The following is a 284,375-nucleotide window of genomic DNA, read 5'->3' on the forward strand; positions in this document are numbered from 1 at the left end:
ACCAGAGTGGGGAATTGTCTCAAATACAGCGATTCTGACTTCATAAGCAGAATGAAGTTCCTTCTCAAGGTACAGGACTAAAGCCCCTGGAGACACTGTAGAATAAAAATAAATTAAATGGGGTGAACTATCTTTCCCATCGTGGCACAAATATGAACTCCAGCCTCTTTTGCTATCCCAGTGACGGTGTGCTGGAACCTCTGGGACCGAGGCTGCTGGGGAATTGCTGCCGTTATCCTTGGTGACTGCTCATTGAGAGCATCATGGGGGTTGCTGAACATTTTTTCCATGAGAAATATTATACTTTTCTGATAATGAGTTTCACAATTTAAAAAATTCACACCTGTCATAAGAAGTCCTTCGATGTGTCCCAGGAAAGCAAAATAGGTATCAATTCTCTGCTAAAAAATATTTGAAAGATGGGACAGTATAGACTACAAACCCAGGTGTTCTTCTACCTGCAGCATAGGACAAACAGAAATAGATGCAAGAGGCAGGGGGAACGCTGCATTGCACATGCTTGCCATTTTCAATGATTATCAATAATTGGAAAAAAGAGAAAAACCCTCGGGTGGCTCACGGATGGGGACAGCAGTTGCACATTGCCAGAGGCAGGCAGCCTGTAGCTTTCTGGCAATACAGGAGTTCAGACAGGGCAGAAGATGGTCGGTCAAATTTTCCTAATCATCTCTCACTGCAAATTTTTTAGTGCAACACAATTACATGGGTCCTTCACCCAGCTTTGGGTGGTAGAAGAATACAGACAGAAGATAAGAAAATTTGGAAGTAATTAATCACACGATTTTAAAGAAAAACCAAACAGCCAGCTGGCACTTAGTGACACTTTTCTCACCTCTCCTTAGGAGAGGGTTTCATCAGAGATTGCTTACTCGCATGGAGGGAAAGCACCGGTAGCAAGTCTTGTCTCAGACAGCTACGACTGTTTACAGAGAGGTTTTGCCTTAGCGTCAGGCAAATCTGTTTAGACTATTGGTGGAAATCCAGCTTGAGGATGTGATAAGGTCAGTAATATTAGCCAAATCCTATTAAACTAATAAAGGATTCAGATTGCTTCCTCAAAAAGAGCCATTCAAAGGGTGGGCTTAAGTCTAGAAAATTAAGAATGATAAATCCAAATTAAATCCTTTTAATCTCTCTCCATTTATCAGCATTTTTTTCCTTGAAGGAGAGACAGGCTAAACATGATGGTGGTGTTGGTACAATGCTAGCATTGTCTCCTCTTTAACATGACACAAGCAATTCAAAATCCCATTACAATCATTACAAGAAAAATTGCGACTCATTCCTTTGCAAGGGATTGGTGAACACAGTTTTACTGAAGAAGCTGTATCCGAGGGCACCTCATGGCAGAAGCAAGGCTCACCCGAGAGCTGGTTTCTCACGCCAGCCAGCTGCTGCGGGTTGCTGCCTTGTAACGTGGTGAGCTGCGCCGGCTGTTCAGGAGCCGGAGGATCTGAACAAAGCACGGGCCTGCCCGTTCGCTTCGAAGGGATGCTGTCTGCTGGGCCAAGACTTAACGACAGGTCAGTTTACGTTAAAAATAGAGAATGGCTTGATAGCCCCTGATGGTGATTTGGAAATATTGGTGTAAAAATTATAGTAAAATAGTTTTTATGTTGGATTGGACATAAATAACTCCCAAAAAACTTCATCTGGCACGCTCAGCCTAGCGTACATGTGTTACTTCATATGGCTTTGGTACAAGTTTTGCATGTCACTCAGTTACATCTGTGCAAGCCGTTAAAAATAGAGAAATTATAGGAGGGATTTGTATGTGTGTGCGCACACATTGGGAGAAGCACCAAGAATTAATCAATTTTTAATGTTTTCTTTTTTAGTACTGTTGGGTAGCAAAGTAATTTACATTTGACATCCACAATTTGCTGGTAAGAGAGCAACTAACATTTAACGCATTACTATTTTTAAGATGCTAATATTAGCTTCCAGAAGCTGGCTGATTTTCTGACACGTAATTATACTGACAGCAAAGACCATCGTAACCTCACAGCAACTTACCTGAGGGCTCAGAGCTGCCTTGGGTCCTCAGCAGGCAGCCCGACAAGGTAGCATCTCACCAGGGGACTTTGTCGTATGTCTCCCGTTCCGGTGGTAGGGGCCGTTCTCCTCAGGCAGTCTGCAGGCAGGAGGCTGCCATCTTTAGGCCTCCAAGAAGAGAATTTCAAAGGGAGGAGGGAGTGTGAAAGAAGAGGTTGCCTAGTAGAAAGCAGTGCCTATCCAAAAGGATAAGAAAGGAGGAAAGAAACAGTTGGTTGAGCTTTATCTCCGTAATGTTATCCACAGGCACGCAACAGGCAGGACTTGGTCTGGCAGATGACCTAACGGCTTTGATTTTCCTTGCTCATGCAGCGTAGGTTCCTCAGCAACTCCCGAGGCAGCTGGCACTGCAGAAAAAATTATCCCCAAGTTGCCAGGTGTGTCTTTTGTAACACAATAGCTGCTCAGTAAGAACCGGAATGAAACGGCCAATCTATTTCTTGTGAAATAAGGGTTACTTGACCAGAGCTTGAAATTGTGATCCTTTTTGGAAGTAAAAGGCACATAGGGAAAATAAATAGCTTCAGAGAAATAAACAATCAATCATCTCCAATCAAAACCATTAATCTTAATGTATTAGCCCCTCAGGCTCACTTGCTCATGCTCTCTTTTTCATGTTACATATGAGCAGCAAGGGGGGATGCTCCATAGAAGAGAGAGAAAAGAAGATGCTCTCACAGCTCTGGGGATTTGACATAGGAACCATTGCCTATAACCAAAGCAACCGATTCAGAAGTGAACAATTTCTCCTGAAGCACAGAAGTAGCAGCAGCTGATGTCACGAACAAAAGTAGGCAGGTGAATAGAAATAGAGCAACAGGAAAACGGCAGTCCAGAATTTCAGAAGCGACAGTAGTTCATAAGCAATGAGCTATAAAAAACAAAACTGACCGAGAAAGGGAGTCATCAGCTTGCATGAAAATGCAAATCCCTACCACCTGTGTGTAGATTTCTGGCAGCATGAATGCTACTTGATGGGCATGCACACAAATTGCAAATGCTTCTTCTGTGAAGGAAGAAATGCAAGCTCTGTTTACATTCATCCAAAAATGCATTGAAAAGAAAAAACAATTAAGATATTGGAAGTGTTCAAAACAGGTTACCTAAGTCAGAGATATTAATCCAGCAAGAGAATTCCCGAGTGCTGACTCACATGTACCTGAAACACAACTCCCACCTATCTCAGAGCAAACAGTTGCCATAGATATCCGTGGACATGCGAGAAGACAGGGCTGCGCACAAAGAAAGAGCCACGTTTCCCTCCTAGGGCTTCGCAGGGCAGCCTTTCTGCCTAAAAGATGCTGCTTGATGAAGCCTTCGTAGATCAGATGCCGTTTAAAGCTACCCTACCCTTGCTGGCTTGATTCTTTGCAGGAGGCTCTGCTTGGAGGTTTAAAGGCAATGAAAAGCCCTGCATGCTAATCTTGGGCAAGCAGAGCTCACATACCACGCTGTGTCACTGCGCCTGTGGCCAAAACTGGACTGCTTCTAGGCCAGACATTAGTCCAGATAATATACCTGTGCTCTGCTGCACGCGGCCTGCTCACGTGGAACGGGCTCTTCTCCGTGTCTGTGGCTGTCAAGCCCCACCCTTGATGTCAATAAGCTGCACTATACTCATACCAGCAGGGCTAACGACACCCGTGGGTGGAGTTGACTCAGCTACCCGAGATTAAATTGCTTCTCTCCTTTGCACGCTTCGTGGTGAGAGATCACTAATGCACTGAGTTGCACTAGTGCTGTGCTCTAAGCTATAAGGGTAGCATCATTTACCAGAAATATCTGGTTTAGACCAGCTAATACTATCTGATAATACATAGAAGTGGTGATGATCAGGGTTATATCAATAGCTGAAACTTTAAGGTAGAAAATTAGTTTGTGTTTTCCAGCTACATTTGTTTCTCCCATGTACACACCTGCTTTCCTAATTAATTGTCCTACCTGGACATCCTTTCTTCCTAAATACTACAGGGCATTCACATTCCCAGGAATGCCCTGAAGGATCAGACCATGGCTCTCCTGTGAATGTGCATTTTAAAGTTTGCAGAACTCGGGCTAAAGCCCGAGTTTATGATCTCCTTTTAGAGATAACAGAAACAAGTAATTCTGAGAAAATCTGTATTGCCAGGAAGAAAAAGAAATAAATACAGCACCTTTCAAAAGAAAAAAATTACTCATAGCCCTGGAAAATAATGGTTCAATTTTTCAAAATTAACATAAAAAAGTACAACTCTGGAGAGAATCAACCTAAATAAATACTAGAACACCCTACACAGCAGATACCGATACTGAAAGGACAGTAATAGAGCTCTGGGGAAACTGAGCACACCATTTTCATGCCAAGGAAATTAGCCCTTCTACCATTAGGCTTTACATAGGTTTTGATGTTATACCATGTGTTAATTATTTCCAAATCACAAGTGCAAACACTCACCCTGATTGGAAAATTAGCAGATTTCAAACTCAGGTAATTTCCCCCTAATGAGGAACTTGTTGAACTGAATTTAACAATTAGTTCACACCCTTTGCTGGCTGGGTATGGCAAGGCTACAAGGAGACACAGAAACTCACCTTTTTCAGTAATTTGCAATAAAGGATGAATATAAATTCAAAAGTCATTTTCATGCTATTTCTGACTCCTCCTTTGGTTCTTAAGGCAGTGATTCTCAAAGGATGACACAGGAGGAGATGCTGCCCATACCAAATACTTCTCCCTTGTTTTATAACCTTCCCCCTCTGGGTCAGTTCATTTGGCTGCCTTTTGCTACGTACCAAGCCTCTGCAAACAGGCTTTCACAGCTTAAAAGAGTAAAACTTATGATTTATTGGTCAATACACCCAATGCAGAGGTAGAGCTAACAAGCTAATGTGCTCACCACCCCTGATAAGGCACCCAAGGAGTCACTGCTGGCTGGGCAGCCTTCAGTCAAGAGGGGAAGGGTTGGCTTCTGCTGCTGCTTGCAGAGGCCTGATCATTGACATTGCTAAACTGCCATCCTTGAGCTACTTGGTTTTGTTTCTGTAGGATTTTTTATGTTTTTCGTGTTGGTTTTTCTCTTCAAGAACCCTTGAGCTGCTAATTATCCCTGTGTCAACACTCTCCCCTCCGCCAGCAATCTTACCTTTCTTCTCATGGCTCTGCTCTGCAGAATGTCTTGCGGCGCTTTCTCACAGCTTAGCAGTTCTCCAAGATGTCCGACCCAATTTCAGCCTGTATCAGAATCATGCCTTCGATCCCAGAACGCATCTGTGATCCGATGCCTGAATCTCTCCAGGGGAAACTGACACTTTTCAGCTGCTAAATTGCATTAAAGGAAACAAAAGTAATTTTATCCTGCCATGCGTTTTCTGCATATGCTGAGACCCTGTCTACATAACAGATGCTGGGCAGTCAGGTCTTAAAGAAGGTGGCCTATTTGTAGTCGTGAAGGGAAGAGGCATCCACAAATGAAAGGGAAATTGCCTTTGGACAGTTCTTCTCTCTCCTTAGAGCTGACCAAAAGTGTCCAAAATATTGCCAAAATTTAAGTCTGATTTCTCCCACAAAAATGTAAAAATTATTCAATAAAGTCTTCTTCCTGTTTTTCAGTGCACTTTCTGCAGTAGGGTTTTCTTTTCCTTGTCTGAAGAACAATAAAGAATATTCTGAGACTTCAGGCTGCCTTAGGTATGTCACGAAGCACCTGGGCCTTCAAGTGCTACGCTGGCACACCAACTGCTTGATTATTTGGCAGTAAGTAGCATCAGTATAGGTGTAACAAGCTTTTTTGAAGGTAAAGAAAGAGTAATAAGAATTGAGAACTGGCAAAAAAAGAATATTCTGCAAAAATAAAGTTCTGAGCTCTTCAAATGTGCTACTTTGATTGTCTTTATGTAGAGACATTTTAATAGGAACCTGAATTTTGAGAAATAAAGAATGAAGGGTTGTGGAAAGAGACAGTGCATCTACTAATAAGGCTGCGCAACAATCTGTGGGGAGTTATACTAAAGTGTGACTTAGCAGAGAAAAATAGCCTAAGATATTCTGCCTACTTTCTCTTGCAAGTCAACAATCAAAGGTTTGTTCTTCACACCAATTCCACAACCGACAAAGAGACGCTCTGACCTGTAGCTCTTACTCGAATGAGGTTATGAATGCTGAGAGCAACTAATTTTATTTTTCTGGTGGATGCATTATCTAACCATGATCTAACTCACCTAACCATTATTTAACTCAGACATTCTCAGCTTAATTTGTGATATCTTGCCACATTTAAGAGGCAGCGTTTTGGGCAGCAGGGAGGTGAGACTGGGTAACTTCTGCAGCCTGATCCTAGCTGATTGATACAAAATTCCCCCGTGTGGCTTCGGGCAAGTTCTCTAGATTTCTCTGCCTCCCCTTTGCTAAAACAAAGATGATCTTGCTCACTGAGTCCAGACAACTGTTAGAATTACCTAGTTAACACTTTTAAAGGCATCTAAAGCAGTAAAAAATTCAGTGTGTTACCTAGACCTCTTCCCTGACAAATTGCGTCTTAAAACTAGCAATCCATTTTACCTGGGAGCTAGGGAGGTGCAAGCGGATTCATGAACCGTCCTGAAGGAACACGTGAATGGCTGTCAGTAAAAGCAGGAGCATTCAAACTGTCAGCAGCATCAGACCCTGTTTAAAAGGGCAAGGAAGCCAAGTTGGCAACAGACCTGTTCTAGCATTTTCATTAGCCGTGTAGCAAATGGCTGCTATCTTCCTCTCTGTTACCCGTGAGTCTTCTCCTGGGCTTCTCTACCGCTTACACTAAGTCTAGCTATTCCCTAACTTGTTCAGTTTACCAGTGTTTGTATCCTTATTGTGTTACCTAACTTCCTCCCCTACGCCAGCTCTGGGAACCATGGGATCACAATTCAGCTCTTGTTCCACCTTTTCTTTGTTTGTTTGTTTTCCTAGGCCTTTCTTTGGAAACAGAGGCTGCAGAGAAAGGAGGCTCTGTCGCCAGGCTGCCCTGGGTCTGCAGGCACAAGCCTACACCCTTGTGCCTCCTCCCTGAGAAGCACTCCACATTTTTTTTCTCTTGAGCAGGGAGAATGAGGCAGGGGCAAGCGTGAGGGTGCGGGAAGGGGCAGGGCAATTGGAGGGAGGAGGTAGGGATAGAAAGCTCTATAATCAGCAGAGCACCCTTTTAACACCTGAAACAAATTCTTTGGGTATTAAGTCATGAGGCCTTTGCTGCTGACACAGGTGAAACACAAAGGCATGCCCTTGCATACACGCTTCGCTGCCCCCCGTAGCTAGCCCTACCTAGGAAATGCCAGCTTGCCACTGCGAGGAGGTCTGCTGGGGAACCTCTTCAACGTGCCCATGCAGCAGCCAACAGGAGCCCGCGCCACCGTCTTCGGGAACGGGAGGAATTCCCTTAGTGATGTTTTAAAAAGAATAGCTTGAATGACAGATGGAAAAGAAGAGCACTGAGCAGCTTTTGTTTACCAACCCGCTCCTGCAACACGACAGGGTGCTAGCGTTCATTCTCCCCCCTCGTGCGTCTGCTGTTCGTGTTGCGTGCCCCCGTGGGACGCTCCAGGAGGCTTCGTGGCCACTGTTCGCCTTCACACCCGCACCTGCAGCGCATGGCCACCCAAAACACCTAACTCATCTTTTCCCCTCTGTTCTCACTAATTGCTTCCAAATGCCTAAGCTCTCTTAACCTTTCCTCACACATCTCTGTGATGCTTATCTTTCTATATCATGGTGTTGGTGCCTTTTATCATCACAAAAGACACCAATAAAATTACCTTTACCCTTCCTCACAGGACAATCCCAAGAAAACAGAGCATAAAGGTTATGCGCTCACCTTAACGCTCATTACTTTACAGCAGCCGTATAAAATGAGGTGTGAAATTTATCTTCTAGCTTTCATTAAAAGTTTCAAATGCTTTAATCACAAACACATAATTGAAAGCGAATTTTTTTCACTGACCTGAAAGGGATCCTTATCAGAACTGAGACTGGAGGAATGTCCAGCTTTCTGGTTTGTTTTTCCATACTCAGACTTGCTTAAGGTCCAACCTAGAGGTTGTGGTTTGCAATGTTTGAATTTCAAGAGCACCTGAATGAATGCACTGCAATGCAGGCCACCTGCTGCCCCTGGCTGCTAGCTCCCAGACGCCTACCTAGGCGCCACACCTAGATTAGGCAGGCTGCAGCTATCGGTCTGAGCCAGAGGTGCGGAAGAAATTCTTAATTTCAAAAGCTCTAAAACAAAAAAAAGAAATAAAGAAAAAATAAATTTGTAACAATAAGACCCATACATTCTACGGCATTCACAAAAGCTGTAACTCAGGAAAGCTCTTAGGCACATATTTAAGATAAAGTATGTCCAATATTGCTCTGGAAAGGGTTCTGTGTGACTTCTGGAATGAGACCTGCATGACTGTGCATAGTAAAAAGACACATCTTCACTGCCAAATCTGATGTCTGCTTGACAATCACCACGGTACATTTTATTGCTGAAAAATGTCAGATGAAGATCACAACAAATATTAAAATATCTACCCAAAAGCATAACGGCTAGTGATACTTGTGGCTAAATCAGGCCTGCACTGATGTTTACAAGATATATTTAACCGGAGACATGACTGACAGATACCAGACCAACAGTGACGGGTGAAGACTCTTGCTGTGCCCCAGCAGCTGCCTTCGCTGGACCTACAGAGACCACCACTGCTCCACGCACCCCATCTCTTTTCGCATGCGCTGTCCGTGCTGCGGCGCCTGGCTCTGCTCGTCTGTGCCACAGATCCCACCCACCAAGGCACACCCCTCGCAGAACTGCGACAGAAAACATTTTCCAGTAATGCTCATTTGTCTCATTTGCTCTAGTAATTAAAGTGTTTTCCACAGCAATTCGCAAAGATTCCTTACCAACTCAAAATTTTGTATTTTCCAGTTTTGAAGCTGCTTGAACTCACAGCCAGCCATTCCCAATGCCATTACAAAATTAAGTACTGCTCTGCAAGTCTACAAATGTACCTGTGGCCTAGACTACACTGATACAAAGCAACATTAGGAATATGCTAATAGTCATAATGTTAAAATACATTAAGATTTCCCGTGTTAAGAATATGTTAGCTGATCCCAGTTAATTCTACTGACACACTCTAATGCAGAGTGAAAATTTTCACCTAAATTATTTTTCAAGGGAAAAGTGCAGATTCTCTCAGTTAATGAGTTCGAGCATCTGTATTAATTTCCCAGACTGCCTGCTTAGAAAAAGAAGAAATATAAAAATCATTTCAAATACTTCAAAACAAAAATAATTTTTCTACTATAATGCAATCCTTCAACTGTTAAAGAAAATATTATTTCTGACCTCAATCAGAAAGAAGAAAACATTTTGTTTAATTTAACGCCCTTTGCTACTTCCGGATGGTTCACTAGCTGTTGTCAGAATATTTCATTTTCCACCAACTCCCAAACTGAAAGTATTTTTTTAATTCCTTGTAAACTAAAAATAAAGACCCCCTATCTGCCTAGCTTTGTTCTGATGATAAGCTATATTTGATACAATATAGGTAAAAGATGTTATTAACATATTTTCCAACACGAAACATTTTCCCAGCCTACATACGGAATAAGCATTCTTGCTGCATGGATTGGGTATTTACTTCTAGGGATCAGACTAGATGAGGATAGACAAGTGCTAGTGTACGGCGCTGCACCTCCCGCCCCAACAAACAAAATATTCAAATGCTTACTAAGCACAGTATCATTTTATAAATTATAGTGAGCTAAACCAAAGCAATTAGGTTCATCCAAGAACATCAGGATCATTTGCAAAAAGTAAAAACTGGTTTATGCAAAACAGAGCAATGGGTGTTAATTGAAAAGATCCTGTAACGCTTGACATCCTCCTGAACGCCGGGGCAGGCCAGATTTGGGGGGAAGAAGCTGGGGGGGTAAGGGTTTTTTGAGAGAGATTCCTTTCAATAGCTCTTATCCCCACAGACACCTTTATCACAAGGATCCTAAGTATCATTATTCCCATTTTCCAAGCAGAGAACCAAAGCACCATGTACCATCACAGAGCAGTGGCAATAGACATCTCAGACTCTTAACTCCTACTTTCATTTTCCAGGCCAGTGACAGACAATCTGCCATCCCTAGGAAGAACATCTGCCAGTGACATATTTACAAACAGCAACTGTGTATTTACCAAGTTAGGACGTGAATTGCCAAGGAATGTAAAAAGTCTTGCCCTAAAGAGATCATCATTTATGTAGGTGGAGAGCCCAGACAGGTTTGGGGATTTCAGAACAAACATATGCAAAAGTATTTACTGATCAGAATTAGCTACGGTGAGCTCATGGCATAGAGTGAGAGCTGACAAATTTTAATGGAGGAAGGATGGGAAAATGCTGCGTTAGACATATGACAGTAATCCAGGGTGAAATAAGATTTTTAAAAGTCAAGAGAGATGAACAAGAATGACTCTGGATTAAGTCTAAATCATAGCCATTCTAATAGCTAAAAAATAAAAATAAAATAAAATCACATTGTGAGATAGTTTGGCTACCATCAAGTGCTAAATAACAACATAAAATTACATGGTATGAAATCTTACTAAATTACATGGTATGAAAACCCCACGTATATATCACACCATGTATATATCACTGGAGAATAAACGGGGTTATCTTTCCACTAGTGGTCCTTTCAGTACTACAGCTCACAGGCGTTTATGTCAGAAGTTGTTCCAACATGGACAGTGGCTATTTGTGGTGCAAGAATATACAAGCTCCTGAAGCTGAGCTTCCAGCTCCTGCAGAATAGGAGCAGTGGTGCTTCTAAACCCTTGGCAATCCATCTTCACTAACTGCACCGTTCTGGATAATCTTAGGAGTCTGCTTGTTGTCCCCAGCTTCTTCAGCAGTACACTCCAGAGGCTCTAGGTCATCGTATCTTCTCCGATAGACCACCCTTGAGATTAGGGTTATCAGAAACATTTCCATGATGAGGAGCTGATGGATCATATCTGCCAAAAAAAGGAAGGCAGAGAAAGGCCCCAAAAAGAGGGAAATGACTGTCAGACACAAAGTGAATACCTGGCTTATTAATTTTCATCTGTGCAGAAGGAACAAACTCCACCATCCTGTCCCCATAACGGAGTGTCTCTCACACTCAGCAATAAAATCAGTTACAGAATTACAGTATTGCCCATCAATAAGCACACAATAAGTTATGCATTCAAAATGCAAGAGATTTAAGAGTAATTATGCATGTTGATTTCCTGTCCTCTCATCTCGGATTCCAACTCTTCTCATTATCAAGTTCTTCTCTGCGACTATGACAGCTATAAAGCTTTTGTTACTGTTTTTTAAGTAAAAGCTGAGATTCTCCAAAAGCTACATGATCCCAGGAAATTAGTATTTTGGGAAAACACCAGATACTGCAGTTAGCAATGCTGAACAGGCACCTTTATAAGTAAATGAAGAACATCCTTCCCAAAAGAACTTACAGGCTCCTCTTGCTGAAGAGGAGAGTGGTGGAGCACAGGGAATAACTCTTTGCATGGCCAAGATGTTGATAATAGCTGCCTGCAGGTGGTTCAGAATGAGGATAAACTGCACCAGAAAGAAAAAACAGATGCCTTAGCTACCAGGAAAAGGTTTATAGTTCACACAACAATTCTGCTTTCATAACAGACCCTCTTTTGCCTCCTTCCTCCTTTCTTGCCCTCCCTCTTCTCCTGTCTACCAGCAGGCTACCTGCCATTCTGCAGAATTCATCTTTAGGTCAGGGTGATACAGCTCTGAATGTGACTGCTAAATTAAACCTCTATTTGAAAAGCTTTTCTTCTTAGCCTTTCATTTGGGAGGTGCAATATACGGACTCCCAGCTGGGATTTTAAACAATACTGAGCTCTGAATAATAGGTAACAATGTTTTAAAAACTTCCTGTTAAGCGAACTGATACGCTTACGGTCTCCCTTAGTGGAGGAAGGACTCAAAGACCGTTTTTTCTGTTGTCTCCTCTTTTTGCCACAGCAGGGAGATGTGGTGCTCCCCGAGTATTATGAGACTGGCTTCTTTGCCAGAAGGGATGAAGGACTCTTCGCAGCTTGGCTTCAGCAACAATCACTTACGCATCAAATTACCTGCTATTCGCTGAGCTAGGCCTTCGCTGCCTTGGAGGTACCAAAGTGTCTCTCTGGCTGCTGGCGTAACTGCGTGAGTATAAACCCTCGCATTAATGGAGTTTGCCATGCTAAACCTGGATTCACCCTAATGCAGCTTTGCAGGTGTGACTATCCTGTTTATTGCATTTGTAAGTGCTTAATAATTTACTTAACAGAAACCTTAGTGCACCAGCCTTTCTCTATGTCCTGTTCAAGACAGATGCATATCCAAGGATTCTGCTGTACTTTCTTCATGGTGATGTGGAAGAGGGTGGCCCTGTCCCTAGGCTTTTTCAATCTAACCTATCTAGTTCTATTCCTTACTATTTAGTGATTCCCAGCCAGTATTTTCATTATTATCTAACTCTGAAGTGCAGAATGGCCAAGAAAAACATTGTCAAAACAGAACATTCTGACATGTTGAAACAGCAACAGCCACCCACACAATGCTCCACATCCTCTCCTAGTTTTTAAAAATACACACCAGTATTTTAACATTGTGTTTCGGGATACTGCATCTACAAAGCTTCCTTCAAGCCCCGCAGAAGGTGCTGTTTTGATCTCAGTTGCCTAAAGATGAATGGATTTTACGCGGCTTTCACATCTCCAGCACTCCTGAGTGACTAGAGGTAAATTGGCTCAAGCTGAAACTGAACAGCAGCCAAGGAGAGTGCTTCAAAGGGATGCAGCTTTAATCAGGTAAAAATATGCCTTCGCATAGTGCAATTAATGGGAAAAAAAATAATACAGCTTTTCAACAAACGACCAAGAACCAGAGAGACAGTGTTATATCAGCAGTTAAGAGAAATTCTTATCAGAAATATTAAGCTTCTCACCTGATAAAGAGCAAACTTTGGGATGATCTTCTTACCGATGAGGAGAGTCCTAACTTGTTGAAACATGATTCCAACCGGCCACAGAGCAATAATGGTGAGGACACCAATGAAGCAGCTAATCCATATTGCAGCTCCTTTGGGAGATAACTGAGAAGCAAATCAAACAAGCGTACCTATAAAACTTTACAGTGCGTTTTACTATTTCCAGGAAGAAGCTGTGGACTGGATGATGCAGACGTTAAAATGCTTGTTTCTATCTCCATAAAAGCTGATGGCAGCAGCAGTTGCTGGGGTTTGCATGGGGAAACTGCACGGTACCAACTGGAGTGTTAGCACAGTGCTCTCGCCCAGCAGGCACGGACAGGTAAATCTGTTCAGCCTGGGAAGGTAACAAGTGACACAACCCCTCAATCTGACCCCAGCAACACCCGGGAACGCTCAGCAGCTAGCTCATGAGAGCATATTCAGCATGACACCTCAGAGGGGTCATTTATTTGATACCATGAAACAACAAAAAAATGTATTACTTGTAATCTGAGTTATCCAAGAGGTGCAAAATTATTAGCAGATACAGACTTCTCCATCATCTTGCAGCTTATGTGGTACAAAGCAGAAGTACAGTACTATCTTTTCTACTTTGCACAGATATAAAAATCACCATCATTTGCAGAAAAACATAGAATTAGGCTTCCTGTTTACATGCCAGTACATACACTTGTTTCTTAAAGCTGTACCTTACAAAACACAGGGCAGGTACATCCCACAGAGCAACTTGCAGTCCTGCTATTCTAACCATACAAGCTAGGAAACATACTGGAGCATAATCTGATGCCCAGCCTACCCTGACGCCCAGTTTCTTTCCAAGAGAAGCCAGGAAATGGAGAGTCTGGGGGAAGGCAGAAATTACATGCTTCAGGGTCTCAAAAGAATCCAGTAAGGAGTCACTTAGAAGTGCTCCCAGATTTCACTGTTTAGTTGTAGGCTAAGATACTAACATCACCCCTAAAACCTACGGATTTTGTGGACCATCTCTGATTAAAATATTTACTTACATTGTAAAGGGTGTAATTGCCATTGGTCCAAAGCACTATTGATAAAAACATGAGCACGGGTCGAAGGAAAGCAAACTGAAAGGTGCCCAGCTTCAGCCAAAAGAGGGTTCGCCTGGCCAAAAAAAAAAAATCACATAGGCCAAAATCTTATTAGCAACCTTAGTAACAATTTTTGGATACTGTCAGCTGCAAAACTTTTCCACTCCTGTAGCATGTGGCTAAAATCTGGGGAGGAACAGCTTCAAGATTAGAAAATTTTTCCAATAAATCTTTCCAGTGTTTATTTAGTAAAGTCTCTACAAAACCAGTACTTTTCCTGTTCTGCAGCAATTACATACTAACCAAAGCTGGGCAAAACATGATGTCTTTCTCTGCCGCGAAGCTAACCAGAGAGCCAATAGCAGCATAACCGGTTTCTGAACAATAATGCCACTTGCTCTTGCCTTGCTGCCTTACTATTTCAGTTTTCCGATGAAATCGGGCAATTTAGCCTTCCTCCTCAGATGCTTCCTAGTCCTGTGGCAGATCAAGAAAGGGAATCATACAGACCTAGGTGAAAGGACTGGTAGTTTTTCAATGCATCATGAATACTACCATGTAAGCAGCTGGTTTTGCTCCTCTGTAGTCTAGCAGGAGAAAGGAACTATCTTTTACTTGGCCAACTGCACAAGGCCAGCAGGACAGCTCAGGATTTCCTTACTTCTGTCAGTATAAACAGTGTCCAGAACACAGCCCATACACAGTAACCTGGCCTGACAGCATTAAAAAAGGCACCAGGAAAGGGGCAGATGCACTTGCCAACGGAGGACGTGGAAGCTGACTGACCTGAGCTCTCCTTCAGTCTTCACAGGACAAGCTGTGGCTGCTATGGCTGGCTCATGTTTTAGTCTATCACAGTGTATTTCCCATACTGTTCATGTTGTCTTCGCTGTAGCTCCTTGGGCCCTCGAGGCTGCCGTCGGAGATGCCTCAGCAGACAACAGGCTGCCATTTAGTACGTTACAGGATATAGTCATGAACCAGGAATTACACAAATTGCTGTATTAATATAGCTAATAACCACAGGGTTATGAACAGCAGAAACACATGTGGAAGGGCCTACAAGTGTCCAGCCATTTAGCGCGTGTGCCTTTTCAAGGATTTATTATTCCCAAAGGACTTCAAAGAATAATATGACAAACAGTGCAGTCACTGCTACACCAGGAGTTGTCTTCCTTGTTGACGCAGGTCTATCTTCCTTAACCATCAGACCTCTTCTGCCACATCTCTCCCCACTGTATGGCTTGTTACTTTGCCTCATCAGTCTCCTATACCTTGTCAGCTTTCCCAGGACTGCTTGATAGTATATGGCTTTTTAAAAGAATGAATCCCTCCCTTGGAGTAGCTCCCTGTTTCCCCAGAAGATACCTACAGGAGGAATAAGAGACTGACCTTTCTCTAGTACAGCTTGCCCATATTTTTAAAAAATTGTGCGGTAATGGGAAAAGGCTAGAAGTCAGAAGCAGAGACAGCAGAGGGGTTTCCCAGTGCTAGACACGGAGAAGGAGCCCTAAGCCCTCTGCAGAGCAAAAAGCCTTTTTTAAAAACAGACAGCTGTCCTTCCTCCCAGCAGTAGTAGGCACTATCCAGCTCCTGAAAGGAGTTAATATTCGCTAATGTCATCCTGGGTAAGCTGTCGCTGGACTGATCAATAGGAGGACAGAGCAGAGGATCCTCTCCCAAGCTCTCAGCTACCACAACCTAGACAGAGGGTGACAGACATGGGAAGAAAAACAAATATACTAGTGACACGCTAGATCTATAGCACAGCTCTGTCCCATGGCATTTCTTCAGCTCTGACTGCTGAAATGAGCCTGAACCAATGCCCATGAAAATTAGTAGGTGTCATTTAGAGCCATATCAGCAGTTGCTGATTTTATGTCATTGTATTACATCCATTTTTGGAGGTATATTTTTCAGTCGGTTTACTACCTATTCTTCTTGGTGCCCCCTCCATGTAAATAATTACTGTTATTCCATTAAAATAAAATGACAGAAAAAAAAAAGAGTTTAAATTCTAATACTGAATGAGTCAGTTTAAGGAAAAATTAGTACAACAAAAATTAAACATCACAAACCGCTATGCTGCGTTCTGTTTGCCGCTGTCATTTACCCAGACTATAAAGTCCTTAAGGTCCCTCTGACAATAATGACCAGGCCCTCATAGAAAAGTCTCTGTCTTGCACATTCAGTCCTTCAGCTTTTGCTTTTAATGACAGAAACGTTCTCATACTCTGTGCCAGTAAGAAAGCCCTGGGAAATACGTGAGGCTTCCAGGCTGTGGAGCAGCGTGTAAATGACAGGGTGACGCTGGCCAGAGGAGGAGCCCTGCCAGGCAGTGCTCTAAGGAGCTAGGTTTTCTGTTACAGTATATTGGCTCCTGTAGGTGCAGCTCTCCATCCTCACCCTACTTCTCAAAGGTGCTTTAATACTAAGTTTAGTAGAAGAAAATATTGGCTTTTGCCTCACCAGACAATGCCATTTCGTTGAGATCAAAGCTTTCCAGGAATTGCATCTATTTTTTGTTCTAAAAATTATTTGAATCTGAAGTAGTTTTAAAGTCAAAATCAGAATGAAACATTTCAATTTCGTTGAAGTAAGAGAAATTTTCTTTCAAGACAGCCTCAATTTGACAATTCTGCTTGTGAAAAATACCCAATTTGGAGACATTCGTTCCCTTCTGGAATGAAAAGAAACCGAAATCTCAATTCTTAGGTTTTCTAGAGTAGAAATCCCTCCTCCCTCACACCATTGCTTACTGTAGAAATAGTTTCTTGAAAGAGAATGGGATTAGTTGGGGAGATACGACAGTGCTCAACATTACTACAAGTGGGAACACTGCACTGGGTTAAACTGAGAGAGCTCATGCTCTCGACTCTTACGCGAAATTCTGCATTATAAAACCAAAATAAATTAGTGGTGGTGTACAGCCCCAAAGTGACGGCACTGTTTAAAAGAGACGGCTTGAGACTGACTTTCGGGAAGCAGGGAGGCCCTTTGCTGTAAGCCTGGCCTTGCCAAGTTGGCTGAATTCCAGCAGCCGTTTTCCAGCTGGGATATCTTAAAGGGCAACTCACCTAGTGATGGGCACACGAGGGAGGCAAAGGCAGCAGCAGCAGCAGGGACCGGTGCTGATCTTGAAGCGATCATTTTCAAACCGCCTGAGGAGCAGCTTTTGACCTCCGCATTCTTTAATCATCATCATCAGGAACTTGTGGATAACTATGGCAAAAAATCTAGGAGAGGAAGAAAATGCCAGCTTGAACTTGCCTGTGCGTCTCCGGCATGCCAGTGCTGCCTTCTGTCCAGGGTTTTTACAGCTTGCACTGCGCAATCAACAGAAATTCTAGCACTAGCTGTGAAAAACCTTCAGCTTTCCATCACCTTGGAGGACCAGAACTGCCCTAACATCACCGAAAGAGGAATAAGCTGAGCCACAGAATAGCTGTGGAATTTCACAAAGCTGCACTGGTGGCTGGTGGCAGAGTCAGTATTAAAGCACAGGTTTTTCTGGCCCAAGTCGTTATGGACATACTTTTCTATCTGTTACCTAGTCCTGACTGGTCCAAACTTGTCCTGAGTCCTATTCGTGCTTTAAAAAAAAAACACCGACAACCAACAACAACAAACGTGGCTAGGTTCATATATATATAGCTATCACTGTATGTGCTGCCCCAGTCAGGGTGCGGTTCCTCTGCAACCAAAGCTGATCCAAGCACTGGCTGCTGCAACCCCACCTCTCCCCCTCCTGCACCAGCTGCGCATTCTCAACCCATCCCAGGAACTACAGATTGTACAACCGCCCTTTCCTCCCTTTCCCAAATGGATTTAGGGAACTGATTCACTGAAATCCAACCCCACCAAATAAAAGAGGTCCTCTTCAGCTGCACTGCCTCCTTGAAGGAGTTTGTGGTGCAGCTGGAGACTGTGAGTGGTAGTGGATGCAAGGGAAGGGACAGGAACCTGCAGCTTGGGCAAGGGAGGAGGGGGGATTCAGATAGGCTTAAAGCACCATAGGACTGGATCCTTGGAAGTTTCTGGTAATCTGCACTACCTGCGCAAATTGCTGCATGCTCACCGTGTTCCCTGCTACTGTGTTTTCCCTCCTTTTTCACTCTACTCTCTTAGTAAATGCAATGCGGCAAGGGGTGAGGCTGTTCCTGAGAGTCTGTGATACTGTCCTGCAGTGGGTTCCAGAATCATCCCAAAATCCATTGTGGAGTGCCCAAGGCCACGGCGTCCCCCCACCTGGCTCTGCCTACCAGGGCTGCGCCATCACCTCCAGAAAGCAAGGACCACATTTCTCCATTCTTCTCTGTGCACGTCAGAGCTGTCATGCTCGTACAGAAAGCGCTTTTATCAGGACAACTGTGGAACATTTTTACATTGATATACTCATCGGAGGTTCGCTTGCCACCATTAATAATAGACCTCCATGGCTCATCATTAGTAAAAGCGCAGAGAAGTCACAGGTCAGAGTCTCATTCCACATGACATGCAGAGAGAGGAAAGAAAGAGTACTGCTTCAAAGCTACTGTCAATCCGAGGGATCAATTACATGCAAGTCACAGATCTTTCATACTGAGGTTCCCACACTAGGGGACTGTAGCACTGGGAACTGCTTCAGCGTTTTCCACCTCCCAGAAAAGAGATGCCAAGACATTTCAACTCAAACCAAAAATTACTAAATTGTTAAATTTACAAAATGACTGTGTTTACCAAGAGCAGCAGATGTTTAAAGGGAAGAAATTCAGGGTTTGGGGCAACGTCTAGAAAAAAGGAGAATACTCACACTGCTGCTGTGAAATCTGTAAACATTGTTGAGCGAGGAATCCACATGCCAACGCATGCAGTAGTAGCGATCACCTACAGAGAAAGGGAGGAGGGTTGTAGAAGGGCAGAGATAAAGCAGGTTCATGGGGATTTTCAGGGAAACCCTATTTTCAACATTCAATTTTATCTCTTTTCCATGATAACTTACCGGAGCTGCAGCATTAATCCAAATTATGATCGATCTTTTGGAGGAGGGGATTTTCCTGTAGATGTAGACCGCTTCCTCTATAAACACCAGATTGCCAATTAGCGTCATCAGGGTCAAGACTGCAAAGAGAAATCTCCCTGTTAGGTCAAGGCCTGCAGAGAGAGAAAAGAAAACAGACAGTTCTGATTTATTTCATAAGCATTCCAAACATTTAATGTAAAGATACCATCTCTGAGGGGCTTCTTAGTGAGACTTGCACTCATCCTTAGCTACACAGATAGACCACTGACTCCACAGGATGATTCAAATACTTAAGTTCATGACTAAATCTTTCCAGGATCCACAGACAGCATATGGGAAGAATATGGCTCCGTGTTCTCAAAGCATTATGCAAAAGTCCCCTTCAGAAAGGTGGAGTTCCAGGACAAATGTCCTTCCATGAATGTAAATACGTAACAGAATTTAAATAAATACATAATATAAATAAATACCGTAAATACATATTCTGGGAACTCTTCCAGGCAGACTACAAGCAAAAATGTATTTACTCAGTATTAGTTCTTTGCTTCCATTGTATGTTCATAGGCATCTTTGTGCATAACTTCCTTAGGCATGCAAACTTTTTAGAGGCTTGGTGGAAGTTTGTGGGGCACACGAACAACGTAAGGATAAGCCCCTGATATATCTAGCCTGAGATAAAACTTGATGCCTTCACCAAATTCTTTTTTACTTCTCCCTTGAAGCTGGCTATGGATATCAACATTTACCGACAGCTGATGGGTTTTATGTCTCCGTTGACACTGGGTATGGATATCAACTTTTACCCACGGCTGATGGTTGGGGTGTATTTTCTGCCAAGAAAGGTGCTTCCGGAGACAGAAGAAAGCACTGCAGAGGAGTTATGCTTAATTTGGGGGAAGTTCATGCTCATCACCGGTACTCACTCCCGCTGTGGCTGCAGCCTACCTAAAGGCACACCGAGCAGTGCCTGCAAAGGGGAGCCTCTGCCCCAGCTTCCTTACCCTACCCTGCTTCAAAAAACCCCACCGCTTCCAGACTTGGCCGCAGGCGGAGCGGTCCCACACCTCAGTGGCCACCTCCCCACCTCAGATCTCACCACGGGGGAGCCCGAGACCAGGCGCGGGGCTCGGCAGGTACCGGCAGGCCCCGCCGCTCCCCGCCGGCCACCCTGTTCTCTCACCCCCCACCCGCAGCTCTGGGCTGGGGGGGGCCGCGCTGTCCTCTCTCCCTTCCCCGAAGCCAGAGGCAGCTGGGCCCCTGCCAGGCGGAGGTCCGGCCGGGACGGGCGGCTGCCTGCCCCCGCCCCGGGGATTTCCTCGCCGGGGAAGAACGGCGGCGGGACGGCGGGGGCAGGGGCAGAGGCAGGGGCAGGGGCAGCCACCGCCATCTGCCGCGGGCGCTTGCGGAGGGCGGCGCGCGGCCGGGCAGGGGGCCGTTAACGGCCGGCCGGCGGGCAGCCCCCTCTCCCTCGCGCCCCCCGCCGGCCCCGGCCCGGGCGGGCGGCGGCACTTACTCTGGAGGAGCTCCTGCGAGTAGGGCGGCTCGCTGGCGCCGCAGGACGGGTGGAGGGTCCCGTTCGCCTCGCCCTCCATGGCGGCGCGGCCGCCGGCCCCCGCCGCGGTGGCCCGGCAGCGACGGGGGGACGGGCGGCAGCGGGGCGGCGGGGTCCGGTGCCCGCTCGCTGGCCCCTGGCGAGCGCGGGAGGCGCGATGCCCAGCCCGGCTGCTCGGGGCCGCCGCGGGGCGGTTAGCGATTAACCCAGGGCCGGGCGGGCGGCGCGCAGGGCCCGGCCTCCGCGCTGCTTCCTGGCGCCCAGCGGCCTCGGGCACCGGTGGGCGGACAGTGCCGAGCCCGCGGGGCAATTCGCTCCCCGGGCCGTCTGCGAGGAGCCGTGTCCCGGCTGTTGGCGGCGTCTCTGCTCGGCCTCCGTGGAGGGGCGCTTGCGGGAGCCAGCGAGCCCCCCGCGTCCCTTCTTTCGGCGGCCCGGGGTGTCGGGGCAGCTGGAGCCGGGTCTCGCACGGGAGCGCTGGCTGCCAGCCGAGGAGGGATGGGGAGTCGGCCGAAGAGCAGGGCGGGTTGCCCAGTGCCACATCCGCCTTCACCCCAGCCCTGGGCGCTCGCTGCAGGGGCCTGTGGAGGCAGCAAGTTGCTTGGTCAACGTAGCAGACGGTCAAAGGACTTTCCATGGAGCCCTTCACCAAAGACTTCCCGGTAATCTTGGCTGCAATGAGGTGAAAAGCAGCACCGTCTTCTGCGCTGGCTGAGAGCACGTCAAGGGTAGGAATACATCAAGGGACTCTCCACTTCCCCACATGTTTCACCTGCTGGAAGGATCCTTTCTGGAAGGATCTTTTCTGGAGCCTGTGCTGTGCAACACATCCAGGTTGTTTCCAGGAGAATTGAATGAGTAATGAAATGATGGAGTTTGGTGACCCACCAAGTTGCTGTGGATAGTCAGTCTGAAAGCCGGCTGCAAGAAGCAGCAGCGGGATCGTTACAGCACCAGGTGACAAAACAGCAGGTGACACTCTGTATCAATAAACACCAAATAGTGCTTGGGGAAAGAGGACAATGCTGACTACTGACACTAGGATTAGCTATTGCCACTCAGGAAAAAGATCTCAGGGCCACAATGGATAGTCCTCAGAAAGGCAGCTGAGGAATCAGCATGGAAGACAATGCAAAGGAATGTCAAGAATTAGTGGGTAAAGAATAGAAGACACAAAACAGCTGAAATGCGTATGGAGGCCTCCCTTCATCAAGGTGGTACTCCAGGAACTTGAACAAATTGAGGGGAAGTGGGGAATTTAGGGACTGCAGGACACTCGTAGGCACCACGGGCCCTTGTGGTAAAACCTGCCATCCTGCAGTTTTCACAGGATTCCCGGAGGTTTTACGAGAAGGACAGGCTGGACACTGAAATGCTGCTAGCAAAACAGGGATGCAGAGGAGAACTGAGCTGCTCAGCAGCTGAAGACCGGCAGGTGTTAGGAAAAGGCAGGTCCCTTCCAGTGTGGCGGGATTTGGGAGCGAGACAGGTGAGGCTACTGACAGCCTGTTCTGCTGCTGTCAGGAAGGCTTGGTTGTAGACCAGCGCCATTTATTTTGAGTTCCCCTTGTCATTGCTCTCATTGTTTTCACTGCATTGTAAGGTGAAGAGGAGAGCTTTACAGTTACACCGGGAGGGATGCGACAGTAACGGACTGTTAGAATGTGGTATCTGCCCAGCCTTCACAGGCTGCCCGGGGCATCCTCCATCTAGCACATCTGCTGCTGCCCAGCTGCAGAAAGATGCAGGCAAAAATCTTGAAACATCGTTCCAGCTTATATTCTATTTGGAAGTCTGTTTGCTCATCCTGAAGAAACAGTTGCTAGTAGAGGGGGAAATAGCCTTAATACACCATGCTTTTTCTACCCAGTTGGCTTGATTTTTATCAAACTGTTTGAAGGTGATTGCACATTCCAAAATGTGACCGAAAGCTCAAGTTAGGATTTGCTGAGATGGAAAGATGGCCCAAAGCCTTTGAAGGTCTTTCCTGAGCAGAGACAACAGGATTCCCATCTGCTACTGTTATAGTTGCCAGCTCCTTGCGTTCCCTGAAAGCTAAAAATAAGAATCGCTTTCCTATGAATCCTTTCTTTGAATGAGGCAGGTTTGTCAGTGCTTTTGTTAAAGAAATTCACACATTAAGTGTAGGTGTGACAAAACTCATGGCTATTTTACCATATGTGAAAGAAACCCAGAGTCTGCTTTGATTTAAGAATTCCCTGAAGAATCCACAGGGTAACAATTTTGGATTTGACAGCCATATTTTAGTCATTCAGCAATACCAGTTTGGAACAAATAGACTGGACATGGCATTAGAGGACTTCCTGTCTCACGAGCCTTCTAGAAAAGTAACAGGTTGAAGTTTAGAGGTTAAGGATTAATTCTCAGCTGCTGTTGTAGAGAGCCATCCTACTCTCTTCTGCTGGAGTTTCTTATGCAGAATAGAGTCTGAAAACAAAACCACGTATCTACTGTGATTTCTTCTTGTTAGAAACACCATTTGCCATCTTCGGGTCAAACGTTAGATCCACTTCCTTAAAAGCTGCCATACATCTGGTGGGAGCGTGCATCATCTCTTCCTCACATTCTGGGCTATTTCTTGGCAACAACATTTGCCTGACAGTCCTTAAACTGAATAAACCAGACTGAAGAACATGCTGTGACCCCTCAGATACCGTAGCTGGAGGTCTGCTGCTCTGCGCACACTTTCTTAGCCCAGGCTCTTCAGCAGTGCCCCCTCCGCACTGGCCTCTCAGCCAAATGCGGGGTGTCTACACCAACCGCAAACCCTTCAAATCATCAGCAGCATAAGTACATTTTCCTCCCAGCTCCACTATTTCAGTTTTTGGCTTAACCTTTTAGTTTAATACATGATATTTGCCACAAAAAACATGTTCAGTAGTAGAAAAGTATTTATAAATGGATCACCTGTCCGTTTAGATGCATCAAGAGATTTTCACAGTTCCTCAGAATAAAAACCACCTGTGAATGCAGTTCCCTGACTCTGTTTACTGGGGGCTTTCAGGTACTTCCCACAGCATTGTCCTGGAGAAGCTGGCTGCTCACGGCTTGGATGGGTGCACTCTGCGCTGGGTTAAAAACTGGCTGGATGGCCGAGCCCAGAGGGTGGTGGTGAATGGAGTCAAATCCAGTTGGCGGCCGGTCACGAGTGGTGTTCCCCAGGGCTCAGTGTTGGGGCCGGTCCTGTTCAACATCTTCATTGATGATCTGGATGAGGGGATCGAGTGCACCCTCAGTAAGTTTGCAGATGGCACCAAGTTGGGTGGAAGTGTCGATCTGCTGGAGGGTAGGAAGGCCCTGCAGAGGGACCTGGACAGGCTGGATCGATGGGCTGGGGCCAACTGCGTGAGATTCAACAAGGCCAAGTGCTGGGTCCTGCACTTGGGTCAGAACCACCCCATGCAACGCTACAGGCTGGGGGAGGAGTGGCTGGAGAGCTGCCTGGCGGAAAAGGACCTGGGGGTGTTGGCTGACAGCCGCCTGAACATGAGCCAGCAGTGTGCTCAGGTGGCCAAGAGGGCCAATGGCATCCTGGCTTGTATCAGGAATAGTGTGACCAGCAGGACCAGGGAGGTGATGGTGCCCCTGTACTCAGCACTGGTGAGGCCGCACCTCGAGTACTGTGTTCAGTTTTGGGCCCCTCACTACAAGAAGGACATCAAGGTGCTGGAGTGTGTCCAGAGAAGGGCAACGAAGCTGGTGAAGGGTCTAGAGCACAAGTCTTATGAGGAGCGGCTGAGGGAGCTGCAGTTGTTTAGCCTGGAGAAGAGGAGGCTGAGGGGAGACCTTATTGCTCTCTACAACTACCTGAAAGGAGGTTGTAGCGAGGTGGGGGTCGGTCTCTTCTCCCTAGTAACAAGCGACAGGATGAGAGGAAACAGCCTCAAGCTGCACCAGGGGAAGTTTAGTTTGGATATTAGGAAAAAATTCTTCACCAAAAGGGTAGTCAGGCACTGGAACAGGCTGCTCAGGGAAGTGGTTGAGTCTCCATTCCTGGAGGTATTTAAAAGACAGGTAGATGTGGTGCTCGAGGACATGGTTTAGTGGTGGACTTGGCAGTGCTAGGTTAACGGTTGGATTCGATGATCTTAAGGGTCTTTTCCAACCTTAACGATTCTGTGATTCTACTTTGTGGTTCAGCCCCCTTCCAGACACTGTACTGCTCAGATTTGTTTCTTCTCAAGGAACATGCCCCTTTGCATCTACCGGCATGCTCTTCTTTTAAAGAGCACCACAGATGTTTCTCTTTCTTCCATTTTTATGATGACTTTCATTGTCACCTGCCTCACTGCAGGAATAACTGCATCTTCTCAGCTCCGTTGAACAAGATGCCGGTTGTGATCCTTGTCCCCCCAGCACGCAGTCCGGAGGAGCTGATGCCACCTGTGGTTTCTCCCTGAAGGAGGCATGCTGGCATTCAGAAGGTGACACAGCCCCTCTATCCCATATTGATGGGCCAGGCCTGCAGAGAGAAATCCTGACGGCAGCCCTGGCTCAGAAGCTGGACAGCAGGAGATCGTGCAGGCTATCACAGGACAAGCATTAAGCTCCATCACATAGGTTATATGGGATAGGCTATGTTATTTTGGTTGTGGGGAAATCTAGCAGATGTCATCATCATCAGTGCAGATGGAAAATACAGTCAAAGACCTTTCCTGGGGGGCAAAATTATCTTCAGCTGAGTTCAAGCTACCAAGAAAAGTTTGTATTAGAAAAATAAATCAACCATTTTCAGTGCCATAGGACTGTACATCCGATTTCTCACAAGTTTGGATACCCAACCACCTAAGAAAAGTCAGCTAAAATTGTCCAGCTTCCAAAGGCACGTACAGGTTTAATAATGAAATTAAATCCTGTTTCTCAGCTATAGCATATTATACAGTTGAACTTAGATGCAGCTTGGCCTTTTCCCCTAGAAAGCCGTTGACTTTTCACCTACTGCCAGTAATAAACTGCCCATTTCAGAAAAGGTGGCTCATTAATGTAAGAGAAGGAACACCTGTGTCACTGTTAAAGAAATTAATAATGGGATTGGCTTGTTATTTGGATCCTGGCAGCAACTGAAAAAATAAAGAAATACAGTGACTGCAATGAAGTAAATTAAGATAACAAAACTAAATTGTAATTTTCAGGCCTGTTCAGATGGACAAATTTCTACACGAAAAAGAATATCAGCTATGCCAGAAACTTTACATCTGCGCTTTTAAGAGGAAAGCTCAGACAAAGGCTCTTATCAGTAGAGAAGCAATAAAAAAGAAAAGAGAGAGGCTTTCATTAAATCTGAAGCTAACAAGTTTGATTTTATCTCACTTCCAAAGTAGCAAATCAGTTTCTGGCAGTCAATATAGGGGAGAAATACAAAAAGGCAAAATCAAACTATTGTTTTTGTAATATATTGTTACACTTCCATCCAGGTACGAGTAATTATTTGCCTTCTCTTACCTTTTTAAAGTAACTTCCGAGCGATTGGATGTGGCAGTAGAACAACAGAAAGGAAATTCACAGTACTTCATAGTAGAACAAAGAGCTGAAAGAACGTTATAAAATTAGGACCCCAAATTGGTGGTAAGGGGGGGTGGCCAACAATCAGCATCCTGAGGGAGAATAGAGGCAGGCAGTGCATTTTCTCTGCCATTGCTGTGATAAAGAACATATATTTGATTGCAGAGCTTTTCAGCAATGGGAGAAGTTTTTCCCCAAAGGAGTGTTGATGAGCAGTAAGACAAATATGTCTTAAGGACCAAGTAAGTGCCACTTTGTGAGCATCTCATATGTGTCCAAGGGCACTGATGGGCAAAGACAAACCTCACAGATCTTCAGCATCAAAAAGAATAGATTAGGATTAAGAAGTTCTTTCCCTAGGGTGAATTTCTGTAGATTTTTCCTTCCCAGTCTTGACTTATAATCCTCAACTTCTAGAGGAGGGCTGTCAAGAATTTTGAGAAGTATTTGTGTCAAAAATGCCAGTTCATCTGAACTGAAGCTTCTGATAAGAGAGGTGATTTTTAAAAGATTTATTGACAGGAAATTATTTTTTAACTTTGGTTTATGTGGAAACATTTCAGTTTGACATTTCCTATATGAACTGTTCTGCATCTGCTGTTCAAAGCAAATTTTGAAATCTGAAACATTTTGAAACTCATAAAAATAAAAAATAAAAGTGATGGAAATCAAAAAGCAATGTTTCAAAATGAGGAAATTGCACACAAACTGCTTTATTTTTTGTTTATAGAAGTTTCTGCTTTTCAACTTAATTCAGGAGCGCAGACCTTAACAAAAGCTAAGGACCTCGTTATGGAATAGGACATGCAGAGTCAAGACGACTATGATCGAGACCATGTTTTACAGCTGTTTCCTGAAGGGGAAAGCGGGGGTCTCTTTAGAAGTTACTGGTGTTATTCTGACTGGGAGGCGGCATCTCGGGCACACTGCAGTTAATGACTAAGCCTGTTTTTTCCACAACAGTCGGGTGCTGGGCAAGACAGGTCATGCATTTCTTCCCCCAGCTCGTAACATGACAGAAATGGTTTTTTGCTCTTTTGTATTGCTATTACCGGGAAGGGGGAAAAAAAAAAACAAAACCAAAACCAGAACATGCACACACAACAATAAAACTGTAATATAATAATAAAATAAAAAACCAAAACAGAACACCTTCCCAAACTAGAGGTGTGTTGTTTCCTGTAGCTAGCAGACCACGCGCTAGCACGCAAGGTGAAAAAAGCATACATGTACGAACGCAAAATGTTTTTAAACCATGGGTTTTAGTCACCATAGCAGTGAGACTGCCTGCGCCAGAGGCCTGGGCACAGGCCTGAACTGTCTACCTAAAAAATCAATGCTACAACCTGAAACTGTATGTTTTACCTTTATATAAACATAGGTTATGAAATTCTGAAACTTGGTTTGCAAGTAATGTTACAAGTAAAAGCTGGGGAGCTTAGGTTGTGTGCTTATATTATCTGTTTCTTCTTCCTGCAAAATGAACCTTACTTCTGGCTGGACATGCACTCCTAAGGTTTTTTTCTGTAAGAAATTAATAGAAATTAGACTAAGAAAGTTACAGTCAGAAAAAAACATATGTTGTTTTCAGTTCGATGTTACTTGAAAACTACCTCAATTCTACAGCTGTCCCTATGTGCGTGGGAAATTCATGGTTCTAAAAACATATTGAAAAGCCGTAGGCAATGTCTGGAGTCTACACTGAGCTGCGAAGGTGAAAGAAGAGCACAACCATCCTTCAAATGGCATTCAATTACGAATTTTTGTCCTGCGATTCATACAGAAACTGAGCCAACAGGAGCAGTGGAGAGATTTTGGTAGAGAAGCAAGACCGTCTGGAGCACGGTCTGGCTGGAAAGGAAAAGCAAAAGCCTTCAAATAAGCATTAGGCACGCGTTTGTAATAGCTGAAAGATACACTGTCTGCAGATGAAAACTGGAAGTTAGGCTTCAGACAAATACCAAAACTGGACAGGAGTAACTGAGTGATCTGAGATGTTATGAAATAATACACAGGTCACAGTAAACCAGAAAAAAGCCCTCTGAAACAGTTAACAAGAGTGAGAGACTGTGTGGCTGTCTCTAGCACAGCTCCCTTCCTCTGTGCAAATGGTGGCTGCACCTCTGATCCCTGTGCGTGGGACAAAAACTGCTAAGCCAGGGGCAGCTCTTCTCTTGAGGCTGGGGGGTCCCCTCCAGGACTTACAGACCCTCCTAAAATGTTTGTGGTTCTGCGGAGCAGAAAAAATGCCCAAACCCTTAGCTTGCAAAAGACCCTGCAGCTTTCTGCTGTGCACCCCTAGATGTTTTTACAGCGTTTGACAACTCGTTGCAACCCGTGAGGGGTTTCACCTTCGGGAGTCGTGTGCTTGGTGTGCCCACACCATCGCCGACAGGGGGTTTCACTGACTGTCCCCCGGCTCACGGAGACTGGCAGGGGCAGCGCAGGCTGCCAGGGGGAAGGGGACGTTGGAGAAAGCTACAAGGCTCTTCCCAAGGGGGTGGCCATTTTTTGTGTTTTCCAGTGACAGCTAAATATTCACATTGTGTTAGTATTGCCTTGATAATGAGTAACCTGTACTGTTCTTGGGGTTTATGATATTGTTCTCTTAAAAGTGCGATGTTTTGTTTCCACTCTATCTGCATTTGAACAGAAATATGGGTCTTGTGAACACAATGAAGGAGATTCACAGCAACTGTGGTGTTGCTTTGGTTTTGGCAAGGATTTCTTTCATCCTGTTGTAAAAGTCAAGCAACCGGTTTGAGCCTCAGCTTTTCTGTCTGTGCAATGGCAAAACTGCACTTGCCCGCAGAGCAGAGCAGTGGACGGGTGCCCCTGGTGATGGCTGCAAAAGGACAAGAAACTTTGAAGTGTTCCTTGATCACCATACAGGTAAAGTGAATTCTTCTGATACTATTCATATTTGGAAATGTATCATCTTTCAATGATTCTTTAAAAAGTAGCCACCGAATTCAAATGTTAAGCTTTGCTGGGCAGAACTGTTATGATTTATTCCAAAGTACAGGGTTAAAGGCCTCAGTTCCAGAGAGAGAGACACTGCATAATTGTATTAGCTGGTATTTGTATTAGCAAAAGACGGGTTCAGATCAGCTTACTCCTTGCGCATAGTGAACCACAAAGGACTGTAAGTATTCACATCCCGTCAGCAGCTGTCACATCATCTTAGCAACTGTCAGGGGGTACAGCCAGAAATCTGCGACTGTCGAAAGAGCAAAATGGAGTCTGAAGTCATACAAAAAGTCATCACCAAATAATGGAAAGAATAGTTTCATACCAGCCTTAAGAAGTAAACAAACAGCATCACTGTAGTGAGCATATATTTAGAAGTTTCATTTTCTGTGCACTTCTGCCCTCTCAAACCAAAATGGTTCCAAAAATGGAACCTGATAGCCATGATTTCGTTGCTGATGCTTTAAACAAATGTGCTACAGAAATGCCACCTTCTCCTAATGCAGCTCTGCCTAAGCAACACTGGCAGTGTTAACTCTCGTGATCCATTAACATGGAAGATTACGCATTATGCAAATTTGCAAAGACCTGCCAGAAATGAAAAGCAATTTGAAGTGGAATAGGTGTAACGAGTATTGTCATCTATTATCTACATATCTGGATTTTACCTGAATGCAGTTTTCTTCCACTCCTCGCGCACATTCATCCTACTTTGTTCAAAGTGTTAATTTGTCATCCTCTTCCATCTGGAGTAAATACACACATAGGACGTAGGCACACACCACAGTCACCCTGAGTGGAGACACGGGCTCCCAAGCGATTGCGAATCAGGGCTCCGGTTTGCCGAGCCAGAGGACGGCAGAGCAGGACTTTCAGGACATCGTATCTAGCTTAACTCTGGAGGGGTTTCCTTGGCAAAGGCTCCATACCTGTTTCATTAGGTGAAACTCAGCGCCTGTCTTTCCGTACGGAAGCAAAAGTAGTATCTGCCAGTAGACAGCTCGGGAGTTCCCATTACACCTTTCAAACTAAGACAGAAATTCCTGCTCCAAATGTCAGAGTTTTGGTACTCCTGCATTTCCAGAAGGTCCACATCTGACCTGGTGGGAGGCTGGGGGAAAAAAAGATACATTGGCGCGACTCGGCTTTGGGTAGAGTACACCTTGCACGCTCCCCTTCTGCAGCTTTGGGGAGGGCAGGCTGATCCGCCCCAGGCACAGCCTGGCAGCCCCTGCTGGTCCAGCTCCCGGTGCTACCTGTGGCAGACATGGCAGCCAGGCGGCATCAGCTGGCCACAGGCAGGCTGTGGTCTCACCTGAGAGGAGGGCGTCACCCCCACGCAATGCACCACCTGGTGCTTGTCATTAAATGAACAGTTATTCTGGCGCTTTCACAGCAAGCTGAAGAGGGATAGGGAGGCTGGGGCTGAAGAGCAGAGAGAGAGATGTGTGCAGTGTTCCTGGGGAGGGCTGGGACCTTGGGAGTGCAGGACTTGCTTTGGGCTCTCACCCAGCAGCCAGGAGCTGTGATTTACTAGAAGACCAGCCATGTCTCTCCAAAGTTTCCCCACTTTCAGGCTACTCTCAAGTTAGCAAGCTGATTTCCGTGGCATTTCTGCATAACCGAGGATAGCTGCAGCAGTATATCCCAGATGTCCACCTTGTTTTACTATCAGCAAAGCCTTTTTTAATGCCTGTCCCAGGCCACTGTTGTCCCAGACAAACCTGTCAATATAAATGCATGCACTTTATCCAGGTGAATTTCACCAGCATCTGTTTCAGGAAGGAAGGAGATGCTTTGGAGCAACTAGGAACTCTACTGCTGGCCACTTTCTTTTTATTTCTTGAACCATTTTCAAAACAGCTGTTACATGTCCCTCTTACATTTCATCTCATCTCAGGACACGCGATAGATATGTTTCTGAGGGTGTCATGAGGGTACCATTATAAAGAGATTATTAAAAAAAAACAACATAGAAAGAGAAAGAAAAGCAGATGTTTTGCATGCCAGTTAGGCAAATTTGTAGGAAGAGATAATTCATTTTATTAGCCCAGCTTGAGTAAGCTGGGAAAAAACAGGAAAGCTTTCAGATGTGAGGAACCATCAGAGACCAAAGTGTGTCAGTGACATTTCAATAGATGTATTTGCTTCCCCAAGAAAACTTTTGGCTCAAATACAGTAACCTTAGGCAGCTTTTTAACTGCAACGAGACTCAAAGGCAGAAGCAATTTTAACATACTATGAGCTAGCCCCTACAGAGACCTTTTCTGTACATCTTTCTTTTGGTTTGATGAATTCACTACATATGTTCAGATACTGCTTACGTTCCTAATAGCCTCCTTCTCTCTTCCCCTCATCTTTTTGTTATTTTATTAGAATATCTTTTTGTTTTACAGGATAAATTGTTCGTGTTAATGTGTAAGTTGCAGGGTGTGCGGTCTGTCTGAGACCCAAGCAAGCTTTCCTACTCTTGCTTGGCAGTTCCCATGGCAGCATCTGTTAGCTCTCCCTTAGTCTAACATCTTTCTGATTTACCTCCACTTGCCTCTTCTATTATCTCCTCTTGCCACCAATTTCGTCTTTCCTAGCATTTGACAAGTTGACTAGCACCTTCGTATAGCAGCTATCACAGCTCCCCCAGCATCTTTCAGCCCTTGCTGACAGCTGAATAACATGGTATCTGTCCTGTTTCAGAGCTGTCATTCCCACATAATAATTTTCAGAGAATAATTTCTCTGATGCCATTTGTTTCTTTTTCCTCTGTCCCCCAATTCTACACAGTCAGTTTACAGTTTCTCCAGTATTTACTCCCCAGCAATTCATTCTGACTTTGTAAGTGGAAGCAAGAAGCTGAATAAGTTCCACCCGAATGCCGAGCTGTGTATTTGGGGGCTGGGGGGTGGGGGGGTGTTCAAGTCTCACGATAGAAAATTATTATCTTGTCTGACTGACAGGTAATACTTAGGGTCTGATTTCTGCAATGCAAACATTTGCATGGCCTGAAAGTAATTTATATAAACGTTTGATAACAATTGCTTGGAATTTACTATGGCTGAAAACATTCACGTCAGTAAAACTAAGTCAGTGAAATGCTTGCAGAAAGCCACATTGTCACCTCTCTAGAAAGAACGGAAACTTCATAATGCTTGGTATTTTTCTTGAAGCCCCATTTTCTTCAAGAATCTCAGCTTTTGCTCAAAATAAAAGTCCATTTTAAAAGATATTTTTATCAGAAAAAAATATTGAAAATGCAATCTATATCCTAAAGATTAAAAAAAAAAAAACAAAACCAAACCACTACCAACAGAATACACTAAAAGGTATATATCTCTTTAAATCTCATCATTCTGTGAACCAGGCTTCTAACAGCTTACTCCAATAAGCTAGAACACTGAAAAAAATGTATTAAAACCAAAGTCATGCTTTTCATGATTCTTGGGCTATTTTTGCAACGCTTGATGAACCTGTTCCCTTTTTAAAAGTCTGGCATAATGCCTCTGGTGTTTAAAAATAGATAGCCATAAAGCACAGCATTGTTGTATACTCAGTATGGTTCCCAAATGCATTCATGTGCTTCTGGGTCTTGCAGTTCTGGAAGAAGGGGTGTTTCCTTGCCTTTACTTGCTTTCTGCCTGCAGTTCCCACTGCCTGTAGTGACCTTTGTGGAAGCCGTTTCTATCCCACTGGAAACTTATTGACCTGTATAAAACTGTGTGGAGCTGAAAGTGTCCCTGAGAAGCCACGATGCAGCAAAGTCAGTAACCGTTTCAGATTAAAGATATGCCTGTGCCCAAGCAGCTCACTGCCTTCGTGCGCCAGTGGACAGCATCTCTCTCAGCTGCGTTCCAGTACCAGTTCTTCATCTAACCCTGTCATCACCCACGTGCGGGGCACCCAGGAAACAGCAAGGGATCTTGTCTTAGCAAAACACCGTGCTGTCATGCTGGATTACGGAGAATTGCAGACCCGTCTTTCAGTTTGCGCCCGTTGCCTCTCGTCCGGTCGCTGGGCACCACTGAGAACGGTCTGGCTCCATCATCTGTACTCCTCTATAAATATCATCAAGTATTTATACATATATACACCCCACCACCACCACCACCATATATAAATACTACCACGTATTTTTATACATGGAGAAGATCCCACTGAGTCTTCTCCAGGCTGAACAGTCCTCTCTCTCTCAGCCTCTCCTTGTATACATGCTATAATGTATACCCACTAACCTTTTTACGTGCTCAGCTGCATCCCTGGAATATTCTGCTTTCTAGATGCTTGTTTATAGAACGTGGATACTTCTCTGGTTTATGAATGTACCTGTGTATGTTTTGTATGCTCAAATAATTTTAAAATGCCATTATCTTCTTACTTCTGCATCTCCAGCAGATACATACTGGTCAACAAGAAGTAAACTACACTTGCAGGGTCTTCTCATATACCTGAAAAAGTAATGAAACATGACTCACATATTATATTTCGTGTATTTGATACAACCTCAGTGGCAAAGCTCTAAAGCAAAAGTGAATGCCCTCGCCTCCCCATTCTCTGCAAGGATTTCAGAGGGAAATGGAAGCCTAAAAAAGGAGGGAAACCCTATTGATATATCATGGAAAAGAGGCGAGATTGAAAGAAAACACCAGTGAGCAGGTCTGAGACGTGTGAGTGTGGCTGATGCTGCTTCCTTAGGTCTGAGAAGTGCTTCTGCTGAGAGTCATCCCTTAAAGTCCAGGAGCTGGGGCCGGCTGGCCTGCTGAAATGTCTGACAATAAATGATGGGGAGAAGAGCCCCATCGCTGGGCACAGCAGTACAGCCGGCCCTGAGGAAGGAGGAGCTGAGGAAGCCCAGGGTGCCCCTGCCACCTGCGGCGAAACGCCTGTTTGAGCTGCTTCTTGTGATCTGAAAAACGAGAGCAGAGGCGAGGGCTTTCCTGACTGTTGGGGCGAGCGGAAGCAAAGCGTGGCTGATGGCAGAAGGGCCAAGAGAAGGTCCCTTCGCACAGCTGGGGTGCCAGCCTTAGCCACCACACCTAATGGTCCCAAACACCCAGAGCAACCCGCTCTGGAGGGCACAGCGCCAGTTGCCCCACCAGAGGACAGAAGAGGGTAAAAAAGCTATAGACAAACTTAGATGACTTATGTTGTCCTTTACGCTGACCTTGCAAATGTTTTCTTTTTTATCCTCGGCTAAAAAAAATGTGAAGGTAATTGATTTATGTCCGAGAATGAGTTGGGAAAATGAACTCCCAGAGCATGAGGGTGGTTAGGTGTCATTTTCTCATGAAGGATGAGAAGCAGAGGAAGGGAGCTGAATGACCCCATTTAAATATGGCCCTTCGTCCTCCCAGCCAAGCCCTGGCAGAAGGACTAGGCGGGAAAAAGAGGCACCTTTAGATTGCCTGTCTGCAGCTATTGACTTGGTTTAACTTTGGCAGGTTCCTTGGGCATTACGGGACACAACCACTCCCTGCAGTCAGGGTTGTTCTGACAAAATCGTCGTAAAACCATTAACTGTACAATCCTGTCTAGCTACTTCTTTGGGAGTGTTATTTCGCTGCACTAAGAGCGCATGAACAAATATTTCCTATCATCGACTGCATAACCTGCGTAAAGTCCCAAAATGAAAGGCTCTCCATAAAGGGCGGAGAGGCTCCAAACCAGAGCGAGCTCTTTGCCAGTGACACGTGCACCTCTGCCTGCCCCAGTGGGATTGAACCTGGCTGAAGGGGAAGCTCCTCCCGATGAACCTGGCTGAGCCAGGATGGAGCTACGCACGTCCTTAAGCCCACGGCCAGGCTGTAGGGCTCTGCCGTGACCCCACCGCTGAAGGAGAAGTTATGCCAGGAGGCCAAGGCCATGCCACGGGTACATTTCTGCCATAGCAGAGGCAGCACAGGGACACCTCCGTGCCCAGGCCTTGCAACATGGCGGCCACCACGTGCATGCAGGCAAGGTTGGACTGCCTCCCATGAAGAGCATCCATTGTGGTGATCATCACCCTCATCATGGTGATTATCACCTCTCATGGTGAGCCATCATCATCACGGTGATCATCATCCACTGGCAGGAGGAATGGGGTGGGGAGGGATGGAGCCGGGGAATTTGGCACCCCACCATTCCTGGCTAGTTCACACACGTGTATCCATACACACACACACGAACTGCCAGGAAGCCCGTTCTCCTCCTCTCCTTCCCCTCCTAGCCTCTGGCACCCGGCTCCAAGGGCCCAGCACCGGGGGCCTCACTTACTTTTCACTGATGGAGAGGCCCTGGGGGCTCTTCTGGGGAGCAGAACTGCGGAGAGAGGAGGCACTCGCTCCACCTAACCATGGCGAAGCCCAAGAAATAGCTACACAAAACTTGTCACTAGAAGATCTCCTTGGAAACCCAGGTCCGGTTTTCTCGTTTACTACCATGCCTGTGAAAATGGGAGCACCTTTCAACCTGCCTGGGGCTTGGATGAAGCCGTGCTCCTCAGAAAAGAGGTAATGCCTGCTGCTGTTGAGGTGCTATCAAAGGTAGCGCCCTGCTTTACCATACGGTGTTATCACACTCTGCCTCCCAGTTTCAGCCCCATGTGGATATTTGCAAAATGAAGAGGGGTAGCTTATTTTTTGCAGATTTCTCTCATTTTCCCTCACCTGCTTTGACTAGTATTTCAGCATTTCCCCTTCCCGTAGCCATGCTGCATATACTATTGGTCCTTGAAGCGTGCTTCTGTCTAATCACATTTCCCAGATTTCTTTCTTTTCTAATCCAAAATTAGACCTGGGCAGTAAATGGTTTCTTCTGTCTCATCAAAATCTTTTGATATTAAAAAAAAAAAAAAGTTTTTTTTAAGCTTTGGAAAATAGAGGTCTTTCTTTGAAAGTAAGGCTGAAGACAGAAAAACTAGCTAGAAGACAAACGTTGGGGAGAGGCAGTGTGCAGGCTTTGCACAAAGCGAGAGCTCCACTGAAACTGGAGAACAGGGTTGTTCTCATGAGAAGTTTTCATTTTAACAAATATGCCACTTTTATGATGACAAAATTAAGTGAAAAGTCCTAGCCACAGGTACCCCCGATTCCCTTCTTCTACAACTATGCAGTACCTTTCTTTCATTTCTCCTCAGAATACCAGTATATTTCTCTGCTTGTTCTCCCTTTCTTAAAAAGAAATGAAGCAGAATAGTATTCATAATTCTGTAAGGAAAATGACTTTCGATCCTATTCCCTCGCATATTATTTTTGTAAAGGTTAGCCATAAATCAATCTCTCTTGCTGCATTTCTTGTTTGCAGTGAAGTGGTAAAATGTGGAGTGCTCTGTAGCTAGAAATGTAATTGTGTAGACATAAAAATCGTATCCATAACCATCCTACAGGTACTTATCTCAAGATGTGTCTCTGTGTCCTTCAGAGCAATAGCTGTAGCAACTGAGAATGGGACAGGAGGAGCTTAAATGTTATGACTCATTTATTTCCAGCAGATATAATACACTTCAGAGGAACCGTAGTGGTCATAACATAAGGGACACTCTCATGTACTGGAGAAGCTTTAAAGCCATTAAAATAAAATAGGAACCATTAAAGCTGTTCAGGTATTTTTCAACTTCTTTAAGGCACAAGACACCGAAGATTGCAGTTGTGTTATTCTGTCTGATGTCTAGTAACTCTTTTAAAAAGCTAAAAAGGCCGTGCTGTCAGGCTGCCTCTTCCATAGCAATAAGGGAAATCAACCCAAGTTGAGCAAACATGTTTTTGTGATGCTGTGATTTATAATATTCACGCTAGGTAGTTCAGTTCGGATGTTAAACGCTTTTTACACGTGAAATAGCAGCACGTTCTTCCCTCTTGCAGCAAAAGGATTTTTATTTGATACCAAAAGATAAACAGCATAACGCGCGGGATAGAGTTGAAGATCAGGAGCCCAGAGGTGTTTGCTAAAGCAGGACCAGCCTGTGCCCAGCGCAGAAGCAAAGGGCCAGACCTAAAGGGAAGGCAATGTTGAGCCGGAGCAGGTGGGGAAGAAGGAGCTGGCTGGCCAGCCCGGCACAGGCACTGCAGCTGCTGCACAGGGCGTGCAAAAAAGTGCCTTTTCTTTGCAGCCACTTGAGGAACTGGATGCAATTTTTCCAGGTGAGCTGCAACACAAGATGGAGTCTCTTTTTCTGCAAAGCAATGTGCTTTATAAAGGCCTTAAGATGTGCAGATAAGAGGAATGTGAGACATGCAAAGTGCACCATACATAGCACGTTTCTGAAAAGTGACCGGTATGGCTAGAGACAGAGAATCAGATGGATGCCCAGTAAAGTGATTTGCTCTTACAAACTGTCTGGAGGAAAGCAAGACTGTAAATCAGAGTCCTTTAGGAACATCATGAATATCTTTTCACGAGTATCTGCTGAGAAATGATGGCTTTTGCTTATGTGGTACTGCCCGTGTTTATCAAGAAGAGAAGAGGTTTTCTAAGGCTGCTGGACTCCCTGGCACATCACACCTTTAAGTGTCTTACAGGGACAATGAAAACTGTCACACAGCATGGAAAAAATCCCTGCATCAGGTGTTATTCTTCACTAGAAAGCTATACTGTAGTTTAAATTAGCAAGGTGCTTCTGAACCCTTATTTAAAACGTGTTTGCTCTGACATCCTGAGAAAAGAGTTTCTTTATTTAATTGCACTGTCAGTGCCGATGCTTTCAGCTAAAACCATTTGGAGTTAGACCTTTTAATAGAAAGTGACAATTTAAATTGCCACGATAGCAGCATAAATGGTGCTTAAAGTCATTACTAACCTGATGCTGCAGTTGGCTCCAGACCAGTTTATTAAAGCAAAAGAAAGGTGGAGGGAGTAGGGGAAGAGGAAATTAAGTGGCGAACCATTAATTCCTTTGGTACTCGCTGTAGCGACATTAGCTGTGATGAAAGCATCTGCCTGTACGATGGAGACAGCGTATAATCCCGTCCTCGCTTTGCATTAACTAGCAAAGGTTAACTCGGCGGCGCTGGTTTGGGCTTGCTTTCCCACGGGATGGTGCCCCGGTCTCCTCGCTCGCTGCCACGGCCCACGGGGCGAGCATCTGTGTTTCGTCCCGCTCTCGGGGGCTCGGCCGGGCACCGGTTGCGTGGAGCCGGCGCAAGGGGCCTGGGGTGAGGTCCACCTGCCCGCATTGCTGGTGCGGAGCCCTGCGTTTCCCTTCTTCCCGGGAATAAGGCGGCTCACGCCTGCGGGGGCCGTCGCTCCTGGTGGCACCTCTGCGGGGAGGCCCCACGCCCGGGGGCCTGGCGCCCTGGCGAGCGGGGGACCCCAGCTACCAGGTGAAAACGGGTTTAACAGCGACGCTTGCAGCGCTGTCTCCGTCCCCCGGGGGAGCCAGAGGGCTCCCGGAGCGGGGCGAGGGCGGCCGCGGAGCACCCGTGGGAGAGGACGAGAGGACGAGGGCTCGGGGGCTCGGAGGAGCTCCCGGCCGGCGGCAGGAGGCCTGCGGCCGCCGGCCTTATCCGCCATCGCCACCTAGCGACCAGGCCCCGGCCCCCCGGAAGGGCCGGCTGCTGGCCCGGGGGGCTGCCGCCCGTCGGTCAGCGAGAGGGGCAGAAGTTAGGGCACGCTTTGCGTGCAGGGGGGGGTCCATCTCCACCGCGGCCATTCCCGCTTCTCTCCCCTTCTTGCTGTAACGGCCCCAAACCCAACGGCTCCCGGCAGCGGGGGGGAGGCACCACAGGCATCGGCCGGGAAGGCTGCAGCGTCTCCCCCCCGTTTGGGGACACCCCTCACCACCTCTCCCCTAGGCTCTCGAGGTGTTGGGGCGGGTTTCAGGGTCGGTTTGGGGCTCAAGCCCGGTCCCGGCAGCCGGGAGCATCGCGCGCTGCTGGAGCCTCCTCTGCGGCGACGGAGGAAAAGCCGCGCGCTCCCGAACCGCGCCGTCGTTCGGTCGGTCAGCGGGGCTTGACTTCATCTTGGCCAGGCCGCCTGAAAACCAGAAGAAAACCCTGTGATTTCTGTCCCTTCAACAGGGCAGCCCCAAGAGGGAACAGGACTCCTACAGGTCCCTACAGCTGGTCCCGCTAACGGGATCACCGATTTAAGGCTCGCAAGCCTCTTAGTGCTAACGAGCTAAGCACCGGCAGGTCTGATGAGGCTTTGGATACAAGAATTTACTTAATCCTGTGATGGAGAAGAAAAACCCACCTGCGGGGAAGCAACGTGCCTGGCCGGGGGGTGCCGGCACAGGGCGCACCGTGTGGCTCAGGGGTCGAAATGGTGTCCCCAGCACCGCAGGGGTGGTCTTGCAGCCCAGGAGCGGCCCTGGGCATCCAAACCATACAAAACCCACCAAGATGACCAAAGGACGGACACGGTGCCCTCAGCATTGACCCTCTACAGGTCCTCTTCTACTGATCCAGCCTGCTGGTTAATGTAGGGAGAGCCTTCGGGACTAGTTGTATGTTACCTGCCATTTGCATTACAGCTCGTTGTATGTTCTTCCAAAGAATATAAATAAATAAATAAATAAATAGAAAGAGGGAAAAAATGCTATTTTTAGGCACTTCAAGCTTAACTCTAAAAGAGGCTCCTCTGTAATCTGGTATTGCTTTCAAGTTTCAGAGTCAAGCTCAAGTTAGTTTACTTTTCTTTTAAATAAGACTTGTGACACACTGAACAGACATCACCTGCCAAATATTTTTACCTCTCAAGCACTGATGTATTTCACGGGTGGGTGTATGTTCTGGGGGACATCTCTTACCTTCTCCCACTTGTATTTATTTGAACAGAGATGGTACATCAAGTCCTTCCCCTCCCTGAGAAGCCAGGGATGGTCCTTCAAGTACAAGGGGTTTCTCTTTGCTGGGAACAGGTCTTCTACAGTTCTGGAAATGTGACCCAGCCGGTGCCTAACTGCTGGTGCCCCCTTCCCAGCCCCCTTGTCTCCCTGCAGCAGGAAGGAAATATCTTTTTAGCCAGTCCTTTCAGTAACTGAACCCCTGTAAGTGGCCAAGCGAGTACCTGGGTTGCATTTGGTTGTCTCCATCTCAATTCCAAAGCTCTCAACTACGAAAAGGGTCACCTAGTAACAAAAGAAGTTGCTGCTCAGCTACTCTTGCCAGCCCAGCGGCCGTCCCGGCCTCCAGCCGAAGCCAGAGGAAGAGAGAGGGTTCGCTCCTTCCCCGCGCGCAGCCATCAGGAGGCCCCACGACCTAGCGCAAGCGATCTGGACTCCTGGGAAGGTGGCCAAACAGGGATCCTGCTTGCCAGCCATGCCAGAGCGGGCGCTTCACGCCCACATTACGGGGCAGGTTTTGGTCTGCGCTTGCAGGTAAGAGCTACCTGGCCTCAGCAGTACGGCTCCATCCTCCCTCCTGACACAGGCAGGAGTCGATCCTGCCCTCCTTTGGTGGTTCTCTTCAGGCTTGCGTGGAAATCCCGGCACTGGGCACTTGGAGCGCAGGCTGTTTGCCTTTCTGCAGCAGCCAGCTTCTCCTGATGCTTCCCGGGCTCTGTGCCTGCATGTGTGAAGCATCTGAATTTGTGGTGACAGCCCCGAGCCCCAGAACTGCTCTAAAAAGAGAGGGGCTGGGGCTCCCCTTGCTCTGCAGCTACCATGAGGTGGTATCGCCACCCCAGCTCGCTGGTATCTTTTTGCAAGGTGTATGCTGTACTATAGAAAGGTCTGTTGTATGGCAAGATAGGGTTGTGGTGGTTTTTTCCTGCATCCATGTTAGGTTTATTGTGATACTGGTCAACCATCCAGCTTTGCGTACTGCTACAAAGGAGCTCAGTGGGTCTGGTCGAGTGTCAGCATTGCTCCGACTGGCCCCAGAGAATTCACGCTGCTCCTTGGCAGAGGCTTCCTAGCAAAACCGCTGCGTTGAAAGCCTAACAAGTAAGGAACCTGAAGTACTCTTTTAGTAGGTCTGTGATAGATGATAGGCAAAATATAGATAGGCAAAACTATAATTACATTTAAAAATACAGAAAATATATAAAGTATATATTAAGTTTTTCAGTTTCAAGCACTTCGTTATTCCTAGTGCTCTCTGCTTCTGCCAGTCATTTGACCTGCCGTAACATCCCAGCTCCTGTACCTGTGAGCACTTGTTAGTTATGATTCATCCTTTCAAATCCTGGCATTCCTCGTTTTCCTGGGCTGTCAGACAAGCATGTCCCAGTCTTCTTAAAGCTAACTTTACAGTATCAGCCTTAACAAAACCCTTGATTCACACCGGTGCAAGAGAAAAATCAGGTCCGTGTTATCTCCTTTTTTGAATGTCACAGAAGTGTCTTTTCATCCGTATTTATTTCAAAGGACTCATCTTGTCCATTGGATGCAAGTAGGAAACATCCCTGGAGGCTGTCACCCCCCTCCATGGGCCCCAAGTGCGGTGGGAGGTGCTCTGGGCACCGCTCCACGGGGTGCGGGTCCCCCCGGCGCCTGCGTAGCTCCTGGCAACCCCAAGACGATCACAGGTGGCTTTTGGTGCCTAGATGTCAGCAACTGAACTGAGACCGAGAAGTCTAAATAGGACGAGGCAGGACTTTCGGACCCAGGCCACTCTACCCGTAGGTTGGCCTCCGAGCTTCTAGCCAACCTGCTAGACTTTGGTTTAAAAACCTCAAAATGAGCACTTTGTGTGGCCTTGTGTTTCCTAAGGCGTGAACGTCTCTGTGGTCCCTGTTGGAAACGCCCTCGTCAGGGCCGGTGCTCTCTGGTGACCCGTTTTGGGCTTTCGTTATGGAGTGTAAGTTTTTCAATCAAAAACCTGATTTCAAGCACTTGGCTCCTCAAAATAGACTCCAGGATGCTCAGTCGGGCTCCTCAGCCCCTGGCCAGCACGGGGGCATGGGCGTCTCGGGGCGGTGGGATGGACAGGCATCCCCCAGCCGAGAGGGAAGCAGAGACAAGCAGCGCCGTGGGAGTCACCTGCCCCAAAGCTCCTGACACCCCACCCTTGGCTCCTCGGTGGAGCTGGCCGGGGTGCGCTTTCACGGCGGGGACAGCTCAGCACACCAGCTCTGCGCCACCGAGGCGCTGAATGAGCTTGTGCAAAGCTAGGGCATATATATATATATATGCCCTGTGCCTGTAACATAGGATGCATTCGTTGTGTTTACTTCTTTTTCTGTTCCCTTCAGGTTCTTTACTTGGTCCTAACGGCAGCAATTCTTTATCCCGATATTTTGCCTGGGCTCATGCCAAGATGACTCGCTAAGTTTTGTCTTCAATAGAACGGTAACATTTTTCCAGATTTGTGGAGTTTCTGTGGGATTCTGGTAAATACTACAAAAGTCTGTATGCTACACTGCCTCTGAACCACCTGTGCTTGCAGTTTTTAAAATGCTCATCGCCTATAGAAATAAATAGCATTCTTGATTGCCACAGGTCTGGAAAAAACCATCCCCAGCCTCATTTGATGCTTCTGCTACTTTTAGAAGAGAAAAAAATATCAAAACGCTTGCCTTTTCTGCATCAGTATTTCGAGGAAACCAAACCGACCAACGCTCCCTTCAAACTTCCCCACCCGGTGAAAGGTTTTTGGCGTGCCTGCCTTCTGTGTGTACCGACAACTACTTCTTTACTCCTGGCCACTCTGCTGACCTGCTTAAGGTTCCAGTCAGCCACTCCTTGATCAGTTTTCTACCTGTCATAGTTGTTAACATATTAATTGCATTTCCTATTAATGATGTGTTATTTAATTTTAATTACTGCCTTTAATAAGCCAGCGAACCACAGTGGGCTGTTAGCTAGCTGCTTCTTTTCCTAATTAGTGACCCAGCCTTTTGACTCGCAAAGGCGGCTGTCAAGGCACTCTTAGGTTGGCATCCAGGCTCTGGGTGCGTTTGCTGCTCCGTCCCAGCGAGGAGGACGTCACCCGCGCGGGCTGCAGGCACCTGGGCAAGCCGGGCAGCCTTCCGCGGAGCCGGGCAGCGAAGCAGTGAGGCTTTCACAGCTAAGGAAATCCAGGAGGAAGGGGGGTAGATCCAAGGGGAGGGTGGGGTTTGCCAGCCTGCATGAGCTAGAACTGGTAACTGCTCCTGGCTCTTCCTTGCAGCAGCCAGAAACGGGTGTTATTTATTCTCCAGTGCCCTGAATGCTTCTGGTACTCAACGTCCAGTTTCATGATGAGCAGCTGAGGAGCATCAGGTAGATGGGGAAAACAAGAAAACAAATCAAATCAAAAGCAGATTGCTGGCAACTTGGCGTGACAGCTTCTTACTATGAAGAGTTGCCCAATGCCAGTCTGGCTGCAGGACGAACCAAGACGAGGAGCGAATGAGTCAGCGTTTCCTAAAGGCATCCAGTGAGAGTTAACTAATTGGGCTGAACATCCCGACGGTATCTGGGCCAGCAGACAGCCGCCTCCACGCGTCACCTCCTCCCTTCTCGGGCAGGTACGGAGGGCAGGGATGCCCAACAGCACTCCCGTCCTTGGGTTAGTGGGGGCACGGGGCCGACGTCGGGTCACCCGCACCGCTGAAGCCGGTGGCCTGTGCCGGAGGAACTATCACCAACACAGTTCCCACGCGCGCAGTCTAATCTGGCCGGGCTGAAGCATTCACAAGAGCAGCGGGAAAAACGGCCGTAAGCCCTCTCCATCCCGGTGAGGACGGGCAGAGACGGGGCCCGGCCGGCTCCCTGCCCTCCCTGCACCCCGCTCACCGATCCCGGCGGGAGGGGAGGGGAGCCGGGCTCCCGCCGGCCCCCAGGGCGACGGCGGCACCCGCGGGGGCTCACGCGCCAGAAGGAGAGGCACCGGGAAGCGCATTTTGTTAATGTCGTTTCAGTGGCGGCGGTACACCTCATCGGACTCGAGGTGCGGTGGGGGATTTTGGGGACAGCGTAGTAGCACTTCGTAGGTAACCACCTTGCAGAAAAACATGAAGGCGTTGTAAGAAGTTTAACAGACATGAATCCTTTAATATAAAACCAGGCATTAAAACGGGTTCCGAAGACCTGCCATCCCTGCCTTTCGCTTCTGCAGGCTTTCTCGTAAAGGTACGTTTCAGCCAAATGGGGGATTGAGTCTCACCCGCACCCCAGTACTACACAAGAGGAGCTGAAAAACGGGGAGCAGAAAAAGAAGCTGAAGTGCATTAGCGTTTGAGATGACCGTGTCCCTCAGAACAGCGCTTGGTCTCAGTACTGGCATCAAATAGACTGAACGTTCATTAACAGGAAAATATTTTGAATTTTATTTTTTCACGTTATTATCAAGTACACAATTACAATAATGTCACACATCCCTATATGATTCTATGTATTTTGTTTTTTTCTTTTGTCTTTTTTACAAAGTGTACAGAGGGAAGGACGTATACAATATTTAACAGGGTATTTTCTACAGAACAATAATTTATATTATGTCCTTGTAAAAATCTGTACCTTTTTTAAACATTAAACTGAAACATCCATTTTATAGCATTTGCTAAGCAAATTATTTAAGAATTAAAACTAACCTGTAACTAATGTCAGTACATTAACAATAACTATATTTTCATTTTCTCTTTATACAGACAAATACATTTTACAAAATCCACTTGACCAAACCCTTAATTATTAAAAAAAAAAAAAGTTTCAACATTGTGCTTTAAAAAAAAAAAAGTGTGTATGATTCCAGGCTACGTAAGAGAAAGAAAATGTGTAAAATTGTGTTCTTTGTCTTTCAGCTTATTTAAAAAAATAAAGTTCAAAATGGCTAAAATCCTCGGCAATGCTATGGGAATTTATGCAGATTTTGTACACTTTTCAGGTTTCCAGTTAGAAAACGCTTGAATGTAAGCGGGGGGGGTGGGGGGGTGGGGGTGGTGGAAGCCGCAGGAGGGATCTCTGCAAGACGCGAATGGAAAACCTCTACCGGGTGTTACTGCATCCGATTTGGCAATCGGTAGGCAACGGGCAGCCAGCTACGGCCACGGAGGAAATCCACCGACTTCACCCGGGATTTCAACGAAGGCACAGCGCAGCACATCTAGGTATTACACGCTCAAGGCTCACGGCCCGTTAGTAGCAATATTATACAAGAGCACGTTGGACAAGTCTGGGGGCAGCATCAAGCAGGCATCAAAAGAAAAAAAACCCCATTATCCGACAAAGGCAATGACATGGCATTCGACTCTCCTGCACTGCAAATTAAACACGAGTATTTCGGCTTACAGTGAAACAGAAGGGCTGAGAAGTAGGAGCAGGGCTCGGTAACAGAACAAAATACAAAAGGCTCAGAAGATGCACATCTGAAAGGAAACCTTTGTCCCTTTATCACCCCGAACCTGAAATCACCACTGAAATTCCTGTTCGATTTCAGTAGGAAATTTGCCTGCCCAGAAACAAGAGTCAACGCCGGGCCAGGCTCTGAACCTTTTCCGTTAGCGAATTGTTGGTTACAAATCTATCCTAAGCTGGCAGGCGGCTCGGTCCCAATTCCGCAATCCATCGTCAGCCAGTGGCTTCGGCAGGAATTTGAGCAAGGGGAGCGGGGCCGGGTCGTAAAATCGGGCATGTAACTAAACAGTTTGGGTTTTTTGCTCCACAGTTGTTGTTAAGGTACGCGACTTCGCGCTTGGTACATTTATGCTGCAATTAGCAAATGATATGGCGCTATTTTATAATAGTCTTCAGGTGGCAAAATTGCATGTAATAATTGTAATGTTCTCCCAGCTGTTTATAAACAGATTAAAAGAACTGGGTTAATTCTGGATACTGTACTAATTAATAAACAGCAGCTTAACACAGCTGCTAATGGCTTAGGAAAAACATTCAATTTCGAAACAGTTCTGTTACTATCATGTGTTACTTTTCTTATTAAGGGTATCTACATGAAAACATCGCTACTCCTTAGGAACGCATCTGCTCCACTCCATCCCCCTCTGAAGCTCTCACTGGAAATATCTCGTTTCCAAAATCGAGGCACCTCTTGGTCTTAAATTTTATTCTAAAACAACTCACAATAACAATGTGACTTGAACCACAAACTGTTCTTTCAAAGAAATACTAATATACATAAAAGCATGACGTTTGAGGTACGTTTACCGGCACGTACAGACAGCTGTGATCTATTAACTCTGCAAATGGAACAACGGTATTTTATGTTTCCAACATTAAGACAGCAGTAAATTGAAAAAAAACCCAACACATTTTGTAACAGGCAAAACCTTTCAAAGACAAAGAAGCACAGAACAATAAACATAATATTTGAGCATACTTTCAAATTCGCCAGAGAAAGATAACAAACGCCCCAAAACCACTTTTTAAAAATTTTTCTCTCTGAAACCTGAATTAAAACGCAGAATAGTTTTCCCGCAATAAAGTCAGATGTGTAACTCCTCAAATGGAAAATAGTTAACCTGCCACAAAGTCTGTATAGTCAAAACACGACGATCAGGTGGGCCCTAGTGACTTCATCTTCAGCATCACAATTCCCCATTTTATACACACCTCTGACAATTTTATCAAGAGAAATGTCATATTTTTAGAATTCACGACAAAACTGCATTAACATGGACACTGTGAGTATCAACGAGGTCAGTGAGATAAATATACTTAAATAAACCATTACGGTTGTTGAAAAATTCAGTAAGAGACAGGGTTTACTTTATTAAATGCAACTTTATTGTTGCCATCTTTTCTTCATTTATTAAACAAACTGAATAGAATTCAGAACACGCTATTGAACAAAAGGTATAAAAGTCAACTAGAAGCAATAATCCTATTTTTATACAGCAACAAATCAAATGCACAGTATGTTTTTTTTGTTGTTTTTTTGTGTGTGATCGCAGGTGATTGGCTTTAAAATAAGCTAACTGCCCGAAAGGCAAAATTCCTTTATAATTCCAGCCGTAAGTCTGTGAAAGAGACTTTAAGGCAGCCCAACATCTTTATGATGCCGCATAATGTGCTGGTTCTTCTCTGAAGGCCTTCGGAAACCTTTCTTGCAATACTCACAACGGTGAGGGTAGTCTTTTGTATGAATGGAAATAACATGCCGTTTGAAGCCTGAGGCGTCTGTAGTGCTATACTCACAGTACTCACATTGATAAACTTTCCTGCCACTGTGTGTTTTCATGTGTTTTTTCAGCTCGTTTTGTTGCCTAAAGCCCTTTCTACATCTCTTGCACCTGAATGGAAGATCCTTTGTGTGAACTGAGAGTATGTGGCGACTCAGAATGAACGGATCTGCAATCTTAAAGTCACAATGTCTGCACTGGTGCAATTTTTTACCCTTGTGAGCCGCCACATGTTTTTTCAGTTCCGAAGGCCTGTGAAAGCCTTTATCACACATGTCACACTTATGAGGATAGTCTTTTGTGTGGACTGAAATTATGTGTCGTTTCAGATCACTCGAGTTTGAGCTCTTATGGTCACAATGCAAACACTGATGTGTTTTACTTTCTTGATGCATAAGCGTATGCTGCTGTAGCTCTTTGGTATCTGAAAAAGTCTGGAAACAAATATCGCACTTCAGTGAAGTTTCCTTACTGTGTTTAGTCTTTACATGAGTTTTCAAGTTAGAAGAGTCGGCAGATCGGTATTCACAATACTGGCACTGGTACGGTTTTTCACCAGTGTGGATTCGCATGTGCTTCTTGAGCTCCGACGGATGGCGAAATCCTTTGCCACACTCCACGCAAATGTGAGGAAAGTTCTTGCTGTGGACAGCTAAAAGGTGATGACTCAGTAATCCTTGTTCTGCTGTCTCATAATCGCAGAATTTGCACTTGTGCATTTTGTTAACTCCTTTGTCCCTGTGCACCATCTTGTGAGTAAATAAATTTCCTGCATGAGTGAAGCTCTTCCCACACTCATCGCACTCAATAAGCTTTTCTGTTTTGTTGGTCAGCTTATGACTCTCCAAGTGGTTATGTAAACTTATTTTTTTATTCGTAGTGTAATCACAGTCTGTGCATCTGTATTTCTTCTTCGTAAGAAGGTGCTCCGGGTGGTTTTTCATGTGCCTTTTCAAGAAACCTCTGGATTTAAATTTCTTTCCACAAATCATGCAGGGGTAGACTGTCAACGGATGACCATCAGGGCCAATGATTATTGCTGAAAAACAACAAAAAACCCTTCCTCAATATTATACGACAACATTACACTTCAATAAATGTCGTATTTCAACCTTAACAATAAGCTGAATTGTTAAGTAAGATCAGAGTCAGACACACACACACACACTATACTACATAATAAACAAGCTTGTTACTGGGTTAGGTAAAAGAAATCAAGGGCATTACTACTTTCATTCATTATTATTATCAGAAGAAAGGAAATACTGTTTTTTTGGTGGAGACAACCAAAGCATCACCCAGCTGTTCTTCACCTCAAATAACTCTACTTCGAAGAATTCTGACCGAGTTCACACATTAAATACACGCAGAAACCAACACTGGTGCAAAGAACAGCAGCCAACTTGTTAAACTCAATATTACATAGTAAGCATAGCACATGATCTTCTTTGACTTTCCACGAATCTGTAGATAAAGTTTAATCTGGCAGTTTAATCACCTACCGCTGACTACAATTCACATGTCCCCAAACTAACACCTCCTTCTTGTGCCATCTGTCACAGTTACAATCTGAAGAGGTATCAAGGAGGAATCAATGAGAACACATTTCACATACAGACACCTCAAAGCTTTGGAACTTATCTGCACTCATCCATCAGCCTGATTTGTTTACCCTGAATTTGTCTAGGCATGCTAAAAAGCTCTCTTTTCAAAAAAATGTTTTGGAAGGAGAACTGACTGGGTAGCTGGAAATAGAAAAAGCAAACTTTAAGATTAAACTTTGCCTGGTTTACTAATTCAGTGCTAGACAAAACAGAACTCCTACAGTTAGATCACAATTTGGAAATAAAGTTTTAGTATTGTTTAAGGCAAGGCTATAGCAGTCATGTGCTTTTTCAACTTTATCGGACCGAATAAATCATTCGGACCATAACACAGGAACAGCAGAAACCAAATAATGCCAAAACAGCGCATCTGTTCTTACAGATGCAAGTAAGAACATTGGCGTGAACATCAAGGCAATTTATTTCACAATTAAAACAGAAAGGGCGTAGAAGTTACACTACCTACTGTAACATATAATGTTCAGATTTTCCAGTTACTTATTGAGCTGATACAATGAAACGTATTGTTCTATATATTTTCAATAAAGACAAAGAGGGGTTTTAAAAAGTACTATTACAAAGCACTGTTAACATCACCTTTAAAAAAGTTACATTAAACATTAAAATTGGTGTGGCAAGTTAAGTGTACAGGTTTTTAACCTTTTGCTATGAGACTGACTTTTTCTATGTCAAAGATGGTTACCTTTAAAACACCCCCCCACAATCCAAACCAGCTATGTATTTAAAAACTTTAAAATAAAATATGCACTCATTTATGATGTAGAGGTGCTGTCAACAAAATAACTCCCAAAATAATCACTGTTTTTTACAAGACATTGCACACCCTACCAGCAAAGTACATCTGTTTAGGGATAGGTGCCTGGAGGAATGAGAGGACGGCCAGCCGCCAGACACTCACCTGTTTGATACTGCCTAGACTCAGGTCTCCTTTTTTTCTTTGGTTTTTGCTTAGCCAGTCTCCCAAGTCCAGCTGACTCATCGATGTGCAAAAGAGCACTTGCAGTGCCATTCCGACTTTCAATGCCATCATTATTATTACCTAACAAGATAAGTTAAAAAGTTACCTACCGTCATCACTCCACAGATTATTCGCGCAACAAACTCTACAATCATCATGAAAGAAATGATAAACTACTATCTGGACATTTACTCAAACCATAGTCATGTACAGGATGAGCTGCAAAACTTCTCTGTATGTAACTTACGAACTACGTTTGGTATTATGAACCTGGAAGCATTGGCTTTGTTAAACTAATTTTACAGGAGTACACAATTTACAGGAATTAATGCTTTTCCTTTTCTCAGAGAGTTCTCCTTTAAATGCAGTATGTTTTGCATTTCTTTGGTTGCTAATTATGCCCAAAATGTTTAACATCCGTAAACAATAGCATGTCGCGATATTTACTGTGCCCCGTTTTCTTCTCAGTCCTGAAATACAGGAGCTCCAATGTGTGAGCTCCCGTTCGCTTCCGCACATCTGAATTCACCTGACTGAAGTTTCTCACACACCAAGTTTCAGAACTGGAACTGCGGTCAAAGATTCGTTCTGAACAGCCCACAAACATGCACACAAAGTACAGTACTTACTATTTGCACACCTGATGCTTTAACACTTACAAATTCTTTCTACTGGGAATGAAGAGCATGCTCAGTATTGTGTAACAGAAAGAAGGAAACAATCTGCCTCATAGAGCTTTGTGTTTATTACACAAATGGTATCACTGATTGTAAAACAAACATGAAAATTACAAGTAAGTATATCTATTTATTCGGCAAGGTATTTACTGGTAATCAGTTCAACATTGGTGATTTAAGGGTGTAAGAAAATTTTAATAATAGATTTTGTGGTTAAGTATTTACTTGAATCAATAGAAGGCAACAGTTCCTAGTGAAAGCAAAGCACACAAGACATGAAAATTGAAGTGCAAGAAAGTGCAAGATGCTCAATAGCTGTTTCCTTTGTAGAGTGCCAAGAATGAATATTCACGATTAAGAAAAGAAGACTCAGAGCCAGGAACAGGCATGTGCAGAGCCTGAAGGTTCTGATCTATATGCTAGCTCAAAGGTTGAACAGCAAATGTGGCAAGCGACAAACGTTGAGAACAAAAACCCATTTCACATTTTACAGGTACAAAGTTTGCAACAGGTGCATGATGAGTCCTTCTAGAGTATAACACAAAACAGGCCCCAAACATTTTCTAATACTAGAATAAAATTGCAAAAATTTTCTGGAATGTAAAGCACAGTCGGACTGGGCTTTGCTACAATACAGCAACAAAACAAATTTAACATTTTAAGGCGCCGTTGTTATCAGCTCTTAAACCCTCTTTAAGTGGAGAAGAGGTCTGAGAAGTGCAGATGACAAGCCTCTGCCATTTTCATGCCTTCATTCTTCATTATTTCTTCCCCCTTCCCTGCCACCTCTCACCTGGCATGGTAGGTGGCTTACTGCTGACAGTGCAATGACTCTACTCTTTCCCACATTCTTAAATTCTCCTTTCAATTCCATCTCTCTGTTCTTAATACACGCTGCTCAATTTTCTCCTCCTCCAAAATCACTGAACATTCAGTCTACAACTGTTGTTTCGAGGTCAATTTTATTTCTAATTCCCACTCATCCTGGCTTCAGGCCTTTCCTCTTCGCTGAAACTGTGCTCACCAGTATATGGCCAAAGATAAGGCTCTGGGTGCACTACCGTCCATCTCCTAAGCAACTTTTAACACACGCTACTCCCTGAAATCTTGCCCTCCCTTGACTTATGTCCGTGATTCCAGCCCCCATCGCATTCTCAGCGCTTCCCTGCCATTTGTTTTCTGGCACCATCACCACAATCCATATCATGCAGACATGTAACCTAAGTTTTGTCCTCTATTCCACTATTTCTTCTGCTTCGTTTACTCAAAGTACGTTTAAAAGGAGAACAGGGCACTACTGAAACACTTCTAAGACGAGATTTTGGTCTACCAGCTTACATAAGTTTTGGAAATCAGTCTGTGCACCAGTTGGTGCTCAGATACTCACGTTCAAGAAACATGGTTCTGCATGCTGGCAATATTCTCAAGGTTCTGCTATAATTTTAAGATGTCTCCCTCCAGCTTCTTTTTTGTTAATCAATTAATTATTTCCATTAGTGAAATCACATATTTATATGTTCCTTCTAGAAAGCATTTAAATCAAGCTAGAGGTCAGTGTTGCTTTTCACTGTTACACTGAATCTTACATATTCCCGTCTGCTCCCCCCCCCCCCCCCCCCCCAATAAATATATTCAGTTCTATTCCAAAGCCAGCTCTTACTGCGTTCTAAAACTGTGAAGGACAGATGTATTTGACATGCAATTTTTCAGCTGAAAGCTCATGTCCCTCCCCTTCTACGTCATGAAAATATGAAGGAAAATGACTGTTAAAATAGGAAAAAGAAGCAGCCTGCCTTCCAGCTTCTCTCTTCTTCTCTTTTTAATTTTAAGGCTCATTATGCTAAGAAACCGTTCTTAAACTAAAACTTTAAAAACAAACACAAAAGCACAAATACTCCACTACCCTCCAAAAACCAACCCCCAACATTTTGCTAAAGACAGTGTCACCAGGAAGAATTCTTTGAGTATTACCTACCATAAGCTGCTGCCCAAGCTATGGGCATGAAAGTTTTAATTTCAGTGTCATCAATTTGCTGTTCATGGGCCACCGCTGCATCCTCCTCTCCTACAATCACTTCCATATAAACCTCATCAGCTATTTCCGCAACATCTAAGAGAAAAAGAAGTCAAGAAAAAATTAATAGGAACACTGCACTGTTGAAAGCAAAAATCCCTGTTCCCAAATGAAAGCCACCTACTTACTTAAGTCTTCATCTTCATGCTGAGAATCATTTACAGTCATGTAAACCATTTTCTCCCTTGGAATACGAATACTGCTATTTTGATCAAGTAATCCAACTGCGTGGTCATTCTCTGGCTCGCTCTCCACAATGTCTACTGTGCCCCCTAAGTAGGAAGACCAGAGCAAAATATTTTAAATACGCTTTTTTCAAATTCTATGCCAAACCACAGAAAACTGAAAGTTTGTCACTCTTTTAACATTAGACCCACAGCTCTTTACAGATGACTTGAGAGAAACCACAGCGCAAAATTTCAAATGTCACGTTGGAGTATTCTAAAATGAGCTTATTTTACCTAAATCATCTTCTCCAGGATCTGCTTTGAATATATAGACCTTGATGACTTCTGGACAAATGCCATCCACTTTACAAGAGCCACTTTCTGACTCTGCTTCCATGGTAATTTCAGCAGAACCTTCATGTTCTATCTTACCAGCATCATCCACTACAAAAACAAGTTATTACAATTATCCAGTCATATACAGACAGACATATATGAAAGACTTTATTACTTTATTACTCAAATTTGGAAGCAGTTTAAAATTACGTTGTGATAAAGAACCTACCCATAATTTTTTTTTTTCATATCCTTGAAAACAACAACAATAAACACAGAAATAAATCCAAGTTGTATCCTCCAGTTAAGGGGGAAGTCCAAGAGTGCTGCAGTGATACGACTAGAAGCATGAACACCACACCAGGCAATGCCAATAGTGAAACAGTGATCTGCCGCAAGATGAAGGTAGGAACAAACTGCACATTAGTACTTACTCTGTGGCATAATTTCACTTATTCTCAGTTTTAATTGCTTTCTCCTTCACAACTAATAAGCTATTAACTCTTTTTTTTCAAAAGCATTATCTGTTGCTCAACTCTGTCTCTAATGCAAGCCAGTCAGACCTGGTTTTTTGCAAAGCAGCGTTATTGATGTTTCTTCAGCTGACTAGAGAGTAAACCTAAATGAAAACCGCAGGAAGAAAATGCTCCACTTTTCTCATCCACTCAACAGCTGAGGGATCGAGCAGTGTCAAAGCACTGCCCTGATGCTACAGCACTGGTGAACCTACTCAACTAATTGTTCACGGTGTCCTTACTGAAAGGGACCCGCACTGGATTTTATGCTGTAGCCCTATATACTCTCCTTACTATCATCAAAAATTTTCCTGTCCTCCTTTCAGAAGTGCACCGACACCACGCTTCAGTTTGAATTGCCATAACTTGCCTAGGCCTCCCACATAAACATGGCTAACAGCCAGCTTTATGAGGAACACATTTCTGATTTTTAAGACATATGCTACATAGGCACCCGCACGCGCACACCATCTTACTTTACCAAGCGTGGGTTTTCAAGAAATACATACTAATAGGCATTCACAAAAATCAAATCCAGCATCTCAAGACCTTCAGAGAATTTACCAATTTCAGAAGCCTCAGAAGTTTCTCGAGTGTTGAGATTATTTAAAAATTCTTAACGCCATGGTATACTTTTGTAATCTGTAACTTTACTGTTCATAAAGTCACTTTTGGAGGCTGACGCGGCTCCCTCAGAGCCATGATAACTTCAATTCATGACAACAAGACATGAAATTTATACTAAAGAAGTGTAAGAACTGTCCCATAAATGCTGTAGAATTTTTAACTACCATGCCTAGCACATACAAAATACTTAATAAAGTATGCTTATTTTACTGGCACTCATTAAACTACCTTCATAACTAAATCACAGCTTTACTACTCAGTAACTGCAATTCTTCCATTTACTTTAAGATCTACTTAAAAAAAAAGAAGCTCAAAACATTATTACTATTATTTTCCTGCCATGAAGTCAATAAATTAGCCTTTAAATTAGATAAACTAGCATGTGTTCTGTCTCATGTATCAAACACAACTGTATTTAACTAAAATTTCTCAATCAGGCATCGTTATTCACAAAGAAACATTAAATTATGAAGCTCTAAAATAAATTAGTCCATCTCTCCCCTCACCAAAAGAGCAGCAGAAAAAAACATTATGTATTCTTATGGCAAGTTCATGATCAATGGCCACCGTACAGAATGTTTCAAGCTGTATGATGTTTTGAAAATTATTTTGTACCACGGGACAACGTAATATCTTGCAGCTGAAACCCCAAAGCATTTCAAAAGTAAAAACCTTAAGATATTCTTCTGAATCATGCTAACAATGTAGCTCCACAATACATATATTCAGTTACTGAGCAGACTTTCATAAATTCTTTGGCATACGCATGAAACGCCAAACGTCACTGGAACTCTGACAAAAAGAAAACTTGCTTTCGTTCCTGCACTAGATTTATGCAGTTGTTCTCCTTTAGCTTGGCTGTTCCCAGTGTCACGCACGTGTACTTGGAAGGCTTTCAAATTAGCGTAGACTGATTTTACACTGCTGAAGCCAAAGAGGAAGTCTTGCCACCAAGCTCAACTGATGCTGGAACATACTCAAGGAAGGAAAATTATGGCTGAAGCAATCAAACAGAAAACAAACCTACGTGCACCATGTGAAATAGGCTGGTTTCTTTTAACCAAAACAGAGGTTTTTATTTCCATACATATATGGAAGTATCCATTGATAACATTCACACAACAGAAGAATTCTAGATCCTAAAAATATGCTCCATTTACTCTTTGAAATAAGTTCTCCAAGGTTCAAAGTTATCTTTTAAACAACATGATTTAAAAAAAATCGTTATATACTTTAGAGTTTGTTTATCCCTGATTTCTCAGTGTTTTCAAAATGTAACAACTGGTTTAAATATTTTTAACAGCACCGTTAAACTGTAAGGAAATTGACTTGTAGGAATACTAGGCCAACTTTCCTCATCCAAAAGGAAAAAACTTCACTCTTGACAGGTGGTAATACTTGAAAAACTAAAGACCCTGAAGGGCTTCAAAAGTAATAGTATTTGCAGTATAGTAGCAAACAGGTAACAGAAAGAAAAGTAGGGTGGAAAGAAAAAGGTAGAAAAAAAGATAAAAATCAGAAGAAGAGACAAACAAGGCGAAAGAGAGTGGGTATCTATCACACAAAGCACCATTTCCGTGGTATTTTGTCCTATGGCTACATAAGCATTTATCTATACTGATTCATTGATGCTCTGGCAGCATTTATAAAATTTGATTTCTGTTCAACACTTTCCCTATGTTTCTGCATTCTCCGCATATCTCAGTCTCACAATCAAGAGAAAATGATATTCATAAATACTTGACTGATCAGTGTTTGAAGTTGGAACTCTGATGATGTTTGAATTTTTCATTCAAATTCACAGCCCATCAAGCAATCCCACAAATACCAGGCATGACTGATCTTCTCTCACATTGGTCCTCCTTGAAATTACAAAAAAAACACCACCCCGAAAGTACTTAAAAGTATTAGCTAAGCTTGTAACAGAGCACTTCCTTTCAAGTAGAGATGCTGGGCAGTTACTAAACTAACTACAAGTCACATGCTAGAAAAAAGTTCAGACTACCATTATTCCAATGCTGTCGTACCCTGTCTCTCCATTTAATTAGATATTAACTGAAGGCTAAAAACTTTAAATGTACGATTTTTTTTTTCCCCCCTCTATTAGCTGGTAGCTTTACTTCAGTATACAACTAGATTCAGACTAATTCTCCAAGTTAAAAGAAAAAAAAAAGATATATTAATTATTAGACACAACATTATTTTATGTAAAGTAAATTGCAAGAATGCATTCTATGGTTAGTTTGCTGACGTTCTTCACAGACTTCACTGATTAGAGGAGCCTGCTGTTTGCATACTATGAGCTGCAAGAAACAACTAAAAAACATATGCGCTTCTCCAATGTTACAATAATTGCTTCTGTATAAAGATAATGCTTGAATTTTTATTAAAAGCACAAACAGATGAGAAAGGTGCCACACAACATGAAAGACTGGCATATTTAAAGCCTGTCTGGTTATCATTTACATTACAAGGAAATCAACAAACAGTGACCAACAGATAAAAAAGGAATAGAGAAAAAGGCAAAAAAATAAAAGATGCAGGCAACATTGACAAGATTGTTTGTTTAATATGTATTCTATCATGATGACAGCATTTGTCTCCCAGAAAATATTAAATCTAATTTACAAAATCATGTAATGTCATAAACTGTAATGTCCAGCCAATAACTATCTCCTGTATCTTTATCCTCCTGTTAAAATATGCCCAATGGCAGTTTTGGGACAGAAACAAGCTCAGTGCATTGATAATAAAAACAATATTTAAAACCCAGCTGAGGCCAGTTTCCCCACAGAGGAGCACAAATGCTAGCCCCGAATCCTGCATACTACATTTGCTTAAATGGTACATCTTTTGTTTAACCATGACACATACACTTTGCCCAATAAGCTGGTTTTAGTTTTTTATATCCAATATTTAATGGATCAGCAGATACAAACTTAGTAGCCTTGCAGTCTTTTACTCCTAACTAGAAAAATGCAAATATCTGTAACTGTCTTTATTTTTTTAATTGTTTCCATAAGCTTTTACATTTATTCTTTCCTACCATTTCTCCTCTATATGGGATTAATGAGGAAAATAAAAGGATTGTAAAAGATAAAATTCACTTAAGCACTAGAAACCTTCCATCTCCTTCAAGTACACACTGCTCATTGCTAAATAACACGACGAAATAATTCTTACAAACATTCTAAGAAAAAGTCGGTCTCTACACCAGTTTAACAGATCTTAAAATCTGTCTATGGAGCCATTAGACGAGAATCATCTATTTTGTCAGCCTTTACGTTCCCAAATGATTCTCTTTGCTGCTAAAAAAATGCATCTCATGGGATACTTGCCCGCTTACAAAATAAACAACCCCATTTTACCATTCTTAATGAAAAAGGCCACTGCTAACTATTCTGTTTTCTCTAAAACAGATTAAAAGCATGCTGTATTCCCCAGACAGATTTTCTTCAGTTATCTGTGATAGAAACATTGCCCTTGTACTTCACTTGATAGCAGAGAATTCCTAGTCCACTGAAGAAGTTACTTTTACTGTCCAGTTATTTCTTAAATGGAAAAGCAGGTTTCCTAACGTGTGAGAAAACAGAAATCTGTTCTATTTTTATTTTAATGCCATTGCCATTACACATAAGCAACAGTATACCCTATGCATCTCGAGCTCCCCTCAGGGAAGCAATCTAGCAGAGGAGAACTTCCTAAGCTCCAAACTGATATCTAACCCTTGTCCTGCTCTCCCCAGCACGCAAATCAGACTAAGCTCTGAGGCATCACCCAGCCCAAAGGAACCCTCGTCTCCCTCACCTCTCACGGTGACCTCCTGAGCAGCCTCGGCTGCAACAACTGTTGGTGCCATTCCAGTGGTCAGGCAGAAGCATGGCAGCAAGTTCTACCTCACAGAAAGAAAAACTTGAGTTCTTGCATCTTTAAGAACCTCCAAGGAAAAAGAGGGAGGTACTTGTTTATGCTAAAAAAGCAAATAAAAGCGTTTTGTTTTCTTGACTAGAAGTCTACCGGATGGCCCTCATGAAGGCATGAACTTTACGGCTTTGTTGATCAGATCCATTGCTTTCAACTTAAACATCCAACAAGGGTGAGAAAAGATAGGTTTCACCTAGACCTACAAAAAGATTCAATCATTACTCTCTCTCTTTGAGCACCCTGGGTTCTGACTCCTGGAACGAAAAGTGGTAATTCAGATACAACAAACAAAAGACATGTCTAACTCAGAGCAAAGTAAGGATATGGATGGACATAACACAGCCCCTGTTATTTCCCAACATCATGCAACTTCCTAAGACTGCAGTTTAAACTTTGTGAGGCTACCCTTCCCTCTCTCCAGACTCCCCTTGTCAAACCTCCTTTGTGCCTCACCATTTTTACTGCAATTAAATACGAGTATATCAGAGTACAACTTTTTGTTTTATAGAATGAGTTCATGCCAGAGGATGTGTCTTACTTGCCAAACTGAATAAAATCAGACAAAAATCTTAATTTCCATCTTTTGCCCAGGTGTAAGGCACTACTTTCCTTGGTTAGTAAACGCTGGGGGGAGGGGTCAGGGGGAGTGTTGTTTTGACGAACACTAGCTAATCTCACCATTACTGTTTCACTTGGAGAGAAATGATTTTCCAAGCCTTAAAATTTGCTACCAAATAATTAGTACCAGTGTGAGTCAGAACGCAATTTATCCTTTCCTGACCAAACTCATGAACCGGCTTGTTATGCGAAAGAAAAACTGATTTATCCAACCTCCTTGAATCCTTTTCAAGGTACTAACTAGTAGCAGTTTGCATTCTTTGTTGAATGAATATCTGATTCTGCTCTGCCGTAAGTGCCCCAAATCTACCATGGACCAAAAATGAAGCCTGAGGGCAAAGACAAAGTATCTAAGAAAAAAGGTGAGTACATCAAAAGGTAAGTGATAATATAAGCTGTGCCAAGAAACATTATCTTGGAAATGAAAAAAACAAAGGCATATCAATGCAGAAGCTAAACTAAATGTAAATGGGAACAAAAACACTAAAATACTGAGTTTATTGAAGCAAAGTCACAGAGTTAAACCCGCAGGGACTATACTCTTTGAAAAGACAAACCAGTCGGAAACAAAGAAAGAAGGTAGAAACACATTTTAAAAAGTACACTTAGATGAGTGATTTCAAAACAGGTATTTTCAAGGCAAAGCTAAGAAAATTACCTTATTTTAAGAAAATCTATGTAGACTCAGTTCATTGGGAACAAAAATGGAACACAAAGAGACTCACAAGATAGGAAGAAGACAGCAAGAAGATTTTGCCAATAACTTCCACTGAAGAATATAGACTGAGAAACCCACAACAGAAAGAACACAGTGTCATCCCCTGCTCTGCAAGTGACTAGATAAAAGAAGACAGGCAAAAGCATCCTGAAGAATGCATTCTAGCTCCCAGATCTGGGAGGCGGCTACTGTAATGGCAGGCAAAATTATATTCCAACATCTGCCCCAGCAGTTCAGGGAGGCTTGCCAAAATCAAGCATGAATTTACAGGTTAGGATGAAAAATCAAAAACGAGGCTTCATGTTACTATCTTTTAAAAACCACCTAATATTAAGTTCAACTGAAGAACTGAAAGTCTATAGATCAATAAACATATATACTGCCAATGCCAAAGAGAAAAAAAAAAAAGAAATTAATTCAAATAATGTTTTCTATACAACAAAAAGACTATTTGGCAAGATAGTCTTTACTTGATGGAAAAGCACTAACCAGAAGAACTTGTTATGCAGGCTTTAAACACAGTAGGTGGTAATAGGGAACTTCCCTTTAAAATGAACTGTAGAACATACTTAACATTTGAAACACAAATAGAGAGGATGCCTGTTTTGTAGCATAACGATTGTTTTAAATGCTGGCTTATTTAAGGTTCTGAACCTAAACAAAGTACATTGCGAGACTATCAAGAGGCATTTAATATTAATGAAACTGCAGAAATACATGACTGAAAATGGAGACTATCCCAGCACAAATGAACAATTAAATTCCTGTGTTTTCTGCCCATTACCACCTGTTGATGACTGGTACATCTAAGAAGACTTCTAGCTGCGTCGGTATTTTAGGGATCATGCAATATCGCATCTACCAAGACATTCTGTCCTCCTTCAGCCACTGGCAACAGTTGAATGGGACACGTTATCTACCCACCCCTCTCACTTGAATTTACACAGACACAGTTTGCAACGTATTCCTATGACAGCAGCCTCAGAGGCCTCACTCTGCTGCCTGTGCTGCAGGATGACAACCTGGAGGGGAAGGGTGAGCAGAGAGACAGGAGCAATAGCATCTTAAAGAGCTACAGTCAGTGATAAGAAACATGTAAGGATCACCAGCAGTCTTTACACAGTCAGGCCTCAATTATCCATAGGTGGATTACCCACTTTATTGCCTAACTATGCTGCAGGTGTAGAAGCATTTAAGCTGCTTTCATCTGATCTAACTCAGGTCCAGAATCAGAAAGTTTTATCTGTACCATAATGTACAGAGTGCATTCACTAGTTTGGATAAATACCATTTCAGAGAGCAGCATCCCTGATCTATTTCACCTCACTATGATCTTGCAGCTTAATTTTACAATATTTTGTGTTATCCATATTTTGCATTATCCCATTTCATTGTTTTCCCAGATAATAGAGAATTAACTGTACCTCATATAAACTCAAAACATGGCTGCACAAGGTTACTCAAGGAACTCAAGAGATGATAAATTAAGAAATGCAGTGATCCTAGGTAAGGAGAAGCAACATTAAAATCCATAAGTACAGAATATAAAATTAAAACAAGTTATTATACATTTCAAAAAAGTGTCCAAAGGAAAAAAAAAGGGGGGAAAACAAAAGAAAAAAAAAGAAAAAAGGTAACTGAAGCAGAGCATGAAGTGTGCCTCATCAATGGAGCCACTTAATGCTAGACAAAATTGAAGTGCCTGAAATGGCAATTAAACAAACCAGCCTAACAAAGCTTTTCTATTTCTACGACAAACAAATGTTCAGCAGTTACACTCTGATGTTCCTAGGTGCTGTACTGAGTAAGCATTATAATAAGTAACATACTTAGAGTAAGCTCTAGTTTGCACAAATGAATATCCTCAGTAGAAAAAGGATTGATGATATGCTGTTTTTCTCCATCTTCTACTTTAAGTCTTTTGAAATATGATTCAAAGGGATTGTGCCACTGTTCCTAAGGGAGATTAAGATATTCATGGTTGCTTCTCAGCTATGAGCAGCAATAGCTACTCTTTTTGTTAGCAGCATACCTCTGTCCTTTGCTTAATCAAGAGAAGAAAACACATCCTAACAGCAAAAAAAAACCATACTGTTGCCTGTATCTAACTATAAATGGGGTGGAAGGGGTGGAGGCTTAGCAAAAAACAAGACGATGATAACAAATTGTCATTTGGACTTCCAAAAACCAGGTTTTTTTACTTTCCCTTTTCCACAAAATAATTTTTGTTCTTAATGTCTTGGCAGTAATCTGCATATACATGCGTTTTCAAAAAATGTTGCATTTATTTTCTTCCAGTTCTTACTAAGGATATGGCATTTAGTTTACTGGAATTCTTACTCTTTTGTTCATATGCATAAAATGCTACAGAAATAATTTATAATCAGACATGCATTTGCCAGTATTTCTCTCCATTAGCTTCACCAGAATTTTTAGCTTGTACATGTTCCTAAAAGTACCCCCATTTGAGCACATTTGTGAGATCTGCATTTCATTAAATAATGCAGAAAATCTGTGTTTGTTACTGTTGTAAACCCTCCCTCAGATATTTCAAGCACCACCCAGGCCCATATCATAAGAATTTCAATGGCTTTACCCAGACACTTACAGGAAATCATAAGGTAATCTTCACAGTTGCCCTTCTCATCTTGATGTTCCACAGGGATTCCATTGGCATCGATCACTGCCTCTGATGCACAGTCTGCCACCAAGACTTCTTCAGAAACAACATCTGTTCCCAGAGTATCAGTGACAATATCGGCTTCTTCAACATTATCATGAACTACATGTTCTACATGTCCAACTTCAGGTACATGCATTGACTCACTTGTCAGTACATGTTCTGGTATAGACATTGCTTCTGCTGTTATGTCAGAAGCTAAAACATCATCTGGGACAGTGCAATGAGCCAAAGAAACCTCTTCAGCTACGTCTGTGTCCAGCACTTGTTCAGGAATAATGACAGTTTCAGATACGTCTGGCTCCTCCATGATATCTGGGCACTGAACATCCTCGATAACAACATCCTCAATGACATCTTGGATTACGACAGAATCTGGATCATCAGGAACAAAATTATGCACGGTTATATCTGAGTCGACTACATCTGAAACAAATACTGTTTCCTGTACTTCCACAACAATCTGATCTCCATCCATATGTCCTGCATCAGCTCCTGAAAAACATAATTAAAATACCAGTTAAATTGTAAAACTTACTCAGATGAAGTGGTTAATAATTGAAATTACTTCTATTTTATTTCAACTTTCACACTATCCTGCAATTTAGTAAAGCAGGCATAATAGCCTATAAGCAATTAAGATAGGCAGATATATGGGGAGCTGATAAAGCAAGTCCTCAGTAGGTGCTAACATAACTAAGGTGAACAACATTTTCTCTCCTGGAAAAGGTTACCAATTTTTAGACTCTCCCGCAATATCCAAACAACTATTACTTGACAGAACAGTAGCTCATTCATATTGCTCTGAGTAATAAAAACAACCGAAAACCAAAAGCAACTACTATATACAAAAGCACTGATGCAGTATAGCACTTTTAAGCAAAGACAAAATAAATGACAGTCAATAGCATCTAATGTGAACACTCTTATCTACATATTATCTCCTGACAGACCTGTTGGATCAAAAAATGCATTTGGCTCATGTGGCTGCAATTCAAGCCCATCTTCATCCATGGCCTTTAACTCTCATCAGTCACAGTGTCTGTAGAAGGTAAAGAAGAAAGGTTATTTAACTCGTATTATGTTAGGAAGGTTGCCTCTGTCTGCGCACTGAGAAACAGAAATTTTGGGCGCATGGAAATTAACAGATAACACCTCTTGACTTTAAGACGGACCAGATTTCACTCAGGGTACCTCTGTTTGGGATTCTGGAAATACTACTCTAGAGCACCAAACACCCAGGGTCTGAATAAGAGGAGTGTGAGCTCCAACACTCCAGGTCCATTTCTCAAAACCCCACAGCTCCACAAACGCAGAAGCAGCTGATAAAGGGATATGAAAATATGATTTCCTTATAATCTTACAAAGAAAAAAAAAATTAAGGCAAAGCCTACACAAGTTCATATTCAAGTCTTTTTTGGACGGTGGAGAATACAGTGTTGTCAAATCAATAAAGCTCGATAAAATAAGTTAAAGGTAGACAGCTAATAATCTGAAATGCCCAACGCTTTTGATGTCCCCTGTATTCATACTTAGGCAGTCAGGAGGAAGCTCCTCTTATGTCACTTCAGGAATTGAAATCATCAATGTAAACTGCTTCCAGAACATAACACCATATGTTTTCAAACCCCAAATGTGTGAATATTTTAAAAACTCCTGCCCCAAGACAAAGTACGTATTTGCTTTTGTATTAAAAAAACATCACCAGTTCTCAAAAATTACCAAATTTCTTTGAACAGAACGTCAACATTTCTTCAATGCGTAATAACAACTTAAGATTTCAATCTTCTTCACAGAAGAACTAAACAAGACCACAAAGTTAAAATACTTACTAAAATCTGGAACTGCAATCTAGATTTTGCTGCTTACATATGTGCATTACAATTAGGAACAGGCAAACCTAGTTGGGTAAAATGTGATCTAACGTAAATTTGTACTACTCCCTTGCACTTAGTCCAACTAGATTCCTAAGTGCAGAACCAGCAAGAGGCCACAGAATGTTGCTACACGTTTCTGCTCGTGTTTCTGTACAAGTGGAAGATGCGATTCTCCTTCCTCCAAACATTTTTCACAGTGACAGGCAGAGATCTCCCCATTCCTGTGATACGTCCACAAAAGACCTAGAGAAAACACTAAGATTCTGCCCAAGGTTTCCACAAGAATAGTAACCTTTCTGAATTACGTCAACTAACATTTACATTAATTAAGCCCCCATGGGGGAAACTGCAATACGAAAGAAAAAAATTAACAACTACTCCAAAACACAACTGCACAGCTATAATCTGTAGCAAGTATTTTCTAGACTTCATTTTTCTAGCTCAACTTTTCTCAACTCTTCGCCGCTAACCACCTAATTTGTACATGAGAAAATGTATTTTTACAAGTTGAGGGAGAAATATAGCCAGAAATTGAACTGAAGGAAAAGCAGTGGCAGTCTGGTAATTTTCCAAGGGGTCCCATATCTGTGTGATGTTCAGTCGGAAGGCCCCTATATTTTAAAGACAGCTGTGCTAACAAATCATCGTGGTGTCCAGCTGGACATAAATCACCTCACACTTATTCTGACTGTCAAGCATTTCTGTCAGAAGCACCCACTATTAACATGAACAGCTCGTCACACAGATGCTTTTTTCAGAATCAAGAGCAGAAGAGAAGCGTTTCTCAGCCTCAGATACAAGACACAGCTTGACTGATGGCAATCAACTTCTGCCATACCACAGAAACAAGAACAGAATAACAAGGTTTCGTACAGTCATTTAAGCAAGAATTATTCATACCCAAATTGGTTTACTTCCATCTATTCAGTATACACCTAGCCAGTCTATTACAAATGTCGTTCCTATTCATCTTGTCATCTTTTCTGTGCTGTCTTCAGTGTTTGGTTTCTTCTTTTCTGTTGCTTCTCCGCCAGCTTCTTGGGTGCCTGTACCTATGTTATGCTCATTACCTCCTCACCCGCTCATTTCATCTCTCCAAATTGCAACTACAGCATACTCCCATCACTCACACAAAGCCACGCTACTCATCAAATTTCTAGCAAAGATTGTATCAGCGACTCAGAGATTTTTTTTTTTTTGAGGAGGCAGGGGGAATTAAGGGTTGGTGGAAATAAATTGCCTCTCTCCTCCGGCAACACGTGCGTAAGAAGCTAGCAGTTGCTGTCCAGCTCTCTGGGAAAAGTCAAGACGCTGCTTCTGCCTGTGCTTTTGAGGATTGTATTATCATATATATTAGCCTCTGATTAGCTGGGACCCAACCAGCTTGAAGTGCCAGTTCACCATTAACTACTGGAAGAACTGGCATTCGTCTTCTCCACTTCCTGCTTTCACACCCACCTGACCACCACTCCACCACAAACTCCTACTTCTTATGATTCATGCATGTACTTTCTCTATCCTATCCCCAAATTCCTCACTGTCCCTATGAGTGAGGCTCTCCTTCATCGTCCTTCTGTCTGTCCTCTCCAACCACAAGACCCAGAGGCTGCCAGCACTACTTTCCGGCTTCCAGAACGAGCCCGTTGACGCCACCTCTTCACTGCTGCTCTCACCGCTGCCCAGATGCCAGGCGAGCGATGCTAAAACCAATGAGTTCTGCGGTGTTCACGGCGGTGCAGTTTCACAGAGACACTGCCAGCAGCAGGGACAGCCCAGCAGACCTTCAGCTGCATACTCTACGTAACAGCGTGGCCTCTTCTGTATTGGCGAGGTCTTTTCACCTACAGGGGCGTAATATGCTGCAAAACAAAGGCTCAGGTTCTACACAAACTGAAGAAGTTTCCCTGGCACGTGGGTTTTCAAGACCGAGTCTTAAAAAGGCCACAGATTTATGCTTTGGTCCTTGTTTCAAAGAAGAAGAAAAAAACCCCTACCCTTTCACTGATGAGTTTCTTCCTAAATAAGGTTTCCCATAATGCGCTTTTGCACCCAGACCCAGCCAACAAATTCAGGTACAGAAGTTCTTACCCCTGTGCAGGGCCATAAAGATTTTAAAAGTGCTCCACCAGGGCACAGACCCCATCTCCGCAGAAATCTGATGCACAAAGAGGACCAGAAGAGGATGCAGGCATTTAGAACAGAATTTAACTAAACTATCTGAAGTGATAAAGGTGCCTAAATCAAAATTTGCCGTCCAAAAAGGCATCAAGGTATTTGTCCATGGATGGGGAAAAAAAAATCCCCTCAAATTTCCTGAAATCGTTTCAGGGTTTGAGCATTCTAACCAGTAGATGAGAAAATACTGTATTTCTTCCTGCTTGTTCTTCTTCTGAGCAGTGGGCCAGCACAGGGGCCCAAGATTCAGCCACACGAAGGATGGTATGCCACACGGTTCGCTACCAACCAGCAGCTCCGTGATGAAGGCACTGTTCTGCGACACGAGAAATACCAGAGCTTCTTGTTGTCAGCACCACACTGAATACCTTCAAATTCCTTGGCAAGCACCCTAAGCTCTGTGGTACTATAAGGCTAAGAAGCAATTCCAGCAGTTCATTTTTCTGCAAGACTTCAAGAAAGGCAGAAAGTCCTCTCAGTTCTTTCAAAATATTCCATCTGACACTTACCTCAGGAGCAGGTTCTGGCACTGAAGCAGACAGAATCAATTTTCAGTTCCGGTTTGGGAACCTAAACTCTCAAAGAGAAGCAGGTGCCCAGCCATGTCCCTACACTTAGTCCTTCTCAACACCCAAATCTACATGGTTCTTTGTTCATATCTCAGTAATTCGGGAACCGCTCTTCTAGCACTACAACAGAAAAAGCCCAGGCACTTAAACCTAGGACTTATACCTCTGAAAAGAACTAAACATCTACATCTTTTACTTGGCTTGGGTCTATGTCAGCTTCACATGGAATGAGAATTAATACAACCCTGAAATACACCTAATTCCATTTGTGAAGTTAGTTTTTACAAATTGATTTTTACCTATTAATTGAGAGACTTGGCTGGTTTTGGTTTTATGAAAGTCAAGGCAGTATTTTCAAGTGGAAGGACAGATCAAAATTATATATTAATGGAAGAAATGGTATTAAGCTATTAGCAATAAAATAACGCCCCAAAATAAAAATGGGTATTTCCCGCAAATCTGATCTCGAGTACAATCCGTCAAGAGAAGCAATGCAGACAGTGCCCTTACAAATCCTTGACTCAATAGGCCTAGCAAGGTAACCAAGATGAAATAAAAAGAAATAGACGAGCTGTCACATTTTAAAGAGAGAATAACTTTAGAGTTCCTTAGAAGAAAGAGTTTTAATATGCCACAGAAACTGTCAGTTTCTCTGCTCTCACCAAAAAAAAAGGGAAAATGGGAAAAAAGGAAAAAGAAAAAAAGGGGAAACCTCAGAAAAGCCATCCTTATGAAAAAGAAATTCATAAGATAGTCCTTTGCCTACTCCTAAGGAAAGGACAGTACATCTGTTTATTTGGGGTCGGGGCATAAACCAAATACCCATGCAGCAAAACTCTGACCCTTCCCAGAAAAAAAAATCAAGGCATAAACCGCAAAATTCCCCACATCCAAGTCCCGGCCCCAACCTACGCCAAGATGACTTAGTGTACAACCATAACCAAGTTCCCATCGTGCCTTGCAACATCACATTAAAAACTGCAGCACGCCTTGCATGTCCCAATTGGGTTAGAGCCCCGAGCTACCCGAAGCTTCGCTGTGGTTATGAGACGACTGTGGGTTCAGTCCACGCTATTGCTGCAGCGTCACAACTCTCCCTACGTGACCCACTTATGGAGAATGCGATGTACACACAAGCTCTCAATCACACACGCGTGAAAGGTAAAAAAATTATACTCCTATAGCATCTGATTGTTATCTTGGAAATAAGCCCCACGATTCTTAGGTGAATAAATGGAAGAATAAAAACAATGTTACAAATGTGACAGTGATCATTTAGCTGTTTATTTCTTGATGCATCTCCCTCAGTTTTGGCAGGAGAGTCAGTACTGCTGTGTTCATTGTGATTTCGTAAAAAATCTCAAGTCCTTTCCTCTTTGTTGTAGTTCAGTGGTGCGAGTATTTGCAGAGACTGGTTAAAGAAATGGGTTTTCTCCAGATTTCATAGGAACGTTGTGCGTCAGACGACACCTAAGCTAATTCTTAACGAAACCTAAACCAGGGAAACAGCCAGTCCCGGGCGCCCCTCTGCAACTACTTCCCACTCAGCTGGGGGCCCCTGCGAGAGAGGGGACAGCCAGAGGGGAGAAGCAGCCAGCACCAAGGGGGGGCCCCGAGGAGACTGGGGGGCCCCGCGCCTCCGCACCCGGCTCCTCGCGGGGCGGCTGGGCGAAGGAGGCTGCGGGCGAACCTCCCACCGCTGCCCAAATTCCCGGCCGGCCGGGAGGAGAGGAGACCGCGGGGCTGGGGCGCCGCGGCAGGAGGGAGCACGGCTGGCAGCCCTGGCGCGGCCGCACAGGAAGCCGCCACGGGCCGGAAAGCGCCGAGCTCCCCTGCGACTCGCTGGCTGGCAGGCGCCGAGGCGGGGAGAAGGGAGAGGCGGGGGAGAGAGGGGGAGAAGCGGGGGTGGGGAGGCTACAGGCTCGCCCTCTCCGGAGCCTGCGGCCCGGCGCTGCGACGAGCGGGGCCAGGGGCTCCCCCCTCCGGCCCGGCCCGGCCTGCGCGGAGGCACGGGCTATGGCGAGCGATTAATTCAAGATGGCGCCCGGCGCCCTCCGCCTCCCCCCCCCCGCGCGCCGCCATTTTGTCTCCTCCTCCAGACACTCTCCGAACCCCCCTCGGCCGGGCCCGGGGCCTGGCACCGACCTCGCCCGCCTCCCCCCGGGCCTGCAACCACCCCCCTCCGCTTCCGCTCCCCTCACGCCGTCACCCCCGCTGCCCAGGGCCGCGCCGGGCGTGCGGAACCCGCCGTCCCGGGCCCTGCGGCCCGCTCTTTTGCCGGAGCCCTGGCGCGGCCTAGCTGCGGCCTCCTCGGGGCCTGCGCTGCGGCCTGGTGCGGGCAGGGGAAGGCCCGGGCCGGGCCGGGCGGCGGGGCCCAGCCCCGGGGCTGCTTACCGTGCGGGTGGCGGGCGGCGGCGCTCGCCTCGGCGCGGCCTCTCTCAGCGCGACTGGGCCGAGCGCGGCGGCGGCGGCGGCGGCTGCGGCGGGGCGGGCGGGCGGGAGGGGAGGGAGGGGCCGAGCTCGGAGCTGAGTGGAAGCGGCCAAGCTCCCCGGGCCGGGCCCGCCGTCAGCACGTCACGTCACTGCCCGAGAGAGACCCAGGAAAAGGCGGAAGGGAGCGCGCCGCCGCCGCTGCCCGCCGCCTCGGGCCAGCCGCCCGCCGGGGCCGGGGCCGCCGGGCGGGCCGGGGGCCGCTGCCGGGCGAGGCGAGCCGCCGCGGGTAGGGGTGGTGGCGGCGCGGGGGGGGGGGGTGGAGGCGCGGCGGCGCTCGGCTCCCTGCGGCTCCTCCTGCAGCCGCCTCCGCCGCGGCTCGGCCGCGAAGCGCCGCTCGGGGTTCGGCGTGCGCCCCCGAAGCGGAGCGGCTGCCCCGGGGACCCCCCTCCCTTCCCGGCCCCTCCATGCTGGCGCCGCCCGGGCGAGCCTCCCCCGCCCTCCGCCTCCCGCGGCCGCCATCCTGCGGCGCCGGCCGCCAGGCCTGCGGCCCGGCTCGGCCCCGCCGCGGGGGTGCGGGGCGGCGGGGCTCCGCGCTCCCGCCGCCGTGTTTAACTCGCGTCTGCGCGCCGGGGGGCGGGGGTTTTGGGGCGCGGAAAGTCCGCGCTGGGGCGGACGTGGGCCTCGGGCCGGGGATTGCGTCGCCTCCAGCCGCCCCGGCGCGGGGCGCGGCTGCCCCTGGGAATTACCGCGCATAACAACAACAACAACCACCGGCAGCGGCGATGGGGCGGCGGGGCTTGGTGCCTGGGTTTCCCCGCGGAAGGCGGCCCCTCCACGCGTGGCGGAGGGCGCTCCCCGCGGTCGCGGACACTTGTGTAAGGGGGGGCTGCCCCCCCCACCCCCCCGGGCCCGGGGGATCGCCTTTCGTGGGCGGTAGAAAATTTGAAATTATGTGCCGTCGAAACCAAAGTCTTGGCTAGCAGTGTTGTCTCATCCTTGTCCCGAAAGTTAATCAAAATTTATTTTTTTTTTTTAAGAAAAGAATTGCTGTTGATCCATGAAAGATGCATCCTAAAGTTTTCGAGGCATCAGAAATTACATGTCATGAGTAACCTCATGGAGATGAAGAGGTACATTCAGTTTGGTTGGAGTTCTTGCGGGGTCAGGGCTCAAGGAGGCTACTTCGTACGCTGTTTTTACCATTTACGTAAACTGGAAGGAAATTGGCAGTTGCACTTATCAAATGATGCAAATGTGACTTATCTGGCCATGAACAGCATACGTGCACTGTTGATGTTGCGAAGGAGCTTTTGGGTTCTGCTTTGACTCAGCTTTAATTTTATGCACTAGTCTTTTCTATCTTAACACACAGGCTTAAAAAATAACTTGGGCAATGCTCGTAGTTTATTTCAGTATAGCGTATGGTAAACATGTACCCTGCACTGTACAAATTTTAACCATGATACCGAGAAAAGAAGAGATACCATAATACTCCAAAATTTAATTCCTTTTATTTAATTCCATGAAGTTTGTGGTTAAACTTCTATAGAATCAGCCCAGGCCTGTATTGCAGGAGAGGGTCCTAAAATATTTACCTTAAAAAGAATTGCTGAGCTTGACAATACGTGTGATATTAATGTAAAATAGTCTTAAGTAAATATTCTTGTCAGGACGGAAGAGGCCAAAGGAACAAGAGCAGAGAAAGATGATGGTAGATTCATAATCAATAGCAAGGTAGATCTAATATAGAGTGAAAAACGGTCAAACTATTTGTTGGTTTTATTTATGCATTGATAAGATCCTTGGTTGGAACATGTCTGTAATATTTTGTATTATACAATGCTTTCATAGGAGCTAGGCCATTAAAATGGTTAAGGGACTGGAGCATCTGACCTACGAGGAGAGGCCGAGAGAGCTGGGACAGCTCAGCCTGGAGACGAGAAGGCTCAGGGGGGATGTTATCCATGTGCGTAGATACCTGATGATGGAAGTAAAGGTGGCAGAGACACATTCTTCTCAGTGGTGTTGAGTGAAAGGACAAGAGGTGATGGCACAAACACGGGCAGTTCAATTGAAACGTAAGAAAAAAAAATTACTGTGAATTTGCTCAAACAGTGGAACAGGTTTCCCAGAGAGATTGTGAAGTCTTCATCTTTGGAGATACTCAAAACCCAAGTGGACGCAGCCTTGAGCAGCCTGCTGTAGCTGACCCTGCTCTGAGCAGGAGGATTGGACTAGATGATCTGCAGAGGTGCCTTCCGACTTGAATGATTCCATGATTTTTAAGCCAGTTTTTCCAACAAACGTAAAGTGCATAGAAAATTACAATGAGCAGCAGGATATCCTATCAGGTCTTTGGTTCCAAGGACGTTTTAATCAATCTGTCATTCACATAGGGAATGGAAGTCCAGAATACAGGGCACATTACCCTCAAACATTCAGCATATCCAAATGTTAAGTCATTGTAGGGGAAGACCTCAGAAAAGCTGTGATGCCATTGAAAGGCAAATGGCTAGATATTTTGTGAAGACCTAAATCTTAGCTTCTTGTCTGGTTGGCCATTCACCCTGTCTGTGTATAACCGTTTCACCTTTATCCTCTTGTTCTTTACTACTCGGGAGTCAGATACCAGCAGCTTTTGAGTCATTAAGAGAGGCATTTTGTCCTGATGCAGCCATCACCTAAATATTGTCCCCAGCCACCATGGTTTCTAGTAGGCCACAAACACCCTGGTATGATCAGGAACGGGGTAACTCCCATCAGTGGAGCTGCCAGAAAGGAAGCCATATTTACAACATACTCACAGCCCTTTCTGCTCTCACAGCTAACCGAGGAGTCCAAGGGCAGAATGCACTTGAAAACTGCAGATACAATAGGTATGGTTGCACCACTTTGTAACAACATAGGTTAACTTATTTGCAAAAATGTTCTTGTAACTTGCACTTTTGGAGTGGAATAGACAAATGGTAAAAATACATTGTAAGCAATAGGATTTCTGACCTTAATTAGTGATGAGGTTGGGTCAGATTTGATACACCAGAGACAGAATATAGCTTGTATATAAAAGTTTATAGCTCAATTGTTCACAGTCCTGTGAACAGAGTCCTTACCTGCTGACTCTAATTTTACCTGTGAGCCAGTGTTTGTATTTTTCCCTAGAGCTTGTGTTAGTGTCACTCAGCAGTAGGTACCCTGCTGTATCTAGCTTTGCACTCACAAAAGCAAATGAAGCTGGTGGCTTTTGCTGAATGTCCTATTAAATTTATATTCGTACTTAGCAGTCATGGAGTTAATTCTGAAGACATGTGCTGGTAATTTCTTACTTGGACACTTAATTGTCACATTGGCTATTATGATGTTACGGTCAGGTTCCATCTAGGTAATCTTAAAAAGAGTGAGTATGTCCTTCAAGTCATGAAGAATTGGTACGGCTGTAAGTCGGTATGGCTGATAATATTTGCATCCATCTCACTGATAATTTACATGTGAATAAATTGTAAAAATTAGTAAAGAGCCACTTTCAGTCACAGTTCCTTCTTGTTTATCTTGTGTCTTATTTAGATCCCTTTCCAGGTATCCGCAACATGCTTAGCAAACGGCAGCATGCGGAGGAACACCACCAGATGTCTTATGCCCTCGCTCCTCTATTGCTAACAGCCCTGGGTTATAAGACGCTAAGTTGAGGCTTTGTCAGCTTTGTGTTGGCTGGTTTGAAGGCCTTTAGGTAAAGATGTGTTTGCTTCTTGATCTACAATGGAATTGAGTTATTCTATCATCCAGTTACATTATCATATTTCCTTTAACAGTAGCAATTTTTCAACCTTGACAAACCCATCAACTGGTGATGAATGGTCATTTTGATGAGTGGTCATTTTGAGTTGAGTCAAGGTTACGTCACTGTACAGTAAACATACTGAGCCTGCTGAAGTGATCTGTTCATGTTTTTCCTATGCAGCCACAGTGATGGAGCGAAATTAGAGGCTGGATAGGAAAGAAAGTGGGGAGGTTGTTCTAATTTCTCCCAGAATTGTCTACTGTTAATATATTTTCGTGGAAATTCTATGAATAATTTTTCTGTCTTCCAGCCTCTATTTGAAACTTGTCTATAGAAAGGAAATACTGTCGTCTTATCCAAGGATCTAAAGTCTTCCACAACTTTTTCTATTTTAGTTGTTAATAATATTGCGCGTGCACCAATATTTACCTGCAATCATTTGATTAAAAAGGAATGACTAAGGAGGATTAACAAGATTGCTCGTAACAGTGGTAAAAAGATTTACTTCATAACTGTATAAGCTGCTAACTTACTGCAAGGAAGAGTTGGAAAAGGTGTATTTTCATTTTAGCTGGCTGTGGTCCACCTTTGAAACTAGCTACACAAGAAACAGTTTGGTGTAGTTAAATACAAAAACTCGCACATGTGATTCTGAGGCAGTGCTTGTAATACTACTATCCACTAAACCATTTGTGATATCCAGAAAAAATGAATTACCTTTATTAGTAACATCTCAGCTATTCATCCAGGCAACTCATGATAACGTATCAAAGACTACATGCATTTTAAAAAAATGTGGATTTCAAAAGAACCTGAACACCCGAGTATTTAGTATTCTTGTTTTCATACTGCTTGTATTACCACTAAAACTGCCCGACAAGGATTGTAGAGGATGAAGAGCTTTGTAGTATGCTAGCAACAACAGGCTTTAGCAAATGTATATTTCTGTCAGTAGATGAAAAAGGCATGGTGGAATAAGCGTTTCTGTTTTCCGTGTGACAAAACCAGCAAAATGTGTTTGTAGTTCATGCAGATTGAATAAAGCAGTTTTCAGTTTACAAACAACTCTGCAAGGTTTAAATTCTGAACTTTTGCTGGGATAGGTTTGCCAGCAAGGTCAGTTCCTTTATTAGAATGACTTTACTCGGGAAGAAAGGAGTGTGGCACAAAGCATGTCAACCAAAGTGGTGTTCTGTGGTATAAGCTACAGCTGTACTAGGAGCGTCTTTCATGCGTAGTGTATTTTGGGACAGTTACACTGAAAAGGAATCCTTGTAAAAATATGTCCCAAAGTGAAGGAAGTATGAGGGATAAGCAGTCATTCTGTTGGTACTATTTAATCTGCAGGTCCAGATAACCCTGGAGTCTTAAAAGCAAACGTAACAAAGGAAAGGCTGTTAGACCAAAATTCTGCTCGAGCTCATAAGCTGTTTCTGGACAATAATCAGTAGAAAATGCCTGGTGAGAAGTACAAGTGTAGGGAAAACATGGAGTGGTACATGCCTCAAAATACACTCCTGCCTGCCTTTGTCGGCAGAGGAGGTGGCTGCTCCATTTACAGTAATAAATGTGAATCTCAAAAGGCTTGAGCTGTTTCAGAAAGAGTGATATCAGGGCCAGTTCCCGTTTGTCTGAGCAGGATGAGTCAGGTACTAATAAGCCAGCCCATCATGTTAAAGTCAGTCCTCAGCAAAATAATGGAAAACATGGGATTTCTATGATCATGAATAAAAGTGCAGGAATGTCACTAATACCAGGAAGTGTGGCTTAAGGAAAAAAGATGTTGGCAGCACACTGAGCTTCATTACTTGAGTAGGTGAGAAACTTCAGCACAAAATTAATTGTGTAGATGGAGCAGAGTTTGGTAATGTGCTTCATACTACACACTAGTGAGTCTCAGTTTCAATATAATATGTTAAATGGCTTAAAAGCTGATGGACTGACAGATCCGAAGAAATAAGTAACATTACAACAATAACCACACAGCTGGATTGTTCAGGGAAGTGGTTGGTTATGGTCCAACACTTCCATCTGTGGTGCAGAAGTCATCACAGTATTGCCACTGATCTTATTTGTGGCTGTGACAGTGATGGTGGAGTGTGTGAGTATGGATGGTGAGGAAAAGACAGTAATGCAGAACAATCACGCAGACGGGATTACTTGTAATGGAACCGCTTAAATATTTAAGTTATGCCTTAATGTGTCCAAATGCAAAATTATGTATCTAGGATTAATGAATGCAAGTCATGTAGAATACCTAGAATATGTTAGTGAATCCTGGAAAGCAGGGACTTTAGAAAAGATTAGAGAGACCCCATCACAAGACACCTCTGAGAGTCTGGTATACATGTGGGGAAAAAAGGGCTAGTGCTGTTTGGGGATGATAACAGTGGAATAGATAGTAGAAATAAGGTGAGTTTGTATCTATCTGCTTTGTCCCCTTTTTTAAATAGACTGAAAACTAGAGAGGCCACAAAGAATCATAAAAGAATTCGGAGGCTTAAAAAGTTTCTAGCTGTTTAATAACAATAGGGACCTAAAAAGGGAGATATGTGAATTGCATAGTGCTCTCCTGGTAATGGGAAGTCACTTTAGTCTAGAGAAAGACATAACTGAAATTGATAGCCAAAGTTTCAACAAGATGGATTCAATTAAAAAACTTAGACTTGACTTTCTAAATGGTAAAAGGTGATCAATCATGAGCAAAACACAAGAGACAGGATGGGTTCTCCTCCCCTTGATGCCTTCAGCTCAAGATTGGGTGGCTTTCTGGCATTTTTGCCCAAGTTAATGTCCTTTGGTTCACAAAGGAGTGAGTGAAATTCAGTGGCGTACACCACAGAGAGATTGATATTAGGCCATCTGTGATAGTTCTCCCCTGCCCTTTCCGAAGTGGAAGGAAGTACAGGTATCCAGAAGAATATAATTTCTTGAGGTCATATTTTTTAGTATTCTGATGTTTTCTGTTAAGAATAGTTTCACATCATTCCTTTTGCTCTGTCAAGACATGCCTGGGTCTAGTTGCTTGGTAGTAGACAGTAAAATCTTCTTGTCCCTTTTCGTAGTTTCCATAGGGCTGCTCAAAATTTCTAAAGAATTGTCCAGACGTCAATTTGTGTTTGTAAGTTAAACTAATGTAATTACCTAATACAAGCCTGTGGAGACACTTAATTCTGTAGGGTCCCCATGCTCTGGTGCTTGCACTCGGCCAGCAGTGCCTGTTTCCCCCCTGCTCCGGTCTCGGCTATTACAGGATCGACATTTCTAAATATTGCCAAGCCTTTTACTGGCAGACTGAGACCCTATTGCTATTCTTCTTTGCTGACTGCTTTAGGAAAGGGTCTTTCTGTGGCCACCACAAGATAACGTTGCCACCGCCAGCCCTTCCTTATCTCCTGGCAATTACTTGGTCCTTCACCAGAAACGTCCTGGGCTAGGCGGTCTGAAGAGTCTCCATGCAGGACCTGGAAACATCCACTGAAGAATGGGCCGCAACCCACAGAAGGAAATGCGTTAGAGATTATTTGATCCCAGCCACTGTGCCCAAAATGGGTCTGAAGATGAGGTTCTTTAACTCCTTTCACTTGGGGCAAAAATCCTGACAAGAAAACAGTTGCTGGAACCTCCCAAAGCAGCGCTGGTTGTTGCTGTCTGCTGTGACAGCAATATGGCTATGCACGAAATCTCAATGGACGAAGCAGTCCCTTGAAACTGCCTACAGAAAAGTGAGGACAGCTCAAGTCATCTGGAATTGTCGGGATGTTTTATCCACAGTATGAAATGTTGAATCGCATTATGGCCAAGGAACCAACATCATCAAATTCGGAGAAATCACAGCATAGGACAGATGCAGTGAGACAAAAAGGACACAAGATAACTCCAAGGTGTGAAGTGATGTTATGAGGAGTCAGGGCTTAGCATCCTGCTGCACAGGAGAATGAGAGGTGTATATGCTTAATCTTTCTTGCAAGTAGGGGATCACAAGCCTATAAAACTGTCCGGATCTCACTATGCCTGTGTGATCCACAGGCACCGAAGGGCAAGTGCTTTATAACCTTGCATTCCTCTCCCAAGGCACGGTTCAAACAGTTGGCTTTGTTTGGCACTAAATTGGTCACAGGCTGCTCTCAAGCAGAGGCTTCCCTGTTCTCCAGGTGGCTCTGTTAGTTATCTGCCTCACTAAAGAGAAGATAAAATCGGCACAGAACTCCAGGAGAGTCACCTGCCGTATCTTCTAGCTTCAGCAACCAGCAGTCCTGGGTTTGCTGCATGACCTGCTCCTGCCAGGCAGCATCCTCACCACGCAGCTGGAGCACCAGCTGAATGCTGCGGCTTGGTGTGCTGCCCGCCGCCCTACCCTGGAGGCTGTGAAAGGGCTTTGACCCATCCGGCCACACTTTTGCAGTCGCCTCTGGTCTTCAGGCTGCTCCCTGGAGAGACCTGAGGAGAGAACTGGCTTGGTGTTGGTGGGAAGCTTCCCATAGCTTCTGGGAAACAAGGCTTGGAAGGCACAGCCTGGGCTGGAAAGGTGCCCAGGCTGTCACAGCGCCTGGGTTTCGGGTAGCATCTGGCCTGATGTTCATCAGAACAAACAGCTGGGCCACTGAGATGGGCACGTTGCAGCCCATAGCAACACGTGCAGCACGAAGCCACCCACTCGCTTCAACCTGTGGAGCTTAGGGACAAAAGTGCCAAAAGCACTCGGGGATACTGAGCCACCCCACAGGATAGCTCCATAATCACGTCTAAGACCAGAAATACGCTCCTGTTTTATTCAGCCACGTGACTGAATTTGCCTACGTCTACCAGTCTCCAAATCTAGGACAAATTCAGACAACCAAAGTTGTGATGCTCACTGAACTGCCCATGCGTGCTGGCAGCCAAAATGCTTGGGAGCCAAAGGCTTGAGTGTAAAGGAAGATGTATGAAGCTGTAAGAGAAATATTTTCTTTTGATGAGGAAACTAGTTGAAATGAGTTGAGTAACGAAAAAAGATTGACCTGAACGATCGTGTATCAGTACACAAAATTCTTTTGAAGAAATTTTCATTAAAAGTGCTTATAAAATAAACCAAAAGTCTTTCAAAGAAGATTTTCATGGCATCATAAAAATAATTTTTCCAAGTCCCAATGTAGACATTGCTGGGATCTGTGTAATGCTGAAAAATAAGATATTGGAGGAAAATCTATGAAAGAAGCATGGCAACGTGTTCATTTCAAGGAAGTTCCTCGTGGTAAGGCTGGGATATTGAGCAGCAAAGCAGTGGGAAATACACAGGCTGAACAATGAAATGTGATCTGAGAGTATCCTATTTGTCAGTGTTGCTTGTGATCTGAAAAATGGACTTGGATTTGGACAGAGCTTCTAATGGTTCCTGCTTATAAAAAGAGTAATTAAAAATGTGTTCAAAATTACCAGGCTGCCGACTGACATGTTTTTTATTCAAATATTATTGTGCATCCTAGAGAACTGTATCCAATGTAAAGAACATCCTGGTGGAAGCACCGGCTGTGTTTGGACCCAGAAGAGGAATGCAAAAGGCTCATGTTCGGTCTGCCTGTACTGTGCTGTACAAGAATCATAGGATCACAGAATGGTTTGGGTTGGAAGGGACCTTTAAAGGCCATCTAGTCCAACCCCCCTGCAGTGAGCAGGGACATCTACAACCAGATCAGGTTGCTCAGAGCCCCGTCCAACCTGACCTCGAATGTTTCCAGGGATGGGGCATCTACCACCTCTCTGGGCAACCTCTTCCAGTGTTTCACTGTCCTCATTGTAAAATATTTCTTCCTTATATCTAGTCTACATCTATCCTCTTTTAGTTTAAAATCATTACCCCTTGTCCTATCACAACAGGCCCTACTAAAAAGTCTGTCCCCGTCTTTCTTATAAGCCCCCTTTAAGTATTGAAAGGCTGCAATAAGGTCTCCCCACAGCCTTCTCTTCTCCAGGCTGAACACCCCCATCTCTTTCAGCTTTTCCTCTTAAGAGAGGTGCTCCATCCCTCTGATCATTTCTGTGGCCCTCCTCTGGATCTGCTCCAACAAATCCATGTCCTTCCTGTGCTGAGGACCCCAGAGCTGGACGCAGTACTCCAGGTGGGGTCTCACCAGAGCAGAGCAGAGGGGCAGAATCACCTCCCTCGACCTGCTGGCCACGCTGCTTTTGATGCGGCCCAGGACACAGTTGGCTTTTTGGGCTGCAAGCGCACATCACTGGGTCATGCCCAGCTTTTCATCCACCAGTACCCCCAAGTCCTTCCCCACAGGGCTGCTCTCAGTCCCTTCATCCCCCAACCTGTACTGATACCAGGGGTTTCCCCAACCCGGGTGCAGGACCTGGCACTTGGGTAGTTGTAGAGAAGGGTTCCAATATTTACAGTCTTTCCTATGGTGGTGTTACACAAAGCAATAGGTTTGAATTGACCTAATAGGTTTAAGTTGGTGAAGATATTATAAGGCCAATATGAAATCTCTACAGTTATGTATCTATCTCACATAACCTCCCTATTTAAAAATATTAGGAATGTGCAGCATAGTGTCACTTATTTTGAAGCTGTCTGACATTGTGTATTATACAGGTTTTTAGTTGCTCATAAAACTTTGCCAGCTTTCACAAGTCTGAAATTTTCCGTAAGGGGTGTTGGCCTCAAACTGAATTTTTTGGGAAGATTCCAGACACAGTTTTTTCAGCTGCCTGAGATAAAAACGCATATTTTTTTCCCTTGTTAAAAAAAAGAAAAAGAAAAAAAATTCTTTTTTTAATTGAAAAGTTATGGAAAGAAAAAAATTCTGAAAAAAGATCTTACATTTAAACAACAGAGTGGTCCTTGTGTTAAGCAGGGGTCCCTGGCATCCTCTGGAGAACTGACAAGTTATTTGGCTGCATTAAAAATCTTTTAAACATCTTTGTTTACAAATATTCAGTAGACCTCATTACTTAGTTGTTAAAGGTAGAGTTTCACAGGCAATTTTATTTCTAGCACTTCCTTATTAAGTGCTGTGCAAGCTTAAAGGAATTTTTAATTGGGTAAGGAGGTTAATTATTTATTCTACAATTTCAAATAACATCCTCTTGGTTTAAACTCTCATTGTTTTAGGGGGGAAAGGTTAAAAAAAAAATCCAAGATTTACCCTATAATTCTGGAAGCTCACATTTCATTCGCCTTATTTGTCCGTGAATCAAAGATACCGCCTCCAGAGTTGTTGGTGAGCATATGTAATAAAGGTGAAAGGACTAGTAAATATTCAACCCAATACATTGCTGGAAGTCAGCACTGATAGGTCTTGAAAAAGAAAGGCTAGAGAAGATTCAAAGAGTTAAAAGGTATTTCTATTTTTTCTTCTTGGCTAAATAAGTTGTAAATGGCCCCGAGGGATATCTGCTTCAGTGACTACATAAGCACTGTATTTTGAAATAGGATTGTGCCAGCCCCTCCCTGTTTCTCTAATAAATAGTTTAACAAGACAGCAGGGCATTACAAAACCAACCATTACATTGAGGGACAAACCCTCTTTTCAGTGAGACTTTAATAGGAACAAAATTTGCTGCTAGCGTAGCAGTAAAAACAACACTGATTTTTAGGGTTGTATTTGTCAGTTAAAAGCTGTGTTATTTGCTCTCTTTCCAGCAAAACTCTTCCGCAGGTACATTAACCGTGCTCTGCGTGAGCCACAAGGCTACTTTGAAACCCTCAGGTCAAAGATCCTACGTAAAACTGAAAATTGAGTTCCTCTGGCACAGATACAAGCAATCTCTTTTCTAATCTGTACATAAAAATACATGGTTTTACTCGAAACTGTCACATAGGATTGGACCAACAGGACCCAAATTTAAGAATGGGGCAAAAGTAAGAAACAAAGCACAAATTAAATCTAAACCCCTAAAAGTAAAAGGTTCTCTGAAGAAGCCCCTCATCTCTCCCTCTCCTCACCTGACCCGAGATGTGGACTCTGCGGTCTACTTAAATTGAGGGGAGTTTGTGATCTGCTTAATACATGCAGCAGCTTTTCAGCAGTCTGTAAGCTGCCAGGTTGCACCGGTAAGTACCAAGAGTCCACTTTCCTGTGACGCTACATGTTGAAACAGACACCTTCCCATAAAGCCCAAAATCCTTTTGAAGACAAATGTAAAGTTTTAACTGCAAAAATAAATTCCCAGCATGAGCACACAAACTGGTAGAATAGCAACAGCGTGAAGTAGCAAGTAACGTAAAGGAAGAATTAGGCCTTCAGGAAAATAGAAGTCATTTAAGATCACAGTTTCCAAAACACTTAAAGCACAAGCTTACCTTTAAGTGCATAATGGTCCCACTAGTATTAACAGGACAATTTGTGTGCCTAAAGCGTACGCGTAGATGGTTTGCGGGGCGCACCGCCATTCGTTGGCTCAGCGTGTTTACCACACGCGCTATCAGACCACTAGGCAAGAGGCAAGAAGCCAAAACCGTATGGAGAATACGTGAATGCTTGCGATTGCTGTGGAAGGACTAGTTATGCTCTCATACTGTTTTTTGGTGAAGAGTATAGCTCCATGTTAGGTTTATAAAGGATTAAGTTGTGTACAATTACTGCCGAAGGAATAAAAGGGGACAATTTGAAGAAAGAAACATACTTGTTGCTCAACTTTGTTATCAACAGCATTTTGGCTGTAGCCAGGAAAAAGTACAAAAGAAAAAATATGCTACTTCTGTATGCCCAGCGCTAGTCACCGAGGCAAAAAACCTTCTTGAATGAAAACCTGCAAAAGCTGAGACTGTTAATTCTGTATGTGTAGTAGTTAGGACTACATTGCAAATGAAATATTTTGAGATTTGTAATAGATTACACAGTCACATAGATGATTAAGCAAAACCAGGAAGAAAAATTAATCAGAGAACCTTAAGGTGCATTTGCAGAAGAAAATGCTTTTCAGGTCTTCATCGTAAACTAAATCCACTGAAATAACTGAACATAGAGTTGTGTAATGTTTGGCAAGGGAAGAGGCTTTCTAAATAACATAATGAATCCTGTCTACTATGTTAGGTTCCTTTACAAATGTCCACAAAGAGGCAATGAAGGAGAGCTGGTGCCCCGATTCATTTGAATCCTTAGGATTGTGGAACATGAGACTTAATTCGTGAATCTTAATTTTTTTTTTTGCAAGCGTACTGAAATATTAGAAAAAGTATACTAGGCTTTAGAAAGCAACTGCTTGAACTGAAAAGTTGGTGTTTATAAATGCATACCCTGCAATTTCTTAATGAAGCCTTCCTCAACACAAGTAAATATCATATATATAAACATTATTTCAACTAAAATATCTTGACAATTTTTGTCCATGCTTGAGTATGGTGTTCTAGTTCCTTGTATTTTATAAAAGACATTGAAGAATGTGTATTTATTTAAATGTTTCAGGTAATTCCCTCGACAAGATGCCTGTTCCTTGGCACCAAAATTCTCTTGCCTATTCCTTCTTCCTTGCACACTGCCCACGTTAGGAGACTTGTTTGCGTTTTAATCCTTTCAAGATAAGGAAGGAGGAGAACTTATTTACGTACTTGTATCACTTACATACAGTTTTTGACTGTAACAGCTGAAATATTATTCAGTGCATACCAAAAACTCTCTAAAAATGTTTATTCTACCTGGGTGTAGTCTGGAAAGACACAGAACAAGCACTTTTTACTATGCCGGTAAGAAGGACTGGAGACGTATAGGAAATTAGATGTGCACGTATAGATGCAGCTTTACAGAAACAGGAGCAGCAACACGAAGCCAGAGCGCATTTATAATTTTAGCATCATGGTAAGTGAACGTCAGCTATTAAGCCAGCTGTGCCAAAATAATTATGGCAATGGAAGAACTGATGAAGGACAAGTAGCGTACACAGAGTCTGGGGATTGCAGTAAAAAGGCAGCTGAATATGTCACGCGTGCAGAAGCGCCATCGTATGGTCAGGAGGTGACGGGGTCTGGAAACCAGCAGTTTGTGCAATAATTATTACTATTATTAAGGGATGGCAGCTGTTTGAAACTTTGTAAATGTTTAGCCCTGGCTTTGCAGCAAGAAGCGACCCAGAAGGGCAGGGGCGTGCGTAGCCAGGCATTATGCTGGCAGCAGCACTGATGGGGAACCAGCACGCCATCGGGACGGGGGCAGGAGTTTAAATCGTTCATGTAGGCAATCCTGAGGCCATCGCCAAGATGACTCAGCATGGAAAAACAGTAGAAACTCCTTTTCCAGTAGGGAGCTAGAAGGAACTTTTGAAAGGGGTACCGAACTAATGCAACAAAAACATTTGAAAATGCTTTTGGATTTTGTATATACTAGAACAAAATCAGCAAAGATATTAACTGAAAATTCATGCTTCGTCCCTTCAGAACAAAATCTGAGGTTTGGCTGGAAATGACGTTTCCTAAATACATACTGAAGTCTCAGAAATAATTACTGACACAGCGCCTTAACTTTCTACTACTGCACAACATACCTACTTATTTGTATTAAAGAAGCATGATGTATTACATCGTGCTGCCTTCTTAAATAATCTTGAAGTAACGCAGTCCGGCACAGCGATGTCTTCAGTCAGCATTGTATCCTTTAACAATGCTCTAGTTCAAGTTGAGCCCATACAAAATACTGTACAATAGGTCAAACCTCCTTCCCTCTTACGCTGTTCAAAACCACTCGGTGCCTCAACAGGAAAACGGGGTGAGCCAGGAGCTGATGTAACGACTGTTAAACTAGCAGGCCCGCTAAGCGCCCTCATGTGTCCCGTCCTGTCCCCCCCCCCCCATTTTATTTTGGCTAGTTTAAGAGAGTTCCCCGTAAGACACTGGGGAACCATCCCCTCACCCAAATGGCAACCTGCTGCACCATTAGGTATATTCGGCTCCTACAACAACAAACTTTATACATCAGTATATAACCACAGGGCTCTGGTGGTTACATAGGGCTTAAACTTCTACTTTTAGGCACTGGTCTTGCATGTTACAGCCAAGGTGGCTAAAGCAGCAACGTCTTTTTGCCTTTATAGGTATGATTATAAATCAACTTCTCCTAAAACCTCTTCTGTTTAGGGTATACAATGCAACAAAGCAAAGCATCATCCTACGTTTTTGTTGAATCTAAGTCTACCCATCCTGTTAAGACTTGACATCTTTCTCAGTGTTTTATAGCTCTTTCTTCAAAGAATGAACCTCAATAAGCATCATGCACTACACAAGCTCTTCGCTTTATCTCTTTTCTGCATCACAGAATTACTCTAGTTTCTGTACAGCCATTCACCGATCTTTTTCTAGTGAGGTAGTGTTACTTATATGCGATAGTATAAGAAACGTAAGTATATGGTTCTCTAATGCCTTAGAGAAAATTTAATATGAAATTAAGCTAATGACTCTTTCTCCCCACATTTTCGTGAAACCAGGGCTCTGACAGCCAACCTAAGGTGCTCACAGTAGCACCACCACAGCTCTGGGAAGTGCTCTCTTCGTGTAACGCTCCTTCTTATACAACCAACCAAAATGCAGATACTCCGCAGATACTCTCAGGTGTGCCTCCTTCCTTCAGTCAGCTCACCAGAATAATTCCTAAAAATAATTAAGCAGTGGAAACCAACAGAATTTGGGGGAAGGAAAACCAGAGATGTTTGGGGTTTATTTTGTCCATCATTCACTTGCATTTGTACTGCTTGGAATTACAATATTACAGTTGTTATATCCTGGCTCAAACTGTGTTATCGGTGTGACTTAATAGATCTATAGAACTGATATGTACACGCAGACTGGGATGCAGTATTAGTTCAATGGAGATAGAGTGCAAAGTCATACATATAGAGTCTTAAGTTACGTTAGCTATCTGAGGACACATAAAGGTTATTGTCTACCTGGGGAAAGCAAAATAGAATTTCCCATATTCCCTGTTACTTGAAACCTTATGACAAACTTCATTTTAAATCCAAACTGCCAACAGAAAAGACTGTCTTTCATCTGCTTCTCTCCTTGCATTTCTAAAAAAAAAAAAAAAAAAAAAAAGTTTTTCAAGTCCATTCCCTTGTCTGATTCATGACACATCTGTACAAGCACCGGGGCTGATACAACAGAAGTGGAACAAGCATCCAGGAGCAGGACAGGTCCAAGCTTCAACAGCAACCCAGACTTCTGCTCCTTTAAAGCAGCTATATGACCACAGTTGTCATTAATCTGATGTTTCCCTATTTTAGCAGGTTCATGTTTCTACAGAAGTTACTCAGGTGATTGACCTGCATTTTAAAGATTCCAGTAAATGCGTTTTTCCTACATTTTTCTTTATGGCAAACGTAAGGTAGTGAGTGATTCTCTTGCCTGTAACACAGCAAGATCTGAGTGGAGGAGAACTTGGAACATGGCCCTGGGAAGACACTTCTACATCTTTTGTCACGAACTAGATGCTAGTCTGTAAGAGAGCGAGACCTTCTGTACAAATGGGGACGGGCAGTAAAGGGATCCCTTTTACCTTTCATTTTCACGGACAGAACAACTGGGAGAGAGGGAAGGGAAAAAAAGAGAGGAATGAAGTGGAGCAGCTCTCCTGTGGGTGTTTATTCCACTTTGGAGTAAGTTGAGTTTCCATCTGGAGTTAATTAGAGTCACAGCTCTGAACACCGGTCCTCCAAATCCCTGTAGCGTCCCGATGGTTGTTGCAAGTCCGATGCCATGAAGAGTGTACACAGAGGATTAAAATCCACCTGCGGTGCCCTGAGCGACGAGGACTTCAGCATTCTGCACCGATGCGGGAGAGGGGGGGCGCGTCCTTGCTGCGAAGGAGAGATGTGACCCTTGCTGCCTGGAATACGGTGTTTCTGCTCTCTTAAAAAATGTTTTGCTCCATTAATAAAGTTTTCACACTCACCTGGATGGGAAGCAGAAACATTAAAAAAACAAAAACAAAAACAAAAAACCCAAAACAACAAACCCGGAGGACTATCTTCAGGGGAAAAGCTGCTTGTGGACAGTCTCTAGCCACGAAGGCTCGGATGTACAGCACAGTGCTGGAGAGCTCAGGGGCTGCCTGCAGACCTTGGAGAGCAGCCACTTCCCTCCCATAGTTTCTATTCAGTTTTAAACTTGACTTCAGTTCCATCAGAAACAACAGGAAACCACCATCCACTTTTATTAATAACAACTTCATTTCCATGCATAAAATCAAGTGAAGCAGCAGTCATCGCTTTGGCATTTACAAAAAGCTAAAGTGAAGAACTACTTGAAGTTTTGTCCGCCTTTGCTTGCTTAAAATCTAATTTCTTACACTTAAACCAGGTAACCATTTTAATGGAGTGGTTTGCAGGGCAGTACAGTATCTGTGATACAGATAAGAAACAGAGCTCTCCATTATGTTTAAGCAGCTTGTTTAATGCGAGCTAACCAGCAAAAGTGTTACCAAGCCTTGGTATAACAGCCAGCCAGTGTCTCTTACCAGTTTTAATACAGAACGAATCACAGGTTGATAAAAACAAAACAGGCAGTAGTTCAGTTAACTTACACTGGTCTGGTGGGTTTCTTAGATACCAGAAGTCTTTTGCAAAAGATTTATTGAGGTGATATGCTTTCCTCCCCATAGTGAGGAGGTCCCGCTATTCTAGCGCCCTCCTGAAACCAATTACCAAGTTCTGACAGACGACTGGAAGAGATTCGGTTACCGAAGCGTAGGTACTGGTGCCACCTCAGCTGCCCTACTGTACCCAGCTACCGCTCCAGAATGCGGCAAGTGCGATAGCTGCCAAGTCCACACTCGTGCTCTGGCTGGCCAACCCATTTGAAATGCAACTGCACCCCTATGTTAGCCAAATCCGACCTATGAAGGGTGGAAAAAAGAAAAAAATTTTTTAAAAAAATCACTTCATCTTTGAAGCAAATCCTTGGTAAAGTGAGTAAGCTCGCAAGTCATCTGTTACTATTTTCATCCTGGCCAAGAAAATCTAAGTAATTTTCAACTTCCTTAGTTTTACATGGTGTCTCTTTCTCTCCTGTCAGTCATCTAAACCTCAGCATCACAATTCAGTGAGCACAGAGCGGGGGGGATACAGACACATCAGCACATAATATATTTACACTTACACTGTTCATACTTGGCTCTCCGATGCTGCAGTCATGTGCCTCGCGTTCATCGACATCTCAAATGTTCCCATTATTCTTTACTGGCGCCAGCAGAGTCAAAGCTTTCCAGTTAGAGGAAATGTAACATTTTGGTGGCAAAAAAAGAACTTTGCGCCTTACACCTTTCCCCCACTGCTACAATGTGACAGGATATATGGCACACTGTTTATGTCACATGTAAATCGTAGCAGACACCTCAGACTGACTATACACGCTCCTCACCTCCCTTCATCGCTTGGGAGGGATCAGGAACAGGCTTTGGGCCAGACACGCTATCCCGCAACCATCCCCCTCTTAAGCAACTCTTTCCTGCACAACACAGCAGACGTGCACGGGTAACAAACCTAAGTCTACCATCACAAAGAAGTGGAGAACAGTCCAGAATATAGGAAACTGCCTTGGGAGAGGGCTGCGGCTGCTAAAAAAAAACCTAGCCCAGCCTGGAAGAGCCATTGTGAAAGCAGGCTGATGCAAGAATGGGCCAGAAGCAAAAATCACTACCCTGGCACTTCATTGCCTCTGTTCTCTTTCTAGTTCCCACCAGTTCCTGTGCACGCCATCAGACAAACAAAATACTACTTAACATTTGAGAGGGAGCAAGACACTTTCATAAAGCATTTATTCATGTTACCGATAACATATACCTACCTAATAAACCCGCTATCAACTCCAGCAGTATCAAATAATGTTTTAGAGCTGAATTAAGTAATGACCTACGGCTGGAAGGATGTAAGGCCGGCTACTAATCCTAGCACTAGGACAATACTAGTACTTTGCATTTATTACCTATGCAAGTGAAGGAGTACATTAAGTGTTTCGGAAAGTTTATGGCACTTTTATTTTTTAAATTGCAGCTCAAGAGATTAAGGCCCAATCTCCAAAATATCTAGATGCCTAAAAATGCCTATGGGCACATAACCAATTTGTCAGAAGCATTTCAGCATTTCTGTATCATTAGACCCATACACGCAGTGCATTTAGAAAGAATTCTTTGGACTAGATTTCCCCCTGGCGGTGATATCACCCTAGCACTCTGCGGTAGCTTACTTTCTCTTTTGTGCTCGCCCCCATGCTCCCTAACTAGGCAAGACATAAGTTTATCCAAGTTCCTAGAATTCGGAGTTACAGAAATGAGCTTCCAAAGCATGGAAGATGCAGTCTTTGAAACAGACACATTTAAGACTGTATATTGGTCAAGTACGAGGAGAGTCAGGAAGAGCTATAGCTAGCTCTCTCTTTTAAAAATGAGAAGCCCTTAAATTAATGTATTTAGTCTCAATACCACGTGAGGTAGAATTACTTTACAAATGGAGAAACTGAGTACAAGAATGTAGTTGGAATAAGGCAACACAAAATACAATGCAAAATCGGGAACAAAACTCAAGTTGCTTCATCAAAGTCCATTTTGATGAATGAAACTATATTTACCTTTAGAATGCCCTTGAAGATATTAAATACAACTGAAACCAGGCTTTGAAAATCAACACAGTACTTCGTATAAAAATATGGAAAGTAGCACGACTTGCTATATAGTCTAGTATATGAAATACCTAGAACTATGTACATTAGTACAAATGAAGAAGTTAAACCTAAATGGATGGAAGTATTAGCACCCTACAGTAAGTTTATTACATTATGTTTTCTCCTAAGGAGTGTGATTCAGGCTAACTAAGCAAAAGTGGTTTTACACCTTTTTCCTCATCTCATTCTGAATGCCTCCTCCCCCGCCCCCAAATCATTCCCTTCTACAGTCTTTTCCAGATATTTTATAGTTCAAGATCACAGCTAAATTTATATAACTTTGAAATAAGCAGTTTACTCCTACTGTATAAAGAGCTCTCAGGTCACCCACACAGAGTTCCACCATGACAAACAGCTACATTTCAAATTAATCACATTCTTTTCATAAATCCATTCTAAAATAAGGTCAAAAACAGTACTGCCAATTCAGATCCAGTTTACTTGTAGTTTTTTTTAGGGGTTTAACCAAAACTCCTTGTAATATTGGAAGTGACAAATTTAAGTCAGTCAACATTGCCATCCTAATTACAAAGCATAATACAGCTAGAACCCTAAAGTCAGAACCATACAAACTAAGGAAGAAAGTTTTTGTTGTGAACAGCTGTCTAAACAAAACAAGATACTGTGCAGAAAGGGTACTAGTCTTCAAGAAGAGTTTGGTTTTTTGCTTTTAATTCTTGTACTGGTTGAACAATCACTGCAGTCTTTTGTTACTCAGAAAAATTGTATGAATTAATGAAAATAAGCAATATTTTATTTCAATACCAGATTTATAGTTTGTGTGTTACACTGGGGCTTGCTTGACTGATATTAAACGGATATATCTGAAACACAAAGTAACATAAATTAGACATGCCATGAGACATGTACAATTAATTTCTACTAGGATGTGGATAATTAAACCCACTTCTATGCCAATTCTTTTACACTTTTAATGGTGATAGTGACTAGTATTTTAGTAAGAGGGTAAAATTCAATAAAATGTACAAGGACAGCCATACAACTCAAAGATAACGTTTGCACAGCTTCCAATTCCACTGTGAAAATATACCCCCTCCGAAATAGAAACAGGCACTTCATCTTTAGAAATGAAGCACTTTCTCTTGTTCTTCAGTCATCATCAACAGTTGGCTTGATTGTCACTCCTCTTCTGATTTGACCCCAACCAATTAAACTGCAAAAAGAAAAACAGTTTATATTACTTTTAATAGTAGTCAGAAATATCCAGGATAAATCAACATCCTTCTGTCATGCTTATGCCTTCAGTTCTCACATTTTGAATCTTCTCCACTTGTCTCCCACCCAAAATATCCTACAAGATCTAAGACTGGTTAGTAGAAACACAGAATAAGAAAGGATTATATATGTTTGTAATCGGCTAAGGATGTACCTTTGAACAGTAAACTAAAAATCTGAACATTTTGTAACTTATGTTGTACTGGTGGACTCTAAATCTATTCCCAGCTTGATCTCTTTCACCTGTGCCTGAAGTGCTGCATTACTTCCAAATAGAAATGAAAATGTGAAAATTCAGACAAGATGACAGTAAGGTTATAAACAGAGCTGTAACTCTCAGTGAACATGTAACCTACAAAGGTAACTCAACTCTCAGGTAAGTTCTACTATTTATATTCAGTAAAATGAAGGCCCCTTTTAGCCCAGCACTTCCCATTTTTTAGGACCATATCCACAGGTTATAACTAGTCCACCTTTGAGTTCACTGTTCCTTGGAATCACTAGTGTATCCTGTTTGCTCGGCCATTTGCTGTTTAACCTCTATGCCTCTGTATATTTACTTTCTATTTTATACCTCCTTTTTATCTCTTGCTTTCTCACTTGCTTCCATCTTTTCAGTACTCCATTGCCTCAGGCTGCAAGTTCCTTTTCACAGTACCAACCATACATTGTCTTTACTCCAATTGGATTTTATTATGCTGCTCTTCCCGGTTTGCCTCCTTTCCCTTTTCTCAACTTTCAGTTCCCTTATGTTGTCTCTTCTGTCCTTTTAATACAGCATAGAAGGCAACTTTCTAATAACAGGATCTTTATGGCAGGCTGCTGCTAATTGCCCACCCCCTAATCCAGAGACAAGTGGGCTTTCTGGCAAAATTTGGTCATGTTTTTCAAGTGGGAAGTAATCTACAGAAGCAACAAAAGTCACATTAAAATTTGCACAAGCTGTCAGTCTATAGCTCAAAAAAAAGCATCATTTCCAATATAAATAGTTTCTCCTCTTCCTTCTGCTTTCCCTGACTTAATTTGGGTCCTGTCTTTTTCCCCCCCCCCCTCCTGTTCAAGACAAATTATCTTTTTTCCTTGTTTTTTTTAGGGAATAATCTCTTCCCTAATTTGTCAGCTAGCTCTGAGACAGCAAGCACTAAATTCCCGTCTACACTTTATTGTTGATCTAAAAAAGAAACATGCATCCACAGATATTTAAAGCTTGGTTCTTTTTCATACAGTAGAGACTTCTTGTAAAAATGGCTATGTTCCCTTACACCACAAGAGCTGTGCATGGCCAACAAATCTAAATACCCTTATGTTCTTATGATATTTACGTAGTCTTATGGAACACAACAGGTACAGTATGCATAACCATCTAAAGAGAAGTATGGCACTATGATTAAAATGAATCATCAACCAATTCTGCTCATCATTTTCAGCCTCCGGATGCTTCTGTGCAGTCAGACATTTTATATCTGTCATCCGAATGGGTCAATCCAGTTAATAGTTTTTCTTTCCTCTCTGCTCATAGTATGTAAAATACTTGAACCTTACAATGTCCCTCCTCCATTCTCCTGCTATTACTTCAAGGTTGCACTAGAAGTCACATACAGCTCCACAGGTAAAACACCATTGATTTAGGTGTGTATAAAGACAGGCTTTGGCTTAACATTACTCGGATTTCCAAACCACTCTGCCAAGGTTGCCTACTGTTAGCTCAATTTATAGCATGGCAGTTTTGGCAACAAACCATGAACCTCAGATGTTTCCTTGTCTGTTAACTAATAGGTATCTACCCAATTATAATGCCTCTTTAAAAAAAAAGAGGCTAGTAACGAAATGAAGTATCCCACAATAATGGTTTCCATGTGTTCGGAAAATCCAGAGGAATTTTTAAAACAGACATACGCTTACCTATTCTAGAACAAAATCAGATCCATGTATTTTTGTTAACAATAAAACAACCAGGTACTCTACCACTTTAGCACCAACTTACCGCCAGTGTTTCTCAACTCTTCGACTCAGAGCAATTTTTTCTCCCACTTCTGTGCATACTGGGTTAGTTAGCACAATCTTCCCCAAATCAGCCTTTACTGCACTGACTCTCCCTCCAGTAGATAAGGATCCTATGTTTACCATTAAAACTTCATTCTTCGATAATTTTTGCACCTGAAGACAGACATACAAAACTCTGAAACATAAGCTTTAGTATTTAAAAAAAACATACCACAGACAATACTGAGTATCTTCTGTTACCTACCTGCCACAAAAAAAGATACAGCTGAGAAGTGCAAAAACTCTAAATAACCCCCCCCCCAACCATGCGCAACAGTCAGTGGATAAAGTTTATATGTGAAAGGACAAACACGTAAATATGTTGTGCCTGTAGTACTGCAGGTTCTTGGTATGCTATATTTTCTTGGAATTTCTCTACATTTTCTACAAAACATACTGAAGATTGCACATACTGTATTAAAAGCGTAAACAGTCTCAGATATTGCTACAAACTGGAATGTTATACCGTTATTTTAAATAATCTGGATATTCTCATTTCCCTTATACCTACATACATCAAAATGGTTTCTCAAAAAATAATTCATTTCACTGGATAAAGAGACTGAAGCACTTAACTTACTGCTGCATGAAGCAGTTCATAGATTTTAATGCTAACAGGAAAAACTATGATCTTTTAGTTTGATTTGTGTAAAATGGACCACAGAACATGAGATTGTGCCGTGCATCAAGTTCAGTTTCTTGAAACACTGTAGTTGGAAAAAAAAAAACCCCAAACACTCAGCTTTAAAAAGTTCTTCAGAGAGAGAATCTACAAAAAGCAGGTAAGTAGGAAGTAGATCAGTACGTGTATAAAACTAATTGTTGCACAAATGAATAGGCTGATAGCAAAGGAAAAGAACTACCAGCATGTTTAGAAGAATACCTAATTTCAGGACACACAAACACTTTATGTTACTTTAAACTACTATGAATGCCTACTCCTCTGAAAAGCATTCTTCTACAATATTAAATAAGCAGATAAGTTTACTGACAAGCATATATGAACAGGGAGACAAAATTACTACATAAGATAAAAAAATGTATATACTAATAAAACTTAGCACAAGAAGAGAAATCAGGAAAAAAAAAAGGGTACAGACCTTTGCAGCTTTCTTGTCTCCTTCAGTGCGCACACCTAATAGTCGTCTCAGCAAGAAATAGGAAATTTCTAGCTCTGTAAATATTTCTGGCAGTGCTCCAACTGCACCAAGAACTTGGCCTACCATTCGGTCAGCCCGACACAAAGTTGGATCAATCTTAGTTCCAACACCTACAACACAACAAGGAAAGTCACAAGGAGTAACTGAAAGGCAGCTGTCACATTTATGTATTAAAATATTTGAAGATCTAAAAACAACAAACTGAGAATGTACTGGGAATTCCCTATTACCTGGACAGCACTTTCAGCATGTCAGCAAGGCTGTGAGCTCTGTCTAAACAGATGAAGAAATATTCTACTGTTAAAGCTGGTACAATTAACAATGCAAGTTAATCTGCATTGGCCAGTGATGTTCAGGAAAATTATTTATTTATTAAATATCCAATTTTCACACCCATGTTGTGTCTCTCTACATATATGAATGACTTGAAATTGCTCATAGCCTTTTTGTTTACTACACTGAAATTTATTGTTGAGCGAAACCAAGTGTTTTCAATAAGCATGAAGAAATAAATCTCTTCATAAGAGAATATTCTTACCTATAAGACCCCCTGGAGCAGCATATTGTAGATCATTGTGTTCGGCAAAGAGTGACACAATTTTGGAAAAGATTGGCTTGCACATGAGTTTTCCTTCACTGTCCTTGGACACAATACCAGGCCGGACCTCAATTTCCTGACCCACCTAATTACAAAAGTGAAAAAGTGATTAACTGGTTGTTTCACAGGAATATAAAGCTAACCACTAGTCACAGATAAGACCTACTTATCCCAAGATCTACTATTTATACAAGTCCTTGGTTCTGGGCTACTTTAGAACTTCTAGGACTTCTCTTGCACTGTTTACTGCAAATTGAACAATATTGAAAGCTCTGTATCTTCTAGCCAGTGTAACAATTGATTTTCTTTTCAATACAATTTGTAAAACTGCTTTAGCAAAGGATCTCTATCAGCAATAATTCCAACATTTAATTTTTAGTTTATTTTTTTAAAATTACATTTCATTTAGAAACATTACAGAACTAAGAAAAGTTGAAGTTAATTTGATCGGTGTAACTGATCAGCATCAATAAACTGTAAGACAAAGAAAACAGAAGTTGTATAAATGTTCAAAGATGTAGTTTGCTTTCCAGTCTAGCAGAGCAACTTTTAAAGTTTCCATCTATTGACAGTATCCCACAAACGGAGTAAAAAAAAAAATCAAAATATACAGAATATTTAAATGGGGAAGTGGGACCTGTAGGAACCCATGCACACTTCCAAGGTACTTTTAAAGTTCTTTTGCTCTCCTCTTCCCCCCAATAATTCAGCACATAAAAGTGGTAGGATGGAAAAAAAAATAGCTCCCTCAATTTGTAAGCAATGAAATCAGTATCATTATTAGCAAAAGTTAAGACTACAGTATCAAAAATATATTTAAAAAATAAAAATCAATGTTTCTTGCTCTGGTATTTTAAAACAGGAAAGTAAAAATGAGGCACAGACAGAAAAGATAAGTGTCATCTGACTGTATTCTAGTTTAAAAAAAATGCAACTATATAGATGCATTTTGTATTAAGCATGCAAAAACTCTACTTGCTATTATCATTACGAATCTCCAGACAAGAGAGGGAAAAGGTTACCTTTAAAACACCCTTTAGAATACTGCCACCAGCTACACCTCCCTTAAGGTCATCAACTTCACAGCCAGGCTTGTTGACATCAAAAGACCTAATTACTGAAAAGAGTAGACCATAACCAGGTTTATATTTAAAGGTCGGGTTTTTAAAGAATTAGTGTCTGTCTTTAGCAACTTTGACTGCTTCCCTATTCTTTGAAGGTGTACACATTTATAAATATTACAAAAACATAATTCAGGAAGAACACTAAAATATGATGAATATTTTATTCCAAATCTTTAAGTATATAGTCGATTTTGTTCTCAAAACCATTTAATCTGCTCACATACATAAATGTTTTTAAAAACTGTTTCTGCATAGCAGAAATTAAGATCAGTATCTGAAAAAAGAAAGCAATGATCAACTGTATTACAAAACCCCTTCAATATTCACAATGTCAGTTGTGAATATGGAAACCTTGTTTTAATGTAGTCAATTTTTCTGCATTCTGAACATGTTTTGTAGGTCTCCCATGGTTTATATGGAAAAAAGGGCAAACAGATTCACCATAGTGGAACTGAATTTCCTAACAGGCTGGACGAGAACTGAGACTTTGACAATTATAACCAGGAGACAGGAGACAGAAAATATAACCAGGCTACCTATAAGATTTTTATGGAAATAACTTAATTTTCAAATTCAGCAGTTTGTCGGTAGTTTGTTAAATCAAATTTAAATTCATAGCAACTAAAGGAATGTTTTTCAGACATAGATAAATTTCTCTTCTTTGTTGCATTTTAGTGCTGTCATACACATAGAATATACACAAAAAACAGCAATTACCTGAAACAAATTTAACTATAGCAATTAACGATGAACGAACAATACAGCCCTCAGCAAACATGCAAGTTTTAAAATAAGAGTGCACTAAACGATTCTTTTAAACTTACCTCTTTTTAGAGCATTCAGCAACATGCTATTCTAAGTGTAGATACCTGCAGTAAATGGTTAGCCACAAAAGCCCAGACCTAAAGCATTTACATACCAATAAGCCTTGGTTCAGATGTGAAGTCTCGCAAAGGGACTGGGATTTTCTTCACTATATACTCGCAAACTACCTCAATGTTGTATTTCAATTGTGCCGAGATTGGAATTATTGGAGCTCCTTCTGCAACTGTACCTAAACCAAAATCAAGTTCAACATCAAGCCTTAATACAGTATGTACAGCAACATGACCAAGTGTTCTGTCATTGTTAAAAATACTAATGAATTTCAAGGCACATGTTATGTGTATTTCCCAAAGCAGTAAGTATCAGAGCATTTACCCTTCCCTTCAACATTTTAGCTCAAACCAGCCAGACCTTCTTTTCGAGGCATTCTGAAACAACCCTCATGTTGCCTCTGGATAACTGTGTACTGAAGAGCTTTACGGTTGCCCTCTGAACATTGTGCAAGATACTTTTCTGCTCTAAGGGAGAACTCACTTCCTACACTGTGATCAGAAATAGTCTTAATTTCCTAAGAGAGATCGGATATCTCGGTGTTTGATACATCAGTATAAACTTTACGCTCAGATTTCATTCTGACAAACTAAAACTCCTATCAATTTAATGATGTATGTTTTCTAAGTTTTGCAATAGAAATACATATTTTAGAAAAATCCTAATTTTATGGGAGGATTCATTTAGTTATCAAGGCCTGTTAGATATTATTAATTTTAATTATATCTACATTTCTTGTGATAACTCCAGTTCTCACAAACTCCAGATTTACACATCAAGCCACTCTGACAGCTGTAATGAACAGCTTATGCAAGGTAACAATTCTGAACTAAAAAAAAAAAAAAAAAGAAAGACCCATTGGCTACTTTTGATGGTGACGATCTAGCGCTGCAGCTTTTCACATACCCCAGCTAAAGTAGATAAGCAGAGAAAACAGCGGAAGCTCCTGGGAAAGGTGAAACTCAAAGCAGTAGACTAAAGTTGAGCAGAACTTTACGGACAGAGTAGGATAACACTGTCTGAACTGAACTTACAGAGAGATGAAAGGCCAATCTTTTGTGATTAGGTAAAAGTAACTAACACGTTTATACCTACAAGGTGTCCCTAACAAGTACTGCTTCATTCTCTCCTGCACTGCAGTAAAATCACAGTACAATCTCTAGCAAAGAAACAATCCAAGAAGAGACAATACCAAGAAGAAACCACAAATTCAGTGAAAGCAACTAGACAAGAGCTATTGCTATTAGTTTTACATCAAGCGTTCTGACCAACAGCCACAACATCACCGTACGTAAGCAGTCTGACACAGTTAAGAAGCACAACTCCAATGGTCAATTTTTCAGATTAACAGACTATGTACAACAGCATCATCTAAGCAGGGGAAGCTTTCCTATAAACATACAGAAAACCACTATGTCCGTGTCCCAACACGGAAAAATTTCCACCATTAACTGAATTTCTGCTGTTGAAAACTTACCTTGTACAAATGCAAGAATCTGTTCATACTGTTCTTTAGCCTGGCTCTCCTTCACCAAATCAATCTTATTCTGTAGAATCAAAATGTGTTTCAGTTTCATGATTTCTATAGCAGCTAGATGTTCTGAGGTCTGGGGTTGAGGGCATGACTCATTACCAGCTGAAAGAAGAAAAGTGACTGCAATATAGAAATTATAAAGACAGACAAAACTCCTACAGTTAGGACATCTACTTTCCATTGTATCTTTATAAAAAAAGACAGTCAGGTCTCAGTAAGCTACATGTGAAGCATCAAGTTAATAAGCGCCTACTGTTCTCCAGAAGTGCTGGCTTTACCACCCACACAATATATGACAGATGAGAGGTTGCCAGAGTCCCCCATTCTACTTGCTCCCAACAGAAGCATTTAAAATTTCCAAAGATACCGACAGCTAACTTGTGTCTACTTGACTTATTCCATCCTCTAGGTCTCTAGACACCTCAGTGCAGACTGTAACAAAATGGACAATTCACCTTTCAAGAAATATCTTAAAATTCTTTGGTGTTTTCTTATCACCAAAGCCATAAAAATGCCAAGATCCCCAAACTGTACAACACACAATAAATACATGAAGTATGTGAACAGTGCAGTTATCAGCATGGTTTGGATTTCAGCCATCCAAGAAGCCAACCTTGGCCTGATGTGCCATTATGGTGGTTAATCTTGAAGCCTGGTCTATCACACTTTCTAGATCTAAACAGTCAGGAGGAATGACAGCTGTTCTGGTTGCAGCTGGGATAGCGTTGATTTTTCTTCCTAGTAGCTGGTATAGCACTGTGTTTTGGGTTTAGTATGAGAATAATGTTGATAACACACTGATGTTTTAGTTGTTGCTAAGTAGTGCTCACACTAGCCAAGGACTTTTCAGCTTCCCATGCTCGGCCCGGTGCACAAGAAGCTGGGAGGGGGCACAGCCAGGGGGGCTGACCCAGACTGGCCAAAGGGCTATGCCGTACCATATGGCATCATGCTCAGTATATAAGCTGAGGAGAGTTGGCCGGGGGGCAGCGATTGCTGCTCAGGGACGTGCTGGGAATTGGTCGGCGGGTGGTGAGCCAATTCTATAGTGTATCACTGGCTTTGTATATTATTATTATATTATTATATTATTATTATTACTAATACTACTATTCTATTAAACTGTTCTTATCTCAACTCACGAGTTTTCTGACTTTCACCCTTCCGATTCTCTCCCCCATCCCACTGGGGTGGGGGGAGTGAGCGAGCGGCCTTATGGTGCTTAGTTGCTGGCTGGGGTTAAACCACAACAACAGCTTATCAGCTATCTCAGATGATTTAAACTATGATATCTGAAGCTGTTGTTCTTGTTTGTTGACACGCCCTATCCAGGTAACATAATCGCTATTTATCACTGTAGAGCACTGCATTGTTCTATGGAAATATAAAAATGAGTTTTACTCATTTCCCGTTGTTTGCAAATGAAAACAAAAATTGTATGGATCGAGATAAATCTCCTGTACCTTGATTTTTTCCGTATTTATCTAAGCTTTTACTCTTTGTGTTGATGTTTGTGGACTCCCCTGCATGGCTAAGGCTATGTTTTTAAATCAAACTGAAGCTTCAGAGAAACTCAAAATATACCTGTAGCTAATGTATTTCCACAAAATTATATAAATTTAACAGTACTATACCATTATAAGGTTTCATCTTAGCCAACTAATCTTCTATCAATTGGGCCAGCTACCAGACAAATAAGCATGTATAGCTATGTTTAAAAAACCCCCACCTTGTTGGGGTACATTTTCTTTGTAGCATCACTTAATCTTCTTAAACATATCTCAAAAGCATTCACTTGTTTTAATCGTTCACTCCGCCCCACTAAATTTTAAAACCCATATAAAGTTGCTTCATGATATTAAAAAAAAGAGCGCTCTGCTTTTGTGTAGCAATCATTACCTATCAACAGTAAAGCTGCATCCATTACTGCTGCACCGTTCAGCATAGTAGCCATCAAAATATCATGGCCAGGACAATCCACAAAAGAGACATGCCTGTTGTAGAAGAAGGTTTAAAAGAAGACCAAAAGCCAATTATCAGCAATTTCTCTGACTGATTTATGTGAGTGGTTAGGCAGACACAAAGGTTAAAAGCATCCTTAAAACAGACAGATAAAACAAACATTTCAAGACAGATGCTGAGAAATAATATCTTAAAAGTATTTTTGTAAGAACACAAAGACTACTGAATGGCTACTGAATAGTTTTTCTGAGTTTTAAGATTTGATACCATATATCCATACTAGGTACCGCTTTAACGTTTCACGAATTTACCTGTAAATTAGACTAGATTTAAATGCATCAGAATAAAACAAGAAAAAAAACCCCAAAACAACAAACCACAGGATTTCTCTTCTCTCTCTTAAAAGACCTCTCCCATTCTCCAATTTTAGAAAATTATGCATCTTTAATTACACTATTATAATTGCATTTCACTCCAAAGGTTTATCTACAAAGACAATGTTACAGCTCTTACTTCCAACCTTATGATTTTTCTGTGCAGATCATAATAGTCAATTCACTACATTCGTGCCTGAACCTATTCAGTGAAGAAAACTTGTTTCCTGATAGCACACCACCAAAAAGAACGGGACTAATTTGCTGCTTCAGTGACAATGTTAAAAATCTACTATAAGCAAATAAACAGTAAGATAAAAGATCCAAAGCTTTTAACCAATAGTTTAACAACGGCTGCATGACTGTCACACTCCAACAGAAGTTATTGTTACAAGTGCTCTACTGGGAATCTGAGGAGAGGAAGGAAATATGTGACTACAACAGTACGTGTATTTTACACATAAGCACGAACTAGGAATCTTGTCGTACAACAGTCTTTGTGACTACTCTCACTGAAGCAATCATTGCAAGGACCCATGTAACAACTGTTGTGGTTACTACACTTGCATAATGACCATGCTATGCTTTCTTAGAAATGAAGTACACAAAGGACACCTGGCCTCCACTTAGAGGCCTGATCTCATTAAGTATCAGGTTTTCATAGATTCGTTTTAAGAACTTTGAAAACTTTTCTGCCTCTAGGAAGAAAAAGTTTAACAAAGATGACCCTTCAGAAAGGAATTTTAAACATGCATTTGTATGGTCCACATTAGTTCTCATTCTAGTGGCTTTAAAATGTACTTATATTCATAGCAGAAAAAAAATATCATTTCACTTCAAAGTCCTGCAAATACCTGATCACAGAAGATACAGTTGTGCTCCACTGTAGACTGTGCATCACGACTAATAAAAACAAGGCAGTTTAGATGAAACCCAAGATCAGGGGTGTCCAGCATCTAAGAACATGTGGTCTGCCGCAACAATTCATTCAGCTTCCAGCTCAATCCGGAATATTTTCAGTTACACAAAAGGAAGTGCACATAAAGTAAACAGAATTTATACCGTTCATTTTACAGCAGTTACCTGACTAGTTTAAAGTTCCCTTTGGTGCCAGGAATATCTGTAGGGAACTCATCTGGGGTGCTACTTCCACAGGATCGGTAACACTCTGGCCGGGAACAGCTTGGGTCATCCAGCTTGTAAATCTGTAAGTAATTTTTAAAAATTGAGAAAAAGTTTAATTCATCAAAGGTTAGTTACTTATAAACTTATTACGTCCACCCTGAAATATATTAGCAATATATTTGCTAGATTTATAGTAATGACTCACCTTTGCATTAGCATAACCCAGCTTGATTGTGATATTTCTTTCCAGTTCATTTTTAAATCTGACAGTATGAACTCCAGATATAGCTTTGACTACTGTCGACTTTCCATGGGCTACATGACCAATTGTACCTATGTTTTAAAAGCAAATGTTTGTCAATAAACCATTGTTTAATTTTGTGCAATGTTCCATTAGGATCAACGCATAATTACCCCAAACTCTCTGCAGCCAGTAAGTCCAGAGCTCCCATCAGAAGCACGTATGGGTTTCATAATCATTTTTGTTTAAACAAACAAGATCATAAATTAAGCTCCCAATGGACAGATCTTTGCATTTTCATGAAACTCATTTCAATGCTTAATTTTAAGATGAAATAAACTCTGCTTTAGCAAGTATTCCCCACTTCATTCAACAGTGTTCTTGAAGCAAAATTGGTGGTTAAAAGGGTTTGTCAAGTCTCTTCCTGCATCTCGATATAGTGTTTTTATTATAAATTTTATCTGTATTACTGTCTGTTTCAGTAAAAATTTCTTTAAAATGTTGTCACATAGGTACCATATGCTACTGCATGAGCACCAGAAGAGTCACATGAATGCCCCCCTCTTTTTCAGAAGTTTGTTTTTACCTATATTAATTGTCGCTTGTCTGCTGATGACTTCTGGTGAAAGAGGCGTCAACTTGGTAACATCCTGTATGAGGGAGATTTTAGAATTTATTCTTCTTGTATTTAAATGTTTAGAGAGTACTATATGTATTTTCTTAAAAATTATCCAGTAGTTCTATTCAGCAAAAATCCAACCAAGCTCATTAAAATAACTCTAGATACGCATTCCAGTCTTTTAAGTATGTGAAATAGGACAAAAAGTAAACAAAATCCTGATTGGAAATAAGTATAGGTTGCAAATCAAAACACTGACTGTAAATTGGTATAGGCTGCGAGGTGTTAAAGGAAGATGGAAGTAAACAAAACAAAAAAAGCAGCTCTAACACACAAAAAACCCCTTATCTACCCCCAAACTTAAGTTACACATAACAGGCAAATTCCAGTTAACTTTCCATGGGCTACATAGTGAACTGCATCTATGTTTTAAAAAAGAAGGTTTGTCAATAAACAGTTGTTTAATTGGTATAAGGTTCCATTACAGTCAATATATAATTACAAGCAACACTTTGGAGTCAGTAGGCCCAGAGATTTCATTAGCGTCATGGATTTAATTTTGTTTTCTTTAAATGGCTACTTTTTCCTCAAATACTGTTATTTCTACTTTAGGTACCAGACAAAAATTCTGCTGTCCTAAATAGACCGTCTCATGAACCTACTGGTAGCACCTGGCAGGTCGAAGCACTTACAAATACATTCTGTATAGTTAAAAAGACAACTCTGAAAGAGTTGTTTTGGTTTTTTTAAAGCTGTTTGTCCAAATATTGGACAAATGTTGAAATCCACTGAAATGTTCCTATTTTTGAAACTGTCTCATTTCCATCCTGCACTGAATTCATATGGATGAGCTGCTCAGTTCAAGCAAAGTTTCACAATGCCAAAAGAGTTCTCAGTGTAGGACAGGATATAAATATTTTGCTAGGATACCAATAACACACACACATTAAGTGACATTAAATCATGTATTGTTTACACTGTTACATGCAGGTTCTGTGCATAACAATCAAACTTAAACACATCTGTGTAAAAATGTAAACTCATTCATTCTATTCTCAAGTATTACATGAATAAAACGTTCACACTCAATACAAAACAAGTTTTGTCCACCTAACACAGGCAATTCAATTTATATTTCTTGTATATCTAACTGAAAATGACTACACACACTGAAGTCAACGGTGAGAACATGAACTGCAGATGGCACCATCTAGTAGGGTGACAAGCACGTAAGCATGATGCGAATCCCGTCATCAAGAGAATTGTTCCCGGTGCACACAATTATGCACGCGTGCAGTTTTCTTCCTCAAGACTGGTATAAGGCTAAGTTCAGCTAGAAGCTCTAGTCAATAGTAAGCATTCAAGGGCCAACTGAAAAAACACAGAATAGGCCTTAAAGGTAATTCCTGCTGACCTTCCAACAAGGCCTATTCGCGCTCCTTCCGACTGGCAAATGCCGTGGTCAACGATGAAAGGAAGTAAAGAAACTTTCTGAAGTTACTAATGTGCTTCTCTAATGAATATCAACATGCTTCGCTATAACACAAAAAGAATTCTTGTGCTCAAACCCCAAGAATTTCAAACATTATTACTGTAAAGACAAATAAAGTCTTCTAGTTTGCTGAAAACCAGGGAGGCAGCAATAAAATTTTAGACTGGTTTTGTCTGGATTTATGTGTAATAAGTGAGACAGGCCAGATATTTAATAGGCAAGACTACCACAGCAAGAGACTACTGCAACTAATTTTCTTGGTAGTCTGGAAAATTTCCTTGGTAGATCAACCAAGACAGGGCTGGCAAGCACTCCACCTAGCCCGCTCGGGAACAGAACGCCAATTTATGAGTTTAGTTCGGAGAGGGAAGAGCCTTTAACACCACCAAGCACGACAGCCCTTACAAGGAGGAAACTGCACGTCCCCACCACTGACACACAAAGGCTTCGCTCGCAGAACCGGGACGCCACCCGCCGGGTTTTGGACCCACCTCACCAGCAAGCGCAGGGCCTCATCCAGCCAACCCAAACCCGCTGCGACCGGCCTAACCTGCTGCCCCGCGCCTGCTTCCAGCTATCCCTTCCCTCAGCCCCGCCGCGCTGCAACTCACCCCCCCCCCCCCCCAAGCGCCGCCGCCGTCCGCGCCCCCTCGGACCTCACCGGCCCCAAGGGCCGCGGCGGGGCCTGGAGGGAGGCGCGGATCCCCTCCGCCTGCGAGCGCTGCCGCCACCGCCGCCGCCACCCCGCAACGGCCCGCCCGGCCCCGCCACGCTCCGCCGGCCCCCGACGCCCGCATCCGCCGCCCCTCGGCGCCCCCGCCCGCGGCTGCCTCGCCCCGTCCCCTGGTGGCCCCCGTGCGGGTCTCACCAAGGTGGCGAGGTCCTGCCGGCTGAGGTGCGGCTGCCCCAGAGTCACTCCCGCCTCATCGCCCGCCATCTTGGCCCGAAGAGGAAGCGGGCAGACTCGCGCGGCTGCCTGACCCCCAGCTCCGCTCGGCGGCGGCGCCACCGGCGTCCAGCCCGGCACCCGCCGGCCGGGGGGCAGACGCCCGGCTCAGGGACCCGCCGCGCTGTCCGGCGCGGAGCCGCCGCCAGCCCCGCCGCTCTGCGGTAGCGGCTCAGGCGCGCCGCGGGGCAGCCCCGAGAAGGACCCCCGCCGCCCTCGCGCCGGGTGATGCAACCCGGCCTGCCGCAGGGGCCGCGCCGCGTGCGCCGGCGCCGCCAGGGGAGCGGCGGGTGCGCGTGCGCGGGGCGGGGCGGGGCGGCGGCGGGAGGGCGCCTCGCGGCGGCGGGAGGGCGCTTCGCGCCCGCGGCCTGCGCCCGCCGGCGGTAACGGTCGTGGGCTGGGGGCGCCGCGGGGGGGGCGGGGGCGGGTTCCAGCGCGGCGCCAGGGACGGCGGGCGGGCGGGCGGGTCACCCGCGGCTTGCGGCTGCTGCTGCGGCTGGAACAAACGCGTGGGGAACCCGCGCTTCCGAGCACCCCTGCGGAGAGGGGCTCGGCTTCTGTCCGCGGGGCCGGCCGGGCCCGCCGTCGCTTTGTGCCCGTGCGGCGCGGGCTACTTAGGTGAAACACTGCCATCGCTTCGGCGGGGTGGTCAGCGTGGCGACCGCGCTTGGTTGAAGGGTACACCACGACACGGAGATTGGTCCTGCGTTCACGGCTCACCTCCGACAGCACGGCACCGTGGGTTGAGTTGGGGCAGCGAGCGGCTGCGACGCAGAAAGGGAGCGGGGGGTAAAAGTGAAGCCAGATGTGCTTGTGTCTGCTGGAAATGAGCGTACCTAGTTTGAGGTCCGACCAGCTCATCTGCTTGAAGAGTAAAGTGTCACTCTGCGTATGTTAGTAACCTCTGCTGGCCATCAGCCTGATAAGATTTTGAATTTCAACCTTTCTCTCGTTACTGTCTTTTGTAGGCTGAGTGCTTACAGTTAGGGAGATCATACGGATGTAAGACCCTGCCCCAAGATATGAACAGCTCGAATCTTTTGCACCAAACAGCTAGAAACCCTGCCAAATGCATGCTCTTTTCAGAGTTGGGTATGACAGAAATGCCTTAAAAATCTGATAAAATCCCTGATCCAGTGATGAGAGCCAGCTTAGAGGTGCAACGGAGACTAAAGGCCAAATTCACAACCCTCCCCTGTGGGAAAGTGAATTCACTTCTCCTTCACGGAAACCTCCTGAAGGCATAGAGGTTGTCACTACTACTAGGATTTCTTCCATGATCAGAGAAACAGGTTTCAATGTAAGTAACCAATTATGTCAAATACATGCACGTTCCTCAACAGTGGCTTTGCCTGCTGGAAAATGTGATGGTTCTGAGATTTTGCCTGGCTAGCTGCTTGGGTCAAAAAAACCAGGTTTGGAGCAGACAAGCATGTGATTGAAATGTGATGATGGAAGTCTGTATAAAACTGGTGTGCCTGCTTTAGCAATGCTTGTAACCTCCCACTTTCACAAATGCTACTATTTCCATGCTTTCCTGCTAGAAGAGCTAGGAGTGTGTACTGCTGTATATACCTAGAGCAGATACGTTGCCAGCATTCTTGTTTTGAAGAAATGAGTATGAAAATGTGGTGAGAAACCTTCCAGTGTGTATAATGGCGTTACCAATGACAAAATGTATTTTGTCTTGCAACCTGATACTTTTGCACATTGGTCTGGAAAATAAATTTTCCTATCTAATCTTTCATCAGGCCACATGATGTTTTCAATTTTGTATAAAATATGTCAGTTCTGGGAAAAACAATAGATGCATATGACCGAGATACACAAAGTATAGTGGGAACATGATGCAATACTTGGTTGTAGTTGCCTCGACGTCCAGGCACGTATAGTCACTCTTTTATGAAAATGAACCGAAAATACTAGACTCTGTAGTTACTTAGCTGTTTAAATTATGCAATAATGCAGTGCAATGTAAAATTATGGAAACAGTTTTTGTCACATTTGCAGCAGCCTTTAGAAAGGATTTAATCCTTGCCAAGAACTCTGTCAGGAATCTAAAAAAAAAAAAACTAAACTGTTGCTCCTATTTTAACAATGAGATTATACATTTTACATATTCTGAGATAGTCTTGTTACTTTGACTGTATTTGGGAATATTTGTGGTATGAAGAAAAACCAGAAAAGTCTAAAGACTGCAATTGTCAAAGTAGGTAAAAACATTTCTAGAGGTTGTCAAATATATTATGCATATACGTATAAATTAAATGTTTGAAATTGTTCAAATGAAATGGTAACCAGCATATTAATATAACTCAGAAACATATGTCCAGCATTTTATTCATTGCAATAGTCTCATTTAAGCCAGTGGGAACTACTTAGTAACTGGCTTTGTACAGGTGCCTGAATCAGAGGGGTCAGCCCAAATCTCTGTGTAAATTAATACTAACTACGGTAATGTTGATAGCACTGGTCATTGTCGAGGGCCCAAACTTAGCACTCACGTTTTTATTTAGGAAATTAGAATTGAGGCATTATTTTTATTTTTCAGTAGAGGCAAATTGTCCAATGTGAAGGAGAAGAAGATGGGTTTTTTTTGTGCTTTTACATGTTGAGAATAAGTATGTCAAAGCTGTTGGGCTTTTTTTTTTTTTTTTGGCTAGGTTTGAGGTCATCTTCTGTGGCAGTGTGTAGGAGAGACCTGAAGATCATCTCATGCCTCAGCTTTCCATAAACTGCAAACAGCAAAATGACAGTCAGGTAAAACCAAAACAGTCCTGCTAGCTTTTTCCACCCTCACTGACCTATGAAGGTCAAAAGCCCAAAGAGGGCAGAAGGATGCATGAAGTTCTGCTTGTATTATTTCCGTGTACGAGAAACTTCCTTTCTACTCCAGTTTTTCTTTGCTGAAGCAGGAGATGCGAGTGGGTACGTGCTTGGTGCAGCAGAAGATGCACCCTGTGAATAAGGGAGAGAATGTCTTGCCTTTGAGACTTAGGCGGCAGGAACGGTAGCAGCTGTCGTGGCAGAGTCAGTACGGAAAGGTTGGTTGTTTCACTGTAGGTGCCCAAGTAACAGGTTTGAGAACAGTGACTGGGGAGACGGGGCAAATTTGCTGCGTGAGTAAGCGGATGAGGTGGGACAGTATGAAGTTTTCTGAGCAGAGAGAGGTCAGGCCCTTGGGATGAAGGAGTTGAATGGGAGCAGGTTGATTGTAGCGTGGAACGAGTAGGCCGTGAGGGAGCAGTAGGCGGGCAGAGTGGGAATAGCGGTGGGAAGTCTTTTGTGAAGCAGAGCGTGCAATAGCTGCTTCATTGTGTGAAGCTGTGAAAGGTGGGAAAGACATTCAGCTTGGGGGTGGCAGCTATAGAGGAGGTACGCTCCTGTTTTATAAATCAAGAATGGGGTGGGGGTGGCAATGAGAGGCTGAAAATAGGCAGCGAAGGGGATGGCAATGGCAATAAACAGGGAGAGGATGGCAGCCCCTGGCCTGCTATTTAAAGCAGCGAGTGACATAGAAGGTGACGGTGACGGGGAGGTACGTGGCAGGTAGCGGATGGTTTGGGGGTGGCAGCGGCGAACCAAAGGTCCACGTAGTTTAGTTCACCTCTAAAAGCCGCAGTTTGCCAGGAGAGGGGAAACAGAGGAAGCCGGGAGGTGATGTTTGTGCTAAGGCGAGGCCGGGCGCACCCCGGGCTGGGCCGCCCTTCCCCGTGGGCCGCCTGCAGCGGCGCCGAGCGGGCCCGGTGACCGGGTTCCCACGCCGGCTGGCGGGGCCGCCTGTGGCCAGAGGGGAGCGGGGGCCCGCCCGCCGCAGCTGCCCGGGTGTCGGGGCAGGAGCCGAGCGGGGGCCTGACGGCGGGGGGGGGGGGGGGGGTGTGTGTCAGCCCGTCACCCCCGCGGGGCGGCTGCCCGAGAGAAGCGAGAGGCGCAGGGGCGGTGAGGAACGGGCCGGTGGCTTGCGGCGGGACCGGCCGAGGGGTGGAGGAGAAGGACGCACCCTCCAGCCGCCGACAGCGGACGGGCGTCCCCGATGCTGGTCGGTGCCGCTTTCCCGAGGCCCGGCCCAGGCGCCGGTGAGGGGCTGCTCTCCCAGGGGCGCGCCCGGTCTCCCCGCGCTGCCGCGGTGGGCTGGCGGGGCGCGAGCCGGCCCGGCGTCCGGCCCGCGCTGCAGGGGCAGGGAGGTGCCGGCGGCGCGGGGCGGGGGCTGGCGCGCGGGGCCGGGCCGAGGCGGGGGCGGTTTGCCGCCCCGGGCGCCCCCCCGGCGGGCCCGCAGGTGACGGCGGAAGTGACGGGCGGCGCGGGGTGCCTGTCGCGGGGGAAGATGGCGCCTGCGGCCGCGCTAGGCAGCGCAGAAGGTAAACAAGTGTGAGCGGCGGGGGGCGGGCGGGAGCGGCAGGGACCCCGGGGGCGAGGCCAGGCAGCGCCGGTGCCCGGGCGGCGCGGCGGGGGGCGGCTCCCCACCTCCCCCTGAGCACGGACCGCGGGGAGGAGGGAGCCTAGGATCCCCCCTTCCTCCTCCTCCTCCGCCTCCTCCTCCTCCTCCCGGCTTTGCCTCAGCCATTGCCCCTCTCTTCAGCCCCCCGGCGCCTCCCTCCGCCGCCGCCGCCCCCGGCTTTATGTTACACGGAGGCCCCCCTCTCCGCCGGTCCAGCGGGAGGAGCCGCGTCTTCAGCGCCGCCGCTGCCGAGAGGTAGGTGAAGCCGCCGCCGGGGTCTCCTGGGCCCTCCCGCCGCTGCCCGCCCCACCGAGGGCGGCCCGGGCCCCCTCCTGGCTCCGCCGGCCGAGGCAGGCGGGGGCGGCGGGCCCGGTGCCCGCGGGCGGCGGGGATGGGGGGGGCGGCGGCGGGAGGCAGGCTGTAGCGGGGCGGCGGGCATGGCCGGGCGGAGGATGGCGGGGCGGCCTCTGAGGGGCTGCTGCGGCCGCACGTCCCTAACTCCCAGCCCGCCTGCCCCGAGCTCGGCCCGCGAGCTTTCGCTCTCGGCTGAGTGGCGCTAAACGCGTCAGGCAGGCAAGCTGAAGTAGGTCATCTGAGTTCCTACCCCGAAAACGGCTCTGTCGCGATCAGCGACGTCGGGGGAGAAAAAAAGTATCTGTGAGCCAAACGAGTAGACTGCTGCTGCTCAGGAGTGGTGCTGGAGCTTTGACCTATTTGGTAAATACTTAAATGTCGCTTAAAAATTTAAAGTTCTTGGGTTTTTTGGTTGTTTTGTTTTGTTTTTTTTTTTCTCCTTTAGAAGAATAGGGGAACCATAAAGCTGTTACTGGATAAAAAGGCAGAACTACTGAAGTCTGGCTTCCTGTTGACTTCTTTGTTGTGTATACTCATCCCTAAGATAATAACCCAGCTCTTTCACCACCGTTGCCCCAGTTCACACTCAGATCCCCTCAGCATACCACCATGCGCCAGCATCCTTTCTGTCTTTTTCCTTCCAACACTTAGCCAACGTGTTTAATTTCTACCACATGTCCTATAAACTCTCCCACTGTCAGTCATCTCCTTTCACTTTCCTTAATTATACCCTATGGCTGGTTTGGATCTACATGTGTGTTGATTGCCTTTCAGCAAGCGAAGCAGAACAGATAACTGTTGAGCTCACACTGGAGGCACTGGATCTTTTTCATTTATCTAGTTGCCAGTTTGGGGGAAATTTGTAGAAATTTAATATGTTTGTGATTTCTGTCTTTCTGACAAATGAGGCTGACATTTGGCAATGAGGTCAAAAGCTGTGTGTCTTGAACAAAAGGCACAATCTCATTAATCTGATTTTGTCAGAAGATGTTAAAGTGTTAACTAAGTTAGCAATAAATATACAGACAATAACAAAAATACAATTGTAAGGAGTAGTTCAACTATCTTAATTTAGGTTAAAATTATTTTTACTAATATAGTTTAAATACTACTTGTATCTCGTTACCTTTTTATTATGCTAAAAAATCATGTGACAAGAGTCCAAACACTTCGATATAAAAAAGTAGGATTAGATTTTTTTTTTCTACTAAGAAATACTTAACTTACTACTTTTCTGTATAAAGTACACTGATTTTCTTGATAAATATCTTCACAATGAGAAAATCACTCTATTAGTAATTTTTTCTTACATTTGGAAAAATTAATCATTATAGAAGCCACAAGTATATATACGTATAAAGAATGTTGGCACTTGGAGTGGAGCAGTCCTGTCCACTTTGAGAGCAGTGGCAAATGTGTAGTTTTCAACACAACCATCATTTAACTTTTGAGTATTAGTGATACAAGTTTTTCTAGTTAAAGGCAGTTCTCATTCTTATGGATATATTACAAATATTTTATACTGGGCACCTGTTCTGGTATCAGTAAATATAATTGGAAGAGCATTCAGCTGAGCTTGCTCTACGTTCAGGAGCATGTTTTTCTGTACAGGTGTAGTGATGCAATGATCTTTTAGCCATATGGTTTAAACTGTCTTAACGTCTGTGAAGTGCAGCTACATCATCCACATAATGGACTAATACGATGAGAAACTAATGTATGTATCATAGATGTTAATTCATGGGACAGAAGCTGAGTTTAGATTCAGTTGGGTGAAGTTAACTGGTGAAGTAACTACAGCTGATGTATATGTCTGGCAGTCTAAAGATGCTTGTCAAGCATGTACTTTCATCAGAATCCTTTCGATAGTCATCCTAAAGCTTGATTTAAGGGCTGAGCTGGGGAGCACATTTTATTCTCTGGCGGCTAGTGTCGTAAAATGGGAAGTGTCTGACATATCGATTAGTATTCATCTAAATTCAACATACATGAAAACTATACTCTTCAACAGCATTTTAAAACAAAATGCTTCTGATCTTTTGTGTGTATGTGTGCTTGTAACATTTTGGATCCTTCAGTGCAGAAAGACTAAATTGAGTTAGAGTATAAGGTTTTAGGGACAGAGAGTAATATGAGCTGAGAAACCTGTCCATTAGGAATATGTATGTATGAGAGCATCAACACATCTGCTTGAGTTAGAGGTTTCTCAAAAAGAAAATGGAACAAAACACTTTCTCCTAGTACTGTTCTCTATGAACATAGCTGAAGACTACTCAGCAGGGTTCTAGCATAGAGTGACATATAACCATACTGAGCTGAGACACAATCCATACTGAGTTTTAGTATGTTTAATTATAAATAGTTCTGATAACGCTTCTAGCATAACCATAATGACCTCAGAGACAACTGATGTGTTATAAATATTGCCACTGTTGTTATGAACTGATGCAGATCGCTCAGAGATAGCAACCTGGGTAAAGATTGTAAAAGGAGCTGTCACGGTCAGATGTGTGCCCCAAAGAAATTCTTGATGCAATGTGGACAGTTTTCAGGAGTACCCAGGTTTTAATTTCTAGAGTTGGGGCAGTCTGGTTCCTCTTACTGGCAGCAATTGGTAAACTCCTAACTCCTCGCTTCTAAAGTAATCCGGTATTTTTGGAATTCTCACCACGGATTGGGTGAAGTCTTTAGTTAGTGAACCTACTGATGTGTTTAAGATAAATTGTTTCCCAAACTTAGCATATTAATTATAAAGGATTGTAGATAAAACCCAAACTTGATATGTTTCTTTGTTTCCTACATTTGCAATTGTAGCAGTGGAAAGTTTCTATATCCACTGGTTATTGATCTATCTCACTTCCACGTCATTCCTTCTGTTGCTGTTAGTGGGGAATTATGATGAAAAATGGTGGTTTGGACAAGGTTTAATGGTTTTAGTGTCAAACCATGTAAACCAAGGTTTAATTTGGGGGACAAATTATTTATACTGTGTAAACATATTTATACACTTATTGCATTCTCACTCATTGCAGTACACTGCATTCAAAGGCCCAGTTTTTAGTGATGAGTATGTGCAGTTGTGAATATTTTGCTTGTATGTGCAAATGCCTGTGTGTATTGTATTTTCATACATGTGTATAACATTTGACTATGGAGAAATGTCCTATTTGTGCAGGAAAGTGTTTTAACAAAATTAGGGTCGGAGAATTCCGCTCAAAGCAGTCTTTGCTACGCACCTCACTAAATAAAGCGTATGTAATGGCTTTAAAATTTGCATTTAAATGCATGCGTTTGATGGATGAAAGGAATGGGATAGATGAAATAGATTATTGGCTTTTAAGCTCTATTTTAGTACTTTGTGTAACCAAAGTATGGTTCTGTATGTCTGGTGAAATACCTTTTGGTGTAACTTGTAGATACAGTGTTTTATTATGTGAAAATTTGTTGTTCAGCTGTGTTCGCATAGGTGCTTTCTCAGAATTTCTATGAGGTAGGTAGAGTGAACAAGAACTTCAGAATCTGTAAACAAAGGAACTTGCTAGTTCTATCTCAGCATCTCAAATGAGTTATTAAGGAACAGCAGTAAAGGAAAGCAGAAATCTGCCTTTCAGCTGGTGTGCTAGAGTTGGTATTGTTGATACTTTCCTAGAACAATACATTTCTATTCCTAGAAAGTGCATATAAGCTTATATGTTACATAAACACACTTACTTAAAGGGCACTTTTCCGGGAAGTACTGCTTTTGGATAGATTTTTAAATCAAGCAGGGCATGAGCCAAAAGCAGGTATTCCGTAACTTCCTTCTCTGTAGCCTGTGCATTTAGACTCCATTTCTTCTGCTTGTGACTAAGAGTCTCAGACACCCTGAGGAAAGAAGGTTCTCCTTGTTTAGCAAGAAAAAGCAGTCTGGAACAGGGTTTTCAGACTTTTATTACAGCTGCGGAATAAAGATGAGAAATCAGTGTTCCAAGTAAGTGCTTTTACAGTCACAGCAGAGTAGACTCTGTAGCGCATTATGCACTAAAAGGGGAAGAAATGTTAGGAAAAGCTAATAAGGTTAAGCATATTTCTCTTTTGGCTTTTCAGCAGAGAATCTTACTTCCTGTGCCGCATTATACTGGTCAGCTCTAGTATGCGCAGAACAATGCAGAACGTCAACTTAGATCCCCCCCCCCCCGCTTTATTGTTTATACATTGGAATTTTTTGTTCCAGTTTTCTTACAGACCACTGTAGGCTACGTGTCTTCCTTAGGATTAAGTGTGCTATTGTCATTTGCATGGGTGAAGAAAATCTAACTCTGAATTTTGCATTTTTATTGAAAATATGAAAAAAAAATGGTTATGTTACTGTCCTCTGGGAAATAAGCTGCAGCATTTGAATAGTGCATAGAATTACATCTAAGATTGCAAGTCTGTGTGGGAGGAATGGCATAGCTACGCTTTAGAAAAATGACTTCATTTGAGAGTATTTTGTATTGCTTTTTTAATATTTGAACTACCACATTGCTATTTGCTTTTGACTGAGGATATTAGCTATAGAAATGAAGATTTTTACCAGTTGATCATAATATGCATTTAACTATCTAGTTTCCCAGTCTCTGTGCTATTTTAACTGCCTTGTGTATTTGCATTGGCCAATACATTTTTCTGTTGTCAAGAAAAATGTATCTGCTGATATTGTGTATGGCTTTATGCCAAAAAAGGGTATTTACTCCTTTTATTTAATGCGGGAAGACAAGTAGTCTTTTGCTTTTCACTCGTAGAATTCTGAAGCTTCTTTAGATGGTGTTATGGAGAAGTCTTACTGGTTTTGTCTCTACTTAAATGATCCATTAAATGCTGTCTGATGCTTGGGAGGAAAAATATTTTGAGATTGAAAACTGTAGATTTACTAAAAATAATATAAGCAGAGATGTCAAAAGAAGGATTAAGTGACTTAAACCTCCCCATTTTTAAAACATTCTGAAATAATAATTCCAGAGTGTTGACCAGTTTGTTAGCATTGTAGAGTTTTGCAGCTGACTTCTGGTTTTAATATATTTTTACAGAATAGCCAGTTTTAGGGAGATGTGAAAATTAGAATCCTAAAAGGTGTTCCCTAAGTGCAGGTTGTTTGGTTTTTTTTTTTTTTCATGTATTTTGGTGATTCCTAACACATTTTTTTGATAGATTTAAAATTTGAAGGGTAGTAGCTTATATCTGATTTTTTTTGTATGTGTGTATCTTATCGCTACTTAATTGGAATTAAAAGGATGCTCGCAAAAAAAAAAAAAAAATCAGTGTTGTGTCTATGTAAAAGCAGCTTGATCACAGATTCATAGACTAGTTGAGGTTGGAAGGGACCGCTCGAGGTCACCTGGTCCACCCCCCTTGCTCAGCAGGACCGCCTAGAGCTGGTTGCCCAGGACTCTCTGATGATGGTTTTTGGGCTTTGTGGATTATTTATTTGTTTTGATCCTTACAGGAACACTGGAGGTGCTCCTCGATGTGGTGCATTTACCCTCTACCATTTGTCTCTGCTTATCTTCACTTGCCAACTTTTCCTTTTTGCTTCTTCGAAAGAGGCCTTTTAAAGCCATCCTATGTAAAAGTTAACGTCTTCTATTTGCAGAGTGCCTATAATGTAATTATCTTTCTCAAGTTAAGGGGAAAGACCTAGTATGTGTTTGGAGCTTACTGGTATGGTTCTTCTATGTTGTGCATGTACGCAGTAATGTATGTACTGTTTTGAAGAAATCCCTTCCGTGAGATTGCTGCGTGCATGAGCCTGTGTGATGAGAGATCCCATTACTTTCAGATTAATATATGTTGCTTCAGTCACCTGGGGAATGTTGCTTCATTTCTGACTTTTTTTTTTTTTATGTATTGTTGTGTTATTCTGTTCATGTCTCACATCTGTAAATTCCAACTGTCCTGTCCCGTCTTCTCCATTGACCTTGGAATTGAAGCTGAGCCATAAGTCTTAGTTGTCTCCTAAGAAATGTAACTTACACAGTTGTACTGTCTGAGATTCCTAGTAACCTTTGAACCTCTTGGCCAATTTCAAACAAAATTGAGACATGATTGTTTCAAGTTGCTGTATATTTTATGAAAACGAGCGGCCCATTTAAAGGCAAGTGATCTTATATCTCTTCAACAAGAAAGACTGAAGTATGAGCTCAACTACTATTGAACATCAGAGAACTGGGGCAGGGAAGGTGTTAAAAGTGCTCTAGTGGAAGAAAGAACCCTAATATTAGTGTTTACCTTTTATTTGATACAAGAAATCCAATTAGAAAGCAAAATCCTAAAAAGTCAGGCTTTATCCTTCCTCTTCAGTTTGTTGCTTCTTTTGAGATGCTAAGAGTTAGTAAAGTAATTCTTCCCTTGTCTGCTTTTATGCAAGAATTAGCAACAGCTAAGAAAAATATTTGGTGGTAGTGTTTCTTTCTGGTAGGCATGTGCTGTGTTCAGGAATAAGGGACTCGCAATATGAAGCGCCAGGGCAGTTCGCATTTTCTCTCTGTCTTCAGTGACATTGAGGGGAGGGTGCTATCATGGATACTGGCGAGGAAGTGATTGGGTTGTCAGATTTGTTCTCTTGCTGCTGCTTTTACTTTCAAGAATTTGAATTTTGTCATAAGGCCTTAATTTTCATGAACGCTCCCGGCATTAACTCTGTTGTGCACAGAACCTGTCAGGCTTCAACAGCGTGGGAGCGGTGCTAGTTCCATGAGGTGGGGCTACAAACACCCACTCACCATTTTAGTTTTGCATAGACAAAGAGTATCTCCAGTTTTGTTTTCCGGGATGTGTGCTGATGAATTAAGGAGAGGAGATGATTATCTGTGGTGGAGTCTAATAAAACACATTCCAGTTAAAATGGCAGCAGTAAGGATGTGGTGCTTGAGGAAGTGGGAGTAACGTGGTAACTGCTCTCTGAAGTTGTGAAACCTGGGCCAACCTAGAGTCGCTTCTGTGTCCATATACTGCTGTAAAGTTCTATAATTTTGAAAGTTAGCAGGGTTTAAAATGCATTGATGTTGGTGTTATTTAGCTTTTTATGTAGGTTACCAGTACCAAAACATTATTAACTTTAATTGTTATAGGAAGTTCAGAGTTAAATGCACAAATAACTGAGCGAATGTTGCAGTGTAATTTAAGGTGGGATAAAGTGCAAAAAAAATGGTTGAACCAGTTCTAGTAGCTGACTAGTGCCAAAAAGGGAAGATATTACTCTTCTTCCCTGTTCTGCTTGTGTGTGATGTCCTGCCCTCTGCATCAGCTCGGTTCTTGTGCCATACCCCTTGCTGTGTCAAGTCAGGAGTCAGCTCACTGATAAGCAGAAAGCTCTCTGGTTTTGAGGCTTTGTGTGTGCTGGGGAGTGGTGGTGGTTTTTTTCTTCCCCCCCTTTTAGTTTTCTGTCAGGTTTATGAGTTGAATTGGCTTTCTAGAGCAGTCCAGTGAGCCCCAGAAATGGCTCAAAGTAGGCAGCAGGAGCTCAGACCCCAGAATGAGGACAGAGAGGCAGAATGGAGTGCGCTGTTGCCCTTTGACTAGTGATAAATTGTTGGATTGGTTCAAGCTGCCTTGTGCAACTTCACCCTACCTAAACCCAAGGAAGCTGAGCAAGATTTTGAGTAATTCCTGGATTTTAAATAGTTTTTTATATAGAATTTTATTGAATATTTATCTTCTGTAACTTTAATAGGGTAGGATCCTGCTAGTCTTTAATTTCTTTTTGGCTTATTTACAGTTTGATGATAGCTTGCATGTAAGTAACACTGCATCTGCAAACGTTCAAATGCTTAATAAGCAATTAAGCTTCACTAAACCCAGTGTACAGAATATTATTTATTGTGACCTGATCTTGTCAGTGCTTCCTATTGCCTTAGTATTTTGCACTTTATAAATCTCATCACCTAATTAATCCCTATAGTAAGAAGGAGGGCGGGGGGAAGGGACTATGTTGTTACAGGAGAAATGAAACACACAAACTTAAATAGCATCTCTGAAAATGTTCAGTTTCCTAGAAATAACTTTTGAGTAAATTGACATGTATTTTTAAAGAGACTAAAATTTTTTTAGGTTATACCTTGTACAGATGTACTGGAGCTTGTTTCTGAAGTTAAGGAAGTTCTGCTTCCTTTCTGAAACCTTTGATATTCAAGAGTGGATGTTTTATTGCTCCTCTGAGATAAATTCTTTAGAACGATTGAGGGGGGGAGAGGAAGAAAACCATGACAACCTTTTTAGCGTTGCATATTCATTATCTGACCACTGAGTAGGTTGGAGTGAGGAATCACTTTGGCAGTGTCGCATAGTTATTCTTGTTCATTACCCTTTCTTTAAAATACGACTATTTGGGGGGGAGAAATATTTAAAGCTTGTGTTTTAAGTTGTTTCTTAAATTGATTTTTCAGCTGATGAGAAAGCAAAAAAGATGGTGAAGACTTCTAAGTCTTAATGAAAGCAATCTCAGTTAGGATTTATCTGGTCAGGAAGGGCTTGTGATATGTTATTAGAAATAACAATTTATTTTTATTTTTATTTATTTATTTTCTCTTCCCCCCAGGTGATTCATGGCAGGGGACGTGGAAGGGTTTAGCTCCTCCATCCATGACACCAGTGTCTCTGCTGGATTCAGAGCACTGTATGAGGAGGGATTGCTTCTTGATGTCACACTTGTCATTGAAGACCACCAATTTCAGGCACATAAAGCACTGCTTGCCACCCAGAGTGATTACTTCAGGATTATGTTCACAGCTGATATGCGAGAACGAGATCAGGACAAAATCCATTTGAAAGGTCTGACAGCTACAGGCTTCAGTCATGTCCTCCAATTCATGTACTATGGAACTATTGAACTGAGTATGAACACTGTTCATGAAATCCTTCAGGCTGCCATGTATGTCCAGCTTATAGAGGTGGTAAAATTTTGCTGCTCTTTTCTCTTAGCTAAAATCTGCTTAGAAAACTGTGCAGAAATTATGAGACTTCTGGATGATTTTGGTGTAAACATCGAAGGAGTTAGGGAAAAACTGGACTCCTTTCTGCTAGAGAATTTTGTGCCACTCATGTCCAGACCTGACTTCCTTTCATATCTGAGCTTTGAGAAGCTCATGTCTTATTTGGATAATGATCATCTGAGCAGGTTTCCAGAGATAGAGCTGTATGAAGCTGTTCAGGCCTGGCTGCGCCATGATAGAAGACGCTGGCGGCATACGGACACCATCATTCAGAACATCAGGTTTTGTTTGATGACACCATCCAGTGTTTTTGAGAAGGTTGGTGCATTTGAAAAGCAATAGACAGGATTCATCATTTAGCTAGGGCAGCATGCCATTAAATAGGTAAGATTCCCAAACCTATTAGGAGGAACAAAAAGATAGCATTTATTTTTCTAATAAACCTGTAGAAGACAAAAATCTAAACGTATTGTTATCTGATTATTAGACAATAGTATGTACAGTGGCTGGAGAACAGGTAGGTTTACAATACATGTTTTTAAGTGACTTCATATGGAAAGGACATTTTAAAATAAGGTCACTTGTATCAAGTTTTATTTCAATTGTTCTTACTGTTTTCCACAAGTTGCTGCTTGTTTTCCAGAGATTTTAGAGCTGCGTGCAGTATGTAGGGCATATGTCATGATAATTGTTGTCAATATAATCAAAACATAGTGACTGTAGATTTTATGTGTTTTAGGTGCAGATTTTTTTTTTTATTTACAAATGAAAACTAGCATCTGCTGTTAAATCTGCAGGGTGTTTTTGTTGTTGTTGTATCCTCAGTGCTTGTGCTGTTACACAGCAGTTGGAAGTAAGCCCTGATCCTGCAAAGTTGCACACACATTTGGTTCTACAGAAAGCATATAATACAATCAGAAGTTATTGACGGTGTGAAATGTAATAATTTACTTTAAGTATCAGAGGAATATTTGTAACAGGTGATCTAAAATTCAACTGATCATTGTATGTATTAAGAGGTTACAAGATAACTTGTTTTTTTCTACTATTCTGTTGAAGAATAGACAAAAAATGTTGTTTTCTAGATCCTGAGAATCTCTGAGTATTTGTCAACAGTAGAGAATTACAAAACTTTGTAAGCAGCTCTCTCACAGGCTAGTAACAGTAAGGGTATTCAGCTTAGGAATTACGTAAACTGTGCTGTTTTGTTTTAACAATGTTAATTTTGTGTGATAAGATGAAACTTTTAACTTGTGTATTTTTCACCTCTCAGTGAATTAATAGGATTTAAGACCTTGTGTTTTTGTTGGACTTCTTACAAATTTATTTCCTATATTTTTTTACTTTGGTATCTAGTGAATATACAGATAAGGTTGTGTTGTTCTTGGTGGTTTGAAGGGCTACTGGATCATTTAAGCATTAATGCTTACACTTACTTGCATTTTAAAGTATAAAAGCTATTAATTACTTCAGAGACTAGTGAGTTTTTATATTTTGGATTTGTTTTGTGTGTGTGAATTGAGTAGAGGAAGTAATAATACATAAAATATATTTATGATCCTATATTAGCCTGTAGACATAAACAAAACAAATACCTAAACATATTTTGGAACAGTAATGTAATGTTTATATTGGGTTACAACATTTCCAACTAGTAAGAGCTGAACTCTGCAAGATACTATGTAGTGTCGAGTTTTTAATAATGCTTTTACCTTATTATTACATCAGTTAAGCCGCTCAGTAGGAAAACTGATAGGATTCACAGAGTATTTTTAAGGTAAATCTAATAGGGTAAGACTCATCCGAAAGAGTCTGCTTCAGCTCTTCGAGTTTTTGGGATACAAGTTCAAGCATCAAGCTGTCTTCAGTTAAATTTCTGTAAGCGCCAGTGAAAAGTATATGCTGGTCTTCAGCATTGTATTTAGGTATAACTTCTGAAGCTGGTTTTGGTATCAGTGGTATAAATCCTGCATACAGTGCTTCTCGTGTTTTTATCTTGACAGCTACCAAACGGCCAGATAGGTACAACTTAAGGAGAGAAGTAATTTTCAGCATCCCAGTTTATATCCCCACGTGTAAAAGCTGTATCTGTGAATACCCTTTCCATTAATTGTATGTGGGAACAGAGAGAAGCCAGTGCAGATTCTGAAGTGGGACAACTCAGCAGAGGGAAGCACAGCTAAAGAAGGATGTCACTTGTTGCCGCAGCTAGGAATGTATTTGTGTTTTGCCCTGGCTAGAGAGCATCAAGTAATCCAGCATGACAAGTGACAAAGGACAACTGCAGTTGGAGCTAACATCAAAATGCAGGCCACACTTTTTTTTTTTTTTTTTTTTTAAATAAAAAGAGCATGTCTGTTAACTGTTCTGGAAGTAACCTGAGGAGAACTCTCTTCTGTGTGTAGAGGGGGGAAAATATTGATAAAATTGCTTTTTTTTTGGAGATCTGCAAACAGAATTCACCCTTTTCCTGAAGCCAGCACATACTAAATGCCTGCGTGAATGTACCAAATACAGTCTGAGGTTGACTCGTATGGTTCAGCGAGCTCTGTATTCGCTATACACTGGCTGGCTTGTCATACCTACTCTTATGTAATCTTTCTAATACACATTTCTAAGATGCCCGTCATTACAGTGTATAAATAACTTAACTTTGCAAGTTACAGTAAGGATACTTTTGTCCTCTTAGGCCATTCTATTTCTTACATCATTTTTTGGAAGAGATTTACAATCTGAGTGGGATTGCTTGTCCTTTTTAAAAGGAATTTACGAGCGACTCTAGATTTATACCTTGAGGCTGATGTGCATTTGGAGTGAAGGTGCAGCCTGTTTGCTTACTCTAAACTGTCCTGGAAGAACTGCTTCTGAAGTATGAATAGATACTCCTTTTGTTCCTCAGCCCTTAAAATAGATGTAGATGTATGAGGGAAAATAGAAAGTTAAATGAAGTAAGGATTTGGGGAATAGTTAGAAAATAAAGGCAAAGTATATGGGGAGAAGCACAAGTTCCACTATCCATGCTACACTTTTCTTTATTTGAAAGATATCCATGGCTCTGTAAGTCTTGAGGAAGGTTGGAGATGAAAGTTAGAGGGCATTTTTCCTAGATCATTGAGTTCATCTCTGTGTTACTGGAGGAACCATGCCATGATTTCCCTTCATAGACTGTTTAAGCTCCATTTAGTTTCTGTGTACTACTCAGATTGAAATGTTGTTTCAAAACCTCTGCCCTTAAAATCAAAAGGGTTTTTTTGATGTCCAGTCTGTAGGGCTTGTTATGACTAGCCCATGCTGATTTATAAGTTCCCAGCTTAAATCAGAAACTTACTAATCACTAGGTGCATCAGCCTCTCCTATAGAGGTACGATGAATAGCACATTATCTTTGAGTATGTGCTTTCCTGTGCCTAGAAAATAGTAACTTTTGAGAAGATGTCATTGTAATTTTATGTCACTGTGACTTTACCTTTGATAAATGTGTTGAATTTATCTTTTTTTTTTTTTCCTCATTTACTTCCATGTCTAGTAATTCATATGTATCTACATCTACAACTTCATATGCTGAAGCTTAGAGTAAGAAGTGTCTAGTGGATAAGGTTGGTGAACCCCTCTTATGTTAAATAGGTGCTGCACTTGATATTTTTATGTCTAAAGGTTATTGCTGACTTGGATAGATGTGCTAGCAGTATTTATTATGTGCTGAGCATCTCAATTCTGGCATATAGATTGTTGGCTCCACCCTGATTTGGGAGATTAGATTCGAGGTAGATTCCTGCTTGATTGTGATAATTTGTCTTACCAGTTTCTAAAAAGAAACAGCAAAATACTCAAATTGAGGGCATGGTCTTTGCTGCACAGAGGCTCTGTCGTTTTGTCTTTCTATGGTAAGGCTGAAAAACAGTAAGTGATTTGTAGGACTTGCAGAATAGCTCTTCAAAGCCCTATACTGGTACTGACCAGTTTTTGTACTGGCCATGGGATGTAACTAAGTAATGACCCATGCTAGAAAAAGGGAAAGTTAAGTAGAGCAGCTTGTCCAATGCTATGTATACTGATGTTTGGTCGCGAAGTAATTTTGGTTGCTGATACTTTACAGACATACATGTGACTACTTCCTATTTGACTGAATTTTGATTTGGAAGAAGTGTGTTAACATTTTGATTGTGTTTGTTGACAGGCATATAGTTGTGCTTAGAATATGGCCAGAGATAAGTAGATGTGAAAATAATAAGGATTGTAGTTTTGATTCAGCTTAATCTCTAGTAAAATAGCAATTTTTTTTGCAAGTAAAAGGAAGTATTTGCTCTCTAGAAGTCTGATACAGATGCCATCATTATTCATTGAAAAGGTGTAGCATACCTTCTGTATTCCTAGTAGTTGAGTTTGAGTTGCATCACTTACACATTCAGAATTGGCAGTTTTAGAAAACTTAAGTAAGCATAATTTTATAACCTTTGAAATAGTTCTCTGCTTATGTGGCTAGAGATGATAGAGTCACATCATGAGCCATCCAGATTTTTCTGTGGTTTTTTACCAGTTCTACAGAAGGAACCAAGCTAATACCTACTCCATATAATAACATGTTAAGATTCAGTTACCAGGTGTACAAATAATAGATGTTTAGTTTGGGTACTTCAAAAGTAGCCTTTCTTTATGGTTTTGAAAGCTTTTTCCTAAAAGCTGAAGTAACAAAACTTCAAATAGAGCAATAGCTGTAAATGGGGGGGTGGCAGGAGGGGGAGAGGAAGCTATATACCAAAGTCAGACTTGTGCTACAGAACATTTATCTTGCATTTCATTGCTTTTCCTGCAGCTTATTAATTTCCTTAATTGTTTTAAGGTGGGGGGGAAAGATGATGAACATAACATGGGATACATCTGGTCTTTTGTAGGGATCAATTTTCAAATTAGAAACTAATGGCTTCCATTTTTGGCTTTACTTTTTCATAGAATATAGATGGAAAATTCTGAAACTTGCATAGCTGCTGCAACTAGAAAAGCATGCATTGCAATACAGCAGAAAAATAGGGAACGATTAATAGCTGCATTAATTTGGAAGGCCAGCAGGTTTTACTGAGTGTTTCACTGATTCAAAATGAAGAAGAGAAAATGCATTCAAGCTCCAATTTACTATGGCTGAAGGGATGGTGGTGGTTTTGGTGAAGTCTTGATGTTTTTGGTATTGACTACCTAGGGGGTGAGTATCGAGGTGGATGTTGTTAATTATTTCCCTCATCGTCTTTTTTTTATGGAATGACACATTTGATTTTGTTTATGCTGTTCCTTGTCTGTGTAGCTAAAAGTCCAACTGTGAACCACTGTAACTGGTAGATGATGCAATGAGATAATTCTCATTAGAGTTCTTCGAGGAGCTCTTACATTAGTGCTATGCCCCAGCAGAACCTCTGTAAGAAGGTTTTGTCCAGAAAACCGAAGAGAAAGAATTGGAAAGAATGTAAAAAATCACATGAGCAAAGCTTTAGCACTTGGAATAAATTCCTTTTTTGCAATAAGACTGGGGTTGGTAAGGAAGTCCACCCTAAACTTTGAGACCCTTCAGCAAGATAATAGAACAGTCTTTCTTTAAACTTGGACAATGCTATGATGCATTTATATTTTTTTTATCAATTCAGAGTTGATGTACTCTTAAGAATGCACATTTGTTTTACTTCAAGGTTCATCAGGGTTAGTGTACATTTCCATCTGTTTTGGATGTTTTGCAGAAACTTGTGAGCGTTCTCTCTAATTGAGTATGTTGCTAATTAGGGGCATGTTTCTTCTAGAGCTTCTCCATTTAAACTTAACAGGAAAATCAGTCTGTTGGTAAGCACTTAGATATTTGTTGATCAACTACTTGTTGCTACTTGGGGGTAATGGCAGAAGCCTACTTTTGAACGCTGAGGGATTTATTTCAGCGTATTTTGGGTGTCAGACAGCAACTCCCACAAAAGGCTTGCTGAAGGCCATGTTCTTTAATCTACTAAAACTAAAATGTAGGCACAACTTAGTTGTGTTTTAATACCTAAACACCTAAATTTTAATGCTTCTCTTTTTTGATTATACACACAAGTAATTAAAAGTATTGTAAAGTTATTCAGAAGTGTAGGTGTTTGGAGTGTTTTCCTTACTATGTGCTGAATAGGACTTTCAAATAATTCTGCAAGATTTCACGCAGGCAGTGTGTGAATGTGAAAGTGAGCAAACTGACCTACATTTGCTTTGTCTTCATTTGCATCAAGCAAGCGCGAGCAGTCTGTACTTTCATATAGGCATATCCTAACGTTCATCTTAGACCATCATTTGAGCCTCAGGAGAGGTACCGCTCCTGTATGGCAGAGCTTGTGCTAGTGAAAGGTGGAAGGCTAGAAACACTGATATTTTTCCTCAACAGCAAAGTCTAGGAAGTCTCCAACTACCTTTTCTTACCAGAATTTAGATAGTCTATCACTGTTTTGTGGTGTTTTTTTTTTTTTTTTTCCTGAATATTGTAAGAATTGCTAGTGCTTATGTATATTTTCATGTTCATCTCTTCAAGATTGTTTTGTAGATAGCTTCCCCACGAATGTCAGTCTGAAAGAGTTGTTTATAACTGGTAGTTGCATTTGCCTCTTGATGTCTTTCAGTTGAGGCTTTGCTTTGATGTTAGTACCTTTGTCAAGATAAGTAGTACTAAACTGCTAATAGATTGATTCCCTGGTCTTGAGATTCTGTCTCTAGAATTAGAGATACTCCTTGTTTCCTTTTGCATGCTCTCATGGGGTGAGATTTAGGTTATGTGAAGGAGTAGAGTGGTGAGCGTATATGAGGCTTATTTTAATTCCAGTTTCTGGCTGACATTTCAATTTCTAGATCTAAAGACAGAGTTGTAAATGTTGAGGGGGAAAGAAAAACGTTTTCCATCTCTGCCAGGCTTTGCTGGCATGCTTCACGTTGTTGCATGTTGATCCTGTTGTCTTCCATAATCATCCAAGAAAACTCGACATGCATATAGGTGGAACAAATTCCAAAAATGATAGCTCCAGTTTGGGAATGCATGAAATAGTTGTGCTGGTTTAGAATTTGAAAGTAACTTTTAAGGATAAAGTAACTCACCCCCAATTCTTTGTTATTTTAACTTCCTGTTTCATTTTTTGTAACCTTTAAGGCTTTCTATATTTTACCATTATTCTGTGCTGTGGTTCTCCTCACCACCCCTCCCCCAGCATATTTTCTGGAGTTTATGTTCAATCTTTTCAGTCAGGCAAGGCATATGGTTTATTCTAACAAATGCCATATGAGCAGATCTCCTGTGTTTGTATGATATATTCTTCATTTGCAATAAGAAAATAGGTCTGTTATTCCCCAGAAGAGTTGGGCTTACTGTAGGTGTTTTGTAAGCACTATACCTCAGTAAACCTTTTTGCTCCATAGTCACCCCGGTAAAAACAGTAGAAAGAAGTTGGATATTGCCCTGAGAATAAGATATGCAGTCTGCATGTGACCATTCTTTTTTTTCCAAGCAAAGATAAGCTGAACTTGTCAAAATAAAGTGGGGGAAAGAAAAAGTGTAAAAACATCAAATCACTGTAACTCTTGAGCTATACAGTACTTTACAATGGTATGTTAGTATTCAGGGTTTTTTGAAAATCTGGTGTATAAAACAATCTCAAAATCTGTGCAAATCGTGTCCAATAATAACAGTTCAAAAGATTTTTAAAAAATGTTTATCTGACAGCAGAATGTCTTAATTACTATACAAGAAAGAGAAATGGTTAACAGAAAGCTAACAGAATTTTAATAGTACTTGTTTATGGAACAAGCAACTACTTTATTCACAAAGTATAAAGAACATTAGTTTCTAAATTGCTTTTCATATACATGAAAACTCAAACCACCACCCCTTAGGTAAGTGGTGACACAGGCTTTTGTCTCTTGGGACAGGGAATAGGAGGAGATGGGGGAACAGATACTGAAAAATAGTAGCTTCTGGTGTTACCTTGTGGTCTCTTTAAATTTCAGAGTGGCCTCTCGTTTTTTTGGAGCTGGTGGGAACTAAAGGCATTCAGGGTGTTTGAAAGCAATCCAGTTTTATGTGAAAGAAACTGGGACCTAGGATCAAATCTGATAGAGGATTTGTGGATTTGGCAATATCTAGCAGGTTTTTATTTGTTTTAGAAGTGTAGTTGAGAATGCTGTGTTAGACCAGACTGTACAGGAAAAGTGAAGTGTCTTTGAAGAGAATCACATGGTGACCCGAGGGCTGCCTAGAGCTAGATTTATTAAAATATTTGAGACAGGGATGTGTTTTGGAATTGTCTCAAGACCAGTCTCAGGAACTTAAAATGGCTTGGATAGTAGGAAGAGTCCTGGAAAGGTAAATTCTTACAGTCTTCCCCTCCCTCCCCCCAACTCCAATAAAACTGAGCAGGGACAGCTCTTTTCAAATTGAGATAGCACCTATTGTACTATGTGGTAATTCAAAGGTTGTAACTCTCTGGGAAGTGGAAGTTTAAACCTACCTCTGCAATTTACCAAATAAATGTGCAAGCAAAGGATTGAGATGTTTTCCTCTTGTGTTAAAGGCATGCATTAACATGTGAAGACTGACAGAGGGGAAGCCATAAGGTAACCACCATGACGAGTGGTTAGTGCGATCACATGTTCTGAAGGAAGGGGTTTGGGTACCTTCCCTTTCCACTCTGCCCCAATTAAATAGCCCTGTGAGCTGAGCCTAGCATTTGGGAATACCTGCTTGGGCTTGTTTGTGAGAGTTCAGCGGAAATTAGACTAGGGTAGGCCTTGGTAAACACAGAATGGGTCTGTAGAATGTTTTTCAAAATCAGGAAAATAGTGCATTTTTAATTTAAGTGCTTCAAGGATTAGGCAGAAGATGAACAGAGGCTTTTTTGGGTAGAAGGAATAATGATTTTTAGACTTGGGGATTTCAGTTGTGCCAAATTCCAGTTTAAATTCTTCATGTGAGTATTCTGCTGAAAATGTTAGTCACTGCTGTTAATTGCTAAATTGCCTTCTGGATTTTGGATACCAGTACATTAGCTTAACCCTCCATGCAATTGCTCTCAAGATTACCTGAATGAAACTAAGTAAAATAACCATAGTCATTTAGGTTTTCTGGATTGTTTCTCTTGGTCAGAATTTTAATATCTTTTAAATGTATTCATAGGTAAAAACATCAGAATTTTATCGATACTCCCGGCAGCTGCGACATGAGGTTGACCAAGCCATGAATTACTTTCATAGCGTTCACCAACAGCCTTTGATGGAAATGAAATCGAACAAAATTCGTTCTGCCAAACCCCAGACTGCAGTATTTAGAGGAATGATAGGACACAGTATGGTAAACAGTAAAATTCTTCTCTTGCACAAACCAAGGGTCTGGTGGGAACTAGAGGGCCCTCAAGTACCTTTACGACCAGACTGCCTTGCCATTGTGAATAACTTTGTGTTCCTATTAGGTGGGGAAGAACTGGGGCCAGATGGTGAGTTTCATGCTTCATCCAAAGTGTTTAGATATGACCCAAGACAGAACACTTGGTTACGAATGGCAGACATGTCTGTTCCACGTTCTGAGTTTGCTGTTGGCGTTATTGGGAGGTATGTTTATGCAGTGGCCGGGAGAACCAGGGATGAAACGTTTTACTCAACTGAACGGTATGATATTACCGAAGATAAATGGGAATTTGTGGATCCCTATCCAGTCAATAAGTATGGACATGAAGGGACTGTGCTTGGTAACAAGTTGTATATCACTGGTGGAATTACATCGTCTTCAACTTCTAAGCAAGTGTGTGTGTTTGATCCCAGTAAAGAAGGGACAGTAGAGCAGCGAACAAGGAGAACTCAAGTGGTCACTAACTGTTGGGAGAACAAATGCAAAATGAATTATGCAAGATGCTTTCACAAAATGATTTCTTATAATGGTAAGCTTTATGTCTTTGGTGGTGTCTGTGTGATCCTAAGGGCCTCCTTTGAATCTCAAGGATGTCCTTCTACAGAGGTTTATGACCCAGATACTGATCAATGGACTATATTGGCTTCTATGCCAATTGGTAGGAGTGGTCATGGTGTAGCTGTTCTGGACAAACAGATAATGGTTCTTGGAGGCCTTTGTTACAATGGTCATTACAGTGATTCAATTCTCACCTTTGATCCAGAGGAAAACAAATGGAAAGAAGATGAATATCCGAGGATGCCATGCAAGCTGGATGGCTTACAAGTCTGCAGCTTGCACTTTCCTGAATATGTTTTGGAGCATGTTAGACGTTGCAGCTAAAACAGAATGAACAACTCAATGAAATACAAAAAGCTAAACCTAATTTGTCAAAAAATACAAACCAGTTGAATTCCGTCAGAGACATTGCCTTGTGTATAAGAACAACTGCTAAATGCTTAAGAGAAACAGGATGTACAGGGAGAGTACTTACCAAGTTTATTAGAAAAGCCAGTAGTTGGTCTGATATTGTAAAAGCTTTGGTTTTTTTTAACAAACATAATTGTAAGTAGGGGAAAGAAAAATATATTTTTGAGTGTGGTTATTTTTTTGGTAACATTTTATGTCCATAATATTTTCTTCTCGCTCTCTCTTTTTTTTTTTTTTGTTTTTTTTTTAATGACCGTTATACCACTATGCTTCTGAAATCAGTTGAGTTTAACAAAATATTTGTGGAAGGAAGAAAGACTTTATTTTCATTTTTTTATTGAGCATCAAAATAAAGCTCATCATTTGTACTACGGTACAACCAGGTTTAAAAGAACAAAACTAAAATATTTCTGTATTTTATGTTGTCTTTTGCATGCTTTTCCCATTAATTGCGAAGTATTCTCAAATCTGCTAGGCATTATTTTTTTCTTTTATATACATTGAAGAATAATCTTAACCCCTTTGCATGACTTTTTTCCTGGTTTTGTATAGTAGTACCAGTAAGTCTGCCAAAATGCAAATTACACATTTTCTACTACAATGAAAACGAAATGTTTTTATATTCAAAACACTATTTCTATGCTGCCTTCTATTGTCTGCATTGTGTTTGTTGGTGAGTAAAAAATACATACACACACATGCATACACTGTAAAAGCTATATATAAATACATCTTTTTATGTGCGGCTACAATATTATATTTTAACTAGTGCACAGATTCAGCCATATCTGTTGAATTTAAGGTATAGTACTATCCTTTAATGAGCTAAATAATTTGAAGTTCTTAAGTAACTGGAGGCCTCGTTTGGTATTGAAGTATCTTATCTTTAGTATATACTGATTGATTCAGTAACTTTAAACTCTTTATATCAATGCTACATAATGAACTGTTGATAATTTGTTATTTTATAAATTATTTTTTAAAAAGTAAACACATTTTACCTGAGTTTCTTTTATGTTTGAATGTACTGCCCAGTCTTCTTTTTTTAGGAAAATGGAAAATGTCAATAAGCAAATGCTCAGCACTGCTTTGACCCACAGTTATTTTCGGAACTGGATAAACTACAGTGTCTTCTCAGTACTTTACTTGTACTTCAGTATGAGTATTTTGTTTGTACTCATATTGAAGTGGTATAATATTTTTTTATTATTGTTTTAATTATCGACTGCTATGAACTACTGTGTTTTGAAAATGTGCAGTTTGGTGGTTGGATGGTTAGTACCATTTATATTTCCTTTACAAAAAAATCTACACAACTATAGCTACTGACCTAGGAGTGCCTGAATCGAGATGTGTGGTCCAAGAGGGCTTCGACCAGAGCTCCGTTCTGTTAACTTGCAGATATTACTGACAGTAGATTGGTAAGAATTATCTGCCAAGACATAAATAATAACAGTAATTACATTCTGATTATATTTAATGATGTGAAATTAGCCACTTCTAGAATCTAAAGGAGAGATTTGGAGAAGTTGAAGGCTCACACTCTAGTTCAGATATGTAGGGGCAAAATGCTGAAACATGCACCTGCATATTTTGTAAAATCTTACACTGCTGTGTTTCACTTTAAGCAACAGACTTGACTTTATATGCAGCAATGCAAAACCACTTTATTCAGCATCTTCCAGTCAGAAATCACTGTAGAAAAGGAATGTACAGTACTCAGGGAGTTCAAAAGAATGCACTTACAAAGGGACCAAAATCACCCTAAATTTCCTATGTTAAAAATAACACCTACTTGCCTAAACTAAGCTTGAAATAATTGATAAAAGTTAAAACAACATGTACAACTCCTCATACTTGTATTCTGGTATTTTTGTAGTAATTACGTTCTGGGTTGAGATGTGAGGATTTGGAGCTATATGGCAAGTCGGCAGATCTTTTTTTTTTTAATTAGAAATGATTTATTGATAGAGTATTTTCTTTCCATATGTTTTAACAGAAAGAAAGAATGTACGCCATCGTAGCTGTAGTGATAAGTTACTTAGACCAGTAGTGACTGGACCGAATACTGACTCAAGCCTTCTGATGCAGACTAGTTTGCAGTTTAAGTATTTTTTAATTAAAATTCAGTTTACTGAATTAGAAATCTAATTTGCTTTCTTAATAGCTTAAGTTAAAGCCAGCATGGCTTACACTAAAACCTCAGTTTCACTGTGAGAATTGTGTGTACATCACCCTGCATGGTTGCCAAGATAAACTGACTCCAGTAGGTGCTGGCTATGTGCAAGTAAAAAGGTTCTACTGTACATAGTTCATGGAATATTGGGGCACAAGAGAAAAAACAAGTTTTTTTTAAAATGTTTTATTCTTTTTCTCACCAGCTCATTTCTCAATAAGTTTATGCGGCAGCAAAAACTAATCCTACTTGAGAAGGCTTTCATGGGCATGTTACCTATAGTACGGAGTACTTCACTTTTATCTAGGGCCAGTCTGGGGAATGGATGTGGTGCTGGATATCTGGTCTTCCATGATTCAGGTGTAGTAGAGAGACATGGACAAGACTTTATTAAAAATAATGGTAAGGGGTGGGGGTGTCTCAAGTTACGTTTTTGAGTCTGCATTTAAGCACCTTCTGAAGTTCTGTGTGCTCAGCAACTGCCACTAAAGTCATTGGTGAGTATTGACACTTGAAACATGAAGAACCAGATCATTTTTAGGTGCTCTGCTTTTAAGTTCATATTTAGCTTCAGACACCCAGTTCTGAAAGATGTTGTTCAGGACCATAATAGTAATTATTCTGTGAAATTCTAACTTGAACTGTTGGTTGCAGCTTCCCTGAAGTTGTGTCTCTGTTGAGAAGCTGGCTGTAACCTTTCAAGCATTAGGAATGATTGGAATTTGCTTGGGTTTAGAACATGTGGGGGTATGTGAGAATGTTTTGTTAATTTACATTTCTACCGTGCTTTTATTGTTTCAAACATGAAATTTAACATTAGCCTACATTCTCTTCTCCATTGCAGTGGAACTTTGGAGGCAGTTATTTTTGTTACTTTATATATCAGAGGGATATTTTCTTTTTTTTTTTAATTGAAAGCTTCTGTTTGTGTTTGCTTTTAGTATTTAGCTCCAGATAATTTAGTGTTTAAATAAAAGCAAAACTAAACTGGCTAATAAGAATTGCCTATGACTATAAAATTTTGAGCATTATGATCAGATTAATATGAGTTTTAAAAACATTTAAATTCCTCTCATTTGTCAAGGAAGAGGTAAGTTATGATCTTTGATGAGTAAGTTTGGGGGGGGGTTCTTCTTCTATTCCCACCCCAACCATAATGGAATACCAGCAAATCTGACCTCACCACGTATTTAAAATTTAACACATGACCTGCTTTTAAACAGCAAGTGTACTTGCCTTTTCTTTAAAAGGTGGACATAGTGAGTTACAGTCCAGGTTTTTTTTTTTCACATGTATAGCAAAAATGTATCAGCTTCATGTCTTAATTTAGCAACTAGCTCCAGGAGGAAATTTTGTTTTCAAATGAGCCAGAATGGACAAGAAAGCATAGTGCTTCTGTAAAGAGGTTGGATGCTGCCAGTTCACATTCTGCATGCTGTTACATCTGTTTTTAGGGGACAGATAATTTTTTTTCAAAGTGCTGCATAAGGAAAAAATCGCTCATTTTTCCCCACGAAGTGTTGGTAGTACTTTCATAGTGGGAGGTATTAGGTGGCAAAAAAACCTTCTGAATTTTTTTCCCTGTTGATTCAGCTGAAGGAAAGCAGTACTTGATTTTACAAAGGCTCTGCTATTTCAGAAAGCACTGCTAGCAAGAGGGGCTAGTGGCAGCATACGAGCTACCTGGCAACCTGCTTTTATGTTACTGTCTTTTGAAAAGTGTGGATGCCCTACTTTCTGCAGTATGATAGCAGTCCTGTTATAACTAGCTCTAAGGGTTTGTGACTTTAATGTTTCTCTGGTTTCTGAGATTTGCAGACGTTTTTTCTTGAGGACCTCCTACCTTACAAACCCCAGTGCTGTGGTTTTTTTCATGCTGGTAATACAATAACTATTTGCATCGGGGACGAAGCTTCCCTTGACACTCAGGAAGCAAAGGATAAAATTCAGCAGGTACAAATTCAGATCGGTTTAAAAAGAAAAACATTGCTTAATTCATTATGTCCATTCTTTTGCAAAAGGAGGGTAAGCATTATGGGGAGATGCTAATGGCTCTTTAAAAAGAAACTTCAAATTTCTGTCAGTATTTATATGACAAAGTCTTTTTAGAAATAGTCGCATTTGTACAGGTATTTTACCTTTTTGATATTTTTCCTTACCAGAAAAAAAAAAAGGTAGTGAATTGGGCCCTTGATTCTTTTAACACTTCAAATGTGTACTTCACATATGTAAACAGTCCAATATAAAGAAAACAGAAAACTGTAAGGTACTTAAAAGAAAACATAAAAGTGCAAATGTTATTAAACCTGTTCTTAAGTGTTTATAGGGTTGAGGGCATCAAAGAAAACATCCGTCCTGCTCTCTTTCCATTAATAAAAATATAGCTGGTGAAGTTACTGGAATAAGTGTGGTCCATCATATGTGGCAGGGCTCACTGAAGGAGAGTGGGAAAGAACATACCTGGAAAGCATGTGTAATCTATTTAAAACAAAGCTTGCCGGTGTCCTGTAGCTAACATTTTGAGATTTTAATGTTTGTAAAACAATCTGAAGCTGATTGAAATAAATACTAATGACTACTTTTGCATCTGTATTCTATTTTTGAAAGTTGGTGAGTAACTTTAAAATTTCCATTTGTGTGGGTAAACTTCATAAAACATAGTTGTATGTGGCAGGTGGCAGAAAAACTGACTTGCTTTGAGCACAGCTTTCCTGGATTTCCCTCTACTAATTTTTCTTTTTTACTTCCCAAATTTCAATTAATGTTTATATAGTCTTTTAAAAATAACGTTCAATTTCAGATACCTTTGGATTAATATTAAGTTGGTAGCTAGGGGAAAACCACTTCTATTTGAAGATGGTAGTTTTTATTTATGGCTCTGGTAGAAAACCTTATTGTAAGTCTAGAAAATACAGTGTTATGTAAAGTTAGCTATACTTAGGGGGCTTTTATTACCTCAGTGGGACCCACCTAACTTTTATGTCAGTTCTGGGAATGGGTGAAGGGAAGAGTGAGCTGTTTTTATTTTAAATATTTTTCCCTATATATTGTTATTTTTGTAGATCTTTTTCAAATAAATTATTATATGCTGGAGATTGCAATTCCACTATAGTATCCCACTTGATTCCAGTGTACAATATCAGATTGTTTGTATTGAAAAGAATGTATTTGATAAGTATTTGATGAGTTAACAGGAAAAGGTATTTTCAAATTGTGCTGTTTGTGTCTAGCAATTGGAAATACTTTTCCTATAGAAAATTAAAATTACATATATATGACTTCATATGTACATTTGGATTAACTGTCTAATGATTACCCCAGGGCTGCTATAGACTTCTCTGAATAATTTAAGAATTGCCTCTTTTTAACTGTTTAAAGCCTTTTATTCTTGTCTTCTTTTGGCAGAAAGTAATTTTCCCTAGCTATGGATACAGTATGCTCAGACTTGCATAAGCGCTCTGTTCGGGTTTTAAACAGAAAAAATGTATAAAATGTGTATAAAGAAAAGTGTAAATAAAATATTTTTAATCTTTAAACGTGCTTGTGTAAACTTTGTAATGCCGAAAGCGTAGTGGACCTGGATTACTTTCTACAGGACTTCAGAGTTTACTTGGTTAAGCAACTCTTCAAAAATGTTGTGTTGCTATAATTCAGGACCTTGCGTTAAAGTTATCCCAACAAGAAAAGTTGGGTGTCCTTCTGTAGCATCAAGATATCTTTAGCTGTATTTTACAATCTTCCCAGTTTTAATTGCTGTAGTGCGTTCACGTGTTTACTCTGCATTTCAAGCTTGAAATAATGTTCGAAGTTGACTTCACTGTTATATTTTAACTCAGTGTCCAGGCATAAATTTAAACTCTTAAGACTGAAAAGCGAAGCCAGCCTTTGGTGTGAGTCAGCGGCCAGGAGAAGAGGCTGTTCCCCGCTCTCGAGTACGTGGAACCGAGGGCTCTGAGGCAACATGCGTTCATCACACACTTGGACCTCTAAGTGCCAGAAGGCCAAGTCATACTGCTTAACATTTCCCATAACAGAAGGGGAAACTTCATTTCAGGATTAAAGTGTCAGATTAGAACAGCGTTCAATACCAAGAAAAGGGCGGGGGGGCAGGGCAGGTAAAAGAGGAGGTTATGATCTTATTTTCTCAAGCAGTCTGATGAAAGCTTTCCTTGTCAGTCCCTTGCCACGCTTTTCTCTGCCACTCTTTTTCGCCATCTCTCTTGCTGTCAGATCAAAGCCCCTGGTTTAAAAATCTACTATCAGAAATGTTTGAAAATAACTGTGGTCCTTTTTTTTTTTTTTTAATATTGAGTTCTAAAATAGAATTTTAATTTTATTTTAGTGCTTTGAATGACTTAAAACTTTATTTGCATGATGTAACTTCCCCCCCCCCCCCCCCCCCCCCCTTTGGTAACTTGACTTCATCCTACAGTAAGTAATACTGCTTAATGGGAGAATGCTGTGGATGAATTGTGCTGGTCCCAGTGGGATGCGGCATGGGAGGAAGGGCCTCTTTTAATTTTAATTGTGATGTGTCCCCATTTTGGGGGTCAAAAGGAGACCAAATGTATTAGACTGCTGTCATCTTCTCTTCCACTGTATCAATCTTTTCACACTGTAAATGTTATTTAGAATTATTTTTGTTCACCTTTTTAATTTCCCTTCTCTGTGAGCCAGGTTGTATTTTTGACAATACTCTTCTTCCACAATGCTACACTGGCCAACTTGACTTACTGTTAGCACCTCTGTAGTTGATAAGGAATCTCCAATAATGGTTCCATTATTTCACTAAGGAGAGCTCTCACATTTTAACTGGTTCATAGTTGCTCATACCAAATTCTTCACTTTTTTGGAACATGCAGCCTTATTTTTTGGCAGCAGTTCAGTCATCTGTGTTCCCTTGTTTTGTGTGATATGAAATTAATGTTAGTTTTGCAAAGGGTTTTTTCAGTTAATTTCTTCCAGATTCTTTGGTATAAGTTATCCACCCTTGTTGACTTGAAATTCTTAATGTCAACAGATGTCCCCCCTTGCTTACAGATTAAGTTTTTGGGGGTTGGGGTTTGGGTTTGTGTTTTGTTTTTTTTTTCTTTTCTGATTCCATCAGCTTCATAATATGGAAAGGAAAACTGTTGCTTTGGGTGCTGCACAGATTCTGTATTAGTTCTGTACCTTTTGAGTTCATAACATACTCGTGGACATGTGATACCCCACCCAGCCTTTAGCCTATCAAGTCTTACTGATGTTTCAATGCCATCTTTTAATCCGAGTGCCGCCTTGTCCGAGGCAACTTTCTTGGCATGTGCAAAATTCTCATTCTTTCAAGGGAATAGGTAGAGAATTTCAAGGGTAGGGAATATGTGTAAGGACAGCTTGAATTTCTTGTTTTCATTAACACTTCCCACTTTTACATTTGATGCTTTAGTTGTGCTGACAGGTGCTTTAGGTGATGTTTACAGGTAAAAATAAACCTCATCATGATCTCTGTATAAGTACCCAGTGACTCTTCAGTGATCTGTCCATTGGAATGAATGCCAGCATTAAGCATCACATGCTCAGCACCGAGCCTTCTAGATTGATGCTATGTAGTACTTGAGGAAGTAAAAAAAATGTTCTTTTTGCCATGTACCTGATGTCTGTCAAATGTGTCTCCTGGTGATGTCACCCTTGGTAGCAGTTCTCCTGTATTATGGATAAATGTTGCTCAATAAGTGGGGCTGAAAAAAATATTTGTTTTCTAATGAGATAGATGGCTTTAATGGTTAACCCTTTTATTGTGCTATTTAATTTTACCAGACAGATATGTCTGTGGCCTAAACTGGCAGCCTCCTTTCCCACGCCCATTCAGTATGTCCTCAGGCATGTTCCAAGCATTGGTTTGTTTGCTTTTTTTTGTCATGTCGCTCATCTCACGAGTTACACCAACCATATAATTCTTTTTCTATGTGAGAAAATTTATCTCCTATGGTGAATTGTGGATGTTATGGGTCTGTTTGTATGTATTTGAGTACTACTGATGAGACTTTCTGACTTTACCATCCCTTCTTTGTCAAAAGAATTGCATAATGCTAACTGAAAGCAAGTATTTCCCCCATGTTTAACTTCCACAGTCTCAGGGGAGAAATTCCAAGGTGGTCAGTTTGCCTTAGCAGATTGCTGAAATCATATAAAATGCGTGGGCTTGTGCTTGCGGTGGTGACGCTGGTGTCAATGCAAGGCATGGCCTAAGCACTTTCCCCTGTGTTGGTGTATTGATGGCCTTCGTTTTCACTCCTGGAAAGCAAGAAGTCGCTTTGCTGTCACCTTGCACCTCTCAGAAAGCCCTCATGGCTTATTTATTCCCAGGAAGGAGTCCTAGTCACTCGGGTGTCCTTGGTCGGCTGAGGATGTTCCATGGGATTTGCCTTGTGTCACACGGGCTCTCACTTCTTCCTCTGGCTCTTACAGGTAGTTCTGCAAGGATTTTTTTTTTATCTAAGACAGGTGGCAACTTGATACCGAGAACTTACTTAAACTTATTATAATGAAACCCAAAACAGCAAAAATTAAAGTTTCAGAAGACGACATTTCAGAGTGCAAAACCTTTTATATATATATATATATGTGCATGTGTGTATTTTCTCATTCTCAGTTCATTTATTGCAATCGGGAAGAATTACTGTCAAGGAATAGTTTTTCCTTCACTGTTTCTCCTGACAGATCATCCAAAACACTGAAAAGAATTATGTAGTCAGAAAAAAAAAAGGTGATGATAATTAGCTGAACTACAGCTTTTAATTTAACAACTTTTCATGGTCTTCAAGTTGGGAGCTGATCCAATTAACAACCTTAATGGAAGTGTTTTAGCTGATTTCTGAAAGAGCTGCATTTTGGCTCGGTACTGTTCTCTGAAAACAAGGGGAGTGAGGCTGACCTCTACATAAGTTAAATAAACTAAATACTTCAGCCAAAGAAATCTTGGTGCAAAATTGCTAACACCCAAATAATCAATCAGCTGTACTTTGCAGAAGTTACAAACCTTACAAAATTATCACAGTTGCTCAGTTTTAGTTTAGTCCTAGCTTTGCGGTGTGGAGATTTTTATTTTTCCCATGGTAAAAATTAATTACAAGAACGTATGTTTTGCTAAACTTGTTAAACCGGTGTAGGGAGCCATGCTTGCAGATTTGCAGCCTTGTTCAAAGCAGGGCAGAATGCATTAAAGTGACTAGAAGTGTTAGCAATTTTCCAGTGCCTTAACTTTTGAAGATTTATGCATCTGCTGTGAATAGAAAGCGTCCAATATCCTACAGAGATAATGCCTGGGACCAGGCATACACTTTACCCGCTTCATATTCCCATACGTCTGTAGCAATAGATTGATCCCTCAGGCTTTTCAGTTTGTGAAATTGGCATCCCTTGATGTTCAGCGAAGTCGCTCCTGTTTGTAACATCCACTTTCTGTACCTGTATAATACCAGGCATTGTTACACACACAGAGGAGTAAGAACCTATTCAATCACACCTGAGAAATGTGACATTTTTCTCATCTATAAAATGGCCAAAGCAAGCTAAAGCATTGTTTTTCGCCTGTGCCAGCACCATATTGTACTAATTTACGAGACTGCAGAGGTAGTTTCAAATGCTGTGGGAGAGAGAAACAGTTAAAAGTAAAGATAACGTCAGTCTGCGCACCGCTACCCTCTGCCCCTTCAGTTCCTACACCATAAGCTGCAACTATGCTAGCCATAGCCCTCCTCCATAGGGTGTGGGGGCAAAAACATAAAGGACTTCATGTTATGAGAAGTAGTAGGTGATAACACGTTAAACATATGAGGGAGCACTGGGGGAAACTATCTATATGTCAGACTTCATTAGTGATTGTGAAAGACCCCTGAAACATGTCCTTGAGTTTCCTAAACGCACTTCAGGATTAAGCATGTGTAAGGTCGAGTGTTACTCCTTTGTGGAAAATGAATGGGAGCAGTAGTTGAAGGTACCGGGCATGATGGTTTTTGATCAATGTGAGGCAAAGGAATGGAAAGGTGCAAAACCAGCCTGAACGATGCCATGGTACCAAAGAGCAAGGAACTGTAGCAGGACTTCCTGGCCAACAAGTACTCTCCACAGAAACACAGGGTTATGTCCTGAAAAGGGCATCTCGCTTCCAGTTTTGCCTCATACCTCTCATTCTCTCTCAATCGCATATGTCCTCTTCATTTTTGCTAGCTTCTGTAGAGCTTGAGAAGAGCGACGTGTTGGCTGCATGGCCACTGTAGTGGCCCAGTAAGTAAAATGAAGAGGTGACTGATGAATTGTATGGAAATGAAGATCTAAAAAAGAAAAATATTTAAAAGCCAAATACAGGCTTTTCCTCTCAAAAAGGGTGTTACTTTAGACTGAACAAATAGAGCCATGAAACCAAATTCTGCCTTCTAGAAATAGAATAGTAAAGGTTTTCCCTTACGCTCTTCTGTTACATCAAATGATGGTGGCAGCATCAGTGAAGAAGAAGTTGGGATGATTCTTCACGTGCTGCTCAGCTCCGTCTCCCTTCTTGTTCGAGCTGCACGACAAACCCCTGCAGAACGGTCTGCTGCTCTGCTGGTCCCTAGGATCCTGTAAGGCTTCAAGCCCCCGCCTCGGGCCTTAACGGGGAAGCAAGTCAGAGCTTAAGCCAACAGCCAAGTATAGGCTTCGCTACTGGAGTACACAAATCTTTTTCTATGTCTCAATAACTTGTATCATGCAAGATGCCACACGGCAGGTAATGGTATGTGCTGCCTTCTCCAGCTGGTCTCTGCGTGTGTGTGTGTGAGTGGTAAGTCCTGTGGACTTCACTGTAACTCCTCTCACTCTTACAAGTGTGTGTAGATACTGTTAGAAACATTAAAATGCAATTTCCTAACAGCAAAAATAAAGACACTAGACTACTTTCAGTAATAGACTGTAATAATCATGTAATGGTATATCTATATGTAATTAAGCATATAATACATTCTGCTTCTCATTCATGGGAGAGCTACATCTTGTGCCCTGGTAGAAAGTAAAATAAAAATTAAAAGCCTTCAAAAATGATCGTCCTGAAAGTCATTATAAGTAACAAAGTAAGCTCAGCATGTCACTGTTAATTATTAAAGAGGCAGCACAGTAAAAGAAGGAATGCATGCCTTTAATTGGAAATTATTTGGTAGACCTAGAAACTGTCATTGAGGTAAATAAGGTACTACATTTAATATATATATATACTTATGAAGATACTGATGTCAGTATATTTATAGGCAGATGAGGTAAAGATATCCACATCATCTTGCTAAGAAATTAAGGATTACTGTGAAAATAATTTTTAAGGTAAAAAGATTTGACGCACTGAATACCTAAAGATACTGGCAAGAGGTGCAAGACCGTTCACCTTTTAGCCTCAGTTAATTTCCAAACTGCATCCAGCTCGACTGAAATCCGAGATGCATTTGGATTTTGACAGGAGTTGGACTTTGTTGTGATGGGTGCTTAAGGGCATCAAAAAGGTGTTTGTGTTCTCTCTGCTACTAGTAGCATATATCTGTGCTTTAGAAGACGATTGCTACACCACACATTAGCTGACATCTCTGTTGGTAGTATCAACAACTTGTTAACAGAAGAATTATTCGTCAGTGCTGGAAGGGAGTAATTGAAAAATGTGGAAATAGAGCTACTGATGACTGCAGTGAGAAGTCACGGATTTGAATTAGGGAAGGAATGTTTGGGTGTTTAACCATGGCGATGTCAAAAGTGAAACTATATGCAGTGTGATTACACCGTTTTGTTTTTTTTTTTTTGCATGATGTGTTTCTCTTTTCTACCTGTCCCCTGTCTTAGAATATAGGATCTTTATTTGGAAAGCACTGAGTATACTTTGGATGCTGTCAGAACGTGACAAAGCTGATGAGACAGCACACGCTGAAATTCAAGTACTGGTTTACCCTAGATGCGAATGCAGTAACGCCTTTCTGCAATTAAAGGTAGGTCAGCGGGAAAGCACAAAGAGCTCTGCAATGGCATCTGTCCTTAAGGTTCAGTTTACTTTCTGAATGTACGACTTCAGACCTCCTAACTGCCAAAATAGCACCTCTGACAAACGCTGAAAACCAACCCGCCTTAAGTATGAAAAGCAAAAGCACAAGGTAAGTTTCACTCCAAATAAAACAGTATCATTAAATACAAAAATCTGCTCAATCCCCCTTTTTTTTTTCCAAGTTAGGAAGTGAATGAAGTAGAAACAATGAAAGAACATTCTTATGAATCCGTGAACTACACTCCCTTCATAAAGACACTGTGAAAGGTCCATCGTCACGCACCCCTATAAAAGCCGGTTCAATTAGCTGTTCAACAAATACGTGCTAAAAGTGACGGGAACATGAGAAATGGACCGTGTGCCTTGGAGACCCACCTGGAAAAGCTGGGTACCTGACACGTCGCCTCCGACTGCACATTCTGCGGAGCATTTAGAAAGCCAGGCTCATGGCGTTAGGTGAAGCTGCTTAACAACTGAAAGTTGAGTTTCTTGGAGCCCTCGTGGTTGTGTATTTTCTGTTAACTACATATTTTCAAAAGAACTTGAAGAGAGATCTGCCAAAAAGCATTTTTTTCACTTAAAACACAACACAAAGAAGCTGTAAGAGGCAGAAAAGCAGTTTGTTTTATAAAGACCTTAAAAATAAATTCTAAACAGGCTGGCAAAACTGTAGTGGAAAGTCATGGTATTAAAAAATTCATTCATTTTAGTGAATAAAAGGTGGATGGAAAAATGTGGTTTTTGTTTTTTTTTTTTTAAAATATACAACAAGATTTATCATGAATATCAGAATAAGCCAACCTTTCAGAATTATAATGTATTCCAATGATCAGTGTGAGTAGGTACCTGCACGGGTATTTGATGGGCAGATGTTACAAACTCACATTTTAACATGAATGTGCAACAAGTCTTTTTTTTTTTTTTTCCCTACTGTAGCTATAAATGTGTGGTAAGTAACTGTTACTGTATTGCTAGTAAAGGACTGTTCTTATTTTCCTGACAAAAAATTAAACTGTAAATAAGCAATGTAATACAACATTATGAAAGCTCAGACTGTAATGGCTAAGGCAAAGGATTAGAGATTAAGTTTCTTAAATTGTATTTCTGCCTGGGCTGACATAGTTTATGAACTGTGGCAACATTTTCAAGCTTCTCTGAGCTGCAGCTTTCTAAAGGAAAGATGTCTTTCACAAGTATTCAGAAAAGCCTATTACCAAGGAAAGCGAAAAATACTGGCATGCAAAATAAAACTGAAACTTGGTGTAGGCTCTGACATTAGAAACAGCCGGGAGTCAGTCATGCCAAAGCTGTTTATTCTGTGGCCTCAGCAGCAGAAACTTCAGCTCCTTTTTAAGTCTGTCTGACAATGTTTTGGACTGTGCATAATCCATTATGGCATATATTATCGTCGTCCCAGGGAAATTTTGCAGAGACAACCTTCTCCAGCAGTTATTCCTGCCACCAAAGTAGGCAGGGCTTTCATCCAGATCACTGGTGGACTGTAAAAGAACAATACCCCTACATGAAAGCTAATATATTTGTATTGTTCTTCTCTAGAAAGGTTTTCCCATTCTTTTTAATCAGTCATATCAATCACTTCAAAAATGAGCTTTCACGTTACAGAAAAAAATGCACTGAAGATGCTGGAGCTGATAAAATTGTTTGGTTTAAAAACTTTTATAAAACAACTATCTGTTCTTCAGATATTTGTATCTGTGTTACATAATTGTAGCAATAATTGCTGTGTAGTCTCTGAATATAAATTGTTCGCAAAAATATGTATTTGTAACATGTTCACCATTTTATGTCCAGAAACAATGGGAATTTTCTTTACTGTTCACGTACCAAACTTAAAAAGAGAATGCACTTGAAATATTCTTATGTTCTCTGTAAAACTGGGAAACAGCCGGTCCCACCCACAGCCTGGGACTTGGCTTTGGTTGAGAACTCACCAGAGCAGGCACCGCTATCCACCTCAATGCCATCACTCCTCTTGGGGGCTCACCTGTCATTTTGAGCTTTGAAAATTTTCTTTCTCTAACTCCCCGAGGATGAACAAAATGCATCAAGAAATGCGACTGCTTTGCAAACTACCCGGTTGCTCTCCATGCTCGCACAAAACTGCCATAAAATACTGCAAAATCAGTTTTCCACAAATATTTGCCGCACCCTGACTGCTTATTTTCCACAGATATAACTGACTGTGCAAATCGCGATGCAATGGAGAAAGAGGCCCATTAGCATTCTTCACCCATCGGTCACTTACGTAAGTTTTAGATATAACTCTTCCTTGCTAAAGAGGGAATCTTCATAACCAAATCCGTAATAAAGTATCATTATCATCTGTTATCCTGCGGTTTGGGTACTGAAGCTCATCTTGTTCCATTCATTCGTGGTATTTCCAGTATCCCGTTAACCTGCAAGCATCAGCTGCTGCCTGTGAAATACAGCAGAAAAATACAATAAAGCTTTAAAAAGATAAGGCACAAACCTGAAGTCTTCTTACTTCACCTCACATTGCTCCTGACAATAGTCCGACGTGCCGACAAGTAAGAAGGACTGTCTGCTAATTTTACAGACAGCCTGTTGAGAAGCGTCCCCCAGTTCTACAGTGCGATGGTTAAACATCCCCATTAGTCTGAAAAATACTTTTTCCTGCTGTTGCTGGTTCTATCAGGTCTGCAGAGAGACTGCAATAAAGAAATGTGGAGATTTTCTTTGGGGGGGAATAACAAAAATTGTCATCACAAAGAAATTTTGTAATTCTCTTATAGTAGAGAGTGTGTACCTTGTCTGTCTTTCCACAATACCCTTCCCAGTGAACGATCTGCTGCCTTGTTCTTCAGGTGCTTTACCTTTTACAAAAAAATTATTTTTGATAAAATTTTCCAGCACTAATAGGGTGCTATTCTTCATATTCTAAAAGCAGTATTAACTGTTTTAAATTACTATAATTTGGGAGGGGGGAACGACCTGAGAAAACTCGTAAAGCGAGGATCCATGTTATTTTCTTGAATGGCAAATTGGCTTGGTTTATCGTCTCTGACGGGAATTTAGCGCTCGTTATTTCTGATGTTGTTCTGCCTCTGAGTAGCAAGCCGGAGAGCGCAGGCTGCGTAGGAGACCCTCCCTCGCGGCAGATGCGAGCGGAGAAGACCTTGCTCCTGTCTGGCTCGCTCCGGTGAGCTGCCGGTGCCGCGTCCTGGGCTGCAGAAACCGAGGAGTGTTCAGATATGGAGGAAGGCATAGCTTTATTGTTTTTAATTTAATATTTTGAGATCAGAAAGGCACGGAACCCTACCTTGATCTCCGTACTTTAGCCCCATCCAAATTCTAACGGCATTGGGGTGTTTCTGAATGTCCTTTATAAAGGCCAGAAGGGTTTACACTGAACCATGCTTGCCAGTGTAAAGAATAGTGTGCGTGCACTTACAGCGCTCCGGCACTTCTGGTTTTTTATAAATAAGTTCTAAAGAGATGTTCCTGCACTGTAGCTACTGAAATTTAGAATATTTTCTATTACCAAGCTTCTTCCAGCATACGGTAAGCTAATTCAAAATAAGATCCGAGTCCAAAGTAAGTCCAAATTTAAAAAAGAATTCAAAACGTGCCTGATGTATCCCCCTTATGCATGAATACATCCTTGGATTGCTTTTAAGAATTACGATCTATAGAAATCGCGCCCTCCCCTGGGCTCAACAGGCCATTGGGCCTCCTTTCCCTGAAATCCGACCGTGTTCTGCTTTTACCTCCTCTTCCTTTTTCTCCCCTCTCCGCTCCCTTCATCCCTGGCTGCCGCCGTTGCCGCCGCCGCCGCCGCCGCTGCGATGGCAGCGGCGGCGGCGGCGGCGGCAACGGCGGCAGCGGGAGGTTGATGGGCGGGGCCACAGTGGAAACCCCCGCCCCCTTCGGCGTTGCCAGGTTGCCGCGGCGCCGGTGGGCGGGGCCGAGGGGGTGTCTGAGCCAATCGGCTCCGCCTCCCCCCGATGGGCGCGTCTCCTTGACGTCACAGCGCAGCGACGCGGCCGGTCCTTACCGCCCGCTCGGTGCCGCCATGTTCAAGGTGAGGAAAACCGTTGCCCCCGCCCGCGGTCGTCGCTGTTCCCCGCCCGCCCCTCCGCAGCCCCGCTCGCTTTGGCGGGGCTCCCCGCCGCCCCTTCCCCGCCCCGGGGGAAGCGGGCGGAGGCAGGAGGCGACCCCTTCCCCTCAGGCCTCACCGCAGCCCCCGCCCCGGGCCTTGCGGCGGGACGCGCCGGTTCCCGCGGAGGCGGCAGCGGGGCCGCGGGGCCGTCGCTCTGAGGGTGCCCGTGTCCGGCGAGGCCGGCAGGGGGCGGCCCGGGAGCGCGGCCCGAGGGGCCCGGCGCTGAGGCGCCCTGCAGGCGGGTGCTCCGGCCCGGGAGGGCCCCGTTTCTCCCGCTTCCCGTTTTGAAGCAGTTTTTCGTTACTGGGTTGACGAGAGGCGGTAGCGAAGACTCCGGCGCTGTCACCAGCCAATGATTTTTCCACATTTCAGTTAAAATCTGGATTATCCGGTGGCAGCTGTACCCAGGGTATTTTGTCTGTAACTCTCGCAAGCTGTTAGTTTTACTCTTGCTGCAGCTGCAAAATCTCTCTTTTTAATATTTCAAAATTGCGTGCCCTGTCCGTGTTGCACATACAGAAACACATGAACACCACCTTCGTTATTTAAAATTACTGCTTGAGTACAGCAGCACGGAGCTGTGAGTTAGTGTTCTTGCAGAGTTTGGATTTGTGAAAGTCCCCCTCTTGAAAGTCTCCCTTTATTGCATGTAGGTTGTCAGTGAAATCTGTGAAAAGGAGCGAACCTGCATGGTCTGGGCTTAAATCAGATAATTGTCTCAAAGGTCTTTGATAGGAAGAGCCCCAGATCCCTTCAAGCCTTGTATGTTTCAATCAAGTTGTTGGTGACTAGTCAAGAAACAGGAGGGTTTTTTTAAAAGCTGATGACACTTAATTTTTGAAATTCATTCTGTTTTGTACCTTTTTTGGTTGTCAAATATTGATAATATATCGATATATATCTATATATTGATATGCTGAGCAGCCTATGCTTGCTTTACTCTTGTCACAACTTCATTTTTTTGGTACTTTAACGTTGGGACAATTGCTGGAATTCTTAAGTAAGGATTTTATCTCAGAATCGTTGAGAATTCCATAGGTGATACTGAATTTTCATTAAAGGGGTTATATGTGAACATGTGGGTTGAGGTACTATGCATAATATTACTATTTTTATACAACTATTGAGGTTAGGCAGATTGCAGTGCTTCAGGCCAACCTAATTTTTTGCCTCTAAGGGCAAAAGGGGAAGGTGGCTTGTTGTCCTTGATGTCTGTGCTTCAGGGAATGGAAGTGCTCAAGAGTTTGTTTTTTGGGTTTTTAGGTTTTTTTTTTTTTCAGTTGGGGTTGAGAGATAGATAGGGAGAAGAATGGAAATAGAAGAGAAAAATGAAGCATTAGGGCAAATATCAGCCTTCACAAAAGTATAATTAAAGATTTTTTTTCCTTTTATTCTTCCTTTCTCCAATTTTGACATGCTGACAGTAACAAGTGAACTGAGAAACCACAGACAAGAGGAAAAAAAGACAAAAGTTCCAGTTAATCTTTAGTTCTTTCCGCCCCCCCCCCCCCCCAGTTTGTATTGAGAACTAATATGGGATTTATTCTTCCCAGAGGCATTTTTTAGTTAAGAATTAAGAACTTTAAGACAGTAAAGCAAGGCAATGGAAGATGAAATGTGATAGTCTTTTTCCCTCCAATTTTCAGATGGAATTTGATTATGAATGATCTGGTGTTTACAGATAAAGTTGAGTTCTTCAGCTAGAGAATGAAATAAACTTAATATCTTTTTTTACTTGAAGTAAATGCAAAGCATTGCCTAGAGAGAAGAATGTCAGCTCTACTTTTTTGGTATCAACTGAATACCTGTAAGACAGGCAGACTGAAGGCACAGCTCAATTAAAATGTTTTACTAAAGTGATCAGTTTAGTAATATGTGGTTAATATGAATTTAAGAAATGAGATCCTAAAGTGAATTTTGGAAACAGATAATAGAATGGTTAATCTTTCATACTACTGAAAGATTACTACACCTTTTAGTGTGTGCATATATACGGTACTTTAGTACTGGTTGTATCTGTCCCATAAACATAGCTGATGTAGACGACCTTTGTGGTATAGCTTGAACAGTGCATTTAAGGAGAGATTCTTCTTGCACTTTTAGTGGTTAATTTTGTTTTGTTTAAAATGTAAATATGAAACCTCTGGAAAATGTCTGCACTGCAGTATTTTGATAATACGGTGTTTTCAGTATGAGTAGTTCTGTCATCACTGATGTTTGTTTGTGAAACCAAGGTGGTTCCATTCTTACGCTCCCCTGTTTGCGTGTATCTTTTATATACAAATCTCAAATATTTAAATAGTTTGGATTTACTGTTTCTGCTGGTGACATTTAGATAATTTTCAAACAATATAAATGGTGTTGAGTAGCGCCAAAAAACACACCTGTTGTTTAGCACAGCAGACTGGGTTTGTTTTTCCAAAACAGACGTTATCAATAATTAATTATACTTTAATTAAAGTATTATTTTTTTGATGTTGCTATTGGGTTTTTTCCTTTTTTTTTTTTTTTTTTTTTTTTACTGCTGGGAACACTTGTAGAAATGTTGAATAGAAGATGTAAAAACTCTGCTTGTGTATTTGTGTAACAAACTTTTGCCATATTCAGGAATTAAGTTTTAGACACTTGTCTCTCAGTGGCTCTCTCTGAACTTGTGTTTTTCAAGGCTTATTTCAAAAGCCTCCTCTGCTGCTAACCTCTTTTGAGTGTAGTATATGCCACTGATTTAGTAGTTGCTTTACCAAAGCTCTCTGTAGTTTTAGACTTATTTGAAATTTAGGCTCACATGAAGTATTTGCACTGAATATGGCTGTTCAGGTAACTGGTAGCTGTAGTTTAAATAAACTTGAAACTGCTTTGAGGAAAGTAAATGGAGTCGTGAATGTCTTGATGTCTTTTCTAGCTGTGTGTTTCATTCTTAAATGTTCCAAAAATCACAGGAAGTACTATTTTACTGAAAGCATATTTTTCAGAATGAAAGTGCGTTTCAGATTTTTGCCTTTTCAGTGACAGAACAGTTTTGCAGTGAAAAAAGGAAAGAATGAGGAAATATATTCTACAGTTATTAATGGTTAGTGGCGTTCGCGTTTTTATCTTGGCTAATGAAAGTATGTGAAAAGTCTTTGTTTAAGCAGACATTCATTAAAGATTGTTCATGTCTTTCCTTGGCTGTGAAACAGCTGATCCGATCATTGTGGTGTTTCATTACAGTGCTGTAGTAATGAGTCCATACATGCAAATAAGGAAAAACTTCCATTTTAAGCAAGTTTTTCTATATCTTTTGATCCATCAGATCCCTCACGTCTTCCTGCAAAGAAATCCTATGACCTAGTTCTTGTGTGCTTTCTCTACACGTAAATGAACATTTTCAGGGAGTTTGACAACTACATAGTCTAGTTCTGAGTTTGAGGAATCTCTTTGCTACATTTAATAAATATTCCATCTGCAAAGCAGTGGAAGAAATTTAAGCTGCAAATTCTGAGCTGTATGCAATAAGCATGTAGTCTCGATAATTTCCTAACAGTTCTGCAGTGGGCAGAAACAAAGTGTCAGAGTAATTGTCCTGATGCTAGGTCAGTTATCATCATAACGGCATGAAAGATGTATTGGTTTGACCAAGGCTTCAGTTTCACAAGCAGCTAGGTCAATGTAATGTACCCTTGCTATTTCTGAAAAGGAAGAGGGCTTGCTGCCTTCTCCTTTTTCATCCCCTCTTCCCTGGCCACACAGTTCCTCTGGTGCTTGTCAGGCAGTTTCATAGATGGATTCAACTTACAAAACCCCACACAAAGCTCTCCGCTTCTTTTTCAGGATTAATCTTTTGCCAAATTGGCGAGGTGAATTGCCTCGCGGTGGAAGCGTCCGGCCACCAAAGCTAGGGCAAGGTGAGCAGCAGGACTTCTGGGAATGGATGCCACGAGCAGAGCCAGACCTTTCCAGTTTGGTGGCCGCAGGCTGTTAGATTTGCTCATACTGTAACTTGATAGAGCAAACCACAGGCTCTTCTAACTCTGCACATATTTATCTGAGCAGTAACATGAATATGAGACATTGAAAGGTTTCCTGTTGGAACTGCCATTTCTTGAGTTAAATGTTGCTGTTAATAAGGAAGTGCATTTGTTGGAAAATGCTTTCTGTGCATTCTTGGTTTGCTACACAGCTAAGATTTTTATCCTCTGTTTTTTAAGTTAAAGCAGTCTCTCCTGTTAAGAAATACAATTTAGTGTAGATTCTGAATATAGGAAGAATTATATTCACCTTACTCATGGTGGTTGTGTTGTATGACTGGATTGAATCTGAAGTATTCAAAACCAGTCAAGTATCTGTCACGATGCACTGTAATTCATGTTTCTCACAGAAAAGTAGGAGACATTCCTAAAATTCTTAGAAAGCAGTGATTATGTTCTGATACTTTCAACTGTAGGTCTCATTGTTTTCCTAAATCTAGATGCAGACAATAACTGGAAATAAAACGCTGAACTTCTTGGTACTAATTATGGAAAAATTGAGGTGTTACAGACATTCACAAAGTTGTTTAAAATATGAATATAGTGTTGTTAATATCCATACTAAGAAAGTTGACGAAAATTTTGTTTCAAGTGAGAGAAAACAGAAGATCTTTTTGTGAGATGAAAACTGATGAGATTAGCATTTATATCTACTGTCTCCTTAAGCCTTAGGCTTTTCTAAATACCATCTGAAAAATTTAGGTGTTACCATGTGAGTGCCTGAGAGCATTAGATTGTGTTCCACAGACTCCCCTTTCTCCTACCTTCTAAGCATATTAATGTATCACTTATTAACGTATACGGGGACATAAACATTGTCTACATGGATGTGTTCAAACATGTTGCCTTTTTGTTTGAACTTAATGATTTGCATCTCTTCCTATAATGTTTCTAGGTAATTCGGCTGGGGGCCACCCCTGTTAGCCTGAGCTTGCTCTCTATCCAGGTTTATGCTTCCTCTTCAGAGAAGGAGACTTCCAAAAAGGAGTTGCTGAAAATTGAGGAGGTAAGTATGGTTACAGCCCTAGTGCTCTTCTATCTATATGGAAATATCTACGGAATTCTGAAAGACACTTTATTTTGATGCGTGAAAGCATTTAGGTACATTTCTTCACCCTTTGTGTTCTTGCCTTTAAACTTGCTTCTCTATTTCCAGTAATAGAGATGTTGATATGGCTTTGCTTCTTTTACCCGAGGGTTGCATTTGATGTCCTCTGCTTGATGGTGTCAGGCTTGCTTGTGTGCAAGATCTTGTTCCTACATTAAAGTCTTCTGTTCTTCATTCAGAAATTACGTTTTCATGTTTGTAGAGTTACTTGTGGTCATGTTTCAAATCCCTAGGAATATTTTCATTGCTTTTTATCCAGGTAACACCATGTATTTTTTATTACAAGTACTGTTGGCAAATTCTAATAAAAGTTTTTATTTCTGAAAATATTCTCTTTTTTACAGGCAAAATTCTTGTCTGGCAATGCTTTGAATCCGATATAGTAGCCTACAGAATTTTATCAGTTTTCCTTTCTTTACAGCATTCAGACCTAAACAACAACAAATACAATAAGTAGTGATAATAAAAACCCATTACTTTCTTGTTTCTCTAAGATGTTACAAATGTCTTGATTATATCACAAGTAGAGCTTGAAAACACCCTGTGAAACTGTAGACGCACCAGCATTGTTGCATAGGCTTTTAACAGTCTCCAACATTAAAAAAAAAAATAGTAGTTCATAACTAAATACAGCTTTATAGCCATGAGAGTTTGTAGATGTTTAAAAGTTTTAAGTACTCCAACCCAAGCTAAAGTGTTGTTACATGAGCAGTGAAACTAAATGAAACTTATTTTTGTGTATACTTAGGTCTTTTGGATGTGTCTGCATGGGCAGTTCACTTGCATAATCCGAGAGGATCAATAGTTGAAGCAGTCTCCTGGCGTCACCCCAGTGAAGTAACCTTAGCTTGGGCCATCGTGTGCCCTACGGCACTGCTGGCATGAGTCAATAGTGAGGCAGTGGTTTGAAGTTACATATGTGCTGAATAATTGGCTTGCCCATCAGCTTCAGCAAAGCAGAATGTACAAGCCGTGTACTTTTGGCTGCCTTTCTTACCATTCACAGTGTATTTTAGTTTGGATCTCTACTGTCAGCTGTCTAGTTTCATAAAATGTATGGGAGTTTTCTTATCTCAGAGACTTCTGTCCTTGTGCCAGACGTGGCTGTTAGGTTGTCTAACAGGATCAAAGTTAACCTGATTGTGACTATGATTGCCAGAGATGACCGGATTTCCTAGGGAAAGGAGACTTAACACGCTTGTCTTTCAGAGTATTATGGGAAATCCAGCTGCATGAGTTATCGAATTATTTGACAAATTCTATGTCATTATATATTTTGTTATGGTTAGCAGCTTTTTTTATTATGATAGCGTTGTTTTCCGACTTATCTTGAAAAGAGGGCTAGCTACACTTTGATGCAACAATATGTGTGAACGTCAGTTTATAGTAAACTACTAAATGTAGTATAAATGTGGCATAAAATATAACCTTTATACTAAACATCAGTGTAGTATATAAACTGCTAGGAATTTTAACAGGTTTTGTTTTGATCTAAACTTTGCTGTTCATCTTTAACAGTATAGACTTTGGTCTCTTTTTTTAATGGAATATTATTTTATATGCGTTTAGGTAATTGTAATAAATACGTTGTGATGCTGAACCCTAAATACGGTGTTTTAGTATTTATTATGTGAAGATGCCCATTGCTCTTCAGATGGATGTTACAGTTCCTATTTGCTCAGCCCCATGGTGCTATTAATGCTGTCAGTTGCTGATGTGGTTAATGACTGCAACATCGGGATGTCATACCATTTTCCTGCTCAGTAACAAACAGACAAATTTGTATCGGATGTTACCTTTGTTAGAAGCTAGTTAGACTGTTTAATGATGGCTTGTGCAAATATAGAAAATGATCGATTGTGATTTCAGAGTTCTAGTACATTTAGTATGTTAACTGGGAACCAGAAGTGCTGATTAAGACCAGAAACATTTTTCACAATTATGTTTTGTATTCTTATTAAACTAGTTTAATATTAATTTATAACCTGTGACTTGGATCATATAGTAGCTATGGATGAATTGCATAGCAATTAGAAGTCATCTTCATCATAGTATATAATTAAACTTTGCTCATAATGGTTGTCTCACAGCTGTGCCTGAATTTTTATTATGCATTGTTTATGTAGTAAGCACCATGTTAGGTGTCCTCTGGCTAGACTGTTCATGCCCTGAAGACCTACTTACACAATTACACCTTTGTTTTTAACCTCTTGTTTGCTAATATTCACAGCTGTCACTCTACTCCTCTCCAGCTCGTGAGACTAAATATGTGGAGAATCCACAAACCCAATTGGAAGAGGGGGTTTCGCGTTTACGGCATGTTATGGAACCATATACAGCCTGGTGTCAGGTATAATGGTTTTATATCACATCTGGTAGCGGTTCAGTGATAAGGGTTGAGCTGGGATTTTTTTTTTTTTTAGAGACAGAATTAATAGATAGCAGCAAAGTAAAAGATGATAGCTGTACAAGCATTTTTCCAAAATGCTGCATTACTTAAAATTTTCCACAGTTCAGGTCATAATATTTACCCCCTCCTCGCACAAAACCAGTTGTTTCTTTCTACTAATTTGCTGAACTAAACCCCTGCTTTTTCGCATTTTGTATCCGTCCAAAAGAATTAAAAGAAAATTAGCTAAAGCTTTGAATTGTTATCTGAAATAATCTTTAAGCTTAAAGATATCCAGGGGTATCTGGATTTGGTACTGTCCTGTGACTGAGGAAGACAGGAGAGTGATTAAATTTGCATTTTCCCTGCTCAAGGAGAAGGCCTTAAATTATCAAGCAGTGTGTTTTGGAGCAGCAATACTGAGTTGTCCTCACTGCAACTGTGACAAAACACAGTTCTGCAGAACATAAATCGGTATTTGCTGAACTGGAATGTTGAAGGAAGGAACATGGCTCTCTGGAAGAAAGAAAATCCCAGGCCACTAGTAGTGGCAAACTTAGCCCCCAGACCTTACCCCAGAACTTTCTTACATATTTTATTAGGTAGCATGTTTATACTAGACAGTCATTAAATACAAAAGTAGCCTTCAGAGCGCAGAGGAAAACCACGATCTTTGTAATCAAGGCCTAAATTATTGATATTAGTTTGCAGAGCCATACAATGGCTTTCTTGCTCTTCCTGATGCAGCCAATGTTGAAGCTTACTTTTGAAGCAAGGCCATCCTTGTCATCTGGTTGCCTCTTGGCAACTTCAGGTGATTCTCTGCTTTGCACTCTGGCTGTTGTGAATCCTCCTCTTAAGCTGAAAGCTGGTTTTCCAGTTCTCCATAGAAAGCTAAGCTGTTCAGATCAGGGTGTCCTTTCTGCCTAGAAGTTCCGTGTTGTGGTACTAACCTTTAACAGTACTCAAACGTTTTTTCAGAAATACTCCGGGTTACTCAGTCTAGGGATGTGTTTCTAAAGTGCCACCAACAGGGGTACTGACTTCAGTTTTGAAGGAGAAGGGGGATTTTCCACAGTATAGTTAGAGCTCTGACCTCCTAAACACATGGGTTCTGTTTGGTTGCCTGCAGTAACCGTAACTGGGAATGAAATTTGAGATGAGGTTAGTTGCCCAGTTGGACTGACTGCAGGTAAGCCTTGAACAGTGCTTTATGTCTCACTGGCCTGTTGTCTTCCTATTTTGCCTTTTTTTTTTTTTTTTTGTCTGCGTGGTGATCATTTACATAAGATGTGCTCTTTGGCTCACGCTCAGCAAGCCATTTCCTGGCAGTGGTTTACTGACTCAGTTTATGAAGCGGGCATGTAAACTTTATGGGTTTGGGGTCATCTTGCTTGCTTAATTGTAGTCAGAGATAGTTTTGGTTTTACACCACCCCCACCCCCTGCTATGTTAAAGAAAATAACATTTTAGGTGTGTCTCAGTTGTCTTCAAAATTGAAAACGTAACCCAGGATAATGAAAATGAAATTGATCGTGTTTGTATATCCATTTTACTTTTTCAAAATTGCTTGGTTAACTGTAGTGGAATGTCAGTTCAAAACATAGATGTAGAAATGAGCCAGTTATGTGTGAGCTGTGACGGAAGATAAGACTTAGTCTCTGGGGTCTTTAGAGCATGTTCTTTTTTCATTGGCTTTTAATAAGACCAACATCCATTTAGAGTTATGTTGTGTGTCACATGCTAACATGTTTTTTTCATGACAAGTTTTTTTTTAAGTCACTTTTGCAAGTGAGGAAATGAAAGTTCTAAAGATGTTATCCCCCATGCAGTATCCTAAACAAATGCTGTCACTTCTGCACAGGGGCAGCTCAAGTGGTATTGCGAGACTATTCTCTGCTTTAGCTTTGGGCATACATGTTTATGAATTTGTTCTCTAATTGACAGACAGTCTTACACTGTCTCTCTGACGGATCATTAGCATAACAATTAGCAGGGTGGCTCTTATTGAGATTTTTTTTTTCCTACTTTGATAAAAGGCAGTGTGAATTTTTTTACTTCCTGCATATTTTCAGTCTGAGAAAAAAATCTGGAACTATTTTGTGGGGTTGATGCAGTGCTCTTTGATTTACTTTGGACATTGTAAGCGTGTTGATGATTTACTCTGAACATTGTATGGACATCTCACTTTCCAAGTCACTTCAAAAATGCAGTTTTGTTAGCCTAAGATAGTCTTTTGGAAGGTGGAATTTATCACCTTGCAGAATGAGTCATGCACCCCTGTGAAGTGCTAGGAAGGAGTTTATGACGGTGTTGTACTTCCTTTCTTTGCACCAACTCAAGTATTTTTGCGATACCTATGTACATTAAGAAACTTGAGATAATCCTGAGTTTCAGCTACCTGATCAGGAACTCAAAGAAATATTGAAGTTGATTTCTGTGTTTTGAGGTATTACATTTCATTTGTGTCCAAAGACTACTTTGAGAAAAGTCAGGTCAGTTACTTTTGTCAGGTCAGTTACAATCTGTAGCTAATATTTTACTTACTTGGTATCTATTTACTGTTGTTTTCTTTTCTTTTCTTTTCTTTATTTTTTTTAGGATCTTTATGCCAAAGCTATGCCCAAATTAGAAAAAGCTGTTGAGCATGGTAGAGGTAAATCAGTTTAGTTTTCTTAACTAGCAATTTAAAATGCAGGACTGTACTATATCTTCTGTTAAAAAGGAATTCCATTAAGCATCATTATATATATAATTTCTAATGCATTTAAGACTATTTGCACTGTGTATGTGTTTAAATTTCCTTTGTGGGTCATTATGACACTACATTTCTAAGCAATTAAAATCCGAGACCTGTTGACCAATGTCACTAAAAATGACAGTTATGCAGGAAAAGAAGGAAAAAAAGCCTCACAATTTATTCCCATTTGGTAGTATTTGCTTGATGCAGCCTAGTAACTGAAACTTCCTGCAATGTTTATTATTTGTTGCAAGTGTTAGGTCTTTTGTTTGTAATGTTAGCCTTCTCATTTTGGTTTACTTCCTTGCATCTCCTAAGAATTTTGAGTTAATCCAAAATAATTTGTATTTATTTTTGGTTTTGGAAGCACCCTTTCATACTTAGGCTCATCAGGACTGAGCATGGATGCTATCTAAAGCTCCGTTCAGATACTGCGCCTCTTTTCCTTAAACTGAACAGTCTCAGTCTTTTGAATTCCTTTGTATGGAAGGTTTTTCACAGTTTTCCATTCCCCCATCGGACTCCATCGTGCAGTGAGCTTTGCTTATGCTGTGTCTTTCCTTTGTTCTGTGATTTGGTTTTTGTACAATGTTTTACCGAAGCTAATTCTTGTTAACATGTAAACGTAGGAATCCATTTTGCAAAGGTTTTTATCAATAATTTGAAAAAGATATAATCGAGATGCAAAAGAGCAAAACAAAACAGATGGCCCAGGAGCAAAGGCAGAAGCTTCTATGAAAATTGGTAAATACAATACGATGTTCAGTTTCATTCATGTGTCACTAGAGAAGATCCCAAAGGCTTTGAATTTTATGCCAGCAGATCTAAAATGTGCATGATAGTTAAATGTGTTTTGATAACTCTTTTATGTTTTGTAACAATTGCCAGCATGTGTTGGTGATTCCTTATCACAAAAACACTTTCACATTACATTAAAGCACTTTGTTCTGACTTCTTTTCAGAAGGCTGTGAATTTCTCCAAAACCCCCCTGCTGGATTTTATCCAAGGCTTGGTGTGATAGGTTTTGCTGGAATTGTTGGATTGTTTCTTGCTAGAGGTAGGTGGGAACCTTTTGAACTGCTTATATTATGATTTGGGATAAATAAGTTATTTGTGGTTTTTTGGATACTAATTTTTAATTGTGATGCATGAGATCTGACTTAACTGTACAAGCATGTTTCTACAGTGTTCCTCCAATTATAAAGAAACTTCATGTAAAAGGTGTGTAATAACCACCAATTATTGTTCATGAATACTGTATTTGTTACTGGAATCTAGTCTTTGATCTTTTCCAGTTCTAGCTTATTATAGCAAAAGTAGGAAAGGATTTTTTTTTTTTTCAGCCTAAAAATCTTTTTAATTACTTAAGTTCTTGACCCCATATGTCACTGTAGAAAACTAGAGAGGAATAAATTATGGTAAAATACAGAGCTTCCTGAACTATGATACATGTACAATTAGTTGCATATTCAAGTTCCTTCAAAGTATTGTGTGTCCAGGCACAGAGCTGCTGCAAGTAGTGATATTCAGCAAAAATAGTTGTGAACTCTGGGTGTGCTAGAAATACATGCACGTTCTGCGCTATAGAAATGCAATACAGTTAATTTCATCACCCTAGTTGAAGAAATTAATATGTTTATGCTTTCATAGAAATAAACGTTATTTTAAGAAATGTTAATTGTGAAAAAGTATTTTGTGTTTGGATTGAGATATTCTTAGTACAGTGAAACGAAGTAACACAAGAAGAAAACTTGTCAGTAACAGAACTGTAAAGTTCTAGAATTGAAATACTACTGAGGATTTGCTTTGGATAAAAATACACCTTTGTTGAGCCTGTATGTGTTGAACAAACTGGAAGTGTGTTCTTGGCTATGTAGAAATGGAAAGCATTCTGTTTATATATTCACTTATATATGCACTCCTCAAAATATTTAATTTTCCAGTGAAGATGATGAAAGCAGTACTTTTATTTTTTAGCGTATTTTTTTTAAATGAAAATCAAGGTCTCCAACTTCACTCATTTGAAGTTCTTTCTCTTCAAATTCCTGCTTCTTGAGTTATGTGATTATGAATGGGATCAGCTTCCAGCCTTCACGACTGTAGCAAAATTGGCGGGGGGGCGGGGGGAAGTGCAGTCTTGGGGCTGGATCTGAAAGATTAGAGGGTCCTAAGTTTAATAAAAATAAAAATCCCTCATAATACAAATGTCTGATTTGTGAATCTTTTAGGATGGGAGCCATAATTTTAAAACTTTTTGTCTGGTTATAGCTTACAATACTGACTGTTCTTTCCAGAAAGTATTCAAACTGTAGAAGGAAGTGCCCGTTAAGTTTGATGCTGCAGAAAGTTAGAGCCAAATGTCCCCTCTCTTTATCCCTTCTCCCCTTGGTCTCACTGGAAAAATTGCCCTCTTGAAAGGTGCAGATAAAATCTTCCAGGTCTAACCATAACACTTGAAGATACAGCTGCCCCCTAAGTAGAAAGTATGGTATTCAGAGTTTAATCATGTGAATATTGCACAGTCATCCAGCTTGGTTTAAAATGCCGTTGAAGATAATTTGTTCTAACCCTGTTGAATAGTACTGGGATGGACATGGGAATATTCCTAAACTTCCCTCTAATGGGTATCTCCAGCATGTAGCAGCCTGCTGGAAGGCATTAATATCTTCAACTATTACATTTATTCCTAAAGTGATATTGTAGGCACACTGATAAGCTATCACTAAGGAAGGTTTCCCCATTCCCAGAAATTACAAGTGTAACTTTTCTGGCTGTAGAGGTGCAATGAAGCTTGCCTTTTCTGTGCTTTCTTATAGCTAATTGGTACGAAGTTCACTCTTTGCAAGACTAACATCATCTTGTTGTGTCTTGTTTACTGCTAAGTTTCTCATCTCATCATGAGCATATGTTAGTGGAAACACTAAACACTTCTAATATGCATTTCCTCTTCGAAATTCATTATTCCTTTATTAGAAGCACATGTGGCTTCGCATATAGAACAGGCTGCTCTATGAGGAGCAGAACTGCTGCATCCTGACTCCTGTATGTCTTGTTCTATGACCTTTTTTTCTCTTGTACTGCTTGCTTTTCTCCTTTACCTGCTCCCTTCTATCTTTCTTTCTGACTAATAAACTGCAGCATGCCCTGTAACTGATTCAGTGATGCATATTGTCACTGGCCAGCCAGGATACACAACCTGTGGCCAGCTGTGATAAGAGGATGAAATTTTCAGGCAGTTAAATTATTTTAGACTTGTATAATTGAGTAGAGAGTTCAGGGGACTGAGCAATAGGCATATAGTGTAACTGTAAGTACTTTAGTTTAAAAGTACTTTCAAATACTTTGCAAATTGCTATAGTGAATCAAGAAAAATTATTCATAAGAGCAGTTGTGGAAGAATCAATATTTGTGAGTCAAGGTAACTTACCGCGTTTGTATTTGAATGTGTCTTGTTCTGCTTGATGTATCAAAAGAATGCTATCCTAACCTTTCTTTGCCTGAGTTTTTCCTTTTAGTTTAGAAAGAGTATCAGTTGGTATAATTCTCTTAAATATCTCTTAACTGTTGCTTTTACTTCATTATTCAGTACTGAAATAAATTATGTATTACTACAGGAAATACAGTTGTAAGGTAATTTTCACTGTGAAAGATGTTAATAAAAATATTCTCTTATAAAGGTTAAAAGAATAATTACTGATCAAAGTAACCATGTTTCTTAAGAAATCAGTAGGACTGAACAGAAAGTATGCTGAACTGTATTTGATAAAATTGTTTTGATTAGAAATAAAAGGATAGGGCCATTGAGCTGTTTTGGTTAATCTATACTTTAACAATGTTTTGGGTTTCTTTGGTTTTTTTGTTATGAAACAGGCTCAAAAATAAAGAAGTTAGTGTATCCTGCAGGTCTCATGGGTATCGGTGCCTCCATGTATTACCCTCAGCAAGCGGTTTCTATTGCAAAGGTCAGTGACGATACCTTTCTTTGGAAGAGTTTCTTTTACTTTGATGATTGCCTTCTACCTTCAAATTAACTGGTAATCCATTTTTAAAAGCCATGTCAATGTGCTTGGCACTTAAAATGATAGTTATTTTGTCAAAGAACATGCAGTTTAGGCTGAAAGATGGTCAGATATTCTGTTTCTTTTAGTGACTTTTTTTTTTCCTAACACCTACAGTAGTGTCTTCAGTTTGAGGAACGTAAGTTCCTTTCTGAATCTCTAACCTCAACTAATTATAAATTAATGTAAATATGCTTTGTAAGTGCAGTTTGCATGTTTACTTACAATACTAAGGAAGCCTGAAATATCTTGAGAACGAATGAAAACAGGGTTTGAAAGAAAGAAAGGAAAAAAAAAAAGGAAGATTCTATAGAGAAATCATAGGAACAACATTTTGAGATGAACATTGTTATTGAAGTTTTCTGCTTTTTGTTGGATAGAGTTTTAAGAAAGATAGCATGCATGTTCTGGAATGGGGTAAGAATTCTGCTGCTTATTGGATGCCTTTGCTGTTTATGCATTTGTTGTTTCAGGCGCATAAGAAACATGTTAACTTACAGTTGATAAGTGGGTTTCCTGTGAAAGAAAGAACTGAAGAGACCAGACAATTGCTTACAGCCCCTACTGACATCAGTTCATGTGCCTTGCTGTCCACACTTAATTATACTAGCAGATATCTCTGTTCTCCACCACATTCTTTTGCAAATCCAGCTTTTAACCACTCACAGTGCACATATTTTAGTGTGTCAGCAATACTTTATATTTCAGGCTTTGGTAAATTGGCTACCCAGTTATTGGTGACTTGTGAATGACACTGAGATGTCAGGATGAAAATAAGATATTCTCAAGAACATACGATGTTCTTTCAAAACTGAAAGGTCATTGACTTAGGGAGAGTCAAAAATGCTGTGTTTGAACTCTGACAGCATGGTGATACCCTGATCTTGGATGGAATCTTTTTTTAGTGCTTCCAGGACTCAGATGCTCCAAATACAGATAGTTCTGTTGACTTATTCTCAGGGAGTGAAAATTATGCAAGTGTCAGGGAAAAAGCCACCAAAATATAAGCAGCTTAGACATTTCTGTTGGAAATTGTGTATCGAAATTCTAGTTGCCTTCTGAACAGTGAAGTGGGAAGTGATTGAATGGTGTCCAAACTGATGTTATTGTTTTTAAAGAAGCTCAGTTCAGTCTTAACTATGGATTTGCTACTAACAGCTTCACAATACCTTGTTTATTTTACAAAAACTTTGAAGTGCAAGATTGCCCTTTGATTAATTCACAGTTTGACTGTAACAAAAAATCTGATACGAGACCATGAGCCTGAAACTTGATTGGAATAGGTTTAGCTTTGTTGACTTGGTCAGGACACTAGACATATGAGTTTGAAAGCTTCTGTGGAGAGAGTGATACCCTAGATACTGTTTTGGTTCGTCTAATCTTTCTCTCTTGCTTTTCTTTTCTTAAAGAAGCAAAGTTTTAAGCATATCAGATCTTACTTTAATTTGTATAACTTTGAACGAGTGGTCAGACTGTATATGTGATAAGGGAACTGAATTCAATAACAAAGTTTATTTTGTTCTGGTGAAACTTTAACTAGTGTTTTGGAACTGTATTGCTTTCCAGCTAATTATCATGCATTCAAAATATTTTGTATTTACTGTGGCTTATCTTCCATCTGTAAAAAACTTTCCTTTACAAAGTTACTTAAATCAGTCTCTATATCATTAGAATTAATTTTTGTTCCTTGTTACTAGAACTTCTCAAATTTCCTAAAATAGTGTGTGTTACGCTTACCTTTTAGAAAGAAAGAAAAGCTTCCTAATACGTGTTTATTGCTTTGACAGCAAACTAAATTATTTCTATGTCTTTTGACCTTGTCCCTTGCCCAGTTCAGTCCATAAGGCATGAACAGTTGTACTGGCACAACTGAGAGCATGACATGATTACAGGAACTGCAGGTTGAAGAGAAGGACTTGGGGTCACTTGATCCGTGTTTGCTGCAGAGTGAAACGCTTGTGAAATTGCACTATGACTACTTCGTTAACAATATAAATGTAGAAAAGCCAGCAGATTCTCAGTGTAGTTTCTCAGCATGCAATGTAGATAAAGAACTGCTAACCATAATTCTGCTCAATAATCTTGACGTATAACATATGGTATAGTCAATATTACATGCTTATGGTCCTGTGTAGAATTAAAACATGGGAGCTTGTTTACATGCACCTTAGGCCTTAGAGACTGCTGATGCTACCCCAGTAGCACCTGGTACAGGTGTTTGTGGCCCAAGGTCACTTTCAAACTATTTCAGAGTCCCTGTTGAGAACCACTCAATGTGACTTTTGAACTTGTTTGTTCAAATTTTAGCATAGAGACTTAGTGTTGCATTGAACAGAAGTGGTATTTTAGCATGTTGTAATTTAACACGAACAAGTTGGAAATTGTTACCTTCCAGAAATTAAGAATTCCAGATGACTGAATGGAAAAACTTGTCCCTCTTTGAAAGGAACTCTTTGTATGAATGTTGGAATGAACACTGTGAACAATTGAATGAACTGTTTGTATTATGATTGTTCCTTTTACTTTTCCTGGTTGGAACTGCCACTCCCAAGAATAGTGTTGGGTACTGCAGTACCCACCTGCTTCCTCTTCAACTGCTCTGTGAGAAAGAGAGCTATAAAACACAAGCCTAACGCGTGACTAGTGTTGTGTTCATGAGAGGATGCATTGGGTGGTTATAAACATTTCTTGGCTATGTTCCTGTTGACCCTGTAACTTGCAGCTTACAGTCCATCTAGAATTGTATTTTTCAACGCGTGTGAACGTGTGTGTGGGTCCCAGTTCTTGGGAGGTGGGTGCAGTGTTGAAACATTGGTTGACTGTGACAGACTAAACTTATCTGGGTTGGTATACCTTGGGATGTAGCTACTTTACTCCAGCAACGTGAATGGCCAGTTTCTCCTTTAGTGGAATTCATAATTCATTTGATCATATGACTTCTATAATAAGAATATTTTTAAGTTGGTACTGTTAGGTATTTAGAGTGTTTTAAAGTATTTTAATGGAGTATTTTTAAGCAGGAACAAGAAATGGCTTATGGATAGTTGTCGTTGTTTCTCATTTTATGTGAATAGCTGTGTCCTCAGTAACACTGCAGACAAAAAACCCCTCTGATTGTTTGCTTATTGTGGTTATTTTTCAGTCCTGGTTGGTTTGTACTGCTTGCACAACTGATCACGCTATCTTTCCAGATGAGCTATAGGCTCCTCTGACTTTCAGAACTAGTTTGTTGAAGTACTTGAGAATGAACAGGCCTGATACTGAAAAAAAAGATAACTGTCTATACCTGTAATGTTTGAATTGAGGAATTTTGGATATTTAACACATTCGTCCCTGGAATAGTGGGTGTGCTTTTTTCTGATGACCTTTATCACCTTCAAATATAGAGAAAACTCAGTGCATCATACCTACTCGTTTAAAACCAAAGTACAACTGTAATTGTCAAATGTGACAAATACGCTAGCTCTTTGTATTTAAAACAGCCTACGTTTTGGATTTAGTTGTGACTTGGAAATGTAGTTGCTGATTTGGGTTTGTTTTCTTTTAATTCTAATTATTAAATAGCCTCTTCTGTAAGGTAGTAACATGGTCTCTGTCCAGAAGCACATCCCTTACCATTGTGATACGTAGCCGGTGTACTTAGTTTTGTTCAGAGAGACAAAGGGAAGTGATTCTTCATACCATGTGTGTCCAGCCACAGAACTCCTTGGCATAGGATATTGTGTATGCTAAAAATTTGCATGGGGCTCAAGGGGAAGTGCAACAAGTTTGTAGGAGGGAAATTCCTTGGGCATTGTAATACACGTAGAAATCATCCCTGGCTCAGGAAATCTCTGAGCAGTGAATTGCTGGAGACTGGAAGAAACTTAAAAATTTCATTCAGAAACTGTTTCAGAAACATCATTTATGCTTGCCCTGTTCTCATAGTTTTGGTTTTCCAGCTTTGCCTGCTGTGGGAGATAGGGTGACATATTCTTATCTCTTGATTTCATAAGGGTTTTTTTTTTAGTTTAATAGCTGTCTCGTTGAGCAAATTGTCCATTTTTGCTGTTCTTTATTTGTAAGAAAACTGATAGTGATATGAAAGTGAGTACTGACCTGAGCCTGGAGCTGTAAAAACCTAACACTCTTGAGTTTTAAAGGATGCTATGAATATTACAATTCCATATCATGTAAGGGGCAGGAGATACTCTTTTATTAGACTTAGGGATTTTTCCTGTTGTAAAATTACCTGTTGGTGTAATATAGCAAACGCTGTCTTTCCTAGCTGTCTTCTGCTTTGAGAGTTGACAGCTGGTTATTCATTACAGTCATCTATCAGCAAATGAGATCTTTCCTCTGAATAGCAAATAAAAAGAAATGAAGCGGTACTCTTACTGTTCTGTCAAAACAGTGAAAAAGTAAAATTGCAAAATAGTGACAAACTAAGCAGGGGGGATTTTTTTTTTTTCTTTAAAATGAGTGTGGCCAAATTAAGAAATAATTTGCGTATGTTGCATCTGTTGAATGTCAAATACTAAGAAAACCAGAATTGTTTCCATGCAGAATCATTCCACCCCTTTTTATACAGATATATTTTCAGGTAGTCTTCAAACAGTTTTTAGCACGTTGACTTTTCTTATTCCTCGTGTGTCATTTTCTTCAATATGTTTATTAATGCTTCACACCCTGGGCTTGAGCAGGAAGATGTTAAAGATCTTGTGTCTTGAGACTTCTTCCACTTAAACAAGAAGCAAAATAGTATTTCCCAGATTATTAAGTTCATGCTTTCTAATATCTTTTGTTTCAAAGGTTGCTGGTACACAGCTGTATGACTGGAGTCTTCAGGGATATATTGCTGTAGAATCTCTTTGGAAGGATAATCCTAAGAAGAAGAAATCTGGGAAAAAAAGTGATAAGGTAAGAATTCTGAGGAACTTGATCTCTGAATTTACCACTGCATTTTCAGACAAAGAATATACAAACAACAGTGGTTTTTTTTTCCACTCTGACTCAGCTTTTATTTCTGAAGGCAAAGATTTAATTCTATCTTTCTAAGCTGTGGAAAAATATTAAGCTTATTTCAAGTTAAACTTTCAGAAATGCTGTTTGGAAGTTTTCTTTAGTATAATGTACTAAGTGTTTTAATAGGAAAGTTGGGAGTATTGTGACTGGAATGCTAGGGATCAAGGCTCTTACGGTCTTGCTTATTTAAAAAAACACTTTTTTTTAAAAGTAATTTAATTTTACAAGCGTCACCTTTAAAAACCTGAAATAACTTTTTTTTTTACGTTACGTATCTCCTCTTTGAAAGAGAGAAAATAGAATCTTCTTTCCAATTTATTCCCTTCTTGTTTTTTTTCCTTTGAATGTTCATGAATATTTGCTCTAGCATGATGATGCCATTGCGTGCTGCTCTATTAAACGTTACTATCTAGTCCTATAAACTGCTGTTTTTATGGATATGTAGTTCTTGGGGATTTAGTCATAGATAACTAGCTACCTGGTTTAATACTTACAGCCCTGTTTTAGGAAACTTTAGTTTAATCGATTCTCATCCAAAAGACTGCCAATAAAAATTGAGTTTCTTTTGAATCTGCTTTGAACCAGGCATCCTGGTGAGGTACCAAGCACAGTCATTGATGAAAGTTTCTGCTTTCTAGATTTCCAATTGTTAAACAGTGTACTAACATTCACATACATGTTTTTTTTTTTTCTTTTTTTGTTAGAATAACAGTCGTCTTTATTTTCTGTTCTGCAAGTCACTTTTTTTTTTTTTTTTTGTAGGTCTGGCATTACTGTTCTGTGTTAGGCTAAGCAGACTGATGTCTTGCCTTAGAGATGCCTGCATCTGATGGCAGAGCAAATGCTAGCATAATGGCTTTGTTTTCCAGAGTTTGGAAAGCACTGAGGTTTCTTTAAAATGGCATTTTTGAATTAACATTGCTAATACAACTAAGTGAATGTCTGCATGTGTATTTTCAGTTTTAGAATGGAGCAGCTTTCCTTGTTCCCCCTACAGAGCGTCTTTCCCAAATCCCCCTACAGAGCATCACTGATACAGTATGATTTCCTTGCATATTTCACCAAAGAAGGGAAGCATTTTTTCCAGCACTCCTGTGGTCCATGCTTATACAATACCACCATTTTAAGGCATGTGTGCCTTTAATTATTTTAAACAGCAATATCTCAGCCAGTGTGTTCTTCCATAGTTGATATATAGTCATCAAAGTAGTTGTGCTATATTTAAGTCATATTATTCAGTGTACATGAATGAATTTATCCTTGGTTTTGAGTCAGTGTTTGTACTGATATCTAACTATTTGCTTATATGCTTGTGTGTGTTAAAGCAGTGTATATTAAGACTTTATATTAGATTTTTAAAAATACATATATTATATTTCTATATAAAACCACAGACAGGTTGAGGATGGAAGGGACTTCTGGAGGTCATCTGGTCCAACCCACTGTTCAAGCGGGGCCACCTAGAGCTAGTTGTCCAGGACTGTGTCCAGGTAGCTTTTGAATATCTCCAAGGATGGAGACTCCACAACCTCCCTGGGCACCCTGTGCCAGGGCTCAGTCACCCTCACAGTGAAAGAGTGGTTCCTGACGTTCAGAGGGACCCTCCTGTGTTTCAGTTTGTGCCCACTGCCTCTGGTCCTGTCACTGGGCACCACTGGGAAGAGCCTGGCTCCGTCCTCTTTGCACCCTCCCGTCAGGTGTTTCTACACACTGATGAGGCCCCCCTGAGCCTTCCCTTCTCCAGGCTGAACAGTCCCAGCTCTCTCAGCCTGTCCTCACAGGAGATGCTCCAGTCCCTTAATCATCCCTGTGGCCGTTTGCTGGACTCCCCCCAGTATGTCCATCTCTCTCTTGTACTAGGGAGCCCAGAGCTGGACACGGTATTTAAACTTTGTGGAGTTGGTCAAACATGATACACGACTGTAGTGAATTGTAAGGTTTTAGTTTTGTATATCTGTAATCGTTTCCTTCTACAAATTGCTAGACATTATGAGTGGATAGCGATGTCCAATAAAGCAGTACACAGTGACATCATTACATGAGAGCAAATATTCATAAATACTCCCCCCCCAAAAAATCCGAAATAAGATTCTATTTTGCTGCTTCAAATGCACCTTGCATTCTACAAAATGCTACCAAGTTTTAAAATAAGTGCCATGTGATTGATTAATGATATTAGTTGAAGATTAGCATTGACTTGTGAAGAAATGGGAACTTGTTTTAATGAATCATTATGTTATGTAATGTCTTGATCATAATTTATAACCTGCCTGAAACTTCTGGAGTTAAGTATCTTAATGATGTTTTTGTCTTTTATCTACCAGACGTTTCTGTTAGCCCACAGGAGCAGGCTCTCTTTGTAGTTGTACCTCTCTGATACAGATAAGCAAACTGACTTCTAGGAAATACATGTAGATGGCTCAGTGAAGCAGAGTGTAAGAGACTGGAGAACTATGCATGTTGATTAAATGTGTGCCAGGGAGAGCCTGTAGGGTTTTTAGGGAAGCTACTTAAAGAAATAAAAGTTCAGGCGTGTAACGTAAAGCTTCTGTGGGTTTAGATTCACTTCTAAACTCACTGCATCTTTGATTTCTGATTTCTAAACAACTACGCTTGTTCTGTTGATACAAACTGCTGCCCTAGCTGCAGACTGCTTCCCATCTCTTATTTTAGTTGTTTAATGTAGCCTGGCAAAACTAACAGGTGATTTGAAAAAAAACTTTGAACCAGCAGAAAGGCTTGGTCTTTTACTGCGGACCTCCTGATTGAGCCATAGCTCACAACTGGTAACAGTGCATACTAGGTTGACAGTGATGTATGGCTTCTGGGTTGTTGTTAACCAGAAGCCCTACCTGACCAGCAGATGGTATTTTCAACGCAGAGGCCTAAGACATAAGGGGAATAGCCACTGAGAGGGAGATGTTTTGGAGAGACAATTGCACTTGAATAGACTGCAGGTATGGGACTTTGTTCCCTAGGTAAGTCTAGGTGTGGGACGAGTTCCAAACAAGCTGGGTTGGAGAAATGCTCATGTGTCCTGTCGGTTGCTGAGTCTTATGAGAGTGGAGACGTTCATCAGTGGATACCCGTCCTGTATTGGCCCGAGGCACTTCAGTAAATGCATTTGTGTAGCTCTTTGAATAAACAAAGGTTAGTTAATCATACTGTACCTTTCCTAAAACGTAGGCTGTCAAAAAGTATCTCAAAAAAAATAGGCAACATTAAAATATTTCAGAAAGACAAACTGACAGCATCAGTAAAAATTAGCTGAGCTTTTTATTTTATTGTGTCCCAGGCTTTCAAAAGGAAAAATGTGGTTGTTATTGGAAGGCAAAAACTTTTGAAGCTTTCATCTTATTATAAGGCTTATTCAAGCACTTGCTACCTCAGCAGAAAAACAAACGACATGCAAAATTGCAGAGACTACTAAGTAAACACACTTCTTTCTCTTCCTCCTTGCAGAATCTTTAAATCACACCCCTTAGTTGCCAAAATATGTTATTTGCACAAAGGAGTGAAATGCCATTGAATGGTTTCCTCCTAAAGGTCATCTAATTGATCAGATATTGTTAGCGTTAACCCTTGCCATTTAACTTCATGGATTAGGCAAGATAAGAAAAATCCAGTGACTCAAATGAAGAAACACTACGCACTTGATGAAATTGCCTGCATTTCAGATGTTCGGTGATGTCTGACCACTGGAGCGTACAGCCTCAGTGTTTCTTTGTCCTCTGAAGTTGTTGAAGAGAATGTATTGTACCCCTGATGTCTGGAGAAGCTAAATAGCAGTTGTAAAAAGTCAGATGCTTTCAAAGTCACTAGAATGTGGACTGAAAAGTATTTCTAATGGAAGAAGTCTGCTCTGAAACTTCCTTTTGGTGAACCAGTATAAAATACAGAGTAGAGAATTTGCGGGAGGGTGGGTTTGGTTTGTTTTGGTTTTTTGGTTTAGGTTTTTCTTTTTTGCCTTTTTTTTTTTTTTTTTTTTTTAAAGGTAGTGTTAGGATGTTCTATCAGGATGTGGTCAGTCACAGTTGTTAATGAAAACCTCTACCTTTTTTTATACATATAAGCACTGGTGTGTCCCTAACATGAGATGCGAGAGGTGAAGTTTACCTTAGAAAAACTTTTTCAGTGTGTCTCTAATGCTGTGTGGTTGTACTAGAACAAAAAAGTACTTTTTAGATCCACCAAATCAATTATCAAGTTTTCCAGCAAAATAATTTCTGTTACAAATCTAAGTTACATTTTTATTGGAGCTTTTACTGATACAGAAGTGTCACGGAAGAAAATAAATACTTCTAACTATCATGTACTCAAATTGGCAAAACATTCTAGGATAGATCGTGGGACTTCTGTCTTAATTTAATAGCCCTGTGGCAGAATTGAGTTGTTTTTGTGTATTTATTTCTTATTGTTGTACTAGGCAGCTAGATTCCTTAACTAGTGAAGGCAAATATAAATGGTATTCTTGAGTTTTTGTTACAGCAGATGTAACCCATTTTGTGGAACCATGCCAGAGCAAAATATGGGGTTTTCTTTGTTTGTTTTTGTGACATTCACTCTAGCATTTTCCTGTTGCTACACAAAGGATTCTTGCAAATAGTCAAGCAGTATATGGGTGGCTCTTCTTGGCTTGTGTTGATTTGTTGTGTTGCTCATAATTTGTGTGATAGTCATGGGTACCACAGCTGTGCATAACTTCATGTTTGTGCAGCAATATGTCACTAAATAAATGTGGTCTGTTAATTTTCTGAAGGTTTTATGAAACAAAAGCCTGTGCCAAATTGAGGTCATATCAACTGAAATCTTAAGTTCTGCCAAGAAAGATGAATTCCAGGACCTACTGCTGCTACATTTCAAAATGCTGTGTCTGGAGCCCCTCCATAGGGCAAGTCGGTCTGATAAGGTTTTGAATAGGCTGTTTACAGTGTAGCATTCTGGTATCCTGAAGCTGGCTTGTTGAAGGAGCCAGCTCTTCAGGATGTCAGGATGAAAGCCCTCTGCTAAAACTACACAAGTACCATAAGTAAAAATCAGTGCTCACATTTTTTTATTTCCAGAAGGATGAAACATTTTCCTAATAAGGGACAGCAGGAGTAGTTATTCAGCTTCTCTATACTTTATCTCGGTATTAAGTGGACAACTTTTCTACTTCCTCCTCCAGGTAGAGGAGATGGTAGAAGAAATGTAGTAGCCTTAGGTGGCATCAAACTTTCATTGCTGGGGTTTTGCAATTTATGAAGGCTAATACCCTGCATTGCCTTCAGCTGGTCTTTGTGAGTAACTGGTCCCTCTGCTCTGCACAATAATGTTCATGCGAGATCATCTTTTTCTACATTTCTTTTCTACACTTTTTTGCCTTCCAGTGCCTACAAAAGTGTTGAACTAGCTGAACTCTTAAGCCAGTGAATTGCAGCTTCTTTTTTTTTTTTTTTTTTTTTTCCCCCACAGTGATCTGTTTAATACTGGCTGAGTTTATCAGCTTTAATATCTGTCCTTTGATCAGAGAGATGGATGAACCATAGCAGCTTCAGGATTTTGTGCAACAGCATAAACTTAAGCACTGTGGTTTTCTATGCAAAGGATTATAACTTCTTTACAGAAAACTGCTTAAAGATCAGTCTTTCAGAGCCGCAGTTCAATACATACCACCTGTAAGTTTCTAACAATCGGGTCCTGTTTTGTCATTCAGCTCATCTGATGTTTATTTTCATGAAATGCAGCCTTTTTGCCCTTCCTCTTCTGCCTCTGGTTTCGATACTTCCATAATTTATACTGTTGTATTGGGCTGTAGAGTTGTTAGCTCTCATACTGTAATGACTTTATCTTCAAGTGACAAGGGCATGTGTTATGGCACCAAGTCACTTAAACTCAGGTTTGTCTTTATTCTAAGCAATACATTGCAAACAAAAGAGGACAGAAGAAAAGGTAAATTATTAATCTGTGAACCCAGATGAGCCTTTGTTTTTCTTTTGCAGCTGTTGTTTTTTTCTGGTGGCCAGACTCTACCTTTCAAGAGTTTTCCATAAGCATAAGAGAGATGTATACCTACCTTTAGAGTTATAATTTCTAAGGTTAGGTGCCAGTGTAAAAGGGCCTGGCCATCTGCAAGGCTTTCTTGGAGGGAGTGACAGAAACCAACTTCTGCATCAGGCTAGGCTGTAACGTGAGAAAAAAGCCACCTCACATTTGTTTTTTTGACATGAGGCTGGGTTGCTTTTGGGTATTTTTCTCCGTATGGAAGGAAAATTTTCACAGAAGTCATTGCTTTTTTTTTTTTTTTTTTTTTTAAGTTTGTCATTTCATATTGAGGTCTCAATGTATCTCTGTTAGATACTGTGAGCTAAGCTGGGGTGTCTTTTAATCACTCATGTATTGAAACCTGACAAAAAACATTGTGTACAGTCCCCTTAGTTTCAATATTATTTTCAATTTCAAATAATGATTTTTTGAAATATTTTTTAATCCCATGGAATCCCAATGTATTGAACACTTTGCTAGTGAATGTGTTATGGAGATTTCTTATCAGTCGCCTTTCGGTTGAAACTGTCGGATGCGTAAGAATGCTGCAAAATTTTTCCCCTTCTGCTGTGAGATAGAGCTCTGATGAGTGAGCTCTCTGGCCACCCAGATCTATTATGGAGTGGTTGTGTTGAGCCAGAAAGTAGAAAGACCGTCTTGAATGTGTGCCTGCTTCTAATTATGAGAGGGCATCATGGCACAGAGGCAGCCTGTCTTCTGGGTCATTGATCTAAACATGTTTTTTGCTTCTGATCTGATTTTGAGTGTGGGCTGGAAGGGACCTTAAAGATCATCTAACTCCAACCCCCCTGCCATGGGCAGGGATGCCACCCACTAGACCAGGTTGCTCAGAGCCCTGTCCAATCTGGCCTTGAACACTGCCAGAGACGGGGTGCCCACAACCTCTCTGGGCATCCTCTTCCAGTGCCTCACCACTCTCTGAGTAAAGAATTTTTTCTCAAAGGACGTCCTTTTCTGGCTACCCATATTACTGCTTGATCAGTCTCACTCAGGCTCACTGTTTATGTAGTGGGCACGTAGAGTGGATGGAGTTAAAAGAACTTCTTAATTGCTAATTCAGCAAATGAGTTTGTGTGAGGAATGACAGTTTAGCAGTGGATTGGCTTGAATTAAATAACTTGGGCTTAATAGATCTAGTGAAGACAAGCCCTGTGATGAGATGTACTGAGCTCACAGAAACAAAGGAACTGAGCAAGACCTCTGTTTTCCTGTATGGTTGTGTGTCTGTGTGTGTGTTGCTTTGTTTTGGGGTTTTTTTTTTTCCCTTCTCTTTCAGGACAAAAAAAAAAAAGCTTACCTAGATGGCATTTGCTTTTTACAAGTTAAAACAAGCAAGTGAAAAAACATAGAACTCTCTGTGAACAACTTATTTTTAGTTCATTTGTTCAGGATTGAGTAATCCCTGAGATGAGGCATTCATTGTGAGTCAGATTATTCATTATAAATTGTAGTAAAATGTCGTAACTACAAGTTCCTGTACAGGAAAATTACGGAGTACATCATTATTTTGAAGTGGGTGTGGTTTGTGTATGTGATTTCCTATATTATGAAATATCTGGGGTAGTGATCAAAGCAAAATGGGTTTTTGAAAGAAAGAATTACCTTTTAAAGGTCTTGCTAGGCATATTTTGAATAAGAAATTAAGAATTATCTTCATAATTGAATCTTGATGTATTGAGTCCATATCTCCAGCACAGCATATGCAGGGTCTCACAGACTCGGTGCCTTATTCATAGTGTTTAATTTGTGTTGGGACATAAATTTGACCCATCCTGTGAAATGTTTGTGTTTTCCTGTCTCTTCTGGCTTCTTTTGCTACATTTTCCATCATATTTAAGTCATATTAGTAAAAATTTCTTTTTAGAATAAAAAGAAAATACCATTTAATTTCATGTGTAGAATTTAAGAATAATTGAGGCTGGGTGTGACCTCTGATCATTTCATCCAACCCTCTGTTCAAGGCAGAGACAGCTTCGAAGTTAGATTTGGTGGCTCAGGCCTTGTGCAGTCAAGTGCTGAATATTCCAAAGGATGGAGATTCAAAAAGTTCTCTGGAAAACCTGCTCCAGTGCTTGATCAGTGGTGTGATACTTTTTTCTGCACCACTCCCCCCCGCCCTTAGATCTAATAGAAATTTGCCATGCTCCTGTGTCCTTTGCTCTGTGTCCTTTTGATGTGAACGTCGGGAGAAGAGCCTAGCTCTTCCAAATATGTAAATGCCTACTAAGGAACTGTGGATAGCCATTAGGTTCCCCCTGTGTCTGGTCTTCTCCAGGCTGAACAGATCCTCATCTCTCAGCTGTCCTTGTATGTCATGTGCTTCAGTCCCCTAGCCATGTGTGTGGCCCTTTAAGTATTTTTTTTATTGATATCTATTTAAAACTATAATCAAATGCCTGCTAGTTATAGCATACTTGGCAAATAGACCAGACGCTCTAACAAGCCTCTCTTCGTTCTTTGATTTCTATCATTTATTTTGGGGAAAGTGTGAGAACACTCTCTCAAAGGATATGTACTAAAAGAGACCTATTGTATGAATCCACACAGAATTCAGAGAATGCAAAACAGCAACTACTCTGTGGGAATTCATCCTCTGTTATTAGTGGAGGCAAAATGAGTCAATTAAAGCATTTCTGTTGAACTACTTGTTCTTTCAAATCCTTTAATTGCTCAGCTAACTACCGGAAGACTAAAATCTAGAAACCGTTTGGGAGAAGATCATATTTGAGTATATTATACTGAATTAGTCTTGTCAACCACTTGGTTTTGCAAGAAGTTTTTGTTTCAGCTTTTGAAGAGGGTTTCTGTTCTAGCAAAAACACTAATCATGGATTGCCTCAGTTGAAATTTTGTGCATATTTTTCCCTCCTCAAGGGTGATGCAGATGGTGACAAGCCCCTGGAAATCCATGCTGCTTCAAATGAAGAGCGAGCCCAGAAGTAGAACACCAGCTCGCTTGGCATCAAACAGGTAAAGGATAAAGACTGATAACAGTATGTGGCTACAGCAGCAAAATAACCTGGGAAAGCTGCACATTTGCAAGTTTGACTTGTGGTTATATTCTTCATATTGATGAAGGAAGAGGGGAAGAGAGGTAACAATTTGATTCATCTTAACGTTTCTCAAGAATATGTGTGCTCCTTAACACTATTTAACTTATCTAAAGTCTTCATCTTTAGAGCGTAGCAAGTAAATGTATGTCACCTTCCCAGGGTTCTGAGTTAATTTAGCAAGCCCTTGTTAATGTATTGGTTGTTTTTTTTTTCTCCTTCTTTCCTTCCCATTTCTGCACCCTGTACCAAAATCCTCTTTGCCTTCTTTGTCACAGCTGTGCAGGTATGAAGGTGGGGAAAGAAACCTCTTTCCTACTGATACGTTTTATCTAAAGATTTGTCAATGCTAGGGTACAGCGTTATCTTACAGCTTGTAACAGTCCACGAGGTGCCTGACCTTTCATGTTGATGCCCCTCCCTAATGAGATGTGTTTCATCAGTTGGGAATGAATGATGGAGGAAATGGAGGCAGCGTTTCCCAGCTCTCCAAGCCAGAAACTCGAGTTGACACGCCACTTGTTTCTGAATTGGCCACTGGGCTGCTTTCTAAACTCAAGCAAGTCCTGTGGTTGGTACAGTTTCTAGAAAAGCAAAACAAAAACACCTTCTCAACTTTTCAAAGATGGTTCAATTTCATACGACAAAAATTGCACTGTATTTGAGGCTTATTATTACTAATGATAATGTAATTGGATATAATTTAGTACAAAATCAGATGTCTACTCTGCTATCAGTTGGTAAAGTATGTCTTTTCTGAACGTGTTTTCTAGTTGCCTGTCTTTGCCCTATACTATTTTCACATTATGTTAAAGACTTATTTTTCATCAGAAAGTAATCCTAGCATTGTAGGGACTCCTCATTATTTTTGTATGCAGTGTTCCATTTACCGGTAAAATTGTTCTTTTCCTAACTGCCAACTGTGTAAATAGAGTCCAGATTTAGAAAACTGCACCAATTTTTTCTTCTATGCATCATCACCAGTGAAAAATGTTTGCAGATGTGATGGAACGCATGCATCTGCTGAGCAGCAGCGTTCCACTGTTACACGGTCAGCTTTAAAAGCAAACCTAGTTTCTAATGTTGTGTTTCCCTTAATGTGTTTTTAATTGTTATAGCTAATTCTTACAAGGGCAAAAAGGTATGTTAGCTGGCTGATTTACTGCGTACATTAGTTTTTCCTTCAGACATATGAATATAAAGTCTTTAAGAATACGTGTTTTCCAAGTATTTTATAAAATAGCCATGTAAAATAAAAAAAAAAATAGGAAGAATAGTTTTGTTTTGAGTAAAGGTACTCAACAGAACCAAGAGGAAGAAAAGCTTCTGTAAAATTTGCTAAAATATTGTGCTTATTGTGAACTAGAACAGAGCTACTAAATGATAAAAAGCTGGAAAAATTGAACTTTTTCTTTATGTGGGACACTACAAATATCAAGGTTCATTACAAACAGAAACCTGTAAATAGCTTTTATTTTCTTTTAGCATTTCTTACTATGTGCATATAATTTCTGGTAGGTCGTTATTCACTTTTTGAAATGCCATTGCTTTTTGCTTAAGGCACATTTTCTTTTTAAGGGGGGGGTGGGGTAGGGAAGGAAAGGAACAAAGCTGTCAGGAAGACTTATACTAAAGTTGGTATCCAGAGCCTTTGTCCTCAGGATTTTAGTCATAAATATGCTCATGCTATATAAGTATGTTTTGAGGAAAACCTCACTAACAGGTAGTGTCTCAAATGTTCTACTGTCTTTCTTTTTAAAGAGTTAAGATAATTGCTCAGGTGCTTAAAGTACCTGGGTGCTGCTGATTTTGAAATCTGCTTGTTTTGCCGTGTGTTTCTGGAGGAGATACGTTAATGGAATTTCTAGATTTTTGACCTAGAGCAACCAGATGGTGAAAGTTCAATTCAGTATCAATTTTCAGCTGTTCTGCGGGGGCAGCGATTTGTTACTTCTGCTTGAAATCAAATCCAGTTATTTAACTCCATACCCAAGTCCAGATGTTTTGTTGGATTTGGATGATCCCAAAGGTTTGAGAACGCTGTTGTGATCTTTGAAAAGACATATTTGTTTACTCTGAATGAGGTCAGTCCTGAAAGTCTCACTGTATTTTCAACTGTTGGCAATATTCCTAGTTGAATCTGGTTACTAAAATAAATACAGTCTCATTTTCCTCATAAAGATTTGCCACAGCATGGGTCTCTGCATTGTGAATGGTCAGCCAAGGACAAAATTGCTTCGGGTTGGGGACAGTAACATATTTCTCCGTTCCAAAAAAAAGCAACATTGCACCTCCTTTATTACAGTATGTTTGTCATCAATAATTATATGTAAAATACAGCTCAAACCACATCCCATCGTGGGAGAAGCAGGCTTTAATTTTATCCAGCTGTTGTGCTGAAGAGTTGCACGGAAGTGACGTGGCTTTGTGTTTTTCCATGAAGACAGCATATCTCATTTTCACTCTGTTGAGATTCTATGTTTATGTAATTCCATTTCTTCAAGTTAAATTACCCTAGCTATACATCAGATCAAATGAGATTAGCAAGAAGTGCAACTGATGGGAATTAAAAAGAATTTTTCTATTTGAGAAAGTTGGGTTATTACACAAGATTCCAGTTGGTGTTTTGTTGCTATAAAGTGTTCTTTCTCTTTTATATTTCCATACAGTTCAACTGTAGGAATCGAGTTCTCTAGAACAGACCTAATCATTAGTGCTGTAATGTCAGTAACATGAAGAGTTAAATCTCTTTACTAGAAGTAAATGGGTATTGAGAATTTTCTTTGATGTGGCAAGTTGATCAAAATCTCTTTGAGGAACAAAGTTTTAATTGCACTTTGACAATGGAAAGAAAAGGCCTATGATATTTAATTTTGCTTTCTCCCTCCCTCTCCCCCTTATCCTCTGTCCCCTTTCCTTGGTTATAGGTGAACAAACAATATAGATATAAGCAACAATTCCCCAAGGAAAAGAGGAAAACCATCTGAATCCATTTTGAATTTGAATGTGACTAATCTGCCTTCTGCCTCAGGAAAGACTGACGGTGTGCTGCTTGGGCTTCTGGTATGGAATCTGTGAAAGGACACTACATGTTTTGGGTCAGTCTTGAGACCTTGTCCTCAATTCTGCAGTGGGACTCAAGTCTGCCCATGCTTGTCCCATTGCAGGATCAGTATTGCAAGTAGCAAGTCTCGTAATTCCTTGGTCTCTTGTTATTATTTATATATAAAATAAAATTTCAGTTACACAAAATGGCCCTGTTTTTTTCCCTCCTCTTATCTTCTTGAAGCTCACGTATGTGACATTTGCACAATCCGTGAAAGGTTCTCGAGATGCTGTTGACAATGCCTGCATTTTTTAACAGTGAGGAAAAGCTTAAAGTAGCATGATGTTTTGGCTAACATTAGCTAATAGAATTACGAATGAGAACAATTACAATGACTCTTGTGTTTTGTCTGAGTCTCCCCCTCCTTTCTATACAAATCTTCTGCCTCATCAGTGCCAGCGGGGGGTATATAATGAAGCATCTGTGAGTTCCTGTCTAGTAGATGGATGGGAATGGAGCTGTTAATGTTTGTTCTTGTTTTTGCCTGAATGCACAGCTCAGTGGGAACCAGAACGTTATGGTGGTGGGAACCAGCTATAGAATAACTTGGCTGTTTTCCTTATTCCCAGCTAGGGGAGGGGAGGAAAAAGTGAAGCGAAGGGAAATACAAAAGGATTTCCAGCATTTCGAAATCTTTGCACAATAAAACCCTTTCATCATTTGTTGCCATTTCCATGAGTCCCTCTTTTGGGGCACGATGCTTCACAAGTTACTGTAATCCAAGTAGCTCAGAGCATTTAAAGCTCTATTGGTGAGTCTTAAGTGTTCCTAAATTAATCAGTGAATATGAGGACTGGGGAAAGGACGGAATTAAATGTGTGCGTGTATGATATGTTAACTTTCTGCAAAGAACAGGGAAGAAAATAGAAAGTAAGTGGTATTCAAAATGGTTTAAAATGTCTTTGTTACTACTTGGCTAGGTATTCTGGCTGACTGTATTCCACAAACTTTTAGAGAAAAACAGGCAGACCTTGGCAATGCAAATACGGTTTGTGTGGGCATTATAAAACAGGCCAACTCTTTTTTAATACAGGCATAAGGCATGTGGTTGCCTCAGGCAGAAAAACAGTTCAATACATGTTTTTATGATTGTTTTAGGCTGGTAAAGATGGATGTTGATTTAGCAACGGGAGCAGAGTTCTTCCGTGGGGTTTGGGAGGTGTGTGTCTCTTGTTTTTACTTTAAATTTGCCAACATAGTTCAAACAGGCTTGGGAGGATCAAAGTAGTGTTTTTGTCAATAGTGGAAAGGAAAATTGGGAAATATCGGTCATAGCTGTAACTGCTCTGTTACACCACTCTTACAATACAAGCGTAGATTGTTTCTTCCATTAAAGATAGTCTTTCACTTATGCATTGTCATATCCTAGAGAAAATGATTACCATTGAGTTAGCAATATAGATTTAGATGCCTGTATTTCTTTCAGTAACATTTGGCATATGCCACATTAGCATTTAAGAACATAATTACTTGATAATTTGGGTATTTTCACCCCTAGACTCCACCAAGATGTGCCTTCCTCATTCTCCTTTTTGATGCCATTGTTAGCCGTTCTGTTTCTTTTTACTGCCTGTGAGAGCAAAGTGAAACTTTTGATGTCCAGTCTGTTTCATTAGTGTCGTGGTTTAACCCCAGCCAGCAACTAAGCACCACACCGCCCTCGCTCACTCCCCCCCCGGTGGGATGGGGGAGAGAATCGGAAGAGTAAAAGTGAGAAAACACGTGGGTTGAGATGAAGACAGTTTAATAGGGAAAGCAAAAGCTGCGCATGCAAGCAAAGCAAAACAAGGAATTCATTCACTGCTTCCCATCGGCAGGCAGGTGTTCAGCCATCCCCAGGAAGTCAGGGCTCCATCACGCGTAACGGTTACTTGGGAAGACAGACGCCATCACTCCAAATGTTCCCCCCTTCCTCCTTCTTCCCCCAGTTTATATACTGAGCATGACGCCACACGGTACGGCATAGCCCTTTGGCCACTCTGGGTCAGCTGTCCTGGCTGCGCCCACTCCTGGCTTCTTGTGCACTGGGCAGAGCATGGGAAGCTGACAAGTCCTTGACCAGTGTAAGCGCTACTCAGCAACAACCAAAACATCAGTGTGTTATCGACATTATTCTCGTACTGAATCCAAAACATAGCACTATACCAGCTACTAAGAAAATTAACTTTATCCTGGCTGAAACCAGGACAATTAGCTAATCCTTATTCAAACACAACAACTTTTAATCTTTGTTTACATATGTATGTGTGTGCATGTTTAAAAAATCCTGGGTTAAATAAGTATCACTTGATTTAAATGCTTTTCACTTGATCACATCTTCATACTGCATATTTACATTGCTGCTTAAAACCATTTCAAATGATAGACATCAAAACAGAATGCTTTTATCTAGCAGGAAATGACTGCCTTGGAGCACCTGCATACACATGTGATGAGGAGATGGTTCCAAAATGTGAGCAAGATAGCTCTAACTGAAATCCTTTCCTTATGTCTTCTGTTTTTTTACAAGTACAGGAAATAAAAAGTTTCGTGCTGGTAAGAGTGCAAGAGATCGTAAACATGCAACTCGCTTGGCACAGCCTTTCCTAATGAGGAACAGGAGAGCAGTTGACCACTGTTCATATATTTATGTATGTATGTACACAGATGCATGGAACTAATTTGTGCATGCACGTGTTATCTTTTGCCAGACTTTGCCTGTGGGTGTTACAACATAAGCTAAAACCGGTATATTCCCCACCCAAATTTCACGTCAACAGTTTGGTCATCCTTCCACTCAAAGCCTTTCGGCATGGTAACTGGAGTCTGCAACTGGGGAAATAGTGTTCTCATCTCGGCATCCTTGGCCATAGTGGCCATTAGCATAGACTCATAGAATAGAATCATAGAATCGTTTAGGTTGGAAAAGACCTTTAAGATCATCGAGTCCGAATGTTAACCTATCGCTGCCAAGTCCACCACTAAACCATGGCCCTAAGCACCACATCTACCCGTCTTTTAAATACCTCCAGGAATGGAGACTCAACCACTTCCCTGGGCAGCCTGTTCCAGTGCCTGACTACGCTTTTGGTGAAGAAATATTTCCTAATATCCAATCTAAACCTCCTCTGGTGCAACTTGAGGCCGTTTCCTCTCGTCCTATCGCTTGTTACTAGGGAGAAGAGACGGACCCCCACCTCGCTACAACCTCCTTTCAGGTAGTTGTAGAGAGCAATAAGGTCTCCCCTCAGCCTCTTCTTCTCCAGGCTAAACAACCCCAGCTCCCTCAGCCGCTCCTCATAAGACTTGTGCTCTAGACCCTTCACCAGCTTCGTTGCCCTCCTCTGGACACACTCCAGCACCTCGATGTCCTTCTTGTAGTGAGGGGCCCAAAACTGAACACAGTACTCGAGGTGCGGCCTCACCAGTGCCGAGTACAGGGGCACTATCACCTCCCTGGTCCTGCTGGCCACACTAGTCCTGATACAAGCCAGGATGCCATTGGCCTTCTTGGCCACCTGGGCACACTGCCAGCTCATGTTCAGCTGGCTGTCAACCAGCACCCCCAGGTCCTTTTCTGCCAGGCAGCTCTCCAGCCACTCTTCCCCAAGCCTGTAGCGTTGCATGGGGCTGTTGTGACCCAAGTGCAGGACCTGGCACTTGGCCTTGTTGAATCTCATACAATTGACGTTGACCCATCGATCCAGCCTGTCCAGGTCCCTCTGTAGGGCCTTCCTACCCTCCAGCAGATCGACACTTCCACCCAGCTTGGTGTCATCTGTAAACTTACTGAGGGTGCACTCGATCCCCTCATCCGGATCATTGATAAAGATATGAAACAGATCTGGCCCAAATATGTTGGGGCCAGGTTGCAGTGCTCTCTCTTAAAAACATCATCTTTAAACTCTGCAGCATGTGAAAATAGTAGAACTGGAGATCATCAGGTTGGCCTAGGCAGCCCTCAGCACTGGGATGACAATTCCTGTAGGTAGTGTGTTAGTTGTCTGAGTAAAAGTGGACAGCGTAGCCTCTCCTTTTGCTAGAAAGAGCATCACCAACCTGGAATAATCCTGTTAGCCCAGGTAAATATGCACAATCTTGCAGCCTTGAAGAAAAACACAGTATTTTGCCACAGGTGTTTATTGCAAAAATCTGGGTTAGACTCAGTGCTCTAACTATAGAACGCCCCAGACAAAGACTTATTAGCCAAGGTTGTAACTGACATGTTTTGGAGCATTCTTCATTGCATCTGTCACCTCCGAAGAGAGCTATAACTGCAGTGCGATAAAGAGCAAGATTGATATGGAGGGAATCGTATTTTAGACCTAGAGAAAAGAATGCCCTGGGAGTTGAAGGGGCTTGCTGCTGCTACTGTTTATTAGCCCTGGCGGAAAAATCTCAGTGTGAGCACATTCACTTCAGAACAAGTATGAGCTCCTGCTGCATGTGTTTCTTTTTCTCTTTTTTTGTTTTGTAAAGGTTATTTCCATACCTTCCCATAAATCCCAAGCTCCCTGTAAAGCCAGTTTTATTGTAATAAGCTGCTATTGACAAGGAGCGTTTCTGTTCTCCAGGCGAGCTGGGGAGGCCTGCACAACTTCCCGCTGGACCTTCCTGGATGTAGCATCTCAAAGCAGGGCCATCTATTGCACCTGGATGGCCTGGCAGCTGGCTAGGTCAACTCCACTGCGGAGTGTTTTTGACAGGTACAAAAGCTTCTTGTTTACAAGGAAAACCTCTGACAACAATATCTTAACTACAAAGCAGCTGTTTTAGCAGGAAAAAGATGTCTCTACTTGTGTAACAACCCCCTGTACTCTTAAGTCTGGACCATTAGCCGATTCTGGTATTTTTTGACAGTGTATGGTTCTGAAATTAATGGGAGCTAACAACTTTCTCAAGGTCTCTCTGGAAGCAACGTTGGTATATTGATGCAATTGTGGTGTTTTCTCCTGTTTCGTGTCAGTGAAGTTCATTACTGGCTATCTCCGGTTAAAGACCAAAGTCTGATTTGGACTTTTGTCTTGTCTTGAAGTTCGTGGATTGCACCGGAATGCTGCTGTCACGGCCACGTTTTCAAGCTGGTGTTCCTGGTAGCTGTTGCGTTGGTGTTGAAAGGTAGAGAAGTCAAAGGTGGGCTCAGCACATCTCACAGCTGGTTACCAATCGTCTTCCTCTAAAAATACCTATTTCTGCATGGGAAATGGAGCTACGATGCCTGCACCAGACGAAGCTGTCAGGCTCTCTTGACTCCTCCTGGTCTTTTTTTCTTGGGTGCATTTAAAGGTCTAAATCTACCAACTAACACGCAAAGCCAGTCAGCCATGTGGGCCGTGTCCAGCTGTGGCGGGTAAGCTGGATGCAATGGTCCATCACCAGGCCCAGTTACTGAGGCGTGATCTTGTTATTGGTAAGCTTTGCTGGATCTTCTGGAAAGGAAGATGGATCCCGGGTGACTTGCTACTGTGTGCCTGGGAATAGCCACGCAGCAGCCTGAGCTGTGCTTGGACTCGCGATCCCAGAGTCTTTGTGCCCACCGTGAAAACAGCAGTGGGGGCAATAGGACAGCTTGGTCAGGGAACTTCTCTTTTTGTTTATAGTGTGAATATAAACCTGCACAAGACTCAGTAATTTAATTTGATAGAGACTAAAGCCGAAGGATGTGCTTTACCTGTAGTCTGAGTGTCCAGATCTTGGTCAGCAACACTAACCTAAAGTTCGTAAGACAGTGCCATGAAGTAACAAGATGGGTCACTTGCTACAGGCTTTTTGGCAGACAGGGCAGATGCTGTGTTGGGAAGGCTGTTGCTGTAGTCCTTCACCACTTGGGTTCATCAGTCTTACCCAGGGAAGACGGCCTGCAGCTCTGAGACCGCTGTGCAGAGGAGCACTGGAGGGCTGTGTGTGAGCACCTCATCTTGTCCCAGGGGCTTGCTTGGCATGCATTTAAGGTAGTAGTGACATCAACAGTGGCATGCCTGAATATAAGAATAACCTCAAGAGGAGAACCTCATTTCTTCCTTCTTTGGCCGTTACGGTGTGAAGGCTACAGAACCATATCACCTCCCGTACTGAAATCTTGCAAAATCTGGTGTTGTGTGTCCCACTGTATCTGAATCTGCCAAGACCAAGTCTTAACCTGAACTACCTTCACTCAACTCCAGGGCGCAGCACCCGTGTCTTTGATGAAGTAATCTTTTCTTTGAATTGAAAATGAGCCACATCCAGCACTCGGCCGGGCGTGCTGAGGTGCCCTGCGAGCCCGCTGTGCCCCCGCTCTGCAAGCAGCCGGCTCGAGAGGTGGAGGAGGGAGGAAGAATGCCCTGAGCAGAGGTGCACGGTGATGCTCCCTCCGTGCCGACTGACAGCTTTACCTGAGGGGCGTAGAAAAGCTCTCTCATTTTCCCAGCAATGGGTGGGGGACGCTGAAGCACGAAGCCAGAAGAGTCTTCGTGGCTGCACGCACGCACCAGCTAGGGGTCATAGGCAGGCAGCTGCGGAGACAGCCCTCACCACCACAGTTTTATCCCCTTTACTTTCTTTTTTTGTCGTTAAAAATTGTCTACAGAAACATGCAGAGTTAGTGTATCAACCCACGGTGAAAGAAAAGGGATTCTTCCCTTCCCCCCATCCCCTGCCCTAGATTAAGTTCACCACCGTCCTCTCTGTAAATTTAGCAAGCTTCAGACTCACTTCCCTTTGTGCGGGGACCTGAAAGAGCCATTTCCTGATTCGTACAGCGCTCTTGTATGCGCCCACGAAGTGCCCATTCATGCCCTGAATCATAAAGGTAACCTCCGTTCAGCGAGCTGCGCCCATACTTTGGCCTTGCACAAAAAAAAGGGTTTTGGTATTCAACTCAACGCGGCACGCTGAAGTCATCTTTGCATTTACTGGGGAGCTGTGCCAGTGGGTTTTTTGATCTTCTGTCTGAAAAGCATTGTTTACAAACTGCCCGAACTAAAATGGGCTGGTAAAAGCAGCAAAGCCAGCCCAAAGGAATATGTTTACTATAGTGTGCCAGGCTTGACACATTTTCCATATCCTGCCAGAGATGAGGAATGGCATCAGGGCTGCCAGTGAGTCAGCCTCGGCCGCCGGCGCCGTGCCACGCACGGTGCTTACGCAGCAGCCTCGCCGGCAAGCCCGGGCAGGCTCGGGGCTCGCTGCAGCCCTTCGTACGCTAAACTGAATGATGGTGCCGGAGAAAACTCAGCTGCTGCCAGGAGCAGAGGACTTATTTTCCTGTCTGTGGTTTGGTGGGAGATCAATGAGGCAGGGTCTGTTGTGTTTCTCTCTTCTGTGCTCGCCTCCAGGTTCATCTGACAACAAAAAAGATGAGCTGTGACTGGCTGTTGGAAGAAGGAAATGTGCATCTGCGCGGCTCTCCCCCGTCTCTGCCAAAAGAGAGAGCGAGCCAATTCATACATAACATTGGAGTCCTCTGCCATTTAGCAGCTTTTGCACAGCATCCAACTGTACAAGGACGTGTCCCTGGGGCCAAAAGACCTTTGGCTGTACTTTTGCCTTGATGGAGTAAGATCAGTACGATCTATCCTTGTACAAGAGAGCAAAATACTCAGATGCTAAAATCAGCAACCGTGTTTTGACCAAGAAGAAAACAGTAAAGGGGAAGAAGTCTTAGCTTGTGGAAAAAAAGAGGTAACTCAATGTAAATGTGAGCACATCCTCTTTTACTACCACGACCCTTCTCAAACTCTTTAAAAAGCCAGATATTTACTGGTTGCTTTTTAGCATTATTTTTTTACACTATTTTCCTATTTGTAGATAATGTTAGCCTGCTAAGGAGACTCTCTTGTTTGAGGAATGTTAGAGGAGCGGTGGTGTAAAAACACCCTCAGCCCTGGGCTAGCCGGTGACTCACACCCAGAAGTAACAGAACTATGGGAGCAAAAAATCCAAGTGATTTTAGGTGCTGGGTGGGTAAGCCAAGGTGTAACATAGACGTGCAGAACTTGTTACATACCTCAGGCCACAAGTCTCTGAGCTAAGGAACATGCTGTGCTCGGAGCCTGATTTTTGTCCTGGAAGGCTACAGGGTTAACTACCATGAATAAACTCATAGCCATCAATCGAAAGTAAACTGCCATAAATAAACCCATAACCATTAGGAGGTGTGAAGTGGTGATTTTAATTGGTAATCCTGCAGGATTTCCCATATGTTTGTATTTTCTTTGTGGAGTGAAAGGCATGAGGGGAACGGTTTTATTTGCACATCAGTTCTCCCTTCTTCCCCCGCAGCTGTAAAACTGCTCTGCCTGCGGGAAGGCTGAGGAGCATCGTGTGAACCACCCGGCTCACATCCCGGATGGATGCTCCTGGGGCACAGGAGAGCTCCACACCATCCCTCCAAACTGGAAAAGAGGGACCCTTTCTGCCCACGTCTGTGGGAACTCAACCCTGGGGTCTCTAGGCAGAAGATCCTGCAACGTTTTCCTACTTGGCTTAATTCTCTGCGCCAACTCGTTTTCTCTCGCCCTTCTCCTCTTGCTGCTTTTGTGACTCTGGTGCACTTTCCCGGCTTTGCCTGGAGCGCCTCCCTGGCCCGGGGGCCCTGCTGAGGTCTTCCCAACATTTTTCTCTTGCCTCGGTAATTTTCTTGAGGAATTCTGGCACCTCATCCCTCCTGCTTTCAAGGTTTCTCATTTATGGGTTCCTCTAGCTCAATCTCATGTATGGTTACCACTAGCAGCTTTTATTACTGATTTTGAGACAGTGTTTCCTTAAAACCTGGTCAATTGTTATTTTGAGACCTGGAGAACAATAAGCTCACTCTTTTTTTTAATATAATTTATTTTAAACATCAAGGTTTTGAGCCAGGTTAATTTTTAGCGGTGATGGCTGTGCTGGCCCCATGGCCTCATCTGACCCAGTACGGGGGACCTCGGCTCTGCGCCGGCATGTCTGGCAGACTCCCGATGCCCCCCAAGCCGCTATTCCTAAACACGTGCTGCACGGGGCCGTGGCATGTCGCCCAGCGCCGACGTGGGTGCCTGCGGGTTGCCTCCCCGTGCTGGCGCAGCAGCCGCCTCTCCTCCCTCGTGGGATGCACCGCAGATCTGGGCGGCTGTCCCTAAAAGCCTGGCAACGGCAGCTTTGCAGCGCTTTTGGCACCCTGCAGCCAAAACCATCTGAAAGGGTGTTACAGCACGCCTTGCGTAAAAGGCTTGTTTGAAGGTTATGAGTATTTATTTATGAAGAGATTGCATTTGTTTTTCTCATGCTCGGTTTCCTGCTGGTGTGAAGGCAGTTACAGCAGACGGCCGGCCCAGCGGGCAGGACGTGGTGGTACGCGTGGTACCGGTGGTACCGGTGGTACCCGTGAGCGCCTCGGAGCTGACCTTCCCTCTGTGCTGCGTGCGGGGACGAGGGCGATGACAAACCAGAGCAGAAAGAAACGTCAGAGCAAGGGAGAGCAAAAGCGGGTGATGTGATCGGAAAGGACGCAGTGAAAGCATGCGATGAAACGATGGTAGATGTTCTGTACGAGTGCTCTCCATTATTGACTGTCTGCCCCCACTAGTAAGGACTGCTTTCCTAGCTCTCCTTTCTCCCCTTTCCTATTCCCAGCTCAGCAGTACAGCTGGAGGGGGGGCACACTCCTCCCCAGTTTAAAGCTTAAGGGATATTTTTGTGGGCCATTTCCAGCCGTGTAAGAGGAAAAGTTCTTATTTCTCCAGGACGCACAGGTCTGGCGATGGGCAGGTGCCCCGCGACACAGCCCTCCCAGCCCCGATTTCACTCAAAGTGCTACAGTAACCCCAGAAGTCTTGTTATAATCACTTTTTCCTAATGTACCCTTGTAGTTGCAAGGGGTCTTTACGTTATTTGTTTCGTGGTAGGGCATAGCAGAGGCTGAGTGCTAATTTGTGTGCAGAGGAGAAACCCTGCCTGCTAATAAATCTAGGAGAGTTTTTCTCCTCCCCTTAGGTGGGATTTATTTTTTACTAGAAATAGCAATTCTTCAACGTATGTTGATAACAAGCGTGAGAATTAAGATCAAGTTTTAACTGCTGAAAGGAAACGCTCAAAGACATATTTCCTGCTGACTTTTCTTTTGATTGTTCTAGGTAATATATTCTGTAAACATTTTGACATTTAAACATTTTGACTTCAGGAGAAGGAAATTAATAGGAGATCTTTAAAAAATTCATAGAGAACAACTTACTTGTAGTAAGGTGTAGAGAAGAGCTGCTTGCTTATCCCGGGATGGAGATGTAGCCATTGATTTATTCATCTGATCTATTTAATTTGTCCTAAAGAAAAAACAAAAAGGGAAAACATAAGCAAAATTGTGCTTACAACAAAGAAGAAACTATCTGGGCCTCTCCAAGCATGCCTGTGCAATTACAGTGCCCTTATTCTCTTTACAGATTAACAAGCTTGAGCCATCGATTATCTTACTGAAACCAAAAGTAGACACCCTGAAGTAATACATCATATGACAGTCCCAGTGCGGTGGTGGTTTTGGATTAATAAACGTTATTAAACGCTTTGCCGAAAAGGGCTCCAGATGTTTTTCCTGGTGCATGCTGGAAGGTTACAGCTGCGCCTCGTAACCTTTTAGCAGCCCCAGCAGAGGGGAGGGTTTCCTCCTGAGCGCCGGGCTGCCTGGCGCTGCTCGGGCTCAGGTGAGTCAGTGGCATGAGGGGTTGTCGAAGGGCAGGAAAGGACAGATAAAACCGAGTGCCGCGGAGCCTCTGACTAAAAAGAAGCTGGCAGGTTTCGGATGCCCAACCGGTATTTTTAGGGCTCGCTTGCAGGAAGCTGGGATTGCAGGCAGCGCTGGCGTGAACCCGCGACGTCAGGCTGTGCTGAGGCCCCTTGCGAGGTGACGGCCCAGGGAAGGCGGTCCTGAGGCGACGCTGACACCCTGCGCTCCGCACATCAGGGCAACACGGGCGGCCCAGGGGCTTGCCGCAGGGCCCCCTGCCCTTTTTCCAGAATGAAAGGCAAGAAAAAAAGCCCAAATGGCACCAAACCACCCCCTGCCCTCCAGGAAAAGAGGGGAGATGGACTCGCTATAAGGAAGCAGGATTGCACTGGAGACGTGGCTGGGCCATCAGTCATCCCCCGTCGCAAGGCTCAGTGGAATGTGGGCTCTCCTCCCATGCCAAAAAGCCCCATAACACCTCCAGGGAGGCAGGCGGCAGGTACCAGCCGGGGCTGGGGCACTCGCTGCGGGGACCAGCTCCTCGCCCCGCTGGGACACAGCTGGGGACCCGCCGGGGCTGCTGAGTGGAGCGTGTCTTTCTTGGCCGGGCAAAAGATGCACAAAGCATGGCACTTGGTTGCAATAGGCAGCAATTCCCAAAACACAGGTTATAGTATGCGCTTGTTACTGGTGGTTGTAAAACTCTCTTATTTAATGCTCTAATAGTACAGTTGCTTGTCTCAAGAATAAGACACTTAGAAGAAATTACTTTATATATAAATGCAGCGTTTAGTGTCTTCAGCACACTTTCTGTATGTCCTTGCGATATGGTCATTAGAAGTTCACCATTACTCCTTTAATGGAAATAACACAAAAATGCATCATGACCAGGTACAATTTATGCATTATTTATGCATGTTATCACTCAGGTGCTGTATTTGCTGGGAATTAAGTGAAGTTCTACTGTACTTCTGTGGGAAAAGTCTTTTAACTATAGCTTTAACGGAGCAAAAGAAGAGGAACTCACGTACATGTGCTCACTCACACATTATATGAGTCACGCATAACTATGAGGCTCTGTGATTTAATAAACTACATTGAAGAAAAGGGTATTTAGCTAACGGCGGCAGCCCTGCCAGATGTCCATGGAGGTTGTTGTTGGGTGTCACAGTGAGGGCTGATTCAAGGGCAGCCCTGAACATCCTCCTGGCCATACTCGCCTGGCCCTGGAGACACCCCAATGTTCTTCTGAAACATGGGTGTGCAGGCCCCAACCGCTGGCAGCTGCCTGGCCGAGGCGGCGGCTGAGTTTGCAGGGATTTGGTAAAAGAGGATCTATGGAAAAAATATTTACAGAGAAGCTGGCTGGGACGTATCTGGGCTCTTCCCAAATGTTGTTTGCCATGTCATGAGGCTGCTGGGGCTCAGCCTCACTGGAAAGGGACGTTGTTTTGGCTTTGACCGGCGCTCGTGTGGTGTGTCAGGAAGCGTTGAGCCTGCAGAAGATGTTCCCCACACTGCAGCCAGGCAGGTTTTGCTGGCTGCAGTAGCACCAGGGATGACGCTATGAGACTTTGACACTTGGAGTTGTCTGTGATCATTTCCCTGGGCAGCCGGCTCTCCTGTGGAGTACCCGGCGGGACCTTCAGCGCAGGGCAAGTGCTTGTGCACCAAGGGGCTGAGGGCTTCCAGCTGCTCACGGCCATCTCCGTGCCCTTCCATCCTGTGCTGGCTCCCACAGAAGCTCCTCTGAAACACGTACCGCAGCGCCTGTGATGGGGTTGGGGGATGCGGGTGCTGTTTGGAGCGGCTCAAAGTAAGACCACCATGGCTGAACTTAGAAAAGATCATGAAACAGAAGGACCAGCTGCAAGTGCCACTGTCCCCATAACACTGGGGCTATGAAGCGCGCAGGGCAGCCCTGCCGGCTGAGGAGCTGGGGCTGCACCCCAGCAAGCGGCGAGGGCTGGCCCGGCACAGCCCGTGTCGTATTTGTGTGTCTAACCCTTTTGTTGCAAGCTGCACCTGGCTTTAGGTGGATTTACATTCGTTTTATTACATTCTGTACTCCCGCAAATAGGACCACCTGATGCTTTATATTTTAAATGAAAGGACCGTCATTTCTTGGATCCCAAAGGCTCAACAGCATCTCTAGGAAAGAACAGAAGATAATGTCACATCCTCCTCTACACCTCACAAACCCTTCTTGCTTTTAGACCTGTGTTAAGAGGACCTTTGGCCTTTGCAGCCCTGTGCTTATTCCAGAAAATACCCTAGTTGAGAAACCAGACATAGGCGTGTGTCAGGGAAGCCTTAGCTGCCTGAACTGTGCTGGAGAGGCACGTGGCTATGGGTGCGTAGAGGCAAACCTGGTCCTGCCTGGGAGTGAAGCAGGGATGTCTGAGCATGTTGAACTGCAGGGGTGAAAAAGTGCTTTGGCTTTTACCAGCAGAAAATAATAGCTTACTGACGCCAAGCCCAAATGGCAAGAAAAGGAGCTCTGGGATTCTGGCCATTGCACAGCCTCCTCATACGTGCAAGGATTCCCCTGGGCATAACTCCCCGCAGGACTTCTGTGATAAAATTTCAGTCCAATCTTGGTGACGGCAAACTCAGCATGGAAATGCAGGATAATTTTATTACTTCCCTGTTCTGAGAAGGTGGTCAACTGATGCCTATAAATCCTGAGTATTTGCTTATGAAAAGATTTTTTTTCCTCTGGGATTCTTTAACCTTGTTCTCACTTCACCGTCATTTGGACCAGCTGTACTTTGTGATGTGGTGGACTTTGTTTTATCAGTCCTATTTACAGTCTGCCAGCTTTCAGAGATATGTGGTTACATGAAATGGGTGTGCTTTCTTACCTGGCTAAGGAAGAGCATACGCTGACTGCCATTATCCCTTGAATTTTCAGCTAGTTTTGTTTAAAACTGGATTAATATAGTGTTATTTCTTTGATGCTAGTGCTTGTTGCTGCCTCTATCTGCCAGTTCTGCCTCTTACTCTTCAGCAGCAAGTAATTCCTGCTCCCGCACCAGTAAATCCAGTGCTTGCTAATCCACTGCATTATGGCTGATGAGATCAATGGGGGGTAACAATAATCCAGAAAGAATTAATGTATCCCAGGAATTTACCTCTGGGACTTCTGATGATGTTGCGAAATAAGAGCCTTCTAGTTTCTTCTGATTACACTTACTGGGAAAGAATAAAGCCTAAACCATTTCCCTTGATGCCTCTGCCTCCGTGGGGCGCATGGCTCCCCGTGGCAGCCTGCGTGGCCAGCCCCTGCACCCGGCATCCCTTCACTGCTGCAGACCTCCCCTCCTGCTTCTTTTTTTCTTTACATTTTCTGCCCCAATGGCAAAGCGACAGCTCTGTACAGAGGTCATTACCTCTAGGAGTGGCGAACGCAGGTTTTGATCCTTCCCTCGACATTGGCTCTGAAAAAATGGGGGAAAAAAAAAATAATCCATGTGTCTGCAACTGTAGCTAAACTGTATTCAAGCTGCGTGGTGGGAAATGTTCTTGTACATTGGTGTTAGCCCATGGTAGGAAGTTGACTGGGGAAAAACCCAAAATTCTACCATATGAAGTGATTGCAAAAGGCACAGGACTGTTGACCAAAACTACGAGTCCTTTCGTTTCCTCCTGTACAAGCTGTGCGGTGGTGTTTCTATGTCGGTGGCTAAAACAGGTCAAATGTGAAAGTTCAGGGAGATCATGAAGAGCCCAGACTGGAGTTTGCTCATCATGAGAGCAATTAGAGGAAGACTGTTCAAAGGTATCTTTGCAGTGGTATCTGGGTGCCTAATTATAGTAACCAGCTTTGAAAAATCTCACCCTGCACTTTACCAGTGTGTTTTAAAAACAGCGCTGCAACATGCAGGTTGCTTGGAAACACCGACGGGCTTTCACGTGGAAAGCTGCCGTCTCTCTCACGCTTTTTTCCCCAGGTGGAGGAAGGTTTCTAGTAGGAATTTCAGGGCTTCATGTCCCTCCCCCGCTTGGTGGGCTCCTGGGAGGTGATTTGGAAGACGGGGAGCCACCTCGTCACACCGTACCGCAAACTTTCAGGAGAGGACAGGTACCTGGTTTCGTCTTAACCACAGCAACGTTCTTTTTAACCTGTTTTGGTGGGGAGGGGAAACGGAGCTCAAGGAAAAGGAGGTGCCTTTTCCCTCTGAGTGAACGTGAGCAGCTCACACCTGCTGTGTGAACAATAGAAACGCGCACCGGTCCAAATGCAAATAAACAAAACTGTTTAACACCAGAGGAATTTCTGCAACCGGTGTTTGTTTTTCATCCTCATGAGCTAATTATCCTGGGGCTTTTTATCTCTTGCTTCGGCCTCCAGTAAATCTGTGAAATGAAACCGAAACTGGTTTCATTTCACAGAAACCCCTTCCCTACTTTCAGTAGAGATGTGTACCTGTGCTTTATTCTGTCCTCAGCCACAGTGAGCATTTCTGATAGCAAAGAAGCCAGAGCGCAGTAGGGTGAGGCCCGGGGAACAGGAGAAGTGCACCTTGCGGTGCCGCACTGGTGTTGGGCTGCGCTCCTACCCCAGAGCCCACGTCCGCCATCTTCAGCCTTACACACTCTCCTCCACGAGACCCCTAACAGGGACTACTCTGAGCTCATGATGGGCTCTCAAGCCCTCCATCAAGGCTGCACCTACCAAAAACCTGCTCGACAGCAAAAGGAGTTAGCCAGGTCTTGGGGCGAGAAAGAAGAGTCCTGGGAGGGAGTCGCACCTGGATGGTGAAGTTAGGCCTGCTTTGAGTTTGCAGTGAGATTAAACACTAGCAGCAGGCACGCTAGTTGTGTGTTGCTTTGTTTCGGGTAGCAGCTAATGCCTTTATTTAAATTGCAGCCACTTCTCTGAAACCTGAGTTGCAAAGAAGCAGCATTCAAGCAATCCTGCTCAGGCAAGAAAAACAACCGGGCAAAGCCGAGTCCGTAACAGGAGGTGACGTATTTAAACCAAGGGAAACAGCTGCGTGCTGCAGTTTTCCTCGGCGCTGCCATCAGTCGGCGCGTGCCCGTGTGTGCGTGCCCGGCCGCGCGTGCGCTGCTGTGCGTGCGCGGCTGTGTGTGCGCTCCTTCAGCTCAGCTTTTGCTCCCCCAAGGCGCGTGGAGGGAGAGCCCAGGGGAGCGAGCGCCGTGAGGAGAAAACTTGCGCGAGCCGAAGACAATAAACCTTCTGGTCAGCTCGAAGAAAGGGAGGCATGAAGCACATCTCTGGGCCAGCCTTCAGCCCGAGGTAACGCTGTGCAGCGGGGAATTACGCAATCGTTTCCTGACTCCCTGCTCCACACGTAGCTGCTGTTTTCCCTGCAGCTGCGTCAGCGAGACCTCCGCATTCAGCTGGCCAGGCTCCAGGATGGCAAGTCTCCCAAGACAAAATGCCATGTGCAGAAATGCATTAAAGCACCTATATGCTCTTGGGGGGAAAAGTTTGCGTTGGCTTTTTGAATTACATTGAGAGCAAAGGCTCTTTAAAAGGAGAAGGGAGGAGGAAGGGTTGTTTTTCTCGCATATATTATGTTTTAACTCAAATTATGTATACAAAAAAGCCTCCTTCCATGGCGTCGCTATGGCTACGGCCCGGATCCTTGTGCGCGAGCCTGCAGGCAGGAAAATGCCAAGCGGAGAGGGGGCGGCGAGCCCAGCGCTCCTTCTTCTTGCAGCCAGGTGTGGCCCTCCGCTGCGTCCTCCGGCCGCAAGTTTGTCCGAGGCCGCCTTTCCATCCCCACCCAACGGGAATGTGGAAACGCTGCAATTGCAAAGTCTTCTGCTGGCTGGCTCGGCGTGAGGAGAGCTTCCCAGGTCATGAGCTTGAGAGCGAGAGCAAGGAGGATCTTTGCACCTCACCTCCCCGGAGATGTTATCAGCACTGTCATAACACCTGCTCTCTAACCCCTCCCCAGAGGCAGGCACGCTGCAGCGAGGAAACGGGGTAATGCAAAAGGCTGACATACCTGCAGGCCCCACGCAAGCCCTGTGCTTGTGCCCCATGTGATGGGTTCCCACTGGTGTGATACCAGTGACCAGCCCAAAAGCTGCTGGTATTGCTTCGCCCCAGCCGTACGCTCGCACTGCAGCTTGGTGGTGTGATCATGATCCTGGAAATGAAGAAAGTCAAGCCGGGTGAGGTTTCTCCTGTGACTAAACCCATAGAAAATACTCAGTTGTACGTCTTGATTGTAGTTAGAGTCTCTTTGGTCCCCTGGCAACTTGAGAAAAAGTTACTGAGGGAATTGAAAATTGGTCTTTTGTTGAGCCGTGGCATTAGCACATCCCTCTGTTGGAGACTCTGTACCACAGCTGTGAGAATATTTCTGCTGGTTTTAAAAACCCTACCTCTTAGTAGGATCTCGGTGAAAGTCACATCTGAAAGGTTAGGCCTTGTCTTTACTTTCAGGTGTGAATGTTTACAATTATCACAGTTGGCTAGAAAAGGTCTTCCTATTTAGCACTGCCTTGCTTGTTTTCTGTGACTCCCTGAGAATCCATTTCAGCAGAATTCATTTAGAAAATACAAAGGTAAACCGCATTGGCAGGAGAAGATGAACGAGATACGTTAAAGACTTCTACATTGGTTGAAAATTTGACTAAGCTGCTTGCTTTCCTCATTATAATGCCTAATTAGTTAGCTTGTTCCATTCAGTCATGCAGCTTTGATAGCTTCATTGTGCTCCAGAAGACCGGGCCCTGAGATTTAAGCAGGTCTGTCCTAGATATCTAATGAACTGTTAATTTGAAAATAAAAACATTCTTAAGCTGCTCTACTAAGCGATCACCTTCTGGACTGATATACGGAGCCAAAAGGACCGGCTTAAAATAACTTCAAACGCGATTGCACGAGGCCCGAGATGCAGGAGTAGGTTACTGTAGCTCGCTGCGTTACCAGCGAAGTTACTGCAGCTTCACCGATGCGAGGGTGCAACACCCTGGGGCTCAGCGAGAGCTGCGGGAGACCATCTCGTCCTTCCCACGCCGCCTCCAGCTCTAGGTACCGGGCCAGCTCATCAGGTGGGCTTACTCTCATGATCTTTGGCCTGCTGAACTGCAGAATCGAACGCCTCTGCAAGCGCAGGGCGGTTTGTAGCCTAGCAGTTAAATCTCTGATGGGGCCAGAAGCAGGGATTTCTGTTCCCCTCGGGCAGGGGTGGGATTTGAGCCCGAGGCTCCCGCGCGCGGCACGAACGCTGTCACAGCTGAGGTGCCGCGCAGACACGGGGAGCGTCTGGAAGTGACTGTTTCTTATGCAGAACCTGATCTGCTAAGTCAGGGTGATTTACGTGACAGATTCGGGGCTGAGCCCAGCCTGTGTTTGTCCGGACAGCCACCTTGGGCATACGCTGCCTCCTGCTCTCTTCCAAGAGCTCCTGTGTTTCTTATTGGTTTTCTCATTCCTGAGGCAAGAGCTGACAGCCGTATCTCACACCTGGGCAGAGCTGGCACCCTGCTGCCCACGCCTTCGTTAAATACGAAAACAAAAGAGAAAACAAGGATAGTTTCACGCTAAGTGCCCTGCGCGACCTGCTGCTGCTGCTGCTAGGCAGAGGGACATCTTGTTCTTAAATTTAGGTTAATTAGGGTTACCCATGGCTGAAGCAGTCACTGCCTGCTACTCGCTGGGACGAGGAGACATCTTCCAGATGACACGTGATTTATGCAGCGATTAAAATCAGTTTAAAATCTTGTTTTATTTAAACCAGTGCACGTTACAAGGCAGGTAAGTAAGTCTCTTCCCTTCCTTCGAAGTGAAGGCAGCGCTGGCCAAAAGCAGCCTTTTATTGCGGGGGTACTACGGCGCAAGAGGAGAGCGCGTAAAACTTGCATGCATCCACTTTCACCACCAGCTTATGAGAAAGGCAGATGCGGTACCGCCAAGCTGGTAAGGCTGTTTCCAAGCTGATCGAACAGTTAATGAGCAGCGCTGTTTTCACATACTGCAGCACAAAGGTTTAAACACGCAGGACCAGAGTTTTTCGCTGCTTACCACAGCGCTTAACGTCAGGCAGCTCACCACTGCCGCCGAAGCACGCAAAAAAACCTCTGTATGGTAACTGAAATCACACACGCAAATCCAGATTCAAGGTCAACGTTTTAAGACTCGCACAGGGGAGTTTCTTTCTGGTTTGCAAGAACGCTTTCTCCTACTCCTGAGCAGTCAAGCCTGTTTTTGTGACCGAGGCTTTGAAACTCCAGCTAGATGCATCTTCCCCTCCAGGGCTATGCCCTCCTGAGGGAGGCGCTCCGCAGTGAACCGAAAGCCCCAAGGAGGCAACGCCACAAGCACCCACCTTTCCTGGAGCTGCTTCCCAGAGGGCCGAGAGCAGCAGCCTCATTGAAGGACTCCACATGAGCCGACCGCAGCTCACCTCGAGTCCCCGCTCGCGGGACAGCCTGCCCCGCACCACGCCAGGCCGGGGCACAGACCCATCGCAAACCCCTGCCCGCGCTCAGAGCCGGCCCCCGGGGCCCCGCGGGCACGCCAGCACGCCTCTTCTCTCTCCGGGACCGTGGTAAATCATGCTTTGCTCGTGCAAACGCCTGGGTGAATCGGAGTTAGCTTGCACATTATCTGACCGAAGACTGTATGTGACAATTGAAAGTCCAAACTACCGCCATGAAGTGAAAACACTATTTATTTTTATAAAAGGCAATAATTAAAACAAATCCTACCAGTGTGTACATTGTACACATTTGAATGACACTTACAAGAATGAAGTTTCCATATACAAAGATTACAAGCCCACACTGGTAAAGGATGCACACAAGCACATACACAACTTCACAGCTGCCTCTGCTCCAGATCACAGTACCGATTACTCTATGACCACACCTGCATAGCATTTTCATTATTAGCATCCACGCTACTTTATTCCACTACGAACTGTACACAGAAAGCAAGAAGGAGTTTATTCAGAGAGCATACATATTCGCACAAAGAATTTATTTGCTGGAATAATCTCTCACTCTTCTGTTGCCATCTTCAAGAGATATTCTTTGTCGATTTTGAAGAGCCTCCACCCCTCCTCGGTGGACAGGTCAGAGGCACCCCTTCTCTTGTAGAACCTGATGGACGGTTCGTTCCACTCCGCGACGAGGAAGTGCATACTGCTGCAGCGGCACTTCACAGCAACCTGCAAAGGTGCGCAGCAAGACACGGCTCGAACAACGGCCCCAGATGATACGCCTCGTAAGAACTGGTGGGACTACTCGGCAACTAGCTGTCTATCACCAGAAGCCATCCAGTTCCTTCTGTTGGTCACTTCAGCACTTACCACTGTCTAACAGACTCTAGACAATGTTTTAAGCCATCTAGTATCCTGTCACTTCCTTTAACTCAACTCTGAGTAGTGCTGAAGGAGCAGCTATCAGGCAGTTAGCAGAACAAGAATACTGCCTTGCCATGCGTCCCCAGTTCTGCTTGTTTAGACTATCGCTCGGACATACCTGACTCAAGTTCTTCAGAATTTCTGACCCAATGCCAAGTCCTAAAAAAAAACAACAAACAAAAAACAAACCAAACACAAGAAATTAAGTTTTAATTTTAAAGAAGCCCTATAGAAAGCAACTCGTCTAATTCTGCAATACACACCTCTATACTCAGCCATCACATAAAAATCTTCAAGATACAGCAGTTTCCCAATCCATGGATCGTAAGTGAAGTAATACATGGCAAAGCCCACAATGCAGTGTCCTGAAACAAAGGGTGTCACTTTAGCTAGTCTGAATTTAAAAGGCAAAGATATTAAGTCTTACATGCACGTTTAAACATACAGATTCTCTTTCTGTGACATGCAGACATTTGCTATTAGGTTAGAATTAAGAATGAAGTTTGCAAGTGAACAGCTGAAAATATGAGTTCTGACAAACTTGTATGAAGCTAACAGAATGAAGACTGCCCTTGCCATACCCTGAAGTCCTCAGAAGTACTACCACAGTAAGTGCTGAACACAAGGCTTTTTTTCCACAAATGCATACCCTACTGATTTATCAGTATTCCCATTCTGGAATGCGAGTAAAAACTTTATACAGCAGTTCACAATCTAGATGATTGCCCCAACTCTGCTTCCTTAGCAACCAAAACAGTCTACCGAACTCTAAAGAACACTGATCTTTCCGTGTATATTCCTCAGTAACTACACTGTGCGAGAAGGCACGCTCACAGGCCACCTTCACAGCAGCATTTCCAGCACCTCAACTTATGCTTCCACTGAGAGCATCACACTGCTTTCTTTACCTTCAGCACTACGAAGTCAAGGTAAGTAAAGCTGCAGCTTCCATTATAATTCTGTGGCTCAACGGGGAAGAGAAACCAACTCTTCCAACAGCAGCTCACTCAAACCTAAACCTCAAGTATTGTAACTGCGTCTGCCATAACACTCTGCACATACTCTAAGAGAAGCGTGCAAACAAATTTCTGATCTACTGCATCTTTGGTAAAGGTTTGGGAATAGCACTTGTCCCTGTAGACCTTACCTCATATTATGATCATCTACTTTATTGTGTAACGGATCTTTTAGTTACCTCCCCGCCCATCCATGTACACGGAAGGGCCATGTACATGGCGAAGCTAGAGACTGTAACCTGAAGATTGGGGACAAATTAAAGAAAAAAATGTGATTCAACAGGATTACATAAAGGTAAGTCAGGGTCAAACAAGAAAAGCCATTTAATTAACTGGAGTCAAGCACATTACGTTATACCTGATCTTCCCACACCTCCAGGATTAGCAGCTACTTCAGCAGAGTATCACTATGCGTTACTGCTTTAACAGTTAGCCTATTCCTCCTACCCCAATTCAGCGGGGGAACCTTATGTAGCATCGATAACATTAAGTATAAGAAGCTTCTTGCGTTTTTAGCGTCTAAACATAAGTATCAGGAAGCCTCACCTTCAGACGACCACTGTTCTTTTGGCACTTCTGCAACCAGACAGTGGTAGAAAGGGTGCTCGCCGAAACCATCCTCAAGCAGTTCTAGAAAAGCAGAATAAACCGGCACCTGAGCTACGGGCACTGCCGCTCGGCTACCGCCCGGCCCGGTGGGCAGAGGCCGCTTTTATACCTTTCTCCGTGAGCACCACCTGATCCTCCATGTCCTCGTACTTGGCCAGCTCCTGGAAGAGAGGGCCGTGTCAGCGGGCGCCCCCGCCGCCGCTCCCCCATTGGCGGCGCCCCGCCCCCCCCCGCAGCCTTGCGCAACAGCTTGTTTTTCCTCAGGCGGACGGGCAAAGGTGCCCCCCCCCCCCCCGCCGCCCCGCCCCGCCGCAGGCCGCGGAGCTGCCCCGCACCCGGCCGCCCGCCACCTGACGAGACCCCCGGCCCCCGTCCGGGCACCGGCGAAGGGGGCGCGCAACGGCCGCTCCCGCCCGCCGCCGGAGCGACTCTGCCCCGCCGCCCCGCACCTTGATCAGTCGCAGCAGGTCGGGGCAGTCCTCGGGACGCGCGGCGCGGATGCTGAACGAGGCCATTTTCGACGGCGCTTCCCCCTGCGGCCCCCTCGGCTGACGAGTCCCCGATGTGTGAACAGGAGGAGCAACTGCTTCTTCATTCGTGTCCCGGGCGCGGCGGCCACCTGCGGTCAGTCAGGCTGCGAGCATGTCCCGGCGGCGTTGAGCAGACAGGCGACCCTCCTCCGCCTCCCCCCGCCTCGGCGACGCGCACTCTGCCACCCCGGCGCTCCGCCTTCCCTATTTATAGACGTCCGCGCTCCGCCCCTTCCCGCACGCAAGCCAATGGGAGCGCCGGTGCTGCTCGCCCTCAGCCAATGATAGCGCTCCTCCCCGGGATCCTGCCGCAGCCTGCCAGCAACAGCTGGTGCGGGCTATCTCGTGACTCCCGCCCCCCCGCCGCCCGCTCCCCGCGTGGTGGCGCCCCCTAGCAGAGGCGGGCGGCGCTGCAGGGCGCCCGGCAGCGGCAGCGGCAGCGGCAGCGGCAGCGGGGCCCGGGCCGAGGGGACGCAGCCGCGCCCGGGGAGCCCGCCCCGGCGCCCCTGCGGCGGCCGGCTTCTCCCGGCAGCGGCTTCCCCTTCAGGGGAAAAGCTTTCACTTCCCCGAAAAGCGAGCCCGTCCGTGCCCCAGCGAGCGCGGCTGCGCCTGACCGGGGGCTCTGCCGGCGGGGGTGCGGAGGGCCGCGGCACCATCTTAGGGGCCCCGGCGCCGCCTCGGCCGCCGGCCCGGCGCTCCGGGAGGGCGGCCGCTTTCCGCACGGTAATTTTCACCGCTGTGCGCGTAGGGAAAAAACATGCTCTGTCCTTGCTCGGAGTAGGAGGCAGTGACCCGTACCAAGCCGTGCCGGGGCGGGGGTGTCTGGCGCCAGAGCAGGCCCCTGGGCAGCAGCGTCCCGACGGAAGGGGCTTCAAAACATCCAAGTCTGGGCTTGGGGCGTTTTCCAGCTGCCGCGCACACCGTAACCCCGGTGGTTGACCAGCCTGGCTGGAGAGGAAGGGGTGGTGCTGGGGGAAGCACAAAGGACAGGAGCGTGTTCAAAACGGGAGGGATCTGCCAGCCGCCTGCCGTAAGGGAGGCTGGGGCTCCTTCCCCTGGAGGTATGGATGTCCCTGAGGAGAGAGGTGGGTGAGATGAAGAAATGCAGTCTGGATACACTCCCCAAAATGGCTTTGGAGTATGAAAAGGTGGAGGAATCATCCCCAGCCCAGCTCTTCCTCAGAACATTACCTACGGATGTAGATCTGTGCCGCAGAACGAGAGCAGGATCCTGATGGAGATGACCATGCATCTCTGTGGCCCTACCAGCTCGGCCACCCAGAGGAGAAGTACAATTCTTTGGCATAGGCATGGTTTTCTCTTCTATAAACTTTGCAACTGTCAGGTCCGTTCTTAGATACTGTAAAGGAGCTCTTTATTTTACATTTAGCTTAATCTGATTTGTTTTAAGAGTGATTTGGGATATGGGAAGACACTAAGTCATGCTACTGCTGCAGAGTAACAATCCTGAAAACCTGGATTCCCAAACACTCCCACCCTGTTTTTCAGTGTATCCAACCACCTACAAGGTTCACCTCCATTTAGACAGAGGGGCCAGCATGGAACATGATACTACAAGAGAACTGTGTAAAAAAGTGTGTATTCTGGTGGCTGGTGTTAGCCAAGAAAATCCCTTGGCGTGCAGTGGAAAGCGCCTAGAGTCCTGGAAGAGTAATTTAGGATTTATGCAAACACCCTAACTGGCTCAGTTTACCCTCTATTGGAGCAAAAATGGAGATTCCCAAAGAACAGAAGTATTTCTAAAATACAAAGCTAAGATCTGTTTCGTAAGTTATGGATCTAGAAATCCTGCAGGACATGGCTTTTGGTAGGGAGACTGAATCTGAATAAACTAGCAAAGAATAGACTCAGCCTAACTACATACATTTAATGAATATACATTTTTTCAATCCCTAGAAATTATCTGACTGGGATCAGAAATGGGGAATACTGTTTCTGTGAAAGACTTAACAGTGTTTGTGTTGTGTCAACTGTTCTTGTTCTGCATTTCACAATGAGGAAGTCATGCTGTCGGGAAACCTACTATTGTGTAAGAGCACAAAGTGCCTGGCTTCTTTCACTCTCACGTCAGAAAAGTCATATGATTTTAGAAGCTGAAGTTTCAGCAAAAAAAGCATTCTCCACCTTGACTGTTTTTGATAGTCCTGCTTTAACTTGCTCAGAAATATGCTGATATTGTGTTACCCCAGTGAATGGAGTTCACTGGTGTTAGCTTTCAAATTCACAAGGCAGAAGAAAAAACTATTAAAAAATTTCCTAAAGTATCAAAAATAGTTTCATGAAACAATAGGAAATGCAGAGAATTAAAAAAAAAAAAAGGAAGTAAAAAAATATACAATTAGGATACCTAGATCTCAGAGACTATGCTGCAACTATTTAGTTATATATTACTAGAGGTATTTTTTCAGAATAAGTAAGATTAATAAGAATGGTAAGAATATTTTACAGAGAGGTTCTAAAAGGACTGAGTCTTGTGAATGAATCAGACTGATGGGCCTTGTACTTCACAGCGTCTTCCTTTTGTCTCAGGTCTGTCTTTGAGCAGGTTTCGTGTCATCTTGACGTAGCTGAGGTCAGTGGTGAAATCTCTAATGACTTGCATAGGGCTCCAATTTTATCCTTGAACGGTCGGCCTTTTTATTTGCGCTTCTCCCATGAGCAAATGAGTAGTGGTAGGTCTACTGAAAAGTATCAAATTTTTCTGAAATTATACAAATATGTATGCTGGAAAGCGGTTAGCAAACGTGTTTAAGGTAAACCGACGTTGAAATAACCTGTCATAAAGAAATATGCACTGAAGTCTGGATTAGCTTGCTTTTCTGTTGCCAGCCAGCAGCTTCGTCCATGCAGAACCTGCTGACTGTGAATCCACCTGCGTTTCCACCAGGAGGGCTGGTACTGCGGTGTTTGAGGGGTAGAATGGTTAGAATTATCTAAAAAGATCATGCGCATTGTTCCTCTTATTCTCACTTTATCTCCTCCCTAAATGTTACTTCTAAGTGGGGAGACAGAGAACTTTATGCAAAATAGTTAGCAGCACTTGCTTTTTTAGCTTGCAACAGGAACTGGCATTAATAAAAGCACACAGAGTGCTACATATCTGACTGAGGCAAGTTTTCCCCACATCCTCTCTGGAGATGGAGGTCTTGTCTCGTCTCAAGCTAGAGGAAACAGCCGTGCTAGTTCCTCACGATCCTTTCATGGCGATGCCAATGAACAATTTATACAGCGAGTTACAGGACCTCGGCTGGACACTTGTATTGTTAACATATTTTTATTTGCTTCTGAATTTCTGAATATCCTCTTATCTCGGAGGCTGGAGGGAACGGCTGAAAGTGGGCACCAGCTTGCTTTCTTTACTGTTCAACTAATCAAACTCTCCTTTACTTCTGGTATTTTAATTTTTGATTTCCTCCTTCGCTAGGAGGATTCCTTGAATTCCTATATGAATGCCTCTCTCATGCCTCAAAGGTTCTCTGTTTATAATAAATAAAAGAGGGAAGGAGAAGAACTGCTTATTCCACATTAAAATGCAGCGAGTTAATAATTTTTGATTACAGTATTAAATGTTCTCAAGTATTTCAATCCAAATTATATCTCCAAATTGTATCTCCAAATTCTCTCTCTTGTCAAATCTCTGGATTTTGAAATACAGAAAATGCAATTAATATTCAGTGTTGACCTGTTATTTTTCCAGACTAGCTTTTGGGCAACATTCAGGATTCTCAGCATTTTCAACTGAATGATTTCTTCTCAATACTCAGAACTTGCATTGATATTTATGAGTTCACAGTTTCTTCCAGATAATTTTTTCAAGCAACTTACAACTAGAGTTTACCAACACCGGGTTGTGCATAGAAAAAAAATATTCATTTCTATCAGAATAGTACAGAATGGTAAATAAATACTGCAGTGGCACTGCTCAAAATTAGGGGCAAATGGAAAATTCAACAGTTTCACTTAATACAACTACATGAATTTCCATTTACTGGAAAGGACCATCATTTTCCATTATTATCTTGCAAGACATAGTTTAGGTCATTAGAACCCTATTCCTGTTAGCTGACAGATCTCGTTATTTGTAATTATGCAATTTGATGAATTTGATTTAGACATAACTAATTATCTGCCCGCATCCACAAATCATCTACATCATGCATGCAAATAATTTGGGGTATAAAAGTTGTAGAGAGAAATGTTAGGGAAAAAAAGTCAAACCAGGCCTCAGTTTTATAACTTTATGTTTTGGATACAGTAGAAGTCCCTTTGGCTCTGATCCTGTGATACACTTAAATCACTGTTCCTGGGTGCAATATCTCGGGCTCTAAAGAGAAACCCAGGGAACCCAAATTTTTCCTTAAAACTCATGGGGGTTCACACGATGAGCAGGTGTTTTTCTTATACGACACAATCACCATTTTGTCTTTCGGCACAGCCTTTTGCACTGTCCAGAGGTGATTCTTTTCATGGCATCTTGGCTTTTGAACCTTCAGCACGCACCCGTACCAGGTTGCTGCATTTTTTCCCCCGACCAGATGAACGAGAAGCTTTGCAATAGCGCCCTCGGCTTTTTTCTCTGTAGAGACGCAGAGCTGGTCAACGCGCGGTCCTGTAGCAAGAGGCGCGTGGTGGTAGGAGCTGGCATATACAAGGGCTGTAACTGGGGATGGGACTTGTAAGGCGTTTGGGGGTGTGGGCCAGCGGAGATGAGCCCTTCCCCTGTCGTGTCCTGCCGTGCCTGCTGCGCTGCCCGCTCTCTGCCTCCTCCACCGCCGAGGCTCGCCCGCCAGGCCCCGCACTCGTGCCTGGTTATGCGGTGGTGAAACAGGAGGGAAGCGCTCGCACCACAGCCATGGTGGAAAAACTGTGCTAGGAGCAAGGGTGGGTTCCAGGCAGGCTCTGCTCGGTGTGCAAGGCATGCAACTTCAGTCTTTCAAAAGGGAAAACCGCAATATATCACAAGCCTCGTAGGAAAGAGACACGACTCCTGTTTTTCAACTCGCATAGCCTTAGTTTAGTTTGTTTGGAAGCACTTCATCAAAAAGATGGTCATAGAGAAAAAAAGACGGATCAGGTGTTGCTCTTGCCAACAATGAATAATCTGGTTAGGGTACTTGCGCCGTTTGCCAGAACATCTGTTTTCTCATACCCTCGTACAATCTCAGCGGTGTCTCTGGTAAGTCTTCAGCAAGGCACGCTTAACAGCTTCATTGCTAACTCGTACCTCCTGTAAGCGCCGTTCTGCTGGCAAGCTGGATTGACCAGCGAGAACCACGTACGTTCCGGTCGGTGTGAAAGCCACGGGCTGCTCCCGGCCACCGGTACAGAGGCCGCTCGAGGTGCCGAGGCAGCGAGAGGCTAGTTCTCCGAAAATCGCATCCTCGCCGGCCCGATGGTGCCTCCGCGCCGCGCAGGAGCTGCCTCCCTGCCCTCAGACCCCGGCGCAGGCGGACTGCCCCCTCTGCTCTAAGGTCCTTTCGTTCCCAGCAATAAAAGCAATCCTAATGAATTACATTTGTTGATCATTCGCGTGTGGAGCACGCACGGCTTATTTTAACTTGGCAGCGTCTTCTCAAACCTCGTCCTCCGAGAAGACGCCGAGGCTCTCCGTTACCTTCCCTAACAGTGCCACCCGGTGACCGGCCGCGGGAGGAGGCCGTGTCCCCCCGCGCCCCGGCCGCACGCAGCCGTGGGCCGATCTGCACCGGCCGCCGCGGGCCCGCCGGCTCGGGCAGCGCCTCATCCCCCGGCCCGCCGGCTCCGGGAGCGCCTCATCCCCCGGCCCGCCGGCTCCGGGAGCGCCCGCCCCCAGGCCCGCCGGAGGAGGCCCGCCTTCGCCGCCCGGGCCGGGGGGAGGTCGGCGGGACCCGGGCCCGGTGCCGCGGCAGTGCCCAGCTGTGCGGCCGTGAGCCTGCGCCTCTTCAGGGCACAGTGGAATAATAATAAAAAAAAGGCATTAAAAAGCCCCGATACGGCGGCATTTGTTACAAGCAAGCCCCAGGCAAAGCCCGACGGGCCGCGCCTGCCCGCGCTGCCGGCGAGGGGGGGCGGCTCCGGGCGGCCCCGCGTGGGGGAGCGCACAGAGCGCCGCGGCGGAAGGGCGGCGCACCGAGCGCTGTCTGTGCCAGGCGGGTCGCGAGTCTATGGTCCTGGAGGACCGCGTGCCTGAGGCAGGCGTGGTCCTCGCAGGCGCTGGGCGAGCGGCGGCTCCGCTGACGGCCCCGGCGGCGCGGCGAGCACCATGCTGCCCACCCGGTAAGGCTGCCCCCGTGCCGCTCAGCCCTGCCCGCGGCGGCGGGGCCGGGGGGGACGCCGCTCCCCGAGGGCGGGAGGCGGCGGTTCCCGGCGGCGGGCCGGGGAGGAGGCCCTGCCCGGGGCTGCCGCGCCCTCTCCCCGCGGGGTCCGGCGGCACCGGGCTTGCCGGCATCCCGCGGGGGCGGCGGCTGGGCTGGGCGGCGGGAGGTGGCTGGCTGCCCGGGCCGTCGGACACGGGCCGGGTCCGGGAGCCGCGTCAGCTACGGGGAGCTTTCACCGTTGCCGTTAACGGCATCTCTGGTGCACGCGAGACCCTGCTGGCCCTGAGGGGTTTTGTGGGCCCCTTTACTCTCCTAACTAATCCTGGTGTAGCTGCAGGCAGAGGAAGCGCGTGTGTACATCATACGTGTGTGTAGGTGCGTACGTGAGGGATATGTATATAGAGGCGTGTACGTTGCCCCGCTTTTCGTCTGGTGCCCGGGGACTTACCTCTTTTTTGAGGTGACGCCCCCGCCTCAGCTGAAGAAAATTAAGGGTCAGGCAACCCGTGTTCCTTGTCAGGTTAACTGTCATGAGGGGTTTCACTCCTGCTGACCCTCCGTGTGTTTTTGTGTTGCCACAGTTTTGCTTGCCGGGAGGAGTCGCACTGGCTACTACCTGGTTGAACACTTACTGAATTGCTGGGCGGATTACGTTCTCTGCGGGGTTTCACGGTTGTCCTTTCTTGCTGAACAGCCAAGAGGATTTTATCCTGCACTTTAGGCTTGTTCTGAGTTGCAGCGATACTAAGCCACGGAGGAGAAGACCAGGCTTAGCTGAATGGCACTGTGTGGGAGGCCTTGTGATATCCTTCTTGGGATGTTCCACCTTCCACCGCTGTGCACACCAGCCAAGCGCAGAAGTGTATGGTTAGGGTCGTGGATGATTTCCCAGATGGACACGGACCCCGTCTGTGTTAGGATGTCTGCAGGGTAAAAGCTGGTGTTCGGTCTGAGCTGGTTGTCCCCGGGCATCCGAATAGTCAGTGAAGAGAACAGTTACCACCAGCGAATCATTCTTCCTTCCTGTTTTCAGATAAGGACAGGTATCAGTCGGAATTTCAGCTGGCTTGGACTGTTGTACTGATTGTATCTGGTTCTAAAAATCAGAGTGGGGGTTCTGAAGTAATCGGCACCATTCCAAAAATAAATCCTAAATTATTTTCACAGTGTTAGTTTTAATGACACTAAACTCTTTCGCTCTGCCTGTAGGTTGTGCACCATGAGGAAGCTTCCTTCTGTTCTGGCTAGGACACTCACTTCTGGGACCAGTGGCTCCCCAGTGCTTCCTGACATGTCTGAAGGTAAAAAAATTGGCTGAACTTTGGAAGATATAGAAATGTTTCTAAGGAGCTTATTCTTTCAGGTGATGGCCCTTCATGTGTTAGTATGGTTTGGATAATGGACATACCCTTGACTGTTAGCTCATAGTGTTAACTGTTTAAGAAGTAGCAGAAAATCACCGTGTGTGTTTGGCGATTAATGGCAACAAATATGCATAATCACTGAAGTTGCAGATTTAGGGGCTCATCTGGTTCTTTAGTCTTGGAAGAGCATGTGATTCTTTTCTGGAGGGACAACTGCTTCTCAAGTTGGCTCTAGACAGAAAGTCAGCGTGGTACAGACAGGTACTGTGGCGACTGGAGAGAATGGCCAAGAAATGGAGGAACTTTGTGGAAACAATGTCTTACAGAACTTTTAATGTGTCAATACCGTTAATTTCATAAACTTAGATAAATCTTTTAATCAGATCAGCAGCATTGCCTCGTGAAAATGCTCTTGTCAATAGAGCTTTGTGTTGAAAGATTGTTTTAGCGCTCTCATAGTAATGTTCCTGTTTCAGAAGCTTTTAAAAAAGTTTTCTTGCATTCTAATCCCATGTACTGAGAAAAGGGGAGGAGGAGGAAAAGTACTGGAGCCAAGTACAAATAATTCCTTCATGGAGTTCTGCCTGTTTCTGAGATCTTCTTTTCCCCTTTGTTTTCTAAATAGAAACCACAGGTTATCCAGTAAAAGAGAAAATGAGGGTTATCCCTTGTTAGAGAACTTTCTTTCATTATTGTTAATAAATAGTAATTTGGGAGGCTAAAGGAGAGAAGCAGGGATACAGAATATTGCATAATTGCAAATATTACCCTGCGCTTTTATTTGGATATTTGGTAATGATACCACCTAGAAGGCCAGTAAAAACAGTGAAGCAGTGAGGCCATCCTGGCCTTGCCTCTGATTTGTTTCCAAGGAATGCTAATATTTTTTGGACTATAGTAACTGTAAATATTTGAGATTCTGTTCCAAAATTGTAACATTTAGATAATGTTATACAAACTTTTGCTGATCTGTAAACTAGTTTCCTTTAATTTGGTATCCATGCTTTCACAAAACATCAAATACTTATTTTTACTAGCTTTTCACATGCATCCTCCCGAATCTGGGTCCCAGTTGTGAATGCCCTCACTTCTTCCATGGCTCTCCCAAAGGCTACACCAGGCAGGACTTTGGAAGTTTCCTCTAACTCTCATCCCGCTTCCTGAAAAATGCCCCAGATATTCCTTGCAAAGTTAATAGTGTTTGTCAACAGTACGTGGTAGCAGCAAGTCTGAAAAACTGATTGGAATTACACTGCAAGCAGGTGCTACACAGAGCCAGTAGACAAAGGAACTAGAAAACTGGCTTTGAAGGAAAGGACAAACTCAGCTGAAAACACAGAGATACTGATTGTAAATCAGGCAAGGACAGGTTGCCTACGGTTCCTTACTAAAATTAAGGAACAGGTGTGTAAACGGTACTCAAGCAGATAGGATTATCAAGTAACCCCTTAATAGATGTAATTTGCATTTTTTTTAAAATTGTTAATCTAACCTGTGTTTTCCGCTCCACAGGACACTTACCCATTCATGTGAATGATGGTGTGTTGTGGTAATCTGTACATATTTTAATATTTGCTATAACACTGAACTTACTCAGCTACTGTTTTTCCTTACTTCAGCATTCATGAAAAATGAAATGCTATTCTTCTCTGTCGACTTGCTTAAGGCCTCTTTGCCTTCAGTGAACGGCTCTGATCTTATTTGTGGCAATGTTGTTGTACTAGATCTCTGTCAGCGCACTGTATTTCTGGTGGCGTGCTGGATAACACGTTTCTAAGAGGCTTGTGGGATACAAAATCTCTTACGTAGCAACTCCTGCAGTATTTAGCTTCATTTTAGACATTTGAATCTGCATCCTTCACGGAAGTCCAGACCAAGCTCTGTACCGAAACTGGTGGTAAAATACATCCTAGTGGTCTGCCTGAACCTGGATACAGCCTGGGGAGGCACCAGCACAAGGGGGCATGGGTCTCCTTGGCGGAGATGAATGCAGTGACCTTGTCTAGCTTCCCTCATGTCCTTCGTGACAGCACAGTGCAAATAAACTCAGCTCCTGCTGCTCTGGCATTAATGATCCACTGATTACAGTTTAGGAGATACTGTGAAATATGCGACGTGGTAATGATGGATGAAACTCATTTGCTGTAATTGTTTTGTACATCTAAGACATTTGCCAAATGAGAAAAAAGAAAGAGTTTATGGATTTTTGTGCGTAATTACTTACTTAAATTTCTGTTGTAAAATAATTAATGTCTAGAAGAGCAACGTAGTTTTCCCAGTGAAAAAAGAAAAATTATGTACTTAAGAGCCTGTGAAACGGACTAGATTTAGTTTGGCAAAACTTCAGAAACACTTTTAAACCTTGTCATTTTATTGTTAAAATAAAAATTATGTGGTCTCAGTCTAAAATGGAAATCAGAAGTATTAAATGGGACTAACAGTGTACATACATGTTTGCAGGTTTGGACCTGAGATTTTTTTCAGAGCTTTTTACCTCTTTAGCGTTAAAAGGGAAGATGAACCTAGTTCAAACAAAGAGAAAGTGCTGTTTATTCCCCCTCCATCCCAGCACAGTCTGCATACTGTTGGAAAATTGAGGTTTTGTGTTCTAGAAGCTGATACGGTGTCTGTGCTAACACTGTATGGATAGAATGCATGCTATGGCAGCTTCACAGGTGGAGTATGAGTAACAGGAAAATAGTACCTATTCTGTAAACAAGCCCGCTACTTCTTAAGAAAAAAAGAATCAGATCCTTCCCCCTTCCAAAAAAAAAAATCAACTCTAAGATTTTCAATCAGTTTCTTTCATTGAAAATTTTTTTGTTCTCAGAATTAGCAGTGGAACTCTTCTAATTTCAAAACATGTTTTTAGCCTAATTTCCTAAAGAAATGAGGCCTAAGCAATCTATTTTGTCTTTGTCTGCCTATCTTCTTGTCCCCCTCTTCTTCCAGATCCTTTTGTGGCTTGATGTTAGCCAAAATAGATGAGCACAAATCTCGAAGAGAAAGGCGTTTCCACGTGCTTTGTGAAAATTGACCTGAGAATCAAAGGTTCGTTAGGGTGCCAGAGCTCGCACTGGGGTCAGCCACGGACCATGGCGTTTGCTGGCAGTGAGCGAGCGCCTGGGATCTCTGTGCCGGCTGGCAGCCGGCCTTGCGGAGTGGCGGGCGAACCACAGCTCGTGCTGGTGCTTGTGTAGAGGGCAGGCAAAACAGAAGCGGGCTGGGGTTGTAGGGATGGGAGCTGGAGGTCTTGTTGCAGGGGAAGAAATACGAAAGGCTAGGCTGGGGGTATTGCAGTGGTGGGGGTGTGGGGACTTGGGCAGGGAAGCAGCAGGACCTGAAGTGGCTGCATGGGGCGGAGTGGGGCAGAGCCGGGTGGGTCTGGCTGAGAGAGGGGTATGTGGTTTAAATGCCTAGGAAGTCAGGCTCTGCTTGCTCCAGGGTTCACAGGACAGCTTGCTGATCGCTGTGAATACTCTGACCGGGCATTTCATTTGGAATGTGCCAAGCCTGCTGATGTCTAATAACCTGAAAGTATAAAGGATCAGCCTGTGAGTCAGCAGCAGCCCTTTTTCTGTTTCACTGTAAAATTTGGGGGTTTTTTGGTGTCCTTCCCTTGGTCTGTCCCTAGCTATTTTATCTTACTATTTGAACCCCCTTGTATAAAAATCTTTGTAAATAAGCGAGAAATCCCTACTATCCAGGTCTCAGCTTTCTTCTGTTCCGAGCCTGGGAATTGTTGCTGCTTGTTTTCAGGTGTTTCCAAATAGCATACGTTCACCTGCCTAACAGTGATGGAGTGGTTTGATAGATTTGCTGGGACTTTAGTGTACTTAATAGCCTCATCTGAGGAAAGAGTAGAAAAACTGCTTATGCAGATTATTCTTGAAATTTAGGAAAAACTTGTGCAGAGCTAGCATTAACTCTGATAGTGCAAACAGTGCCAGAAGCAATTTTATAGGCCTGTCTTCAGTGTCTTAACACTGTGTTCTTTGAGGCTGCTGAAAATTTAGGCTATGAGACCCTGCTGGCAAGAGGCAATCGGCTGACATTACCTGTCCTTCATGGATGGGATTATTTAAAAAGTACTTTCCTCATTCCATGTCTCCCAGTTGCACTGTTCCTTTCTATGTTCTTTTATGACTTTCTGATTTTTGTTATTTCCATAGTTTGTGTTGAGGCTGAAATATTTTCACATCAAAATTTCTCAATCTGATCTCAATCCGCTGTCTCTTTCAGTTGTGAATTAACATTGCAGGTGTTTGATTGCATTAACAAACACTCGAGATGCATTCTTTGTTGGCTGTACACAGTAAGCTACGGAATCATGTTACTCAACCCATTATTGTGATATGCCTACTAACAGCATCACTGAATTTGGCCAGACTTTTGTTTCTGGACTGCTATTTGCATGAATTTGCTTAATTTTCCTGTTCTGGGATGAGGATTGTGCCTTTTAGCACCAGGCAACCTCACGTTCATCACCTGCAGAACTAAGCTTGATTTGCTTTGATTTTTTTTTTTTTTTTCAGTGCGGAGCAGATTGAGGGATATAGTGGGAGCATCTACCAACTGGAGGTACAGTGTACATTAAATGTATTTTACTTTATTTGTGAAACCCAGGGAGAGCTCAGCGTTGTGGTAGTGGAAGTTAACGATGTTAGCTTGCTGACTGGGGAAGAAAAAAGATCCCAGCTAAAAAGTAATGCAAACAAGGTTTCTGAATTGTTACTTTGTGGATCACAGACTTCTGAGATTTCTGTTGCAGAAGATCTTTAGCACCAAAGGAACAAAATATGCGCTCTTGATGTTTACAAGACTCTCCCATTAGCTTTGAATCTGATGGAAGTTTAAGAGCTGTAGAGTCTGACTGGACCTGTTATGTTGCTGTTCCCTCTTGACTTATCCGCTTGGTGGATTACCCATGTGGTGGATATGTCCTGCACTGGATTCAGAGGCAACTGAGCTGGTTCAGCATGAAGCAGGCTGCATTCTGAATGGCCTGGTAGCACCCCTGTCCCTTTGGAAAATTGTCAGCTTGAGGTCTGTGTCTCCTTAGTCAGGAGCATCTCAGGCATTTCTTTTCTCCCTTGTAACTTAATTTTAGATTAATTTACATACAATTTAAATAAATCATTGATGTTTTGGCTTTATGGAGGTTACCTTCTTCCCCCTTCATTATGTTGAATAAACCAGAGCTGACTGTAATGCTCTCCTGTTAACAATTCTGAATAAGTCAGTATAGCAGTCTGGGGAAATTACATATTGCTGTTTGGTTGGTTGACATTATTGTATTGATTGTTGATTTTCTTACGGCTGTGTTTGCTGACCTCTTGTTTCACACTTCGTGCACTGATGGGGAAGTGAAGAGGCCTGTCTGGATGGAGTGTCTGATGTCCAGGCCTTCTGACTAGGTTTGTCTGAACAGGATTATAGGCACGCTAAAGAAAATGCCTGAATCTGGGAAGCTGATTTTTGCTTAGCAATACTAGCATCTAAGCATGAGGGGGCTTGAAATTTTTGGTAGATCAGCTGAAAAGGGCTCTAGAAATTGATTTTTAAAAAAGCCTTTCCTGCAGCCCAGAATGGCTGGGGAAGGACCACGCCATATGGAAATACCATCCGAGGACTGAGATTTGAGAGGGCTCTGGTCAAATCTGATCTTCCATCCATGTCTTTTCCCCCACTGCCCCCCACCCTGGAAGGAGAGCAGACTGAAGCCAGGATCACCACAGCAGTGTTTTTCTTAGATAGGTACATCTCCTGTGCTGTATAAAATACAGCAGAAATGGTTTGCAGAGTACTGTATACTTCAACTACCATGAAGAAGTAAAGCTGGGGAGCCCATAGCTGGGAGTGCTTGAGAAAGACGGGTTTAATATAGGGAGGTTTGGAGGACATGGATCATGTAGCCTTTGAGATCCCACTTTTAAAATGGAGTGACAAAGAGCTGATACATATGGAGACTGAACAGCCAATGCTTTAATCGAGTTAGACCACAGAATGACTAAAGCGGACAAACCTAAGGGAATAGCTTGATAGGGGTCCCGAAATGGGAATTTGGGAAGGATGGATGCACATACATCTGGATTGTTGGGAGCGGGGAGAGATGCATGTTGGAGGAGCGCCTTCGGCCGTTAATTTCGCTAAAAGGAAACTTTGGTTCATGATTTCTCTTGTAAAGGCCAGTGGCATTTTGTATTAGAAAGAAATATTTTGCTTATGTATTTATTCTGGTTTTGTACTTAAATTGTAATTAAAACTATTAATCTGTTCATTACTGATTATAGTCTAGAGTGAGTTGTGGCCATTTCAGAAATAAATAATGTAATTTCTCGGAATGTTTAGGGCAGATATTAGTTAATACTTAGATGAAGTATTGTTACTGTATGACTGGTACTGCAGCGTGTAACAGTATTTATCTGTTGAAAAATGTTATTGCCTTGAGCCTAATACTTGCGTATATTGAAGAGTACATTCTGAAGCTGAAGTCAAGAAGAGTTCTGCTGCTGACCTCAGAGGAGCCAGGATGGGACTGGTGAAAACAGAATATAGTGAATTTTTTATTGTTTGGTTTCTCTGTGTTTGTAGACAAATTTCTGATGTACTCTCTGACTAATTTCTCTTAAACCTTTCACTGAAACACCTTGGAAACAAATATTTTAAAAAGCATAAAGGTGCATCGTCTTGGACATTGCATCTTTCCTTAGCCATTTAGTATAATCTCTTTCTATGCAGTGGCATAAGTTAAAACATTAACCCTCTGGAGGAGGTTGTTATCTTTCAATTTTCTCTGAACTCTGCAGTGGTCATGTTGCCCAGATGAGGTAAACCATATTTCATATTTAAAACAAACAAAACTAACTGAAATTTTCTGCTACACTTTTTCTCTCTTTGGTCATGGATTATTCATATTTCCCTCAAAATTATTAAATAGAAAAGAGGGAATATGAAAAGGTTGAAGTGTGACTGCTTTGTGCCTCTCCTCTTCCAAAAATAAAACTCAAGCCAAAAAAGTCTTCATCTTAAATGGCTAATACCCAGAATTCATCCAGAGTCAAAACTTAAGACAAATTTTCTTTTTGGTGAAAAGGTTCTTTCTGTTGTTTTCTTTCAGTTTGTTTTTTTTCCTAATTGGTTTTGTTACACACAATGGCACTCAGATCTCAGCAATGCAGCATGCACAACTGAATGAATGGCACATATCCACAACTTTAAAATTAAGTTTGATTACTTAGTGTTTTATGCCTTCTCTTGCTCTATGAAATGGATTCATCCACTCCTTGGCTTTATACCGTAACTGTGGCACGTTTAACCCTTAGGTTTTTAATGCTTTGTTGTTAATTCTAGGGATGTTATGAAATACTTGCTATATGCAGTCAGGTAGCACTTTTAAGAGGAGGGAACGTTGGAGGAACAGGTAAGAGAGAATGTTGGGCAAGATTGTTATATCTCGTAGATACCTGTGCAAGGAACCAACTTGGTAGATGGGAAAGAAGTGGCAGTAAGTTGGCTCTTACTCCCTTGTGAGAGTTGCAACCCCTCTGACTTGGTAGTGCTGGAAAAGCACCTCTGAAGGGGTAGTGCCCCCTTGTCTGTGTTGTTTCTGTAACTTTCCTGTATAGTCATAAGATGACTGGGTAGGAAGAGAGAGAAAGAGAGAAATAGATTAATTTTCCCTTTCTTTTAGCTTGCTGATCAAGTGTATGCTGTATGAACTGATGCTGTAAAGGGAGAAGTCACCTGTGGATGACAGCAAGTCTTAGCAGATTAGTTCTTTTTGTTGTTAGTACTAACCAACACTTTACATCTGCTTTACTTCTTGGGAGAGATTGTAAGTTGGCAGTCAGTCCTTTAAAATTGGCACCATAGGAAGAGTTGTGATACGGTAGCTATGGAAGACATGAATATGCGCAAAACCTCATAGTTTAAGTTATGTCTGATTTGTTCTTGTCAAGGGGAAGCATTTTGGTAGCATTCAGAATTAGATAAATTTTGTTCATCTCTTTAGTGCAAAGTATGTGCTTTCCACTTGTAAACAAAACCATTTAAAAGTTTTCTTCAGTAGTCTTGCTTAGCATATCTCATGTGCATTTGACTTTCTTTTCAAGACACGCGTACTTGCTGTTTTTACTACTTTTTTGTTTTCATTTTGATAATCTTCAGTGTGACATCTTTTAGCTAGGGTTGCAGTTCTGTTGTCATACTCCAGATGGAGTGTTTTTTTTCTTTCCAGGGATCATGTGCAAGCAATGCAAGAAAGAAAAGCTCTTCATACTTTACTGGCAAAATGTCAGGAAGATCTCTCTCCTAGGAGAATGAAGGATAGCTACTTGGAAGTTATTCTGCCTCTAGGAAGTCAACCTGAAATAAGAGAAAAGTACCTGAATGTACACAACAGCGTAAGGTAATAAAGCAACCATCAAATAAATATAATATATTTATAATATAAATATATATAATATATTAAATGTATATGTTTATAATATATATAAATAATAAAGCAACACATACAGGAAAGTGTTAACTTTCATTTACTATGGATGTAGGTATTTAATTGTTAAAAAAACGTATCTTGCAGGTTTGGAAGGATACTTGAAGATCTTGACAGTTTAGGAGGTATGTATCTATGCCCTTGTAAAGAATGCACAAGTAATGCAGACAAAGTGAGTTTGAGTACTGTTGAGCACTGTTTGGTATGATATAGTATGACCTCAGGGAGGGAATTGCATCAATGCGCTATCTCAAAGGGGAAGGAAAAAGAGAAAACATACTGACAGTGAAAGAGGAGGAAGGATGATAAAGAACAGACAAAAGCAAAATTGTTCAGCTTCGGCTTCTTGCCTCTGCCAGTTTTGTAAAGGACCAGCTACAAGAATAATTTACTGAGAAGTGATCATAGATTATGAATCTGCATTGAGTGTTAAATCAGAGAAAATTTGCAGTGCGCTATTTCAAATTAAAACATATGATTTTTTTCTTAAAAAAAACCCCAAACCAACCCAAAACCCAACAGCTAGTGAGGTGCAAATATTTTAATCTTCCCTTTTGGGGAGAAGAGATTATAATCTGGAAAGAACAAAAAGTATCCATTGAGAACAAATGAAAAACACTTGGTATAGGTTCTTGGGTTCTGTCTCCAAATTGATGTTACGGGTAGAAACAACTCAGTTGTTTCGTGAGTTAACTTTCTTAATTTTTTTTTCCTTTTCATTTATTCATGGTCTTTAAAAGTTCAAGATCTTTGACTTTTGTTTTGCAGCTAAAATAAGTGATGGGTTGTTAATATAACTTGGAGATACTTTTCTCTTAAAGTGTCACCAGGTGACTTTGTTCTTCATCAAAGTTCTGTAGCGGGTCTGGAGCATTTTGATGGAGGTTTTTTACAAAGAATAGTGCTTATTAAGGGAAAGTTCTGAATGGAACATTTTTTTTGGCAGGAAAAAAAGACCTTCTGTGGGTCCAGATGGGCAAAACTGAGGCAGAGAAACAAGTGAATGCATGTTATCTATCTGACAAGGACAGACAAAATAGCTAGGTGATTTATACTTCTTTCTGGGGTGCGAAAGATAGTGGCCTCAGTACCTGTCCTGAGTTAGAAAAGGAGACTTGAAACTATTGGCTACCATCCATTGGTAGATGAGATAAGCCAGTTTTTCATTCTGTGCCTTGTTTATTTTCCCTGGAAATCTGTGAAGATCTTAGGTTTTTCCTGTTGCAGCACAGAATTTTTTTGCCTTGTTTGTAGTCATACTGGGCTTCAGTCCGTTCCACTGGGGTTAATCAAGATTCTGTCCCAGTTACACAATATTCAGGATGATGGTCAGCAGTCAGCAGTTTTCACAGGAAAATATACCGTTTCACCCCCCACCCCAGTATCTTCTGTGATCTCGGCAGATACACTGCGTAAAGGTGTGACTTCTAGTTTTTTGTCTTTGACAGTAGGATTCAGATACATCCCATTCAGACTCTTATTAATCATATTGATGGCATGAGTTGATAGGCATAACGGTTTATAGAATTGTGACTTCAGTAATTTTAGGGAAAAAAAAATTCTTAGATTAGTCTTAGATTGTCGGTCTCTTCTCCCTAGTAAAGAGTGATAAGATGAGAGGAAACGGCCTCAAGCTGCGCCAGGGGAGGTTTAGGTTAAATATTAGGAAAAACTTCTTCACCGAAAGGGTGGTCAAGCATTGGAACAGGCTGCCCAGGGAAGTGGTTGAGTCTCCATCCCTGGAGGTATTTAAAGGACGGGTAGATGTGGTGCTCGAGGACATGGTGTAGTGATGGACTTGGCAGTGCTAGGTTAACGGTTGGACTCAATGATCTTCAGGGTCTTTTCCAACCTTAACGATTCTGTGATTCTATGATTACCTGGAAGGACAGAGATCTTCCTTCTTTCATCTCATTAAGTACAACCAGATACTTTTGATTATGGAAATCTGTGTTGAGTGAAAATCACATGAGTACTAGAAAAAATAAATCTTTGCAGCCTTGTTATTACTCTAAGGAGTCTGTTTACTTGGATGTGCTCTTATGAGCAGAGCTAATTAATTTAAATAGTGGTTTGGCTAGTAGTAATTACAGTGTGATGAATACCTCTGACTATGCTTTCATGCCTGTAAGGCACAGTTTATCTAATCTGCACCTCTTTAAAGGAATCAGTATTTGCAAATAAGTCCTCAGATAGCATGTATCCTTGGACAACCTGCATGAAATCAAAATAGAAGGTAAGAAGGATCTGAGACAGTGGGCTTCAGGGGTAGAGGGAGGAGGTTACGTGGGATTGGGTTGATTTAAAGTGCTCAGCTAAATTTCTCTTTGTAGTAAGTAAATATGCATATAACTGAGACAGCTGCTAAATCACTGTTTTCTTTATAGCAATCCTGTGAGTTACATATATGAAAATGTGGAAGTCATGTGCACTCCTACACTATGATACTTTAGTTTGTGTTATGCAGGTACTTCTTATGCTTCACAAAGATGGCTTTGATCTGCTCCACTGAAGTTTTTGTTAAAGAGCTGACTCTGGTTTTGGTCTCTCCACAGTTCTTATTTGCTACACTCACACCAAGCAGGAAATGCAGCCAAGGTCTCCCTTATCAATCGTTACAGCTCTGGTGGATAAAATCAGTAAGTGGCAATTTGGTCAGTAGAAATGGTTTCATCTGTTTGTCTTACTCTTTCAGCAGCTACTGCCTTCCCATGGTTGTTACTGAGGATACCTTCTTCCCTCTCCCGTTTAGTTCACTTAATCTTGTTTTGGCTTTGAACTCTGAGTACTGTGGCTTTTGTTGAAGGGAGGAGAGAAGAGGGTTTTGTAGGTGCTTTTCAGCATGTCCTATTTCCCGTCCCTTCAAAACACAACTTCCTTGCTTCCTGTGCTTCTGTGTTTGGTTTTATTTTGGCATGTGAGTTTCTTAGCTTCGTTATTGAACGGTGTTTGTTCTGGTGGAGTTGGGCCTTGCTTCTGTCACGTGTTCTGCTGAGCGCCTCTGTGGGTCTGCCATCCGTCTGCCACCTGTGTGCCTACTTCCTCCTCCTGTTCTGGCTTTACAAGTCTGGGAAGGGAGAAACTGCAGGCTAGCAGTGTGGTCCCTTGCAACAACTGTCTTTTCTGGGTTGTCTTTGCGTGTGTTGCCACTTGCAGAACACAAAAGAGGTCTTAGAGAATTCAGTCTTTCTAATATCAGATGTGAGTGATCTGTCTCCAGTAACCTCTAATGTTTGTCTTGTAGATTTGTGCAGGAAGATTATATATCCGGACAGTGACATCAAATTCACAGGCAATGTTTCTTGGGTTGGGAAGACCTCAATGGAAGTGAAGATGCACATGCTGCAGGTTAGTTCCTGTGACTTATGACAGGCATGAGGTGCTTCAGGGGGAATTCTGAATGATGACATTATCAATCTAAATTATATTTTCTAGAGTAACTGTTTTTGAAGGGCTTGAGTCAGCCCTAGTGTTTCAAGACCAAGACGACTTCCAATAGCCTAGGTGCAGCAAGATACTCTGTTGCTAATTTTTTTTTCAAGACATGCGTTTTTCTTAACCAGCATTTTGTAATTAGACTGCAACACAGTACTCCTACAGAAAAAACAGGTGGCTGTGCTCTGTGTGTTCAAAATAAGTTTCTCCCTGCTTTTGAGAAACTTTATTTTCCTCATACTTTTGCATTTTACAGATTTATAAATTTTAATGTTGGTATTCAGATTCAGTATTAAATTGTATCTCTTGTATTCATCTTATCTATTGTGGAACATAATTTTTGTAATAAGTTATTAAATACTAAATAATAGAAAATAAATTAAATGAAAGGTGTAAGCAAGCTACACTGTGCAGGAAACAAAAAGAATATTAATAATTCAATTAAAAATCCTTAACATTTCTATTGAGTATTTACTGTCAATTCATTAGTTAACTGAAACATTAATTCAGTTATGTAATTATTTCGAGTAAGAAAGATATGCTATAAACACTTGGTATTAGTGGCTATAATTTAGATAAACAAGTAAATATTTTTTTATTCAGTTGGTCTCCTTAAGTAAAGTCACTGATGTAGAAGATAATGTTACACCTTTATTGCCTGAACTCCTCGCAGTGCTGGCATTAGTGGCAATTTGGTATTGAAAAAAAAATGTTGTTTTGGCATTTCTCAGAATAAAGGGTAAGTGGGTCGTTTTACAATGTCTGTGTTGACTTCCTCCACTCCTAGCTGAAAGTAATAGTTAATAAGCATTCCCTGCTTAATGTTTACATTGCAGAATTCCTGAAACTAGAGTTTTGATTTGTGTTAATTCCTTCTCTTTGACCTATTGTGAGAGATCTTGGAAGGGATGACAGAATGTGAAAGTAAACAACATTAATAACGTGATGGCATAGTTGATGTCAACTGAATAGCTTGCTAAGCACATTTACAATTTTAGAGTTTAAAAATATAATTGTTTTCCGTCTCTCTTAGCTACATGATGGTGATTACAGCCCTGTGTTAGATGCAACCTTTGTCATGGTGGCCCGGGATCCAGAGAATAAACGGTAATTTGTAGGACAGGAAAATAGTTTTCAGACTCCTGCTGTGGTGAAAATAGCAAACATGGCAGCTTGCTATGTATGTGCAGAAGCCATATAGTGTAGGTGATAAATAAATGACATAGTTGATGTTTTCTGCTGGCATGTGTTACATTCCTGCGGCAAGCTTCAGGGCATTGATTTCAGCAGTCAGATGATACCGGGAATTGCTGTTAGTCTTGGGACCTGACCCTTTTCTTTAACGGATTTTCCCTGTGTTTGAATGGCTGGCCTGATGACCGCAGAATTGAATGAGTCTGCTAGAAACCCACCTGCATTGTAGTAGTTAGTTAGAATTAATTGCCTTCTTGCCATAAAAATGGAAAAGATTGAGTTTCAATGGTTAAATAGTCTTTTGAGTGAATAATGCCATTAATTCACTAACAGACACGATAGGCATCATCAGAATAATTCAGCCTAAAACTTGCTTATGTAAGTAACATGGAACTGATAAGTATTCCTGCAGAACTTAAAAAAACCTAACTTTCTTATTTTTCTGGTTTTACTCTCTCTGTAATTCCTTAGACATTAAATGAACAGGCTGCTCAGTTTCAGTTTTGGTTTATGACTCCAGCACCAGAAAAATTGGTTGTATTTCTTACCTCTTTCTTGTATAGCCTGCAAAAGTAGTAAAAAATGTTCTGTTTATAACTAGTTTAAATAATTGCCTGTATTTAATGAATGGGTTTTGCTTGATGTAGTTATTTAGTTCTGATAACGTTAGAAGTAGTCATTAGGTTGGTTTCCTTCCGATTTATGAGGTTTTTTTAGAACCCATTAACATACTATACATTTAAAAGAAAAATACTTATATTTATGGTTCCCATTTTAAGGACTTGTTTTACAAAAGAATGACATCAAATCTGATGTAATTATACACTAGCAGATTGACTGAGGACAAGCCTACGTGGCCTTGTGCAGAGAGGTACAAACTTGAGTGGCTGTTCTTCAAGCCAGCTGGCCACAAGCTGTGTTTTGGAAGCATTCTGTCCATATCAGGAAGGTATTTATTCTACGTGAGGTAAAAACATTTTGGAGAGGTACGGGGTATGTTAGGTTGGTTATAATGCCACAGAAACATGGTTGTGTGGCTTTTGGACCATTGCAATGCTTGTATCTCAGCAGCTTGGGGCTTAGACAGGAGACCTGATGTAGATGTGTCGTGAGCTGAAGAGAGGGAGAAGGAGCTCTGCGATGGAGAAGGAGCTGCTGTGTCTCCAAAATCCAGAGCATTAGCAAACCAGGAAAGAGCAGTTTGTCCCAAGCGAAAAGGTCCTCTCTGCATGCCTCCTGTCACCAGCCCGAGTAAAGGCTTGGGGTAGAGGTGAACTGAAAAATAATAATTGGAAAAATAATAATTGGAAATTATGGGGAAGAATGGCTCTTGAAAATAAGGATTTGCCTTGCCTTGTGAGAATAAATAATTAAATGTTATATAATTAGGTTAGAGTAAACTTATTTGTGCAGTAAAATAAACATCCAAATTTGTACTCAAGGCAGCCTCATATCATCTTCTTTGATAAGTAGTACATGTGGTAAACAGCTTTTGGCTGTTGATAAGGCTGTAACGGGAGTGTGTAGATTATAAGAACACTTGCTAGCTACGGCACTGTGCTCTTTCTATTCCAGGAGGAACGATACCGTTCAAGTTTTGTGTATCTCTTTTAGACTATCCTAGATCATCACATCTTCATTTTCTGAGTTTCTAAGCAGCTTTCTGCATGAATAATCTTCATTATAATCTGTGGGTGCAGTTTTAGCTCTTTAAGAAGCATAGACACATTGCTTACTCTTTCTCAATTATACTAGATAGTGGTTGGATGACTTAACTGCTTCTTCAGAGTTAAAGCTAATATGATATTCTCTTGGCAGCTGCCACGTAACCTGAAGTGTGTGTCTTTTCATCTTGTAATGTGTATGTAACCAAACATGGAAGACTGTTATAATGTATTCACAGGACAAATTCTTATAATGTTTGTAACTTAAAAAAAATTCCTGTCTGTAGGCCGGCATTTGTTAATCCACTTGTTCCTGAGACCCCTGAGGAAGAAGAAATCTTCAGGCAAGGGGAATGTATGTCATACTTCCTGGTAGTATGCACTTCTGCCTCAGGTTCAACTTAGCAGCAGTAGACTTCAAAAGTTCTGCTGCTTAGAAATGCTCCTAATTTGTTTAAAATCAGATTTTCGTTCTCATGTGTGTCAGTAGTGTAAGAGAGTTTAAAAGGCTACCATTTCATTCTTGGAAATGCTTTGGCTAAACTGACAGACAAGGGCAGTCCTGATGAGCACATCTGCAGCCCCCCTAGACTTCTCTGTTTCCAAGATGCTCGCTCCGCTTCAGACCTGAGCGCAGCACAGGCTTTCCTAATGCTCTGGCTGATGGATTGCCCCTGTGGTGGGTCTGCTGGGTGCATCACAGCTCCTTACCTGTCTGGGTGCCCATGTTCATGTTCCTTTTGGAAAGAAACTCAGAAAAAGAAAGGGCCAGAGCAGGCAAAGGAGTGTGTAGCTCCATCTTCTTTTGTTTCAAACTGGAATTTTAAAGCAGAGAATTAGAGAAACATTAAAGACTGAATAAACTGAACAGAACTTTTAAGCTAAAATTTCAATCATTGTGGCCTATGGTAATGAGTTCTGTCATAAATTTGCATTCTTGTACCATTGGCAAAACCTGAAGAAGATTGTGCTGTAGGGTTTCTTGTTTGATATGTTTTTCTGTACTTTGAGGGGAGTACTTAAGTTTTCTGTAGGAGCAGTGGGTGAGTATCACAGTATATGTATAAATGGTCTTCATCACATTGGTGAGGTAACAGTGAACTTCTGCCTTATTTTTTCTTTAATGCAGTCAATTCTAAAAGCCAAATTTCTGTTTGAATCTATGGGACTGTGAAGTTACAGCTTTTAACTTGGGGGGGGGGGAGGGGGGGAAGAAAAAAGGAAAGAGACAACTGATTCCAGGTTAAAATCTTCAGAGCCAAGCCAAATTTTTTTTTCTTTGAACTCTAATATGATTTTTTTTTTTTTTATGTTTAGTGAACAAGCTGAAGAGGATTGATTTCAGCACTGCTTCCTTACTGAAAATGGCTCCCACTGCAGAAGAAAGAAACATTGTTCATGACATATTCCTTAATACATTGGACACAAGGCAAGAAGGGGAAGGGTGGAGGAGAACTAAAGTCTTATGAAAGAGCAAAAAAAAAAAAAAGAGTGGGTGCTCATAAAAGGGTAGTCTGGAATAAATGCACGCATTTTGTTTTCCCATTTCACCATTTAAATTTTGTGACATTTTATTTGAAACACAGGTACAAACTTTAATGTGACATCTGTGTCTCTTAAGAGAGTCTTCTGTTGTTAGAGTGTTAGCTGTGCCAAGATGGCGAAAGTGACAGTGTAAGCACAAAGAGCTTCTGAGCAAGCTGTTAGGAATAATCTTGAGGAAAAAGGTTAATGATGTTTAACCAAGTAAGGGAATGGAATGGTTTTGCAGCCACGTCATTTGCACAATCTAAGAGTTTTCTGCCGTGATATCTAGAAAAAACCCTGTGAGGGCAGGAGTTGGCCATATTTTAACCAAGTAACCCTGCAAAGTGTTTTAAATATAATACCTGACAACATTATTTGAGGGAGACTGTTGTTGGCGTACTTGAGATTTTTGTGAAATTGTCCAGTGCCAGTGGTGATAGAACAATGCCTAATGACATTAATGCAATGTTGTGTTTGTGGATAATTTATTATTTCTTTAATTTACTAACATTATACAATTGTTATTTCCAAAGCTGTTCAGCAAAGTGAGACATGCTTTCCCTTAAAATTAGCAGATGTATTTTGTACACATTCTATCTGGATTTGAAAACCTCAAACCGTCTGCATGTTTGATGTTGAATTACTCTGTTAGCTCATTGTGTGCTTTTAATTCATGTTATGACTTAAACAGAGTAAGGCTTTTCTGACAAAGCGTGTGCTTTGTGGTTGTGATTCATCTTTTCTTTCATGTACCTTTCTTGAGCTTGTTCATTCACATAAGCTTGAATATCAGCAGAAGTTTTTGAAAGATCGGGAGTGTATGCTTATTGCAGTAACAAATCAAAGTATCACTTTAAGGCTTCAAGGTCAGCTGGAACAGCTTTTAGTGATAGCGTTTCTGTTTTGGTTTTTTTTTTTGGTGGTTGTGGTTTGGTTTTTTGGGTTTTTTTTTTGTTTTTTTGTTTTAGCATGTGTCTACATTTGCTATTTGTGTGTTTGACTTGCTGAATTCTACTAATGTGGGCTATAAAGTTTATTGTCTCTTCCAAAGGACAGTAAGTTTCCGGAGTCGTAAATTACCACCCAATTCAGTGTGGATGGAAGATGCAAAGTTAAAAGGCCTACAGATTTGCCATCCTCAGGTATTTTGAAAATTATTAATGAATTACAGAAACAGTTACTTATGAATTGTCTTGTAAGAATAGTCAATCCATTATTTTGTTTCAGTTCTGCAGTCCTTGCAATGTATCTAGATCTTGGTTTCTCTTGTCATTTTTCTATTATCTGTATGGATTGCCACTTCAAAATAGAAGATTTTTAATTACTTTGTTTTCTTACCAGACTATTCATTTTGTGGAAAGAAATTCCTTTGCAAAGTGTTTACGTTGGGCTTCTGGTGGCTGACACAATTTTGAGTTTTTATCTTATGTTGTCAAATGAGTTGGATGAGCTCCTGGTATGTAAAGTTGCCTCAGCCACTTGGACTTTTGCGTATATATTTCAGTAGTGCTTTTTATACATTCAAATGCTGGAAGTTCTGTTAAATACTGTGAACTGAAATGCAGACTTCAACACAATGCTTTGAAAAGAATATATGTAATATAGCAGTTTGATTTTCTTTTTTTTTTTTTTTTTTTTTGTTTCTACATACAGGAACGGAACATCTTCAATAGGATCTTTGGGGGCTTTCTCATGAGAAAGGCGTTTGAACTGGGATGGGCAACTGCTTGCAGCTATGGGTGAGTTGTAGACCTGCAATATTTATATAATCCAGAGCACTGTGCACACATATACATAGGTCAGGAAGCCAGGCTAACCAACCTAATGACAATCTGAGTAGAAAAGACCTAGGTGTCTAGCAGAATCTTGCACTATTAGTGCACAGCACTATCTTACTTAGAGTGTCTGTTGTATTTATGAAGAGATTGGCATCTTGCTCCTTGGAGCTTGGTTTTTAAGCATTACATGTCAAAATACATCCTTTTTCTGTTTTCTTTTGTCTTACCGAGCTATTGAGATTGACTTTTGAAGATATGTTTTCTTTCTAACCATATAAAATAGACACCCTATCAAATAAATATTACATCTTTTCATCCCGTACACAAGAGGAGTGGTTTCTGAACAACTTCTAGTAACTGCTTGTGCTTAGAAAGTGTGACTGAGGTCATCGCCCAGCAGAGATCTATGCATAAGGTTAATGGAGCATGCACAGCCTGATAGAAAGTTAATTTATTTTATGTCAGTGCTTGGAAAACTGAGGCCTAAGCAATGATGGCATGAAGATTGCCTAGCAAGTGTAAGTCATACGATACAATAATGATGCAATAATGTATCCTTAGAGAGTGTATATTTTTATGCCTGTGAGAGGGTTTCTCCACTTATTTTTGTCTTGGGTGATGACGTAATTCTTTAGCACTTCCTGTGGCTTGTGTTTAAGAGAGAGATCTATTTTCTAGTGACCCTTCATTAAAATGCTGAAAATGAAACATATAAAGTTTTCTCCAAACACCCTTGTTATTCTTGAGAAGAAATGTCTCTTTTTCTTGCTCAGGGGTTCCAGACCTTTTATTGTATCCGTTGACGATATCATGTTTCAGAGGCCAGTGGAGGTTGGATCCTTATTACTGCTTTCCGGACAGGTAGGAGTTGATTTCTTTTTGAAAAGGAGAAAGACTTATCTTTGCTGTAGTCACTGTTAATCACTGATAATGAATGGTGCATTATGAGATTATATATGCATTATATATATTAATTACTATATATAGGAATATGCATTATATTATTATAACTTTTCTTGTTAAACAGTGCAGTGAAGTCTGTTACAGTTTTTCAGCGCCAATGATAAATTACGAACTATAACTCTTGTCTTAATTGTGTAGGTCTGTTACACAGAAAAAAACTACATCCAGGTTAGAGTACACAGTGAGGTTTATGATGCAGATACCAGGGAGCACCAGACAACCAATATCTTCCATTTCACATTTATGTCAGAAAATGAGGTCCCACAGGTTGTCCCCAAAACTTATGGAGGCAAGTATCCAATTAATGTGTTGTCATCATAACTCTGTAGACAAGACGGCTTGCTTTCTGTTGCAACGTTGGTCATTTTAGTAGATGAACTATTGGCATTTGAAGAATTTAACAGGATTTCATGGCAAACCACATTTATTTTATGCTTTGATGACAGTGTGGATTGCTGCTTAATCTTAGCGTTCTGTGTAGTTGCCCAGTATTGATACTAAGTTACTAATGCGATTCTCTTCTTTCTCCACTTTATTTCAGAGTCCATGTTGTATTTAGATGGGAAGCGACACTTTGCTGCAGTCATGAAAGAAATCTGACACACACTGAATGCTGCATCAGCAGTGTAGCAGCATGCTGTCTTGGAAGGAGTTGTCACCAGAGATGGCTAAACAGACAGGTGCTTGCAATTCTAAAAAAAACCCACCCCAAAACAAAACCCCAAATCAAACCTGAACCCCACAACAAAAAATAACTTTTTAGTGCTATTTATGTATTTCCATATATTTGGATTTTTTATTCTCTGCTACTAGGATTTGTTGAAATCTACTTTTACATGCCAATGCTAGGAAAAAAGACTGAAAAAATACGATCTTAAGCTTTAGGTAGCTTCTCTTTGTCTACTTTGAGAGATCTCATTACGACCTTTGCTGTCTTGTCACCATCTGCCTTCTTTCCCTTAGTAGCTCTCCTCTGTGTTTCCCTGATAAGGGATAGAAGTTCTATCAGAAAAATGTGTGCAGTAAGTAGATACACACAGATGAAGCCATTTGACCTACATTCTTGTGTAAATTAGGTTTAGGGTCTTATTTTTTTTTTTTAACAAGGACACATGCATCTGGGCAGCAGCATAAGCTCAGAAGTTACTAGTGTGTGCACAAGGTAAAGCAGGTGTTTCCCATCAGCTGGGATTTTACAAGGTTGTTGCAGCTTCTGTTTTGGATGGTTTCATGTTCCCTTGGGAGGAAACTGATTTTTGCAATGAAATGAGGTGGCCAGATGGTTTCTTTTGGCATTCTGTTTGTGTACAGCCAGTCCTTGCCAGCCTCTTCTAACGTTTTTGGTGGGTTTTTTTTTTTTTTTTTTTGGGTATAACCGTGAGTTCCTTAATGAATGATTTCTCATGGCCTGTGGAGTAGAGATCTGATTGGTGAGATTGGGTGGGACTGGGAAGTGGCATTGTGGAGCAGAACGTTTTGATTTGTTAGGGACTGGGAGCAGGAAAGGTAAAATGCTGCTAAAGTGGTAATGGTTATGTTTGATGCAGGAGTTAGGGCTCCAGAGAATCTGTGTTGAGCAGCTCTGAGCAGTGGGAGGATTTTTATCCTACTGAGGGGTGGTACAGCTAGAGGACAGCCTCCTCAGCTGGATTATTTGTCTGGTTCCTTGGCAGACAGTAACGAAATACGAGTATTGCACAGCTTTAAAGGTTGTCAGGTTTACCTGTGAAGGACAGAGTGATTCCCCACCACAGAGGGGACGCCACGGTGGACATAACTATGGCGTATAAGTAACAGGAAGAAAGTTCTTGATACTGAAGTGCTTCTGACCTAGTGAATAAAGTTTTAATTATCTCTGATATCGGGCAGATAAAGCCCAACATCCTGAAATTAGGAAGGTGAGTGGATGGGAGGCATCAGCTTTTAGCAGTGAGGAAGATTAGTCACAAGCACAAAATTGGACTTCTGATACCTTCAAATCAGGACGGATATCCTGTCTGGTCAAGATATCCAAAGAGGAGTAGCTGGGCTCCATGGTAGGTTAAATGGATGAAATATGATGTCTTAAATAATACATGAGAATAGGCTCCAGCTTCCCTGCGAGGTTTAAAATGTTTTGAAATCAGGAAGCAGCAAGTAGAAACGATGTGAATCAGCACAGATGCATGAAACAGGTTGATAAAATGAAGTAACTTGTTGAAATTTTATTTCTGAGTAAGAAGGTTTTTGAGAAATTCACAATTAGGACCAGCTTCCTTTGGTGGTAGGATAGCATGAAGTTCCTGGCTCCTAACAGCTGATTGCTATTCACGTGAGGAGAGTGAGCATTGTAATAACCAGCATGTTGTTATACCTCAGCCTTTCCTCTCCAGGATTTGGCTGCCTGTACTCCTAAGTTAGACAGCTTTCCAGTGGAGGCACGGGGGTGTTGCCTGATGCGGATCAGATTCATGCATCGCAGTGACAGTAAGCTCTTGGTTCCTTACATAGTTTCTCTCTTCAGCTACCCTCCAGTGCTGATTCAGCTGCGTGATGTTACAGTCTTTTTCTTTAATGGTTATGACACTGTGGATATGTATTGTATTTTCTGCTTTTCTCCTTTTAAAAACTCTTTGGAAGCTGAATATGCCTGACTGACCACACACGTAAAGAACTGAAATTCTATCCCAGCTTCTTCCCCCCTTGCTTCATGGATCACCGTTGGCTATTAAAAACTGAGTGGGAAGGCAGGCAGTGAGGGATCTGTTTCAGAACTATGGATTACTCCTGGCTATCTGCAGGTTTTCGTCATTGACCCAGTGGTCCTACCTGCGTCACTTTTGTATAACGTTTGCAAGCTGAGGGGGTACCAAGTTCTTCCTCTGCTGCCTTTTCAGCTGTATTTATATATGAATTTGTCATGATTTCTAAATTCAGCCTTCGGGAAGGGATTGGAGAGGAGAAAAAGAGGTAATAGAGTAGGGAGCAAGGCATGACATCAAAACCTCTGGACACAGTGAAGAAAATGAATCCCACAAATGAAGATGCTTAGAAGAATTAGTGTGTTTTCAGAGTTCATGATAACTTAATCATGTACCACAATCACAGTAGTTACAGGAATGTATGTACAGTCATACAGAATGTGTGCGTGTGTGTATATATATACGTATGTAAAAGATATAAAATATATACAGTAATAAACAGAAAGACCTAGAATATGCGCTCACATATTTTTTTTACTCGGAGGAGGTAACTCCAAGTTGTCACCCTCTCTGGTAACAGGCTAAATGTATCTCTGTTCAAGGGTATTATTTATGCATGTTGCTGTATACCTTTGTGTGTGAGAGAAAATTGTTCTCAGATCTCACATTCAGAATTAAAATGTTTTAACATAGTAGTTCATGTTGAGTTTATATTGCAACTTAATGACCAACCCGTCACTGCTGTAAGTGACCGTTACCACACAAGCCTAAAGGTAGCGGTAGAAAATATTTTTATTTATTGTGAACCTATCTGTGTAATTGGCTGCGGCTCTGCAGTGGGAAGTAAATGTTTCTGTGCCCATCGCATCTTGGCATACAGTGAGGAGGAGGGAGTCTGTGGTAGCTGGATTGCCTCCCCTAACCCTCTCAGTAGTTAGTGGTGATATAAAAGGAGATTTCTGTGGGACTGGCTGAGCTCAGTGCCTAAAAAAGCACTTTGTTTTAAATGTTTTTCTGTGTCTAAAAAAAACATTAAAATTACTTACTCATACTTACTGTAACCGCTTCTGGTAGCCCTTCTTCAAATACGCACGATTCCTTTGCAGCCACGTCGCGGTGTACGGCATTCTGGGAAGAAGCTTACTGGAGCTGGTGCAGCACGGGCCGCTGTGCGAGGGTGCAGTTCAGAAACTTGCTCTCAACTTTCTGCATGCTTAGTTGGTTTTACTGCACGTTCAATGCAGTAAATACTCAGCTTTCACGTAAATACTCAGCTTTCATGAAAGGGAAACTGGGGACTCCTTTTGTGGAAGGTGAAGTTGGATGACGATACCTGCATCGAAAATACACTGGAGCACTTGCCCTGGCCGCGAGGGATCCTCGTCCCTGCAGGCCTCCTGTCCACAAGGCCGGAGGCGCTTCTGGGCATTGGCTGCTCCTTACTCAATTTTATCTTCTGTTACGTAGCAGAAATGGGAGATGTCTGGAGGAGAGGAGCACGGCTCTGGGGGCTGGTGCTTGGGGCACTCAGAAAGGAGAGCGGTAGGGGTTCTGGTCCCTGCTCACGGTGTCACTTCTTTACCTGGTAACTGCTCAGCAGAAAATTCAGGTGCTGTCCTGCAGCAGGGACCAGTCCCCCAGGCCTTCTGTGTCTGCCAGGCTGGTGGGGAGCCTACGAGGGGGTCATCTCCAGAATTAAATGCTGCTAAAAGTGAGTTTCTTCCTTACAGGCGTCGCAAGTAGGCTAGCGCCAGGGCTCTGCACTGCAAGAGAGGCAGGGCTGCCTGCCTGGGGAGGCAGAGCTTTCTCGGAGCATCTGCGGGTGGTGGGGCAGCATCAGGGGGTGTTGCTCAGTGAGGTAGGCTTGCTGGAGTGCCCGTCCAAAGGCGGCGGCGGTGGGGTTGTCACAAATGTTCCTAGCCAGCAAATCCTTATGATCCCAAACCCACAGGCTTCAGTGCTTCTCCCTCCCTGCCCCCTGCCGAGTTTCCAATATTATTCTTCTATTCAGGGATCTCATCTCCTGTCCGTCGGTCTCCCTTTTTCCTGGAGGCACAGTGGAACTGAGGATCTCCCTTTATTTCCCACTCTGCCCCCAAACTCCCACTTCTCCCCCTCAAACACCAGCACTTCTGCATTTTTTTTGCCCAGTCTTTTCCTTCCTAAGCTTCCCTACCAGCATATCCAGATCTCTGTAAAACCCCATTCTCTCTTTCCACAGAAATAATCTTTCATTTCAAATATGTCATGTGACGTAGCGATTCAGATTTTTGCTTAAGGACTATTTCCCTAAGACTTATTCCTATTGAACTGCTTTTAAAAAAAAAAAAAAATTTCTTAGGCATTTAGAGGGCTGGGGCCTTCAAATTTGGCACAGCTACGCTGCTGTGGACCTAAACCTGCAACGTTCGAAGCGTGCAGACGGCCTCAGTTTTCTTCAGTCAGTAAGAGTTCTCCGTCCTGTTTTCTTTTCTCAGCTCAGGGTTCGTACAGCTTTCGACGTCTCCTTTGGTTTGGTGCTCTTGCTGCTGTGCTTGCCACAGCGAAACAGCCTGTGGTTTTGTTGCCGTAACTCGCTGCTCACCTGGCTCCCCACGGAGCCGTGGGCTGGACGGAGCGCGTTCAACGCGCGGGTGATGATAACTCGTCTCTGTCTTCCTAACGTCTCATTTGCTGCCTTAGCGCAACAGAGGTGTTTGCTGCTGGGAGAGCAGCAGGCGCGAACGAGAGCGACCTGGCTGGAGAGGCAGGCAAAGCCGCTGAGGAGGAGGGCACAAGCGCTATACGCGAGTGCTAGGCGTGCTTTGTGCCTCGGGCTGCTTAGGAATAGCCATGTAATAGCTGGGCCTGCCTTCGTCACGCTTGCAGTTGCTTGGAGTTACTTGAATGTTCTCCGTGTTGATGATGGGTTTTTTGTGCTTCAGGGCTGATAAAGGCTGTAAACAACATCCCAAGTAGAATTCAAGCAGCTGATTTACAGCCTAGTAATGTGAGAAACGGCCTCTCTACGTGCTGCCCTCTGGTCTTTGAGATCACACGGGCTGGAGCAGCACATTAACAGCCTTTGGCGTTGGTCCCGCCGTGCCTGCGTTCCCCTCTGGATGGGATCAGGAGCTCCTTCTTTCCCCAGGCCTCGCAGGGATGGGGGAGCTGGGGCTTGGGGGAGCTCTGCTTGCTCTGGCCGGGCTTCCCTCTGCGCTGGTCACGCGCTGAGGTGTTCCTTGTATCGGAGCTGAAGCAAAAGTCAAGCAGCCGCTTCTGCGCTCTATCTGGGGTGACTAATCTGGAGAGCTGCTCAATACTCACCAAAGTCTACAAAATCAGGTAACTTTACAGTGAGAGCGCAACTGCTGGCCTCGTTCTGCAGAACTGTACTGAAGCGTCTGTGTACAGGGAAGGGAGCTGTATAGTCTGGTGGGGGAAGGGGAAGCAAGTTCTCATGACCGGGGGATCCAACCAAGAGCCGTAACGTAGCGGTGCTGGACTGGAGCAGGGAGGAAGCCGCCGCTGTGGCCTTTTCAAGGACGACCCTGGTGAAGGGCTGACACTGACTTCGGGTGCTGTTTTTCCAGTTGCACAGACTCTAGAACACCACGTTAAAAAGAGGGAGAGGGGGGAAGGAGCAAGAGAAGACGTTCTTACGAAAGGGATCTCCACTGCACACAAGTATAAAGTACGCCTTACATGGAGATGTTCTTTTTTCCCTTGGAAATAGAAATTCACGTACATGAGCCACAAGAGTTTCTGACCGTCGCTGGACACATCAATGCTAGTCTTGGGAAAGACTACAATTCCTCCCTTAAAACTAGGAGCCACGGTTAACGAGTGGATCAGCGCAGGACACTAACCACTGTGTCCATCTGTTATCAGTGTAGGGTCAGGGAAAATATTCAGACCGTGTGAAATGGAATCGATCTTATCAGCGTATACACTACACATACAAGCATGGGGGGAAAAAAAATAAATCACTGGTTCAGCTCTTGAATCACATGAACTGGCAGAGCTGTTATTATTTCAGTGCAGTTGTACTGATCTATGTAGTGTAGGATATGTTCTTACTAGTTTAAAAATGTTTTCCAGCTCTGGACAGACTGGAAATTTAATTCAGCAACTCTAACTTATTCCTGGCTTCTGGGTTAGCTGCTATTGCCTCCAGACTACAGACTAACGTACCGTAACCAAGTGGCTCTTTTCTAGCTGTAGCTCCTGGAACGTGACCAAGACGACAAGATTTTTGCAGAAATTAAGTCATCTATCAATAGCAAAAGTCATTACTCTAAGCCTGAGATGCTAAGAGAAGTAAATTTTGGGAAAACCAAGCATCTAAACAAGGCTTACAGGGAAAACGTGTCTTTCACAAGAACACTCTCTGATAACGAATGAGGTACCCATGCTTCACGCAGGTTAGACTCCTGTTTAAGCAACAAGACCTTTAATGGTCTACTGCAGTTACATATTAGTCAAACTCATGGAAGTAACAAAATTAATGGAATTTTATTGGCAAAAATCAAGTTGACTGTGACCTATGTAATTCAACAGAAGCAAGCCTCAGTTTAGTTTATCAAAATACTTCAGTTTTCCAGCTGGATCTGGAATTATCTGTACAAGAAAGAAAATGAAACTGTTAGTCTAAAAACAAAACCACGCAAACCCAACAAACTATAAAACCAGAACAGCATAGTATTTCCTAATACGATGCTAAAGCCAACCCACACAAGCAACACTGAAGAGTAATTTATCAGTTGACTTGATACTCTATTACTGTTTATCTCTAAAGGTACCTAACAGCAGTAAGCAGAAAGATTTAACTAATTGGGGGAAGAGAGAGTGCAGCCTACCAAAGGAAGAATTTTGACAGTTGGGAGTGCATACATCCCTGTTGTTTGCCCCAAAAGCAAGGTATTTTAATAAATTAGCGCCTGTAATCCAGAGTCTTAGAATTTACTTACAGTTCTTCCCTTGGCCACCACACTCTCATGGCTTCCTCTGGTTTGATCTAATTAAATCAAACACATTTAGAAGGCATTGCTACATCTTCGAGAAAGTCTTTTTGAACTACTCTGCTGTTTAAATTATGTGCATCTTTTGCACAGAGAAGAAAGAGAGTGCTTATGTATTGTTTTAGATCTTTAAATTGGTAGTATTGGAGCTGTTAATCTTAGCATTGTAAGACTGTTTTTCAGAAAATATGTTCATGTCATATTATTTAGGTAATCCATGGTTATGGAGGGCAGAACTTTTCAGTGCTAAAATATGTCTGTTAGGCCAGCCAGCCCTCTTTCATTTTGCAGGCTTGATATCCAGCTTTCCCTACTAAGACACTCTTCTGCTAGCTTGAAAGGTGACTCCTAGCCTCAAGTCATCCTGGGAAATTTTCATATCCAGCAAAGAACATGGTTTAACATTCCACTGTTTTTACTATCGATTAAATGCTCACTACTCTGCGTAGAGACTGCTGGGACTTGCTTTTTGTTGAGAGAGCTCTTAAACAACAACGCTCTGTCATCACCAGATGGTTCAGAAGAAAGCCACATGCTCAAATAAATGACAGTGATCTCATCTGAACTAGGTGGCTCAGACCTCTAGTGAAAGTTTCATTATTCTGCTGAGGCTTGATCCCACACAAACGAGTTCAATGGGTGTTTATCTGAACCCTAGCTCTTTTGCTTGTAGGCGAGTGGTAACAAAGGAGGAAGAGCTATTGGCAGCAAAGCAGCGCTCTCTGCTGGAGTTCTGACAGGGACACGCTGGCTCTGTTAGACACTACAGCAGCCTGGGAACTTGCATCTTTCTTTTTTTGGGTAGTGCCTAGGATCCACAAGACTTGAAAGAGCCAAGAATTTATATGGACAAATAACCGAGAAGACAGGACAGGCTCAAGAGTTTCCAACTTCCTCTCGTCAGGTGTTAACAGGAAAAAAAAGTTCTTGATCACAAACTCAGTGCTGCTCAAGAGAGTTCACACACAGGGAATTTAAAACAACTGGAATACGTCTAGTGTGAGGGAAATGAGCTCCTAATGAAATCAGTAGTAATCCAAAAGCTGTCTATAATAATGTAAGTTTACTCATATCAGCTCATTGAAAGTTGCAAAGACTTTGGATTTGGCTTTAGTGGAAATGATAACCGAGTGTTTTCTAGTAGTACGTGCATTTAAATATGAACAGTGACTTACTGTTTCACTGCCAGGTTTCCAACCAGCAGGGCAAACTGGAAAAAAAAAAAAAAAAAAAAAAGGACAAAGTTAGTAAAAGTATTTTCACACATACACACACACTTTTGTGGACTTAATATTCTCTTTCTGAACTTGAAGTAAAACAGCACACAAGTGTTAATATCTGCAGCTATTAAATACACAGTATTCTTTATACACGGGATGGTGTCTTAACAGTTTATACCTGATACCACCTACCACTTCTGTTAACTGGAAACTGCGTATCTCTGGATGGATGTCTATGCCTTGGCTGAATTCTCGTGCCCTTCTAGACAAAATGCTGGCAAAGCAGTATCTGAGAATGAACACCTATTCTAGTAGAAACAAATGTTTCATGATAAAATTCAGGTGACTACACAGAGACCTACCTACCTTTCTTTAAAACCAATGCTAGGGGAAATTTTTTAGCACAGAAATCAGTTCACGGATTCCACACGAGACTGAGTGATTTTATTTGAAGCCTTGCTCAGGAGTAAAAGGGATGATAGCATGCGGTTAACATGCAGCGTGGCCCTCTGCCCACCTGTACAGTTGCACATTCCGGAGTGAAGCTCTGATCTGTTCAGAGCTCTCCCTCTGAGGCTTTAGCCCAATGAGTTATGCCATATTACACTGTTTTAAGGCATGCTGTCAGACAAAATACCACAAAAGCAATCAGGAATTGTGGAGAACTTTTTTTCCCTGTTCTGTGCAAAGAATCCAATAAGGCATCTAGGGAGGCTCTCCTAAGCATTCATGCAAAAGCTGGTGAGATTCCACGTACAGCTGCAAAAAAAGCGTACTCTGGAAAAAAAATGTACTCTGGAAACACACTGTAGATCAATATTCTGTACGACAGCTTTGTAACTAAATAAGAGAGGTTAAATTTCCTTAGTCAAATGTGCATAGCCTAAGTATCAGCATTTATCTTTTAAAATCTGTACAGCAAAGCATAATAATGATTTGTACCTTCAGATAAAGGTACTTTCAAATGCCAAGTGAGACTGAGTTGAAATGGAAGTTAAGCTGCTGAACACGTGTATTAATATTTAAACAAATCTTTAAAAAAACGCATGTGTGTATTTAAACATCTTAGTTAAAGAAATGTGAAAAGTTCACCCTATACTTGAACTGGGGGGAATATGAATTCTTGAGATAAAGTAATGATCTGAAGCCAGTGAAAGCCTTTGTCAGGGGAAGATGAGCACATATCATTTGTAAAGAAAACACAAATAATGGCGGTCGAACCTTCACAGTATCACCATGTATCTTGACATAGAATCATAGAATCGTTAAGGTTGGAAAAGACCCTGAAGATCATCGAGTCCAACCGTTAACCCAGCACTGCCAAGTCCACCACTAAACCATGTCCTCGAGCACCACGTCTACCAGTCTTTTAAATACCTCCAGGGATGGGGACTCACCCACTTCCCTGGGCAGCCTGTTAAACATGACATGAAGCACTCTCAATTACCCGTCACAGATCCTCAATGAATGACACAGGACAAAGATGGCCTGCATCTCAATTATTTTAGTATGCCATAATGTACTGAAATATTATTGGGCCTGATTCTTCATGGCCTCATATTTTGTACAGATTTATGCTTGTGACAGATGGTACATAACGCCTCAAGTCAGACTAAGGAATGCTTTATGCTCTGCATTCTCATGGATGTGAAGCAAAACGTGAATTACTACGCTAGAAACAACCTATGGAGGTACCAGGACCACAGAATCTTGTAGCAGGGCAATCGAACCAGTTCATTCACTGCACGAGGCTAGTTTCTAATGCTACTGAGTACCTTTCTTCCAAAAAGCTACAAATACAGCTTCCAGTCTAAGTAAAACAATCTTCAACAGTAAAGTATTTAAAAGAGCACCTTCTCCATGTTTGTCTGTGTACTGGAATGCTTGTACTAAACGAAGCGTTTCATCCACTGATCTCCCAACAGGAAGGTCATTCATTGTGATCTGGCGAAGGATTCTCTTATCATCAATAATGAAAAGGCCTCTGTGAAAACATTTTTTGTATGTGTGTTAGGAAACAGAACTAATTACAGTGTTGCGTTTACACACTATTTTATGTCTGCTGGATAGGAGAATCTGATCTCTGCAACCACCACACAATACCCGCCACCTTAGAATACTACTAACCTACTATTCTTTACCTGGGCTATCAGACGACATGAGCTGAGGGTAAGTTAAAAACAAAAAAGGATACTTCTCTGCAGAACATAAAACTAAGCTTTGACAGGCCCTGCCAGGGGATGCTGCAGATGCTATGATGTTACAGGGATCCCAAAAGCAACTAATCAAGTTTATGAAAGATGTATCTCTTGAGGCCATTAGCTACCCTTAGGGTCTTGACTCCACTTGGACTTGGGAGGTCCCCGAGTAACTGCAATTCCGGGGAATTCTGCATGTTGCCCTGCCTGAGGTATCTGCTGCTGACTGCTGTTAAACAGGATATTAACCTCCACCCCTGTTCTGACTCATTATGACTATTTTTTTGTGTTCTTCAATATTTAGTTTGTCCCTCGGCATAAATCCCCAAGTAAAAACTGCTCTCAAAGAAAAATTTCAAATGCTTCTCTAGATATAAAGTAGTAAGTACTAACGTGGCAAAAAAAAGAAAAAGAACAGTAACCAAGTGAAATACCTAAGTGTATGCCCTTGATCTTCCAGATATACTCCGTAATCCTTTGAAATCTGGTGCGTCAAATCTGAAAGAAGTGGAATCTTCATAGGTCCGAGTCCTCCTTGTTTTCGAGGAGTGTTAATCCTTCGAAAGAAATGAGATACAGATGTATTTCTCATAAAGGTTTATATTCCCTACGCAAAGTTAAAAGTCACATACCAGAAAGGTACAGACAGAAGGATTTAGTGCAAGTGACGTTTTTTTTTTGTTCTGCACACAAGGGAGATGAATACCACTTATGGTTTGAGCAAAATGTTCAGTAGATCTTTTGCAGGTTTTGGCCACATCTATTAACAATGACCTCTTTCTTATCAGTCATATTCGCTTTATGCCAACGTGGCCATGAATTGGGACAGTGTGCTGCATTTACAGATACTTGCGTCCTTATATCTTTTTTTTTTTTTTTTTATATTTGTAGTATTTTTTGGACTGAGACATGATATATTTCAAGCAATACATATTAAACAAGCTTCAAAGATAAAGGTACTTTCATGCACTAGGGTTAAAAATTTGTACCACTTGAAAAACATTTTGAACATTTGTATCAATAGCGTCATGCCTTTACACATTATGATATACCTACATAGGCCACAAATCTGGGGATACAGTTCTTCAACTAAGATGGACCCATGAATAATTTTTAGCGAAAGACAAGGATAAGATACATACCATGCTAAGTGAGTGAACTTGGAGTCCACAGAGCATGCTACTACTTCGGTATTTATTGCTCTGAATTCTTCAATTCTGTCACTGAAGGCGATTATCTCAGTTGGACAGACAAATGTGCTAGGTAATTTAAGACAAGATAAGGTCAAAATTTCATGAAACATCCAGTAAGTTCTCTGTTTAACTTAAAACTGTGGATTTATCGTAAATGATTTCAGCTTTTACTTATTTTTTATTGCTTCTTCAAGTATTTAACCGAAATGCTGCCTGACAAATCTTCCAGACGCAGACTCCAGCTTACTAACAGTTTATTACTGAAGATTATAAACCTACAGTTAGATTACAATCTGGATACAAGTGTTTTTACAGTTACTTTATGAAGTATGACTTTATGAATATTAAGTAGCTGAATTTAAGCACAATATGCCATTTCTTTCGGAGGCACATAGTGTAATTTGTGGTTACTGTGCATGCCTGCAGATTTTAACTATTTTGACTTGAACTTTTTCCACTACAGAAGAAATAAAGTGGTAAAGATCACAATTTCTAGGGCCTTGAAGCTAAGGGCCAAGAGCCACGTTATTTCCTTTATGATATTAAGGTAGTTATGCACCTCTGTTCTCTTTTGTTCATTTTGTGGAAAAGAATGGGATTGTCCGGTAGAAAGCAGAGATGTTTTCACTCAACCAGCGAAGTTACTGCATTCCAAATAAAGGAGGGTAATGTTAAGTGTTCTTGGGATGTTATGGGATAAGCTTGAAGGGAAAATGCCATCTCTTAGATACACTGCATACACTCTAGAAAATACAGATGGGATGCTGTCTTCTATTTGCAGCAGTGACTTACAGCACCACACAGAACGTAAAGGTTGCTCGCCTGGGTACTACAGACAAAGTTATTTTTTTGTGTGGAGACACAAATTTGTGGACACGCTTATTCGGAAAAAGATTGCATTACAATTTTACCAATGCATGATGAAAACACAAATGCAAAGAATGTACTTTCTTCTGTCACTCCTTTCTTCTCCCCCAAACCCTTACCAAACAAAAAAACCAAAACCTCAAAAAAAAAAGAGAACAATTAATGAATTACGAGTCTAGTGTAGCTGCATTCAGTCTTGGTATGTCTCCAGTGGTCTTACTTACAAGTCAAGAGGATAGAAGAAGAAGACAAGATATTTTCCTTCATAATCTGTTACTTTCAGCTCTTTAAACTCTCCATTAATGACTGCTGTTCCTTCCCAGTAAGGTGCTGGCTTGGAGACTGAAATACAAAGAACGTTCAATTAAAAGTCAGAATGTGAAGCACGTGTTCAAACAAAGCAGTTCATTAGCCAGCTTGCGTGCAAGGACAACTCTTCTTCCTTTCGCTTGAAAAACAACCTACTGCACACAGTTACAAAACGAAACTTTCTTACTGCTTTAAAAAGTCCACAGCTGGCAGAGGGTACAGGACGATGAAGAAACGCAGGTTTCAGTACACGTGGAAAGTAAATAATTTGACCAACTTGTGCTGACACGTGAGCCCTTTGAATCACTGATAATCAAGGCCACACAAACCTTATCGGGGCATACCGAACAAACCATGGGTGCGCTACCGGCTCATGGCAGAACATCTGCTAGACTGAAGGAGAAGCTGCTTCAGGAACCCTCACTATTTTGTTAGGCATAGCTGTTGTGAATCAGAAGCGTAAGATGGTTCAAATTCACATTGTTACTTTTTAGCCACAAAAAACTACCTGGAATTCAAGTCCACAAAAAATACATGCTACAACTTGTTTAGAGACAAATGCCTAAAAATGCAGGTTAAATTAAAACTCCTAAACAAACTGTAACTTGAAGATAGCTGTATTTAAAAAAAATCCAATTAAAACACATGAAATGTATTTACTGTTGCTATCAAAAGGGATTAACCTTGAATTTAAAATACTAAAAATGATTCTGCCAGGTACTATTTTCATAGTAATGTGAATTCTGAGACAGAGGGTAGGGTATGCTGGAGATACAAGGTGATCTGAATGCACTTGTGATGTCAAGGACATTGATGTACAGCCCCAAGAAATCAGGGAAATGCTGCTGAGAAAAATACATGGAATCTTAATTAGGACCTGGACGATGACTGCGTTGTTGGGCTCTCCTTTTCTCAGGACAACCCCCAGCTACAGAATGCAGTTAGTGAGGATGTACAACAAGGACTGCAAAAAAAATACCCCAAATCATCAGAGAGACCGTGCCCGTGAACGGGAAGGCAGCCTGCTTTGGTTTCACTTGATGTAACCCACAAGGGACGCAGCAATAAAAGTACAGAGAGCCAGCAGGCATGACTGATAATTTCAGTTTACATGTTTTTGAAGAAATGCTCTTCTTCCTCTCAAGTCTTCTGCAGAATTCTTTCTGACCAGATTCCAAGCCCTGGACTGCTAATGTTTTTTTTGTTGAGTCTTTGCAGGTATGGGACTATTTTAAAGTGAAAGCAAGGATTAATATCCAAGCTATTTCTCCAAAAACGTTTCAAATATGTTGCTCTTTAAAAAATAGTGACACCCCAAATCTAATCTCTGTAGAAAAACATTCTTTTCAACTGACCTTCAGATTACTAGGGAGAAGGAAAAGAAATTAAGTAAGGTATGTTGTATCTTGACCCATTTTTAAATGAAGGTCATATTTTTGGTTTAAAAATACTTGCATAAAATGCTGTGATAACTTACATTACAAAGGGAGGAAAAACCAAACAAAATTGGTTATGCATATCTTGACTCGTTCTCCATTTTTCTCATGGCATCTGTTTGCAAACGTTTATAATGGAAGTTATGCCCTGGCTCGGTAGAGGAAAAGGATTTAAAGCTGTAAAATCTCACAGCAAAGATCGTTTCTACGCAACTCCTCTCCATTCCCTGTGCCGCAGGACGGGACTTTTGGAGAGCACCTGACCGCCTGAACAGATGCTCCTGGACGTCTCACCCCGACTCAATTAAAGATGCTTGCACCCGGGCCTGCCATAAAGCATTTAAATCACAAGAGCGAGCGGGCACAAAGGCAAGGGATGAACCAAGCCCAGTAATAACAGGCAGACGCTACGAGAGCTGACTGTTCAGTACTTCCCATCAGAGCGTGAGCACGAAACGCTTCTGTACGTTGCTCACAGCATTTCCCTTAACTCGCCTGCTGTTTCTGGAACCACAGACCTTGCTAAATGCCTGTGAGGCGTTAAACTCGCTGCCTGTTTACCAGGGTAACAGCGCAGGCCTGGAAGGGGCGGTGGGCCCTTCCCTCCGCCCGCCCCGGGAGGCCGCCGCGGCCCGAGCCCGACGCGGGGCAGGGCGGGCGCTCGGGAGCCGCGGGGTGGGCGGCGGCTGCCGCCGCTTCCGCGGGGACCCCCCGCGACCAAGCCGCGCCGCCGCAGGGAGGCCGCGGGGGATCCCAGGAGGGAGGCAGGGCCGCAAGGCCGCCGCGCCGCGCTGCCCCTGCGCCGGCGGCCGCAGGGCGCCCCCCGGCCGGCGCGGAGGGCCGATGCGCTCGGCCTGACGTGGCGCTGCCCGCCGCCCTCCCGCCCGCTGCGCCCGGGGAGGCCGCCGCCGCCGCCCCCCGCCCGCCCCGGGGCCCTTACCGGCCCCCCGCGGGCTCCCCGCTGCCCCGGCAGCCCCGGTCCCGCCCGGCACCTACTCTTGGCCTGGCTGAGGTGCAGCGAGTGGTCGGAGACGGGCAGACGAGCCGCCTCCCCGGGGTACACCTGTCCCCCCGCGTAGTAATGGCACTGCTCGTCCCCACGCTGCCGCGCCGACCGCGGCTCCTCCGCCTCCGCCTCGCCTCCCAGCGCCGCCGCCAGCAGCAGCAGCGCCAGCGCGGAGCGCCGGGCCCTCGCCCCGCCGCCCGCCCGCAGCCGCCGCCGCGCCGCCTCCATAGCCCGCCGAGCGAGTGCACGTCCCCGCGGCGGCGGCGGCGGCGGGGAGGAGCTTGGCCGGTCCCCCCGCAGCCGCCGCCAGCCGCACGGCCCGGCCCCCCGGCCCCGCTCCCCGCCCCGCGGCGGCTGCGTGAGGGGAGGCGGAGGCCCGAGCCCCGCCGCGCTGCCCCCCCCCCCCCCCGACCGGGCCTTGCGCTGGGCCCCCCCGGCGCGGCCGGGGCCCCGTGGTTCGGCCCCGGAGGAAACGGTGGACGATGTACGCGTCTGGAGAAAAAGAGACAAGACAAACAGGCCGCCTGTGGGCAGGCACGGCGTGCGCGTAGCCGTGCGCGCGGCGGCGGAAGGGACCGCGCTGCCCGTGCGGGAGGTTTCCCGCCCGGTGCCTCTCGTACCTGTGGCAGCGCGGGTGCTGCGGGCATCTGATCGCTGCGGCCGTGCCGAGGCATGGCAAGCGCAACTTGGGCCTGCTGCCCCAACGAACGCACGAAAGGTGAAAAAGCATACTGCTTCAGGCCTGAAATCTTGAGCGGCCGCCAGCTGGGCGGCAAATGTGAATGAGCTCCCTGTCATGCACGTGGTGGCTGCACGAAGGGTGTGGTGAAACAGAAAGGAGGCTGCTAAGCGCCTTTTAATTCACAGAACCGCAGAATGGTTTGGGTTGGAAGGGACCTGTAAAGGCCATCTAGTCCAACCCCCCTGCAATGGGCAGGGACATCTTCAACCAGATCAGGTTGCTCACAGCCCCGTCCAACCTGACCTCGAATGTTTCCAGGGATGGGGCATCTACCACCTCTCTGGGCAACCTCTTCCAGTGTTTCACCACCCACATCATAAAAAATGTCTTCCTTATATCTAGTCTACATCTACCCTCTTCTAGTTTAAAACCATTACCCCTTGTCCTATCACAACAGGCCCTGCTAAAAAATCTGTCCCCATCTTTCTCATAGGCCCCCTTCAGGTTCTGCAAGGCTGCTATAAGGTCTCCCCGCAGCCTTCCCTTCTCCAGGCTGAACACCCCCAACTCTTCAGCCTGTCCTCATAGGGGAGGTGCTCCAGCCCTCTGATCATCTTTGTGGCCCAGATGCCTCGGTTCAAGTTTGCCTCATGAGAGGTCATTTTGCTCAGTTCTGAGTAGACTGTGGTTCATATCACAAAACAGTTACATATTTGTCACATGCCAGCGTAGCTAGAAGGTAATTCAGTGGCGCATTAATAACAAGCAAGATTTTGAAGACAGTAAGTAGGCTGTGACAAGCAGCAGGTAAGGCTTTGCAGCACGGTGTCTGGTCGAACTAGGTTATGCTAGGCATATCTGTTAGACTGGGACAGTTCAGGTCATCTGTCAAGTGTATCTGTTAAACTGTAACCAGGATCCCTAAAAATTAACATGTGAGAGAGCTGGAGCTATCCCTTATTGAAAGTGGGGACACCATTGACCTTCTGTGCTTGGAGCACCGTGGGTGCCATCCTCTGGGAAAACCGGTGGCTCAGTAAAAAGCTTACCCCAGGCTGACCAAGTCAGGCTCTTCACAGAGGAGCACCTGCATCGCATCCTCTCTCTGCAGATGATTTGTGAGAAATGTACCTTCAGGACAGTACAGTACACACACCAGAATGGACAATTTCTCTCTTTTAAAAATGATACAGAACAGACACATAAAGAGCAGGGCCAAAAGAAAATGCTGAGGGATGTTTTCAAAGAATACAGGCTCTATAAAAGAAGAAAGGGATTCGCAAGGCACCTATCATTATATGTTGTGTCTTGAACAAATTTTACTATTTTTTCTGGCCTTCCTACAACAGAATCCACCCTTTAAAAAGAAATTTCATGAAATTAAATTCACAGAAGTGGGAGAAACGCGGACTTGCAGGTGTGCTTGCACTTCTTAACCTGCAGTTTTAGTGCTCCTTTCTCCTGAAGCTCTGACTTCTCTCCAGAGGGAGCTCTTTTCCTTTCCCATCTCTTGCCATGTTTGCCTTTAAGTTCTAGTGTAGCTTGTACAAGTCAGGGATCATGCTTGTAAAATGCCGTTCATACTGATACTGTCACCGCAATAACCTTACTCAGGCATATTTTCCCACCTCAAGGGTTTGAAGATTACTGAGGGTCAGAAGGCTCTGGAACAGCCCTCTGACGGGTACGGAAGCAAAATACCTACATGGCTATCGGGCTTCACCAGCGTGTGAGAAATTATGAAAAATTGTATTAAATGTCTGCCTACAGGGGAAATGGACTTGATGGCACATGAGATCCCCTTGTCCTCTTTTTTCACAGTGAGTTGATGGTGGCCAGTCTCTGATTATACCTCCAAAAATGTTGGAAGCAGGATAAAAGCTGATCTTTTCAGTGCTGCTGTTTAAGGCTGACTTCCCTCCCCTATCAAGGGCATGTCATTAAAGGGAGGATGAACAAAACCTGTTTGCTCATGTGTCCTGGTTTCAGCTGGGATAGAGTTAATTTTCTTCTTAGTAGCTGTGGTATAGTGCTGTGTTTCAGATTTAGGATGAGAATAATGTTGATAACAAACTGATGTTTTGGTTCTTGCTGAGTGGAGTTTACACCAGTCAAGGACTTTTCAGCTTCCCATGCTCTGCCCAGTGCACAAGAAGCTGGGAGGGGGCACAGCCAGGGGGGCTGACCCAGACTGGCCACAGGGCTATGCCGTACCGTATGATGTCATGGTCAGTATATAAACTAGGGGAAGAAGAAGGACGGGGGGGACGTTCGGAGCGATGGCGTCTGTCTTCCCAAGTAACCGTTACGCGTGATGGAGCCCTGACTTCCTGGAGATGGCTGAACACCTGCCTGCCGCTGGGAAGTAGTGAATGAATTCCTTGTTTTGCTTTGCTTGCATGCGCAGCTTTTGCTTTCCCTATTAAACTGTCTTCATCTCAACCCACGCGTTTTCTCACTTTTACTCTTCCGATTCTCTCCCCCATCCCACCGGGGGGGAGTGAGCGAGTGGCGGTGTGGTGCTTAGTTGCTGGCTGGGGTTAAACCACGACATTGTGTTAAGCACTCTGGCTCTGGTGGAAAAAAGCACTTCAACAATCTTTGTGCTCCCACTGATTTCAGATTCAGGCATGCCTTACATTTAAGCTTGCTAAAATGTGTTGATAGATTATTGTCTTACACGATCCAACTCTAGTAGTACTGAACTGAATATCAAGCTTTCCTCAATCTCACTGCTTGTAAGGAAAAAGTGACAGTCATGGCCTCCGTGAGTTCACAGAGAAAGTTATTTTGGTTGTCCCTGCTCTTCCCTTTTTGCTGGTGTTTTGAGCCATAGGAAACAGCAGTGATTTGAAAAGTAGTCATATAGTATATGACTACTATATATAGAGCCATTGAGAGGTATGCACTTTGCATAATGTTAACATCCCTCAGTCAAAAGATATTCCCAAATACCTATAAATGAGAGAGAAAACCAGTAAAATCAATGCAGTAAAACCAGAAAAGAATCAGGCCTCTTGTGAGTGGAGAAAATGGTGAAGGACAAAAATGGGTTTTATCTGTGGAATATAATGTTAGTTAAATAGCACTAATTTGAGTTTCATATGTGGACATGGAACAGAGTTCAAAAGAGCAACAAGAAAGACTTTCTGGCTGCTGCTGTACTATCAAGACTTCTGCAAGTGATTAAAAAATGAAAAATTTCATAAATGAAATCCAAGATGAAATCCAAATATATATCACTCTTCAGTGTCCAAACAGAGAACACGGGCACCCTTCTTTCTTTGCCCAGTGATGAAATACTTGAACTGAATGCTGATTTTTGTGTTTGAATTGATGAAATGAAGTGATGCTGTTAATGTGTAATAAGAGAAACACTGTGCTACATTCATCCAGTTGTACAGCTCTTCTGAAGTTGGTAGGGTTTACCATCTGCAAAGGAAAAGCTCTTAAATCCTTCCTTTCCTCCACCGCATCGCAGGCTGTGTTCCTGCGTGCCATGCCATATTCAGGCCAGCAAGGATGGTTCAGTTTTGGCAAAGGGCTTCATTGTGGCAGGGTGTCATTGCCATGGTGGCACTGAAGTTACGGAAGCAGGGAGTGATTTAGGCTATTAAAGCAGTTTAGAAATGGTTATGGAGGTTCTGTCTGTTCTTGCTCGTAGTAATAAAATACCTCGCTATCATTTAAATGACCTAATATAAAAATATCTTGGAAAAATTAGCACAGTATATTGTAGCAAGATGCCTGTCGCCATTTCCTGGAACAGATGGAGCAGATGTTCAATATTGCGTTGTTGAAACTAGCAGTTGGTTTTATCCTCCTCATGGCTTACAGGGACATTTTAACAAATACATTGCATTGCTTGTCATGCATGACAGAAAATCTATAGTGTAGAAAACTTTGCTGGAGAAAGGAGAGTAGAAAACATCTGTTTTGTAAGTGGCATTGGATCAGAATAACCATAATTACAATTACCAATTAGAGAAGTCTATTGGCTCTTGATAAGGCTAGACTGGTGGGATCAGCTGTGTGTGCGCTGACTGCAAAGGGTCCTTGGAGGAAAAGTGTATCATCAGGCTGAGAAGTGCTGGGTGGTGCCACTTGCTTTGACGGGAACTTCATCCTGACTTCTAACTGCTGCTAGTATAGCTGAAGCAGTACGGTTGGTTAAATATAAACAGAAACTTCTTAAAATCTGCCACTCGGTAGTGTAGAGGTGTAAGAGGTATATTTATCCCTGTAACCTACCTTTGGGGAATATGCTAGTGCTTGGAGATAGATTTATGTTTTTCCTCTGCGAACACACCTGCCATAGAAAAGTTCTGCCTCATTTTTTTCCCTTTCTCCTCCAGCCGGTTCTGCTTCTTGTGGCATCGGTGTCGGAAACCCTGCAGGGCCTGTGTGATAGGAACAGGACCGAGCATGTTATTAATGTGTTTAACTGAGCATGACAAAAAAGGGCGATAGATACTGCTAGTCATTGGGCGATGGGGGAGTACAGTTCCTAAAGCACCACCTGTTCCAAGCTTTCTTCTGCCTCTGTAAGTGCTGACAGAATCTACAAGATCGTGAGTACAAACCAATACCGTGAAACCACCTTCTGGACCTAATAAATAATGTAGTCCTTGTGGGGCCCTGTCAGTTTTCCTTTGGCTGTCTCCTGGGGGGCAGGTTACAAGTGTGTTTATGCGCTGTCCCATTTTTTCTTCCATTGACAAGAAGACTTTCCAAGAAAGTGCCCAAAATGTCTCTAAGCATTAGCACAATTTTTGGACAGTCACACTGACAAGTGAGGACGGAGAAAGCCAACGCTGAACACCACCTGTTAGATGTATGCTGTCCTCTACAAGTCAGTGGACTATAAAGGATAGTTGAGGGATTGCACCTGAAAACTAACGCCGGACATCTGGACCTGTCCTTGCCAGCGTGCTGCTGACGTGCCTGAGACTATCACAGTTAGGAGCTTGCTAGCCAAAATAACCTAGCCAGCTTCGTCTGGTGTTGCTGACCAGGAGAGGCCCTCACCCACAGAGCAGTAACCTCACTGTGTCAAGCGTAGTGGTCTCCGTCAGTGTCATTGGCAGGGGTTTGCAGGCTCCTGCTCTTGAGGTCCCACCCTTAGTTCTGCCTTCTTGGGTCTGAACTGAGGCTAGCACACTGGTCTAAGTCTCTAGCTCAGTCAGCCTTTGGGAAAAGGTGGAAAACCCGTCACCTCAGCTCAGACAAAAAGCAGCCCTGTGTTCCGCCCTTGCAGGTGCCTGCCACTGCAGCCTCATGGGTGGAAAGAGACCCTGCAGCAACCCAAATTCATATCTTCTCAGACCAGAACAGAGACAGATGTTGCTGATGGTCGTTGATGATGCCGGGGTATGCCTCTTCTGTGGGTAGTCACTAAAGCCTTGCTTAAGCTTGTGAGCGTACTAGCTGCCTTGCATTTGGGCTAAGCGGAGGAAAATAAAATGTTTAGCTGTCTTTGAAAAAGTAGACCCTACTGCCTTGTTGTGGTTTAACCCCAGCTGGCAACTAAACACCACACAGCTGCTCGCTCACTGCCCCCCGGTGGGATGGGGGAGAGAATCAGAAGAGTAAAAGTGAGAAAACGCATGGGTTGAGATGAAGACAGTTTAATAGGGAAAGCAAAAGCTGCGCATGCAAGCAAAGCAAAACAAGGAATTCATTCACTACTTCCCATCGGCAGGCAGGTGTTCAGCCATCTCCAGGAAAGCAGGGCTCCATCACGCGTAACGGTTACTTGGGAAGAGAAACGCCATCACTCCGAACGTCCCCCCCGTCCTTCTTCTTCCCCTAGTTTAGATGCTGGGCATGACGTCATGCAGTACGGCATAGCCCTTTGTCCAGTCTGGGTCAGCCGTCCTGGCTGTGCCCCCTCCCAGCTTCTGTGCACCGGGCCGAGCATGGGAAGCTGAAAAGTCCTTGACCAGTGTAAACGCTACTTAGCAACAACTAAACCATCAGTTTGTTATCAACATTATTCTCATCCCAAATCCAAAACACAGCACTATACCAGCTACTAAGAAGAAAATTAACTCTATCCCAGCTGAAACCAGGACATGCCTGAAGCATGGGTGATCACATCAGTATCTGTGGAGGAGAGGAGGCTGCATTTCCATGATACCGGCATAATGTGGTTTCAAAAAATTCCCAGCTCCTCTCCTTGTGCCTGCCTGCCTGCTCCTCTCCTGTCTTCTTTTGAAAAGCTTTTTCTGTTACCTATTTTCTAGCACTGTTCCATATCTAAATTTGCCTTTCTCTTCTATTTGGACTTCTATTTGGACTTGTGGAAGAGAAAAATGGCTTTTGACCAGAAATAGTCATGCGCCTTAATGTGTTAGTCGCTTTTACAGTGCTCACTAGGTGGCAGTAAGATGCTGTTATACCGATTTAAAAAATTTAAGTCGTGTGTTCTCCAAGTGCCTGAAATTTTCTAAAATCTGAGGATCTGGTATCGGAAGAGCTTTTTTTTTATTATTTTTTTTTCTAAAATAGGGGTGTAGGAAATGCAAGATGAAATCTATATTCAATACTCATAAACAACCCCAGTTTCTGTGAACTTGTTACAACAATAAAGGTAATCAAACTTGTATAATTTTCAGGAAGAAGTTTTCTTGATTATGCCTCTGAGAGGGAAGTTGCTGGGGATACTAAAGTAGTGTCTTAAAAAAGGAGGACAAAATAAGAGAAAAAAACAACTATAAAACGCCTGATGAAAGAGGTGGAAATTTGTAACAGAAGATAAGTTTTAACCTGGTCACTATGGAGTACTGAAATCAATACTGGATTTTTGTTTCTGCTTCCTTTTTTGCTAGCTACACACATTTTTCTGGGCCTTTAAATAGCAGTCCAGAAAGCTATCATCTCTATTTGAACTAAGCTGAGTGGAGAGCACAGGCCCTTGTCCTTCTTTGCTGCTTCAGAAATCTCTGTGCTCCATTTAGAATTGCTGTAAATAAATGAAGGCTTTACCATTTTTTATGGTAACATCCTCATCTGTTCCAATTCAATTTTGCATGCATTTCAGAGATTCAACTATTTCAGCTTGTCCACTTGGTCTAATGCAAGGACCTAGAGGTTTCCTTGCAAAGCAAAATTTCTTAGTCATTGGAAGTGAAAGAGATCTAATATTTGTGTTCCCCAGCTCATCGGTGTATGTTTTGAATCTCCTTCAGTTAGCTCAAATTTTCTCCACAATCTAATTTGGCATTTAAGTTGTGTTGGTAGTGAACTGTACATTGATTTAGGTCAATACTAACATACTGCTTATGTCAAAGCTCCTTCTCTGCTTTGGATCGTCAACTTTCCAAGGGGCCTTGGGAAGCCATGCCTCTGTGCAAGAGCCAATATTTCATCTACCACATCTAAACTCGAAATCGAGTGCTGTTATTTTCCCATAATTAAAGGAAAAAAAGCCTATCATTTCCACCTAGGAGTTTTATTTATTTTCCCATAATTAAAGGAAAAAAAGCCTATCATTTCCACCTAGGAGTTTTATTTATTATTGCTTGCTTACTTTTTCTTCAGAAAGGAATTATTCTTACAAGTTTAGAAGAGTTTGCAAGTTTACAGACTCCTAAGTGAAAGCATAGGGATTTCAAGATACTATATGTATTCAAGGTCCTACAGTTCAAGTATATTACCTATGTGCAAAGCATGTTTAGAAGATACTAATACTTGCTACAGTTGTGTGCAGCTGCTTTTCTTGTATCTGCTGCTCTCGAGGCCTAAAATAAAGCATGGCGTGCAACTTCCACACTTAAGTTACAATAAAAGAGCAAAACCCAGTATACTATGATGGTTTTCTTCAGTATGGAGTCTAAAGTGTTAAAAAAGACAATGGGCTGGTTCATGCCGTCGGGTAATTAGAAACTAAAATAGCCTGTGCGGTTCAAGGCAGCAAAGCCTGTCCCTGGACGTGGGGAGCAGCAGGTCTGAGCCACTTTGGAGCTGCAGACATCTTGTCGAAATTTGTGTCACTTCTGCCGTTCACTGGGTGGGAGGCGCTGCTATATAATTCCCCCAATTTTTAAAAAGATTTTAAAACTTTCCAAGATTTTGAAGATGGTAAGTATTGCTGCAATAAATAAAATAACATGTTGACCTGCTGCAGAGCTAGCTGTTACATGGAATTATTCCTCAGGCCTATGCTTTGAAATAGCTGTTATGAAAAGTTGGCTGCGTGAGCTGAAGTTCCCCGTTAAGAAAGCTGATAACACAGAATAGTTTGTGGGGCAGAGTTCCTCTCTCAGACCTGGGTGTTGATTTCTGAGATAAGATTTCTGCCAGATGGTATTTTTAATGGAAATGAAACAAGCAGCACTTTAAAAAAAAAGGGAAAGTCAGGTTCCGTATCTCCTGATCATCCTGTAGGAAAACAGTCTTCAAGGTCGTTTGCAATGTTTGCTGCCATTTCGCAGAGGGCTTTTCGTCCTGGTGAGTCTGCAGCCACGTTACCAATAGACTGGAGCCTCTTACTGTTTAGCAAGGAACAATTCATTTTAAAAACACCTCATTAAAAATGTCTGACATCATCTCCTCGGTGATTTCATTTTTATTACCCGTAAGGTCAGTTTACTTACTGGAAAACCATGGATACAGCCAGAAACAGCTGTGGCAAGTTGGCATCAATACTGAACAGGCTTGGCTGTGCCATGGGCTTTGTGCTCCGTTCCTCCCCAGGCAGCAGCAGTACGCCTTGCATATCACCCGCTCGCTGTGCCTGGTGCCTGGGCACAGTAGGCAACCGCTGTTTATATTTACCAAATTATTTGTTAAGGGTTGGTAGCTCATTATAAATCCATGCTGCTTCATGCTTCAGCGCATCCACGCTCCCATCTTGGTGCTCCTGGGCAGTTCTGATAATGGCAGGAGAGCTGCTGTGGGGTTGTTATTGCAGGAGGGAGGGAAAAGACTGTCACCAGCAACCCAGGGTATGTCCTTCCTCACCGAGGCGACACGTTACCTAGACCTGTTTCTGTGCTAGGTGGGTGATTTTTTTTTTTTTTTTTTTTTTTTTTTTAAATTACAAATAAAGAGCAAGCAGAAGGCTCCAGATGACGAAACATATAGCCTGGTCAGTAAACATGCTAAATCCTTCTGCACCCTCTCAAAGAAAACGCAAGTCTGCCCTGTCTGTAGCTACAGGGACTGGCTGCTTTTTGGAAGCTGTAAAGATTTTGCTTTTAGCCTGAGCGTCTCTGGCGTGAAGCCTGCTGTCGGTGACAGCGGTGCTTCCACAACTGAAGAGCATGAGCTTCGCTGGGCAGCAGTGCTCTGCTTCTCGGCAGACCAGCGGGGGGGTCACTGGACTGAAACTGTCCCCTTTCCTCAGCCCCAGTGGCAAATAACAGCCCCGAGCCTGGAAGAAGGGAAATGGCGAGCCACATGCCTTGAGCTTTTGTGCAGTGTTGCCAAATCCAGATGCTAAAAGGTCGAGAGATGAAAAGCGGTAACAGTAATAGATTTGGAGATCTTTAGACCTGTCTGGTTCCTTGTGTGCCTGTAGGGTATGTCTGGGCTTCCATGGCAGCCCAAAACTGTTGTTTGTTTTAAATGAAAGATGAGTTTTCATGTAATTGTGAGGCTTTCGAAGGAGGGGTTTTGGGAAAATAAGCAAATATTGTGATGCTTCTGAAGAACTGCACCCAGCCTTTGAGCAGCTGAAGGTAGAAGATCCTGGAAGAGTCTCCTCCTTCTACCATGGGTCAGATTTAGTCTTGGCTCTTATGCAAGGCAGCTGTAAGGGCAGAGTGCCTGGGGGTCTGTGCAGCCGCTTAGCCTCTGCTGTGCCTGCAGGCTTGTCCTGCCATGGGCTGGCTGGGGAAGAGGCCAGCAGCTCCTTCCACCCTCCCTTCCTCAGAGGCAACTGCTGCTGGGAGATGGACTAGGGTCAGGGCTCTGTCATTTTTGCAGGCCAGTCGGAGAAAAGGGGATTATGGGCATCACTGGGAGGAGTTTAGTGTTACTCTGCTCCCACTCTGCCCAACGGACCCTGCTGCCCTGGTTAAATACCTCAAAACAGCTGGGCCAGGCCTGGGTTTGGAGGAATGTCATCTCTGAAAGGTTGACTCAGGTGCCCAAGGGAATTAGCATGGAATAAAGAGTTGAGGAAGCTGAACTGAGTCTGGGCATCAGCAATGTATCAAGAGACACAAATATTGCTGAAATATTATATGAAATCATAGAATCATAGAATCGTCAAGGTTGGAAAAGACCCTTAAGATCATCGAGTCCAACCGTCAACCTATCACTGCCAAGTCCATCTATACCATGTCTTCAAGCACCGTATCTATCCGTTCTTTAAATACCTCCAGGGATGGAGACTCAGCCACCTCCCTCGGCAGCCTGTTCCAGTGCTTGACCACCCTCTTGGTGAAGAAGTTTTTCCTAACGTCTAACCTAAACCTCCTCTGGCACAGCTTGAGGCCATTTCCTCTCGTTACTAGGGAGAAGAGGCCGATCCCCACCTCGCTACAACCTCCTTTCAGGTAGTTGTAGAGAGCAACAAGGTCTCCCCTCAGCCTCTTCTTCTCCAGGCTAAACAACCCCAGCTCCCTCAGCCGCTCCTCATAAGACTTGTGCTCTAAGACCCTTCACCAGCTTCGTTGCCCTTCTCTGGACACGCTCCAGCACCTCGATGTCCTTCTTGTAGTGAGGGGCCCAAAACTGAACACAGTACTTGAGGTGCGGCCTCACCAGTGCTGAGTACAGGGGCACTATCACCTCCCTGGTCCTGCTGGTCACACTATTCTTGATACAGGCCAGGATGCTTCTGGCCCTCTTGGCCACCTGGGCACACTGCTGGCTCATGTTCAGGCAGCTGTCAGCCAATACCCCCAGGTCCTTTTCCGCCAGGCAGCTCTCCAGCCACTCCTCCCCCAGCCTGTAGCGTTGCATGGGGTTGTTGTGACCGAAGTGCAGGATCCGACACTTAGCCTTGTTGAATCTCATGCAGTTGGTGCCGGCCCATCGATCCAGCCTGTCCAGGTCCCTGTGTAGGGCCTTCCTGCCCTCCAGCAGATCGACACTTCCACCCAACTTGGTGCCATCTGCAAACTTACTGAGGGTGCACTCGATCCCCTCATCCAGATCATCAATGAAGATGTTGAACAGGACCAGCCCCAGTACTGAGCCCTGGGGAACACCACTCATGACCAGCCGCCAACTGGATTTGACTCCATTCACCACCACTCTCTGGGCTCGGCCATCCAGCCAGTTTTTAACCCAGCGCAGAGTGCACCCATCCAAGCCGTGAGCAGCCAGCTTCTCCAGGAGAATGCTGTGGGAGACAGTGTCAACGGCCTTACTAAAGTCCAAGTAGACAACATCCACAGCCTTCCCCTCATCCACTAAGTGGGTCACCTTGTCATAGAAGGAGACCAGGTTAGTGAAACAGGATTAAATGAATGTTAATGGAAAAAACCGAAACATTTACTGGCCAGAGACGTCAAAAAGAACAAGAAAGGGTTCTTCTGGTATGTAAGTTGCAAGCAGAAAAAGAAGGAAAACATAGGCCTACTGTGAAACAGTAGAGGTGAATCAGTCGCCAACAATGCTGAAAAGGCAGAGGTTCTCAACACCTTCTTCGCCTCTGTCTTTACCAACACTGTTGGATCCCAGGTGTTGGGAACAAAAATCCAGGAGGATCCAAACATAGACCCACCATCAGTGATGAAGGAGTTAGTATGAGAATTATTACAGGGGCTTGACCCCTACAAATCGACGGGCCCTGACGCCATCCACCAAAGGGTGTTGAGAGAGCTGGCTGATGTCATTGCGGGGCCGCTCTCTATAATCTTTGAGAAGTCCTGGAGATTGGGGGATGTCCCAGAGGACTGGAGGAAGGCAAATGTTACCCCTATCTACAAGAAGGGCTCAAGGCAGGATCCGGGTAATTATAGGCCCATCAGTCTTAAACCCCCGGGAAAGTCATGGAACGGATCTTTCTGGGGGCCATCACAAGTCAAATGAAGCACATGATTGGGAAAAGCCAATGCGGCTTCACAAAAGGCAGATCGTGCCTGACAAATCTGGTGGCCTTCTATGATAAGGTGACCTGCTCGGCTGACATGGGGCGAGCGGTCGACGTTGTCTACTTGGACTTCTCCAAGGCCTTTGATACGGTTCCTCATGGCCTCCTCCTGGAGAAACTGATGCGTTATGGCCTGGACAAGTGGTCTGTGCAGTGGGTGAGGAATTGGCTGACGGGCTGCACCCAAAGGGTGGTGGTAAATGGCTCTTTTTCAAACTGGCAACCCATCACAAGTGGGGTCCTCCAGGGATCGATATTGGGCCCAACACTATTCAATATCTTCATAAGCGATCTGGATAATAGGATCAAGTGTAGCCTGATGAAGTTCGCAGATGACACCAAATTGAGTGGGGAAGTAGGGAGAGCCACCCTGCAGGAAGATCTGGTTAGGCTGGAAGAGTGGGCTAACAAGAACCTTATGAAGTTTAACAAGGACAAGCGTAAGGTCTTGCACCTGGGTAAACATAATCCAGGAGTGCAGCTCAGATTGGGATTCACCTGGCTAGAGAGCAGCTCTGTGGAAAGGGACCTGGAGGTCCTGGTGGACAGGAAGCTCAACATGAGTGAACAGTGTGCTGCTGCGGCCAAGAAGGCCAATAGGATGCTGGGTTGCATCAAAAAGGGCATCACCAGCAGAGATAAAGAAGTCATTATCCCTCTCTACTCAGTGCTTGTCAGGCCACACCTGGAATACTGCGTACAATTCTGGTCCCTGTTATACAAAAAAGATGTGGACAGGCTGGACGGGGTCCAGAGAAGGGCCACCAAGATGATCAAGGGTCTGGGAAGCCTGCTGTATGAGGATAGGCTGAGAGAGCTGGGTTTGTTCAGCCTTAAGAAAAGGAGGCCTAGAGATGATCTCATCACCATGTACCAGTACTTAAAGGGGAGCTACAAAGAAGGTGGAGACTCCCTTTTTACAAGGAGTCACATGATGAGGACAAGGGGTAAAACGGGTACAAGTTACTCCCAGGGAGATTCCGATTGGACATGAGAGGTAAATTTTTCACAATAAGAACAGTCAATCATTGGAATAATCTCCCCAGGGAAGTGGTTCACTCCGCTACACTGAACATGTTTAAGACTCAGTTCAACATGGTGCTGGTCCATCTCGTCTAGATTGTGCTAGAAAGGTTGGACCAGATGATCCTCGAGGTTCCTTCCAACCTGGTATTCTATGATTCTATGACTAGTGAAGCATGCAGGGCTGCAAACATTGCTACGGCTGTTAGGTTTTAAGTAGTTGGAAACTGTTCATTCGAACTGTGCTTCTTTGCAGTGATTGTCCTAATGTGGTTGGGTTTGGGATCTAATGCTGTTGGATTTTCCTTTCTTTATGAGTGATGAGTACTGACATATTCATTATGCATGTGTCCTCCTGACTTCTGGAGTGCTGTGGAGGGAGATTTTTTTGTACACTAAATGTTGTGGTTACTGTATTTACTGTAGCCCCAGTGACAAAAATGGTCCTGTCCAAAAGGTGTGTCATCTGAAATGAAACATTTGAGGGTGTTTCACAAGGGAAAAGTAGTACCACTTTACTTGTTTCACATTTCAATTTAAAGAATGCTGCAAAGCTCAAAGCATGTGTTTTCACAATGCTCCATAAGCTCATGTGTCCTTCTTTGCATACACACACAGACACATACGTGTGTTGGTAAGAAAATTCAAATTAATTATATTTCTTCCACTGGAGGGTTTTACCTCTTTAGTGGAGAATGCTCCATTAATATTGATGCACTTCACAATATCTGTTTTCAGAGACAAGAACATTTTTAATCCCCAGTCGTGCTTCACGTGAGTGGATACAGATCTACCTATTAACTAGAGCATTGGTATCTTGAGTTATGATGGCATATTTTTGGGCAATACTGTGTGGTCTGTTTTCTGATTTCTTGTCTGGAAGTCTTTATCTTTGCTATCTTATCTGTCTGACGCCTTCTGGAAACAATTTTCCCTTTACATCACTTCTGCATACACTAGACTGGAGGTTCTGGGCCATTTCTCACATTTTGTAATGAATTTTCTGATTGAATTCTTTTACAGACAGCACCTCATACATGCAAAGCAGTGCCTAAGATCCTGGTGGATTTTTTACTGATTGTGTGTATAAAGCTCTAAGAACTTGCGACGTATTCTGAAAAGCTAAGTTGCCACTGAAACTTGCACACTTATATTTTTCAAGGGCAGCCTTGGCTGCAGTGACCATGAGATGGTGGAGTTCAAGATCCTTAGGGCACTGAGGAGGGCGCACAGCAAGCTCACTACCCTGGACTTCAGGAGAGCTGACTTTGGCCTCTTCGGGGATCTGCTTGGTAGAGTACCATGGGCTAAAGTCCTGGAAGAGGGGCCCAAGAAAGCTGGTTAATCTTCAAGGATCACCTCCTCCAAGCTCAGGTGTGATGCATCCCAGCAAAGAGGAAGTCAGACAAAAATGCCAGGAGGCCTGCATGGATGAACAAGGAGCTCCTGGACAAACTCAAACTCAAAAAGGAAGCCTGCAGAGGGTGGAAGCAAGGACAGGTAGCCTGGGAGGAATACAGAGAAATTGTCTGAGCAGCCAGGGATCAGTTTAGGAAAGCTAAGTCCCTGAGGGAATTAAATCTGGCCAGGGATGTCAAGGGCAACAACAAAAGCTTCTATAGGTACGTCGGTGATAAAAAGAAGACTAGGGAAAATGTGAGCCCCCTCCGGGAGGACATGAGAGACCTGATTACCTGGGATATGGAGAAGGCTGAGGTACTCAATGACTTTTTTGCCTCAGTCTTCACCAGCAAGTGCTCAAGCCACACCACCCAAGTCGCAGAAGGCAAAGGCAGGGACTGGGAGAATGAAGAACCGCCCACTGTAGAAGATCAGATTCAAGACCATCTAAGGAACCTGAAGGTGCACAAGCCCATGGGACCTCATGAGATGCATCTGCAGGTCCTGATGGAACTGGTGGATGAAGTTGCTAAGCCACTATCCATCATATTTCAGAAGTCATGGCAGTCCGGTGAAGTTCCCACTGACTGGAAAAGGGGAAATGCGACTCCCATTTTTAAAAAGGGAAAAAAGGAAGACCTGGGGAACTACAGGCCGGTCAGTCACAGCTCTGTGTCTGGCAAGATCATGGAGCAGATCCTCCTGGAAACTATGCTAAGGCACACGGAAAATAAGGCGGTGACTGGTGACAGCCAGCATGGCTTCATTAAGGGCAAATCGTGCCTGACAAATTTGGTGGCCTTCTGCGACGGGGTTACATGTTGGTGGATAAGGGAAGAGCAACTGAAGTCATCCACCTGGACTTGTACAAAGCATTTGACAATCTCTGCACGACATCCTTGTCTCTAAATTGGAGAGACATGGATTTGATGGATGGACCACTCGATGGATAAGGAATTGGCTGGGTGGTCGCACTCAAAGAGTTGCGGTCAATGGCTCGATGTCCAAGTGGAGACCAGTGACGAGTGGCATTCCTCACGGGTCGGTATTGGGACCGGCACTGTTTAGCATCTTTGTTGGAGACATGGACAGTGGGACTGAGTGCACCCTCAGCAAGTTTGCCAATGAAACCAAGCTGTGTGGTGTGGTTGACACACTGGAGGGAAGGGATGCCATCCAGAGGGACCTTGACACACTTGAGAGATGGGCTCGTGCGAACGTCATGAAGTTCAACAAGGCCAGGTGCAAGGTTACGCACATGGGTCGGGGCAATCCCAAACACAAATACAGGCTGGGCGGAGAATGGATCGCGAGCAGCCCTGAGGAGAAGGACTTGGGGGTGTTGGTTGATGAAAAGCTCGACATGACCCAGCAATGTGTGCTTGCAGCCCAGGAAGCCAACCATATCCTAGGCTGCATCAGAAGAAGTGTGACCAGCAGGTCGAGGAAGGTGATCCTGCCCCTCTATTCTGCTGTTGTGAGGCCCCACCTGGAGTGCTGCGTCCAGCTCTGGGGCCCACAACATAAGAAGGAGACAGAGCTGTTGGAGCAAGTCCAGAGGAGGGCCACGAAGATGATCAGAGGGCTGGAGCACCTCTCCTATGAGGACAGTCTGAGAGAGTTGGGATTGTTCATCTGGGAGAAGAGAAGGCTGCAGGGAGACCTTATAGCAGCCTTCCAGTACCTGAAGGGGGCCTACAAGAAAGCTGGGGAGGGGCTTTTTACAAGGGTGTGTAGTGATAGGACAAGGGGTAATGGCTTTGAACTGAAAGAGGGTAGATTTAGATTAGATGTAAGGAAGAAGTTCTTCACTATGAGGGTGGTGAGGCACTGGAACAGGTTTCCCAGAGAAAGTGTGGATGCTCCATCTCTGGAAGTGTTCAAGGCCAGGTTGGACGGTGCTTTGAGCAACCTGGTCTTGTGGAAGGTGTCCCTGCCTATGGCAGGGGGGTTGGAACCAGATGATCTTTAAGGTCCCTTCCAACCCAAGCCATTCTCTGATTCTCTGATTCTATGAAAAATCTGAAAAGGGATAAGAATAAGATAAGAATAAGCCTGTTAACATGAACATAAGTAAAATTAGAAAGAACCAAAGTATGTTTGCATACTTAAATTTTATTTGGAATAATCACAATACTTTGGAAAAACTACCAGATCTGTTGATGAATAGCTGGGTGTTATTAGAGGAACTCTGTCACTGGCATTAAGTTAATTAATGTCTCAGGTTTTAGATGAATTGCCATAGTACTAAGATGATGAACCTAGAATTGTAAAGGGAAGGGCCAGTATGGCTGTGTGCGTTCAAAATTTTCATCACTGGGCAACCCATATGAATTGTAAATCAGGCTTTTGTTAATCCTTCTGAAAAGACAGCTCTATCGTGTAATGTTCATCAGGGGTGGCTGAATGCAGGGAAGAAAGGCAGGGGCCTTACCCCTATGAAAGCAGATCCCTGGTCCTCCAGGTGAGCTGCAGAAGGGCCTGAGTTTGCAAGGGAAGTGCAGCCTGGCTGCAGGAGAGGTCTGGCTGCTGAGGGGAAGGTTATTCTGCAGTGGGTGTTTAGGGCATTAAAGGAGTGAAGATAGTCCACAGAACAGAGCAGCTGAAGAAAAAAATAATAGGAGTGTTAGCGGGTGACTTCGGCTGCCTCTGGCTAGGCTGGGAAAGCGTTGTGATGGGGTGGGAGACTGCTGCTGTAAGCAGCATGAGTGACTGCTTGTTGAAGCCACTAAACAGGGAATCCCCAGGAGAAGAAATGGTGCTTGGCATCATTCAGAAGAGCAAGCGGAGCCGGCCTCATTTGCACGGCTAGCACTGGAGGGACTTTTGGTCATTGCAACTGCAGTGTACTCTGATTCAGCCAACTTCCAGTAGCAGAGCAGGAGCACCCACACACCCACACAACCTCCCCCCAAATACACTGTACCAAAGGACTACAGAAACTGAAAATGGCAATTTGACACTGATTTTTGAAAAGGACTCTGGAAAGATGCCAATGTGGCTTTCGTCAAGGGAAATTGCATCTGAGAGAAATCCGCTGCTGTTCGTCTGAAGCACCAACATGCGTGTGGATTAGGGTGATTTGGTTGGTATGGTGTGCTCAGATTTTCTAAAAGCTTGTGATAAGCTCCTCAGTCGGAAGATCCTAAAGAAGCAAAACTGTAGCAGGATGAAAGGAAAAATCCCCTCTGGAACTGATGTGAGGGGTAGGAATAGACAGTCAGGTATTTCAGTGGGAGATAACAAGTGGAATCCCACAGAGATCTGTACTAAGGTCTGTGATGTCTGGCATATTCGTAAGTGGTCTGGAAAGTGTGCTAAATAGTGGCGTGCTGGATGTTTCTTAAACTGAGTTATTCAGGACAAGAAAAAGAAAAATCTACTTATAAAAACATGGAAGAATCTCACAATACTGAGTGGCATTGCAGTAAAATGGCAGCCCGCATTCGGTGCCAAAAAACACAAAATAATGCACATGGGAAAAAATAAACCTGACTGTACGATGCTGAAGATAGGCTTAAAACTACCTTTTACCACTCAGGGAAGAGAGCTCAGAGTGGCTGTCAGTAATTCTAAGAAATGATGGCTGAGGGCAGAGCAATGCTCAAAAAAGCAAATAGATTGTCAGAAATTGCTAGGGAAGACACAGAAAACAAAATAATAATTTTGCTGTGCATTAACCTCTTGATTACTGCACGTCGTTCTGGTCTCCCCGTCTAAGAAAAGGTATAGCAGAGCCTGAAAGGGACAGAGAAACCTGACAAGTGTTTTCAGAAATAGAGGACGGCTTCTGAATTGAGATTGATTAAATAGACTCTTTAGACAGGAAAACAGAAGGTAGAGAGGCATTCGATAGCCGTGTTTAAAATCATGAGTGGCATGGAGAAAATAAGTGGCAAATGATTATTTGCATTTCTCCCAGAACAAGAGCAAGGGACATCAGGTGGAATTACCAGGTAGTGGCTTAAGCAAACAACAGCAAACAACTTGGTCCTTGTGGTGTGTGATTAAACTGGAACCAGTCTCACAGTGTCTGCCGGGTGTCGAGAGGTTAGACAGGCTCAAAACCGATCAGACTAATTAATGGGAAAAAAATCCATCAGGGTCTATGAGGCAGTGAGATGACATTCCTGCCTGAGGAAGTGCCGGCATGGCAGGCTGCAGGATGTGGGGAGGAGAGAGTGGAGAAAATGCCTGCATGGTTACCTCTTTTTAAAATTGTTTCCCTTGGTATCTGCTGCTGGCTCCTGTCAGCAGTGGGATACCGGACTAAACGGACCTTTGATCTGATCCGATATAATTCTTCTGCATAATAGTTTTATGAGGAGGCAGTCAGGCAGAAAGGCACATAAAATACCACAGAGACCCACAGGGTCCCGAGGCTTGATCTCTACTTAAAGAATTTAGGCCTAGCCTGGATGTCCACTCAGAGTCTTGGAAGAGAAAGTACCCAGAAGGTCGCATTGATCCAGCCACCTGAGGAGGGGAGAGCCCTGAGGACTACTGTAATGAACCAAAGAGACACCCATGCTTTTGGGTATTGAATTCCATTCCTTTTGGGATGAGGAAATAAAATGAATACTGGTGCTGCACCTTGCACGTTATCCCGTGGTGCATCTTGGTGTGATGAAGAGAGTCACTTGGAAAAGGTAAAATGTCTTGAGTAATGCATGATACATGGCTTTTCTCATCCTGTAATTCAATGTTTTGTGGTTCTCCAAAGAGTTACTGCTCCACCTTTTGCATTGTACAGTTTATTGTTCTGCTTTCTGAGCCTGTGTATAACATGGAGGTGCAGGAGCAAGCCAATATATTGTCATTGGTTAGAGAACGTCACTTTAAAACAGTGACAAAACTACTCTATCGCTAAAAGTGCAACCATGAGAACTGTTTTGGTATGAGGATAATGTTGAGCTGGAGTTAAATTGAATGTCTGTTTCTTCAGGGAGGGTAAATTTAATCAAGTGCTCAAAATCAAACTAAGGTTGGAATCAGTTTGGAAAAACAAGAATTACAATCCAGCTAATGACCTGAGGTAATACTGGCAAGAAATTTGCTTTCACATTGTAACATGAAAAATCGTTTCTCTAAGAGGGAGCTGCTTGCAGCTCGTGGTTGCCCAGGGTAGTTCAGAGCCTGGCATTTCCTTGAGAGAACAATTACAATGTGCTGCCCTTGCACTGTTTACTTCCCCTCCTTTATAGTGATACCAACAGTTATTATGCTGTGATCAAGCCTGTCAGTGTTTCTATCATAGTGTTATTTTCTAACTTGGCTGTTAAGCTGGAAATGTTTTCCCAGCCCAGCCTGAAACAGCCTCTGTGGCTGGTGGCCCATGGGTGATCCAAAAGTGTCGTATCTTCTGCAGAAACACAGCCTGTCCTGTGGCACGAGTCCTTGTAAGAAATGTCTCTACATCTGGGAACAGAAAATGGATCCTGCGTTTGGCTGCAACCTTGTTGCAGAGAGGGATTTGGATTTTAACGTACCCATTATTCTGATTAAACGTAGGTGAGTAGAGGGGCTTTATTTGGTGTGGTTGGAAGGGGCAAGGTCTTTCCCTGCCATTTTCTTCCAGTACAAAGGGAAGACTTTGAAGGAGCTGTGGCTCAAAGGTATTGCTGCTGTTCTCGTCCCCAAAGGTGTTCCCTTCTGGCATTAATTTGTCTCTCTTATTGGTGGAGAATTTGGAGATGGTGGCCAGAAGCTGCAGCTATGATTCAGTAGGAAGGGGAAAAGTGCTGCTCTGATATTACCTGGAATGGCATTTAACTTAAACATGGTGCCTTGATCTTCTGTGACCTTTACCCATCAGGAGTTATTAGCTAATTGAATTCAGAAGGTAACTCCCTAACTGTTTTCAAACTAAATTAACTTGCTTCAAGGGACCAACTTATGTTTGTATTTCCACAGAGATAATGAGTTTAGGCTTCAGCTGAAACCTTGCCAGATAATGAGGAAAAAATAAATCAATGACCTCACTCTTATCTGGTCTTAACAGGCAGGCTTTCCTTTGCTAAAAGTGACCCTGAAATGGTCTGGATTGATTCACACAAATACTGGGCCCTGTGTCCTGCTAAGCAGAGCCATCCCAGGGAATGCTTTGCTCTGCAAGGAGATCTAATCCAAACATCAGCAAAGGTGCAAGCATTTGAAACGCAGCTTTTCTTAGAGTCAAAACGAATGCTTCTGAGAAATTCAAATGAGCAGTAAGATAAAGAGTTAAGGAGGAAATGAGCTTCAATACTAATTAGAGGGAAAAAAAAACCCATTCTCACAATTGTGCCTGGGACTGCACAATCTCCATAGGCATATATTTCTCTCATTCTCCGTAGACATATGCTTCTCTGATTATTTAATTATCTGGCATTGTTAAATAAGAAATGCTTTTAGGATGTTAAAGGGAGATCGTTGCCTGGTGTAGCTCTGTTGGTTGAGATCTTTCCTTTGGTGCCTTGATCAACGGAAGAAGTAGATAGCTCAGCAATGTGCCCCTCCAACAGTGTGTACCTCCTTACTCTCTATATGGATTTGTCAAATGAACGCTTAAATCTTTGGGTAATAAATGTGATTAATAATAATTTAACAGAATGTAGAGGCAATCTACTCAAATACGCAGAGGTAAGAGGCAGAGGTTTTTAACTACTGGTAAAGAATCTGTAAAACCTACTCTTAAAACCCAAATAAGAAGAATGAAATTTTATAGTAGCAATAGCAGTAGTACTCACAGCAACCATTTTGGTGTAATAAGAGATGTGACATTTTAGAGAGAGATGGCATCTTTTATTAAATCGTTGATACAGGTTTTACAGTAGCACTGCTTCTTTTAATGTTGAACTTTATAGGAAAAAGTGCCCCTAGGCAAAACTCATGCCTTTCTGCTAAAAGACAAGTAAATACTGATATTCTACCCAGAGAGAGACCTTTTCAGTGCTTTCAGGTGATTGACTAATAAAATTGGAACTGCTTCAAGACGGGAGCATCTGTATCCCAGTGTAGGCAGTTTGCAGACACTACAAAATTGGGAGCAGTGGTTGATAGACTAGATGGTTGCACTGCCATGTAGAAGGACCTTAACAGGTTGGAGAAATGAGCTGACAGGAACCTCATGAAATTCAGCAAAGAGAAAGGCCAAGTCCTGCCCCTGGAGAGGAATAACCTCAGGCACCAGTACATGCTGGCCGTAAGTGACTTGCACTCAGAGCAATCTTCATTTGTGGCAGTTTTGTAAATACTAATGATATCTTTCCATATATTTTAAGATCATAGAATCATAGAATCATTTAGGTTGGAAAAGACCTTTAAGATCATTGAGTCCAACCATAAACCTAACACTGCCAAGTCCACCACTAAACCATGTCTCTAAGCATCTCATCTACCCATCTTTTAAATATCTCCAGGGATGGTGACTCCACCACTTCCCTGGGTAGCCTGTTCCAATTCTTCACAACCGTTTTGGTGAAGAAATTTTTCCTAATATCCAATCTAAACCTCCCCTGGTGCAACCTGAGGCCGTTTCCTCTCACCCTATCACTTGTTACTTGGGAGAAGAGAGCGACCCCCATCTCCCTACAACATCCTTTCAAGTAGTTGTAGAGAGCAATAAGGTCTCCCCTCAGCCTCCTTTTCCCCAGGCTAAACAACCCCAGTTCCCTCAGCCACTCCTCATAAGACTTGTGCTCTAGATGTCACAAGGGAGGCAGCAAAACCTTTCCAGCCTCTCTTAATCAGTGCTCATTAGGAAAATTCCTTCTTGGCCAACGTGAAATCCAGTGACTGTCTCTTGGTGGTGCGCCACTCAACTGTCCCTGTCTACTTGGTGCAGGGGGAAATAAAGCTTGGGCTAATCTGTCCTGTCCTGGACCTGAAGCAGGATGGTGGCTTCCCACTGGAGTGCTTGTGTGATCATCCTTTGCCCAGGGCATGCTCAGCTTCTGTTGTGTCCCTAACCCCTGTGGGCTGATTTATCCTCAAGTGGCCCTGGTAGCGCTGCCTGCAAATGGCAGAAGCAGTGAGGCACGTGAACGTACAAATGCCGAGGTTTGTAAATCCTGGTGGGAGTCCAGGTTTGAGGTAGTCCCATCTGCTCAGCACTGTGTGGGCATGCTCAAGGACTGAACTTTAAGCACCAGAGGAGCTTTAAGGCTGAAAATGCAAGTGCCTATAGACAGGCACGTAGCACTAGACAGTGAGTGTGGGAGTGAGACCCTCACTCTTTAGTTTTTGAGGCTCTCAGTATTGGACTGAAGTGCCTACAAGGGTCAATAGATAGCTAATTTCCATATAATTCGATCACAGATAATTCCCCACCCCCCCAGCCCGGGAAATATCTGCCTCTTCTGTTCTGCAAGTGCAGAAATGCCTGAGCCAGTGACTGTCACATTTGCCACAGACAGGGAGCCGTTACAGTAGTGTGAACACTGTGTTTCACCTCACCTGGCTCAGGTGCAGTGCTGTACCTTTGTGGCTGCATTGTTTTTTGGGAGTTGATAGGTGTTGCGCTGGCTTGGATGAGCTGACTCAGCAGTTTTGGCACTGTGCTCTGGAGCACCAGCAGCGTGGCCAAAAGGATAAACGAACCTATTAGGGAGGTGGTTTGAGCTAGGCATAAAATTAATTCATTCTAACAACATCATGGGATAAAGTAAAATGGACAGAACACTCCCAAAAAAATAAATCAGATAGATACAGAAATTAAATATCATGACCTAAGACAGAAACTGAAAATGTTCTATGTAATGCATTTTATTTTCCAAGTATTTGCAGTGGAAATTTTTCTTTTGAAATAGACACATTTTTGAAAATCTTGTGATTAAAGAAATTAAATTAAAATACCATCTGCCCTACTTAAAATCTTTTTATCTTTTAATATTTTTTTTTCTGTAGAAATTAAGATTAAAAGAAATGTAAGATAAAAAAAGTAAATGTTTGAAAATCTGCTTTGGGTCATTGTCTTCAAGTGGTTGCCATAGCTCCTAAGTGACAACTTGAAGACCTTTATGTAATCAGACTGCTGTAGGAGTGTGAGAATTGAGGCTTGAACTTTAGGGGAATTGTAGGAGATTTTCTGCCAAGAAAAGTGAAGGCCTGAGTCCCTGCACCTGGTGAAGATCCAGTCAGAAACCACACAGAATGCAACATGCTAACATACGAAAAAAAATCAAAACCATATTCACGGTGAAGAAGTTCATAAGGAATTGGCTGCTATTTGACTCTAAATTTGATTAAATAGATAATTTTATCAAAGAGTCAAAGCTGATCTATTCAGCCAGATAACATCTCCACATTGAAGCAGAATATTTATCTAATACGTGAATCACAGCCACAACTCTGATTATAAAGCTTTCATCTTAGTTTTAAGTTATTCTGTGGTAACCAAATGCTTCCTTTTCTTTCTTGTAAGCTGTTGCCCTGCCTGTATAATACAGTCCACTCAATAGCCAGGGCTCCATCAATTTTATCAATGGTCATCAACTATCAGCAATTACAGATGGCAATTCCTCAGTCTCAGGACAGTTAAAAATACACAAGTCATTTTGTGTGTTATTTGAGGCGTGTGTCCTTTCCGCATGAAGCTTACGTGAGCTCACAGATGTGCACACTTAGACCCCAAACATGAACATATCTGGTCCCCTTCTCATTTCAGGTCCTGAACTAAAACTGATTGAATTATCCCAAATGGTAAGACTGAATGTCAAAACATATGAAAAAGGAAAATCTGGATTCCTGTGGCTCTGGGCTTTGTGTCTGGGTCCTCTGCAGCCTGTTAAGGTGTGAGTGCTCAGTGGAGCTTTTCCCACACTTGAGCTATGCATAACCGCTTGCTTTCTCTCTCTTGCGTGCAATCTGGTTTCTAAAGAGGTGGGAGTTTGTTCGACAGCCTTTCCCTCACAGGCAGCATTAATGAGGTCTTTCTCCTCCACCCACACCCTATTTTCTGGAAATGTGTAGGAACTTAATGACTTTAAGACTTCTTCTTGCTTGTCTTATTAGATCAAAATTGGCCAACGGGCTCACAAAAGGTTAGGGAAGAGACACCCAAACAAAAGACAAACAGGCATGGATGCAGACACCAAGATTTTCCTTAAAAAATGTTAGCATTTTAGCTTTCACTCTTAAAATGAAAACCAAAGCTGACTGAAGGAACATCTGGAAAGAAAGAGTGCTTTTCTGCTCACGCAGTTCTTCAGACCTGGGATCCTTCAGGACAGGTCAGGGGCTGAAAATGTCTGGGTGCTGGTGTCAAGGTCTCCTCTCCCATGCTTGATCAGTCCGGGCAGGTCTGAACATCACCCTGTCCCTGCTGACCCACAGCAGGGCTTCACGGGTTTCCTCTCATGTTTGCAATCTTTGCTGACTCTCCCTTGCTCTACATTTCCTGGTGGTCTTGGGTTTAATGTCTGCCAGGGTATCCACTCCGAGCTGAAGGAGGACATCATTAACATGTGTCGATGTGGAAAAATGTTCTTCTAATTTAGTTCTTTAACAAAATAGTCAGAGTTTTGCTTTCCTCAGCAGCTTGCTTGCAACTATCCTTCTTTCTCCCCCATCCTTCTCCCAAGTATCAAAAGTCTGAATAGATGAAACCACTTGTGAAAGAACTGGTATCCAAATAGTTAGGTGAAAAAGACTTCCATAATTGCTGCTGGTATCAAGCTTCTTCCCTTGGAGGCTTTAAACTGGGCCATTCTTTATTCTTCCTCTTCCAGCTACTGAATTTCCAAGTGCAGGTGTTCTGTGCCGGGAATAACACACTGCTTACAATCACACAACAGAGCTATAATCACTTACTGCTTGTCTAGATGGGTTCTGGATACTCTTTCAGCCACAGTACTGTCTTATCGCTGGTGCCTGATGAGTCTTTTGCAGGTACCTTCATCACTGTCTCCTAAAATATTTGCCAGCAAACCTTGGCTCCCTCTTGTCCTTGCCCTGGAGCCTTGCCCAGCTGCTGGGGCTGGCAGGAGGAAGAAGTCCAGTATGGCTCCCAGCAAACCACTGGCCAAAGTGGCAGCTGCAAAATCAGAGCAGTCTTGTGTCCCAACAGGGGTTCTCCTTTTACACAACTGCACGCTTAAAATAACAGTAGCTTGAAATTTCATCAGAAGGTATAGAGGGATGTACGTTCTGGAAAGAGCTGTGCTCATGCAGGTTGTTACTGTGGTGTGGGAAGCCTCAGAGCTTGGGCTCCAAAGTTTCATTTTGCTTAAAAATAATTGAAATGAAATAATAGTGCTTAAAATATTTTCTCTAGACTTTTTCCTTTTTGTGGGGGAAAGTAAGAGCTATATTTTAAATTCTAAAACAGAAGGGATGTTTCTTTTCAGAATTACCTGAAGGTGTGGTTTTGGACCTGTTTGGTCCCAAAGTCAAGATTTCTTGTCTGGTAATTCCTACTGGCTCCTTGTGCTATGTAAAGCAGGGACTGTTAGCTTGAAGGCAGCAGGTGATTACAGATGCTGTAATAATTAACTTTCAGCAATACTGTTGAAAGAACAGCAGAGAGAGTCTTACAGGTTGTTAGACTTTAGGTAGTTTAGCGTACCATCAAAATGACATCACAGCAGCTACCTACAACTTACTGAAGATGGAAAACACCAATTTAATGTGGAGTCATTACTCATAATTATGTTCAAATTCTGCTTTAATAATGTTGTCCATATTTGCAATACTGTAAATGTGAAAATGAATTTGGCTGAAAGAGTGCCAGTGTGAAGCAGCATATAATTTTGTTTTTGTTTGTGCTATACTCTGCATAATTACTGTAATTATGCATATTAGGCTGTTCTGTGTAATGGCACCAGAAGGTAGATAATTTTGTCAATAACTGGCTGTAGCAGCTTATATACATTTTGCACCACCCACAGAAGTGCTTTGAAGATCGTTTAATACTGCTGATTTGCCCATAATAGGTCAGAAATTATTGCTGCTGTTTCCAGAATGTCTGTCTGGAAGAGATGTCTTCCAGAAAAAATCAGGTGCTATGAACAAAATCAGAACTTTGTGTCTGAGAAAACAGAGCAAAAAAAAAAAAGCACGCACATTTTCAAAGAGGGTAAAATCTTTAATTAGCTGATAGGGCTACTATCAGTATAATATGACAAGGAGCTGCAGCAGCAGCTTTTAAATCCTTAGCGGTGTATTTCAGTTCAGATTATACTTTGCGCAAGAAATTGCAAATACGCTCAGTGCTGTTTACTTCTTTTTCAACAGAACAAATTTAGATCAAGATGCTTTAATGAACTGACATGAAAACTTAATTTTAAAATGAGACTAAGCAGAGGCACCTGGATAATAGCGAAAACAAATGGGGGAGGGAATGCAGGTGGGAAAGGTGGAGTGAGGCAGGGTGAGGTAGGCATGGGGTGAGATGCTACCTGGGTAAACTCAGATGTTCGAAGGAAAGGTGATATTTAGGAGATGGTTCCTTTAAACGTTCAGGAAAAATACTTAAAAGTTGCCTTTTCCGATATATGAGATAATTGTTAGTAGTGATATTATGTTAACTGGAGCCCTCAGCCATTTTCTGAGAGTATTTTGTGCACAGCAATGGGGGCTGCGTCATCGAGGCCAGCTCTCCTGCAGCTCTGGCTCTGTGTAGCCACCCAGTTGCAAGGGGTGAGCCTTTCTCAGCACCGAAAAACCTGACACGGTGGGTCTTGGGGAGCCAGCCCTGTCGCTCTATTTGAGGCAGGGGGTTCTGGGTGGTGGTCTGCAGGCGCTGTGATCTGGGAGAGCCTGGTGCATGGATCCGTACGCTGGTCCCATGCTCTCTGTGAGCAGTGAACTGCTGGCAATAGCCATTTTCACAGCTGTGTTACTGTCCCTCGGCGTGATGGAAATTACACAAGGCTTTTTTTCTGCTGAAAGAAACACAGATGGATGGGTAGTGACTCATTTGTCAGAAAAGTTTGGAAACTAGTCACTGAAAGTAAACGTGGAGTTGTTTGGGGAGATGAGCAGGGCACAGGGCATAAAGCTGTCGTGATTCGCTTCTGTATGTCATGCTCCACGTACTCGTCAAATTAGGACTCTGTTCTGTGGGAAGGGACGCCTGAGTGACACTGCTGGTTAGATGCATTAAAAATGCCATCAGCCCTGGCAAAGCAGGAATGCTGCTGCTAGATAAGAGCAGTTTCTCTGAGGTGATCTGCTCCTGCTTTATGTCTCCTCGGGTTGAATGGATTCACTCTGAAGTACAAGCTGCATGAAAAATTTCAATGTCATTTTTAGCTCTGCTTCAACAGGCATAGTTTGGCAGGGCTGATTTAAGATACGCGGTCTGTGTGGGATACACTGTTATTTATCACGTATTGATCTGGCAATAATAACCCATGCTTTCCTGAGATGTAACGCTTGTGACTGCCTTCTTCTTTGGTAAAACCGACCTGCCACTTGCAATTCATTCAGAATGTAGCAGCGCACCTCATCGTGGATTTGAGCTAGCACATACATCCTGCTCTGCTTTCTTTTTTTGCCCAAATCAGAGTAGTTAAAAATATATATGGCTCCGAAAGGGACTAGCACTGCTTGTATACAAGATCCTCTCCTCCATCTCTGTTTGATAGGACTCTTCACTCACATGCCATGTGGGATTCTGGGTTTTGCCGTCATGCTAGAAGTCAGAAAGTAATTATGATTTTGCTATGGCCGCTCTGGCAAAAGGTCATTTATTCCCCTCTGAAATTTGGTTAAATTAATTTCCACTCTTAAAAGCAGCCACAGATAAATATATTTTTCCCTGAATGATTTGAAATGATGATTGTTGCTTTATTGACTGACGTGTTTTTCAGTCAACCCACTCTTATTGTGTTGACTTTGTAGAATATTTAAGTTAATAAAATGTTATTTTGTCTTTGTTGGTTACCTCAAATGTATTTGTGCTCTTCAGATAAAATTGTTATTGCTTTGGTTAGTATCTAAAAAAAAGAGGTTACAGGAGATGCATAGCATTGTTTATCAGCACATAGTCCCAGGGAAGAATGCTGTAATAATTTAAAACTCAAGTCAAACTCTCTTCATAATAAGCAGGGTCAGAAAGTCCAGGCAAATGACAGAACGTTGGTAAGAAAAGATAAAATTAATCTGAAAATTCAGAATTAAACGGGTTGGTGAGATTTAACTGTAGACTAGTCAGCTAAGGAAAGTAGCTGGACTGTCACTGTGAGAATGCTAAAGAACAGAATTTGAGCTCTGCAAGTTAATAAGTTGTCTATCAATTTCCAGTCTAATTTGAATTTGTAATAATAAGTTGATTTGCTTTTTGAATTTTTTGCTTTTAAATCACATTGATGTCTAACAGAATCATAGTTCAAATCCAAGTTTCAAAGCTACTCTCCCACAAGCAATGAAGACGTTCCCTGCATAGGTCTGTCCCTTCCCAATGGATTACCTGCGCTTGCCTTCACAGGGATTTAAGCATGTGCTTACTATGAGCTGGCGTCCAGTTCAGTTTCTTCTTTGTAGTTTGCAAATGTGGGGTTTAGACTTAGTGTTCAGTGGGCAGAAATCTCTCGGGCGCTCCTTCTCCAGCACGAGTGACATGTGCGGTTGGGTACCGGGATGGAAGCTGTAGTTCTCTGTGGCCTGTTGGAGTCACTGGCGCGGCTGGGGTTGTTCAGATGTGCCTGAGGTCTGAACAACTTAATTCCCAAGTAAATTTTCTAGCTGAAGAGTCTCTGCACTGCTTTTTTCTGATGGCACAGTTTGTAAACTTTGCTAGCTGCTGCTCTGCTATTAACGTTCTTGTTCTGGGAACATCTTGGCCCCAGTTTTTAATCTGTACTTTCATTCCTGAGATAATTTTTATCATTCATATAGAATTGTATAGCAAAGAGGAGGCCATACAGATGGAAGTGTAGCCTCACTCTGTGCTGCACTTCCCTGAGTGCTATAACTAACTCTGAGTGCTTCCTACAAGGTCGAGCAATCCAAATGTACTTGAAGAGTTTAGACATACAGTTTCACTCTTTTTCAGGAGATCTCAAATGAAAGTCTGTCTGGTTTTGATGTATGACCCTTTAGTGGCACTGCTTGCCTAAACTAAATTCTCCAGCATAAAATCAATCAGATATTCAAACTTGTATAGTGGAAAGTCTAAATGTCATTCATTTACTTGCAGGGACATGACAGTCTTTATTGACTTCTTAAAAATATGGAGTTATTTGCCCTCCTTGGAATATCAAAAAAAGAAGGAAAAAAGGGATCTAGGGAAACTGATGCTGCCTCATTCTTTTTCTAAATTCTGGATATCAAATTATAGCCAGTACTCCTACCTAACATAAGCAAAGACATCCCTGTCTGACAGACCAGGGACCACCTTAAACAGGTATCCTGCCTTTTGTCCAGGAGCAGATACTTGAGCGAGAGAGAAAGATCAGAGAAAGTACACAGTGATACTTCCCTGAATACTCTCCCAAATGCTAGGGATTTGTGGCTTAGGGTCTTCTTCACTGCAGGCCTGCTGAAGTCTGTGGGCAGGTTTGGTACCCTCAAGCCAGAAGCCTCTCCAGACCTGCTTCAGAAAGAGCCCTAAGCTGAGGGGAGTGCTTGAGCCTCTTGTGTGTCGCAGGCCATCCCAGAGTCTTCTCCTGCCCATGGCAGGGAAGGTTGCCTCCAGCTACGTGAGAAATGCTGATCTTGGCCCAGTTGGAGGAGTAATTGGAGCTACGAGGCAGAGAAGGCCAGATGTTAAACATTATAAGCCACACCGCAGATGAGCGATTGGTCTGGTCACCATCCCTGCGGTGAAATGCATGGTCTGCACTGGCACTGACCTGACCCAACTCAACAGTGTCACTGCAGGTGGAAATCCTTACAGCGTCTGTTCCAGCGTGCAGCGGGCCTTCTCTTCTCGTTTCATGCACTGTTGTTTATTACTGAAACTATAAAAACTGTTGTAGAATCACCTGTATAGACAAACCAGTGCCAATTTTTGAACCTGAATAGTTCCTTCATGTTAATAATGCTAAATGATTATAGCAAAGTTGTCCTTTCTATAAGAAGTACAGGACAGACTTGCACAAGTTTTTAAAGAGTTGTGACTCTCAAACTGAATTAGGATTTTTTGGGTACAAGCCCAATAGAGCTCAATAAGTAAAGACTTGACTATTGGCAATGCTTAAATTGATTTACTTCAAGTAAATAATAATATATGAATTAAGTCATATGCTGAGTAGATGATGGACAAATAAGTTTCTTAGTTAAATTTGCCAGCGTGTTCCCAAAGAAGGACATTTTAGTTTAGCAGCTTGGTCTGTTTTTGAATGAGTCAGTTAATTTTTTGCTTACTGCAGCTTTGCTAGGAGTGGATGATAATGGGTTGAAAATTGGACAAAGTACTATGAATTATTTTGTTGTCAGTCTCATGGATTATAGCTCTGACTTAATGGAGAAAATCAATGTCTCCACATTATCAATATGTGACAAACATTGGCCTTAAAACCTGATGTGCTCCTAAATAAGACTCACAGGGAGTTTAGACAATTTTTCAGGAAAAGCAGTAGGTCTCCTCCATGTGATCTTCTTGCTAATGTGAGTTCTTTTTCTTGTATGTTGCGTATATGTATAGCAGTAATGTATTATGACTTGCTTAATTATTTTCTTCACCTTACTTCTTTTGTCTTTGGCTGTTACGTCAGCATGTCCTGGGTGACATCTAAGTGATTTCAAATGCAAAATCAGTGACTGAATTCTGCTGCTTGTTTGTGGTCATAGTGGTGGAACCTAAAAGCTAAGAAGTTACTACCTTTTTCCTTTGCCTTTAATTAGTTGGTTCAATTTTGCAATGTTTATTAAAACTCAAGTTAATTTTGGACTGACAGAGATCTCCAGATAGGTATAATAGAATGCTGCCATGCATACATGATTACATCAAGCACCTTCTGAACCAGTTCAGTTACCACACAGTTATACTTCATTAAAATATTTAATATTTTCATAAAATATTTTCAGATGCTTTAGTGCTGTGAGTCTGCACATGATTTGAAGGCTTTACCTATGTTTTCTTATAAAGAGCTGATGTAGCTATAGGTAGAGATCTGCCACGGAAACCTATCAAGGACTATATTGTCAATGAATCTCCACATGAAGAGTGAGTTGTCCATAGCAATTGTCCATTCCACTTGTCCAATTCCACTGCAATGACACCATCCCTTGGGAGATTTCTTAAATCCTTTACCACCAGAATAGGCAGCAGTATTCTAGCTATGAGTCATTAATATTATCTTTATATTATCATATTTATATATAAATATAAACACACACATATGTGTACAAACATGTATAAAAAAATTGAAATTTTCATATGCAGTTATGCACAAGGGATAATTTTCTATGTCTACGCACACAGTTGTAAACAGGATTTCCGCACTTCTGTTTAATGAGTGTCCGACTTACAGACCAGATGTTCTTTCAGAAAGTGCACTCAAGGAACAGTCTGATGTCCAAATGAGAAGGCATGTAATCTGCTCATACTGAGACACACAGGGCATTTTGAGTGAATAGGCCTTTGGAGGCATAAATCTTGTTCCATAATTTGTTAAGCTTTTGTCATTTTTAAGAGAAATCATTGCTGTCCCTTCCTAGCTTCTGCCAGATAAAAATGGAAATTATATTTGGGAACAATAAACAAGAGTACATACAGTACAGGAATATTTGACTTTCTTGACCTCTGTTTTTCCTTTAGATGGTTACATTCAAGGTTGAAAATGGCAACATGTACTGATGTAAATGATTTACCAGTTCCCTAACAGATTATGTTGAGAAGACAAATCCAACAAGGACAAAAAGCAAGAAGGGAATAGATGCAAATGTTTATCGGCTCACGAGTGAATACAGATACAGATAATTCATGTTGCGCTCTGTCTTGCAAGAATTCACATTAGAAAAGTTCAGGCAATATGGAAATACAGGTGCTCTTGAACACTGTAAATTAGCTCCCTCTTTTGAGGCCCTGTTGAAAGGAAATTAAGCCTAATGTAAGAGTATCATATTATCATTAAAATAACTTCATAAAATAACATCACTTACATAGTAGAGGCCAAAAGTTGTGGGGAGGAGCCTGCAGATTTACCGAGGTCTGTTCAATCGTGTATGGTGGCGATAACGGCAACTTGAGTTCCTGTTTTTAAAGCAGCACAGATGGTTAGATAAAGGAACAGCGAAAGAAAGAAGTCTAGACATTTTTAACAATGTTAACAGCACTTACTTGATTTTTGATTCTTATTTAATTTTTAAATTTTTAAAATAAATGTGTGGGATGGCCTGCCACTAACAGAGCAAGGCCGGTGAGGCCGAATGCCAGTGCCATTCACACTGGTGATGATCCTGATCTTTCTGACTGCTTCTCAAGGCACATGATCCTTTATGGGTTTTGGTTTTCTTTACTATGCACCTGGAGTTTCCTGTAGCTCGCTGGAGTGCTTTGTGGCTTGTGGTGACTGGAAGGGAGCAGTGATCCTCCATGGTAACTGGGATTGCTGGGGACTGGACTTGAAGTGATCCATAGCGAGATTATGTCTCTCCTTGAAGTTACCATCTCCATTTTCTTGTCCTGTGTCATCTAAATTCCTCAGTGGCTTTTCTGTCTACTAGCTAGAAAAGGATCTTAAAGTTTGGGAACATCGCCAGGACCGGTTTTAAGAATGAGACCCAGACCCAGGAAGGATCAAGACAGTGGTAGGCAAAGGCTTGTCTCAGCTGTTGTGTGTGTCAGCTGCAGCTTTGGCTCTGCTAAGAGGTTGGATACTTTTCTGGTCCTGTTGTGGCTCTGGATGGAAGAAGAGCAGCTGTCCCTGAAAACCTGCTCCTTCAGTCCCTCACTGCAGCCTTTAATGAGACTCAAATGCCACGGAGAGTGCTTGTACGTCTCTTCCTTGTGTGTTTTATGTGACCTTTTGTCAGGTGAAGAGAAGTCTGAAGTCTCAGCCTGATCAGAGGCATGAGTTACAAATGTCCCACATGGAGTCAAACCTCCCACTCCAAGGCGTGCCATGAGATGTGTGGAAATCAAAGCAAAATTTTAGCTCTTAGACTGTGTCTTCTTCAGGCTTGAAAAGTAGGGCAACATTTTTGACTTTGATAACTTTTTCTATGAGGAAGATGGGATGAAATGCACTGAAATTATGGATGAGCTGGGCTAGAGAGAGTCCTTGCTGTAGCATGAGGCGGTGCCAGTACAATCATCGCTGGTGCCAGAGCAGGCTCTGAGCTGACAAATGCTGACTTCTAAGAGGAACTCTGAAGACTGCAGAGAGAATTGAAGTTATATACAACCATAAATATTTAATTCCTATTATTGCATGCTGAGAATTGCAGCACTATCTGCAAAACACTATAAAACATAGCAGCATAAAACATATCAGCAATGCAAATATGCTGTAAATATTGTAGAAAACAGAAGAATAAAATTAACTCTTAAGCTTATTTATAGCTATAGACCTCAGGATTCTCTTGTGCATTGTGGTGATATTTTGTAATTATACCAGCAGTTCAAAATGACCAATTTTCTCCTGGCATAAAATATGTTGCGATTTAATTAAAGCAGAAAGCTAATTTAAGTGGAATTGAGAAAGACTAAATCAATTATGAAGGATGCTATTATTAGATTTGAAAATCTAGCAAAATTAGTCAAGTTGTATAGCACCACATTTTCTCCTTTTTAATGTAAGAAGAAAGATCAGTCCATCATTGCTTCCTATGGTTCAAGGAGGGTAATTCACAAAATTTGAGGAGGTAACATTTTCAATCATTAAGATGTAATAAAATAATCACTCAGACTTCAATGGCATTTTGGCAGAAATAAGTATTTCTTTTCATGGAAAACAGAGGTAGTCCAGCCAAAACTTGTGCCTTTGGTTTTGGAAGTGCTGTGCCAAATCCTTAGGAAAGCTGTCATTTATTTTCCTCATGCCTCCATTCTGCCCTGTAAGCCAGGTTTCCCAGAAGCAATGATTTTCACGAGTGAGGGGGAATGATGTCTTCAGGCATGATGGGACATGCAGTTGGACCACAGAGCAGGGACCTACAGCAGGGGCAACGCAAGTCACTTAAATGACAGTTCCTAATTCTGCTTTGCCAGTGTTTTTGATGAAAATGTGTTCTTTTTTTGTTTGGGATTTTGCTTTTCTGTAGCAAAAGTCAGAAATAGTAACCTGCTTTTCAACTCTTTCTGTTTTCAGTCAAATTTCTTATCAAGTAGTTTTAAAGAGTTCCCCTCCATTGCCCTTATCTTGACCTACACAAGCTGTGTATCTGGATTGGTGGTTACTTTTCAAACACATCAGTATGTTAAACCTATTGATCAAGTAGTCAGTGAAAGTGCTAGAGGTGCATTTGTTATTCCTGAATGTTATGATGTGCCAGTCTTTCCACATTGCCAGAGAAGAACATTGTGTCTTCTCAATACACATCCTTTCTTCTGCTCTTCCCTGCCCACGCAGTGCCTTGCTTATAGAAAGCTAATGAATGCTCAACCGAAATAAGGACATTATCAACTTTTCTCGGTGAGGAAAACTCCCCAGGGGATAGTTTAAGAGGCTGGAGCTGCTAACAGAAGTCATACCAGTGTGGGTTCAAAGAAATCCTATGGCCAGGGAGCTGAGGTCTGGTAGGGTCAGAGGGGCAGGACCGAATCTTTGCTGATCTGTGGTTTGGGGGCTGATATCTCTTCCTGTTCATAAGAGGGATGGAGAAATGACCATAAATCCTGACAAAATGATGCAAGTGGAGCCCTAGGATGTATCTTCTTGGGTCATGGCCATAGGCTACTCTAGAGGACACATAGTGTTGTGGAATAGCTTTACTGCCCAGCCTTCTTATGGAATCATCAGACAAATGTAAAATCCTGAGTTGAAGTGGTTCAAAAGGTTTTCAGGGCAGAAGCTGTGACTGCTTAGCTTCCTCTGACTGAAAGTTGTTTGTTGAAGCTGTTCAGGCTGTGGGGGTGGTGATTTCTACCTCAATATCAGTGCTATCTCAAACTGTCTGAGTTGGAATAATCCAAGTCATTGCACTTTGTCCTAAACTGGACTGAGGATATGTGCAAAACCATTCACTACATCTCAGATAACCTCTAGCTGAGCAGTTGTGATTTCATTGCTTACAGTGTGTAATATAGCTGGAGTCTTTATAAGCTTCTAACAGCAAAAAGTTACATTTGGCATTGTAATGTATGGTATATGAATAAAAAAACCGAGGTTAGCTAAAGTGATTTTCCAACAGAAATACATCTATGCTGTCAAGTTGAAAAATATCATATGATCTCATTTCTCCTTTCCCTTGTTTCCTCCCTCTCTCCCCTCCTTGCTCCCTCCTTCCCCAAATACACGTAGGAGATGATCATACTGGCAAATATTCCAAGAGTGGACCTTGCCTTAGATGATGTGACAATAAAACCCCACTACAGGGAAAGAAAACTCCAATAGGTATTCCCACTAGGCACTTCAACTCAAATGTCTGTACGCTTTCACTTTTTGCAGTAAATCTGTGTCAGTCTGACTGAATTCATAATTCATAATTCAATTTAACAAAAACTGTGCTTGGAAGCTGGTAGATCTTCAATGACCATTTAATAGTCCAAGCTTAAGAGGGTGTAAGTTCTCAGTATTTTTTATCACTAAAAACTTTTCAGTATTCAGACAAACTGCTTTGTGGCACTCGAGCAAAAAGCCAGCCATGCTAAAGTGAAGTCTTACGATGATTTAGAAATGAATTTTAGAAATAATAGTGGTAATAATAAATCTCACAAGAAACAAAAACGTTGCTCATAACTTTATGTATCTTGCTGAGAAGATGCTTTTTCAAGGCTTGCATGAAATCAGCTAATGGTGTGCTGTCAAGGCTCTGATTTCACTTCAGCAATGGCTTATATTAATTTTTAAAAAAAATTACTATCAACTGGCTTAATCTAAACTGAGAGAAAATGGTCTTAATTTAAACAACACTGCCTACAGATGATTGTGTAATAGTGCGATATTGGCTATGAAGTTGATTTAATTTAGTTGGTACAGCCAGTCCTTTGTGGCCCTCATTTTAGGAGACAGCGATATGCATCTTTTGCACAGCACCCTCAACTTCCATTCCCCAGGACTCATTTGCTACGTTTATTTGGCAGGAGGAGCAAGTTTCTCAGTTGAACTCCTGCTCTCCAGCTGCTAATCCTTCTGGATTGGTCTGCAATTTTGACTGCAAAATACCATCATGGTACCCAAGCCAGTTTACTTTCCCACAGGAAAAACAGTGATGTTCTCGCAAGTGGTAAAGACAAAGGATATTTTTATGTGATTCTAAAAGTGCACCCCAGGCTCTCCAGGGTTGCCTGTTGGGAGAGTCCTTGTTGCTGGTGATGACAAAATGATATTATGTAGTTAGTCTTAAAAATTAGAGGAATATATCTACCATCTGCTCAGACCTGGCCCTGCTTCAGGCTCTGCCAGACTAAGAGCTATGGAAGGCTCTTTCGAACTGATGTGAAATCATTAGTAACAAAGTTTATAAGGATGAAAATGAACTAATGTGATTTTCTGTGGTTGGTCCATTTGTTAATGCCAAGAGCTGTTCAGGCTCTGGTCGGTTCACGGTCTACCTGCCAGGATGCTGCCCCGTGCTGGTGCCAGTCAGCTGAACTGGTGTTAGCCCAGTTGCTGGTTTGTGCATTCAGCTTAGGACACAGTATACACTCTCACTTTTCCTTCACCCTGCGGTAGATGGGGAGGCACCTTTTTCTGCTTGTGTTCTGCTGGATCCTTCTTCTCCATGGGAATGTGGGTCTGGGTTTCAGGCCCTTATGAGCTGGGATGTACCTGAGGTGCACAGCTGGAGCTGAGGAAGAGGGTTGTGTTCCTGGTTTGCAGATGAGATGTCACTGCTCAGGTCTTCTAGACTTCACTCCTTTTACCTTTTTAGCCTTTTGCTTCCTTGGACTCTCTTCCTGCTGGTAGCAACTCCCCTGCCAGCCTTAGATGGTCCTGTTTTTCCATGTGCACTCAGTGTTGCCATCCTTTAGCTCCTGTGGCGACATGCTGCCAGCCCGTTATTGCTTGCAAAACTTAGGGGTGAAAGTTCACAGTAAAATATCAAAGTAGCTAATGTTAAGTTTCCTCCCTGAAAAGCGTTTCCTCCTCTTTTGTTTTGAAATATAATGGCCATGCAGCTCCTAAGTGTTTCCAGGACTAACTGAATGGTTTAAGGATTGCTCTTGTTCCAGGAGAGGATCCGGTACCCAAAGCCTTATTTGAGGGCTGAGATCTGAATTAGGAACGCTGCCACCTCTCAGTTCACTGATATTAACGAGATGTTTTCAGAGAGCTCCCCAGCAGCACCCAGTCTTTACCCAGCAACAAGACGTGTGGATGTTTTTTCAAGACACTCCCTTTTGGGGCTTATTCTGCCACTGCCTTTTATTGCTCTTGTTTCTCTAACTTTTTTCCTATTTCTTTTCCCTGCCTCTTTCTCTTCTGTTTTCCACCTGCTTCTCTTTAAATTTCCCCTTCTCAGAGGGTTTCACTGACCACTCGCACTCCTTTCTCCCACAGTGTTCGACTCCCAGACTGCTGGTGCTGACACTACAGTGTTATAACTAAACCTGGTGTTGCTAAAACCAAATGAGCAAAATTAAATGCACGCTAGCTCACCATTTCAGGCTGCCTGTGGACTGCAGCTAACAGCTCCAAATCCATTAGTGCTCAGCCGGCAGTAAAACACTTTCCATCATATCTGTGAGAGATAGAAACGCATATTAAAAACCATGTGGTTAAGGCTCCTGATGATCTGAATGCCTCCTCCAAGCCTCGTAAATACGTAAAGTTGTCACATATTTCATGCTCATAATTTGCCGTGGATGTGAACTACCAGCTTCTGCTTATGTAAGTTGAAGCAGAAGTGAGAAGTGAGAACTTTTTTTTTTTTTTTTTAATTTCAAAGTGTTTGTCAGGAAAGAGGATGGAAAGAATGGGAAGAACACAAAGTGAAGGATGATTTGTACTTTTTGCTTTTCCCCCTTTTTTTTTTTTTTAACCTAAGTTTCGTTCCCAGCTAACCCAGGCGGCATTTGTCGGCTAATAGGCTGACTACTCGCTTTTATCAGCTGCACTGTCATAGCTAAATACCTCCTCAAGTCAGGGTGGTGACAGTTGTTGTGTGATGTCTGCTGTGTTTCAGGGTGCCCTGGGGACCCAGCTGAACAATTTCAGTGCTTACAAGGAATCTGCCATTGCTTGAGGTGGAACATCAAGAGTGCATATAGAAACCAGGAGGCAAGCTGTAATATAAACTCACCTGGGGGTTACACTTGACCTAACGTTTCATCCAGTTCTGCATAATGGAACTGAGAGAGAGGTGCTTGATAACACTAATTAGGAACTGGGTATTAGAACTGATATCGCTAGGCAGCAAATACAGTTGCAACAGAGAGGATTAGAGGAACAGGTACAGTTCAGAACTGAAATATTCATCTAATTATTTCCAATTCCAGTTATGCCCAACGCACGCTCCGAACTGTGTGTTTAGCAGGACCTAGTGTGTCTGTTACCCACTGAGCTCCCCCAGCAGCAATAGTTTTCACTCGAGATATTTTTTTTTTTAGGAGATCCTAAACTCTGTGGTGAAGCTGCCGTGCTGTAAACCCAGGGACAGAAGAAGAACCCCAAAGTGTCAGATAATTTCCATGATATCTGTGGCAGGTGGAGTCCTACAATTTCTATCTATCTTTAACATTAAAAATCACAAACCCAAAACTGAAACTTTTGGGGACAGGTGATAGCCAATACACAATGTCAGCAAAATACTAATGTTGTCAATAAAGATTCAACTGAAAAATACTAGCAGAAAATATTGCATCTTCCTGGAAGCTGTACTAATGCAAAAATGGCAAGCAAGTCTTCAGTGTTTTGCATTTCTATTGAGGTTTTATGCAGTTCAACTTTGAAAACCCATATGTACATGAACAAGTTTTGAGAGTTTCATGTTTTGCACTACAAGTTTTATGCAAGTATGTTTTGAGTACACATATATTCATACTTTGTGGAATACTCTCCAAAGGTGATGCAGAGGACCCAGTATAGAAAGAATACATTTTTTAATTGTGTGAATAATTCAAAAAGTGATGAGCCAAGCATTATATAAATGTTAATTTTAGAGATTTGCACATGATTAGGCAGGGTTTAAATGTCCCACAGAAGAGCAGTGGTTTTTTTATCATAATTTTTAAAATGAATTTGTATTTTTTTCTATCAGGAAAGACAGGTTCAGTGTTAACTAATGAAAACACAATTGCTATAGGCATGATTCATCCTTACAAAAAGGATATGAAGAAGGGAATGGATGTTTTGATCCCTGGAGAACTGAGTAGATGCACGTGCTTCGTATTATCCATCTAGCGTGTGACTCCGCCTTTCATGTGAAGCATGGTGTATGCTTTGCTGGAGCACCACCTTGTTCCCGGGAAATGAGGATGAACTGGAAGCTTCACTTTCTAGAGCTCTGAATTCTCTACAACTTTTGTGACTGCAGAAGTGAAAGTGTTTGTTGCAGACATTTTTCCTTTCTGTTTTTGTTGTCTTTTTGCTTTGCTATCTCTGAGGCAGCTAGTGTGCTGGATACAACCAGGATACATACAAACTCCTTGCTGTTCAAGACAACATTAGGTTCAAAGATGGGGCGTGCAAAGCCAGTATCAGACTGCGGTGTTAGTGACATGTTTGCCCTCTGTGCTCAATGTGGCTGAAGTGGCACTCGGTCAGTCGTGCCCTCCTGCAGGCCCTGGAGCTGCGCGGTGGCCTCATCCCGTGCGTGCTGGGCTCAGGAAGGTGTCTTCCAGCCATTCCGGTCAGCAGAGATTGTTCAGCCTGACTCATCTTGTTAAAGATCCTAGGGGATCAGATGATGAGCAGCCCAAATGGAGCTGGATTTGGCCAAGAGAGTGGAATATGCCTGAGGGGATTTTCTTTGTTTTGTTTTACTTATTTAGGTACAAATGAAAGTACAACAAATGTCACAGAAGTCCATGAGCGCAACCTTCACCTTGTCTGGGTTTGCTGTTTGAGACCTGATTAACCATGAAGAGTTACTGCAAGAGTGACCCCTTGCTTGTGGAGACACGATCTCTATTGGCATGCTTCACTGTGCCAGTTTGTACATTAGAGAACTGAATGGGGGTGGAGAATATCTAGAGGCAGCGCCTGCCTAATGCTTTTTTTAATTCAGTCATGCCCCTGGTCCCCACAGCGTGCTGTGACAGTGGGTGGCACAACCCATTTATCCATTTTTAATGGTGAAATTCAGTTTAAAAAGAGAAGAGGTTGAAATCCTATGCCTCCTGATGTCAATGAAAACACTCTCAGTAAGTTCAAATAGCCTAGTATTTATTCTCCCCCTCAGGCACCAAAATTTAAAACGAAATGATCACTTTTTTTTTCAAATTGTATCTTGCAGAATCATTTCCATATTCTGTAGCTGAGATATAAATGTGATGGATGTGATGGATGTACTGAGCTGACCAACAAGAGCACATTAAGTAGCCATAATGAAACTTGGATTAGTTGCTTGGGTATACTTGTTTTGTCCATTTTTTTTACGTATGATCCTGCCTTACCATAATCTGTGTGCTTCACCGTTCTTATTCTCCCGTAACTCTATGGAGAACTTCTGTCCCTTCCCCCTTAAAACGGACGCTCAGTCATACATGCAATTGGGTATGTCCTGTGAAGGCTGTTGCTCATACAATGAGCAAAGAGAATGGGAGAAAACAACTTGCAAGCCACAGACATGTTGAAGACACAAACAAGAGTTTGCATAAATTAAGCTTATTTGAGGAAAATTTCTGTTCTCAGAAATAAAGGTAACCAAGTTGAGGACGAACCTGTGCTGTGTTATTTCAGCCCATATTCAGAAGGTGAACTAACAGCTCATTTTGAGGGCCCAATTCCTATGCTGATCCAGGTTCAACACATTTCTCTAAATGTCGGGCAAACTGCAAGTTGTATGGAAACAGTGGGATGGTGATACCTAAGGCTGCTCCCAGGAATAGATGAGTGGTTGTGAACATATAGAAATGCAGATTTACTATGTATAATATTTTTGCAATGGTCCAAAATGATGTAATATGAAAATCATTGGATTTAATAATTCTAATGAGAAAAGTGATAAAGATTACTGATTTTAATGAGTTCTTACAGGAGAGGCTGAAGGCTTTGATTCTACTATTTGTTCACATATTTTAAAGAACAGGCTGCTGCTTTGCACACACATGTAGCATACTAATAAGGTATTATTTTCCACCTCTCAGATCTCTTTTGAATTCAAATATATCTATTAGCACCTTTACAGCACAGCTTATGCATATCCCAAGCCTATATGATTAACTATTTCTACTGTACCATTTGGTGGGTGGCATTGCAAATTATAGAAAAATGCAGGGAGACAGAGTTTTCTTCTGTGGGTCTTAACACCCTGGATGGAAAACGCAGGGAGGAAAAAAGAGAGATTTAAAGTCATTTGGATCTGCATTATTGGAGATGGCAGGGATCCAAGCTTTGTCATTTTAAGGCTATATGAATATGGGTCAGGATGGTGCCTGGTGGAGGGAAGCCTTGATTAGAGTTTTGAAGGCTATTTCAAGAGTAGAAGTCAGTAGCAGTAAGAGTGGTGCTTGGTCTGGTGGAGGAAACATGCGAGGATGGCTGAGAATTGGTACCCAAAGGAAGATGCAAAGAGAGAGCTGGCTCAGGACGGTCAGCAGGGTAGGCATTATATTTTGTTGACTCTGGGCTAAGGCATTTGGCTGTTCCTGCTATGGGAAGTTGATGGTAGAATATGGGGACAGACCCTGCATAGGGAACTGAGGGAGGAAAAACAGGGGAAAGCTAGGAAAAAGAGCTTTTGCTGCCTCTGTGAAATCCGTCAGTGGTGAGGTACTTACCCCATACTAGTCATCAGCCTGCATGCCCCAATGCCACCTTCGGGAGCATCTGCCTGGCTGGCTTTTGAGGGCTCTTGATGTGGGTAAAAAAGGCAGTGAGCTAACTCTGGTGCTCTTGGTAATTGCTCTTTCTCCACACGCTTTGTGGAGGCTTGGGGCTGTCCTCACCTGGCCTCTGAGAGCAGCTTCAATATCTGAATGGTCCCGTTGGGTTTTACGTTTCCAGGCAACTCTGAAGGCTGCAGTCCAGTCCTGGGAGGCCATTGGGGGGTCTTTCTGTTGAAGACAATGAGAGCTGAATCAGGCCTGCAGGCTGCATCGATCTAGGGTTTTTCCCTATTATGTGCAAATTTTCCTAGCAGCTAAAATTGAAACATTGGCTTTTCTGAAAAATACAGCTGATGTGATGATCCAGCTCTGGCAGGAGACCTGGGCTATGGCAATACTGATTATCAACCGCGGCATTTGTTCTCAGGCTGTTTTGTGGTCTGAGGGAGCACTGCATGCATTGCTTCTGCTCAGAGGCATCTGTGGATTGAACATCTTTTTCTCCTTGACCAAAATAGGTTAACCGGTTGCAACTCAGTCACGGGATGTGTCCACACTGGAGCCTATTGTAAGCCTGGGCTTCAGCAAGCTCAGCAGGTACAGCGGGCAAGATACATGAT

The 284,375-nt window shown here is 42.7% G+C and overlaps 10 protein-coding genes and 1 long non-coding RNA gene across 40 annotated transcripts; 4 read left to right on the forward strand and 7 right to left on the reverse strand.

The window, feature by feature from the left end:
* Window positions 1-8,518: 8,518 nt before the first annotated feature.
* LOC104022560 (organic solute transporter subunit alpha) lies at window positions 8,519-21,559 on the reverse strand. 3 transcript variants are annotated; one of them, XM_087757728.1, is made up of 8 exons: window positions 21,475-21,559; window positions 19,133-19,251; window positions 18,944-19,017; window positions 17,229-17,387; window positions 14,113-14,224; window positions 13,061-13,207; window positions 11,565-11,670; window positions 8,519-11,081 (listed from the first exon to the last, which is right to left on the reverse strand). In XM_087757728.1, exons 1-8 carry the CDS (start codon window positions 21,530-21,532, stop codon window positions 10,894-10,896), a joined length of 963 nt encoding a protein of 320 aa, XP_087613854.1. In that variant the 5' UTR covers window positions 21,533-21,559; the 3' UTR covers window positions 8,519-10,893. The 3 variants fall into 3 exon arrangements, with proteins under 3 accessions (XP_087613854.1, XP_087613853.1, XP_087613852.1); XM_087757727.1 differs by lacking the exon at window positions 21,475-21,559 and adding an exon at window positions 20,667-20,870; XM_087757726.1 differs by lacking the exon at window positions 21,475-21,559 and adding an exon at window positions 20,667-20,870 and having other exon boundaries at window positions 19,133-19,284.
* Window positions 21,560-46,744: 25,185 nt separating this feature from the next.
* On the reverse strand, window positions 46,745-81,308 carry ZFX (zinc finger protein X-linked). 3 transcript variants are annotated; one of them, XM_087758956.1, is made up of 8 exons: window positions 81,201-81,308; window positions 63,035-63,123; window positions 62,010-62,576; window positions 52,958-53,107; window positions 52,625-52,768; window positions 52,398-52,532; window positions 49,686-49,826; window positions 46,745-48,201 (listed from the first exon to the last, which is right to left on the reverse strand). In XM_087758956.1, the coding sequence occupies exons 2-8, from the start codon at window positions 63,093-63,095 to the stop codon at window positions 47,015-47,017; spliced, it is 2,385 nt and encodes a 794-aa protein (XP_087615082.1). In that variant the 5' UTR covers window positions 63,096-63,123; window positions 81,201-81,308; the 3' UTR covers window positions 46,745-47,014. The 3 variants fall into 3 exon arrangements, with proteins under 3 accessions (XP_087615082.1, XP_087615081.1, XP_087615083.1); XM_087758955.1 differs by lacking the exon at window positions 81,201-81,308 and adding an exon at window positions 69,097-69,236; XM_087758957.1 differs by lacking the exons at window positions 52,398-52,532; window positions 52,625-52,768; window positions 52,958-53,107; window positions 81,201-81,308 and adding an exon at window positions 69,097-69,236.
* LOC148055765 (uncharacterized) lies at window positions 67,143-78,324 on the forward strand. Its single transcript, XM_087757068.1, has 4 exons — window positions 67,143-67,240; window positions 68,204-69,421; window positions 70,173-70,265; window positions 76,245-78,324. Exons 1-4 carry the CDS (start codon window positions 67,143-67,145, stop codon window positions 76,345-76,347), a joined length of 1,512 nt encoding a protein of 503 aa, XP_087613194.1. The 3' UTR covers window positions 76,348-78,324.
* Window positions 81,309-88,400: 7,092 nt separating the features above from the next.
* EIF2S3 (eukaryotic translation initiation factor 2 subunit gamma) lies at window positions 88,401-104,044 on the reverse strand. Its single transcript, XM_087758975.1, has 12 exons — window positions 103,794-104,044; window positions 101,401-101,464; window positions 100,779-100,906; window positions 100,532-100,653; window positions 99,012-99,106; window positions 97,056-97,214; window positions 95,622-95,756; window positions 94,601-94,695; window positions 93,519-93,663; window positions 92,921-93,090; window positions 91,762-91,934; window positions 88,401-89,715 (listed from the first exon to the last, which is right to left on the reverse strand). The coding sequence occupies exons 1-12, from the start codon at window positions 103,860-103,862 to the stop codon at window positions 89,652-89,654; spliced, it is 1,419 nt and encodes a 472-aa protein (XP_087615101.1). The 5' UTR covers window positions 103,863-104,044; the 3' UTR covers window positions 88,401-89,651.
* Window positions 104,045-104,188: 144 nt separating this feature from the next.
* On the forward strand, window positions 104,189-140,561 carry KLHL15 (kelch like family member 15). 15 transcript variants are annotated; one of them, XM_087758970.1, is made up of 8 exons: window positions 104,286-105,171; window positions 106,535-106,631; window positions 108,451-108,564; window positions 117,218-117,929; window positions 126,774-127,530; window positions 136,492-136,593; window positions 139,984-140,126; window positions 140,366-140,561. In XM_087758970.1, the coding sequence occupies exons 4-8, from the start codon at window positions 117,225-117,227 to the stop codon at window positions 140,441-140,443; spliced, it is 1,785 nt and encodes a 594-aa protein (XP_087615096.1). In that variant the 5' UTR covers window positions 104,286-105,171; window positions 106,535-106,631; window positions 108,451-108,564; window positions 117,218-117,224; the 3' UTR covers window positions 140,444-140,561. The 15 variants fall into 15 exon arrangements, with proteins under 15 accessions (XP_087615088.1, XP_087615096.1, XP_087615097.1 ...); XM_087758971.1 differs by having other exon boundaries at window positions 104,287-105,171; window positions 140,362-140,561; XM_087758972.1 differs by lacking the exon at window positions 136,492-136,593 and having other exon boundaries at window positions 104,288-105,171.
* Window positions 140,562-140,595: 34 nt separating this feature from the next.
* LOC148055766 (uncharacterized) lies at window positions 140,596-143,938 on the reverse strand. The gene is made up of 6 exons (XM_087758980.1): window positions 143,929-143,938; window positions 143,481-143,541; window positions 143,153-143,386; window positions 142,968-143,034; window positions 142,446-142,616; window positions 140,596-140,733 (listed from the first exon to the last, which is right to left on the reverse strand). The coding sequence occupies exons 2-5, from the start codon at window positions 143,503-143,505 to the stop codon at window positions 142,592-142,594; spliced, it is 351 nt and encodes a 116-aa protein (XP_087615106.1). The 5' UTR covers window positions 143,506-143,541; window positions 143,929-143,938; the 3' UTR covers window positions 140,596-140,733; window positions 142,446-142,591.
* Window positions 143,939-144,121: 183 nt separating this feature from the next.
* Window positions 144,122-192,465, forward strand: APOO (apolipoprotein O). Of its 3 annotated transcripts, none has more exons than XM_087758978.1 (9): window positions 144,122-144,242; window positions 149,223-149,333; window positions 151,666-151,785; window positions 154,426-154,480; window positions 155,527-155,622; window positions 158,436-158,527; window positions 163,415-163,522; window positions 172,547-172,642; window positions 175,650-175,978. In XM_087758978.1, exons 1-8 carry the CDS (start codon window positions 144,234-144,236, stop codon window positions 172,613-172,615), a joined length of 660 nt encoding a protein of 219 aa, XP_087615104.1. In that variant the 5' UTR covers window positions 144,122-144,233; the 3' UTR covers window positions 172,616-172,642; window positions 175,650-175,978. The 3 variants fall into 3 exon arrangements, with proteins under 3 accessions (XP_087615104.1, XP_087615103.1, XP_087615102.1); XM_087758977.1 differs by lacking the exons at window positions 144,122-144,242; window positions 175,650-175,978 and adding exons at window positions 147,346-147,390; window positions 191,356-192,465; XM_087758976.1 differs by lacking the exon at window positions 144,122-144,242 and adding an exon at window positions 147,346-147,390.
* Window positions 179,274-194,859, reverse strand: LOC148055767 (uncharacterized). 2 transcript variants are annotated; one of them, XR_015705071.1, is made up of 6 exons: window positions 194,795-194,859; window positions 192,464-192,607; window positions 189,875-189,922; window positions 188,569-188,633; window positions 185,997-186,084; window positions 179,274-183,204 (listed from the first exon to the last, which is right to left on the reverse strand). It is a non-coding gene; the product is annotated as an uncharacterized LOC148055767 (long non-coding RNA). The 2 variants fall into 2 exon arrangements; XR_015705070.1 differs by having other exon boundaries at window positions 179,274-183,129; window positions 185,997-188,633.
* Window positions 194,860-195,121: 262 nt separating this feature from the next.
* Window positions 195,122-198,175, reverse strand: SAT1 (spermidine/spermine N1-acetyltransferase 1). The gene is made up of 6 exons (XM_087758979.1): window positions 197,907-198,175; window positions 197,567-197,618; window positions 197,395-197,478; window positions 196,096-196,197; window positions 195,951-195,991; window positions 195,122-195,637 (listed from the first exon to the last, which is right to left on the reverse strand). Exons 1-6 carry the CDS (start codon window positions 197,970-197,972, stop codon window positions 195,467-195,469), a joined length of 516 nt encoding a protein of 171 aa, XP_087615105.1. The 5' UTR covers window positions 197,973-198,175; the 3' UTR covers window positions 195,122-195,466.
* A 277-nt stretch (window positions 198,176-198,452) lies between these two features.
* ACOT9 (acyl-CoA thioesterase 9) lies at window positions 198,453-229,488 on the forward strand. 7 transcript variants are annotated; one of them, XM_087756999.1, is made up of 16 exons: window positions 200,364-204,263; window positions 205,514-205,605; window positions 207,181-207,207; window positions 210,204-210,249; window positions 213,908-214,078; window positions 214,253-214,290; window positions 216,721-216,804; window positions 217,410-217,513; window positions 218,634-218,707; window positions 220,746-220,813; window positions 221,776-221,887; window positions 223,037-223,127; window positions 223,639-223,724; window positions 224,537-224,624; window positions 224,865-225,015; window positions 225,268-229,484. In XM_087756999.1, the coding sequence occupies exons 1-16, from the start codon at window positions 204,250-204,252 to the stop codon at window positions 225,324-225,326; spliced, it is 1,305 nt and encodes a 434-aa protein (XP_087613125.1). In that variant the 5' UTR covers window positions 200,364-204,249; the 3' UTR covers window positions 225,327-229,484. The 7 variants fall into 7 exon arrangements, with proteins under 7 accessions (XP_087613129.1, XP_087613125.1, XP_087613127.1 ...); XM_087757000.1 differs by lacking the exon at window positions 200,364-204,263 and adding an exon at window positions 204,491-204,679 and having other exon boundaries at window positions 225,268-229,482; XM_087757003.1 differs by lacking the exon at window positions 224,865-225,015 and having other exon boundaries at window positions 198,453-204,263; window positions 225,268-229,488.
* A 2,394-nt stretch (window positions 229,489-231,882) lies between these two features.
* Window positions 231,883-240,904, reverse strand: PRDX4 (peroxiredoxin 4). 3 transcript variants are annotated; one of them, XM_087758836.1, is made up of 8 exons: window positions 240,627-240,904; window positions 238,110-238,227; window positions 236,968-237,084; window positions 236,260-236,382; window positions 235,481-235,611; window positions 233,583-233,617; window positions 232,357-232,403; window positions 231,883-232,006 (listed from the first exon to the last, which is right to left on the reverse strand). In XM_087758836.1, exons 1-8 carry the CDS (start codon window positions 240,862-240,864, stop codon window positions 232,003-232,005), a joined length of 813 nt encoding a protein of 270 aa, XP_087614962.1. In that variant the 5' UTR covers window positions 240,865-240,904; the 3' UTR covers window positions 231,883-232,002. The 3 variants fall into 3 exon arrangements, with proteins under 3 accessions (XP_087614962.1, XP_087614961.1, XP_087614963.1); XM_087758835.1 differs by lacking the exon at window positions 232,357-232,403; XM_087758837.1 differs by lacking the exon at window positions 231,883-232,006 and having other exon boundaries at window positions 232,353-232,403.
* Between the last annotated feature and the right edge of the window lie 43,471 nt (window positions 240,905-284,375).

Source organism: Nipponia nippon, unplaced genomic scaffold (assembly GCF_047370975.1).
Source record: "Nipponia nippon isolate SJK-2023a ecotype South Korea unplaced genomic scaffold, ASM4737097v1 scaffold_2, whole genome shotgun sequence".
NCBI lineage: Eukaryota > Metazoa > Chordata > Aves > Pelecaniformes > Threskiornithidae > Nipponia > Nipponia nippon.

What these genes read in the sequence shown, in the direction of transcription:
- LOC104022560 (XM_087757726.1), bottom strand. Translation starts at nt 20,745, where the DNA reads ATGGAGGGCGAGGCGAACGGGACCCTCCACCCGTCCTGCGGCGCCAGC. An exon ending in CTCGCAGGAGCTCCTCCAGA is followed by an intron (nt 19,285 to 20,666) that starts GTAAGTGCCGCC and finishes CTCTCTCTGCAG; the next exon opens with GCCTTGACCTAACAGGGAGA. An exon ending in CCTCGTGTGCCCATCACTAG is followed by an intron (nt 14,225 to 17,228) that starts GTGAGTTGCCCT and finishes TTTTTTGGCCAG; the next exon opens with GCGAACCCTCTTTTGGCTGA.
- ZFX (XM_087758956.1), bottom strand. Translation starts at nt 63,095, where the DNA reads ATGGATGAAGATGGGCTTGAATTGCAGCCACATGAGCCAAATGCATTT. An exon ending in GCATGAAGATGAAGACTTAA is followed by an intron (nt 52,533 to 52,624) that starts GTAAGTAGGTGG and finishes TTTTTCTCTTAG; the next exon opens with ATGTTGCGGAAATAGCTGAT. An exon ending in GTCTAGGCAGTATCAAACAG is followed by an intron (nt 48,202 to 49,685) that starts GTGAGTGTCTGG and finishes GTTGTTTTTCAG; the next exon opens with CAATAATCATTGGCCCTGAT.
- LOC148055765 (XM_087757068.1), top strand. Translation starts at nt 67,143, where the DNA reads ATGGGTATTTCCCGCAAATCTGATCTCGAGTACAATCCGTCAAGAGAA. An exon ending in GACTCAATAGGCCTAGCAAG is followed by an intron (nt 67,241 to 68,203) that starts GTAACCAAGATG and finishes AACCTAAACCAG; the next exon opens with GGAAACAGCCAGTCCCGGGC. An exon ending in GGCGAGGCGAGCCGCCGCGG is followed by an intron (nt 69,422 to 70,172) that starts GTAGGGGTGGTG and finishes TTTTTTTTTAAG; the next exon opens with AAAAGAATTGCTGTTGATCC.
- EIF2S3 (XM_087758975.1), bottom strand. Translation starts at nt 103,862, where the DNA reads ATGGCGGGCGATGAGGCGGGAGTGACTCTGGGGCAGCCGCACCTCAGC. An exon ending in GATTCTTGCATTTGTACAAG is followed by an intron (nt 95,757 to 97,055) that starts GTAAGTTTTCAA and finishes ATTTTGGTTTAG; the next exon opens with GTACAGTTGCAGAAGGAGCT. An exon ending in AGAGTTGAGAAACACTGGCG is followed by an intron (nt 89,716 to 91,761) that starts GTAAGTTGGTGC and finishes TTCTTTTTGCAG; the next exon opens with TTTAATTGGTTGGGGTCAAA.
- KLHL15 (XM_087758962.1), top strand. Translation starts at nt 117,225, where the DNA reads ATGGCAGGGGACGTGGAAGGGTTTAGCTCCTCCATCCATGACACCAGT. An exon ending in CATCCAGTGTTTTTGAGAAG is followed by an intron (nt 117,930 to 126,773) that starts GTTGGTGCATTT and finishes ATGTATTCATAG; the next exon opens with GTAAAAACATCAGAATTTTA.
- LOC148055766 (XM_087758980.1), bottom strand. Translation starts at nt 143,505, where the DNA reads ATGGGGCTAAAGTACGGAGATCAAG. An exon ending in GCTAAAGTACGGAGATCAAG is followed by an intron (nt 143,387 to 143,480) that starts GTAGGGTTCCGT and finishes CGGTTTCTGCAG; the next exon opens with CCCAGGACGCGGCACCGGCA. An exon ending in CGCTTTACGAGTTTTCTCAG is followed by an intron (nt 143,035 to 143,152) that starts GTCGTTCCCCCC and finishes TTTTTGTAAAAG; the next exon opens with GTAAAGCACCTGAAGAACAA.
- APOO (XM_087758977.1), top strand. Translation starts at nt 147,361, where the DNA reads ATGAGGAAATATATTCTACAGTTATTAATG. An exon ending in AGTTGCTGAAAATTGAGGAG is followed by an intron (nt 149,334 to 151,665) that starts GTAAGTATGGTT and finishes TAATATTCACAG; the next exon opens with CTGTCACTCTACTCCTCTCC. An exon ending in CATATACAGCCTGGTGTCAG is followed by an intron (nt 151,786 to 154,425) that starts GTATAATGGTTT and finishes TATTTTTTTTAG; the next exon opens with GATCTTTATGCCAAAGCTAT.
- SAT1 (XM_087758979.1), bottom strand. Translation starts at nt 197,972, where the DNA reads ATGGCCTCGTTCAGCATCCGCGCCGCGCGTCCCGAGGACTGCCCCGAC. An exon ending in GGTGGTGCTCACGGAGAAAG is followed by an intron (nt 197,479 to 197,566) that starts GTATAAAAGCGG and finishes CTGCTTTTCTAG; the next exon opens with AACTGCTTGAGGATGGTTTC. An exon ending in TGTGATGGCTGAGTATAGAG is followed by an intron (nt 195,992 to 196,095) that starts GTGTGTATTGCA and finishes GTTTTTTTTTAG; the next exon opens with GACTTGGCATTGGGTCAGAA.
- ACOT9 (XM_087756999.1), top strand. An exon ending in GCTTCCTGACATGTCTGAAG is followed by an intron (nt 205,606 to 207,180) that starts GTAAAAAAATTG and finishes TCCGCTCCACAG; the next exon opens with GACACTTACCCATTCATGTG. An exon ending in TGTCCCCAAAACTTATGGAG is followed by an intron (nt 225,016 to 225,267) that starts GCAAGTATCCAA and finishes ACTTTATTTCAG; the next exon opens with AGTCCATGTTGTATTTAGAT.
- PRDX4 (XM_087758835.1), bottom strand. Translation starts at nt 240,864, where the DNA reads ATGGAGGCGGCGCGGCGGCGGCTGCGGGCGGGCGGCGGGGCGAGGGCC. An exon ending in GATCAAGGGCATACACTTAG is followed by an intron (nt 235,612 to 236,259) that starts GTATTTCACTTG and finishes ATGTTTTCACAG; the next exon opens with AGGCCTTTTCATTATTGATG. An exon ending in GGAAACCTGGCAGTGAAACA is followed by an intron (nt 232,007 to 233,582) that starts GTAAGTCACTGT and finishes TTTCTTGTACAG; the next exon opens with ATAATTCCAGATCCAGCTGG.